At 38.0% G+C, this 284679-nt stretch overlaps 1 protein-coding gene, 1 long non-coding RNA gene and 1 pseudogene across 11 annotated transcripts; 2 read left to right on the top strand and 1 right to left on the bottom strand.

Annotated features, from left to right (window-relative positions):
• Window positions 1-29366: 29366 nt before the first annotated feature.
• Window positions 29367-31010, top strand: LOC113412120 (GTP-binding protein Rhes pseudogene; annotated as a pseudogene). Its single transcript, XR_015747649.1, has one exon. The product of XR_015747649.1 is annotated as a GTP-binding protein Rhes pseudogene (transcript).
• Window positions 31011-42458: 11448 nt separating this feature from the next.
• On the bottom strand, window positions 42459-178350 carry TNRC6C (trinucleotide repeat containing adaptor 6C). Of its 8 annotated transcripts, none has more exons than XM_026667542.2 (23): window positions 176706-178350; window positions 146729-146825; window positions 141740-141761; window positions 114848-115180; window positions 94830-97406; window positions 87288-87497; window positions 86843-87012; window positions 84747-84827; window positions 80106-80163; window positions 79672-79817; window positions 74232-74381; window positions 66777-66923; window positions 65934-66053; window positions 63717-63800; window positions 62093-62324; window positions 60537-60704; window positions 59236-59427; window positions 58654-58797; window positions 53371-53469; window positions 49577-49771; window positions 48076-48146; window positions 46065-46204; window positions 42459-45632 (listed from the first exon to the last, which is right to left on the bottom strand). In XM_026667542.2, exons 2-23 carry the CDS (start codon window positions 146789-146791, stop codon window positions 45272-45274), a joined length of 5763 nt encoding a protein of 1920 aa, XP_026523327.1. In that variant the 5' UTR covers window positions 146792-146825; window positions 176706-178350; the 3' UTR covers window positions 42459-45271. The 8 variants fall into 8 exon arrangements, with proteins under 8 accessions (XP_026523327.1, XP_026523328.1, XP_026523330.1 ...); XM_026667543.2 differs by having other exon boundaries at window positions 87288-87494; XM_026667545.2 differs by lacking the exon at window positions 53371-53469.
• Window positions 178351-270030: 91680 nt separating this feature from the next.
• On the top strand, window positions 270031-278403 carry LOC148132169 (uncharacterized). Of its 2 annotated transcripts, none has more exons than XR_015747648.1 (3): window positions 270031-270610; window positions 271071-271308; window positions 277538-278403. It is a non-coding gene; the product is annotated as an uncharacterized LOC148132169 (long non-coding RNA). The 2 variants fall into 2 exon arrangements; XR_015747647.1 differs by lacking the exon at window positions 277538-278403 and adding an exon at window positions 272351-273544.
• The last annotated feature ends 6276 nt before the right edge of the window (window positions 278404-284679 follow it).

Below are 284679 nucleotides of genomic sequence, written 5' to 3'. Positions count from 1 at the left end.
TAAATATATAATTATTATGCTAGTGAAAGAAGGGAAATGAAATTCCTAGGGGTTGCTGTCTTTTTATTTGTTCAGGATTTCAGTAGCAGTAAAGTGCTACTTTAAATAAAGGGATTTATTTAGGTGATAGCAGCAAGTAATTTATATGAATAATATTCTTAAGTTTCAGCTTCATATACAAACACAGGAGTTAGTAACTTTGCAGTGTCTTAATGTAGCTTTGAAACACTTATGTATTCATAGTTTACACAAAATAAAACATTCCCTAAGTATAATTGTTTCAAATAACTACTTACTAATATGCTGGTATTGTGGGATAACATACCACTGATCTAGTAACATTACATTCCAGGGAAACTTGTATAGAAATGAATTGCATAAATTTGGTTTCTGAAGCAAGATGTGTAGATCACACCATACCCATAACATAAGAACTATGTTCTCTTATTTTCAATCCCCCCCCCTCCACTCACCTGTGTACCACCAGTAGTTACAATTTGGGATAATTCAGCAGCCTTATAAGACTCTCAATAAGGATGACCAAAATAACATGTTAAGCACTTTGACTGGTGTTATTATTCCATGGTGTAAAATTCACTGGAAGGGTGAAACTGCTGTAGTTATGGAGACCATGAACCTATTGGTATTGGATTAAGTTGTTGGAATCCTAAGATTATATATTTTTTATAAATCCATGCTCTTTTAAGCCATTTCTCTCCACACTTTCTATCTTAATCTTCAAACTGATCCCTGATATAGCACCAGGCTTTCTCTCTCTCTCCTCTCTCTCCCCCCTCCCTTCCTAAAGGACTCTCTAGTACTCTTGCCAACCAAAGGCAAGAGTTGGATTACAACCTGCTGCCTGTTTCATATCCCTAAAGAGAGGGGTCGTTCCTTTCCTGAGGATGATACAGATTTGTGAATTGTACAGCTTCTCTTATTCCAGTAGTTCAGTGGGGAGAAGGAGGAGGAGAGCAAGCAAAAACTTCTATAATCATATCAGTTCTGCAGAAAGGATGAAAAGAAGAATGACCTAAGAACTAATTCTCATATTTTCTCATAGTTCTCACAGTTGTGGGTGGTTTATTCCTGCACTTTCACAAAGCAGCTGGCCTACATTCCTACTTCTGTATTTGATTATGTGACATCAAGTCAGTGTCACTCTTAGCAACCAGATAGACAGATTTTCTCCATGACAAACTATCCCCAAATGGCTTCTCTTTACTTTCACTTTTTCCAGCATTTTTGCCTTCTCCAGAGAGCTAAGTCTGCACATAATGTTTCTGAGCTGTCCATGGTATTCTCAGGCATCTTCTCCAGCATCAAAGTTCTAAAGTTATCACTACTCTTTTTACCCTGATTCTTCAAAGTCCAACTCTCACTTCCACAGAGTGTCCCGAGAAAAACCATTGCTTGCAAGATTTCAGTCTTCATAGCTTTAGACATATTGTGGCATCTGAATATGTTTTCCAAGATCTTCATTGACACCAGTCTGTGGCATATTTCTTAATTGGTAGTTCTATATTTATTAGGAGGAAGAATATTATGACATGGCCACTAAATGATTGAGAGTGGCAAAGATTGGGTTTTTTTTAAAGTGTTAATGGAGCCTAAAAAAAATAAATGGAGAATTTGTCGAATTAGCAATAATACCGGGCATTTTGTAATTGCTTTGTAAATGTTCCTGTAGAGATTTTGAACCGAGTGAGTTTTTCATCATTCTGCCTCAGAAAAAGCCCTCAGCAGACAAAATTGTCCAAGCGTTTTCCCATGGACAGCCATCTATCTCCGAAATATGTTCTTTTCATACTGTGTTTATAGCATTTAAATATGAAGCCACTTTTAAACGCCTTAAAAATGAGCTTGCCTGTAGGCTTCTCGGTAAAGCATTTTAATGGCTGAGTGAACACACCCTCCCTTCTCTATCCAGAGGGAGAAAAATGAAATTGTATGTTGGGGTAATTAAGACATTTAGGTTAAAATTCTAAATTAGCCCTTTGACACGAATGCGAAAGGGTCTAAATGAAAATGGATGGGGGAAAGTATTTAAGCAGCCTCTCAACAAAAAGAGGTACTTGGTTAACCTTATTTGGGCTCAATAATAGATAATATTTGTAGCTCAGGGTTGAAATGAGAACTGCTAGTCAATGATGATATTACCTAGCTTGGGTAATGAAATGTCTGCAAGAAAAACAACCAAACTTAGAGTGTACCAAGGAATCTCTTCTTTGGGCTCAGGAGCTAAATAGATTTCATCTTGATTAGGATTTGAATGCTACAGAATTCTGGAAATGAAAAAAAAAAAAAAACTGGGATGAAGGCAGTGCCAAACTACTTCGATATTGTTGTCGAAATAGTCTTGTGGGTTTGTCTCTTAAATCACAGGACGGGATAATTTCTAAAAAAAATCCTTTTTTGTTATTGTTATGGTAATGTGACAGCTGCAGCCTCAGATCTCATCTTTGTACCTGCTTTCCCCAAGTTGGATCCCTTCTGGCTCTCTTAAAGCCACCACTCCTTCTGCATCTGGAAAATACTACATTGGGGAAGGAAAGGAATTAGCTGTGTTTGATAAATGTAAAGATGAGTCTAGCTGCTTCTCGTACTGACAAGAGGACCGGATGATCTTAAAACCACCAGAAATGGTCACCTCAGGAAACAGAACACCCATTGGGCCTATTGCCATTGAAATGCTGAGCACGGTTTTCTGGTTGCTAGGGTGACACATTAAGAGTCTGTATTTAGCCAATAACTTTAATATCCAAGATGAAGGCTCTTGGTGGAGAGCTGTCATTACTACCTTGGACGCAGGAAGCCAGTATTTGTATCATCTGATAATTAAGCTATAAAAACTTGAATTAGGGAATGGCAACCCTGGATGTTAATTGCTCCGTGTTAGCAACACAGCTATTTATCAATAACCACTTAAGAGCACAGCTTTCAGTTTAACTCAGACTATAGCTAATTGTCCCCTGTCTAAATGAGACTGCAAAACAAGAACAGCTTGCTATGGGAGGGCTCAGCAGAAACCAACATGAGAGTTTGCATCTGTAATCAGGAAGGGAGAAAAGCTTCCCACAATTTCAGACATTTTAGTTACAAAAGTCTAAAAAGAGAGGGAAAAAAATCAAACCCTAGGTCAGAAATGAAAATGTTAGCAAGCACAGCTTCCCGGGATACAATAAAAAAAAAGAAGAAGGAAATCACACTTGCCCCCAAATCCTTCTGTCATCCTAAGCTACTTACCTTAAAAAAGGTATTAATTCCATTCGTAAAACCCTTATGGAATAGCCAGCTTTTCCCTGCCTGTAAGGAGACAAACCAGCCCATGAAATCAACTCCACAAGAAGATTAAAACTATGTTTATTAAGATTGGCTATAATAACAGAATCTTGCAAGTCTGATTGTCTTGTACCCGACCTCTGTCTTATAGTTTGGTAAATTAAAAAAGAGTCTGTCTGAGCCTCTTCTGGACATTATCTGAATGTTCTGACTTTAAAAATGCTATAGTACCTTTTGCCTAGGGCAATTGAGCCTTCATACCTTCAAGTGATCTTTGTTTCTCAAAACACCAGTCTCCAGAACACTAGTAAAAATGAATCAGCTTTTCACTGGGAGAAGGTAATTCCAGAGGAGGGAGACTACTACCAAGAGGACTTATCCTTCGGCCCCTCATAACAACAGAGGTGGTTCCCATAATGCACCTTGCCTCCTGGATCACACAGAACAGACAGGCTCAAAGCAGATAGACTTGAAGTACCCAGCCCTTTGCCATAAATGCCTTAAACTTTCCTATCAGCACTTCAAAGCTTACCAGTAAGGTTGGAATACCTTTTTGTATCTGCAGAATTATTATGTGAACAACTGATGTATTTTGGCCTTTGTTCTAACCATCAAAAGGATACAGAAAAGTGAAAATCAAGGCATTCCTTCCAGCTGCACACCTTTATTTGTTTTTCTTTTTCATGTTTCACCTTATCTAGAGTGGAAAATTGCCTGTGGTATTGTTCTGTAAAAACTACACATAATCTTGATAATTAGAAGTACTGATTACCGTATCAGTAGTAGTATTAGGATAGGTCTAAAACTTTCCATCTTAGGAACTATTCCTTTAAATTGAAGTTGAAAAGTATGTGAAATGTTCTTCATTTTTTCCTCTGTCCAATTCTCTTCCAGGTTCTCAAACCATTTACATTTTAGAATTAAGGAAGAGAAAATTAAACTCTGAAGTAGTTCAAGGCCCTCTCTAGCAAAGGACATAGCTAGAGACAAAAGCAAAAAAAAGATTGAAGGAGAAAACAAGATTGGTAGAAGGAATATCACCATTTTAAATATCCACCTGTCTCTTCACACCAACATATTTATGTCCTTGCCAGAGAATAAAAGCAAAGCAACATCTTTTGTTCACCTGTGGTGTCTCTTCAGTTTAATCTTGAAATCACTAGGGAGTCTTAAATTTTGTTTCTTTCATACAAGGTTGATTGCTCTATCTTACTTTGTCTCTAACAAAATGCTTCCATGTAGAATCCCAAGTTCAGTAAATCACTACATGGATCAACTTCAAAGCTCAGGAGCAGAATTTATCACCAACACCTCCCCACTGGTGGAAGTATAGCAACAAGCTTGTCACCATTTGCACCCATAGCAACTTTTGCTCCATCAACCCCAGTGTCCAATCATGATTCAGGTTGTCTTCTGAGAAGCTGGAGCATGGGAGAAAAAAATGGCAAGGTGAGGAATGTTGTGAGTGAGGCCTAACTTCTAGATGTGTCAAAAGTGAAACCAAGTGAACACCAGCGAGATGAAATGGCTAGGTTAGACTAGGAGGCTTTTTACATGTGATTTTAAACATATCTCCATATCTTTTCAAATATGCCTATCATATTTACAGCTACTTAAGCTGACTCACCACCAGGACAAAGGGCTGATATTTCATTTTGCAAATTTTGATCTGAAGAATGTCAAGCTTATAGCAGCATACTGTATGGAGGTGGGGTTGTAGAGAAAGAGAGACATGGTACCCTTGTTGGTTGCCAAGGAAACTGTAGAGTTGAAGTAACAGCTGAGCTAAACTAAAATAGAAGAGGGGGAACGCCTCCAAATATAAAGTCCATTGGCTCACAGAGGTTTGCTAAGTTGCCTGCTATCTTATATTGCAGAATTTAAAGAATTATATTAACAGAAGAAACCTTGAGAGGTTCTAATTAGTACACTGAATACTTAAGGTGAGACATTGGACCAGGAAGATCCAGGTTGAAGTACCCAGCAAGCAATTGGCTCAATGAGCAACTGCCTTGAACCCCCAGTGAAAAGGCAGGATATTAATTCAGTAAAGTAATAAATAATAGATGACTTTGCCTTAGATTTGCATTATTAGAATCTGTAACATATTGATAGAAAATGGGTCAATTCCAATCAATACTAGAGTTATACAGATTAGACTTAAGATGTTCAATTGGCTAGCAATGAAAAAGGAAAGGAACCACATGTTTTGCAGCTAGTAGCCCATCCCTGTCATTCTCCCACTGTTATTGAATTCTCCTTCTGGGATCTACAGTTCAGCAACACTTGGAGACTACATAGTCCCTACCTTGGCCTGCAGTGATTCCTGATTTGAAGTGATGGAGATAAACTTTTATGAGTGGGTTTTATGAATATCACTGAAAGAAATTCCTATCCTTTCAGTGTGGTATTAAAAATTTGCACATATATATAGACACATGTATCACTGAGATATTGACTTGCACCCACAAATGCCCTATACGTAGAGCAAGTAAGCAACTGCTGAAAAGCAATTTCTGCCCCCTTTGGAGGACATGACTATTAATTGTTGATTTGGGTAGGATTTTTTTTAAAAAAAACTGCACCTTTTGAGAAAAGGACTTCCATAATTTCCCAACCTGAGTGACGTGACACATTAACAATTAAGATGGCATAGTCTTTTCCAGAATGCCAGTCAGAAATTGCATTTTTGCACAATGTTTCTCTATTTCTCCCATCCCTTTCCCAACACCCCAAAACTGACAGTGTCAGTGTTTCTTACAGCAGTCCACTTTCAGTGCCTGGAGCACAGTAGGAAAAGAAGCCTTCAGTGCTAATCACGACATAGACTATGAGCAGATCAGTTGAAACCCAAATTGAGACCTTCCCAGTGATCCCAAAGCCACTACCAGAGGACTCCACTTCTACCTGCCAGACTGGGCTGGGAAAGGAAGGAGGAATTGGCTAAGGCAATCCATAGGAGGTTTCCATGTTAATCCATTTCAGGCCCTGCCTCTAGCATCTCATTTGGAAAATTAAATAAGACATGCTGACATGACTCTGTAGTTGCCTCCCGCTTGCTTCAGGTAGACATTTATAGAATCATAAAATCATACAGCACCTCTTTTTATCTTTTAAGAAAAGGGAGGAGAGAGAAAAACCTTGCTATGTAGTATCTCTAAAGAACCAAAAGGAGGGGTAGCTGGAAAACAACTGGCCTTCGGAAGTTGTAGGCGCTTCATCACTGCAGATTTTTAAGAAGAGACTGGACAGTCACTTGTCTGAAATGGTATAGGGTCTCCTGATTGAGCAGGGGGATGGACTAGAAGACCACCAAGGTCCCTTACAGCTCTATTCTGATTGATTGATTGATAAGTCAAGGTTGAGATGCAAAAGAAAAATATCACTATGCAAGAGCTGCTCCCCACTCAATAGCACTGACCCTAGGGAAAACCCTTAGGAACAAATTTGCTGGCCGGTGTGCTCCATTTCCTACGTATAGTTTTTTTTGACTTATTGAGATCATGGACAGCAGTATTTATAGTATTAAAGAAGAGCAAAAAAATTCTATTCCCCTATCTTCTGCTAAGTCAATGGTAGTCCGTGCCCTTACAGACACGGACATCTGCTTTATAATCTTACAGAAGAGCATTAAAAGTCCTTCAAAAATGGCCCACTTTTTTGCATTTGAGATATTTATCACTTAAAAAAAATGAGTTGCAAGCTGTAGGGTGAAAAATATACATGGTACTTCTGTGCTATCATGAAATAGAAAGCAAGGCAAAAATAAATTAAAACTAATGAAGGGCTGCTTTTAAATGCCTATGGTGATTCTCTGTCATCCAGGTCATGGTGGTCCCAAAGCAGAGGTGGTATTCAGCAGGTTCTGACCAGTTCTGGAGAACTGGTAGTGGAAATTTTGAGTAGTTCGGAGAACCAGCAAATACCATCTTTGACTGGAGATTTTACGGTATCCTTCCCCTGCCACGCCCACCAAGCCACGCCCATAGAACCAGTAGTAAAAACATTTGAATCCCACTACTGTCCCAAAGGTGCTGTTCAAAAAGGCAACGGGTTTTTCCTTCTTGGTTTTTTTTTTGAAAATGTTTCACTTCTCACCCAAGAAGCTTCTTCAGTTCAGTTCAGTTCAGTTCAGTTCAGTTCAGTTCAGAACCGAAGAAGCTTCTTGGATGAGAAACGAAATGTTTTCAAGGAAAAAAAAACCAAGGAAGTCCAGTTATCTTTTTGAACAGCATCTTTGGGGCTGGTTTTAAATTATAAGCAAAATCTGCAAAAACAAAAAGCTAGTTCATTTTGCCTTAAGATTGGGGTACTGGTTGCATACCTAGCAAATGCATAGACCCAGAATCTTAGACCCTGAAAGAATTCCATAATTTATATCTCAACTCAAAGTAGGTTGCTATTCAGTAGGTTCACTGCCAAGTAACTCTCATATTCTTTTTAAATATAACTGAAGATAAATACTCAGGACAAAATGTGTATAGTGCTAAAAATAAACCCTGAATTTTTACATGAGGATAGTTGAAATAGACTTCTGGAACCTGAATGAACTATGAAAATTTGCACAATTTTGAAACAAAAGCTGAACTTAATAACTTTTTAAAGACGCAATAAAGATCTAATCAGAGAAGCAGTTTGAAGCATCCAATTCAGGGCAGGATCTGAAGCATAGCAATAATCACATCATTTTATTCCTGCAATTGATTTGATTGGAATTACCCTACAAGTTATATTTACAGTGGGAAGGAAACCCCCACTGCTGTCAAGGTTAACAGCGGGTGTCAGGCACTAAGTTTTTTTCCCCTTTGGCAAGGGGAAAGATTGATATCTCCTCCATGCTGGGTTCTGACTCTTCTTGACCACATGAATAGTGTCAAGTGTAACTGAGCTGTCAACAGGCAAAAGTAAGCCTTTTCATACAAGACTCTAACAGGGGATTTCAGACAAATTCATGAAGGGTAAGGTAATAAAATAACTAATGGTTCTGTTTAGTGTGTGTGCTTGCAGAAAGAAGCAGAAAGTCTTTGGATGTCAATTGCTGAGCAACAGCAGAGGAAGAAACAGCGTAAGACTCAAAAGACAACGTTGTCAGAAAGATGACAGTGAAAAATTCTAGTCATGGGACACTTGTCCAAAGCCCAAACTAGCAACTATGCAGAATTCAAGAGTTCCTCCAGGCACAGAAAGACATTGCAAATAACAGTGTACTTCAGTTTATGAAGTAAATCTGATCTGTTGTGATTAACATTCCATTTGTTTGTTTGTTTATGAACTGAAACTAATTTTTAAAGACATGACAATAGTATATCCAATACAAAACAACAATCAATTTGGGCAGAAAGCCTGAAATGATTAGCAGTGACTTCTACAAACCAGAGATACTGTATTGTTCTGTTATTGTTATGATTAGAAATTTGGTAACTGTTTTGGAAATGGCTGAAGTTTGGTCTCGTAGGAGGAAAGCAGTGTTCCTTCCTCAGAAGAACAATTAATATTTCTAACCATTGGTGGTATAGGTTCTGTCCTCCATGTTATATATAATGAATATTCTAATGGTATATGACAGGGGTGTCAAACTCAAGGCCTGGGGGCTGGATCCGGCCCGCAGGGTGCTTAGATCTGGCCCATGGGGCCATCCTGAAAACAGCAAAGAACTGGCCCGCGGTGCTTCTACCATTGAAAATGGAGCTTGAGAGAGCTGCATGAGCTCCATTTTTGCTGGTAGGAGGCTGTTGCTGCTGAAAATGGAGCTCGGGAGCCCATTTTCTCTGCCAGAGTGCTCGGGCCACCACAGATGCCCCTGACATGAGTGACATCAAGCTGGCCATGCCCACCATGGCCATGCCCATTCCAGCCCCCTGCGGTCAAACATAAACCTGATGCAGCCCTCAATGAAATCGAGTTTGACACCCCTGGTATATGAGATACAGACACAACTACTGAATCAGAACATACATAAGGATGGTTTTCATAGGGATACTGATATAGTTGGTCAATTTGGGCCAAAAATTTTTAAAAAATGAAATGTGTAAAATATTTTTTTAAATATCTGGAATGGTCAAGGTATGGAAAGGGTAATTATTGAGCTACAATGCAAATGTTCTGCTTTGTTTTAAGATCTAGGTCCCAAATCCTCTGCTTGAGATCAGTTATGATTTTGTCAAGAATTGAGGGCAACCAGTTATGGTAAAGAAAAACCACAATAAGCCAAACAAAGACTTATTTTTCTTAAGGGAGGTTCAGATATAACAAATAAGGTAAGCCAAGCCAAGCCAAGGACATTCCCCCCAAAATTTATTTTAGTCAGTATTTCAGGTGGCATAGCCTCAAATAGGCCTTACAAGAGATGCAGCCTAATTGTAATGGAATAAGAGAGTTAAATGGAGCATAGGGAATTCAGATAATAGCTTTTAAGAATTTAGACTGGATAACTTCTAAAATGGAACTGTCCCTACAGATACAGTCTGTATCTGCATTCCATATAGAACAAAACCCAAAATTTCAGCCTCAAATATTTTTTAATAGCTGCTTGTCCATACTTTTTTCTCTGTCAATATTATTAATAATATTGCAAATGATTCTTATAAGAAGTTTCCTCGCTTGCTTGATCCAGTCAGTAGGGGGCTGAAAATGAATTCCTAAATAGTTAAAAATCACAATCTGCTTAATAGATCATTCATCTTCCATTGATCTCCCAGCTAACTGGGACATGAAGCATTTTCTGGTATGTTAGAACATTTACTTTAGACTAATTAATTTTCAGATGTTCCTTAGACAATAAGAAATTCTTGGCAGAAGCTTTCCTAACCTCATCCTTGTGCATAGTACCTTCTAATTTTTAAGAGGTATTTCATATGATTTCACATTATTTTTGGGGGCTAAATGCAACAAGAATATATTTGAAACAATATACTCTTCTGACCTATTTAAAATACATTATGACACAACTGTTTCACATTCAATGCCCTTCAGCTCAAAAAAAATGTACAAAATGATCCAGCAATTAATTTCCTCAGTACTAATCAGTACAGACAAAAAATAATGTATTTCCTATCTTTCCTTATGCTTTCCATTGATTTGAGAAAAGGCATGCAATGCAATAAATGTTATTGTCCAAGTATTAGGATTTTACTTTAATATTATATTAATATAAATATTCTCTACTGATGTCCAGGTAGAAAACATATGACTGACAGGTATTTGGTTTGTCAAGATCAGGAGCAATTATAGAAAAATTTGAAAGGATTGTTCCCATTCTATCAAAGTGATATTTATAAACTATGTCTGCTGCTCTAATCAGTAACCTGACTGCAGGCTTTGATATGAATTTGTAGGAAAAATACCTCACAAATTTCGCATTTGTTTAACACTGCTGACCATTATATGATTTCACTGAGGCCCAGATTTTGTGTGTGTGTGTGTGTGTGTGTGTTTGTGTGTGTGTGTCAAAGGCAGCAGGGCTAACTTAAAAAGAGGCAGCAATGCAACCCTTTATATAGAAAGGTGAATATATGTGTGATTAAATATACTGGCAGAGTTGGATTTAGTGAGATCCGTAATAACGTGGAACCATGATGGAAAGAGGGCAGTTGGGTTTAAAAGAAGAAAGAGTACTTCATCACTATATTTCCTTTCAAGTGAGTAACTATTAAACTGTCTTTGGTTTTCCAGAATTAATGTTCACCTCCTAGTATCTTCTTCTCAATATATAGTACCTTAGCCCTCTAAATATTTTATAGTTCAGGTAACAGGTTTTTACCACTGTTTTTCAAATTTCTAGGAAGGTAAATATAAAGGGGATGTTTTCCTTTTATTTTAATCTTTTTTAAATATTTTAAATTTAAAAGATTTCTGTTTTAATATTTTAACTATTTTTATTTGTTTTATAACCTGCAAGCCACCAAGTCACCTTGTAGGGGAAATAGATACATATAAATGAATTAAATAAATAAATACATAAATATTTCACTAATCCTGACCAGTGTCATATTTTCTTCTACAAGATCAAATTTTAAGCAATGTTATATGGTGCAATGTGGTAGAATTTTTAGGAAAGTATGCTAGTTGACTATTGACAGATTCCTGGAGTATAGCCTCCAATATTTCTGCTTAATTACCAAGTGACTAAAAGCTGAAACAGAAAACACTGTGGTTTACTCCCTAAGCTAAATTGTAGATGTTTTTATAATTATTGTAAAATGATTACTCATCATCATCATTTGAAGCAAGGGCCAGCTGTGCATGGCATGAACAGCAAAGTCCTAATCCTTTATAGATGACCTATAAGGTCCCTTCCAATTCTGATTATCTGTTATCTGTTATATGGATATGCATATACTTTAAAAAGGGGAGGGGCTTCAATGACCTGCTCATGCCTGCCATTTTGATGTTGACAATCCACCCTTCCCCAAGAAGTCCTGCTTGCAAGCGTAAGTCCAGAGAGATGAAGCATATTAGTTCTAGTGCAGCTGTTCTCTCTGTCCCTCTTTAGCCAATTGCCTGTGGCAAGAAGGAGATAACAGATAACAGATAATCAGAGTTGGAAGGGACCTTGTAGGGCATCTAGTCCAGAGGTCTCCAACCTTGGCCACTGTAAGACTTGTGGACTTCAACTCCCAGAGTTCATCAGGCAGCTTTGTTGACTGAGGGACTTCTGGGAGTTGAAGTCCACAAGTCTTAAAGTGGCCAAGGTTGGAGACCCCTGATCTAGTCCAACCTCCTGCCCAAGCGGGAGATCCTACACCATTTCTGACAAATGGCAGTCCAATCTCTTCTTGAAAGTCTCAAGTGATGGCGTTCCCACAACTTCCAAGGGCAAGCTGTTCCATTCATTGATTGATTGTTCTCACTGTCAGAAAGTTTCTCCTTATTTCCAGGTTAAATCTCTCCTTCTTCAGTTTCCATCCATTATTCCTTGTCTGGCCTATAGGTGCTTTAGAAAATAGATTGACCCCTTCCTCTATGTGGCAGCCCCTCAAATATTGGAAGACTGCTATCATGTCTCCCTGGTCCTTTTCTTTACTAGACTAGCCAGGCCCAGTTCCTGTAACCATTCTTCATATGCCTTAGTCTCCAGTCCCCTAATCATCCTGGTTGCTCTTCTCTGTACTTTTTCTAGAGTCTCAACATCTTTTTAATAATGCGGTGAACAAAAATGGATGCAGTACTCTAGTGTGGTCTTACTACGGCTTTATAGTGGTATTAGTACCTCCCATGATCTTGATTGTATTCAGGGGTGGGATTCAAATTTTTAACAACCAGTTCTGTGGACATGGCTTAGTTGGTGGGTGTGGCTTGGTGGTCATGTGACTGTCTGGGTGTGGCCAACTCAACATCACTCACATTGAGGCACACATCTCCTTGCCTGGCCTCTCATGACTATGGAGATGCTACAACAGTCGTAAGTGTGAAAAACAGCCATAAGTCACTTTTTTCAGTGCCATTGTAACTTTGAATGGTCACTCCACACAAGCAAAGTACCAGCAAAGGAGGAAAAAAAAAACTCCAGAGAAGTTCCTGACATAGGAAGTCTAGTCTTGCCAAGAATGTAATAAGGGTTAACGGAGAGGCAGTTTCTGTAAGCAACACCAGGATTAGGCCAGTAGTTTCTTCTGACAACCGGTTCTCTGAACTGCTTAGAATGTTATCAAATGGTTCTAGCGAATAGGTGCGAACCACTAGAATCCCACCCCTGATTGTATCCCTCTGTTAATAAAAATTTAGTATTGCATTAGCTTTTTTGGCTAATGATTAATTGCACTGGAAATTTTACTTAGTTTGGAACAAAACATGCTTTTTTTTCTTGCAAATTCTCTTTTTTTGCAAGTCTTAAATGCACTTGAAACTGGAGATCAAAGCTAGTTTCCCAGCTTAACATTCATGTTGCCTAGAAACTAAGGGGCACACAAGAAGCCTGCTTATTTACTTGATCTTTTCTGCATTGTTAAAGTGAAACGGACATAATGTATTGTACAGAGCATGTTGCCTATCTTTGTCAACTCTAAGACTTCATTTTATTATTTCCTTGCTGTGAAACTTGATTGAATTCAATTTGCACATTAAATTAATTCTTCTTTTCAAATTTTACGTCAACTTTTGTGAGCTACATCTTTCTCTATCATACACATGGAGTCCTTATTAACGAAATATGTTCATCTGAAAGAGAGTCTTTTTGGTATCATAAACAAGGCTCTTTGATATGAATATGGGGGTATAAGTATGTGCAAACCAGGACTGGCATGACATGTTTTTGTTATCCTTACACATTTCATTGTAATATGCCCAGATGGTGCATCAGCAAAGATTTTGACACCTGGCTGTTTTCTAGAAGCATCACTTTACCCTTTGACAGTCCTAACTGAGTGGATCCATTTCCCTCCTTGCAATTCTTAATGGAGCTATCCTTTTCCAAAGAAAGATGATCATATTTCATTAAAGCATTAGACAAATTTTATGATTACTTTATTTCAGTGTCTGTTACATACTGTACAGTGAGGGAGATCATAAGAACAGGCCGAGTGCCATAAAGACACCATTTAAGATCCAAAGCCATAGATGTCTTACCTCCAGATTCAAGGCAAATGTGAGTGCATTGAGTGACTGCAGCCTTAGTTGATTTTCAGGCTTCCTGTCTTCCTTAGGCATGCCAACTGCCAGAAGATGTCATTCACAGAGCTGGCTGATACAATCAGAAACACATTTTGCTGAAATACCAATAATATTAACAACCACAAAACAGTTGCTTCAAAAGGATAGATTATGTGCTGAAATCTCATGGAAATCTAATTGGGTGACTTAGTGGAAATAAAACACATATGGAAATTATTTTGATACACAGTATTTGGTTACAACTCTTTAATCAATTAAGCTGTTTTTCTTCACCAGTTAAATTATGCCAAGCATTTTATAGACTGTTTGAAGTTTCTTTCCACAGCCAGGAGCACCAGTGGTTGGGCATTACTGCTTTGGTCAGTGCCCCCACTTGAACTTTTGTTGTGCTGGCACATAACACCAAAAAAAGCAAGTGCTTGTGGCATCACAGTGTTTTCTTTAATTCAGTGAAAGTAAAATGATGTGTAAACACTTGACCATCAGTACTTAAGAAAAGAAAACCCAAGATAAAACACCTAGAAGAGAGTACACCTCCCATCATTTTCGAATGATAAGTTAATGGAATAGAAGATCCCTTTTAAAGGAAAAAAATTGCCAATGACCAGGACCAGCCCAATCCTAATATTTGCTTACCTGTTGCTATTCAATGCCTTGACCAGTCAGTATGACACAAAAGATTTCACTTACTTTTCTTGGCCTAATTGAAAAAAACAAGAGGTTATGATTTTCCCAGGATTAAACAGTGAGTTCTTTATCTAAGCTTTCAGTCTAATGGATCTAACAGGTCAGGTGGAGCCTTTCCTATTTAAGGAATATTAAAAAAAGAAAATGGCTAGTTCAATTTCAGCTGTCTGGGAAGTGCAGTTTTCCTAATTCTGTGACTGGAGAAAACTTGTGCAGAAGTTTGGGTTAAGACAAGACATTAAAAGGAACAGGCAAAGCAACCTTGTGGGATCAAAGGGAGGGGATTTAATGGTAGAAGAAATATCATTTTCTAAGCCCTGCCAAGGAAGAGTTATTTTCTTTTTATAATAGTGTTGACTTTTGTAGCCAGCATCAATTAAATGGTGATGAGTTTTCAGGCTAAATGGGCACTGTCTGACTTTTTGATAACTTGACATTTTACTGGCAGCTGTGGCCGGCATTTTCAGAGGCTAAGTGAACTGCTCAGTAGCATAATTCTCAGCTGTTCTGACTGATGCTTGATCATTCTTTCAAACTGTTCTCTAGATGATTTCATGGGAATCAGAGAAAGATGATTGCTGATTAGTTTTTCATCAATTTTTAAATGATATACAATGGTTCAAACCCTTTCTCTAAGTGAACTCTTAATAGATTCCCAGAACAATGTCTCTTCAATCTTATCCCCACCTCTTTGCTGCCAGGGACATTTTAAGAAAAAACGTCAGAAAACAGGACTCTCATTCTGCTCACTGAGAAGTCCTGCAGTCCCCTAAAGTCCCTGGGATACTTCGCAAGGAATACAGAATTACCATCTCCATTGCTAGTCCTAACTCTAATAAAAGTTGCCCTGAATAATTTCATATCATAGTTACCACACATGCCTTTTAAATGTTTGCTTTTTTTATGGAGGGAGAAGGAGATACATAACCATTATGCCCTTTTAGGTTTCTTTCAGTGGCTTAACTATTTTGTTTTAATAGAACTTCAAAGCTTCTTTCAAGGAATTTCATTAAATTTCCCCTTCTTAGGGGAATTGTTTTAGCAATACGAAATTACACACACACACACACATACATACACACACACATACGTACAAGCACACACAAGCACACACAAATATATACACACTATCTATCTATCTATCTATCTATCTATCTATCTATCTATCTATCTATCTATCTATCTATCTATCTATCTATCATCTATCTATTTCACAGATTTTCACGGGTACAGGTATGTAGGTCTAGATGTGTTCGGGTCTTTTCCTGTGTAAGATTAAGAATATCTTGGCAACGTTTCGGCAAGATCCCACTCGCCATCCTCAGGCTGGTGCTTTCGGCTTCGTGCCAGTGCAAGCAGTGTGTGATTGGAGCTGCCGTCTTTCTATAAATACTGGTGGTGGGGGCTGGTGTGCTGGGCTGGTTGGCTGCGCTGCTGCCTCTTGATTGGTTGATGGAGATGATGTTGGTATAATGGGCTGTGTGATGGCCTTGTGAGTTTATATATTTGTTTTCTTAAATTTTCGCGGGTACTTACATGCATGGTATTCAGCTTTGGTCGGGTATTTTCATTATAGTTGTGCTTTCAAAGTTGTATGCCCTAAGCTCCATGGCCTCCCCAAGATGCACAAAGAAGGAATACCACTCAGACCCATAGTCAGCTCCATAGGCTCACCTCTACAGAATCTTGCCAAATTTCTCACCAAACAACTCCAGCCCTACACAGAATCCATCACCTCACACGTACAAAACTCCTTCTGCTTCATAGAAACAATAAAGAAACAAAACCTACAACCCAGCAACCTACTCGTGAGCTTCGATATCATATCCCACTTCACCCAAGTACCCATCAAAGAAGCCTTGACAGCCATCCAAAACAAATACAACCCCAACAAACACATCCTAGATCTGACCAACCACTGTCTAATCAACACATACTTCATCCACAATGGACAAAGATACAAACAGATAGAAGGAGCACCCATCAGATCACCCCTCTCACCTGTCATCGCTGACCTATACATGGAACACTTTGAAACCAACGCTCTAGACAAATCCGAACACAAACCCAAACTCTGGCTCAGATATGTAGATGATACTTTCGTAATTTGGCCACAAGGGAAAGAAAAACTGGACAACTTCCTCACATATCTTAACAACCTACATCCCAAAATACAATTCACCATGGAAACAGAAACCAACAACCAACTTCCCTTCCTGGATGTCCTAATTTACAAAAAACCCAATGGCTCCATAGGACACACCATCTACCGGAAAAGAACACACACCAACCACTACCTAAATGCACAATCCCATCACCACCCTGCACAGATCAACTCCGTAGCCAAGACCCTCATCTCCAGAACCAAACACCTAGCTGACAAAGACCACCTGAGAACAGAACTACACAACCTCACTAACGTATTAATTTCCAACGGATTCCAAAGAAACACTATCACCAATCTAATCCGAAAAAAGATACCCCCAAAAAACCAAGACACAGAACAAGACAACAGTATCGCACTCCTCCCCTACATCAAAGGCACCACAGACAAAATCAGCAAAATTCTCCACAAACACAATATCAGGACAGCCTTTGGCACTGACCAAAAAATAGCCAACATCCTAAGAAACCCCAAAGACAAGATCCAGCTAGAAAACCAAGGAGTTTTTGAAATGCCATGCAACAATTGCCCAGCCACATACATTGGACAAACCAACAGGAGAATAAATGCACGCATCGCAGAACACAAAAACATAGTCAGAAGAGAAGAAAATACTTCCTCCCTCTTCCAGCACCTTAAAGCCACAGGACATGAAATTAATTTCAAAGGAGCCAAATTAATATCCAACAGTGAACACTCCAGCAAGAGAATAATCAGGGAAGCGATCGAGATAGAGAAACACTCCCATAACATGAATAGATGGGACGATACCTCCCGCTTACCAGACATCTGGAAGCTAGCCCTCAGCAACAAACGAGTCCCAGCCATGAAAACCAACACCAGACCCAAAACAACACAGGACACCACCGCCAATCCCCCTCATCAGACCCAGGCCCAAGCCCATCCTATAAACGAAGGACAACCACCATCCAGAAAACAGACCACGGCTGCTTCACTAGCTGTCGCTCCCCCCGACCCCAAAACCAAACAAGCTGACACATGCCAAGAACACAGATCCAGACCCCAAACTTGAAGCCAGACTAAAACCCAGAATGCTACATCACAGCCACCCACTCAGGACATCACATCAGAAAACTCAGGAAATTACACCACAAGAACTCAAGTAGTTGCAACACAGCAAATGACCCAGGATATCACAGCACAAGACCACAGCAATAAATCTCACAAGGTCATCACACAACCTATTACCTAAGCCATTACTACACAAGAAGCTAATGGAAAAGAGATCAAAACACAAACGACCCAGGAGATTACAATGCAGGACCCAGGATACCACAACAAAAGAACTCACAAGCCCATCACACAACCCATTACCCAAGCCATTAAAACACCAGAGGCTAATGGAAAAAAGATCACTATAAAACAAACGACTCAGGAGATTACAGCACAAGATCCAGGATATCTCCACAACAAAACTCACAAGGCCATCACACAGCCCATTATACCAACATCAACTCCATCAACCAATCAAGAGGCAGCAGCGCAGCCAACCAGCCCAGCACACCAGCCCCCACCACCAGTATTTATAGAGAGATGGCAGCTCCAATCACACACTGCTTGCACTGGCACGAAGCTGAAAGCACCAACCTGAGGATGGCAAGTGGGACCTCGCTGAAACGTCATCAAGATACTCTTAATCTTACATGGGAAAAGACTTGAACACACCTAGACCTACATACCTGTACCTGTGAAAATCTACGAAAAGATACATGTGTGTGTGTGTGTGTTTTCTTAAGTTTTCACGGGTACTTACATGTATGCTTTTCAGCTTTGTTCGGATATTTTCCCACGTCATTATAGTTGTGCTTTTAAAGTTGTAGCAACGTTTCAGCAGAATCTCATCTGCCATCATCGGGCTTATGTATTGTGTTCATCTGTGAGTGCACAATACACAAGCCTGATGATGGCAGATGAGATTCTGCTGAAACATTGCCACAACTCCAAAAGTACAACCACAATGACATGGGAAAACAAATATCAGACCTCTACGGGGAGGAAATAGACAGCCAGACCCAAACCTATGAGAAGCTGGAAGTTAAAAGAGCAGGAATACTATGTGACCTCAAATTCCTACGCAGCTGCAGAGACAACAATGCAACACCAACCTGCTTCAAATTAACATTTCATCACAGCACAGCAGCTACTAAACGTATCCTGAAAAGAACTGAAATGGCTCTACTCAGGAACGAGCTCCACAGAAAGAGATTCCAATTGGATCAGTTAAACAAAGATTTGCTAACACTATACCTGAATTGAGCAGTAAAATCCACCCTCTACTTTGGGACAAGATAAAACAACTTACAACTTGGAGAGCTGAAACTGAAACCACTTACAAAAATGACAAACTCCTGAAGAAACTAAAGAAATTAGAACATGACAAGAAAGCCCCCAACAACTCACAACAATACCTGAAACAATTAGTATATAACGTTTCCAACAGAGAACTCACCAAAACAGAAATGGATGTCCTAACCAAAGGATTCAATTATGCTATAGCACCCCAAAAAATCCCCACAGAATCCATCATATGTGCAGTAGAATCCAGCCTAACTAAATTAAATACAGATGAAGCTAATAGAATAAGACACCAAATTACTAACATCCTATGCACAAGCAAACCACCCAAAAGCAACTTGCACAAAGAGGAACTAAAAGCCCTGCAAGCCCTAAGGAACGATAGCAGCATAATCATACTTCCAGCAGATAAAGGTAATGCCACAGTAGTAATGGATAGAAAAGACTACAAAACAAAATTGACAGACCTACTCCAAGACTCCACATACAAACCCATAAACACGGACCCAACCACATATCTGGAAAAAATAACGAAGAAGAAAATTATAACCAGCCACATGAGCAAGGAGATCCAACAGAGAATCATCCCAAGAGAAAAATCTTCCAGATGCCCCAAACTATACGGCCTCCCAAAAATACACAAAGAAGGCATACCTCTCAGACCCATAGTCAGCTCCAGAGGAGCACCACTACAAAACCTAGCTAAACACTTAGCAAAGCAGCTACAGCCCCATGTTGAAGCAGCAGCTTCACATATACAAAACTCATACCACTTCTTGGAAATGATCAAAGATCTACATGTGGAACAATAAGATCTGCTTGTAAGTTTCGACGTGGTTTCACTATTCACTTAAGTCCCAGTAAAAGAAACTCTTGAAATCATCAAAAATAAATATCAACCAGCTAAGCACCTCATGGAACTAGCAGAACACTGCTTAACCAACACATATTTCATATACAAAGGACAAAGATACAAGCAAATTGAAGGAGCCCCTATGGGATCACCACTGTCACCCATCATTGCAAACCTGTTCATGGAAGAATTCGAATCCAGAGCCCTAGCTAATGCCACGCACAAAGCCAAACTATGGCTAAGATACATCAATGACACATTTGTGATTTGGCCTCATGGAAAAGAAAACCTAAACAATTTCCTAACACACCTAAACAGCACACACCCCAAAATCAAGTTCACCATGGAAACGGAAACAAACAAACAACTACCATTCCTAGATGTACTAATCTACAAAAAAACAGATGGCACACTAGGACACACCATATACCAGAAGAAAACATACACCAACCGCTATCTCAGTGCCCAATCCCACCACCACCCAGCACAGATAAACTCCGTGGCCAAAACACTAATCGCCAGAACCAAACACCTGGCAGACAAGACACACATAAAGACTGAACTATGCACCCTGACTAAAGTACTGATAGCCAATGGCTTCCACAAAAGCAAAATCACCGGCTTGATCCACAAAAACACACTGAGACATAATGGAGACCTAGAAGATGAACAGACCTATGGAACAGCTGTCCTGCCCTACATAAGAGGCACTACAAACAAAATCAGTAAGATACTACACAGGCATCACACCAAGACTGCCTTCAAAACAGACAGAAAAATAGCAGCCATCCTAAGAAACCCCAAAGATAAAATTGACCTGGAAAACCAAGGCATATATGAAGTCCCCTGTGCATCATGCCCAGCCACATACATTGGACTGACCAATAGAAGAATAAGTACCCACCTGGATGAACACAAAAATGCAGTAAAAAAGCTGGAACACACTTCCTCACTAGTCCAACACATGAAAGCAAGAGGTCATAGCATCGACTTCAATGGCACCAAACCCTAGCCACTATAGAAAACCCCAGCCACAGAATTATCAGAGAAGCCATCGAGATTGAAAAAAGACCTGAAAGCATGAATAGAAGAGATGATTCCAACAGACTGTCAATTATTTGGAAGCTTGCACTCACAAACAAAAAAATCTCTACACCACAAGCCAGGCAAACACCTGGGCACAAACAGATCCCCCCCTGATACCTCCAACTCAAACACACCCGAACCAGGCACTCAGATGAAACCTAGCTTCCTAATAAATGATAGCTGTCCATTTATTCGGAGCCAAGCTGCACTAAAAGCCTCCAATACAGGAACACAATGTTGCCAGCCAATCAAGACAAAAAAAAGCCACAAAACAGACAGAAGATATTAGAAACACCAATCAAGCAGGACACAGCAAACTCCAAGACCAATAAACACAGTCCAAGACTCCCAACCAATCAGGATGAAGAAAAAACCATTCTGGCACAGCAGTAGGCTGTGAAAGTCTGACTCACACTGAAACAGCTATGAAAGTCTGACTCACAGATGAACACAATACAGAAGCCTGATGATGGCAGATGAGATTCTGTCGAAACGTTGCTACAACTTTAAAAGCACAACTATAATGACGTGGGAAAATACCCGAACAAAGATGAATACCATACATAGCTCAAGTTGATTGAGGCAGAAACCCAACTGACTGATATTGGGCCAGTAACTCCCTCTGAGCCCCAGGATAAAGGCAATGGCTATGCTAAAAAAAATTAAAACTGCCCTGCACAACAAATATTGAAACCCTCAGTGGATTAGCTAGGTTTTCATTGATTTCCAAAACACTAAAAGATTGAGGTTATCTGGATCTTAGGAGTAGCATGATCAGTTGCGATGGGTTATGACCAAGAATGCCTCTCCTGGGTTCTCATCCATTTCAACCACTTGAGAAGAGGATAGCTGAAGCATCCCTACTCATGGTGCTCAAGCATGGTGGATAGTCTTTATCTGGAGAAGATGATCCTCTTTGTAGTTCTGAACCAGCAGTTTAAGTTTTACTTAGAATCCCTCAGTAGCTAATGTCACACTGACAATATAAATGTAACACTATTCAAGCATTCTCCCCCACCAGCATGCAGGTTGTTGCATTCTGTACCAAGAGAAGCTTCCTGGTAATCTTGAATTGCTCAGATCGCCCTATTTTACCTATCAAAACTGGTTTTCATCTGATTATCAAAACAGGGATAAGCTCAACGTTAACATTTAAATTGGTTTATTAGAAATCCTTTTGTCTAATAAAGAAGTCAAAGCATAAGCTAAAGTTATTATTTTCATACAAATCATTACTTTGAACCAGTGTCAAGGCATTCAGTTTAATGTATTGCAATTTATAGAATAAGCAGACTGGATCCCAATATCAGGTATTAATGAAGTAAGATTAGAAATGGAAGTTCAAATTCTATTTGTAAATCATAAAATATCACCAAACATTACCCTTTGACCCTCTATCAAAATTCCATTGATATTTCCAGAAATCCTTATTAGAGATTCTAAAGCCATATTTTAAAGGAAAGGAGGAATAGGGCATCCTTGACATGTACCTCAACATAAATTTAGCCAAGAAGGCATACCATTATTAATCAGAATATGATTCAGGAGAAGAATAAATTATTATGCTCAGAATTGCAATATTTTCTACTCAACAGTAGTTCAAGCCACGGCACGTTTGATATGCAGCCATTAAAAATGAACTTTAGAGACATTTGACAGTAGCAGTTACCTGCCTTTTCTTTGCTGCTCTCCGTCTAAAAAACAAAGGCTATAAAAGAATAGGAAATGATGTTGGAAGGAATCTGTCAGGCACAAAGGTACTTTTTCAAGAGGCAACTGGACTTTCTGTTTTTTCTTTGAAGACATTTCGCTTCTCATCCAAGAAGCTTCTTCGGCTCAACCCCCCACCCCCACCCCAGAAAGTCCAACTGCCTCTTGAAAAAGCATCATGACCTGGATGATTGCGAATCTCCATAGACTGTCAGGCACAAGCAACCAGAACTACTCATGGATAGGCCCAAGCAGATATTTTATTGTTAATCACTTATATTACAAAAATCTCATCAAACTGTCTGCCTTCTCTTGGGAAATGGTAGACATAGACCTAAGGGTTTGACCACAGACATTTCCTCTCCTAAACAGACTATAACTTGGAGCCTCTCCTTATGACTCCTAGCAGGAGCCCCTTCCTGTCAACTGGTAGTTCCACCACAGAATCACACTATTGTGTAAATTGCTCATCCTCTTTATACTGTTGTAATATATTTCTGGTCGGGGAATTGCTCAGATGGTATCCAAATGAAGTCAAAGACACTGACACGTATTTGTAGCTTTATGTAAATAAAGATATTTCACCTGTATATTTACAACAAACTAGATAGTCTGACAAATAGGAACATCATGAGGTAAGTCACAGAGCACACAGGGCATACAGAAGAAAAAGGCGGGAAAAATGGGAACCCCCCCCCTCCACACCCACAGCAACCAATCACGGAAGAGGTTGCCTCATGCAGGAGCCAGCACTCCCCAACCAAATAGCTATAACTGTGTGTTCTGGCTCACTGCACAACCTTCCTGCCCCAGTTTCTAAATTTTAAATATCTTGACACATCTCTTGGCTGTATATAAAGGATAGAAAAGTATGGTTAGATGGCTCCATGGGTTGTGTCAGATCTCTAGAGTGATCTGCCATTCAGGCCGGACCTTACAGATTGGGTGATCTTGAATAACCAAATAATAACCAATGATGTTTAATAACTACGCATGGAATTGGCAACATCTCTTTCTAAAATTGGCATTCTGTGTCTTTCACAGTGGAAACAAAGATGCTAGATAGGGACCACATAAGGTCCTAGTTTCTTTCGCGTCCACAGGCTCAAGAATCGGATGGAAGCGTTCCCCAAAGAGGAAAGTGAGAAGCAAGAATTATATGCTCAACCCTCTGTTGATACAGCTGTCCAGACATAAACCCTGTAGGCTAATAAAGAACACTGCTGATTACTGAGGCATGATTTTGTCCTAGAAATAAAGTATCTTGACAGCTCTGCAATCCCTTCCTCCTCCAGTTTCTCAGCACCCTGGTGGCCAAGCCAGCAGAGCAATTGTGACAGCATGTCAATTACACTTAGCATGATGGCAGATCTGGCTGTGGCTGTTCTTAACGTGGAAAATTAGCTCCCAGTTTAACTGCATTACATAAGCAATGAAAGATAAGGAAGGAGAGAGGAGAAAAAGGAGACTGCAGCTGCAGTCCTTTTGTGCTTGCTGTCTAGGACCAGGGCAATCATTGCAATGAATAAGTAGAAACAATCACAGGAGGTGAACAGATAAGGGAAGACATAATGATTCCCCCCCTTTATTAAATAAGAGGGTAGCCCTAGGGGATAAAGGACACCCCTTTATTCAGAAGCCTGCCAGCCCCACAAGCTTTTATAGACCAGGAGAGCTTGTAATTGATGGTCTGGCTCTGTTATCAGCTTTGTTGCAGTCTGTAGCTTGGTACTGAGCAATGCCTCTTATAGGTTATTGTTTACGTGCCCAGTCGACAGAAAATAAAAGAACATGATGAGTTCTCACACATTACTGCTAAGTGGAGAGCTCCAAGAGCTGCATTGTCTCCAAGGGGACAGTGGGTAGACCCTTCAGTTGCTAAACTACTCCCGCAGGGTTTTAATTAGGCTTACAGAAGTGAGGTTGTTTCCAGCACATCGCTGGGGGAGGAAAAACGCCCTCTTATCCAGTCCCCTGAACATCTCAGTGCTTTTTCATTGACATCAGGCTTTTAGGTTACCTGACAGTGCTGTTCCTTGGGCCATTATAGTCAGAGTTTGTTCAGGTAGTCTTCAACTTATGACCACAATTGAGCCCAATATTGTTAAACGAGGCCATTGTTAAGTGATGTTTTGCCTCATATTGTGACCTTTCTTGGCATAGTTGCTAAGTGAATCACTGCAGTTGAGTTAGGAACTATTGTTAAGGGACTCTAGTTTCCCCATTGACTTTGCTTGTCAGGAGAGGGGAAAACATGACCCCAGGACACTGCAACCGCCATATGTATGAGTCAGTTGCAAAGTGTTTGAATTTTGATCATGTGACCATGGAGATGCTGCAACAGTTGTAAATGTGAAAAACGGTCATAAGTCACTTTTTTCAGTGCCATTGTAACTTTGAATGAAATTAATTATTATATGTTGAGGACTAGCTGTAATTCATTCTGTTACATCCAGAAATTTTTATTGCAAAAATACAATTTCAAACACTATATGATGTCAAATAAGGAACCCTATAGGGTTCCGGGTCGTCCTCCATGCTGTTTAATTTTTGATTTAACTATTCAGAGCATTAGAATGAGGTAGCACTGCTATAATGATTACATCCTATCCTATTGCTAGTACTTAAGAAGCACTTGATTGTCAACTTTGAACTTTACTGGCCAATAAGAACTATACAAGTCCACCCACACTTATTGTATGTTCTGACCCAAACCCTTTTCCAATTAAACAAACACAAATCAAAGGGAACAGAAACCAATTCTTACGAATCCCTGGTTAAAAGGCTGCTGCAAACTAATTAACTTTGATAAACACAAGCCTCATCAAAACTGTGCGAGACTGCCAAGAATCACAGATAAGAAATATTTCACAACACAAGAGTCTTCAAATACCAACTAAGATACTGCAGTGTCCACGAGGCTGGAGTTTCAAAACATTTTTGCTTCCTACAAAGAACGTCTGATTCACAGCTAGCTTTTATCTTCTTGAAGGAGCGGCCATTACCTTGCAGCCTTACTCCTGAGTCTCCCGTGCTGCTGCAGCTGCTCTTTCCTTCAAGCAGCTCTGCGCGCATGCGCACTGGGCACTGGCTCCTCGGGAACGTCCTCATCGCTGCTGCCAGCCCCCACAATCTCTGAAGGCAGCAGTCCACTCTCTTAATAGTCCTGGCCCCTCCTCTGAGTCCTCGCTCTCCTCAGCCATCCGCACCTGCTGCCGCTAACCACAACATTGTATCAGCAATTACATTGTTGGTGAAGGTGCTAGATTATATCCGTACCAAAAATTTAATGCTATACTATAATAAGCATCGTTGAAGAATAGCACTTACTTTCAGTCAGGGTTCTGCTAATTATTAGCTTCCAGTTTGCTTTGGAGAAAAATACAGAAGACCTTCTAACCATTTCTTGGTTTCTCAAAAGGTAACTTGAATGTCACCATTATTATTCTTTTGGTTTAGATGGGCATCCACTGAATGCATTGAGACTAGGCCAGATGGATGATTAAGCTCCTATTGGACATGGGTTATTCCAGAAGATGATTAAACTTGTGTTTATAAATATTCAGACAATAGTTGACATGCACAAGAAGGGGTTTTCTCTATCTTTTCTGCTCCCATTCTTCATGTAGACCACCCCCATGGCCATCTCTGGTTCATTTCTGTTCAGCTTGATCTGGTTTGCAAGCCAAGGCATCAGCTAGAGGTTTGGACAATACAGGAGAGAACCTGACTTGAAAGAAGTAGACTCTTCAGGTGCCCAAAGCAGAAAAATGGTAGAGGGATTGAATGGGAAGAGGCAAACCCACAGGGGTGGGATTCAACCGGTGTAACTTCCAGTTCGGTGATTACGTTTTGCACACTGTGCGCGCGTGTAAAAAAAATACCAGCTGCGCCGCCCAGACAGCTGAAAAGCACTGCGCGCGGGTGCGCAGCATTTGAAAAGCCACCTTTTTCCTGCTTTTTCAACCTCAGCTGTGCCATGCAAAGCAGCTGAAGTTGAAAAAGTAGGAAATAAAGGACAGGTGGGTGGGCGGGCCAAACAGCAGCAAACACAGAACCCGTTCAGTGTCTGCTGCTTTTCAGAGCTACCAGTTTTATTGAACTGGGCAGAACCGGTAGCATCCCACCCCTGCAAACCCACACCAACCTAAAGTTGCCACTAGACATCACCCAATAGGGAAAATGTGATAATAGCACATCAGATTGTAAGCTATCAAAATGTGCATTAGGAAATCTCAGCACAGCTAAGATCATCTTAAAGGGTGTTCAGATAAGGACAGTGGATCAGGTGAAGGTAATGAGGCCACAATAGAAAAAAATAACTTATTGGGGCATGTTTGTATTGAAAAATCCTTTTTGCCTCCATTTTTGCTGGTGGAATCTCTACTTCTCTTCAAAATGAGTCCTGCTACATCTTGGTCTATTTACAAGATTATGTATCTGGCTTTCAACATAGGACCAAAGTGGTATTAACTAGAAATTATATGTTTTCTTTTTTGTAACTCAATACTTGGCTGAGTTAATTTAATTTAATTTAATTTCTTCAGTTTAGGCACCACCAATCTCCAAAGTTATTCTACACAGCATACAATAAAACCACACACAAATATAAAATGAAATATAATAACAAAGGGAAGGGAATAAAGTACAAGAACAGATGATGAGTTTCTTGATTCATTTAATATCTATTTAGAATTAAAATTTGGATCATGCCTTAAAGTATTAGGTTAACAGGAGAAGTCTAAGTTTAGCCTTTCTCTTTTCCCACAAATATTGTAACATAGTTTTAAAATCTCATGCATTCAGCTTCAGGAAAATAACATACATGGAAATGAATAAATGGATTTGTGCATTAATAGAATTTTTCTCGACTCTTGTGCTTTGCAAGAGAATGGTTCCTTTTATCACACCTACTCTGCCATCCTAGAGGAATAAAAATATAATTATAAATATGAAACCAGTAGCCATTGCTTTCCTTTCATGATGTTCAAAGACTTTCCAGAAGCAACCAAAAATGAAAATCCAGAGAGTTAATGCTGGCTCACTGCCCATCTTTCAATGAAATCCGCTGTTCAGAAAAAGTTCTATCAAACTCCTCCTGATCCTTGTAACTAGTATAACTAGGGGACTGGAAGCTAAAACATATATAGAACGGTTGCTGGAATTGAGTATGTCTAGTTTAATGAAAAAGAGTACTACAAAGTGACATGATAGCAGTGTTCCAATATCTCAGGGTCTGCCACAAAGAAGAGGGAGTCAAGCTATTCTCCAAAGCATCTGAGGGCAGGACAAGAAGCAATGGGTGGAAACTAATCAAGGAGAGAAGCAATTTAGAATTAAGGAGAAATTTCCTGACAATTAGAACAATTAATCAGTGGAACAACTTGCCTCCAGAAGTTGTAGGTGTTCCAACATTAGAGGTTTTTAAGAAGAGACTGGGCAGCTATTTGTCTGAAATAGTATAGGGTTTCCTGCCTGAGCAGAGGGCCTCCAAGTTCCTTTCCAACTCTGTTATTTTGTTAGTGTGCCTGCTGAGACTCTTCCTGAGCCGGATAACTCAGCCATTATTCACACCTGAATTACATTTGCTTTGGCTCTGCAATGTGATCTCATCCTTGAAAAATATACAGAAGCTGCAGTTGGTGTAAGTTAAGCTCAACTGCTAAGTTACATGGCAACATATGGAAAAATCTTGTCTTTTTCATTCTTTCTTTCTACACTTTTGTTTTTCTTCTTCTTCTTTGTTCTTTATTACTTCAGCTCTTTATTACTTTGTGATAGTTTTATATGCTTTGTAAAGCTTTACTAAAAAAAATATCTGAAAAAAAGAAAGTTCAAAGACCTAAACTTAAGCATGCACATGTGCAAGAACAAGTTCATAGACTGTTCTCCATGCCATGTCTCTTTTTTATTATTTTATTTATCAAATTTTTATGCCCCTTTATTCTCCCTATTCGCCATTTCCCCTTCCTTGGGTATGGAACAATCTTGGCCTTAAAACATATATAGAGATGTATGGAAAAGGAATCCCCCCCCCACTTCTTTCAATGTGATGTCTTTTGTTGGGCATGTATGTGCTTCAAATGGACATCCCAACAGCAATGGAAAGTATCTTCTAGAAGTTGTATATTATTGAAAAACAGCCCATGGTGAAGAAAGAGAGGTTGCTTGGAAGAATAATCATTTACTGTAATGTATTTACTCAATGCATATTAAGCAACCAGAACAGAGTCTGCTAGAACATTTGAGGCTTCTCTATAATTTCCCAGCTTGAATTTTACAATGATATTAGTCTTCCTTTTCAATCCCTCTCCTCACATTCACTTATAGGTTTTGCAAAATCCAAAGTCCAAAGCAGCTCTGTCTGAAGTGGCAATAAAAGATGTTGTTTGTCTTAAGCTCTTTGATATGGTAAAGGTTTCCAACTCAAAGAAGGGAACAGATATTGACTAGACTAGGCAGTGCAGAGGGCACCGTGGATGCACTAGCCATAGCGGCTAAACTCAGAAGGGAGAAAAACGGAAGTCCATGGCAGCTGAGAGCCAGACAAGCCTTTACAATATGCAGCCTCTTCTAATCTCTCTCTCTCTCTCTCTCTCTCTCCCTCCCTCCCTCCCTACACAGGCTGAGATTTGACTTCAGAAACAGCAGTCAGCCGATTGGTCCAGACTTTTCTTCTCTCTCCCCTACATTTTGCCCGTCCCTCAACATTCTCTCCAGCACGGATTGGGGGAGCTTTGAGACTCTCTCTGTTTGTGTCTGCGACAGGAAGGAGTGTAAATAAAGAGAAAACAAGCAGGGAGACTGTGAACACAGTGGCAGTTCTCTTAGTAACTAGACAAAGTTAGTGACAAGAGTGCAAGTGACTTGCAAGGCAACAGTGGAAAACGAGACTGCTCCCTCAAGCCAGGTTGCCTAAAAACCGGCAAGCTTTCTTCTGTTGGTGTTTAGGACTTGAAAGTTTTGCCTCCACTTGCCTGCAAGATCCAGAGAAGCATGTCTCTGGCTGTGAAGAAGAGCCAAGTACGCCTGGTGTTTCTGGGGGCAGCCGGGGTTGGCAAGACATCTCTTATCCGGCGATTCCTGCAGAACACATTTGAGCCAAAACATCGCCGGACAGTAGAGGAGCTGCACAGCAAGGAGTATGAGGTCAGTGGAATGACCATCAAGGTGGAGATCTTGGACACTAGTGGAAGTTATTCGTTCCCAGCGATGCGCAAGCTCTCCATCCAGAACAGTGATGTTTTTGCCTTGGTCTATGCTGTGGATGATGCGGAGTCCTTTGAGCGCGTGAAGACTTTGCACGAGGAGATCCTGGAACTGAAAGAAGATAAGTCCCCACTGATCGTAGTGGTGGGCAATAAGGCTGAAACTGGTGGGGTTAGGCAAGTGTTGCCTGAAGATGTTCTCTCCTTGGTGGAGCTTGACTGGAACAATCGTTTCCTGGAGGCATCTGCTAAGGAGAATGAGAATGTGATGGAAGTTTTCAGGGAGCTGCTTCAGCAAGTCAACCTGCCCAGCCTGCTGAGCCCTGTTGTGCGGAGAAGACGCGAGACTTTCTCCAGTGAAGCCCCCCTGAGGCCCCCCATGAACAAAGCAAATAGTTGCACCATCTGTTGAATGTGAGAAAGTCAGCATCAAGATGATGTTGTTTTGTTTTGTTTTGCAAAACCTAGTCACTATCAGTGTGGGATGTTGTCTGTAAACAGTGTCATACCTCTAAATCCAATGTGAGCTCCTCACCAAATTAAGGCTGTAATTTGTAACGTGGAAGTGGAAGAGACGTCTCTTGTATGACACAGAGCTCTAGGAGTAAGTTTGGCTAAAGGAGGTAATATGGATCAGTTGGCTAATGTCTGAAACAATAATGGAGGCCAGCAAGGTATAGAGCATGAACGGCAATGGCGAGCATTTGAGGAATCTCTTAAGGAACATTTCATTCTGGGGGCATCTACTGATTGTTTGTATTTTCAGATTGTTTGTATTTTCAGAAGACTTTGTTACAAGAAGGGAGGGTAGACAGTTTCATGTTTATTGAACAGCAGATGTGCGTGTGTTGCTTCCTAGAGTACAGTGTTTTTTTTATTTCTAATATTTGCATGAATATGTCCTTGCACTGATTATGATTACACTGAGTTAAACAATCTTGGTGACATCTCTGCATCTATACTGTGGAAAGAGGTGCATCATCCAGTGGGTCAGTTGGCCTGAATGTGATTTTGGTTTTTGTTTTTTTTAAAATAACTTTGGAAAGCTTGATCCAATAAAAGAAAAAGTCAAACCCTGCCAGTAACTCTGTCAGAAGCATACTGTATTGCTTTCTTCCTGTGAGAGATGTAACTACAAGAGGAACATAACACCAGTTTCCGTTGCACTGATTTCTACATTCTGCTTTCTGCTTTTCTTCTCATGCATTTGTAGGTCATGCACCAGCTGAGCTGTGCTCGTTTCTATGCTCTTAGGATTTCTGGGACAGATACAAGACTGAGAAGTTGCCCCTTAAGAGAAATCAGTGTCAGTTTTTTTCTCAGTTATACCTTTGTGGGAATATTTTGTTCTCTCAGCTGGATTTCTGCCAAATGAGAGTGATAATAATCCCTCTTATTGATTAGGAAGATATGAAAGAAATGTTGTGGGTTATCTGAACATTTACTTGCTAGGATAAAAGTCTCAGAGGCATAAGGAAGTCACCATTGTGACTGATGTGCTTTGGATTTCAGTTCACATAAGCTGTATAGATTAATATGAAATACTTCTGAGTTCTGTCAAAAGAGGAACTAGGTAAATTTGTTCTGTGTTTGTCACAGCAGAAAAGAAATAGTGTGTATTTTATGAAGAAATTATTTTTCATACTGCAAAACAAAGCCATAAATAGAAGTAAACGGAGAGTAAACAAAATTACAGTCAGAAGAGTGGATGGTGAACATAAGATATTTTAGTAATCTTCATAAATTAAGCCAGAGTAGTGGGCTACCCATTGAACTATCCCATTTGTATTTATTTAAGCTTTTATGAGTAAAGGCAATCTTCCTACTTCTGGCTGCTGCTCCCTCTGCTATTTCAATTCCCAGTTCTTTTCACTAGTGATTCTAGCAGATGAGTCTGTCATTCTCTCATATAGCCAGTCCAACACATAAGCACGATTCCTCTCTTCTGGATTATTTGGTCAATACCCAGTATAGTAGGGAAGTATTGGGTGTCTGACCTGTCTCTACCTGTTCAGTGCTCCTGTGCATTTCTGACCTTGAGGAATGAAACAAGGTAAGATACTTCCTTCAGGGCTGGCTGCTAGTGAAGGAATAATTGTGTTAAAATGATAATGGGTGGCTGAAGATTTCCTCCATGTGTACTTGTTTCACAGATTAATACCTGTATCCTGATTGGTTGTGGGGAACTATGGAACATCATATATGGGAGTCAAGCAGTACATTCCTCAGGACAGATTTGCTACTGCCATGGTTGCAGGGAGAATGTGTGACTCTATCATGCAGAAGCGGCACAAGGTCCTCCTAGAAGAGGGAGATCTAGGGATGTGGTGAGCAAAGGATAAGAGCATGCATGAGACATCCTTCTATTAGAGTGAACTCTGGAGAAAACCTTTCCTTCAGAATGTCTGAGGTTGGCCATGTCTTAGGAATGAGAGTTCAGATAAATACAGAATAATTATGATTGTTCGTACTCTGTTGATCAAAGAGAAGGTTCATCCCAGCAAAAGTAGTGCACATTTAATTTGCCTCTCCTGTCAAAACCAGTGGGAACTAACCTCCCTCCCTCCCTCCTGTCATAAAGGAGAAAAATAAAAAAAAATTCCAATAAAAACTATTTCATTAGCAGATAATTAATATCATATACAATCTTTGGAAGGCACCAAACAGGTCTTCTTACTCCTTTTTTGATTTACATTCTGAAAGGAAAGGAAAATATGTCTATATTATGAAAATAATCCTATATTAGAATTATTTTCTCTACTCTTAGAACAGTCATAGAGTTTTATTTTTTTCCATCTTAATCTATCTTTTTTGTATCAGACTACTCAGCATTTTAAAGATACTATGTAATGTCCCCTTTATCATTCCATATTTTACAATATACTCCACATGAGGGCTTTGTATACTATAGATCAGAGGTGGGCAAACTATGGCCCGCGGGCCACATCCGGTCCGTTGGTCTTTTTAATCCGGCCTGCCGAAGATTGGTACAGAATTAAGGTTTGATGTGAATGATTGAATGATTGCATTCATTTGATTTTGACTTGTAATGACAGGCATTTTGACACCAGGTGACGCATTAGGCGCACTTGATTTTGCGGAGATTTTGCAGTTTTTTTATATGTATCGTATCTTGTGTTGACCTGGCCTGTCTGTCAAATTTTAAAAGTCAATGAGGCCCCCGAGCCAAAAAGTTTGCCCACCCCTCCTATAGATGCTCAACACCACAACTGAGCCATAACCACCATCTGAGCATAACCAATATGAGGGATGCTTGCATCTATAGTGCAACATCTTTGGAATCATGGATTATTTCTCCCTAGTGTAAATGAACAGCATTAATGCTACAGATGGCTTCTTAATAGTCCTTACATCTAGCCAGATGCCATTCTAAAAGAGCTTTTTAATTATGCTTCACCTACAAGTTGATCTGTAATATGTAATCCACCATGACATCAATATGTCTTGGACATTGCAACTGAGAGGTGCACTTCATGATCTCTTGTGATTTTGAAAGAGGTATTGATCATCTTCCTACATTATTGGAACTGACAGACTCTCCAACTGACAGGTGATGTACAAAAAAAGAATCTTTGTTTATGGACAGCAATACCTAGCACATGGAACTAGTAGCAGGCGATGCATTCTTACAATCTGGTTTGTCTCACCCCTTTAAACTCTTACAACCATTTTACCCCACTCTGTCACTCTCCTTGCTGATACCACTCTTTAACAACAAGCCCGACAAGCCAATCAGGATTCTATCTACCTGACCAATGGAGAAATGCAAAGATTGACTGTCTCATCTCCATCCTTTGGTTGCCTTCCCCAACAAAATTAACTGAAAAGATTAACTCATTTTTAAAAACCAAGTGGGAAGTGGTGCTTTGGGACTGCTGAGACATGTTCTTATCATGATTAGGTACACTGAGAGTCCGCACATTGTTTCAACTTTTTTTTATAATAAAGCTTCCTAGATTCTTGTTCGGAAAGCAGGAGAATCTATAAGGCAATCAACATATGGTCAGTATTTCCAAACATGAGCTCAGGGAAGTAAATTCTACATACTCCTCCCACTTCGTCAAAAAATTAAAAGGTGAATGTGGATTTGAATTTGTATGGACCTTTTGTGCAGTCTCGTGTAACAGGATGAGAAGCTGTGGATGAGGGTGCCCGTGTTGTGACTCAACTTTTATTCTCCAAAGCTGCTTTGAGGTATGCAGCAGCAGAATCATTCTTTAACATAATCATTTTTTTTCTCTGTATTGAGCTTAAAGATGCAGTTGCTTTAAGGAACTTATCTGCAAAGCACCTTTTTTTAGAATCAAACATAGACTGCTAAATGCAGGTGCTTATTTAAGGTACTGATATTTTTCTTGTCACAAAGTGGAAAACTTTGCAAATATATATCTGGCTCCTTCCCACTGGCTTTCACAGATTAGTGGGCCTCTAAATATGAGTAAAATTTCTAGTCTCACTCTTACGAATCACAGCAGCCTAGTGGATACATCCATTTTGCTTCTCGCTCAGCAATGGGGGAACAGAAAAATGCAGTGGAAATGGAATCAGCCTACCTTAGCTACTAGAAAACATGAGCATTCAATAGATTTTTTTCCTGGTAATGTAGTTTTATATAGGGATACACAGGGAAACTAGGGCAACTAGAAATGTTATCTATTAGCCAAATAATCTTAGTTTTGTTTGCATCTTCTAATTCCTCAAGTATAGCAAGTGCAGTTAAGACATTAATGACTGCAATGATTTTCAGTAGGGCTGTAAGTAATCTCTATTGCAAGGGTATCAAACTCATGTTGTCATCATGTGACATATTGGGACTTTCCTCCCCTTTGCTACACCAGGTATGGGCATGGCCAGTGCATGATGCATCTGGCCTGCGGCCCAGCGGTTTGACAGCCTATTGCTTCTCCCTTGTAAATTACCACAAGAAAAGCAAAAGATATGTGGAAATACACAGAGGCCTAAGTAGGTCAGAAAATGACAACTACATTAAAAATTGTTGTACTGTATGCCCAATTTTGAACTTAAATCAACTACTCCCTCTAGTGACTTTCTCTGGAAGTATTAGTTAACATACAACCAATAATGCAAATGTTTTTAAATGGTCTTGCATGCATATTGTATCTCCTACTAGTGCAGATCTGTGGACAGTGTCAAACTAATATATATATCTCCTAATCAATACTTAGACATTTAAAGATCTCTCTTTGCTAGTCTGTGCAGGCTAGTTTGCATTTTAGATTTAGGTATGGACATGTCTAGAGGATAAAATATATACAATGTTTGCAAATCTTGAGTGTTGCTGGCATTTAAAATTTAGGATTTGTCTCTTTAAAAGCAACAACTGTGGAAGGATAAGAAGTCTGCTTGCAGCTCAGAGTGTTACGTGAACTGCAAGGCTATTTCCCCACCAGAGGTTTATGGAATCATCTAAGTAGAACATGCTGGCTGGGGAATTATGGGAGTTGAAGTCCACATATGTTAAAGTTGCCAAGGTTAAAACACACTGTACACTGTTCTAGGATCACCCAATCAACATTAAATAATTAAATAAGGAGAACATCAATAGAAAAGGAGTGGGGCTTTGACTTCATCACAATTTTTTGGCAACAACTCCATCACTAATTTTTTTTGATCCCTTGTGGATACATTTGCCCTAAGGTTAATTCATTGGTGAGTCTGTAATATGCAGACTTGATATGCATTCCCTCTACTGTCATTTCCACATCACTGATACAAATATTAAAGAGTAGAGGCCCAAGGATATGCTTTGAGGCACCACACTTGATGTCTCCCTTAATGAATATTTTGCAACTACATCTTAAATAAACACACACTACAGTATTTAAATAAACTAATTTAATATGCTGGGATTGAACTCAGTCAGATTCATAAATCCAGGGCTATATAACTGGATATTTTATTTTTTCAAAATAAAAGTCTTATTTTCATAGTCATTTACATTGCTTTTAAATAAATATTGAAGAGCATTAGTGATATACCTCTGACATTTTGAGTTTGACCCAAAGTATAATTATTTGGAGGTATCATCTGAGTCATCCAATCACGTTCTTCACATTTTTGTAAAAGGTTACTGCCTTTGATGAAGTATTTACCAAATTGGGACTTCTATATGACTGTGTATTTACAGGTATTTCAATAATCCTATTGAATTTGGAGGTTCAAACCTTCTTCAAAATCATTTTTAGTCAATACAATTGAGTACTGGCTAAGTTATAGTCATCTGAGAAAGACTAGAACCATACGTTTATTTTGTATGAAGAAGAAATTCAGATGAAACTACTCAAGGACTTTCAAAAAGTGTACAATAGGTTTGGGTGTGAGAGGAATAGATTTACAGATATTTTCTTGATTATAATAGGCCACAATGGGTTTAATACTGGTGGTGTTGAATCCATATTTAACGAGTGGTTCCATTAAAACTTTCCCTAATATGACTGGGAACTGCAAGTTAAAGGCAATGAACATAAAGGCAATGAACACGAACCATTAAGATCAACATTTTTTTCCACCAACATTTCTGTGCAGCAGCCACATCCAGTATCTTTGACGTCATCTAATAGTCATCCAGACTTTTTAAGCTCAGTTATATAACCCTAAAGTTTATTCAGTTATATATTTTGATACTGCATTCTCCTCCTCCCTGTAATTCTTACTTGACACTTACTGAGCCTCTAGGCCAGTGGTAAGATTCAAATATTTTTACCACCAGGCATGGCTTGGTGGGCGCGCTTTGCGTGTGTGCACACACTTTGCGTGCATGCACCAGCCAAACACGCACTTTACGCAGGCACAGAGGTGTTTGCGCAGGCGCAGAGGCATTCTAACTCACTTCCTGCAAGCCTGCACTCTCCCAGTCGTTTCAGCAGCTGCCGTGCGGCACTCTCCTGTGCCACGCAAAGCAGCTGTGCTTCAAATTCAGAGGATAAAAGTGAGTATGGGAACTGGGTGGGCGGGCCCCACAGCAGAGCGGCAGAGAGGACTGATTTGGTCTCCGCTGCTCATCGCCACTACTGACTCGGCAGAACCACTGCTCTAGGCCTCAACACTGCTAAAAGAGAAATGCGTGTGGAGTGATCTAATCCAGTGAGTCAACCTGGTCCCTACCGCCCACTAGTGGCCGTTCCAGCTTTCATGGTGGGCGGTAGGGGTTTTGTCCCCTACTTTATAAATCACCATTACTGTGGAACCGATGGGCGGTTAGAGAAAATTTTACTATTAACAGATACAAAAGTGAGCAGTAGGTATAAAAAGGTTGACTACCCCTGATCTAATCACTGAACTCCTGTTCTCCTCTTGCTGGCTGAAAACTTCTTCCAGATCAGTACTGCGAAAAGGAGAAGCAAGAGAGCTAAAGAATAATTAGACTCAGCAGTGAAACTCCACTGGTCTGAGATTTCAAGAAGGAAAATATTGACCCTGCTGCTACCTCTATCTGGCATAAAAAAGTGGGATTTAGCTGTACATGACTTTTAAGCTGGCCCCATTTTGTAAACTAAGTCTTGGCTAGGCACATGCTTAAATTCCTACTTATGATACATACCGTGGTGGTGATGAGTATGCAGCTTGTTTGACAAGAGCAGCCGGTCCGCCTTGTGTCAATTCTTACCAGCTTCTTACTCACAGAAAAGAAGCCCACAGAGCATGACCAAGGTTTGGCTTTTCCCACCTCTCAAGATCAAAGAGCAGTAGAAACTGGCATACTGGAGCAATCCAAGTAGCAGCAGAGCTGAGGGGGCCACCCAGCTTCTGCTTTTGTATCCTTCCTTCAATGGAACAAACCAGTGGCTTTGTGATTGATAAGTGATGCTCTTAAATCATCAGAATAAAGCCTGCTGAAGCTTTTTGTGGCAGAGGGAGAGAAGCAGCATAAGCAGTGAGCGATTTCATGGCCCATGTTCTTGGAAAATGAAAGTTAAAATGAAGCAAAGCAGTTCTACATGTAAGAGACAGATAACTTGTGCCTTATCTTACAAATTCCTGCAATTTGTTCCCTGTACAACTGCCCTTACAGACCCCAAGGCCCAATGGATATAGAACACAGTAACTTAGCTACAGACAGATATATTACCTGATCCACAGAATAACACCTATTTTGTAGGACTGGTATTCCAAGAACAATTTAAGAATGCTGGGGATCACCTAACCTGTTACCTTCAGGACTGTTTTAGTTAGAATCTGCCTGTCCCCAGCAGTCTAGGTAAAGTGAAATGATATTGATACCCACTGCCAAGAGATCACAGACAAAAGCCAGGAAAAAGCACCACTGCCGGACAAGATAACTCCTTCTTGCTTAAAAGTCTGTGCTGACCAATTGGCCCCCGTCTTCAACCAAATCTTCAATAGATCACTAGAGATGTGCTATGTTCCTTCTTGCTTCAAATGCTCTACTATCATCCCAGTGCCAAAGAAGCTCTCCGTCAAGGAACTGAATGACTACAGACCAGTTGCTCTAACATCTGTAGTTATGAAAATCTTTGAAAGGCTTGTGCTGTCCCACCTGAAAACCATCATGGATCCACTGTTAGATCCCATGCAGTTTGCATACCGAGCAAATAGATCGACAGATGATGCTGTTAACATGGCTCTGCATTACATCCTACAACACCTTGAATCTCCAAATACCTATGCAAGGGTCCTCTTTGTAGACTTCAACATTCAATGCCATCATTCCAGACACTCTTCTAAGTAAATTAAACCAACTAGCGATACCTGAACACACTTGTAAGTGGATCATAAGCTTCCTAACAGACAGGAAGCAGCAGGTGAAGCTAGGCAGAATCATATCCAATACCTGTACAATCAGCACAGGGGCTGTGTGCTTTCTCCACTTCTCTTCTCCCTATATACCAATGACTGCATCTCAAATGATCCATCTGTTAAAATACTGAAGTTTGCAGATGACACAACAGTGATTGGTCTCATTCGAGACGACGAAGAATCTGCATACAGATAGGAGGTTGTGCAACTTGCCTTGTGGTGAAACCAGAACAATCTTGAACTGAACACACTCAAAACTGTAGAAATGGTGGTAGACTTTAGAAGAAACCTCCCATACTACCACCTCTTACAATACTAGACAACACAGTATCAACAGTAGAGACCTTCAAATTTCTAGGTTCTATTATATCACATGACCTAAAATGGACACCCAACATCAAAAACGTCATCAAAAAAGCACAACAAAGAATGTTCTTTCTGCGCCAACTCAGAAAGCTCAAACTGCCCAAGGAGCTGCTGATACAGTTCTAGAGAGGAATTATTGAGTCTATCATCTGCACCTCTATAACTGTCTGGCTTGGTTCTGCAACCCAACAGGACAGGCACAGACTTCAGAGGATAATTAGGACTGTAGAAAAAAATTACAACTACTACCAACCTGCCTTCAATTAAGGACCTGTATACTGCACGAGTCAAAAAGAGGGCTGTGAAAATATTTACAGACCCAACATCCCGGACATAAACTGTTTCAACTCCTTCCCTCAAAACAATGCTATAGAGCACTGCACACCAGAACTAGACACAAGAAGTTTCCCTCCGAAAGCCATCATTTTGCAAAACAAATTATTCTCTCAACACTGTCCAACTATTTACAAAGTTGCACTATTACCATTAATCTTCTCATCACTCCTTATCACCCATCCCCTCCCACTTGTGATTGTATGACTGTAACTTTGTCGCTTGTATCCTTACAATTTATATTTTCCTAGTATGATTTGATTGCTTATTGTACCCTATGACTATCATTAAGTGTTGTACCTGATGATTCTTGACTCTTGACGAATGTAACTTTTCTTTTATGTACACTGAAAGCATTTGCACAAAGACAAATTCCTTGTGTGTACAACACACTTGGTCAATAAAAAATTCTAATGACCTATTGATCAAGGAGACAGGGGGGCACAAAACACTTTCTCAGCAGTAGCAGCTTCTGTGGAATTCTCTGCCCTCCCACCCTTCTATATTTTATTATTGAGGAAGAGGAAAATAATGCTGTTAGAGGTATAGTTCACTAGAGCAAGTCTAGAATGTATAAACGCACTTCAAATTTATGGATATTTGACATGTTTGGTGGAGGTGTAAAAAAGCTAGAAAGTTCTGGATTCAAACACATATGTTGATTTAGAGATTTTTAAAGATTGAGACCAGAGGTTTTCTTTTGGGATTCATGGACAGTCAGAAAAAAGACATGGAATTTGTTTTTGTACATGGTAACTGCAGAAAGATTATTGTATGCACAATGTTAGATTCAACACCATCCACAATGGAGGAATGGCTGAATATGATGGAAATTGCCCAAATGTCTAAACTGATTTTTATCAGAGAAAGGACTTTACACCCCATTTACTGCTGACTGGAAACATAAAACGAACTTATGATTTATGGTTTAGATCAAGGGCCCCCAATCCCTGGGCCATGGCAGGTACCACTCTGGGGCCTGTTAGGAACTGGGCTGTACAGGTGAAGTTGAGCAGTGGGTAAGCAAAACAGAGCATGTGTGGGATCTAGGTGGTGTGCTCCTCCCATTGATCTGTGGAAAAATTGGTCCCTGATGCCAAAAAGGTTTGGGGCCGCTTATTTGATCATTAGACAGGACAGATTATAGTAAGAGAGTTAAGTTGTAACCACAGAGTTAACAGGTAATTTTACAACTGTACTTAAAACTGCTATAAAGAAAATCAGAAGCTACTTCTTTTCTCTTTCTTGCACTTTTAACTTTCTCTTTATTTTCTTTTTCTTCTTTTATATTAATATGTATTAATGTTTAATCTTTTAAAAAATTCTTTAATAAAACAATGGAGAGTCCTTAGTAATTGACATCGTTGGAAGTTTTAAAAAAATATTGTAAGCTGTCTAGATTCTAGGAAGCTGGCATACAAATTGATGTAATGCACACATACATTCTAATAGAAAAAGTGCAATTTCTTTCCACTATTAATAGAAAGGAATCAGTGTTGAAAATACATACATTACATCGTAACAGCAAGGAACATAACCCTGACCGGTTAATTATGTAATATTTAGAACATATTATTATTTGGTGAGTTTAAACATGAAAATATCTGCCAGCTTTCCTGTGGTCTAGGAAAGTACAATATTTGGCAGTGTTCCCTAAAAGGCCTTTTGCCACTGGTTGTTCTAGTTAGTAGGTGTGATCAATTAAAAGATCACACTTCTTAAGTCAAAGTAATGAGGACATTCCATAGTCCTTCAGGACAGATGATCTTTTCCTTTTTTCCCCCGCAGGGCCTCTATACATATTTTCAAACAAAGCAGGATTTTGAAGCTACCTTTCTTTTTATTTTTTAAAAAGCCAAGGGAACTCATCTGGAAACCCAAAGGCAATCTTGTAAATAAGAAGCTGGTGCTTTGGTTTATGATCTTAAATAGTAAAGAAAAATGACCTATGTTGGAATTCTGATGTGTCAAGGTAGGTTTCCATAAGCTAATTTAAAATGAAAACAGTTGTGAAAATCAATAAATACACTAGCACCTTATATTAGCATTTTTTTTTCTAAAAAAATGTATGGACCTCTCTCAAAAGTCCAAGTTATTATGATTACTACACGGAAATCCTAAAAATGAGATTTTACATAGTACTATTGACCCATCTGAAAGCCCTTCTGGTCACTTTGTTGGCTAAAACAGAACTATTTATATTAAAAAAAAATTATTCCAATATTTATGCTATTCCTCTATTGTGGAACATACACACTGAATAGAGTACTGTACGCATAACTATTTTAAAAAATTGGTATTTCATTATTTAAGCTAGATCAAGACAATACATATAAGTAGTCTGAGTTAGCTTAAAAAGTAAACATGACTTTGGAGCGTATCACTCAGAAAACCTGACTTTCATGTTGAATTTCTTATTGCGGCCAAGAAAAAAATCTTCGTGTTTTGCAAATACTTTTCTTTCTGGAAGCTATATAAAAGACATAACAGTTTATGTTGATGTAATATTTTGTCAAGGAAAAAAAGCAAGTTCCCTCACAAACTAATATAAAAGAAAAAAAGTCCTGGCAACCATGAATAATATTTTGTTTAGAAACCTCCCAGTTATAGTCTAAAGCAAAAGGAATATTAGCCAGAAATATGACAATATGTTTGTAAAGTATATACGTTGAATTATGAGCAGTGATTTTTTTCCATAATATGTCAGAGACAAAAAAAAAAGAAAAGAAAAAAGAGGGAAACAGCATTTAACAAAAATACAATTACTTTACAACTTTTTCATATAAAAATTCAATCCTGTCTTATATTACGAAATTGAAAAGGCAACTAACAAACATAAATAACAATACTAAGCAATCACAAGCAGCGAGTCAACAATTATGTAAATTATGTAAATTATGGCATACACACATTGAAAGTGACATTTTAATAATTTCGGATATTTGCTGGTTGAACAATTAACAGGTAATGAATGGGGCAAGCCTTAGAAATGCTAGGAGATTATCTGTTAACAGTCATCTCTGTACACAAGAAAAATACACATGCCTTCTTAACAGCCAAGAAAAACTGCAATTTATTAAGTTTCAAAGAATCTTCGTACTCTTGAAAGCAACTTCTGGTGCATGTTTTTAACAATCACATTCTATGAGGAGAAATAACATTAAAAGCCACAAACTTTTAAAAACTTTTCATCTCAGAGTTACAGACATCTTGAGTTCAAAATTAAAGGCAAAACATTAAAATAAAATAAAAAATAAAAATTCAACAGGAATTATTTTAAAAATGTCCATCTCCAATTTCAAATGATTGTTGAGTTCTTTTTCTACAATTCATTACTAAATTTTAGCATGGAAAATTGTATTGACTATTTCAATCCGCACATAGGCACATATGTATTTTATATATAAATGTGTGTGTGTGTGTGTGTGTATCTGTGTGTTAAAGAGAGATATATACACAATACATATGTAGAGTGCGTGTAATGAGAATGAGATGCAATCGCTCTGAGAAAAGGGTATGCAGCTAAATACACTACGAAAACTTGAGAAAACACAAGTCTGGAACCCAATCTGTGCATAGTTCATGATCCTCTAAAAAAAACCCAGCTTTTGTTGATTTGCAATTTCGCAGGACCCTTTTTAATTTGACAAAACCATTAAAAAGCTAACCTTGAACAAAACAAAACAAAACAAAACGTAATGCACAAGTTTCCTGATCCAAGCAGTCAGGGAGCACAATGTTCATATAATTTTTAAAAACATACTCAAAGGGTATGTTATTCCATTGTCTTTCTTCCTTTCAAAACAATCAAAAAACATTGATCATTTTTAAACATAAAGCAATTTTTTTAATATATAAAGCACTCTTCAAACATCTATTTCTTTTGAGTCCATTATTTGGTAAATATGTAACTGCTACACATTAGATTAGGTATTTTTCTTCTTCTCTTACTGTCTTTTTTATTTTGTTTTTTGTTTTTTTTAATAATATCTTCAGTGCTAGGAGTTGGGTTTAAAAAATACATGAAATGGTGTGGAGTTGCTCCTCGGGAAACCCGGCTTTCCTGAGACATCTTCCACCATGTGCAAGATAGTGATCACAATATTTTTCGCCACTCTGACGAAGATGAGGGGAAAAAAAAAAGAGTACACAGCAATGGCCAAAGAAAAGGATCAACAACAACAACAGTAACAACAACAGTAACAACAACAAACACTGTTCAATCCCAGAGCTCTGAAGTAGCATATCTTCATTCTGAAAATAGGTTTCTTTATGATGGAAGTCTTTTTTTTTCTTTTTTTTAATTCCTTTTTTATTTTAAAGTTTGAAGGAGAAAAAAAAAGGTTTGTAAACAGGTGGGAGCTGAAATCGTAGGCTCCTCCAAAAGCAGTCAAAACCTATGTCCAAGTGCTTGTTTCTGTTCCAGCTTGCAGGGAACCACCCACTCTTTACAAGTATTTATGGCCACAGTTCAACAAGAGTTTTTTTTTTCCTTGTTTTTTTTAAACTTTATATTCCGAATGGGAAAAAATGGTGCAATACTCCGGTAATTATTTTCTTGCATTAGTCCACAATAAAAAGCTGCTAAAGGTAGATATACATATTATTCTCCAGAGATACACACTGTAAGTTTTTAAAATGCGGTAAGAGTCCTTGAGTAAACATTTACACGTGAATTGTCGCCAGCCCCTCCTATCAGTTTTTTTTTAATTTTTATTTTTAAAAAAACAAGTAGGAGTAGCTACAAGAAGGGCTGTGGACACTCAGTGCAAAGTTAGAAGCTAATAACAATTAAACATTTGACCGATAAGCAAATCAAAAGCATATACTGAAAAAGAAGGGGGGAAAAAAAGGTCACACAATTTGTTAAGTTGTACACCTGGCACACGCACACATCCATACATTCATACATCAGTTCAACTTGTCCCCAATGCATACATGTAAGAAAGAACCAAAAGTAATAATAATCCTAGAGCCTGTTCTTTTGTTTTCTGATACCAACCTGGAAGTGTAATAATAGAAAGTGTTCACATTTTTGTTATTGGCCTGCTGGATTCAAGTATAATTGCATGTTTGATATGTTAATTTTTCTTTCTTTCTTTCTTTTTTCTTTCTTTCTTTCATTTCTTTTCTTTCTTTTTTTTTAAAAAAAGACCTTTGAACTATTTGGGGGGAGAATTAAAAAAAAATGACACAAAAAGTAATGAAACAAGTGTAATGTGCATAGGCAAGACCCACGGGAGTAGTGGACCTGGATATTCCACCCCACCTCTCAATCCAAGTCATCCAGCCAAGGGGCTTTAAGATTCGTTCCCCAAGAGCTGCTGACAAGCTGGTCAGATGCCACCCCTCCCCCACCCCCACTGATTACTGGATCCGCCTCTGGTAATGTGCATAATTATCACAGGCTCATTTTAAATAGGCTTTCTCACCTCCCCTTCATCCCAACCCCAACTCCCCCAAAGTTGATAAAATAACCCTTTCCAGCCCAAATTCTGAAAAGTGCCCTTCATGATAGAACTAGTCTAAGCAGCTTGTATACGTCTTTAAAAACACCATACAAACATAAAAATAAAATTAAAAAGCCGTTGGAAAAAAACCCACACAAAAATCTATCATTAGCACATGACACTGACCAAAGGGAGCCCATACTGTTAACGCAAACAGTTCACAAGGGACTCCAGCAGAGTTTCATAGTCAAGATGAGACAGAGGTACTAAAAAAAGGGCTGCCAGTCTGATCTATTAAAGCTGGATCCTTCGTGCTGCCCTGGACTGGAAAGGGTTACTGCTATTTCTTTTCTTTTTTTTTTTCCTTTAGTGCTGATGATTGTTACTTCCATTTTGTTTTTCCGGCATCCTAGATGGATTCCCCGCTGAGAAGATCCCCTGGGAGCAGAGTATTCAAAGGCGTTGGGCTTCCGATAACCCTGCCGTCATCGGTGCTGGGAGGACCCCAAAGGCTGCTTGAATACTGAGGGACCCCACCCCAGAGCAGATCGCTGCTCCCTTTCCCACCAAGGCAGGGGGTATTCCAGTGGCCTGCATCATTGCGCACCATGCCATGAGAACTGCTTGTGGAGCCCAAACGTGTCTGAGTGGTTCCAGTGTTGGACTGCCAACTGGAAGTGGGGGGCAGTGGCTGGCCTTGTGCTAAAAAACGGTTCACTTCCTCCTCTCCAGCAAACTCAGCCAAGATGGTAGTGTTCCCCAAAACGCACCTGAAAACACAGAGGAAAACTGCTGAGGCATTCTTCCCAGGACCTATGCATTTATTCTGACCACAGTATATACATTCCTTTAAACATTACTCAAGAGATAGAACATTGATTGTGAAATAACCAAATATTACAGTGGCAAACTTGACCAGGAAGTTTTGAATATGGAATATAACATTGTGGACATTTAGATTGATACCCGAGGATGATGGGGAGAAGGCAGAAACAGTCTTGATTTTTTTTTTTTTTTTTAATAGGATTGTAAAATAAGATGGACTAATTACATTACGCCCCACTCCCCTCTATATGCCATCTTTCTTTGTTCACTATTCATGTCTCCTTTTTTACTGTCCAAGGCAATCATGAACTATAACACAAGCACCAAGTGAGCATGCCATTCTTGAAAAACAGTAAATACTGAATCAAATAACATACATGTGCAGAGACTTCTGAGCCTTTGCTGCTTCCTCCTTGGAACTGTATCGGACCACAGCATTCCCTTGAGTCAGGTTCAGATGGAATGTAATAAGAGGACCATGTTGCAAGCATAGAGTACGCAGTGTAGAGCCATCAATCTAATTAGAGAAAGGGAGAGGGGGAAAAAGTGTGAGCAATTAATTTCTCTCCTTCCCTAGCGGCATTGCTATTCTGACAAAGGGAGAGTAACACAGTAGTAAGAAGTCAAAACCATACCTTAAAAACATATAAATAAAACAATGCACATTCCTCCCAGAAATTTGGTGTATTGATGAAATAACTCTTCCATCGTCTGCTCTCCCTACCTGAACAGGCGCACCTAGAATTGAGCTATTTCTGGAGCATGTTACTTTTCTTCAAGTTCTGCTGCCTACATATTAGAACCTCAGCATTCCTAGTTGCCTTCAGAAAAGTGATGGGAGAGTCAGATCTCTAATGAATACACTTTTGAAGGATGGAGTGGTACCACCATTGATGTGCTTCATGTTGAAGAAGCCACCATTAAACCCAGACAGTTTGGAAAAGTGTCAACAATTTCAAGCTTCCCTTTGTTGTAAAGGTTATTGAGAAGGTGGTAGGGTTTCAGTTGCAGAGGGTCCTGGAAGAAATTTGAATATCTGGGCTTTTTCAGCTGGGTGTCAGGCTAGAGTACTATATCGGGAACACATTGATTGCTTTTGTCAATGATCTGTGGACAACCAAGATTTTATGACCTTCCTGATCCACCTTGATCTCTCAACTGTGTTCATAACCATTGGTCATGGTATTGTTCTGGATCATGCCTGGGAGTTGAGAGTGGGAAGCGAGTGTTACAGTAGTTGCCCTTTCCCTAGAGCCAGCTCTGGTGGTTGTTGGTGGGAGGGAAGAATTGAAGTCAGAAGGTGCTACACTGTTGGGAACCTGCAGGGCTCAACTCTCTTTCCTCTATTCCTTCACAGATGCATGAAGCCACTGTGAGAGGTTATCTATTGACATGGGGTCAGGTAGCATCAGTTCACTGATGATACTTATTTGTCTAGTGAGGCACAGGACTGAGTAGAAGGTGCGACCTAAGTAGTGACCCACTCCCCTGATGCTACTAGGATCTACATGGAGAAGAACATACTCAGTCTCCACCTTCACAAGGCAGAGTGACTGTGAGTTCAGAGGCCTGGCCAGTCTGAGAATATTTTTGGTTCTAGGCAGAATTGAGCTCCCTATTTTTAAATTGGTTCATAATTTGAGGATCTTCCTAAATTCATTATTCTTGCTCAATGAGCAAAGGACAATAGGACCTTTGCATAACCCCATCTTGTTCATCAATTTCTACTGGAAAGTACTCTGCATGGGACTGCCCTTGAATACCACCCAAAAGCTACAAGTTAAGAATGCAGCTGCTGAAGTATTTATTGGTATTCTTCCTGTTACCTGTGAAACACTTTGAGAACTGCAATGATTAATAGTGATCTGGATTTAGTTCAAGGTGCTGGTTGTCATCTTTTAAACTCTGGTTGTCATCTTTAAAGGACTACAGATGACTTAGGAACTGGTTATCTTTAACCAATCTAAGATCATCTGCTAATCCAGTGGGGTCAGGGATAGAGGGCTTTCTCAGATATCCTAGTCTTAAGAGAATGTAATCATTTGGGAGCATGAAACCAGGCCCTCACTATTACTGCCTCTCTCCTATAGTGTAGCAATAATTGCAATAATCCCAGCCCTCCATCAAACCCTCAATGAGTGAAGTACAAACAGCCCCACTGCAGCTTGTGCTTATGCCATTCTAGCACTTAATAAATAAATAAAAATGTCAAGTAGGTCAATCCTACAACTTGCTGTTTTAGAAATAAAATGCTTAAAATAGAAAGCTCCAAGAGTTAAGATATCAAAATTAGATAAGACACATCAAGAGCAGAAGGATCTGAGTTTACAAGTACAATGTTGATTATTTTTTATGGCTCTTCCTCTAATTTACTGTAAATTCATTTACCTGGGGAGTGAGGTTACGGAGAACTAGCCAGCTACTTGTTCTTCCTGAGCTGTCAGTACTCCAGGCTGAGCCTACAACCCAATAAAGAAAACATTAGGGAAAGCCCAACCCAACAATTGAAGAAGAAGAGCAGAAGACACAAACCTGATGAATACATTTTCTAGAAGGATTTCTAACTGTATTTGGATCAGAAGATTTAGCAAATGTCTGCTAGCCTTCCTCACTTCCCTCCATGTTCAATTCCTCACTGAGAATTTTGCTTGACATAAACAGAACCAATGCATAATTTACTAGGTTTCCCCAATATGACACTACAAAATGTTGGATCACTATGTAAACTCACAGACGTTACATAGGCAGTTGCCAAACATCTATTGGCATGCTTGGTATTACAAATGACATTTTAGATTTTGCTTATATACAACTTAATCTTATGAGCACTATGCTTGGAAACCTCTGAGATTTGCAGAAATACACTAAATTGAGGATAGAGAAACATCTGTTCCAACAGTCCTTTGAGCGTGATATAGGCTGACTGATTGATGTGAGGATAACAAGGAATTGAGTAAAGCAGAACAGAAGGTGAAGAGAGAATGAAAGCATGTCTTATCAGATGAAGCCCACAATAAAATTACTACATTTCAGTATAGACTTAATTTGTTGATATTTCTATAGTGTTTTCTAAGCCACACATTATATATCTATATCATCTATATCTATATCTATCTACGAAAGGTAACCTGAGTGTAATACAATATATTCTGTATAAGATTGTAAAACAAATTAAATAATTCAGACTATAAACAGAAGGCAGATGCATCTGAGCTCAAGTGACTGACATTGACAATATTGCACTGTCAGTCTTCAGAGCAGGGGTCTCCAACCATGGCAACTTTAAGACTTGTGAACTTCAACTCCCAGAATTCCTCAGCCAGGAATTCCTTAGAGGCGGATCAGACTTGGGAATCAAAGTAATTAATGCTAAAGTTATTTTTTATTATAGTTACAGTGAAAAAAAAACCTTGCATGACAGAAAGCACCTCCCCCCTCCATGCTTTTATCTATACGAGAAATAGGAAGGATCAATTCTGAGATGCTTTCTGAAACTACCCTTCTGTTTTGAATTTAAATTTATCTGATTCTTGCCTTGGTTGTGGCACTTCCTCCTGTTCCTCAAGGTTATTTTCATAACCTATTACATGCACTAATTTTAGGTCAAGATTTTCCGCATAAAAAGTCTAAACACAAAGTAAATATATATTGTATTTATTTAGCTAAGAAAGAGTTGGACTGACCCAAATTCTAATCCACCTTTAGCCAAGAGGATCACTGATTGTCTTTAGATTGGCTACCCCTTTCAGCCCTAACAGGGTTGATTTTGTGGAGAAAAACTGGATGAGAAAGTCGTATGTATGCTGCCTTTAACTCTCAAAGGAAAGGAAGATATAATCTATGTAGTTAAGTCAAAAGAAAAAAAAAGAAAGAAAGAACTCAGGAATACCAGAGGAGTAAGAGCTGGTCCAACCCAATGGGCTGGCACCCCAGGTAGACGATGGCTTGGTGTTTGTTAAGCCTGGAGGTGGCCTTGTAGGAGCTGTAGTGTTCCTGGGAACCTTCCAAAGTTCATGTGACAAAGAGGCTTGCGTGTGAGAAATTGGACCAGAAGACCATGTTGATTTGATGTCTGACAATTTACCTACAACAGAGAAATACAATTCAAAATGTCAGAATGTGGAATTTTTGGACAATCTGGGATCCCCAGGTTTCTGTTGTCTGTATATAAACAGTGAATTTCAAGCAAACAGTGTTAGTTCATTGCTCATCTTTGTTCATTTTGTTGTTGTTAATGCTTTTTTTCCAGTTTTCTGCTATGTAAGTCTCATTAATCCATCAAAGATTCTTAAAATGGACTTTATAAAGCTCAAAAATATGAAATTCTTCTGGCATCATAACTTCAGAATAAACCCACATATTTACCAGTCTCAAGCATATAGTATCATTTTACTCTCCCAGCCCCCAACAGAAAAGGGAAGAAACTGCTCATTTTCACAAAGTACATAGAGGCTACTTTGTGATCCACAAAGATATTTGGGAAAAGGTTGTAACTTTCAGTTAGCCACAGTGGATGCTTCACAGAAACAACAATTGGCTTGATTCCTTTGGCTATTTAAAGCGCAGAAGCCCAGCGAAAAAAAAGTACTGTATATTCTATAAACCTAATTCCTGAATTATAGGAATAAAACTGAAAGAGAGTTCCTCTCCCTACTAAAAGAGAATGATAAAATGAGGATGAAGGATAGCATGCAAAACAAGAGGAAGATAAATGAGGAAGATTCTTCAACTTGCTTCATTTATTATTTTCATTTATCCACTTAGCTATCACAGGGAATGAAGAAGAAAAAAGGGACTCTCTCAAAACTTTCACCAGATAGTCCTCATGACAATGATTTATTCCTGCAATCATATATTTCTGACTAGTTTTTATCATCACTATCTCTAACCTGAATTTCTATAGCAAATATAGTGAAACATCTGAAAGATGATTAAGGCAACCGAGTAACATATTAAAATAGCAATCATATGAATAAACCATACTTCAATGTCAATTAACAGAAATATAGAGTAACAGATTATCATTGAAATATTTCCCAAAGTCTATAAAGGAAGGTGATTGATACACAGCCTAAAACTGCAATCTTAAATACACTTTCTAATAGATTATATCTACTAAACTCTGCTACAAGTATTGAGCTTCAATCAAAAGAACACTCACATTCTATGCCACCATCTAAGCATAGGTTTTCTTACCATTTTTCTCAGTTCTTAACATTTTATGAAGTATAAAGCTGTAGCTTGTATTAACTAGGTTGCTGTCAAGTTATTTATTTCTCCATTTCCAGAAAGATCGATTATTTGCACAAAATCAGTAAATTCAGAAAAATCAAGTTCCGGATCTAAATCAAATTTCATCCAAAAGAGAAAAACAGCCCCACCAAAGCAAAATGCATCCTAGGTAAAATAAATGGCAACTATTTCTTTATTTTAAAACCTGTTGAATTGAAGATTCAAGAGAACTTTCAGATTTTATTTTTTAACTGCCAATTTTAATTAAATCTTAATTTCTTAAAATTTACTTTAACTGCAATTAAAGGTTATGATGAGTCTTGTAGATAAATGTCTATGGAGATTCACAATCATCCAGGCTATGGTTGTCCCAAAAGGTGTTTTTTCCAAAAGGCAACTGGATTTTTTTGGTTTTGAAAAGAAACCTTTTGGAAAAAGCACCTTTGGGATAGTCTGTGAAAGGGGTAACTGATACTTTGAATCAGTGAAGGTAACAACTATAAAGGCACATGTGGTGGAGAAAAAGAAATAGATTTATATATTCCTGGCTATATGGAGGTTTCCACATTTTTTTCAGGTTATGATAAAATCTAAACCTTTGACGTAGTTCAGTCTACACAATAAAATAAAACAATATTTTGACAACAGAATGCTATTTTGAAAGATTGATGAGATGTTAATTACCTTATTTTTAGTGAATCAGTTAAAAAAGGCATACAGGTAGTCCTTGACTTACAACCACAATAGGGACCAGAAAATTCATTATGGTAGTGCGGTTGTTAAATGAGGCATCATGTAAACACATTTTATAGGCTTTTTCTGCTGCGGTAGTTAAGCAAAGAACCATAGTTGTTAAGTGAGATATCACATGGCTATGACTTGCAATCTGAGAGCTTTCCCCATTAACTTTGCTTGTTGGAAGCCAATGGAAAGGTGATTGTGTGACATAGGACAATGCAATAATCATCATAAATGAGTGACAATTGCCAATCACCCAAATCGTGATTGCATGATTGTGGGAACACTAAAACAGTTGTTACTTTTATCAGCACTATTGTAAGTAGAGGACTACTTGTAGTACAGGATTATACCACTGACAGTATTTTGGATGGCTCCCAGAAATTATGTATAATTCTAGTTAAAATTTTTTAGTTCTTCCTATTCTTTAATTCTGGGTCCCATCATGGAAATTGGGGGAAACCTCAGGTGACAAATTAGCTATGATTAGCAAAGGTCCCACTGAAAGATGACAAATGCACAAGTGCACAAATACAACAAAATTCTTAAGAGCTGCTACTGAGGAAGAAACTTGTCAGTATATTTTTGAATGTTGGGTCCAATATTATCTGATATATAATATACACTGTGATAGAAAAGGCAGATCTATTGTTCCCATTGACTAAATAAAACACACACCATTTATGCATGTTTTTTTTCATTTGCTTTTTCTAACTCCATCAGTGCATATCAGTGACTGCATGATGAGAATCAAAGCTGGCATTTTTTGCCTTACATTATGCACAACATTAGGCAGATGATGAACAAGGTTATTGTCTGTTATTCTCATTTTACACAAAAGTTATACATTATGATCCCACATCATATATGTTGCTTTATATTGTTGTTTCCACAATGTAGGTGAGTCATTTTCTTACTGTTAGGTACATGTCTCTTTTAAAGATATTTTTAATCTTTACATGCCACCTAGTGTTTCTTGGTGACTGAGGTAGCTAAAAATAAGTGAACAAAGAAAATGTGATAAAAAGCACAAATAAGAGCACTGCGTCAGAGTTTAGAGATTGACAAAAGTGCACATAATAAAGTGTGCTGCTACTTTCAAGGATCCTTCTCCCGTGTCCTCCTTATGAGTCTCTGAATTCCTACTTGCACTAATGGTTTAAGAATAAAATAGCTGCCAGCACCATGAAAGCGTGAGGACAGGTGAGCACAGTCAGTCTTATCCAAATTGATCATGACCATCTTGGTTATTACTACTCTCTTCAAAACAAGACATAGTGGAGAAAGGGAGGGAGAGAGGGCGCAGAAGAGCAATAGACGCTGCTTCTTTGGATCAAGTCATTCTCCCTAAATAAAATGCTCAATGTCGGACAGGCGGTATTCTTTGCTTCATAATTTCTGCTGGGAATCGCATGTATGCTAGGTATTTAAAGAAAACATTTATGTCCTGATTAGTTTAACAGAAATTAGCACTATACTGAATGTCTGTTTCTCATACTGAAGCAATGCATAGCCTGGTATGGCCAGTCGCATATTATAAATCCCCGTTACACATTCACTACTGCTAAATTCTTAGGACAGTCATTTGAACAAAGGAGCCCAGTAGGCAAAAGAAGTACACTTGTTGTACCATTGTCGTTACTGCAAAGAACAGAGGCCATGTGGAAACCTCCTATCCCAGGGGCCTCTTAGGAGAAAGGCCATTGGTCATACCTGCAATGCTGCTGAAAGAGCTACTGTAGCCGGAGGCACTAAGTGGCCAGGCACTCGATGAAGGCAGCGTGGCATTCTGAGATGATGTTGGGGATGACCCTGCAGAACCAGCAAAGAAGCAACTAAGAAAGATGGGCAGAATGGTGTCTACGATAGCATATGCAAGTCTCACACCATCACATGCAAACAAAAACCATGCAGGGAAGATGCTAGTCCAGCCCTGCCTTTTGACCCCTAGCTGTGAAATGTTATAGAAAGCATGGTTCAATGTACGGTAGTGAACTCACTATCAAGCAACACGGTGAGAAAGATGGTGTTCAAGATGGTGAAATGGTGTTCATGCAGAAATATATATTCCTTAACTCTGTGTCATATTCAAGATAATGATATTCACTGCCATTGTATCCACAAATTATGAATTGCGTGTGAAAAATATGAAAATGCAGCCATGTTAATTATGATGAGTCTACTTTATATTCTATAGTAGGTATTTTCAGAAGAAAAGGCACATCTCTGCCCAATTTGCCATGGCCACCATTGACCATTCTTGTCCTCTTGACATTCCTGCAATTTTGCTGAAATGTGTGTTCTAGTAAGCCTTGCTACAACGATGGTGACACTCAATATTATACCACAACACAGGGTAAATTTATGATTGCTGCATTATGCAAGGAGACACTGAAAACCAAATGTCAGATTCTATTCAACAGATTTGTTGAAAACCATCCATCTTTAAGATGATCACACTACTACGAACCATCTGGAATTCTATATCTGTTGTCATGCTTGTTTCAGAAAGTGACACAAATAATTTTCCAATGCATATATGTGCCTTGGCAGAAAATGCAAACATGTTTCTTATACCCATGTTTTCTGCCTAACCTGTGCACTTCAAGAAATAAATTTTAGTATAAAGTTGTTCCAAAGAATCCAAACTAATAATACACAATTTACTATTATTATTTTACCAACAAAAACATCTATTCTAAAAAGTCAAGAATGAAAGAAATATTACTCCCACATTTTAAGTAGTTTGTAAATCAGAAACTAAAGTCAAAGATCAGTGCTGAAATGACTGTGTCTGACTTAGGGGATTTGAAGAAGTCCTCTGTTTGTGATTCATGGTTTGCTTATGAAATATTATTCTAAAATCTGTGATTGTTGTATATTAGCTGTAAGTATATTCCATTTTGAAACTACTCAAACTTTGATCATGTATGAAGTGTTGTTATACATATTCTAATTACTTTTAATGGCTTTTAACTTTAACACGATGTCTTGAATATTCTGTTGAATGGAAAGTTAGAGTATAAATTAATAAATACATTTTCCACAGAAAACAGATGATGATGTTTTTTGCGGAAGCTACGTCTACAAGACCGGATGCTATTAGGATTAAGTAGAAACTTGTTTTATTCCTACTCCCCACATTCATGCCACCTTGTCTATACTGTACCTAATTCTAAGCATAAGTAACTTGTACTACATTCATAGAGAAAGTCAGCTACAGACATAAAGATCCTCCATTTCCCCTTATTTATCATGCTCTATCATGCTGCCTAGGAGAAGGATGTCTTTTGCATACAAGTGCTGTGAATGGATAATATTCAAACTACAGTATATAACAATCAGAAAATAAAAAATGAAAACCTAGACTTTATTCCAATTATAATATAAATAAATTTACAAAATTACATCCAGATTTTAGGTATATAATGATGTACTTACAGCTGGAATTAAAAAAGACATAAATGTGTATTTTGAGTTTTTATTTCACTTTAATATAGTAAATATACAAAATCTGCTTGGAAATCTTGTCCAGAATATCCCCGACACTTCACTGTGGAATTGTTCTGGATCAGGAAGTAAGGGCTGAAGAGGGCTTTTATTCTGTTTCATTGGGAATAAAAGTAATTGTGCAGCTGGGACCATATGAATACCCTCTTTGGTACTTCCATATCAACAAAGGAAAGGAAAAAAGAAGAGTAACTTCGCCCCAACTGTACTCTAAAAATCTTGAGTACAGGTCCTTTAATGGGTCACATGCATTTAGGAATCTATAAGGGAAGTGATTAAGGATCTGTGTGGTAGCGAATCTAGGTTTTGCTTAGATTAAATTTTGGATCTATAAAAAACTAACAGAAACAATAACAGAACTAGCTGTTTTCCTTTGCTGAAGGTTTTGGAAATAGGATGCTTTCAAACACTATGCATGTGTACTACATATTGTACTTATTTTTGTATATCAGGATACTGAGATGAAGCTACAGTACTACTTTCAGCTTACCTCAGTATGCAACTAGTCCTGTTATAAAGAAACAGTGTTGCAACAAAATATGCTTTCAGAGATAGTAGGACAGTAGGATAGTAGGACAGAAAGACTTTACTAAGTGTCTTCAATTCTAGGCAAGCTCACAGCAGCAGGCTTTTAAATTGCCTGGCATCAAATTATATATGTTTTCTAAATAATAGAACCTAAATTAATGTCCCCCAATATTGATAGACCACTGGTCTATCTGACATAATTTTGTTGATACTGGTTGGCAATGGCTTTTTATGACTTACTCTTGTTTTCTGAATCCAAATGTGAGAAAAAACGAGGGGTTGGTAAAGTTTCTGTAATGTGTCAGCCAAATATTCTCTATATGAGATTCTGATTTTGCTTTAAATTACAAAAAACTCTTTTCTCTTGCAAAATTAATAAGAAAAGTAAGATGAAATATTAAAGAATTTCAATGGTCAAGGAAGATGTTCTTGATTCCTTTTTAAAAAAAAAATAACGTAAAATAAAATAAGTTTCATAAAAGACTAGGATGAAATAAAAGGCAAGATAAAAATCCAAAATAGAAATGAGAAACTTAAATAGGTACCTCCCATATCTTCTTCCCAATAAAAACATTTCCCTAGCTATAATAGGGTTTGTTTGGGTTTATTTTTTTGCTCCATAAGGAAAATACATAGGAGCTACTCTTAGTACAAGTAGCAATGGCAAACAGTGACAAAAGTAAAAACAGTGAAAAGAAAAAAGTGAGAAAAAATTAATAGAGATAATCTAAAGCCCCACAGTTAAGATTCTAACATTCCATTCAGCAAACCATTAAACAATTTAAAAGGCTGCAGCAGAAACTCTGACTATGGATGTCTTTCTGATCTATTTGCAAATTTGGACCCCAATGATTGTAATTCAACAGACCCAAAATAGCCCAATGCAACTTGGCAACGGTTCCATCATAGATCTCTGAATTCAGGGAGAGAAATAATAAAACTAATGTATAGATATGCTTTTATGCCCACTTTCACATTGAGCAGATGGATCAAGAGTATATTTTTTTCAGATCAAAGGGCAACTTTGGCTTTTGAAGATATGTGAAGGTCCAACCAACAAATTGGTTTTCAGAATAACATTTAATATATTTTCCTTGGAAAATATTTATTTCCTTTATCTAACACATTAAAAATTATGCTCCTGGGGCATCTCTGAAAGGTCTTGGGAACTGTTTAAAAGGTTTGTGAAAATGTATATACCTTTTTCACTCTACTTCTGATGTTTACCTAAAATGTTGGGAAAGTGCTGAAAAACCATGCATTTTCCAAATTCCCTCAATCAGCCAAAAGGTAGGCAGAAAAACACAATTAGACATTGTACAGGAAGTGTCAGAAGCAAGGAAAAGAAAAGTATCACAGGACATAAAGAAAGGAAAAGCACCAGATATTTACAAATACATGCACATTAATTATTCACCAAGAATCTCAAATCTAAATTCCCTGTATCATGTCCACAAAATTCACATGTAATTCATAAAACCAACATGTTAATTTCAAGTTTATCTTCCTTAAATTGTTGAGAGGCCAAAGACTTAAAAAATTATCTTCAACAGAAAATTCTTTCTGGTGGCATTCTATCCCACAAATACAATATGTTTTTTAACTATAAAACAAGGCTAGGGCTTCTGGTGCCTGCAAGTCACCAGTACATATAGAATTTAAGAGTAATCCCACTCCTCAGTCACTCTGAAAAACAGTAACATATTTTACACCAGGAAGGAAGAATGAATAAGTCATATCAGAACACAATAGCACTTTTAGTAGCATTACACATTTAAATTAGGCAGCAAAGTTCTCTTCAAATAAAGCAGCTAGCCTTAGTTTTGTTTTCTCCTTGTTTTCTCCTACTCCCTGACAATATCACTGATATCAGCCACCCTTCCTTCCAGCAGTCTTATGTTCAAAACAGGAAAGGGAACAGTATTTATTTTCTCTTCCACAGTAGAGGAAAATGATCCATTCCTTTGCAAGAAGATGCAGAGAGGATTGTGGATCATTACTTCCATTTTATGAACAAAAAAGGGAATGCTTCTCTTTTCAAGACAGTACACATTGTAGATATCTTACATTGTTCTGCAGGATTTGGACATATAGTATGGCTTAATACCATCATATTTGGTAAAAATATCAAATAAGAAAGTGAAAATCTCATGAAAAAGAACCGTTACATTTTATATTGCTTTTATAATTCTGGGATCAGAATTATATTTTCTCTCAATAAAAATTATTATCTTGATTATTGAACTAACAAGGTAATTGCAGAATATTACCTTAGATCTGAAAATATAATTCTACGCTACAGCATACAGGAATCATAGTGAGACATGAAACTTCACTAAGTCCCAAGGAAAACAGAGCAACAACTTCTAGAGAAGTTTAAGTGAGTTCTATTAATTTTCTTACAGGCTGAAAGCTCCAAAGAGCAATACAAAAACCCTTTCCATTGAACCCCTTATATTTAAAAGAGACAAGGCATCAGATATTTCAATTCAGGTATTTCAATTTATAATTGTACAAGATTAAATATAAAACTAGACATGGCAAGGAGCAACAACATTTCCCCCCCCATTTTTTTCTTTTCAGATAAAAATTGAAAAGTAATTTAGCATTATGTGGCTGTGAAGTTAAGCAGACAAGATGGGGCTTAAGACCTATAAATGAGCATATATTTTTTGAAGAAAAAGATAGCCAAGAAGAATTTTTAGTGTACAACCTACCACTGCCAAAAAAACAAAACAAACAAACACTCCAAAACCAGTTACAGAAGAAGGGCCTCTAACCCACACTATTTCACTGATTTCATTATCAAAGCTGTTTTGAGGTTTAACCAATTAAATATAACTTGGTAATTCTGAGCTTGAACATAGTCTGGCATGTACTCTAAAAACCATATATGTTATATATGTTAGAAGAGAAACAAAAAAAAAAATCAATAAGGACAAATGACTGTGACAATACCTCCACTTTTGAGTAAGTAGCGATTGACATCCTGTATAGTGGTGTTAATTGTAGGACCTGTAGGAACACTTCCAGGGGTAACATCAGGATCATTTTCAGGGTCAATATTTTGTAATCCTTTCCATGGTACTCCAGGATGAAATTCTGCTTGGCAAACAAGATGAAATCAACGTTTTACTTCTCAAGAGTCACAGAAAATAGAGATTTATGGAGAGCCTCATCTATGGAACTGTTGGTGGGTGGATTTTGCTGTAAATTTCAGAACTAGTCCATCACTGTTCATTGTTAGACCCCTGGGATTCCTGAGATTCTATATGCTTTGTCCAACAACAGTATGAGATAAATAAAGTGTTTGGATAAATCCTTAAAAGAACATTTATTCATTTCATTCAGTGGAAATATAATGAGGAAGTGGAACATAAAAAGTAAGCCAGTGCATTTTGAATGCTAGGTAAGGAAATACATTTCTTTTGTCTGAAAAAAAAAAAAAGTACATTGGGTTCTCAACAATAGTGCATTTCAGGACAAAGGACAACTATGTTACTTCCAGATAACATTTGTACAATACTTATTGAAGATTACCTGGTGGCCAATTGATGCTGGAGCCATTGGAGATTTTATCATTATCAGATTTGGCACGTGACCAGCTATGAGGAACAGCTACAGGAGGACTGGCTGGTGATTCACTATTTTGAATAAGATCATACCGGCCATAAGAATCATCAATGGAGGACTTTCCTGGAGGGCCAATACTCAGACCTCCAGGGATAGCACCTGGAAATGGAAGAGGTACAGGCAAGAGATCATAAGCATATTAACAATATTAAATGTTGGTAGTGTTTCCTATTGCATCTCACTATCAAAAACAAATGAAACTACATTTCAGTCACCAAAGGCAGCATGATTCTGTGCATTTAAAGGAAGGATAGAAGATTAAATTAGGAAAGGTATACAATATATAATGATTCTGAATATCATACATTATTTTAAGTATAGCTATAGATGCAGCGGTTGTAAGCTACATAAAATTTACATTAATAATAGAAGCATGGTTGATAGTAATCTTCCGTTCTCTAGGATAATTTTGGAGTTGTTCATTTAAATGAAAAAATAAACCTTCTGTGAATATTTCAAAATATTCCTCAGAATTTTTGAAGAAATTAAATTTTCTAACAGTGCTAAGCTAGATATGATTGCAAACTCCTACTGAGTTCAATAGCATTATTCTCAGGAAAAAATAAAACCCTAAAGTTTGTTTATTTATTTAGTTCTAATAAAGTTTATTAAATTTTCACCTTTAAAAAAATAAGTTCGATATACATTTTTTGCAGTTATTTGTGACATCAGTTATACCATTCTCTAATACATACACACACATATATATACACTATTTACAATTACATTTTAAAACTTCTACTTTTGCATTATGTTTTCTTTCTATTTTTTAACCAGATATACCATTTTTCCCAGGCCATATAGAATTCTTTATCTTCCCTCTCCTGCAATCCCATTGTGAATTTGTTAATTTCTGCACAATCCATTACGTTTTTCATAATCATGTCATCTGTGGGTGTACTATCTAATTTCCAAGTTTGAGCATATAGTATCCTAGCCGCTATTCAGATGTGTATCATTAGACATTCATTCTCTTTTCTATATTCTCCTTCGATTATCCCTAATAAAAACATTTCAGGTTTGGGTACTATCTTTAGATTTGTTATTTCCTGCAACCAGATCTGTATCTTATTCCAGAATTATTTCACTTTTGGGCAGGTCCACCACATGTGAAAGAATGTACCGAGTTTCTTTTTGCATTTCCAACACTCTGATTTTAGGTTTGGATGACAAATGAGTTCTATGTATTTATAAAGTATATGCATTACCATGCTTGCTAGGGTTCTGGTCAAGTGGAGAAGCAGCACTGGAAAGATTATCCATTGAATTGGGGTGTGTCCACTGAGGAAGGCGAGACTGGGACTGAGAAGTATCCTTCACTGACAAACCACCAGGAATGTCCATACTGTTTACATTCATGTTTGGGTTCAATCCAGCTAAAAAGTAGATAAACTGTCAGACTTTCTTAATTCCTAGCATTTAATGGCAATTTATATTTCAGGTCATAAGTTAACAGTATATGTCTATTGATAAGGCAAATGAGGAGAAGAGGGGGGAGGGGAGAAAAAAAGCATTGGGAATAGAAAAGAAAATCAAATATCGCCTTAGCTCACTTCATTACTTCTAAAAACTCAACATACAGATGTATAAATATTCTTTTCTTTTGCTGACATGGAGTTTACTTTCTATCATTCTAAGATCCTAAATTTTAATACTTCTGGAGAAATCTTCCTGGTGTTATAGGAATAAGAGAGTAATATTTCTGAAAAGATAGATTTAAGAGGTAGAGGATATATGGGCTATGCAATCTTTTCCTTAATCAACTTTGTAGATGAAAAAAAAAGTGACAACATGAAGAACTCCAAAGGTTAATGGCCACTTTTTAGGATTATTCCAATATGTAGGATCCAATCACTTGCATAGTAGCATTAGCAAATTCTGTATCAGCCAGGCACTCAAGAGAAATATTAAGTATAGTATCACAATATTTCCACTATATTCATTTCTTCCAAGGCACTTTAATTCCATAATGAAGTCTGAAGCCAGAAAAAAGTGTTCAAATACAGGACAATTAGCAAGGGTCTTTCAGAAATAGATATATGTACTAAAAACCTGTAAATGTCTTCATATTTTCTTTCTTCTCTATCTAAAAATGGTTGTTATATATAAGAAATACATGGATTGGAAACCAGTAGAGAATTTATAGTTCTATATTTGTTAGATTGGAAAGTTAAAAAAATATTCTTCCAAAGAAGACAATGACACTTTTATAATGCTGCCAAAAAAAATGGCATGGATCTAATCCCTAGGAGTTGAGTTCAATTATAGTGTGTGTGTGTGTGTGTGTGTGTGTGTGTGTGTGTGTGTGTTGCTGCACTGCTGTGTCCTGGGTTAAATAACTACATCATCATAAAAATGCAAAAGGAACATGTAGAAGAAGAAACTAAAGGAAGACAGAATCAAAGAATGAGGAATTTTAGTTATCCATGAGCAGGCAATTGGACAACTTTTCGATATTCTGGACTGTAATTCTCATAATCTATATGACCAAGGACTAGCTGGGATCAAAATCCAGAAAAATATTAGAGGGTACTAGGTTAACCGTTCATATTTCCCAAATAGAAAGTTTTGTGCTTGCTGACACCTAGTGTTGTGAATAGGAATCATCTACATTTTACTCAAGGAAAAACATAGAAGCTGCATCTGATAGTGATGAATGAGGCAAAAAGACTTGGGCAATAATGAGGGGAGAGAGAGACAGAGAAAGAGAGAGAATATTACTAGTAAATTATGAACAGTAAAGTCCTACACAAACCACACTTACCAAGGGGGTAAGGAGCAAAGGTGTTCGGTGAAGACTGTTGCTCTTTGGTCTGCAGATCAGATAGGCCAGGAGCTTGGGGATGGGGTGAAAAGTTATCCATGGCTGATTTGCCTGCAGAGGGGTGCAAAGATAGGTGTGGAGGGGGTGGCTGCTGCTTCATAAGCAGGGCCTGGGCCAGCTGGCGCTGGTGCTGCTGAATTTGCTGCTGCATGTTATTGATTGTACGTGCAACCTACAAAATAATAGTAACAACAATTTTAAAAAACAGCCCAAAGACATGATTCTGTGCTATGAGCCAAAGAGCTACACTAGCAATAAACTCATTGGTGAAACATCAGATGTGTCAGGCATAGGATGCAGAAACTGAAATCTGCTATTACAGGTAGTCTTTCAAGTTACGACCATTTGTTTAGCAACCATTCAATTACAGTGGTGCCGAATGGACTTACGATGGTCCACCAAGTTATGGCCATTGCAGTATCCCCACAGTCACCTGATCAAAATTCACGTGCTTGGTGCCTCACACATAGGGGTGCTTCAACTTACCCCCTCCCCCCATCTATGCCCTTTGGACCACCTGCAATTCTGTGATCCTTGACACCCTAGCTGACCATCATTGTCTCTTGCTGCTGACTAAGCATGCCTAGTGTGGCCCTTCAGCTTTCTTCCCCAGGTTACTCATGGCCATTTTCTCACAATATCTGGAGTAGGCTGCCTCATGTGGCCATCATTTTCATGCAAAGGGTAGGGCCAGGCATTCCTCATCAGCAGTGGGAGGAAGAAGGTGGTGAAGATCATTTGATGTGGCAGAGTGCAAGGTGGCAGGGCCTTGGAGTTCTGGGTAGTGAGGGTGACTGTTGCTGGGCTCCCTGTAACTTCCCAGGGTGGCAAGAAGGCCCCTTGTGCCACCCTCACTTGGCTGGGGCTGGGTTGTCCTTTGTACTGCAAAGGGCTTCAAGACGCAGCTTAGGGGCTCTTGTAGAAGAAATCCCTTCATGCCATGCTGTTGGGCTGGGGCTGGGCTGCATACTGTGAAGGGCTTTGAGATGTGCTGCACCTTATGGGTTCTTATAGCCTCACAGCCCGTGGAATGCCAAGAAGCCCCTTTGTGCTTCATGGCTGGGCTGGGCTCCATGTTGCATTGAAGCATAGAGGCTTTCTGCAGTCCCAGAGCCTCAGTGTATCAAAGCTGCAATATATTCTTTCCCTGGTCTCCCTGAGCTCACACAATGGATGCACACACCCTACACCCTTTTTCCCTAGGCTCACTGAGTTCCTGCTGCACTGCAACAACTCCAATTTTGTGCATGGCCTGGTGCCCCTCCACAGCACCCTGTGCTCCTTACCCAGGATTCTTTCTGCTTCCCACTTAATGATCTGGATGTCTAGAGTTATGATGTCAATGAAGACTGCCGGGATTGACATAGAGAAGTAATGTGGTCATGTGATTAGTGCTTCACAACTGCATCACTTAGCAATGGAATTTCCAGTCCCAATTGTGGTCATAAGTTGAGGACTACCTGTACAATTACTGATTTATTCTTGGATAAAAGAATGCAGCACAGAATCTTTATTTTATAAATAGTCTTTACTGACGGTACATCTGGAAATGAGTGAAACCTACTTGCTGTTCCTGTTGTCTGATGGGTCCGGAAACGTTACGCTGAGCCTGTAACATCTGCTGCTGGATTTGTAAACGTTGGTATGCCTGAAAGATACAAAGAAAGGACTCATATGATCACAGAACAAGGACATCCAATGCTTACAGTGTATTTAGTCAGCATTTGAATAGCTTTAGTACTTTTCCATTCTGCCATTCAACTGAACTGTGCTCCAAAATCTTGAAATTCCTAACTGCACTGAATTTGAGTAAGTTTCAGAGCAAACATGGGCTGCAATCAATATTTGGCCAGTTAGAACTGAGGATAAAGTATTAAATATACAATGAGAAAAGTATAAGTATCATCATCTGAACATGATACTTCAAAAAGTAGAAATGAGAAGTGATACACCTCTTCATTCAGAGTCCAGGACCACCCTCTTGCCTATTTTGCTTGCACAACCATATTTAGAAAGAAACCCTACTTATGCCAATATTGGATTTCTAAATGTAAAATTGGCATGGATTTACAGAAGGCTACATTTTGATGAGAAACAGAAAGGTAGAAAAATGATACGTATTTTAAAAAGAAACCTTTCTATAGATGCTTTTCTAAGGATGGAAACCCTGCTATGACTAGCTACTTCTGGAATTCAAGACAATTTGTAGAGGTCAGGAAGCTGAGGAAGGACTTGCATGTGGAGCTTGGAAGATATCCCATGGATCTAGATTTCCATTTTGTTTGAAAAAGAGCAGCTAAGCTAATAGGTTTTTGTAATTACCAGAAACAGGAACTTTATCATGGATCACCTCTGCTTATGAAATTAAGACACACACATTTCCCCAGTAATTAAAAAAGGATTCCTAATATGTATGAATATCCATTGTATGTATGATAGCTATACCAAAGTGACTTTAAGTCTTTAATCTATCAACTGCATGAACCATTAATGCATGAACCATTTAAATGATGGTTCTGATGTGAAATATATGCCTGTCTTAAAGCATTTATTTTTTAATTGCTCAAGAAGATAGGTTAAGAACCATTTTAAATTCTACCTTTAAACCAGATGGTTGTGGCACTCACTTATTCTCTGCCTAGTCTCCATCACTGCCAAAACCATTTTCCCTTCTTCTCCATAGGTGCTTGTTCAAAAGGCTACTGGACTTTTGTTTTTTGTTTTTGTTTTTTCTTGAAGATGGTTGGCTTCTCATCCAAGAAGCTTCTTTAGTTCTGACTGAATGAGTGGAGAATGGAATGATTTATATTCCTTGCAGTCATCTGGTCATTAGCACTCTTTTTGAGAGTTGCTGAGGCCACTTGGAGGTTTAGAATATAAACCCTTCCTTTCTTCACCATTCAGCCAGAACTGAAGGAGCTTCTTGGATGAGAAGTGAAACATCTTCAAGGAAAAACAAAGAAAATCCAGTTGCTCTTTGAAAAAGCACCTTTGGGGCCACCACGACCTGGATGACTGAGAATCTCCATAGACACCTCTCTCTCCATCTTTTAGATCAGGATTATTAGAAGTAAACAATCCCCAATTCAATAGCAAGGCTTGGATTCAGCTCTTGCAAAAGAATACATTAAATTCCATAGTAATATTTTAACATTTGGAGTTATGTGATGTAACATAATGTTGTTTCTGTGCTCTGAATCCCATTGAAAAAAGTCCAAAAGACAGGTTGATCAGAGATAGCTTGATCTAGTGTTTCTGGCACCAGACTAGAAACCAGGTGACTGTGTATTCTAGTCTTGCCTTAAGGATGAAAGCTGGCTAGATAACTTTTGGCCACTTTCTCTTTCTCTCAGTCCATCTCACCTAACTGTTGTGGGGAAAATAAGAGGAGAGGGACATTAAGTATGTTAGCTAGTTTGAGTTTTTAATAAAAATAATAAAAAGGATAAAATATCTCAGCAAAATAAATGCACAATTATAGTTACTTTGAGAAGAAATCATACATAACTCTTAGTAATGATTAACATGTAGTAGATAAAATTATAGGGATTGAGTTTTGGTAAAGAGAAAGGCAATAGAAATATGGTGAACATTCTGAGAAACACTAGCAGTACTAGGAAATGGTTTTGGTGATGCTGCTGCTTATATGATTCAGAAGTTAAAGAGCAGAAAAATCTGAAAATAATCAGCAAAATATGAGACTAAAAATGTTCAAAAGAAGATAGGAAGATAGTACCTTTATTAATTGTATATAATTTCTTTGGTTTTTTTTTAAACTTACCAGCTGCAGCTGATAGAGCTGGTTCAACATCGTCATATGCTGAGGATTAATTGGCGAGGTTAATAGTGCAGGATTGAGACCAATGTTTTTTGCTGCAAACTGCAAAAGCTGTGCTTGAACCTGAGATATAATGAAACAGTTTATTACTATAATTTACATTCTGCTATACCAGAATTTAAGCATACCAGAACACTAATGGCATGCGATCTGACTTTCTGTGATTCTTTTGTGTTTATTTTTGATAAATATATAAAAAACCCAAGAAATTTATAGTAACTGCTTGGATCAGACAAAATAGTAGCATATTGTACTTGCTGCATATCATAACTAGGGTTTTCTTACTTAAGATTTCTACTTAATATGTATTGAACATGGTATAGTAATAGTCACTGCTAGAAATATAATAAATCTTTCAAAACTGAAGAATAACTGAAGAAAAGAAAGTAGCATCCTGATTGCTTCAGGAATAATCAGTGTTAGTGGTTAATGTAACCTGGATTTCTATACTCCTGGCTACCGACAAAGAAATTCTCCCAATTCTCTTTAATTTAAAAAAAAGTTTTCAAATTTCGATGTGATGTTTCTCCCTTATTTAGTTCCAAGGTTGTCTTATCTTCAACTTTACCATCCTTCTTGGAGGAGGAGGGCAAGGGGGAAGGTCCTTGGTGGTCTCTGCAGCTCCCATTAAATCCCAAAAGAAAGCATCATGAAAGATTCTCATCGGAGAATCTCTTTTTCCTCTAGAAATGATCCACCCAATTATTTCTCCACAATTTTAGATGTGACTTGATCAGCCCTTGGTGTCCAGCTCTGCCGCCTATAATGCTGTCAATCTCCACTAACCTGAGGGGAGAGAAACTGAGGCACTTGAGCACGAAGACTAGGCTGGGATGAGTTAAGAGGTTGCACTGGCGGTTGCTGCGGCTGTTGCATGGTCCTGGCTTGTGCTGCTCCGCTATTGCCAAACATACCTAGATTGCCACTCGGTATCTGCAGAATAACAAAATTCACATTTTTCAGAAGTGCATTTTGCTTGGTGGCAATCATTTGAATTGCTCTAAATGTTATTGAACAGGACACCCCCCCTCCCGTAAAAACTAGCAGAACTTTCAATCGATACTTGAGTGAAATGTTACATTAAAGCTCAGATAGTATCAGTAGTAACCAATATACTGATGTTTTAGTAGATATATCCACAAATATCTACTTTGTGGAGTAGAACCATCCAAAAGTACAGTATATAAAACTCATATTTGTAGTCAGCCATATGTGGGCACTTCCCTCTCTGATGGTTACCTGGAAGGAGTGGCTACCTCAAAACTTTCAATTTGCAAGCACTGTTAGAAGACAGTCAACAATATGGTCAAAACAGCACAACCATATGGAGAGAATTGCTAATAGAAATGGTTTAAATATACATGTGTGTGTGTGTGTGTGTGTGTGTGTGTACATCTAGGAATGGTGTGTGTGTATGTATGTATGTATGTATGTATGTATGTATGTATGTATGTATGGTATTCAGCTTTGTTCGGGTATTTTCCCATGTCATTATAGTTGTGCTTTTAAAGTTGTAGCAACGTTTCGGCAGAATCTCATCTGCCATCATCAGGCTTCTGTATTGTGTTCGTCTGTGAGTCAGACTTTCACAGCCGTTTCAGTTTTAAATTTGGGGCTAGCCTACTGCTGTGCCAGAATGTTTTTTTCTTCATCCTGATTGGTTGGGAGTCTTGGTCTGTGTTTATTGGTCTTGGAGTTTGCTGTGTTCTGCTTGATTGGTGTTTCTAATATCTTCTGTCTGTTTTGTGGCTTTTTTTGTCTTGATTGGCTGGCAACATTATGTTCCTGTATTGGAGGCTTTTAGTGCAGTTTGGCTCTGAGTAAATGGACGGCTATCATTTATTAGGAAGCTCGGTTTCATCTGGGTGCCTGGTTGGGGTGTGTTTGAGCTGGAGGTATCAGGGGGATCTGTTTGTGCCCAGGTGTTTGCCTGGCTTGTGGTGTGGAGATTTTTTTGTTTGTGAGTGCAGGCTTCTAGATAATTGACAGTCTGGTGGAGTCATCTCTTCTATTCATGCTTTCAGATCTTTTTTCAATCTCTATGGCTTCTCTGATAATTCTGTAGCTGGGGTTTTCTATAGTGGCTAGGGTTTTGGTGCCATTGAAGTCGATGCTATGACCTGTTGCTTTCATATGCTGGACTAGTGAGGAAGTGTGTTCCAGCTTTTTTACTGCATTTTTGTGTTCATCCAGGCGGGTACTTATTCTTCTATTGGTCTGTCCAATGTATGTGGCAGGGCATGATGCACAGGGGACTTCATATATGCCTTGGTTTTCCAGGTCAATTTTATCTTTGGGGTTTCTTAGGATGGCTGCTATTTTTCTGTCTGTTTTGAAGGCAGTCTTAATGTGATGCCTGTGTAGTATCTTACTGATTTTGTCCGTAGTACCTCTTATGTAGGGCAGGACAGCTGTTCCATAGGTCTGTTCATCTTCTAGGTCTCCATTATGTCTCAGTGTGTTTTTGTGGATCAAGCCGGTGATTTTGCTTTTGTGGAAGCCGTTAGCTGTCAGTACTTTAGTCAGGGTGCATATTTCAGTCTTTATGTGTGTCTTGTCTGCCAGGCATTTGGTTCTGGCGATTAGTGTTTTGGCCACGGAGTTTATCTGTGCTGGGTGGTGGTGGGATTGGGCGTTGAGGTAGCGGTTGGTGTGTGTTTTCTTCTGGTATATGGTATGTCCTAGTGTGCCATCTGTTTTTTTTTTTGTAGATGAGTACATCTAGGAATGGTAGTTGTTTGTTTGTTTCCGTTTCCATGGTGAATTTGATTTTTGGGTGTGTGCTGTTTAGGTGTGTTAGGAAATTGCTTAGGTTTTCTTTTCCATGGGGCCAAATAACAAATGTGTCATCGATGTATCTTAACCATAGTTTGGGTTTGTGGGTGGCATTGGCTAGGGCTCTAGATTCTAATTCTTCCATGAACAGGTTTGCAATGATGGGTGACAGTGGTGATCCCACAGGGGCTCCTTCAATATGCTTGTATCTGAAACACAATGTTGCCAGCCAATCAAGACAAAAAAAGCTACAAAACAGACAGAAGATATTAGAAAAACCAATCAAGCAGAACACAGCAAACTCCAAGACCAATAAACACAGACCAAGACTCCCAACCAATCAGGATGAAGAAAAAACCATTCTGGCACAGCAGTAGGCTAGCCCCAAATTTAAAACTGAAATGGCTGTGAAAGTCTGACTCACAGACGAACACTATACAGAATCCTGATGATGGCAGATGAGATTCTGCCGAAACGTTGCTACAACTTTAAAAGCACAACTATAATGATGTGGGAAAATACCCAAACAAAGCTGAATACCATACATACATACATACATACATACATACATACATACATACATACAAGTATATTTAAGACTGCCTTACAAAATTATAGAAACATACTCAACATGCTGGTGTCAGTATACATATACTATATGTATATTCTTCTTTTGATTCTTTACAATACAGTCGAAAATATAGATTGCACTGTAACATGCCCTGTAGTTTTTTATTATTTTACTCTTACTTGATATGTAAGCTATTCTATTCATTTAGTATCAATAGTATTTAAAAACAGATATTCACTTTCTGTAACTACATAGATGCTTTTTCTTTTACCCCAGTTAGCAATATATGTGATATGTAGAACAGTTAAGATTTGAATGGCAATGTCAGACAGATATGTGTGCATGTATATATATGTAACCATATTTTTTGCACTATAAGACGCTCCAGACCATAAGACGCACCTAGCTTTTGGGGAGGAAAAAAAAATCTGCCTCTGCCTCCCAGCAATTTCTCCTTGCAACAAACAGCAAACAGCCTGGTCAGTTTCAGCACAGCTTGATTTAGCACAAGCAGCTGATTGGCAGTTGGATCGGCCTCCCGGAATACTGCCTATCAGCTGTTCCAGGCTGTGGGGATCGCCCCCCCCCCCCGTCGCTGCTACCTACCACTGCCTCCTCATGCCCCATTTTCAGCCTCTGCGTGTCCTGCTTAACAGCGATAGGCAGCAGCAGCAATCCCCTCCACCTGGAATGGGCCCAAAATGGGATGCGCAGAGGTCAAAAATGGGTCACACAGGGGCTGAAAATAGGTCGCACGGACACGGTGACAGGTGGCGGCGATTGGTGGCAACGGTGGCAATGGGCAGTAGCGATCCCCACAGCCTGGAACAGCTGATTGGTGGTATTTTGGGAGGCCGATCCAACTGCCAATCAGCTGCTTGTGCTAAATCAGGCTGTGCTGAAGCTGACCAGGCTGTTTGCTGTTTGCTGCAAGGAGAAATTGCTGGGAGGCAGAGGCCGAGGGTTGGCAGGTGGGTGGAGTTTTGGCAACATTCGCTCTCTAAGACGCACAGACATTTCTAGCCACTTTTTTTTTGCGGGGGAAGTGTGCCTTATACTGCGAAAAATACAGTATATGGATCAGCTTGTTACCAAACCAATTTTTTAAACATTTGTGTTATTGTGAGAGGAATCTGGATTACCTAAAACTGTGAACTGGTCATTTTCAATTACAAATTTCTTGATTTCACAGTTTGGTTTAGGCATATTGGTAATATTTAGAATTATTGAATTACTGTCAATAGCAATGTATTTTGAATTATTCTAAATCTATAATATTTTTATAAACAAGTTAAAATGATTACTGAAATAGATGTGATATAATTGGAACACTTCAGGTATATAAAGTTGGAATATTTTGATTAATATATTGAAAGATTAAGGTGTTAAAAGAATATTAAGTTTAGTTTTTTATTATTTTAACCACACACACACAAAAGATTCTTGTCATATTTATTGTACTACCAAGAGAATATTTTTAAATTACTTATGTTTTTGTAAAATTCACTTTTCAATGAAGGAAAGTCATTGCTCACCCCATGTTTACAATCTTGGATCACTAATACCTGTGTGCTTTGAACAATCTCTTGATCAACATAATGGAAAGACCAATCAAAATTAATGTCTGCTCAAGGTTTAATGATGTGTTTAAAATGTGGGATTAACTGCTTTTTATATGTAGTATAAAATGGCTTTGCTGTTTCTTTTTCCCCGCATTTGTCTGGATAATTGTGGCTTTTGTTTTCTATTTTTCTTTTTTACCTTTCTTTTGTAAATTAAAGCAATACAAATAAAATAAACAGAGAAGCCAATGTTTCCCACATCCTTGTAGATTTAGATGTTTTTGTTTGTTTGTTTGTTTATTTTTTTTTTTTTTTTTTTTTTTTTTTTTTTTTTTTTTTTGTTTTTTTTTTTTTTTTTCTTTTTTTTTTTTTTTTGTGGTTTTGCTCTTTTTTTTTTTTTTTCCCAACAAATTGCAAATTTTCAAAACAATTTCTTACTATAATGACAATGATTTTATGATTCTATTGTGGAAATATTTCAGAATGATTCCTCTTATGATTCTTCTTATCTAAAGATTTCAACTTTGCTCTTCTTTCAGAATACAGAATGTTTAACGAAGTTAGAATGTGTCTACAGTATACAATATAGACAAATCAAATGGAATGAAAAGCCAGTGCTACATTGCACATTGTACCACAACAGTATAAAAGGACTCATAAAAATAAAGGCAGTCTTCATAGCCTCCATATAAGCTACTGTGAATAGAATCAACGAAATGTTCTTTAGAAACCTGGTACTACAACAGAGGAGGCTCTATCCGCCCCACTGGTAATGATGAGACAGATTCAGGTTTTCTTTCTTTCTTTTCAAGGTATTTTAAAATGGATGGCTAAATTCCTTCCTTGCTAACCCTAAGTCTGTGCAAAAGAGTCAGTCACTTGGTCCACATAGAAACTTAAGCTAACATGCTCTGAGGCATCTTCCTTGTAAATATTTTTTCTTAATTGTCTAAAATTTAAGATTAGCAAAAGATACCTAAGTTAGAGAAAGAGAAAAAAACATGTAAAATTAATGGAAATTACAAACTTGTTACGTGATCTGCTGCTTTCCGATCTGGTGCTTATTTTTAAACTGTTGGTTTTGCTTGTTTTCTTCCTATGTTACATTTCAGTCTTATCTTGTACCCAGCAGAGATTATACTACTTGAGACTTCTCAGAAAACAACAACTGAATGAAAAACTGCTGATGACCTTCTACCGCTGCACCATAGAGAGTATCTTAACTTACTGCACTTGTGCCAATTGCACAATGGCAGATAGGAAAGCATTCCAGAGGGTTAACGTCATTGCCCAAAAGATCATAACAGATAACAGATAATCAGAGTTGGAAGGGACCTTGCAGGTCATCTAGTCCAACTCCTCGCCCAAGCGGGAGACCCTAAACCATTTCTGACAAATGGCAGTCCAATCTCTTCTTGAAAGTCTCAAGTGGTTGCCCTCTCCCCTCTTTGGAAGAGCTTTATAGCTCCCGCTGCCTTAAGAAAGTTCAAAACATTCTCAAAGATCCATCTCATCCTGGGAACTCTTTTTTTGAAATATTACCATCTGGCAGATGGTATAGAATAATAAAAGCAAGGACAAATAGGCTGCAAAACAGCTTCTATCCCAGGGCAGTAGCTCTTTTGAATTCTACTGTATATAGTACAGTGTTGGTGTGGTGTTGGGGTTTTTTGGTTCAATGTGTGGAGTATGAAAGATGTGTGTTTGTGTTTATTTTCATGGTCATGATGTGCGCTGAAGATGGTGTTTTATTTCGTTGTACAAGGTGCAATGACAATAAAGTAAAGTAAAGTAAACTAAAATAAACTATTTCAATGTTGTGTAAATTGCCTTTACTTATATACTTGTGGGTACCCACCCATAACATTTTTTGGGTAGGAAGTTAGTAAACAACAATAAAAACATAAGGAAAGTCCTTAACATGTTTTCTTTTGTTAAAAAAGGCTTTAGGGAGTTACAACTAAACTACGCGGTAGGTTCAAAGATTGCCTAACTCTGCTCTAGATATACTATGTAGTTTCTGACTGACTCAATTTAATAAATTAGCAATTATTAAATACACTAGAATCAGTATGCAAACTGGCATAATGCAGTAAGGGGATCCCAATGTAGTGCCTATGGGCATCATATTACCTGCAGAACCTTAGGGTTTTCCTTCGCCCCCCTCGAATAGTCTTAAAATATTTATCAAATTGAACAAAAAGCAAATAAATAAATAGGAAACAGACATGCTGCAGAGCAAAACATCAGCTACTGGGACATTTAAAAAAAATAACTGGTAGATATGCAGGAAAAAAAATAGGCAGTAGGAGGAGATGGACTTCACAAAGATCATCCTGTAGGTATGCAGGTGGTGCAGTGGAAAATGAGCAGAGAAGAACTGAAAATACGTGTGTTCACATGTGCTCATGTATGCGTGCCTCTTTAAAATCGACAGTTTGCAGTCTGAGAAAGTAGTATTTGTTTTGCAGGGAAGTTATGTAATTGACATCAACTCCATCTCTGCCTTGTAGGAGATCCTGAATGATTTTTTTCTGTTTTTTTAGACCTCAAAAATTGGAAAGAACATAAATTCAAAAGAGTTGATGTTTTGGGGTATCACCTCTGCCTCATTTTCAGTTGTTGGGAAGTTTCCCAAGAACTGAAAATATATTTATGACTTCTGAAAGTACTTATCATGCATTCTCAAAGTTCCAAAGGTGCTCACTTGCCTAACAAAGCTGAAGACCCCATAAACAATAGCGTGAATGGAAATATTCTATTTCTGTGGTGCTGAGAAATGATTTATCACTCAGGATTGGCAATACCACCAACTCTACTGACTGGGTGAACTGAAAATAGAAACTGGCTTAATCCCAACTAGTAATCAAATACTGCGGTCAAGAAAGGTTGCTTGGGAGCCAGAATACCCTCTACACAGTAAATGATAATTGTTTGAGGAGGAGAAAAGAAGAAGCCTAAGAAGAGGAGAATTACAAGTTGGGAGAAGTGTGATTTCTGTTGTCACTCAAGATTACAGGAAAGAGTAACGCTATCCAGTTATGCTGTGGAAAAACAGCAGGGAAGAAAAGAAATAGAAGCAGTGGTTCAGGAGTTGTGGAGAGTAGCAGCAACAGAAAGGCAAAGGCATAATATTTAGCTAAAAGTCCTTTGTTTATCTCTTATAGTAATGACCTCCCTTTGAAGAAGGTCTAGATGCCAAATTACGTTTTGATTTAGACTCATTTACTACTTACATTTCAAAAAAGGATATTGAAATAAGGGGAAAAACATATTCCTTTTACTAAGACAGCAACCGACTTTCACACAGTTGTCACTGAAAAGGTACCTTACCTGTCTAGAAGAATTCAAGTTTTGCATGCCCAGCCCTGAGGCAATCCCACCCAGGGTCTGATTAGGGAGTGCACTGTTTGAAAGGGGGAGCTTCAGGCTTGGTGAAGGCAAAAATGGTGAAGTAGTGGGCTCTTCCACTAGGCCGCCATCCTGATTGAAAAAAGAAAGGGTGAGCTGTGTGCAGTGTCCAGGTACAGACAGTGCACAAAACAGTTTCCCATGGAAATATAAGTGGAACATGGATGAATAAAAGATCAAAATATTGTTTAAAAAGGCATGAGGAATACATAATGAAAAGTATGGAGTGGAAGGAAGAAGAAAAAGAGAAACAGAATTAAGATACTGTTTGTCTTTATTTTTTGCTTTGAAATTTTTAAATGCATAATTGTAAATATATAATCATTCTTAAATATAAAAAGCAACAAACTCTTGTTGAAACACTTTTAAGACAGGAATCACATTGCAAATATTACATGCCTCATTTGGAACAATTGCATGTCCTTTCATGAAAAAAGATTATTATTTCTATTTTTAATTACTACTTTCATATCAAACTATTTTTTCTATTAATTAAAAAAAAACTATCCCAAAGACATATAGTCATTCTGAAGAAAACTAACACTACATTTTTGCAACATTACTATTTTGGAACAAAGTCACTTTTGTGACATTAAGGAAAACTTCAGACTGCCAAAACTCTTTAGCCTCTGGCAGTACACATAATTATTTGTAGTTTAGGTAAATTCTAACCTGCAAAAAAGCTGTTAGGAAAATACATTCTATTAGCACTCTATACAATCTCATGTTCATTGTGTGAATGAGTAAGACTTAAAAAAACATATTAGCATAGTACTGAAAGCATTGAATACAATGAAGTTTTTTTTTAAAAAAAATCTGTTAGTAATTTAAAAAATAGGAAAGAAGACAAGATTGCTACGACAATTCATCTCAAAGCAGGTGCCTTAATCTAAATATTACATAGGATTTTTGGATAGATTGTCAATTACAGTCTAAAGCATAAACGCAATTATATAGATCTCACTGTTCAGGTAAAAGGACTGAGCATAAATATTTAGGCTTAATAATGGTGCATAATTCTCTAGGTAACTATCTCCACAGCAAGCTGTCTCAACAAAAACCAGGATATAATTATGTTTCTTACAATGACAGATTTCTTAAGAAGCTGAAGAAACAGATACTTTTATTTCAGTTCCAGTGATACACATAATAATTCTGATTCTTCAAGGAACAACCAATCTCATTAACTGCCTACTTACTATGGAGGATTCTTTATCCTCCAGACAGGGTGGAAGACTAACAGGACATGTCCATAAAACCAACTAGCAGCCAGCAGACACTATGAAAATTTCTTAATCTCACAGCCCATAGACAGACTTAACCACTGTTTCAACTGGGAAACTATAAGAATCCCAAACCAAGTTAAATTCAGAAATGTCAGGGAATTCCTGGAAGCTTGAAATTCAGACAAATCAGCCATCAATAGACAGACAGTGATAAACTACATTTACACATCATTCAAAAAAAGAAAATAAAAAAGCTAAGAAGGAAAACAAAAACACCAAGACACATCAGCAACCAACATTCAGAAAAGCAAGGAATCAATACCAGATATCAAGCAGAAAACAGTACCCTAATCTAGGGACTACATTCACATCCCCCTCAACAACATCAGGACAAGCTATTGTTTATAGGTAACATGTAGCAAACCCTACAATGACTAGCATTGATGATGTTACCTAATCAGGCAAACAACCAAGCTCAGAGCACACCAAGGACTCCACAGTTCAACCCGGAGCTACAAATATTCTCTTCTATAGGAACTACTTGCACAGCTTAAGAGTTAAAACTAGCAACTGATTTCCGCTTTGCTTTGTAGAGATAGTACAAATCATAGTTTACCCATTTGGTTTAAGCTATGGTCTGCCTCAAAATTAAAGAAACCGTATTCAAGGAGAAGAGTAAATGATAGAAAGGACTTTGAAATATTTGCATCTGTTCCAAAAGGAAGAATTCAGCAATAACAATAAATTGATGAATGAGAGCAAATGCTCTCTCCTTCCTTTCCTTTCCTTCTGCAGGTTGTCCACCGCTATGATCATTTGCTCTGTTTAAACTTATGGTGGGGCTAAATGAAGAGACGTACAAGTCCCCAAATTTCAGGTGCTTGGCAGCCTTCTCATGACCACAGGGATGCTTTAACTCCTGCCACCCATGTATCACCACACCATCTATCTTCCCGTGGTCTCCAAGCACTTTGCGGCCCCTGCTATGCTAGTTGACTTCCATTATTTTCCTGTTCCTGCATCTGATAAGCATGGCCAGCCTGACCCTCCACAAGGCAGCTACTGGCTTCACAAATCTTTTCTTCAGGTTATGCTCAGAGGTTTCCCCACAAGACCTGGGGAAGATCGCCTAAGGTGGTTAGCAACTGCTTCTTGAAGGGCCAGGGCATGCATGCCCCATCAGGAAATGGGAGCAGGAACATGGTGAAGATCAGCTGGGGCAACAGAGTGCAGGGTGGCAAGGGTGACTGAGGTTAGGACTGGGCTGGGCAGCTGGGGCTTCTTGATGTGACGCAGTTCTGGGTTTGTAAGAGCCCCTGAGCTTCAATGCAGCATGCAGCCTAGCCCCAGCTCCAGTCCAGCAGTGTGGCGCAAAGGGCTTTGCCTGCCACAAAGCAGGCCCTGCACCTTTTAGAACTCTGGGAGCTGGGGCAAATCATTATGCCTAAGCCATAGTTCAATGCCTTCAAATGGACATTAGATTCCCATATAGTGGAACCTAGGGTCATGACCGTAATCCATTCCAGGACTACGATCACAACCCGATTTGGTCGTGACTGGAAGCACGACCGTCTGCACATGCGCGGACAAAAAAAAATGGCGCAGAAGGGGAAATTGCTGCAGCTGTGTCTGGTCGCCATCTGAAGATGTCTTCATGACCAGAAACAAAACTTTGCTGAAAATTCTGGTCATCACCCGATTTGGTCGTGAACAGAAGCGTTCGCGATCTGAGGTTCCATTGTACTTCCTTTCTTAACCACCTTAGGAAATTTCTTGTAAATGGCTTTTGGATGGTAAGAACCTTCAGAAGGTTCTTACCATCCAAACGCCATTTAAGTTTCATTACACTGGGTGAGTTTCCTTCTATCCTTGAGGAAAGATGTTCCATGCAAATTTAAGGACTTTAAAAAGAATTTTTTAAAAAATAAATAGCAAAAGGATGACTAGAATGTTGATTCTGGAAAGTTATAAATGGATTAGGGACCAGAAGAACTTGGAATACAAGAATATTTCCTGTAGATTGTTTAAAAATGTTATAAAAACATTTATGAAAAATTTGAAACTATAAGAAATCTTCCAATGGGAAAGTGTTTATTAGGGGGAAAAAAGATGATAAAACAGGAATTATACTGCCATTAAACATCATTGCTTTCTAAATACTACCTACAACCCACACAAGCTATTGAGTTAAGAGACAGCCAGCTTTGATTCTGTATGGCATCATTCTTGCACAGACAGAGCTGGTCTCCAGCTTGGGGTCTTCCTGGATTTTGTTTGCATTCCAAGTGTAGGGGATAACCATAAGGATCTTTGCATACATGCATTTTTATGTGGCCACTCATGTCATCACTTTATGGTGAATTATTACGATGAACTCTACAATGTGTTATATATATATATTCTAATTTTTTGATGCCTGAATATCTTCTTAAGCAGGGGAATACCGTTCAACTTAAAACATGAAGCATGGTAGAAAAGAAGTATCGAACTTGGTCTGTACTTTGCAAACAAAAGTAGATTCAAGAATACATGCGCTTCATTAACTTCCTAAAAATAATTATTTTGCAGTTAAACTGCATTATCTTCCCACTATTCACTCAGATTATCAGGGAATACTCCATGTTCCTGACACAGGGAAAACAATGTTCAATGCCAATCAAATATAAAAAAAACCTCTGACATTCTAAATAAATCCTACTAGAGGTTCTCCCCTCTACTCTGCCCCCCAGAAGCCTCAACCTTTCTTTATTATCAATCAAATTGATGTTTATTTAATGCTGGAAAGCCCTAAGGGAGGACCCTGACATTTTCTAGTCATATCCTCAAGGCCTTTAGCTCAACATGCTTAACATTCCGCAAGGATATCCATCATGCTCCACAAATTGCAGCTTGCATGACAGTAACAGGTTCAAAGATTTCTTCCCTCTGCTCTTTACAATCCTTTCTTGAGTCTCAAATACGAACAGTATTCAATATCCTATAGTTCTACTAATCACGAGTGTTCAAATTTGTATAACCAATGCTTACATCCAATATGTCATGGAATGTTGTTAAGAAGTGGCTCTAAACTTAATCTCTTTGATAAGTGCCAATGTAAATATGGGTAGCAAAATCTATGAAAAGTAATTTGAAAGGTATCCAAAACTCTAAAAGAATTGGAATTTAGCACATTTGATTTATTTATTTTTATCAACTTTTGATAAGAGCAATGTGAAATACCATTTTGGTCACATAATGGAGAAATTTAATTCATGTTATGAATCTTTCTATTCATATGCCTGTCGACACACTTGCCTATTAAAAACCAATACTATTAAAAAGACTCAAAGTCCAACTAGTGTCGAAGTAATTTATATAAAGCAAGCTAGGGAACACACACACACACACACACACAAACTGGGATATATGAGAGACTATCTCCTCCCAATCATATCAGCCTGCCCAACTAGATATGGAGCATACTGTGGATACCATCAGCTAGGGACCTACATATCATGGGTCACAGTGACATGATAGATATCTCTATCATGGTGCCCTCTTCATGGAACATTCTTCCTGTTGAAATTAGATTCATGCCATCTCCTTTGACATTCTGAAAATGTCCCAAGACCTGGTTATATAATCAGGTCTGGGGTACACAGGGAAGTGTAGATATACTCAGATATGCTAGGTAATTATTCTTCTTTTGCTGAGGGTCTGTATATTTTTTATAATGTTTATTTTTAATCTGGATTTTTTTATATTTCTTGTTATTCAACGCATTTTGTGAGATAAATGTTGTACACATTTTGTGAGATAAATGGCTACACAAATTTGACAAATAAATAAATGAAGGATAAATCCAAAAGACTATTTCCCTACTCTAAAGGAGACTAGAATTTAACTTGCAGGCAAAAAAGTCATTTGATTGTTTTAACTTGCTAAATCATGCATGTCCCTCTTGATTAAGGCATTCTGTTGATTCCTGTAATCTTACTACAACAAGTTAGAAAGTTTATAGAGAATGAGATTAATCAACAGGAGACAAGCAAAGAGAATACCTATCTCTATTTTTTCTCCTTTGTTAATCAAACTTTCATCAGTTGTTGTCATCCTCCCTTATTATTTTTTAACTCCAGAATGCTGCCCGCCCCTACCTTGTCGAGGAAGGTGGGGCGGTCCATGGAAGACTCTTTGGAGATTGGTGGTGGGCGGCAGCCAAGGGGTTTGGTGACCATTCCATTGTAGTCAGCTACTCCCATTCCACGCTTGTCCATTTCCACCTTCTTTTCCAGCAGAGCACCTGTAAATGGTAAAGCAAATATGAAAATGTCAGAAGAAAATTAGGGATCTTTATCCAAGTCAAGATGAAATTATATTTATATTGCTTTCACTACATTTTTCTTAGTATCAATACATTTTAAAACTTGAAATTTAAAATGAACATGCTCTTTTAAAGCACTGAATTAGTACAAATTTATAGCCTACCCAACTCTTACATAAAATGGTTTTAAAATAATGCAGTTTATTTCACTGAAACAGAACAATCCTCAATCATACCTATAAGTATATCATTTACAAAAGTACTTACTCATGGCCTGATCTAGATTCATACTGTTACTCTTTAAGGCCTCTTCTGCTGGCTCTCTCTGCAAAAATAAGAAAATATGTTGGTTGCTAACTACACCAAACAGAATTTATATCCAGATATAAGAACAATTTACATTTATGTTAAGAGGTGATAATAATTGAAATTTCAACAGTTAATATCCAGAAGTTTGCAACTAAAGTGGTGGAGGGAGTGTGTCCTATGGTCAAGCAGCAAGTTAATGTGTTGAAACAGCAAACAAAGCTTTTCATAGCAAATAAATACATACAACTGATAACCTGCCAAGACCTGCAGATCAATAAATGTCTAGGTGTGCAACAGCTGGTGATGAGTAAAAAACTGGCAAACTTAAAATATCAATTTTAGGTTCAACCACAATTTGGAATAGGAAATAGGTGCCGGCTTTCAAATTTACTATGGCAACTATAAGTTCCCCAGTCCAGTTTCAGAGTCTGCCTACAACCTGGAAATAAGCAATATGATTGCCAATTGTTTGTTTGGCAATCATATCCCATAACTTCTGTCATGGATTCCATGTAATAGAATGAATCTCAGATACTTCTGAAATGGCCAAAGCATCTAGCCTATTCTGAGCCACAAAAAATTCTTAAGTTGAAGACTAGTTGTGAACTAGAAAAAATCAATTGGGAATTGGGAAAAATCCTTAATATGATGATTACACAGTTACTGTTTTAAAGTCATTATCCTGGATTTTGCCCATACTTTTCAATAACATGTAACCACCCATTTTTTAAAAAGAAATTTTCCAAAGAGTTAAATATTCATAAGAGTAATTATCAAAAATCTATGCCCCAATATGGCTCCAAAATTTCTCACAGCCTGGGAACAATTGCACTTTCCAATACATGTTGTTCTAAGAACTTCTCATGACTGCAAGGGGAATAAATAATAAAATTCCAACATAACCCCATAGAGGATGATATTTCACTAAATTTTAATTTGCAATGCTAATAAAATATAACCCCAATGATAGTTTTCAAATCTGATAAATTAAAGCCACCATCCTCAAATGGTAATTTCAATTTAGTTAATGGAAACCTTGGTGGATTACTATTGCAAATAAATTAAATAGCCTGTCAATCTGAGGAAAATGTTTATTTGGTATTCATGTTATGATACCTCTAAGGACATCAATAAAGTGAAGAATATTAATTCTAATAACATTCATTTTACCCCACAAACATAAGGGGATTTTAGCTTCTCTATTTATATACCATTCATTTTTAATACAAAATTCAAAGTATTTATATCCATATCACATATCTAGAAATATTTTGAAAAATGTAAAATCCAAGATAGTTAATATACGAAAATGACAAAACCAACCCTCTATATAACTGTGTGACGTTAGAGTCTAAGGGAAGTAAAGCAAGTATTATCTTAGTTAATCTTATAGCCACAGTACTTTCTGAAAACTGTAGTCTCTTTATAAAATTAGGCAAAAACATGAAATACTTCTCCAAACCTGCAAAATATCACCAACATATCCAATTATTTGTACTCACCCTGCAAACATAATACCTTTAATTTCCAAAGTGCCTTACAATATCAGATAAAGGTTCAACAATCAAATTAAATAGCAAGGGTGAAAGTGGGTAGCTTGAAATCATTTGATTTGTTATTACTTTAGTGCAGGATTTCAAATAATGAACTTTAATCTAATGAATAAAATTCCTTGGAAAATCATATCTAATCATCAATTGTTCTTAAAAAATATAGTCCATTTTATAGAGGAGAATATTTGTAGCTCAGGGTTGAAATGAAGGGTTTTTTATACTCTTTGAGCTTGGTTCTTTTCTTGCAACCCATTCTATCTTAGGTGCATCCAATCAATCAATCAATCAATTTTTTTAACTAAACTATTAAATTTTTAACAAACTGATTGTACATGGCCAGAAAATTTGCAAATGCATCGTTCCATTCCATTGAAAAACTACCTAGGCCAGGAGCTTTACCTTTTTGCAACAATTGTGTAGAAATATGTAATAGAGGCAGAGGTGCTTCAGAAGTTAAATCTATAACATATCTTTACCAAAAATCAAGTATATATTTAAAGTAGACACTACTGGGATATTTCAAACATGGACCAAAGAACTGGAAAGAGCCAAAATGCCCCTCAAATGGCTTCATATTCTTATGAATTTTAAAATGGTATCAACAGATTTGAAATTAAAGCTGATTCATAAAAATAATTATATTTACAGTATAAGGGAACATCCCAAGAATATACTCAAAAAACGTTAGACTTTCTTGTTGAAGATGTAAAAAGAAAAATTAAGGGTTCATTGAACATATGATACTTTTCTGAAATAGTACTTTAATGCACATAAGTAGATTTATGGGGAAACCTTTAAATATTAAAGAAGTTAATGTGATGTTGAATTATTCATCAAAGCTTTGGAACCTATAAGGAATTATGACTGAACAGTGCATGTGAGATGTCTAAGAACAATAATCAGAAATTGGAAAAGTGACATTATTCTAGATATTAGATTGGCTTTTAGAAATGTGCAATTTATCCGTTCTGGAAAAGGTAATATTTTCCACCAAAGGATTGAGCAGTATGTTCTTCTTTGGCACAGATTTTATATTTTAAATAATATTTTGCATCTGATTGCACTATTGTATTATATAATATTATATAATATTCTCAGTAAACTAGTGACTGTAAGTTTAATATATAGACTTTTTTCATTTTTTGCTTTTTAACTTTAAAGATTGCTTGGTTTAAGTCTGCTCTTGTGGTTTTATTGGTATTTTACCTGCATTTTGCACTCTTTTAAAATAAAGAATACTAATAATAAAAAGAGAAAAAACAAAACAAAAACCATATGCAATAAAAATAGTAAAATCTTGCAACTATAAATGCTAGACTACAAAAAACAAACCAACTCAAGCTGCATACCACACCGTAGCACAATCCACTTCAAATAATCTGCAGAACAGTGAAATGATAGATTTACAGAGATTTCTCCATATAGCCATTCTACTGGTGCTTTGATTTTTTTCCTCCTAATTATCTCTCATTCATTTCTATTTTCACTCAAGCTTTTGGCAAGGGAGACTGAGACTGCTCACTTTATCATTCATGCCAAGTTTGATCTTTTATTGATTTTATTGTAATTTCTTTGCTTGTTGTGAATCACTCAGTTACTGAGAATTGGGCAGCATACACATACAAATTTAATAAATTCTGGTCCACCACACAGTCAGCCACATGTTTAGACTAGAGTTGGCATTTTTAATCTATCAAGTCTTTCCCATAGACCTGGGATAGGGAAGATGTTGTTTGATAGTGTAAAAGGTATTGCCATAGGATGTAAGTAAACCTGTCTTTTGCAATTGATTGATGGTGATTGTCAATCACCTGATGGTGTTCAAGTGGTGCATCTGATGTTTTAAGATTGCACCCAATCCCTTCTTCCTCTTTCACAAATTTGTGATAGAATACCTTGTTACTTTGAGCAAGATTTTTAAACTTAATTTCAACTTACTAACTTGCTAATACAGGCAGACAGACCCCAGGTTAAGAATGTGTTTGATTCCCAACTCTTGTCATTCACTTGAATTTGTATGTAAGTTGAAACTCGTACTTACAAATGGACTGCCATTACTAAAAATGGTGGATGGCATTCGCTTCCTCATGCCAATAAATGGCTGAAGCTGAGCAATGTTTTAAAGAACTACTGAAAACAGGCTGTATATTAAAAACACACAGCTTCAGTAGTTCATAAAAGTACCGTCAAGATTCAATGGTTTGTTGGCTTGAGAAAGGACAATGTGTCTGCCAGTTTTATTAATAGGGTTAATATCCTTCAATATGGACATATTGAAGGCTATTTTCAAACAATGGAACCAGAAGCTAATTTTATCTGTGTCTGAGAGGACAAGGATTATCTTACTTGATTGTGACTACTTTGAAAAGTGGATTTAAAAATGACACTGGAAGAATGACATGGAAAAGAATATTACACTGGACATATAAAAGAAGCTGCAAAACTAAAAAACCTTTTGTTTTGTAACAAGGTACTAATTAGATGAAGACTTCCTCAAGCAATCTACAACTCAATATCAAAAAAAAATATCCTCAGGAGTCTTTAATCTGTTTTTTTAATATTTTGAAAATAAAATAGAATTCTCATAAGTTATAAAATTAAATTTTGTAAAAGGAAACTGGTTGTTAACAAGTTACCATCTTCTACATGTTAAACAATTTTACCTTTAACCAGCTTTCTGCCAATTTTCCCAGAATGAAAATTAAGAATCTCTAATCCCAGGCATCTACAAGATTAATTGCTTTCATAAATATGACAAAAGCAGCATTGTGACTCAAACTCAGTCTCCTTCAATAAGTACAACAGTGCTTCATTTGGACAAAAGGGATGGAGCTGGTTTCACATTGATTTCAACTTTTGAAATTATCCTCTTTCTGTCCTCCACTCCATGCTATTGCCTCTAATCTGCCAGATCTGCTCTGTATTTTTTTTAAAATTTATCAGCTACATTTTTGTCATCACATCTAGAGTCTGATCTTAATGACACATTGCTTAGAAGAGAATCAATTTCACATTTAGAATATTTTGAAATTTAAATACAACTTACTGGGAAGCCCATGTCTGTAAGTTGTTTTATCAGACGATTCATGATCCAGGCCTCATCTTGCTTACTAGATGTCTTCATGCCCTAGGAAAATGAAAAGAAACAAGAAAACCAAATTCTAAATGTATGTACTCAGCAAAAGTCTATTGCATTTAATGAACTTTGTTCTAGCACTGTTCTACATAGCTTGCATTAGATGTCAGCAAAGAAAATACTGAGGTTTTTGTAACCCTAATGGTAGCCCTGCCTTATTTCCTACTAAGTAGATACATGATTGCAGCCTAAATATATATATTTCCCTTAAACTATCAGTAGGATCAAGATGTATATGGTTACTGTAGTATAATATTTTGAATAGGAAGCATTTTGGACATGGCAGTGAATAGAAACTGCAGTGATTTTGGGGTCTACTACGAGGTCCTCTTTTCTGCTCTTATAGATCAGGAAAAAAAGTATTGAAGTAGATGCTTTTTTATTAATCTGAGCAACCTATCATGTGAGATTAACAAATTTTGGAGACTTGTAGGCATCCATATAAACTTTGAGGTCTTAGGTTTAAACTGTAATTAATGAATAAATGAAGTAGTTTCATCACAATTTCAAATTAACCAGCATTTGAAATTCCTCAATTAGACATATGGAGGAAACGTTACTTTAAAGATGAAGGCAGATACTTCTTATTGGTGTTAAATGAAAAAGTGGAGAATTGAATTTGCAAAAGCACAGCTTGCTGTATTTTGTGCAACTGGCATTAAGTTTTGAGCTTTTTCCTGTAGTGGTTTTAAATGCATTTTATTCATTTAATGTATAAAAGTTATCCTGAAGCAATGTATAAAACTATGGAATAAAAATTAAAGTACAATAACTACAAAATTAATAGAAATTGGGGGAAATGAGAGAGGAAAATAATGTTTCATGGATATTGGGGGAGGGGCTAGTATTCTACCATATGCTTAGATTATTATTTTGCTTTATTTAATGTAAGCCACCAAGAGTTGATTGATTAAGGTGGGGCATAAACCCTATCATAAATGTAAATACATACATAATCTATGATCAATTAAATAAATCACAGCCCCTCAAAAAATCATCTTAGTAAGTCTATCAGTGTCCCATATCGCTTCACAAGATCAAGGTTCCAGGGGACACCTAAATTGTGTTTGTATATATGTTAATTCAAGAAAAAGAATACTAAATTATAAATTAGTAATATTCCTGGAATAATCTTCCCATAGGTTTAACTGAATAATTCATATTTTATTAAGTATATGGGCCATGCCAGTCACAAACTATTCTTTTCCATATATCAAGATGTATTAAAACAGTGAGACTTCCTTGAGCTAAATGATAATTTCAATATTTATATTCATTCAAATGGGCAAATGAAACCCATAACTGATATGACCTGGAGTAATAGCAAACATTAAAGATACAAAGCTCAGTGTTTCCACTAAGATTCTGGCTATTATTTGTAAATCCCCTAATAAGCTTGGATCCTTGGCCCTTGGGGGTCTTCTGCTCCTGTTATAATCTGCCCATTAAAAAGGCAGGGGTCAAAAGGGAATGCTGTAGATCAGGGGTGTCCAACCTTGGCAACTTTAAGACTTGTGGACTTCAACTCCCAGAATTCCACAAGTCTTAAAGTTGCCAAGGTTGGACACCCCTGCTGTAGATCCTCCTCTTTTAACATGTGACTGAGGTGTAAGAATCTGGCCTTTTCAGCTGAACTACCCTCACTTTGGAACTCTTGTTTGCTGAGATGTGACTATAAGGCAACTGTTTAGCACTCTAATTCTTTTGTATTGATGTCATAGTTGTAAAATGGTTTTAATAAAAGCTTATGGTTCTAAAAAATACATGCTGCTTAGAATTAGTTTTGTTACCATATCTGCTTTGGAGTACCAGGCCCATACAACAACAATAACAACACCAACCAAACGTGGAAACAATGGCTATTACCCTTCCATAGAATAATAAAATAGGCTGGCCTGTAACAATAATAATTGATTTGAGTTATTCAATAAAGAAAGCAGTATCATTGCTTGAACCATTTGACTATTAAATTGCTGATACCTGTAACCCATCTGTTTCAGTCCTACCTTCTGAAGTCCTTTCTTTGGGACATTCCCCCAGGAGCTACAAGAGGAATTGCTCTCTTGTGAAGCAGTATTATTCCACATATCTCCTTCTTCATCTTCCCACTGACTTGTACTGAGATTTACTTCATCTCCACCACTGCCCCAGCCTTCTTGCATAGAAGATTTAGAAGCTATGAAGGGGAAAAAAGGGAAGATTTAAGTAAGCTTTCCTAGTCTCTTTAAATCTTGCCATCTGTAATCATAGCAACACCATATTTTACTTCACTGGTATCAAATTGGAGAGCCTACAGATGAATCAATAAAAAGGACAGCAATTCTAGATGCTGATACATTTTTCATCTTCCACAACATAAAAGAATACCTATTTAAATTGAAGAAGAATGTAAAAGCAGGAGTATTTTTCCTTCCACCTTAGCCAAGCCAATCAATGAACTACAGATTTTACCTGGTTTGCACAGTGCTGGGGCAGCAGCTGGTGCGCTCACTCTTCCATATGTTCCTGCTGACTCAGCAGAGTTATCTCCCCACCCTGTACCACTGCTAGGGGGCTTCCCCCAGGCTGAAGTGCCATTATCAACTGCAGCAGAAGGGGAAGAAGGTTCTCCCCATGAAGCTTCAGGCTTTGCATGGACAGCAGGCATCTCTCCCCAACCTGCTGAAATTAGAAATTGAAAAACCATGTTGAAACCAAAACACAGAATTAAATGTTAATACGACATGTTTAATCATTTTATTTAAAAATTATGGACAACTTGAAGCGAGCTCAGATAAAGTTTAGTCACCTAAGACAAGATTTGCTTTTCTTTTCTTAAAGGAAGATTCAAGAATCACTGCACTACAATAAGAATCCTTTGCTAAATCTTTTCACATTCAAATATTTTCACAATTTATAAAATTGTTATAAAAATATAACTTTTATTAACTTATAAAAATATTACACTTCCATAATAAACAAAAGCATCTACTCATTCATTTGGATGGCTGAAATCACAAGAATTTTCCAATTCTTTCAAAGCAAAACTCTGAAATTCACCCTGAGAAAAACAGTGCTGGCTTCATCCACAACTTTTAAAAGGGCTTTTAAAATATACTTTTTTCTCTCTGATTTTTAATTAATTTTTTTTAATGCTATGTGCTATTCTTAAATATTTGATGTAAAATTTAAAACTATTAAGTTTAACATTAAACTTATTACATTATTTATTTGTATCACCTTTATTACTTTTATAAATAATTCAACATATCTAACACACTCTCCTCCTCCTATTTTCAACACAACAACACTTGTTTCATATATTATGAAACAATAATTTTTAACCCATAAACTGACTATTTTGAATAAACCAGTCTGACATAACAGTTATTGTGTGTTAAAGGAGGTATGTTCAATTTTATTGCTATTTTGGTAGAGAATTCAAACGTCTTGTAATCAAATATATAACAAGGTGAATTATTTCTGGGCCATCTGTAGAATGATATCTCTTCAGTAATGTACATCTCAAAACTAGGTAGTGGAAGGAGTTTCTTCAAAATCTTTGCCCAAATCCCATTTTATCCATCAGTTAGAAACATCTGGACAAGTCCTTATCCAAGAACAAAGGAATGACTTTAGAAGCTTATCACAATAGGATTTACCTGGCACTTGGTAAATTAAAACTGGTGTGGAATGCTAAAACAATCACCAGAAACCCCAGAATCTGGTTGACTTTATTTTCAAACATAATGTTGCATAATGTGACCTTTTTTTAAAAATGTATCAAAGTAGAAAGGTTTTGAAAAATTGGGGAAAGAAATGAAAAGCAATGGAATAAGGAATAACCAGCTTATGGGAAAACTGCAGAAAAGACCTAATAAGAAAATCATAACAGAATGGATATAGATAGGGGTGTTTCATAAAGTAGGAGTTCTGAAGTAAGGGACACATGTTCATCAGAGGTGGTATTCAGCAGGTTCTGACCAGTTCTAGAGAACCGGTAGTAGAAATTTTGAGTAGTTCGGAGAACCAGCAAATACCACCTCTGACTGGAGATTTCACAGTATCCTTCCCCTGCCATGCCCACCAAGCCATGCCCTCATAAATGGTAGTAAAATTTTTTGAATCCCACCAATGATATTCACATGTAGATTTGAGATTGTTCCTAACAGGATTTTATGTTAAAAGCCTTCAGTAATTGATTTATTATGTAATCATATCCTGCCATAATTACAATACCATTCAGGAAATTAAGTACAAATATTATGAAATAAGCCACTTAAATAGATAGCAAATATGATGTAAATAGACAAACTTCAAGGAAATAAAACAGTATAAGTCTGATAAAATAGATAATAATTCACAGGTTACTTTGCCAAATAAGGAGCTATGAAGTGGAACTTCCACTTTACAGAAGGAAAAATATGAAAGGTTATAAGTTACAGATTGAATGGATTCTTCTCCAAAACAACATAGCCTAAGTTTGTAAGGGATTTTTAAAATATTCCCCTTTAAGAACAGCTGCTGGGAAGATACGGAAATGTTCTAGTATATATTATTTTAAAAGCTTTAGCTTCTCAATTGAATAAGAATCAATACTATAATAATAATAGAACATCTACTCTTGTTAAAGAAAAAGAATTGTTTCCCATAGTTCTCTTTAAATTCAGTAATTATTAAAAACACTCAATCTGCAAAATATAAATAATATCTAAATACATTGTGTATTGAGCCACATATTATGTAAATTATTACTCAAAACAAGGGAGTTCATGCCATGCCAAATGAGTTATAATTATATGACAACAAGAACATGCATTAAGACACTCATAATTTGTAAAGTTCTCCAGAGATCAAACTAAGTCAAAAAAAGTTGCAGTCATAATGATCGTTATGAAAAACCATATGAAAAATTTTAAATAATAAGTTGGGTGTTGCTGATATTTAAATCCTGGGGAAAAATTTCCAAATTCTACTAATGTTTTAAGAATAGCTATGGATATTTGTACTATTTACATATGAATACAAAACACTACAACTAAGCAAAGCAAAACATTAGTAAAATTATTCTAAACCAAAAAATTAGGCATTCGGGTCTTTTCATTTGCTCAATATGAAAAAGGACAGAACCTGACTGAAGAGGGCAAATTGTGAGATATTGGAAATATTACATACACAAATTATTCAGATAAAATAAATTAAAGCTGATTTATCTGAAATTTCTTTGAATATAGTGTCTCAATCTAAACTGATTCATATAGCAAAGCATTCTTGCTGGTCCAAATAAGAACCATTCCAGAACAAATATTTGAACTTCCTTAAAATCTTCAGGTTGACTTAACTGAAAAGCTATCCATACTTGAGAGTTTGATGATATATTCTTTAACTGTTTTTAAAAAGATGATTTATAATTTATTAATGGAGACTAGTTCTTTAATCAGCTATGTGTTCTCAAATGAACTAAGATAATTAACACTGCATTTATACAATGGTAACCTAAAAAGAATTATAGCCTTACAGATAGTTGCATAACATTACTAGAATTTAGAATACAGAATGCTCTTAGAGCCATAGGACTAATATAGTTCACATTTATTTGAATATTCTAGAATTACTAGATATAAAGTAAGTAATAATTAGTAGTCTTAATGCACTGTATCCTATCCTATTGTGATTTAATAGTGCTACTTTATTTTAGAATTTTTAGGAAAAACTGATCAATTACTTTCTCAAACTTCAGGAAATACTCAATCCTCTTTCAAAGACATATATACACACACACACACACACACACACACACACACACACACACACACACACATATATATATATATATATATATATATATATATATATATATATATATATATTGGATTTTAAGGATTCTCATAATTAAATCTCATCTCCATTACTATAGTTTTAAGTTCTCTATTCAAAATGATATTAAATGGTCTTCAAAACCACCCACCCACCCAGCCTGATGCACACTATCAGAAATGTGCTGTAGAAAAGCATGAGCCCTGTCCCTTCACCATGCCAATAATCTTTGGCATGGTTTGACTTATAGCCTCAGTTATTCATCCTACAAAGAGGCCCCTTCAAGTAAGCCTTTTCTGAAGACAACTGCACAACTGTCATATAGAACACCTTCTACATAGAGGAAAAAAAAGGAAACTTTTAAAATTGTTATTATAAAATGTACTACTGGTCTCTGGTTAATATACTTAGTAGAAGTAATCTAAAATCAAGGCCACATAATGTTATCCTATTGATATACAAACTGGAGTCTGATGATCCCTAAAATTTCAGCACTTCGTAGCACCAACTACACAATCTGAGGAACATTAATTCAAACAACTAGACAATGGATTAGGGAAAGTGACAGAGTACTGCTCCTATTCATCAAAATTGCTCTTGTTGTGGTAGCAAGTAGTGCCCTCATAGGGTTCTTTAATCGCTTCAGGAGTCTTTCCTTAGACCAAGACGGGATAAATATAGTGCCCTTAATGGTCTTTTGCTATTTTGACATATTGGTGGCAAATTACTACTTCAGGACTGTTGAACAATGAAGGAAATTCTGAAAGCACTTGAAGGGCTGCTGATGCTATTACCGTGATGCTCAGAAAATAAGGCTGGGCCTTATTTTTTTTAGACCCCCGAAAAAACGGCTAGCCTTTTCGAGGGGTGCCTTAATTCCCCCCCCCCCCCTGCATGTGCATCCTTTCTCTCCACCGGGCTGCTTTAGCGGCTGTAAGGAGCTCCCCATGTGCACCCTTGCTTGCCTACTTGTAGCCTGCCGTTGTCCACTCTGAAAAGCCTGGTAAGCCTGGCCACTGCGCCACTTCTTTTGATTCCTGCTTTTCCTGCCACAATCATCGCTCATCCCCTGCCACCTCCCCGCTTTCTTTCTCACACACAAGGAAAGCATGCAAGACAAAGATAGGGAGAAGGAGGGGAGTCACTTTTGAACACGTCCAGGACTTTTCACATTGTCATGATCAGCCCCTGCCATGGATGTGTGTGTGTTCTCATGGGGAAAATCTCTTCCAATCCACCCTCTCTTTTCCTTCATCTCTGCCAGAAACACCCCCCTACATACACACACACACATCCATGGCAGGGGCTGATCATGTGAAAAGCCCTGGACATGTTCAAAAGTGCCTCCCCCCTTCTCTCTTTTTCTTGCTCGTTTTTCTTGTGTGTGAGAAAGAAAGCGAGGTAGGTGGCGGGGGGTAGGTGGCGGGGGGCTCTTGATGAGCGACGACTCTGGCAGGGAAAGCAGGAATCAAAAGAAGCAGCGTTCCAGAGGCAATGGAGTGTGATCCGATGGACAGGTGAGTCACGTGGGATGAGTTGGGCAAGTTTCCTCTCCCTCCACCCCATGCCTCCTCACCTCATGTAGTAAACGGCCGTGCATGCAGTTAAATAGGCCCAAATTTTGGAGGCAGGCCTTAATTTAACTGCATGCGAACAAAACAGTGCTGGGCCTTCGTTTTGGGGTGGGCTGTATTGTTGGAGAAACACGGTATCAAGTCTGATTCTACAAGTCTTTGGAGGAATAAGAGATGGTCCCAGTGGCGGTATTCTACCGGTTCGGCTTGGTTCTGCCGAGCCGGTAGCGCCGATGAGCAGTGGAGACTGAATCGGTTCTCTCCAACACTCTGCTGTTGGGACCTACCACCTGCCCGGGCTCCCATACTAACCTTTATGTCCTGCTTTTGAAGCCCAGCTACTTTGCACAGCAAGCAGATTGCCACGCAGCAGCTGCTAAAGTGACAGGGAGAGTTCGGGCTTGCAGGAGGTGAGTCAGAAAGCCTCTGTGCCTGTGCAAAGTGCATGTTTGGCACGTGTGCATGCGCAAAGTGTGCACGCATGCGCAAAGTGCACCAAGCCACACCCACAGAACCGGCGGTAAACGTATTTAAAATGCATCACTGGATGGTCTGCATGTAACACCAAAGAGTCTTCAGCTTCAGATGTATATAAAGAGAAGCCTACAGATGTGACTATGGATAGCTATGAGATTTGGGGGAGAGGGATGTCCTTAGGGAAAAGGGTTGTTCTGCAGCACCCAGTGATTTTCATAACAGTAGATAATCTAAGAATGTTTACCACCTTGACCTCTACGTCTTCTGTCTTTTATATTGCAGCTTGATTTAAATGTTTTATATGTCCATATTTTTGTTTTGTTTTTTCCCTACACTTTGATGTTGTATTTCAACTATATATGTTATTTTATTTGCCTCTGAACTACCGAATAAAAGCAAATCTTTATCAATCCATGGAAGTTGCAATAAGCAAAATACATATTATATAAAAAACCCTATCTTTGTCATCAATCAGCCAAAGGGATTGCCAGAAAAGGTCCCCTTCTGCTACCTTTATAGGCCTGGAAGTATTGTTTGTAGTAGGGAATATTTGGATAAATGATGCAGTTGCTCCTAATCTGCTCTCAACTGTTTAAGCACATATGCAACTTATTGCTTAATCCTTATTCCTTTGATTAAACTATTTATTTACTTACTTAATATGGTTTATACTCACTTTTTTGCAGATATTCCATGGACACTTTTCTATTTTATTCCCAACAATTAGGTATTTCAATTATTCAACAATTGTAGTAATACAAACTGAAAATTCTCCTTCTCATGCTTGATCCTTTTATTCCAAGCAGAGTACAATACTGCAGCTCCCTATATTCCAGTTCTACTTGAGTAAGTTAATAGTTATTTAAGATCCAAAAGTAATTGGAAGGAGCAGTAGCTATCACATCTAATCAAAACATATTCATCATTCCTAGAGATATGGCATCTCATATTTATGAGAAATGAATAATTCCTATTTATATTGGATGAAATAGAAAACTGTTTCTTTAAATATTTGTGCTATTTCCTCTGTTTCAAATGAAACGCAGAAAATAGCACAAATACATTTCAACTAAAACTAAATAACAAAGAGTTTTCAGTATGAGCTGAATTCTTCCTGTAGGGGTCTAAAAAGCTTAAACCTGGGGAAGAGAAGAAAGATTTTGGATGTTTTCAGACATTTCATTATCATGTTATCAATTTTTTTTTGCTGCTATTGCTTATTTAATGTAAGTGCTTTCCAATATTGTCATACAAAAATATCCTTATAAAAGCTAATGATTTTTTTAATGACTCCAATAACTAAGCAGATTTTAGGTTAGCAATAACTGAAGTTAATAACTTATTGCTAATAACTTAGCAATAACTGAAGAAATACCTCCTTGGCAAAAAAACCATTCAGATGTAATACCTGATTGCACTACAAGATGCAGTATCTGATAATGAAAATCAAAGACTAAACATGTGAGAAAACAGAACTAAGAGGAGAAATATGGCACATATTATTAAGACAGTATTTTAGAATCAATTATGTGAAGTGCTGATGGACTTCACATGGTCATATGAAGTGCTAGCCAGTGATGCTGAACTGTCAATCTATAATCCCAAACACATTTATTTGGTTATATGTATTATTCTGAAGACAAGGGGTCACTAGTGTCTCTATCCAATATGATTACCTATGCATCTTTTCTGCTTTTTCTTTTGAACAAGGAATTCGTCATGCTATTTTTTTTAAATGATGGTGTTCCACAGACTCATTTTGTTGGATACTGTTTCAATTTTTTACAATCCTGCTGCTCATTTAAATCTATGTAATTACATTGCTTTCCTAATTCAAGTGACAATCTAAAACACACTTACCTGAAATTAAGCTTAACTGAATTTAATATTTTATTTCGACCAGCTATAGAACTGTATTGTCAACCATTCATGCCTGCTCAATTTTTTCACTTTGAATGGGAAATAAATCAATTTCATAATCAAATAAATAATAAATCAATAAATAAATTTCATGCAAGCAACATATTGGAAACTACATTTGTACCTTCTACTTTCATCTTAAATATTAACATATATTTAAGGTTGAATACATAAGTTAACAAGCATTATTACTTCATGCTAAAAAAAATCAAAATATATATCCTACCTGGGCCAAGCAGAGGGGACCGGTTTGACTGGGCACTTGACTGGTGCGGTGGCTGAGGTTCAGCCATGTTTGCGTTGATAGTGGTGGTAGTGGTGGTAGCTGTGGTACTGCTCTGGATTACAGGATTGTTTCTATCCCACATATTTACAGTCTTGTTGTTATTATAATTTGGATCACCCCAAGCTGAGGTACCATCATCTATCTCCATCTTGCGCCGAATGGAGGGTGGAGAGGGTTCTTCCCACCCAGTTGCTTCGCTGCTATCTTTCTGTTTGGCTGGGAGTGGTCCACCAACCCATCCTGATCCAGACTGTTTAACAGAAGCAGCTCCGCCCCAATTACTCACATTGTTGTCCTGGGATTTAGAAGCCCAATTTTGTTGGGGACCAGATTTTAAAGATTCCCCCCAGCTTGTACCTGTATTAACTTTGCTATTTGTGCCATTTCCCCATCCACTGGTCCCAGAACGTGTAGTGTCATTCCAACCAGACCCTGATCTGTTGTCAGCATCCCATCCAGAACCATTCTTTTTCCCATCACCCAAGTGTCCAGGGATAGATGAGGAATCAACCCAATCTCCACCACTTGAAGTCCAGCCTGGATTTGATTTCTGTCCATCTCCCCAGTTTTGAGATTTGGGCTTTTGAGGTTCCCCCCAAGTAGGCGACTTGTCCTCCTGATTTGTGGCCCCACTCCAAGTGTGGCCACTTTTGGCAGCAGCAGCATTATTGACAACAGTTGAATTTGTTAGCTCTCCCCATCCCCCAGGGCCGTTTGGCGCTTTGTTATTGTTATCACCCCAACCTGTATTAGTTGGAACGGATGCAGGTGGAGAGCTGACCCACCCAGATACTGAAGAGGTATTTGTACTGTTCATGATGGACCCATCATTCTTGCCCCCTGCATTTGAAGGCTGAGTAGCTGCACAACCCCAGGCCTCAGTTCCATTGTCATTCTTTCGCTCAGACCTTGGAGATTCTTCAAATTCCCAGGCAGTGTTTTGTTTTACAGGCGTCTGTCCCCATCCAGTGTTGGAAAGAACCCTTGGGTCAAGGTCATTCCTTGGCAGTTGGACTTGCCCTTGGTCTATCATTCCCTTGTCTCTTCTTCGACACTCTCCAGGGCCTTCTCTTCCAGTACTGCCTTCATTTTGACTTCCATTGCTATCATTACTTCCTTCACTACCTGTGTTGCCTGTTGCTGCAGCTTTGGCCCAAGAGTTTATTTGATCATTGCCCTGCTGCATGGCAGGATTCTGGTTGGTAACACTAGAGCTGTCCCACCCTGTTGATCCTTTTCCACTGATGTCATTACTGGAATGCTGGTTTGGGGGTTTGCTCCATTCACCATTAATACCATTGCTAGTGCTGCGGTTTGAATGTCCCCAAGCACCAGAATGCATGCTACCAACGCTATTGTTGCCATTGCCCCTGCCCCATGCTAAGACTCCAGGACTGGCAGGATCCCACGCACTTGTTCCATTCCCTTCCTTTTGCACAGCATTGCTGGATCCATTTTGCTTAGCAGTTAATGCTGAGTTCACAGTGTCTCCATTCCCCTGACTGAACCCAGAATTGCTGTTTCCTGTGGCAGGATTATTTGGGGATATTCCCCACACTGAATTGCCCATTCCTTCACCACTGCCCCCACTGACTTGAGAAACTGATGTCCCATTAGCACCAGGAAGGCTTTGCAAATGGGGTGGGATGATGGCCCCCATGCCAACAGCCATGCCCCAGTTTGGCAGTCCATTTGTCTGCATTGCATTGATAGGGTTTGGTGAAGAGTTCATGGGGTTAGTGTTATTTGGTCCATCAGTGTTAAGGTTCTGAGGTTGTACGCTGAAAGACACATTCTGAGAAGTGGACGTTTGTGGTTCTGTGCTCTCTTGTGGCAACAAGTTTCCCCAAGCACCTAAGGTGCCTGCTGGGTTTCCATTCTGGTTGCCCATGTTCTGACCTATGGCACTGACTGGACTGCAAATACTGGAAGGGTTGCCTGCTCCCACAGTTCCCTCATGTCCAAGTACAGGCCAGGCAGCTGGATTGGCATTGGGGTTAAGGTTAAGATTAATGCCAGCATTTGAGTTGGAAGCACCCCAGCAATTCTGACTTCTACCATCTCCAATCATGTTGTCCATCTTTCCATCCCCACCACTGGCAGAGCAGTGAGCTAAGCCAGAGTTAGAATTGGTGGCAACACCCCACACTCTGGTCGAGTTTCCATTACCATTTGCTCCCCCAGCTCCAAGGGCACTCTGGTTAGAAGTGCTTTGGATGAGTGCTCCATTGGTGCCATTATTGCCATTGGGTTTCTTTGTATGTCCAGTGAAGTTGCCTTGGGCACTCCCTGTAGCCATGCTACTATTCTCAGAGCCACAGTTGGAGGCAGAGTCAGTGTCTGTAGTACATTCTGAGGCAGACTCAGTCTCAGTTCCTGTAATGGAAGGCCACGCTTCCTTGTCAGTCCTGTCTATTATCACTTTATCCCAGCCGCAACTGGCTTCACTTCGGAAAGTGGGCTGCTGTCCCCAGTGAGTATTCTCATAGTTGTCTCCCAATCCACTGTGGCCAAGGTCTGTAAAATCAAATATTATGCAAATTAATCACCTGACAATGACCAAATATACAAATATGGCTTATTACAATATTTTTACACACATTTCCAATTTCACATCTGAAAAAAAACAAAGCCTATGTGATAGCATAAAAGATATGTATTAGAAAGGTGAAGTATATATTTTTCTATAAAATATAGTCTTCCATGGTACAATAATGCACTAAAAATTCCAAGCTATGGTAAAATAACTTCTCTATACTAATACATCCAAGTTTTAGATACATTAAAATTTCTCTTATAAGACTCAAGTAACAAAACCACTTTTGTTAACCTATACTGTGGGGCGTTCAAAGCTCATATATTTTTCCATAAATTACAAAAGTTAAAGGTATTTCCACAAATTTATAAAGACAATCAATTCCTATAAAATGTGCCTTAAATCTTAGAAAACTTATTGTTGTATCACAGATATTTAGGACTTGAACTTAGAAACAATAGGCCTAATAGATCCAAACATTACAATAATGTTACTTTCAAGATTTTTTAAACATTAAAATTAAAAAAGACAGAAGAATTAGTTGTTTCACTGAAAATTAAGACTTGGACGTAATGGCTAGTATTCCAAACATATAAATGAAAGTACAATGTGGGCAGAAGGGTCAATATAATCCTGACCCTTGAAGAAAAAGGGCAAGCAATCGGTCCTCTTACTTATGTCCTAATCTAGCAAAGCATAATGCTAGCTTTTGAGACTAGGAAAAGCAAAGAAAATAGTGTAATAGTTTGAACTATTTGTGTAAAGAGATTCAGTGGAGGCTATTCTTATATGTAGACAGGACATTTTAAATATTAATAAATTAGCTGTTTCTACTAGCATTTTGTTCTGCAATGTGAATTACTATTAAATGTAAACTACATTTTCTGTAGTTTGGAATTTGGAGAAAAAAAATTATATGTAAGCCTATAAACAACTGGTAATTTTTCATAAAAAATAGTTGAATCTTTTCGGAATGAACTATATCTAAAGTATGATTCTTCAAAATAAAAACTTGGCAGTACAATATTCTTTATATTGAACAATTAAGGGTATTTTTAACAGTTAAATTCAACATTGTTTTTCTTATTTATTTAAAAGACCAGTTAAGGCATTTTAAAAGGCAGTGTTCTAAGTATATAAGTTAGGTAAATAAATAAAATTTCTATAGTAGAACAAAAACAAAACTTATGTATAATAATTTGGATATGCAGGATGAAGACAAAAAAGGTTTTTTACATGCACAAAGGATCTATTTTAGTCTGTAAAAGTTTATTTATTATTAAGAGACACCCCCTGATTTCTATACCATGTTTTATGAGTTGACAGTATAACCTGAGGGTCAAGTCCTTTTTTAAATGTGTTAGAAATCTATTACAGTTTTTTTTTATATAATAGTAGGTGAAATATTTATGTCTGTGTTCTGAATTTTGCAACTATAAACATTCAGGTGGAAATTGCAAGTTTGTCCAATAAGAATTTCTGTATAAAAGCTTAAATTCTAAGACTGTGCCAGAAATACTAATGCAGACACGAAAGAGTTAAGGGACAGCCCAAAATAAAACAGCTTCATTTCCAGAAAGAATCCGATATCAAACCACACAAGTGGAAAAACCTAATTTTCTTTTCTTTTTTTTCTCTCCTCTTTTTGCCACGGTATGCAACGAAGTATGTTCCCTCTGAACCTTTAATGCATTCAGGAAAAGAGCTGAGCAGCATAAAAGAGAACGTTCTTCATTATTAGATAATGAGTACTCTGTGAAATACTAACACTCCAAAACCAAACAGCAGTAGATAATGACAAATAATAACTTCATTTTTCTGCCCAGCGCAGCATATCTATAGCAAGCAGCTCTTTCTCTGAGGACGCCATTTTATCAAACCTGAAAGGCAGCCAAAAGCTTAGGACGCTGTGCTACTGCTGCCTCTAAAACATTATGTAATAAACTGATTTAACAGAAGCAGATGCTATTTGCCCCCCTCCCTTTTTTCCTCTCTCCTCTTGTTGCTCTAAAGGGGCCAATGAGTAATAAAATACCTGACGAAAGGTGACGCCCAACCATCCTAGAAGACGCTACATTGTGTACAGAGCTGCCTCTCCTTCTGCATCTAGGTTCGCCTGGACTCTCAGCTTCAATATGTCGGCTGTGTTGAGAGTGAGCCTCATCCTGTAGAGCTGCCAAGAAAACCGCTCAGTGCAAGTGTGCACCCAGACAACCTGCAAGCTTGTTCAGGCCTTAGCTCTGCTAGCTTTGGAAATGCTCTTTCTATGCAGGGAAACCCTTCTACTCCTCCCCTCCCTCCAGCATATAGCCCCCTTAACTCTGGGTAAGGCATCAACAGATGAGGATTTAAAAGCTTGATTATCTAATTGCAGCTGACATTAAACCGATCTTGCTTCCTCCTTAAATTCTTTCAACTGTCACAAAACATTTTCAGTTCGAAACCTAGCCACAATTAGCACGGTGGCTGCTTTTCTTCTGGTTTTGAAAGTCAGCCAAAAGAACAGCCGCATATTGCTGATTGGCTACATGCAAACACATTCCTGCCTCCTTCGTATTTCCACCCTCCTCTTCCCATCCTTAAAAAGAAGACGACAGACTGTATACTTAGCGAACAAGCACTGGTAATAATACCGGGGAGGGGAGAAAGGGGAACCCTGACATAAAACCAGGTAATTCCCCTAAGTCTTTTAATTGTTTCTCTGCTTTGATCAAGAACATAGAAAGTGGGCAAATACATTAAAACCCACAGCTTTAGTGTGTGAGCATGTGGAATTGTTACTACATGCCTTGGAATGACAAGACAAACTGCGCGCTTTTTCTCTTCAACATTTCCATCTGTTCTACCATGGAGGCACAAGTATTTGATTTATAGTTAAGGCCCTTTAATTTTGTTTCTCATCTTTTATTAAGCACTGTAATTTTTATATGAATAATGATATCCATCTCTGATCCAAAATGTAACATTTTCAAACTAATAAGATACAGGGGGGGAAAAATCACTATACTTTATTGACTTGGAAGGAAGCAGCCCTGAACCCCTTCACTTAAGATCAGGAAAAAAGAAAAGAAATCCTTTTATCTACTACAATTACTGTATTAACTAGCTTCTAAAACATAGATTAGGATAAAGATGTGTATATTCCACCAAGCACATGTAAGTAAACACAGTATTTAACTTTCTGAAAAACTTAGCTATGTTTTTTTCCCTTGTTTATAGATCAAATTATCATTACTATCACAAGTTAACAGAATAGCTATAGATACTTTTAAAACTGTGCAAACATTATTGTAAAAAAACAGAAGTGCAACTGAACAAGATTTCAATGGTTAGGACTGTAAATATTAACAGTAATAATTATTCTGCATGATATAGCAAAAATAAAAATATTCTGAAATTTGCAAGTTATATACATTTGAGTAACTTTTGTACATATGATGGATTATCTTCTAAAAATATATATTATGTATCATGATATCTCTGACTATATAGATAGTCCTCATTTAACAAGCACTTGTTCATCAATTATTCAAACATATGACTGCAGTGAATGGGTTGTAATGATGGCTCCTCACAGTTGTGGTCATCACAGTGTGCACATAGTCATTGATTTGCAATCCAGTCACTTGTCAATTACTTTTCAGCATCTTACAGCCATGTAATCACTATTCACGACCTTTGATGCCTGCCTCCAACAATGGGGAAGCCAGCAGGATATTGCAAATGGTGACCATGTGACATCACACTTATTGGTGGTACAGGATTCACTTAACGACAGCAACTGGAAAAGCCGTAATTGCTGTTGCTAAGCAGTGAAATCACATGGCATTCCTTTTTATGATGTTGCTTAGTGATACCACTAAGTCCAAATTACCATTATTAAGCAATTACTACAAGTATAGCTCTATCATGAATTTTGTCAGTAGTTACATTTTATTTTCTTGGTACCAAAAGATTCATGGACATAGTTTTAGTATTTCATTCAAACCTTTTTATTATTTTGGTTTTTTTTTTTTTAATTTCTGCATTCTACATTTCATGCATTTGAACCAAGAGTATATATATAATTCAATATATTTCCTTCACTGGGGTGAATAAGTACATTAGGGAAATATATGTAGAACACAAGAGAAAAATTCCAATGAAAAAGATAAACAAATATTAAACAGTATTGAAGTATTTATGCTGTCATTTTCAATAAAGCAAAGGATGACACAGCTAACATCTTATTGTCAAGTCAATTTAATTCTGTGTATTAACAGACATTTGACTTCTCTTCCATTTATAAAAGTTGACCATGTTAAGTTTTGTTGCCAGCAATGCTAGGAGGATGTAAAAATATCTTTCATACCATATTTATTCCTGAATTCTGGTTTTTAGATTGAATTGTACAGTACAATTGTTGTTGGTTGGATATTTTTGAAAATGAAGCTAAAAAATATTTTAAATACTAACCATGTTATTTCAATTATTTAAACCATTGGGGAGAGGAGAGATGAGCTATGATAAATATATCTAGCTACTGCTGGAAGAATCCCAAGCACCTGTATACAATTTTCTGAAAATTCCTTTTGGATTTTCTGAATGCTTGAATTACGTTGCCCCAGAGTATCAGATATTCAAATCGGTCTTGCTTTTACATAAAGGGAGTTTGAAAGAATGTTGGCAATTATTTTACTTATTTCATAAAGTCACCAAATATGCTATTTATGTGCTTATTTGTAAGATCAACTAACTGCCTCAAAGGATTTTATTTAGCTGTCCATCTCAGTGTGACTATGGTCAGTTTAAAGAGTTAAAAAAACATGTGCAAAATACAATAATAACAACAAAGCAACCACACTGAAGCACATTTAAAACAACTTAAAAGTATTCAAACATTTAAAAAGCCCATATTCTGCGAGTCATTAAGATATTTATGGAGGAATGTGAAAGGAATTTGGTACCACCTCTTCAGACCAACAAACTTCATGAAAAGGCATAAACTTCTGTGAGCTGTAACTCACATCACCAGATGCTGTAATACCAGTAGTCTTATTTATGGTGGAAGGCCCACCAAAACATATTTTTTTCATAAAATTTGCTGGTTGGAAAAATGCCACTAGAATTCAGTGTTCATCACGAGGTACTTAATAATATCAGGTAATGATAATAATTATATTATCATAAAACTCAACTATTCTAAAACCAATGATTGTATACAATTAACCTTCAAAGACCTTCATAAAATACTTATTCTTCAGAGCATCATAAAAACAGTGGCCACCTTTTTTTTAGTGACAAAATGTATCATAGGAGGGAAGCATATAGACAAACAAACAATCTAGAGTAGAGGTATAGCTAGGAATCATTAATATATCTGTGAAAAAGTACTCATGCCCTTAATTTCATAATTGATTGTATCAGCTTTAAATGTAATAACTGCAATCAAACACTTCCTCTACTTGGTTATCAATCTTTCAAACTGCTTTATAGAAACTTCTTCATATAACTTTGACAATTCTCTAGCATGATGAATTACTCATTTTAAGCCAGCCACAATATTTCTTTAGAATTTAGATCTGAACATTGACTTGGCTGCTCCAAAGCAATAAAATTATTCTTTTTCATCCATTTTCTTGTCAACATAATATATTTGAGAACTTTCTGTTGTTCATGATCTAGTGTACTTCAATAGATAGGTTAAGAGAAGATATTCTTTTTTGTAACCTTCTGCGGAGAAGAACTATTAAGTTTGTTTGTACTTGTGATGAAAATTGGAAACAATTTAACTAGTATGAAATATGTTAAATGTTTCTTTTCTTATTCCTTCCTTTGTTCTTTTGTTTCTTTTTTCGTAATTTTGCACTTATTCTTTCTTTCTTTTTTTTGGTTTGAGTTTAGTTTGCAATGTCTTTTATTATTATTAAAATTTTCAACAAAATTGTATTTTAAGAAAGAAATTTGTTTTTAGTAGAGCATGATATCCACAGAGGAACCAAAATTGTGACATTTTGAATGGGTAGGCTATTGCAAATCAGCCCTGTTTAATGAAATAGTTGTACATATGGTCCCAGTTATTCTCCTAATTGAATTTACTGAATTGCTGGGGAGTTGGGGGCAATCAATGTTTTCCATTAGTATATCTTGTTTTATGAAATAAAAGAAACAAGCATCTAATGACTGGTGGCATTTGTTCAATCTAATATTATATCAGTAAGACAAGCTTTGATAACATTCAGTATTACACATATCGAAAAATACAGAAAATCCAAACTGGATGAACATTTTATTAACAAAATACATATGCCTCCTAATGGTCTCTAAATATGATAAATAAAATAAAATAAAATGTGACTGAAATTAGATTAATTAAGTATGCCCCCACTAAGTTCTTCAGATGCAATAAACCAAGAATCTTGTAAATAAGACTTGTATTATTATACCTTATTATTACTTCCTATTGCTCAGATTTTGGAGTATTCTAAAATCATACCTCTGCTCAAAGAATAATCTATTTCTCAGAACTGTCATTTATAACACTAAACTTGATTTGCTTTACAATCATTCCTAACAGAAGACAGCTGTTATATCATACACTTCTTGAAAGAAGATTAAGACTTCAAGTGGACATAAGGAGCAGAAAGAGCAGGTCAACTTCCAACCTCATTAAAACCGATTAGCTGAGCTAAAAATATATAGTTCCTTTGTGAGATAAAAAGGTTGCCAATTAGCTATCTTAGTTTTCATAATCTAACTTCAAAAATGTAAAATTTAGTCAATTACCAAATGTGAATCCTTCCTTTTACCAATAGAATAAAATTTCAATATATTGCATTTATTATATATTAAGGCTATATTTTCATTTCACTTTTTTCATTTTTTAACATTCATGAGTTGAATTTCTGAAGCCAATTTAATTCATTTCTTGTTTCATAGTTATGCATTTTGAGGAATATAGTAACAACTGAATTTTAATCTCACAGAGATTACACTTCAAGAACAAAATCAGTTAAAAGAACTAATAATATTTTTCATGTGAAATACAATTGGTGTGTTAGGTATTAGCACAGCATACTTTGAACAATCTAATAGATACACTTGCATAATATTTATTCTGTGATAAAATGAATTTATGTTGAAATTTAAGACTCCTAACTATATCGGGTAACAATTTATAAATGGTATAATATATAACAAGATTAAGAGATGGTAATGCATTTATCATAATCAACAGAATTTGGCGAATCAGATTCCTGTGACATGGCATGCTGTATAATAGATGAACTATAAGTTGCAGAATTCCTAGCTAAGCATCAGTAGCCATAAAAACCAGGAATTATGGAAATGCAGCATCAATTGAGGCAAGTGGGATAAGGATCCCTGTTATAGTTATACTTTTTTCCTTCTTGGTGAATTGGCAACTAAACTGCATTCTAAGGGATATCAGACATTTTGTGTTTAAATATGTCTGAGAAAAATACCACTGCAGTTACAGACACTATCATTCTAAAGAAGTTGAACTCAGTTGAACTTTATAGTCTGAGTTAATTTTCAGACTAGCCTTCCTAAGATAATGCCCTCCAGATATTATGGGGTCCCAGAATTCCTTGCAATTCCATCACATCTGGAGAGCTCCAGTTTGGTGAGATCTAAATATAGTCTTGATGTGATCTGAATATCTGGCTTCTTTGTATTTTTCGAACTATAATACATTGGCATAATATACAAAGTAACATTTGTAATAATCTGAATGCATTCATTGAAGCACAGTTCTTGAAAGCTGACCACATGCAATTCATATTTAAACTATTCTAGCTACTTTATTTAAAGAATGGAGATATATATGGCATAATGTTATGATTATTAATCATAGATAATGTACATGAATGCACATTTTAAGTATTAAAAATAAATACACATATCTGTTTTATGCATTAACAGATTTTTGGGGGGCGTGGGGGGACCTTTGCACAGGTTGTGTCATTCGTGTCTAGACCAGGGAATCTTACCCACAGTCACTCCTAATTCAACTACTACTTTATATGGGGCTGTCCTTGAAGAGTATTTGGAAGCATCGGTTGGTATAAAATATGGTGGCATGGGCAGCTATGTGCTGTGGTATCTCTGGTTTGGGAGCTGTACCAGCTACCAGTATGCTTCCAGGTACAATTCAATATGCTAGTGGTCACTTTTAAAGTCTTTCAAAGCTTGGAGCCAGATTACAGACAGGACGACTCCCCAGTAGTGTGTACTTGTCCTTTTAAAAAAATCTGTAGTGGCTCTCCATCCTGTTACATGCAGGACAGGCATGTTCTAGATCTTATCTGCAAGACAGTGCCATCTAGTGGGACCCAGGAAAAAAACATTTTCTGCCATAGCGCTGGCATTTTGAAAAAATTACTTCTCCCAAGATCAGATTTGCCACAACTTTACTGGCCGTTTGCAAGACATTATAAATGTGATTCTGCTGTATGTCTGGTACCCTCATAGTGTAGAATAGATGAGCCCATTTCTCTGTTACATTGATTGTGAAACATTGTGAGTTTTACAGTGTTGATTTTTGTATTATTTATCTTTTTAATATATTGGTTGTGTTTTATTCTTTTTTTTTAATCCTGTTTTAATTGTCAGCCATCCACAATAAGATGGGGGCCCATATAAATCAAATAAAAAAAAACAAACACAAGCATGACACTTTATATTGTACCTAAATTATTTTATTATTGATGTAGTTTAATTATTTACTGGAAAAGTAAAAGATCACTGTCACTGTTCTAGCTTTCTCTTTCCTACTCCACTTACATATTTAAATTTCAGAAGCATCAGCACTTACAAATCTATGCGAGGCTCTCCGCCAAAAATTGATTTCATCATAAAGACATGTATCTCTTTAATACACAAACAAGACATTAAGATCATTTGGTTTTAAAATTAAGTCTTATCTGGTTTAGAATCCAATTCAGAATCCAGATGACAGATTTATATTTGCATCTAATAAAGTTAAGTTTTTACTGACAATAAAGGGGGGAGTCAGTCTTACAGACAATTCCAGGCAAAAGTAGCCTATTTTGAATGGTTAAAAGTAAAAAAATTAAATAAAAATACACAATATACTGTGATAATTGAACTACTATTCTAAAACTACTCATCAACAAAGATGAACCTTATTACATGTATACAGGTAGTCCTTGGCTTACAACCATTTGCTTAGTGACCGTGAAGTTACAATGGCACTGAAAAAAGTGATTATGGCCGGTTTTCACACTTACAACCAATGTAGCATCCCCATGTTAATGTGATAAAAATTCAGGCATTTGACAACTGGCACATATTTATGACAGTTGCACTGTCCCAGGTTCATGTAATCACCATTTGTATCCTTCCCAGCTTGCTTTTGACAAACAAAGTCAATGTGGAAAGCTGGATTCACTTAACAACGTGATTCACTTAAAAACTGCAGTGATTCATTTAACAGCTGTGCCAAAAAGTTTGGTTTATGGGACACAATTCACTTAGCAACTCTCTTGCTAAGCAACCTAAATTTTGGGTTCCATAGTGATGGTAAGTCTATGAGGAAAATGGTTAATATAAAGCATATGATATAGAGCTGCAACAGCAACTGTTAAAAACGATTGTTTAACTTTGCTGTTGTAAATACAGATACAGATAATCAGAGTTGGAAGGGATCTTGTAGGTCATCTAGTCCAAACCCCCACCCAAGTGGGAGACCCTATACCATTTCTGACGAATGGCGGTCCAATCTCTTCTTGAAAGTCTCAAGTGATGGCACTCCCACAACTTCCGAGGGCAAGCTGTTCCATTGGTTAATTGTTCTCACTGTCAGAAAGTTTCTCCTTATTTCCAGGTTAAATCTCTCCTTGTTCAGTTTCCATCCATTATTCCTTGTCTGGCCTTCGGGTGCTTTAGAAAATAGCTTGACCCCTTCCTCCCTGTGGCAGCCCCTCAAATATTGGAAGATCGCTATCATGTCTCCCCTGGTCCTTCTCTTTACTAGACTAGCCAAGCCCAGTTCCTGCAACCGTTCATTGTATGTTTTAGCCTCCAGTCCCCAAATCATCCTGGTTGCTCTTCTCTGTACTTTTTCTAGAGCCTCAACATCTTTTTGATAATGTGGTGACCAAAACTGGATGCAGTACTCTAGGTGTGGTTTTACTAAGGCTTTATAGAGTGGTATTAGTACTTCCCTTGATCTTGACTTATCCCTCTGTTAATACAACTTAGGATTGCATTAGCTTTTTTGGCTGCTGCTGCACACTGCAGGCTCATATTTAGCTGGTTGTCCACTAAGACTCCAAGATCCCTCTCACAGTTACTGCTATTGAGCCTGGTTTCACCCAGTCAATATGTGTACTTTTGGATTTTCTTGCCTAAGTGTAGGACTTTACTTTTCTCTACATTGAATTTCATTTTATTAGATATGGCCCAGTGTTCTAGTCTGTCAAGATCCATCTGGATCTTGAGCCTATTTTCTTGGGTGTTAGCTATTCCTGCCAGCTTAGTAGCATCTGCATTTTTGGTAAGTTCCCCTTCTATTCCCTCATCTAAGTCGTTAATGAAGATATTGCAGAGTACTGGGCCTAAGACGGAACCTTGTGGCACCCCACTGCTTACTTCCCTCCATGTAGACTTAGACCCATTAAGGACTATCATAGTTTGTCAGCCAGTTGCGAATCCATTTAGTGGTGGTGCTATCTATTCCACTTTTTTCTAGCTTACTAAGAAGTAGGTTGTGGTCTACTTTATCGAATGCCTTGCTGAAATCTAAATATATTATGTCCACAGTATTTTGCTGGTCTACTAATTTAGTCACTGTGTTGAAGAATGAAATAAGATTGGTTTGGCATGATCTGTTTTTAACAAACCTGTGCTGACTGCTAGTTATTACTTTACTTGTTTCTAGATGTTGGCAGATCTGTTTTTTTTATTACCTTTTCCAGTATCTTCCCGGGTATTGATGTTAGGCTGATTGGTCTATAGTTTCCTGGATCTGTTTTTTTCCCTTTTTTGAAGATGGGAACCACATCAACTCTTTTCCAGTCCTCTCCAGGATTTTTGAAAGATATGGTGCAGTAGTTCTGAGATGACCTCTGCCAGCTCCTTTGAAACTCTGGGATGTAATCCATCAGGCCCCAGTGATTTGTTTTCATCAAGATCAGACAGGTGTTCTCTTACTATTTTTTTTTGCTTATTTTAACTTTTGTTTCTGGTCTGTCTTTTACAGTTATGTTTTTGGTGGGTTGAGCTATAGTTTCTTTTTGCGTGAAGACAGATGCAAAGAATGAGTTAAGCAGTTCTGCTTTCTCTCTGTTGCCTGTTACTTTCTTGCCATCTTCTCTCTTTAGTGGACACTGTTTCCTTGATTTTTTTCTTGCTATTTATATTTTGGAAGAAACTTTTTTTATTATCTTTGACTTTTGTTGCAAGTCTTTGTTCGTTCTGAGCCTTTGCTATCCTGACTTCGTCTTTGCAGATTCTGGCTATCTGCTGATATTCTGCCTTAGTTGTATGTCCTTCTTTCCATTTTTTGTACTTGTCCTTTTTTTCTTTCAATTTGCCAGAGAGATCTTTGTGCAGCCATGCTGGTTCTTCTTGGATTTCTTGCTTTTCTTTCTCAGTGGTATTGTGCTGGTCTGGGCTTCTATGATCATACTTTTTAGAGTTTCCCAAGATTCTTGAGTTGTTTTCCCCTTTAGGACATCATGACTAATAAAACCAAAGTTTTCCCTTTTACACCACTCCTTTAGCCACACATTAAACTATGCTAGACGCTGCCCTTTCCCTTTTTGTTCCTTGTATACTAGTAGAACCTCTGAAAAGATAAGCCTACAGCTAAGTTCATACCCCAAGCTCTGGAAGTCTTTCTGAACAGAAAGAATATCCTTCTGAGACAGATCATTTGTACCAAGATGTATAATCACAGTCCTTGCTGGCATTCTTGACTATCTTAAGAATACGCTTCTTGTCTCTGCTGGCAGTAGCACCTGGTAGACACCTGACCTCTTTCAAAACCTCAGTATTCTTTCCTAAATTTACATTCCTTACAATTGAGTCCCCAACCAGAAGGTGGCTTCTCTTTTTGGATGCCTTGCTCTTCTTGTGTGACTGGTATGTAATACCTGATTCACACTTTCTCCTTTCAAAGTAAGTTCTTCTTCTAGGACCATGATCCCCGGCTTACTTAAGTTATCATTATCACAATACCTTGACCTGTCACTTTAGTGTCCCTATTAAGGTCAGCAAGAGCACTGTACCTGTTATGCTGGGACACAGCAAAAGTTTTGTGTTTATGGTCCACAGCTCTCACCCTGCCAGATCCCACAGTTGTCCATACTGCCCCTTTCCTGTAGGATCTTTGTGGTAGTGGGGGCTGGTAGCATGGCAGCTCAATAGATGGCTGGATTGGGCACCTAATTTCTGCTTGGAGAGCACAGATTAGAAATTCTAGATAGGTAATCTGTCCATGAAGATTGGTAATTTTTTTACAAAGAGGACAGTATCCAAGTTTGAAAAGAGTACTGCGAAAGACAGCTGTAAAACAAGTATTACACTGAACTAAGCCGGTCATTTTGAAATAAAATAAAATCACAATCTCAAGCGCACTTACCCTAAATGTCTTATTGGTATTCTTGGTTTATAGTTATATGATTCGCCCGCCTAATGGGGCGTGGGCCTCTATCTTTCTCCTTTCTACTCACCCTCTGCTTCCTTCACAAGCAGCCAGCAGCTCCTCCCACAACCTCTGGGAATTTGAAATGCAATGGAAGCAATTCAAACTGCCTCTCTTTTTTCTACTCACCCTCTGCTTCCTTCACAAGCAGCCAGCAGCTCCTCCCACAACCTCTGGGAATTTGAAATGCAATGGAAGCAATTCAAACTGCCTCTCTTTTTTCTACTACACAACCTCTGGGAATTTGAAATGATATATTTGACACTGTCTTGCTAAATATTCCATTCACAGTAAAACCACAATGTAGCACAGTTGTCAAGTTCAAAGGGAAAAAATAAAAGTAATGTTAAAAATATAATAAAAAATTGACATTCAACATAGCCAGCTTAGCCTAGCCAGGAAACAAATGAACAATACCAGGAAAATAAGGAAGTACAGATATAAAATCAAAGAACTTGAAAAATGGTTTAAACATAAATTATAATAAAGACTGGAATATTGTATGTAATCTTTCCCTCTCAGAGAGGGGGGGGGGGGAAGGAGGAAGATTTTCTTCTGCACTTGGAAATACTTATTAGCACTTAAGAATTCATCTAAGTGCCTATGGCAAACTAGCAAGGATGCACAGCCAGTAAAGGAATGAGTTTACACATAAAATTATTTTTAGACATTTTTTAGTTTAGAATGCTTAAAAGCATGCTTTGTTGAATAAATCACAGTAGCCTTATTTGTAAATAATGGAAAACCATAATGAGTGGCTACGTATTCTTAGTCACGTATTATATTAAGCCCCAAACAAATCAAAGTACAATATGTCTTGGTGTTCTTCTGAACCAGGACAACATATTGTGAAAGTGTGAAGATTCAGTCCAATATAAATGATGACCGAGGACAAAATTATAAGCACCACTTCCAAATTCCATTTACCTTTTGCTGTTAACTGTCTTGAGTGCTTTTTTGGCAAAACAACCAACTTTTTAGGCCAAGATGCTATAACTCATGTATGTAAGAACAGCCCTTTAAATCAGACACAAGTCTATTGAATCTATTATAATTTCACACAAAATGCCAACTAAATGCCAATTGAAAATATTCAAGCAAACATGAAGGAAATAACCTTTCCTTAATGTTGTTTGCTGGTAACCAGTATGGAAAGATACAATATCATGAATTGGACAATTCTATTAGGAATCAAGATTACTAACCAATACTTTATGATTGTCCAACATTAAGATCTTGTCTAAATCCCTATTAGAGCCTTCCAAAGTCAACAGCGTCAACACATTTTGCAGTTCCAAATTTCGTAATTTAAGTTTGGAATGTATGGCATTCTTCTCTCCAGCAACTCTTAAAATGGAACTTTAAAACAACATATTGTCAACATACAGCCTAAAAACTAAACTTAAAAGCATGGCAATACTACTGGACTCCCTCTATTTACTGAATCAAGTGGCTGTTATTTTTTCTGAGTGCTGTTTCATATGATAGGAGATGCTTTCTCCTTTCATTTACTTCCTCCAAATAAGCCTTACATCTAATATTGCTCGATCAATTTCAGTAGACGTTTCAGCTCTCATTTTCTCAAGCTATTCTTAGGAAGAAATATACTCTGAGATCCACAAGTAATTCCACTCATCTATGATACAAGTTGGATTAAAGCCCATTAACTCTCACAGGAGTAGTTCATCCTGCCACAATATCTCATAATACATTTAGAGTATGCATGATTGCCAACTCATGGTCTGACATTTCTTAAAGCAACAACTGCAAAAATCATGGTTTACTTTAAATAGCTAATAACTTTGTACTCAGTTTTTGAGAAGCCAATTTGCAAGCATTAGCAATATTCTCTATAAGTTAACTTTTCAAATACCTGGATGTGAAATCATTCAGTTTTGGAAAAAATATATTAAGACAACACTATAGGACTTCCGGTTTGAGCTTCTTCGGCGACAGACCGAAACCTCGTTTCTGCGAGGCTTCGATCTGTGCTCGCCGCTGGAACGCCCCGAGCCGGCTGGTTTCGGGGCTAAGCCACCCCGTAGAGGTGGTGAAGAGGGGGGAGACTGCCTGCAGGGTTGAGGAGAGCCGCCTCTCTCCTCCCCAGCTGGCCATTACTCCCTTTCCCGAAGGCGGTTATAGCGGTGGTCAGAAATGGCCACCACAAAGAAGAACTCAACCGGAAAAGAATGTGCAGGAGGAAGATAAGAAGAGAAAGTTTTGGTTGACCGGGTCAAACAGCAAAAGCAACAAATAAGGTACCCTGGAATTGAAACTATTAAAAAAAACCAATAACATTGTTCCCTAAGAAGATTTTTAAGCTGCAAAGGAGAGAGAAAAGGGAAAAGATTTGGTTTTTTCCCCTCCTTTTCCTATACTGACAGCTAAGAGACTTAAGCAAGAAATTGGAAAAAAAAAATCCACTTTGACATTAATAGGCATTTAATGCTGAAAATAAAAAGTCAGAGAGACAATAAAGATTTCTGGATAATCAAAACAGGAAAGGAGAGAAAACAGGAAAGGAGAGAAAAAGAATAAAAGGGCAGGATCTGGAAGGGAGGAGACTGCCTGGAATTAAAAACAACTTACAGCAAAATCTCAACAAGACTTCCAAAAGATACATTTTAACTGAAATATCACAACAAAAACCCCAGGAAGAGAAAGTGGAAAAAGAAATAAGAAGAAATAATTTGGGACTATTTGGATTACTTGATGATTTCTGGATTTTTGGTTATTGTATTTGGATGATTAAAATCAATCGGGTGCTCGTTTAAAACTGTTAAAAATGGCTCCACTTTTAGAAGAACTGAAAATGGAACTTAAAAAGTACAAAGAAGATGCACAAGAAGGGAGAGGTTCTTTTGGCTTCGTATTTCAGTTTTTAGAAATGGAGATTTGGAATTATGAGAAACAACAAGAAATGCCTGCAGAACAAGAAGATTGTGACAAAGAAGAAGCTATCTTTAATGAACAAGTAATCTTAGGTGGGGGGGGAGAGAAAAGGGGGGAAAGAGAATGGAAAATTTAAGATTGGGAAAAACAACTCCAAAAAAAATTAGAGTGAAAAATAAGTATAAAATCAGAAAGCAACAGAAGAGGGAAATGCAGGAGAGAGAATTAGAAGTAGAGAGACAAGGGGGTAAAAAGGGGAGGGAGAAGAAGAGAGGGAAGAAAGAAAGGAAAAGAAGTTATAAAGGACAGAAACAAAATATAGAGAAACAGGGCCTATTTAGAGATAATGGGTGAAAATTTAATGGAAAAAGGGATTCTGCAAAGGTACATAAGATAGTATTGTTATATTAGAAACAGAAATAATTTTAGAAAATATGAAACAATGTATGATTAAAATGTTTGATAAAATAGCTATCTTAATTCAGTGGAATGCTTGTCAATATATAAATGTAACAAAATGAATATTTAATGATTTACAAAGCATATGTGAAGAAAAATAAGGGAAAAATTAATTATGGAGATTATATGTGTCTTTAAGGAAGTATTATATTTAATTGAAAAGAAGTGTTAAAGATGTTAAGATTTTAATGATTATTAATGACAGAACTGAATTGGAATGGAATGAGGGTTTATAATTACATATATTTATAATCTTTTTTTTTTAAAGAATATAGTGTGTATTGTAAGAATGTACCAGCAGAATTCGATTGGAAGTTATGTATTATGTATTATATTGAAGGTCATAACCTTAAGGTATATATTGAAGTTTAAATAAGAGTTGAATGGATGTAATTAAAAGATATGAAGGTGTCATTCTCCAATTAGTAACTACAGGAGAAAATTTGTTTAATGAGAAAAGACAATATGAAATTGAAACAGAACAGACAAAAGTATAAATATAATGATTTGAATTGAGATGCGATAATCAAAATAAAATTGAAAAAATTAAAAGAGGGGAAAAACTATATAGAAAATGTAGAATAGTATAAGATATGAAATAGAATATAAAAAGGAGCATGAAATTGAGTTTTGTGTCTGTATAAAGAAGTTCAACCCGTGACCATGCTATTTTCAAAAAAGATGTTTTACTTGTAATTTGTATGTGTGAAAACCCAAATAAAACTTTATTAAAAAAAAAAAAAGACAACACTATACAAATTATTCGGCATTAAAAGTCTACATTCCTAGCATTCCTGCTTTTGTGTGTATCCATATAGATGGATTGATAATTTATGACGGCTGCATGAGCTACTGTAGGATTTCTCAAACAGTATCCATAACTATATATACTGTATACACAAATAATTTGTATCATGCATGTTTCACTGTGAACTGTCAAATTTTGATTTCAAACACAAAACGAATCTCTATGAACATGGAAGCTAAGCTCTGCATTCAAAATACTCAAAACAATACTTTATAATTATAGTCTATTCTGATAATGGTTTCAATTTTGGTTTTGTTTCTGTCTCTTCTATAGAGTCTAATTCAAAGAAGTACACAGAAAATTCCTCTAGTAGATTATGGCCACAAGAGGCCCATAATCAACAAAGGATTCCAATGAATCTCCTGTTCAGTTAGCTAACAATATTACTTCATTCAGGTCTTGTCTCTATACTGTTCACCAATACTTTCCAAGTGAAACTGTTTCTGTAACAGAGAACAATGTGTTTTCCTTTCTATATGACCATGGTGTTTTAAATCAGAAAACAACCACTGTGAGGTAAATATTAACTATTTAGCTGAGCACTTGAACAGTTGTCCAGCCTATAACACATTTCTTTCAACCTTATCACTCACCTGTGGGGATCTGAGTCTTACTGGAGTGGTGATGTCCCCCTACTCCTGGTTGTGGAGGAGGACTTGTTCCTACTTGTCCAGTACCTTGCGCTGGGCTTGTGCTGATCAGAGTTCCAGCAGGCAGAGGCTGGCCTCTTTTTAAGAGCTGCTTCTGTTCTTGTTGGCGGAAGCGTGGAGGCACCTCACGAGGCAGGTATCGGGATGCAGCTGGCTGCTGCCCATTGGCAGATGCACGCTTGCCATTATTATTGTTGGTAATAGTGCTGGTGGAAGTACTGGTACTGGTACCGGCAGGTTGGGGCTGGCTTAAACTGGTCTTAATAGGTTCTGGCACTAAGAAAATAAAAAGTTAAGAAAATATAAAGAGGGAGAATTAAATACAATTCTTCTTAAATGCACTTGAAATTAAAATGTGTCAACATGCTCTTTGCTTGGATAAACAAGTGAAGTAATCAAGCATAAAACACTTAGGAAACAGAGCTTATGCTACATAAATGTTACATTCTTTGGGTTTGGTCATGTGACTGAAAATTTCAAAACAACATTTCTGGACATCTCAGTGATTTCTAAAACTTTATACTATATATTAAAATTGTTTTTCTTCAGCTCTCCAAGTGTACGCCATAATAATATTTTTCTGTCTTCTGATATTAAGAGCATATCAATTTTGGAGAAACTTACATTAAGGAAATGCTTCAACAATATCTCAGTGCCATCATAACTTCAAATGGTTGTTCAATGAATAATCATACCGTGTTTCTCACAAAATAAGGCCAGGCCTTATTTTTTTTTTGAGCCCCGAAGAAACGGCTAGGATGTCTTTTCAGGGGTGAATTAATTCCCCCCCCCCCCAGTGCACCAGCGCCGTCTCCAACAACAGAATCTGAGTCGCTCCCGCTTTCCCCCCGTCCCCGTAACAATAGGAAAAAAAGATTTTGAGGTTCCTGGGAGCGCTGCGAGCTGCGTTTTGGTTTAGTCCCGAGCGGCTGGGTGGGCGTGAGAAGAGCCGAGCGAGCGTCTCTGCTGCTGCTACCCTTGGTGGTCCAGCCTCAGGCTCTGCAAGTTTGCAAAAGTCCCGGTGTGCAACCCATTCCTGCATTCCAAGTGGCCAGGCTGAGCTGCAGCTGTCCCTCTCTCGCCAGCGCCGTCTCCAATAACAGCGGCAGTAGCAGTGGGAACCGTGGAAGTTACGGAGGCAGCTCCCCCACTTGAGAAGTGGCTAAAACGCTTCCACTTCCCGCACCGGGACTTTTGAAAACTTGCAGAGCCCGAGGTTGGAGCACCAAAGGTAGCAGCAGCAGAGACGCTCGCTCGGCTCTTCTCACACCCACCCAGCCACTCGGGCTTAAACCAAAACGCAGCACGCGGTGCTCCCAGGTACCTCAAAATGTTTTTTTTCCTGTTGTTAGGGGAACGGGGGAAAAGCGGGAGCGGCTCAGACGCTGTTGTTGGAGACGGCCCTGGCGAGAGAGGTGCCAGCACCGGTGGGAACCGTGGAAGCTCCGGAGGCCTGAGAAGCAGCTGAAACGCTGCCGGACATCCACGCTGATGCCGCCCGCCTGCTGACCCGGGTAAGGGAGGAGTAAGGGAGCCCTCTGTGCTCCACCATGGTGTTAGGAGCGGCTGATGGTGAGGCGTAGCTGCCCACGGGGCACTCCTAATGGCAAGTTCCCCCCCTACCTCCCCCCCCCAATTTCGCATGTTTTAAACTAGGCCTAAAATTGGGCGGAGGGGCTTAATTTCATTTTATGCCTAGAAAACATGCTGGGTCTTCCTATTGGGGGGGCGCGTATTGTTGGAGAAACACAGTAATTTGAGAACTACCTATATGGAATTACAATTGCTGAAGTTAAGAAATAGCGAAATATGTCAGTTTTTCTAGTCTTAATTTCCTTTTGCTCCATTTTTAAGAAGCATAATAATAATTTCCATAATAATAATATACTGAATCATTTTTGGTGTAGCAATTAAGGTGCTGGCCTAGAAACCAGGAGACTGTGAATTCTAATCCCATTTTAGGCATAAAAGTTGGACTGGGTGCCCAACCCACTTCACAGTGTTTGCAGTTGTGAGGAAAATAGGAGGAATGAGCAGTATGTATCTTTGTCACCTTGAGTTACTTATGTGTAATAAAGGCAGCATAAACTGATCTAACACACACACACAAATTTTAAAATGTGTGAATCTCAAAGTGCCATTGCACTTGATTTATATATTACCCTGACAGGTTGTCATTAGATAAATTCACACTGAAATGTGATATAAACAAATTTATTTCCTAAAGTATTTTCTTATAATTACCTAAAAAGTGCCTTAAAATTCCCTATTTTAAAGATAAAAATATTCTTATGTCTTTAAAATATGAGAGGCAACTAGCTTTAGTTTGCTCCGAAATTACACAAATAATCAATGATGCTTTTTCAGTATGCTTTATATGTTTTGTCTTTTAAGAATCATATTCTACTATGATATAATTACATAATAAATTTGTTTACAAAACATTTTAATATCCTCTGTACAGTCCAGCAATTTGTAACAGAATTTTAGAGCAATATACTGTAAATTGGTTTTTAAAATGTACTAAGAGAAGCATGAAAAGTAAATTACTTCAAAAGAAAAACTCCATTAAAATACTTAATATTTTCTTCCCCTCTGTTCTCACTGTGCATTATTAAGGCAAGCTTTCTATAGCCAGGACACCAAACCAACGAGTAACATTTTATATATCCAGCTACCTTACTTTCATAGAAGTGAGCAGAAATGGCTTTTAAAAAGAGGTAACTCTCTTTTGCTATCTGGTGTTATTTTTTTTATTTGCTAATGATTTTATTGGCTATGTTTCTATTATTTTTGTTTTTAATGTTTTCAATGCTTTAATGTTTGTAAGCTGCCCAGAGTCATTGGATATGAGATGGGTAACAAATAAATTTCATAAATAAATTTCATAAATAAATAAGTAAATAGATAGATAATAAATAAATTAATAAATAAATAAGTAAGTAAGTAAGTAAGTAAGTAAGTAAGTAAGTAAGTAAATAAATAAATAAATAAATACCGTATTTGCCGGCGTATAAGACGACCCGGCGTATAAGACGACCCCCCACCACCACTGGAAACGCCCTCCAGAAATCCCCGGGGCTGCAGCGGCAGGGCAGAGTGCCAGGGGCCGTGGGAAGAGCAGTAAGGCTGCAGCCTCGGGCGGAGCGAGGCGGCGGGATGAAGCGGAAGCGACGCAGGGGATCCAGGAAGCCAGAGGCGCCTTCGCTGCGTCCAACAAGCCTCCAAAGCCGGCAGTGGATATACCGGCGTATAAGACGACCCCCCCACTTGGAGGCATGTTTTTCGGGGCAAAAAAGTCGTCTTATACGCCGGCAAATACGGTAAATAAATGCTGGCCAGAAGGCAAGGCCACGCACCTGTAAAACTAGACCGTCCTTAAGGTATCCCAGCCTTGCATTGTTGCGTTCTTAAAGGTCAAACTAGTACTCTGACTTAGAACTGGAAACAAATCAGTCATTTACATAAGTTGCATATTGCCAGGGTTGTATGATCCATGTACTGAGATTCACTTACCAGTCTTGCTTTGGGACTGTGAGCCAACTGATATTTCTGATCACTTTTAAAGCTAAAGCCATATTTCTACTTTGAATGTATGTTTGAATGAAGTATTTCTACTTTGAATGTTACCAGGCATAAGGTGAGCATCTTCAAAATGAGCAAATCATGGCCCTGGCACACACACAAAACTAAGTCAAAACTGTAACCAAGACTACAGGCAAATTCATGCAATCCTACTATTTTCTTAACAAATTACAATGAAGATTTAATTTTGCCTTTCACAAATGCCTCAATTAATCTCTAATTATGGAAATCAGCCACTTATGTTTAGTTGGAAGCAGAGATGCCAATCTTCTTTTTCCTGCTACTCAAACTACCACAGAATTTTTTTTTTAAAAAAAGCTTATATTTCCTGCAAAATTCACATCAGCCTTTGTGTTTTACGTTCTTTTCAACTTCATTTGTAAAATGTTATTGGCTGGGCGTGGCCAACTCAACATCACTCACATCGAGGCAGGCATCTCCTCACATGGCCTCTCATGACTGTGGGGATGCTGCAACAGTCATAAGTGTGAAAAATGGTCATAAGGCACTTTTTTCAGTGCCATTGTAACTTTAAATGGTCACTCCACACAAGCAAAGTATCAGCAAAGGAGGGGGGAAAAACTCCAGAGAAGTTCCTGAGACAGGAAGTCTAGTCCTGCCAAGAATGTAATAAGGATTAATGGAGAGGCAGTTTCTGTAAGCAACACCAGAATGTTCCCTTCCTGCCTTCCTTACAGGATTAGGCTAGTAATTTCTTCTAACAACCGGTTCTCTGAACTGCTTAGAATGTTAACAACTGGTTCTAGCGAATAGGTGAGAACTGGTAGAATCCCACCCCTGCTGGGAATATAGATGAAACACTGACTTTGTTTAAATCTGTGCAGCTGCTCAAAACTAGAAACATTTCCTGAATTTTTAATTGGAATAAAATCCAGACCCTGATCCCCACTGAGGTAACATTATCCAAGAACAATTCACTATCAAACAGAACAAAGATTCTATTAACACATTTGGTTTGTTTTTTTTACTAAAACCTGCCAAGTCAAAATATATAAAAATAGATGAAATCACACATAAATTAATGGGGCAATACAACATCATTCACTATATCCACAACTGTGAAATTGAGCAAATGATGAAGAACATTTTGCTGGAAGAATTAAAGTTCTGATTTTTTTTTTAAAAAAAAACCTTGTCTTATTAAAGCTATAAAAACTTAGACATAAGGCTGAGGCGGAGCCTTAGAGATCATCTTATCAAATCCCATGCTCAGTGAGGGCATCCACTACAACAGCTTGCTACACAGTGGTTATCTATCTAAATCAAAGGTCTTCAAACTTGGCAAGTTTAAGACTTGTGGACTAACTCCCAGAATTTCTGAGCTAACATGACTGGAGGAGGAATTCTGGGAGTTGAAGTCCACAAGTCTTAAAGTTGTCAAGTTTGAAGACCCCTGATCTAAATACTGTATTTTAAGTAAAATCTATATACTACTAAAACTCTCATTCTCATGAGTCATGACCTTTAACTGGACAAACTGGTATTATCACAGGACAATGCTTTTTGAAGCGAAGTGCCACAAATGGGCTAACTTATAGACTGTGTCCAAAGTTTGGGACCTATAAGTCCTGAGGGAATAAAAATTGGGAAAATTGTGGCTCCTTCAGTGCTACTGGCTGCACTTGTGGTCACATGATTTTTTAATGTTCTGGGACAGTTTCCCAGCCACTCTCACAATTCTGCTTTCATCCTACACCCAGCAACAGCCACTTATCTGCCTACTGGAGACAGGAGGGGAGGGGAAGGAAGGGAAGGACTTCCATTGCTCCCTGCCAGATTACCCAATGGGGAAGCCAGTAGTTGTTCCTACTCCCATTGCTTCTTTGTCTACCCTTGGTCATTCTGTTTCTCTGTTTTGATAAGGAAATATTTCTGAAATGTCATAATGGGGTATGGGTTGTCTAGTAGATTTTATCATCTACTAGCAGAATATAGACATTTTCTAAAAACAATTGGAGAGGAGGAAGGTGTTCATGGAGACTATTCACTTATTATACTTCCAAACAAAATGGTTTTGTTTCATTTAAATAGAAAGGTTTAGATAGGATATACTTATATGATTGTTATCAAATTAATTTACTCACAACTGAAGCTTATTTTTATCCAAGTTGAAGTGTCTTTATGAATTGATCAGTTAGACACAAAGGAGCTGCCCTTCCATCTGCCTTTACATGCAAACCAAGACATATATTTTGTTAGAATTTAATATTTTTACATAAGAAATGTTTTGAGTCTTTCAGCTATCTCTAGATGATGAATCCATCCAAGTATTATATGGCAATTATGCATTAAAGCATTACATGATTACCATTAAAAGCTTCTGAGGCCTTTATTTCAAACAAAATAAACAATTACCTGATACAATTGTCAGATTACAATCTTCTCTTCTGTTGAAAGTAATTTGTTAATGGAGACAGCACTGTTTTAGGTTTTCAAATGTAAGATATAGCAGGTGCTCATTACCTAAAGCAAAATATTACAAAGCTATCTAGGTGGTGTTTTGGGACACACACAGGGAGACATCTGCCCTCAAATATCAACAAATAAACAACACATACAAACCTTGGCAGAACTAATAGGACCAAACATACTGGGTACACCAGCTTCTACCGCAGATCAACCAAAGCTCTAGACAAGAAAAGGTACTATGTTGCAAAACCAAATACTTCTGGCTTAAATGGGAGAAGTTGTTCCTCAAAGAAAAGCATGAGTATTCTTGCTACGAAATTCCAAATACTGCCCAAAGATAGACATTGTAGTTGTTGCCACTTGAGACTCTTAAAAAAGAAGGTATGGAAATGTCTCTATCGGTTAAATAAAAAAGCATACCAATAACAGTGGGGGGAAAACCCACATGGCTGGCTTGAGAAATAACTTAGATATGGCAACAGGCCAACTGCAATTATTTTTAAGAAGTGTTTTATATAGGGGCAATCTTGAAAAACTTAAACATCAGATGCACAACATGACTGAAGAGTAGATGGGGAAAAATGTAGGGCCAATATCAAATGCATAAAATTTCTTTAGTAGGTAAACAGAAATTTTGTCAAAATAAACTCTAGTCTTTCTAGAAATAATTGCCATCTGTTTTTATGATATAAGAAATAAAAGGGACAGCTTTAAAAATTATTACATTATCCAAGGAGACAAAAATGTATTTTACTTCATGTGCTCAAACAGCATTTAAAAGTCAGCTGCTTTATCCAAAGGGTCAATTTTGATATTATATTAAAGTATGTTTAGGGTTATATGAATAAGCCTACGCAAACTTCAGGCTCATCCTTCCCTGGTGTCGTCTTTCTCCTCTGATGCATTTGCAAAAGATCAGAAGCCTCTTTTCCCCCCCTATTGGATTCATCAAAGCTTTGTATCAAACCTTTATGGAACTAATGTATCATAATTCAGTGTTCAATTAAAACATTGATAAAGCATATTTTAAACTGAAACGTCTTTGAATAATTTAAACTAAAACTTCTTCTAAATATTTGCATAGCTTGTTCTCCTTGCTGCTGCGGCTTCTTGCTATGTGCAAGACAGAAGCTTTTTCATACAACAGTAAATTACAGTTTTACATTAAAAAAAGGGGGGGGGGAATCTCCCTTTAGAGGTATTTCAACTAAATATGCCAACACTTTCAAATGCGGCTTGAGCTACATTCAGTACTTAAGTAGAAATCATTTACAGAAGAAAGAGATGGGGACCACAGCTAAGGAACTGCTCTTTCCAATATCTTCTTATAATTTTATCTGGCCAATGGTTTTCATCCCACCCCCATAGTTTTATTTTATTTTTTTCTTTTCTGCTGACCTCAATGGGATTGAAATTATTATTATGAAATAAATCTGCTTGTAAATTATTTAGTATATGCTTTATTTATTCCTTTGTTCCATTGCTATATCAGGGGAATGGGAAAGTTTTGATCCAGAGCCTCTTTAGAAATAGCCACAGACAGTCACAGGAATGCTTCCTGTAAACAAAGTCAGCCAAGACCCATGACACCAATGCAGGGGTGGGATACGACAGGATTAACTACCAGTTACAGGATTGGCTGGGGGCGCGCGCGCGTACATCGTCATCAGCACCCACCCCTGCACTAATGGTCTTTTCCCAATGCAGATTTCTCTTTTTGGCTTAGAGAAGGGAAATCCAAAGTCAAAGGAATTACAGTCATACCTGAATTAAGTAGCAGAACTCTGCTTTTTCAAATCTAAGTTGATACTCTTACTAAATACATCTTGCTAAACTATACTCAAGCTGACCTTTAAGAAATGTATAATGTCCACACTGATTTAAACTGACTGAATTCTCTTAGAAAAAGAAATTCAAGATGGCTTTTTATTTAAAAAAAATATTGTTATGGGGTGGGGAGAGGTGGGGAGGGAAGCTTTGATTCATTAACAGAAGAGTTTTTCTTATTTCTACCTGCCATTTTGTTTTCTGGCGATTCTTACCTCTAACAATCAGAATCATGCAAGCAATAGTATCACCTGGGACACTTCTCCAACACCAAAGTTCAAAAGCATCAATATTCTTTTTACCCTGCTTCTTCAAAATCCAACTTTCACTTCTACAAAGTTGTGTAGAAGTGTTTGCACAATTCTGATCTTTGTAAGTATACATACAACACAGCATCTGAATATCTTTTCCAAAGCCTTTGTAGTTAGTTACTCAACCAAATGCTACTGAGGCATATTTCTTGACTGCTTGTTTCTTTAATGTTGATGGTTGATTCTAAGGCTCTTCTTTATATTTAATTTTAATCCGATTTTTTCATTGTGCTCCTTGGTTTTTATTACTAGAGTGTGTAGATGTTTTACATTTTTAGCTCTCAGAGTAGTATCATCAGCATCATGCAGGTTATTAATATTTCTTCTTCCATTGCTCAACTTCTTCTAGTCCAGCTTCCCTTAATATACTTTCAGCATACATATTGATAAAATGAAATGCTCTTCCATAAAAAATTACAAACTAAAGAATCTGCTAATAGAACAGCAGTCCCCAACCTTTGCAGCTTGGCAGCCTGGCTGGGGAGGAGGGGGGAACTGGGCCGTGTGAGCTGTGGACTGGCATGCATGTGCATGCACCCTGAGTGTCCACTACCCTGCTACTTGCACAAGTTGACCTGTGCATGTGCATGCTCCAGCCAGTCACTCACGTGGCCCAATTCCAAATAGGCAACAGCCCGGTAGTGAGCCATGGCTTGGAGGTTGGAGACCCCGCAATAGTAGAGTAAAATCACTGTTAATTACTTGGACAACATTTGGAGGCTATAGTTATCAATGATTGTTATTTAGAATGGATATATCCAGCAATTTATTTCTGATTGCCAGGAACATAAATAGTTGTTATATTATAGAAAAGGATGGGTGCCATTGCTCTCATGTCTGCTTGTCTGTTCCCCAAAGGAATTTATATACCACGCAGAAACAGAAGGGAAACCTTTTGCCCATCAGGTTTTGGTCTGATCCAATGTGGTTGATAGCAATTAAACTAAAGTATATTTCTCTTCTAAACAATAGGAAGCAGAAGTTGACATTCAGCTGAAGTAGGTAATACCACACATTTTATCTTAAATAGATAGGTGTTATACACACACATATATAAAGCAACTGAATATCCATCCATCCATCCATCTAAAACAATGGAACTTCTCTGCTTTTGTATTATTTTTTTGTCTCATCTACACTATTATACCAGACTCTGTCTGAAAAAGAAAAGTTCCACACCCTTATTGTTACTGATATAGCACAAATTAAACCTATACTTCAATCTCAAGACAAAAAGAGCCTATTTTCTTATCAACCTTATAAGGGCACAATGATTAGTATATTAAAATATGTAAATTTATTTAAATGTAATCAGTTAAAAGCTATAAAATAATTAAAAAAACTAATCAGTTGACAGCAATGGTAAGAATAAAGAGGTAATCAGTTACCAACTTAAAATTAATGACCTTAAAAATTGTTTTGTAGGGCTAATATTTTTCAACTATTATAAAGGAGTTTTTAATGTGTTCCAATAGTATAAAAACATAGGCTTCATTCATATTCATTGAGAGATTGGGAACTACTACATAATAAAAAGGAATGTGCCTGTTAAAAATAAAGTTCACCTGATTATAGAATCTGGAAGGGGGCACTACTACTAAGATAGTTAAAATCTTATAGATCACAAATGAATTAAGTCCATGACTCCCTGTGCTTTAGATATCAAGTACTGTAATTATTTGCAAAAGATATTTTAAAGTAATAAAGCATTAAGTTGTGACATATACTAGGATAAAATCCTTTGCATGTAATTTCATAATACCCAGCCCTAGCTAAACAACAGTGGATTTTTTTTTTTTGCATTGTGGCAGTAGATTTGAATGAATGTATTAATTTTGCAAATATTTTCTTTATGATAACAAATGTCTTTATGGCAACAAATGTCTTCTAAATGATAGATGGTTTTAAAGCACTTTTCTTGATCACAGATGAACTTTTTGAAAATGGTAGCTGTTAATATATTGTATATTCTTAATATATTGTACATTCTCTCATACAGAGACCTAACAAACAGACACAAATTCCAATCAGTGGACCTTGATTAGATCATTAAAATCTTGCATACCATACATTTAATCAGATCCCAAACCAATCTGTCAATCTATAGAAAAGACCAGGCCCAGTTACACAAGACATTTTCTACAGAAGACACTATCTTTTTATGAAAAGAAGGACTAGGGGTGACATGATGGCAGAGCTCCAATATCAAAGAAGAGGGAGCTAACCTATTCTCCAAAGCACCAGAAGGCAAGACAAGAAGCAATGGATGGGAATTAATCAAGGAGAGAAGCCACCTAGAACTAAGGAGAAATTTCCTAACAGGGAGAACAATTAATCAGTGGGACAACTCGTCTCCAGAAGCTGTATCAATGCTCCAACACTGGAGGTTTTTAAGAAGAGACTGGACAACCATTGTTTGAAATGGTAATACGATTTCCTGTGGGGTTGGACTAGTAGATCATCAAGTTCCCTTCCAACTCTGTTATACTGTTATGCCCTTTTACTGATGGTAATGTATTTCCATGGATGTAATTATGTAAGCAGCAGCTTATAATTCAAACAATGAAATCTAGTCTCACGCCATCACGATGGAGTTAAAGAAATATAAGAGTAAACACTTCACCGTGCATACTAAATATTTCATTTTTACTAAAAAGATCATTCCAAAACTATGTGCTGCCTCTTATTAAAAAAATATATAGGTCAGGAATCAATTGTGACACAAAACCAGAGTAACATGGGAACCACACTGCTTTGGAAATTTCCAATAAATATCTCCCACATTCCCAATATAAAGCTAATTGCTTGTTACTACTAATAATCCCATATTTAAATTTAAATCTAAATTTCATAATCCAATGTGGAAGAAAAACAAATTCAGAGATATCCCACCAACTCTATGCAAAAGCATTAAGGAATTCCATATAATGTTATTAATGCAATAAATGGGATCAATCACTCAGATCTTAATTATTCAGCTTTTAAATGCATTTCTGCAAAAATTAACATGGAAATAATAAAAGCTACATAAGCCTCACATCGCGTTCTTAGTCTTTTTGATCCCCAATTTCCTCACATATAAGGCTATACAATGTATAATTGTATGTATACTGTACAGTGTACAACCCTTTTGTTCCCAAGCTGTCCCCCCATCACCCCACTTGCCCCACTCTCCAAAAATATCAATGGTTCACTAAGAAGAGAAGGAAGGGGAACACTACAAGAAGCATTCTGGTGATGGAACAGTTAACTCAGCAATGCATTCTTAGCCACTGCTGTGACAGGATTTACAGCTTCCATTAAATACAGCAAGCTCCATTACAAAGTGTTATATGTGAGAAGAATTTTTGATTATACAATGCAAGTGCTTCACTGCATTAAACATAGCATACCAGTGTATTCCCCCCCCACCCCCTGTAATTGGTTTGGGTCATTGTTTGATGGGTTTATGAATTCATTACAGGAAACAGATGGATCACATAAATCAGAGCTATTCATCCAGCCAATCAAATGGCCAATTTTTCTCTTCTGTTCTTCTTTCCCCTTCTCTTCAACCGCTTCCTTCGTGCACAAAATGGTGTATAGAGTATATGTATAGAAATAAGTTGTTAAAGCAACCTTGAAACAGGAAATCGAAGCAGGAAACACCTTTTAAATGGAACTAAGTTTACTATGCTCATTATCCCCCAACAAAGCCTGAAACAAAGAAAACTTACCCAAGTTTTCCTGAAACACTGGAACTCAAGCAGAAAAAGCAAGATACTTAATAATACACAAAGTTCTGTTTTTAATGGCAATGAAAGAGTTTCATATTGGTAAGGCTTATTTTAACCCCTCAATTCCCATTTTCAAATGGAGAGTTTTTATTCAGAAAATTATTTCCTTTGTCTATTAAACTCTCAAGTTTGACAACAGTGACATCTGCTGGTAAAAGTGAAAGTATCACAAAGGTTATTATAAGCAATAATATTTTTAACATAAGCAAGCCTTCTTTTGACATCTACTATGGAAAAAAAAATCTAAATATCCAATGTTTCATATTAGAGAATGAAATAATTTGATGTATGAAATTTCATTGTATGAGATATCTTATGGGGGAAAAGGGCTTTGTAAAAATAATATTTCAATGGCTACTTTCAGATTTCTGCTGCAGTTTTCAAGTCTCTCTCTCCCTCCCCCCCCCCCCACTTTTTTGTTTTTTTTACAAATAGGGCAATTAAAGCCCAGGAAACTCTTCAAAATAAAATGTGAAACTAACTCATAACCACATTGACCTAATTCTCAAGGGGGTCTAGTTATATGAGTGGTTAGGAAATTAGAGAACCTGATCATCATGAGTACATGGTCTTCATAGACATTATTATAAAATCATAGGTTTAGAAGAGACCTTGGTGGTCTTCTAGTCCAACCCCCTGCTCCAGGCAGGAATCCTTATACCATCCTGGACAAATGGTTGTCCAGTATTTTCTTGAAAACCTCCAGTGATGAAACACCTTCAGCTCTAGGAGGCAACCTGTTCCACTGATTAATTATTCTCACTGTCAGAAAATTCCTCCTTATTTCCAGGTTGGATCTCCCTCTGACTAGCTTCTTCCCATGTCTTCTTGTCCTGCCCTCAGGTGCTATGGAGAATAAATCAACACCTTCTTCTCTGTGACAGCCCTGCAAGTTCCAGGAGTCGGCCATCAGGACTCCCCTAAGCATTTTCTTTGTTAGGTTAAACACAACTAGCCATATTTAGTCTCCAGATCTCTAATCATATTTGTCATGCTTTTCTGAACTCTTTATAAGACCTTGGTACCTTTTTTATATTGTGGTGACCAGAATTGGACGCAGTATTCCAAATGTGGCCCCACTATACAGTACAGAGCGGTACTATCATTTCTCATGATCTTGATGTTATCCTTCTGTTGATGCAGCCTAATGCACTGGCATTTTGGGCCAATTAACTTTTTATATGGGAACAGTTACGTACTAAATCCTTCCAAGATAACTTTTTTTAGCATTTTTAGTAGAATTTTGTGGCTTATAGATAGAAGGAGGAGGAGTCTGCCTGTCAGACAATTCCTATTCTCTTTGCTTATCCTGCTCAAGCTGCCTGAAAACAGCAATTTCAAGAATTGGGGATGGGGTAGCCTCTGCGCATGGGATGAGAATATGAAACCTCTGAGGCTCAAATTGCTTTAATTCCCACCCTTAAAATAACAGCATGTGAAGCTGCAAATAAGGTGCCAGTACAGATGCCCATAGAAGGGGGGGGGGGGGAGAGAGAGAACTATTCCAATTAGATTTTAGCCTTTAAATGCATGTACTTCTAAGTTTTAAATACTTCCAAACAAGGTTTTACTAACTTGATATTAGTAAAGTTGTTTTTTTCAGGGCACTGTGCTATACATATTTATTCATTCATGATTAAATTTCTGAATATATTTAGGTATCATGCCAAACTGATGCATGGATAGCAAAACATTTTCAATGGATTAATTCAATTATTCAATTTAACATTCACATATTCATCTGAAAAAGAACCATTATTGCCATGAGCCCAAAAAAGATCCAAGTAAACTGACCCAGTACAATAAAATAAATAAAAAAGACTATTATGTCCAGAACTGAACATTCTAAGCATGCCCTAACTCTTTATACAAACTACATGAATCACTTGGATTTTTTTTTTATTGTCCCTTAAATGTATTATTATGCTAAGAACCACATATAATTTCTTTCACCTTAATTTTGAGAGCCTTAAATGTTTGTTCGTATATATACTTTTCTATGCTAACAGTCTCTCTCAAAGTTTGCTTTTAAAATTCAATTATTTTTCCATCTCTTCAGACTCCCTGGAGAACTACTGTCTTACTATCTATATTGAATCTTTGTAGAAAATATGGAACAAGAGTTGCTATCTTGGTTTAAAATATACTGACTCCTTTCTTTGTTAGCTAGTTTAGTTTTCTTGATAGCACCCTTCTACTGCCTCATCAATAACTGTCCTCATGGAAAAATGATACTTATATTTGACCCAATCTTGAAAATGCTGATATGCAAGGACAGATCCTGTATCACACAAAATACTAGGATATACAGTTCTTACACAAATATTTGTAGAAACTTTAGGGCAACAGTATTTCTACAAATACTTATGTAACAATTGCATTACCAAACTACATCTAATAAGGTAGTCTTCAACATAAACATTCCTTTAGTGGTCATTTGAAATTATAACGGCATTGAAAAATGACCTATTTTTCACATTTATGACCATTGTAGCATCCCCATTGTAGCATGATCAGAATTCTGACACTTGGCAAGTAGCATGTATTTATGACAACTGCAGTGTCCTGGGGTCATGTGATCACCTTTTGCGACCTTCAAAGCAGCAAAGTCAATGAGGAAGCCAGATTCATTTAATAACCATGTTACTAACTTAACTACTACAGTGATTGACTTAACAACCATGGCAAGAAAAGTTGTAAAATTGGGGAAAACTCGCTTAACAATTGTCTTGCTTAGCAACAGAAATATTTGGCTCAATTGCGGTTTAAATTGAGGACTACAAAGGATGTAAAGGGGATTTTAGAAAATATCTGTGAATGGAAGAAAAAAATATTTCCTTTTCAGAATGAAAGAACATACAGCAATTATGGAGTAATCTGAGGGTTCTTTTCCCTGCCTTTATTCCTTTTGTAAACTTTAAAACTGGTTCCAAAATGCCACGGTGTGATTATATAGGGTCATTTCCATGAATACTATATGAAGAAAAAGATTGCTCCCACCAAATTTCAATCCCTTTTCTCTCATTCTGCTATAATCCAGATTTTAACTGGAACTCTATAGCTATCCAAAAAACCATTCTGAGGACCTTATGATGGCTATCTCCATTGTATCTGAAAATGTATAGCATCAAAGTGCATTATAATGCTATGCATCTAAGGAGGAAGAAAAAGGTATAACTACAATTGAGTTGCTACAGTGTCTCTTAAAATTGCTCTGTTGAAACTATTTTGGAATTAGCAAATGCCTAATGGCAACAAAAAACAATACATTTATGTTGCCTAGTTATATATTTCACACTCTGTAGAACATGGATGTCAAACTCGCGGCATCATGTTGCCATCATGTGACATTTCACATTTTTCCCATTCATGGAGCCCCGGTGGGCGTGGCCTGCACATGATGCATCTAGCGCAGAGGTGGGCAAACTTTTTGGCTCGGGGGCCTCATTGACTTTTAAAATTTGACAGACGGGCCGCCACCTGGTGTCAAAATGCCTGTCATTACAAGTCAAAATCAAATGAATGCAATCATTCAATCATTCACATCAAACCTTAATTCTGTACCAATCTTTGGCGGGCCGGGTTAAAAAGACCAACGGGCCGGATGTGGCCCGCGGGCCGTAGTTTGCCCACCCCTGATCTAGCCCATAGGCCACCAGTTTGACACCCCTGCTCTAGAACTATCACCCAGAAATTATTTTATCATTTTGAACTGAACAAAAGTAATACTAATTATGCTGATTAGCTAATGTCTATATTAAGTTGATTTTCATTCCTCTCACAGAAATGAGTTTAGTAAAGGAATCCTAGTGGCAAGGATTTGCTTCCATTTCTATGGATCTTGAAATACACAGTACATACATTCAGTGGCAAGGAAGCCAAAGAGAAGTTATCTTGGAGAATCTTTGTTTCTAATATCATGAAGAAGGTAACAAATCTATTTAGCTGATTCTCAAAGTAAAAGGACAATATGAAACATCCAGAAAAGAATAACACTCAGTTATTTGTGGAACTTAAACTGTATCTTAATGAAATCTGGACCTTTGGAACTAAGAACTCTGCTGAGGACTAAGCTGGCTGGCAATCAATCTGCAGATTAGCAGGAGTTGCTGTTCTACAATATATGAAATCAAGTAGTTCTTCAGTTTATATGAGAATTGAGTTTTATTTTTGTACTTTTGTGGATTCATAGATATATAGGGATGTGGGATATTACTTTTGGCTTGCTTACAAAATAGGTATTAAATGTAAGGCTTTTTGAAAGGCCTTAAGGATGTGGTTTTGTGCTAGGACTCTGGGATGCGTATCTTTGGCAGAACTCACTCAATAGTTACATTAATTTGTTATTGGTGGTTTTATTTAAACCTGATTACTGATTATATTTGTTCAGGGTTTTTTACATTATGTTTTTGTACATTGTTATTAGCTGTAGAGAGTCATTAATTTGAGAAAGAATAGAATAGAATAGAATAGAATAGAATAGAATAGAATAGAATAGAATAGAATAGAATAGAATAGAATAGAATAGAATAGAATAGAATAGAAGAATACCCTTATCATATCTCTTAGCCTTAGGCAGTAGAGAGTAGGCACCATCAATCACTCAGCTTTAAGAATGAGGATTGAGCCTACCTCTCTTAAGAGTTTTTTTTTTTTAAGAAAGCTGCTGAGTCAGAGAATATCCTTTTTTCTGTTAGTAAAGAAAATGAATGTTTCCTCTTAATTGTTTTAAGATTAACTACTATATTTTGTTGATTTGTTTTTTTTTTAAAGAATGCCACTCTGGATAATATATTCCTATAGTATAGTTACATTTAATTATAATTACATTTTTGTTTACTGTGTACTACACTGGATGCAGCATTCACTTAATCCTCATACATATATGATATGACTGATAAGAGTGATGTGCCAAATGACATTAAAGACTCATTATATTATCTGAGTATTCTGGAGTCTCCTGGTTGTATGACACATTTCATGATAGAGTGTTTCATTATATTTGGGTCAAATTGTAAAGGAGAGGGGGAACAAACCTGTCCTCTGAATTAATTATTTACATTTACATTTATTTACAATTACACTTACATTTATTGTATATTTATAATACCTGGCATTCAGACTAGGAATATGAGAACTGAATATGAGAACTTTCAATTTAGACGATTAAAATTAATTTCAGGGGTTTTACCTTTTAACGAACCCCAATATGATAACATATGAAGCTCTAATTTAGATCTTACAAAGCAGAAAGAATTATCCCCCCATATTACATCCTTAACAGCAATCCTCATTATTTGCTTCCTTTTTGCTTGCTTCCTTTTTGCAGACTATTCCTAGTATATGTTCAACATATGGAACACCGCTTAGATTACTGAATTGAAATAGTTATCTTCATTCATACCCATTCATACAATTTGTTCTCAAAAGAAACATACAGAGAAAAATGAAAAGGTCATGAACAATATTTTTATCTGAACTTATTGACATTTCAATACAGACAAGTATTGCAATGTGTAGATAAACTCTATAATTCCTCCCACATTCCCCCTCATTCCACCTGCAGAGCAAAATATGGAAGGAATTTAGCTTTGATTCAATATTCATTTGTCTGTAATCGTTCAAAGGCTTACTTTTCCAGCTTTTGAAAGAGAATATCTTTGCTCTAAAATAGTCTGGAATCTGCTCCAGCTTGATCATTTACATTCAGTTATTACTTGCGGTCAGATTATATAAGAATAAGACTACATTGCCCATGAAAATCTGATGATAAAAAGTAGTGTTACATTTCTCTTAGACTGAAATCAAATTCAACTACTGATCCTTACCACTTGTCAATTTTTGCAATCAGTTTGACAGATCTTGAGACCTATTTTGGGGGCTATTTTAAGATCTAGTAGGATGAGTAAGGCCTAAAATCCTCTGTTAATCCTAAAAAAAATATCAGTGAGGGCTGTGGGTGCTGTTTTCAGATCTGAAACAAAGAAACTAAAGGAGAAGGGAGTTCTTCCAATCAACAAGAGGTTGAAACTTAATAGAAAAAAGTACTTCAAGTGCTTCAGCAGTAGAGTTGATGTCTTTAACAAAGGCTGGAGAACTGTTTTTCCAAGGTCAGATGCCATATGATCTTCCTAAATAAGAGATGCTACTACTCAACATGCAATCAAGATCCTAGTTTTATAGTGTGGCCCAGTACTGTCTATGGCTCTATTTCATACAACTAACTGACTGTAACCCATAAATTCTGTCACTACAAGATTGAGTTACAAGTGACCATTATCCAATTTAAGCCCACTCTAATACACTACATTCCATTCTAAGACAAGCTAAGCAGCAGCCAAATCTCCCATTCTTTAACCTCAGCTGTATTGTGTATACTAGCAGACTCTGTGCTATTACAACAATTCAAAGGATTCTTAAGTGCAGCAGCGTTCCAGCCGAGGTCAGCAATCTACTTATTTTAAAGTTCAGCAATATGATCAATACAGCAGCTATATCATGTATCTATATCCATGTTAAAGCTAGGGATCTCAGCCTTCAAAGGGTAATGTCACTATCATTAACAATTCTAGCATGAACAGCACCTACAATCACTTAAGACAGAATCAAAACTTGATACAGCAGTAGTCAAATCACAAGCTTCAGATACATCCTGAAATTATGTGTGTAAGAATTCTTGTAACATTCAATACTACCTCATAATCAACTCAGCCAGATTAGAGGAAGCATTTGGTTTCTTTGGTATCCAATGGTACTCTGGGTATGTTTCAACATTAAAGATAAATAAGGACAGGTATAACTGAGTTTGGAGATTTGAATGAATGAAAACATATTAGAGGGAAATTAGTTTTGAAATATGCCAGACAACATTACTTATGTTTAACAAATGGCTGGGAATCTATGTATGTACTGATACATGTATACATACATGCAAATTATTTATATGGCTTCCCAACTTGTAAACTGAGATTCTGAGTAGCTAAAATGGAATTTCAAAACAAACAAACAAACCAAAAACAGACAAATAATAATTTACAATAATTTAATATAAAACAACAAAATACAACATGTGAAAAATCTATTTTCCAAACGGGCTCACCTGACTTTCCAATCCAGTGCTGCTCCAATGAGCTGGTAAGACAATAGAAAAGGCACATTTCCTAGGCCCCACTATATGGCATTGTTTCCTGGAGGGGACCAATCAGAAGTCTATCTATGCAAAAAACAAAACAGCAGCCTGATTCCAAAACCAGCCAATCAGGAACTGATTCTCCTGGAATTTGTTCAAAACAGACCAATCAGGGGTCTACTTAGATTAAGAACAAATATGTAACCAGTTTTCTTGGACTCCTGTGACATCAGCCAGTCAGATACCAGCTTTCTGCATTCAAATACATCATTTAGCCTGTGTTCAGTTGCCTATGAGCTGCCAAGAAGTACACTACAAAGCAGCTTATTCTAGCTCTGAAGATGCCAATCACAGGGGTTGACACAACACCAGGGAATCAAAAAACTAAATTAAGGCCATAGAGCATGAAAGCTCCTTACTGCTTCATACCAGTCTATGGAGCTCACAGATAATTTGATACTATTCCATGAAGAGCTTCAAAGGTAATAATCATCACCTGAAAGCCAATGGGAATCCAGTGCAATTCATTAAGTAGTGGACATACTATGGCAGACGTCCCCAACCCCTGGGCTGTGACTCACTATTGAGCTGTGGCCTGTTCAGATAACTGTTCGGCGTATGGGTGCACAAAGCTCGACTTATGCGCACCTGGCTGCCAATTGCATGGGTCAATTCCTCTCTCACTTCCCACCAGGCTGTCAAATCGTAAAGGTTGGGGACCACAGTACTATGGTACACTCATCAGTAACATACTATTCCATCCTGTACTGCAGTTTTGGTAGACTTTGTTCAAATAGTCCAATTGGGAAGAGACTATGTATAGAATCTCCTGATGCAAGAATGGGAGCAATTGGCACAAGATACGGTGTTATGTAAAGTCTCTCTTGCCACGATTGTCATCTACTCTTCAATGGGGAGCTGGATACCAATTCTGTCTGAGGGAGTGAACCTTTTCCAGAATTAAAAGACAGTAAATCTCCAAATCCATAGGGCTTATCTAAAACCTGCATACTGGTCACCTTTTAACCAATCTTCCCTAGAAAAGAGAAACTTTGGATGCAAAACAAACGTCGTCTAGCACTGTGGAATTCTTCAGGAGCAGGTGGAATCTCTTTAAGCTCCAGTGGAACCACTCCCTTCCTCATGGATGGGTTCACCATTACCTGGATTTAACCATATGTTGTCTTCAACAATAGAATAGCTAAGGACATGTACAGAAGCCATCCCCAGCTATCTTTACACAACTTCGCATGTTTAATATGAAAAGATAAAAAGGGTTTATATGTATTTTACTAAAGAAGCTTTGTAAGAATTAAAACCCATTCCTGGATGTAAGAAACTTGTAAACATGTTTCATTTGAACACACTTGTCCATTTCTACAACATCTTTGCAGTCTATTCTAAGCATACTTGGACACATTGAAATATTATATACGTGACTTTCTTACCTGCATACCCATACTTAATGTTTCACATATTGCAGTCAAATAAGTATGGTTAATTAATATTTGCATGCTATATGTTGAAGCTGCTGTTCAATTCTGATCACTTCAATGTAGAACCGCTGCAGCAAAAAATCTTTGGAGTTCTATATTTTTAGCCTTTCCATCTTTAAATAACAGAAGCTTTCAAAATGTATTCTAAGCAGGGGCACTATTCAAGTGATATAAACTTATCACATCTACTATTTAAAAGATGACAAAAGAATTTCCTTCCTCAGATGGCTAATAAATTTTTAAAGCAGACACATTCCAGTGTCTAAAAGAGAAAAACTGGAATGATACACTATCAGGAAGAGTCTTCATTAATTCATCTGAATCTTAACAGAATGTTATGTCTGTAGGGCTATCATATATTAATGACATATATGGGAAGCAGCATTTAAATTATTCAGGAACACTGGGAATGCAGATCCAGCAGTTTTTGTAATTCTCAACTCTGTACAAAAGAAATGAAGGAAGAAAGCACCCTCTCTTTCATCTTCACTCTCTTTTTCTCCCATATATACAAGCATATACGCACTCACACAAAGCTGGGCAAAATCAGTTCTACAATCACGGAGCTGATGAAAACTAGCAACACTCCTTTCAGTTGTTGCACACATAACAATGAACTCTTCTGTGCACATATATCCACTCGTTTATATAATCAGAGACACCTTCAAAGATATATATGCTAAATCTTCCAGGGCAATTTTATCAATTATAAATGCATAAACAAGTGACTTCCTCTAAGAACACTAAAGAGACCAAAATCAAGCGTGGACCAAACAGAATCCCTACATCTGTGTTTACAGACTACCAGCAACGGTGCCAATGTGCAGAGCTGGCTTATTCTATTTATTGTTTTAGTTGACAGCTCTTGCTTGAGCACCCATCACCATGGTAACAGTGAGCACAACTCACAAAGCACCCAAACGAACTCAGAGCTAAATTAACTTATTGCATGTCACCAATGAGAAATGACTGTTCAGAGGTAATTTTCTGTACTAATATGTAATAGAGTTAACTCTCTAAATTGGATTAAATTAATTAAATGCCATTCCCAGTAAATCAGTTTCTATTACATCAATGTTAAAATGAATTAAATGTTTTATTAAAACTACTAATAATATTATGCTATTACTTCATTCATTCAAAATTCTATGCAGTTTACTTCAAGATACATGCTTTGTATTAAGTAGCAATATAACTAATAAATCATCAGTATTTGTTACAGCGTTGCTTATATCAAGTTATGATACAAAGTGAAAAACTTGATTTCAGGGAAGTCATCCATTCTACACTATTATTGACTTAAATGTAAACAGTTTCTAAAAGTATTACTATTTGTAAGCAGAATAAAAATCCTAATTTATGAAGCAGAACCCAAAATAAGGATACAAATAAAGTAGGTATTAATGGTTCCATTTCTGCATAAATTATAAGCAAAGAAGTATTAGCAAAGTTATAAGCAAAGAAGTATTAGCTGCTAAAATGTTTCATTTCAAGTTTCATAGTAGCTCTCTAAACAACCACAGACTGAACTCAAGAATCACTGGTATTTGGTTCAAAGCAGTGTCATCAAAAAAGACATTCTGGATATTCAGCAGCAATTGAAGGATGATATACAATTCAGATTTTCCTAGAATCACAGAAAAATGCAAAATGTGGAAAAGATATGGAGGAAAAGCAACAATGCCCTAATATAGCTTATTATCCTGACAATGGGAAAAAAGAACTGCATATGGGAGCCTTCTTTATGAATAATCGAAAAGAAGAACACTTTGCAAACAGCAGAGGGAGCACTCAATATGCTTAGTCTGATCACTGTTTCTATGGTGTTTAGTATTGCTCAAAGGGAAAAAAAAGTGAACCATTTATTAAAAGTACAGAATAAGTAGACTCTAATCCTCTTAAGTTTTTCTCTTTAAAAAAATCAATGTTTCCAAGTATGTTTTGAGGTCAGTTAATCCTTTAATTTTTATTACCTACCTAAATAACTCTGTAAACCTGAAATTTCCCTCAAGCATATGAATATCTTTCCCTTATTTTTTAATAGTTTTATTTTGGCTATAATTCTGCTGGTAACACTGAGCAGGAATATTACCAAGAATGGTGAAAGGAAAGTTCAATTACCATGTTTTAAAAGCCTGCATTTCAACAGAAAATTTTTCCAAAACAAAAACTATTGAAATAACTGGAAAAAATGGCATCAGATGATTCAGGAAAAACAATTTTGTAATCATTACCTTATCATGATTATTATCTATTAAATTTACAATATATACTGCCCAACTTTTTATGCTGTGGCACATAAAAATATTTTATATCAAAATATAAAATTAAGTCTCTTAGCTGAGTTTGACATTTCAACTACTGATGATTTAACAGATGTATCCATGTAAATTTATTTGCAACAGTATTTAACTAATTTGGCTTTGCCTTCTCCTGGAATGCTTTTTTAATTTCCCAGCCTGTACCCCTGATATTCTCTGGAGAAATCTTTTTTTCCTCTTCTATTTAATCATGTCCGATTTTCCCAGACTGCCTGGAGAAGTCATTGCAGTTTTCTTGGCAAGGCTTTTCAGAAGTAGAAAAAAAAAATGAAGAGTTGTCCTATCCAAGTGCTAAACTGGATCAGCTTTCAAGCTTAGACAAGGCCAACCAGGTGCTGTCGTCTGCTGAGATTATGATGTTGGTAAAAAGCAAATAAATCAGTGCCAATAGAAGTGTAATGTATAGAACATCATGTCTAGGGACTGAAACTGATAACATAAAAAATACAGTCACTGGTATTAAGATTGTCCTAGAAAATCAGGAAGGAAATGATACATATTAAAGGATAGAACCACCTGATATTCCTCATGAAGATCATATTGAATAAAATGGGCAATGGAAGTATATAATCTATTTATAAATAGTTCTGATATTATAACAATCAGCTAAGACTGCTGTTAAGAATAGCTTGAGACCATTAGTGACCGAAGATTTGATAGCCATATTTCAAATAAGATTTATCTATTTAATTTTTTATGGCTATCCATCTCAACCATGTCATTCTGTGAGGTGTACATTTCTTAAAACAATAAAACATTTTAAAATAACGCAAACAATGCAAAAATAGGTAGATACAGCAGCCAAGGCAATTATCCAAATTAACAGTAAAGCCAAGAAATGGGGCCCCTAACACATTCAGAATCCTGACTAAGTTCTTATAAAACAATAGATTCTAAACTTTTAGAAGATAAAATATAACAAAAATAATAAACATGATAGAAAGAGATGAAGAGAGAAACAAAGAAACAGGAAGCAGAAGGTCTGGAACTTTTGATGGAAAAACAAAGTAACAATCCTTTCAGGAGTATGCCTACAGTAAGTAAAATATCTTCATTTCTTGGATTCAGATAATAAATTAAAGGAACCAGAAGTCTTTATTGTGTTTTTTCAACCAGAGTTATACGCTGATGAATGGTATGAATTTTATGCTAGATGGAAGAAAAAGAAGGCTGGGAGGCAAACAATGCAGCAGAATCATCTTAGAAAATGATAAACTATTACTGAATCCAGTATTGGGCAAAGAAAGAGCATGTTTGTTGAAGCCTGATTGACCTGTGGTTTTCACCAATCCCTCCCTCCTACTGAAGCCCTGTACGTCATATCTGCGCTGCTGTTGGCATAATACAAATTGAAAAAAACAGGGGAACAAGATTCAGGATCTAGAGTCTGAGTAATAGTTGACAAGGTTCACCAGCTGATACAATCTAAATACCATGTTTCTCACAAAATAAGGCCGGGCCTTATTTTGTTTTGACCCCCGAAAAAATGGGCGTTGGTAGAAGTTACCGTGAACGCCCTTTCTATCTATGCTGTGAGAGAGCCCAGGATGGGTTGACTCCTTCCTATGACATCTTTTAGCTGAGTCTATACTAAGATATAAAAGCCAGCCCCCGGGAGAGACCCCAGCTTTGGCGAAGATACTTGACAGACTGAAAGGTGTCTCTGAAAGCACAAAATAAATACAGAAATATGTCTTACCCTCTCCGGAGGAATCAAGGGAGGGGCTGGGCTCTCTCGCAGCATAGATAGAAAGGGCACCAATGCCCATTCTCCTCCATGCTGCATGAAGAGCCCAGGATGGGACATACTAAAGCTTGCATGTCCACGGGTGGGTCCTCATCCGGCTCATCACACCGACTGTGGAACCATTCGTTGAACCACCCGTGGATCATGTGACCATGCAGATACTGCAACGGTCATAAGTGTGGAAAATAGTCGTAAGCAACTTATTTTAGTGCCATTGTAAGTTCAAACAATCATTAAATAAATGGTTCTAAATCAAGGACTACCTGTGGTCATCAGCTTAGATGATTTTAAACAAAGGTTAAAACACTTGATAAGACATTAAATGCCAAAAGCTATTAGTAGAAAAATGTATGAATGGAGCCTCATGTCGAAGGACCTGGAATTATCAGAAATGTGTTTTAATCTTCAAGGAATGGCTATTATCTTCATAGTCTTTTTGCAAGCTTTTAAGCACTGTTTGATTGGCCACACTATATTATGTCAAATATAATCTTTATTAAAGTAGTCAGATTACAGACACAGAAGCCTCTACCTCTTTTCCCCAAAAGATTTCTCTCTAAAAACATACTATATATTTTTATTTGGGTGGTTTGTTCATGCTATCATGAATGTAAATGCATCTGTAAACCATCCCTCTCTTGTTTTCAGTTTAATTTATTTATTCAAATGAACAATGGTGTTCTGTCTTTCATGGATGCTTATAAATGATGTCCATTAGTTGTTTTAGAATAAAATAAAAGGAAAAATCCAAGCTTGACAACTCAATTGTCCACGAACCTTTTCACAAGGAAAGGAAGTAGGGAGAGATTCTTTTAGCACATTAACAACTCCAGTGCATACTTGCTCAAATGACTCCAAGTCCCTTCAGGGTTCCGAAAATTCTGGTTTATCTTTTCCGTTTGGTGTAGTATTGCTTAGTCCTAATCACAATTTGAATTTTTGATACGAAGCAATGGTGTTTATGCCATATAAATGTTACGTTTTGCATTTTTACAGGATTATGTAAAGTGCAGATCATATAGAATCTCCATATAGGACACAGAATTTACTATTCTACTTTATAAAAACAGATGCGGGGACTAAGTGCATATGTAAGAATCATGAAGAATGTTTCTTTACATTTACATTAAAATAATATCTAAACAGTAGTGGAATTTTACAGTTTAAAGACAAGCTTCTTTCCAATTTCACTTTTTGGACATGGCATTTAAGTCTCTCGCAGCATCACAGCTATAGTGATTTGGATGAAGGATAAAGCAAATTTATCTCAAATCTAGTTCAGACCTTCCTATATGATAATCTATCATTCTGATTGACAATCTATGTCACAAATTAAACTTGGGAAGCTCTCCACACAGTTGACAGAAAACCCAATTTTCTTGATTTATTTGCAGTAGCAATGTTTATCTCAATCCAAAGGCAATGGAACATGAAGGAAACGGGATCTGCTTATTATGCCTAAACTAGATCTATGTCTCTATGATGTGACAAGGTTAGAAATTGTCTTAGGCAACATATTAAGCACAAAGAACAACAAAATGGTTTAGGCAGTATCTCAAAATTTCAAAACATATAGAATTCTAAATAATTCTTATTTCTGAATAACAAGAATTAGCCTATTACTTTGCTAGTTTAATTGGGCCCAAATACTAGAAAAATTTCCCAGACAATGCTTGAATGCTCTACCATCTGCTTTTTTAGCTGTAGATTTAATACTTAGTGACCTTTATAATGAATGCAGTTTCTCCCTGTGGGTTCTAGAACTACTGAAATGAATGAGCTTATTATCCATTGTTATTTTTAAGTTACATGAAATGACTTGGTTTTAGATTTTTACTGTCTCTTTTTGGACATGAAAATAATAGTTATGTCCAAACCCCACCCCCTCATTATTAGATAAGCAAGGTAATAAAGCAATAATAAAACCAACAAAAATATTGCAATCTTGCTGTCATCTACAAGTTGGCTATATATTCTGTATCCCTACTTCATACAGTTTAAGTATTGTATTGCTAGGATGGAACTGCTATAAAGTTACCAACTTGCTTATGTACTCAATTAAGATCAGTACCAGGGTTAATTTGCAGCCCCTTTGTAATCACAAAATTGAATAATACTATGAAACATGCTCTTGTCATATTATTATATACTGTACCATGTTCTTGCTATAATAGTCATAGAAACAATTTAAATCAATATATATATGCAATTACCTTTGGTTTTTTGTTCAGCAGCCTGAAAGACAAAAACAACAAAATGATCAGTTAGTAGCCAGTTTTTTTATTAAAGATAATTGTGGGGAAAAATGTAGCCCCAACAATAAGTCATAGCATACATAAAACATGATCACCCTATTAATATGGTCTGGCCAATTTTTGGTTTGATGTTTTGTGCAATTTTGCAGGAAGGAAGATCAGCAGTAGAACCCCGGAAGGTGGTTTATTTCAATGATAGTGTTTTAATTTTTATTTCATCTGTGGCTTCAATTGTATTTTTACTGTTAGTGGCTTTTGAACCATTGTAATACGTAGGAATGGTATTTCTCTGTTGGTTATGTAAATATGGAAGTGCTTTCAGGACCAATTTAGTGTCATGAGGACAAGCAAAATTTAATGTTGTTGACTCTTGACTCTCTAGCTTAGTGGTATATAAGCTTGAATTTTTCAGAAACCTTTGAGTGTAAACTTCACAAACCCAGGAATTAAGCAATTATAAAACATCAGGTTGCACACCTTTCCTCCACCACATATATTTTATTCATAATTTCATTAAAAAAGCATAGGCTCAAAACATTTTCGTTGCAAATAATGAAAGCAACATAGTAAACAAGGTATTTTATACTGGCTCTAGTTTATAGTGATCAAAGTAACTTTGTTTATATTCAAAATATTGAATATACAGTATGTATGCTAAAGTGACATATTATGAAATGCGACACTTCAATATATTTACATTGAACTCTTCAAATTAATTACACATGTATTTGAATAATTATACAAATTAAAAAGAATGTAGAATGTAGAATGATTTAATTCGTCTGGGTAATGAAATATGTACATTAGTGGGTATACACGTGTGCATATGTGTATACCTACATACAAAGTATAGTTTACAACAATTCTAGGGCAACACAGTAAGGATATAACTACTTAAGTATCTCATGAATCAGTGAATAAGTGATATTAAACATATTAATATTATAATGAGCATGATTCAGATAGTTTTAAATATATAAAGAACTTGAATCTATTCAGAGTTCTGGATTCCCTCTCTGCTGCTTTAAACATCTCAAAACCATTATTACTGTAAATAAAATGCAAAACAATATTCTGAGAGAAGTCTGTTGCCTTCTCTCTACCTGTCTTAAATTATTATATTTAAGGCTGTTTTAGATATTTGATTTTATCATGCGTTCTGAGGTAGTATCTGTTGTTCAATTAACCAACCTCCACTGTGCTGTTCCCCCATTGGGGCCACAAGCCACCTCGCACAGCTAGGCTTTAAGGCCCTTAGAAAGGATGAGATGGTTGGGGCAACCTCACATCGGGGGGGACAACAAGTTGTTCCAGTGGGCAATGGCAATAGCAGAGATCCTAGATCCTAGACCCGTGATGGCAAACCTATGGCACCTGTGCCAGAGGTGGCACGCAGAGCCCACTCTCTGGGCACACGAGCCATCATCCCAGCTCAGCCCTGCCGTGCATGTGCGTGTGCACTGGCCAGCTGGCCTTCGGGTCTCTGCCGTGCATGCACAGGGGTGGGGCACGCACCCGCGGAGGGTGAGGCACAAGCATGGGGAGCGCACATGCATACGTGAGGGGTGGGGTTCGCACACATGGGGTTACGGAGGGTCACATGCTTGGGGCACACACGCGAATTGCATTTTGGGGGTGCGCACGCGCTTTGGGCACTTGTGCTGAAAAGGTTAGCCACCACTGTCCTAGACCTTCATTCTAGACCTTACCAGCTGGAATAATCGAGCTGACAGCATGCTTTTTCTGCTGACACGAGTGGGATGGGTCAATCCCAGTGGGGTGAAACGGCCCCATCCCTCAAAATGTTGGAAGCAGAGGTGGTATTCAGCAGGTTCTGACCAGTTCTGGAGAACCAGTGGTGGAAATTTTGAGTAGTTCGGAGATCCAGCAAATACCACCTCTGACTGGAAATTTTACAGTATCCTTCCCCTGCCATGACCACCAAGCCACGCCCACAGAACCAGTAGTAAAAAAATTTGAATCCCACCACTGGTTGGAAGGGTCTTGGCAAAATCTTTGCAGCATATTAATAAAGCTTGGAATAAAGCTTGTTATTATAAAGAGCAATATTTTAAAAAGAGTTAGTAATTATTAATCCTCACTTTTAATGAAAAATAGTCACTGTACAATTTTAAGCTATTGCCATGGTCCCCTCAGACAAATCTTCCTTAGAACGTGGAGAGAGGGAGAATGAAAGAGAATGAATATGAACTGGAAAAAATGCCTCTCAAATTGATCAAGTAGTGTTAATGCCCAGCTCTGAGATTCTGATGGACTCATTCCCAAGTGCTCCTGACACACAGACTTCAAGCTTGCAAGAATGTCAATTCAATTCAATTCAATCCTAAATAGCAAATAAAGGGAGGAGTGCAGGAGTGCTTGGTAAAATACATTGGGAATAATGGTCTACTTGGCAGTTAAGACCTACTCAGTAATAGTTATCAGTTTTAAGTAGCTGATTTCTTCAACTAGCTTTAATCAGAAAACTTGAATGTGAATCAAGTTCAAGTTTTTCTACTATTTAAGCTTTTTCTGAGACCAGTCAAATATCAAAATAATATTTATAACAGTTTAATTTTCAGACTTGGCTTGAAGTCTTGTACAACTTTCTGAAAAGCCTAATCTCTTACTTGATCTGACAGTTTTACCATTAATGCTACATTTTGTTGCCTGAATTCTGCACTAGACAGGAACCACGCTATTGTCTGTAGTAAGTATTATTTGACTCTTGGTTGCATGACTCCACTTCTTATTCCTATTGTGTGAACTTGGAAATGGGACTGACATTTTTAAAAATCTTAAAGATATACCAGACATTTTACAGAAAATTATTTTTTCTGGCCCTCAGATCAGAGTACAATAGTGCCTTTATCTAAACACTACAGAAACTGAAAATTATAAAAGCTGAACTTCTAAGTTAGGAGAGAATATAATCTGTGTTCAGTATATTGTGCTGAAAAATGTACCTGGAAAATAATATTTGTTAATAAATAAAATCTACTAGTTACAGAATTTTATGAAATACTAGAAGACACATAATCTCTAAGTGTTCAGACTTGTTATGTTGCTGAAATACACTGCTCAAAAAAATGAAGGGAACACAAAAATACGACATCCTAGATCTGAATGAATGAAATATTCTTATTAAATACTTTGTTCATTACATAGTTGAATGTGCTGACAACAAAATCACATAAAAATTATCAATGGAAATCAAATTTAGCAACCCATGGAGGTCTGGATTTGGAGTTACACTCAAAATTAAAGTGGAAAAAAAACACTACAGGCTGATCCAACTTTGATGTAATGTCCTTAAAACAAGTCAAAATGAGGCTCAGTAGTGTGTGTGGCCTCCACATGCCTATATGACCTCCCTACAACGCCTGGGCATGCTCCTAATGAGGTGGCAGATGGTCTCCTGAGGGATCTCCTCCCACACCTGGACTAAAGCATCCCCCAACTCCTGGACAGTCTGTGGTGCAACGTGGCGTTGGTGGATGGAGCGAGACATGATGTCCCAGATGTGCTCAATTGGATTCAGGTCTGGGGAATGGGCGGGCCAGTCCGTAGCATCAATGCTTTTGTCTTGCAGGAACTGCTGACACACTCCAGCCACATGAGGTCTAGCATTGTCTTGCATTAGGAGGAACCCAGGGCCAACCGCACCAGCATATGGTCTCACAAGGGGTCTGAAGATCTCATCTCAGTACCTAATGGCAGGCAGGCTACCTCTGGCGAGCACATGGAGGGCTGTGCGGCCCCCTAAAGAAATGCCACCCCACACCATTACTGACCCACTGACAAACTGGTCATGCTGGAGGATGTTGTAGGCAGCAGAACGTTCTCCAGGGCGTCTCCAGACCCTGTCATGTCTGTCACATGTCCTCAGTGTGAACCTGCTTTCATCTGTGAAGAGCACAGGGCGCCAGTGGCAAATTTGCCAATCTTGATGTTCTATGGCAAATGCCAAACGTCCTGCATGGTGTTGGGCTGTAAGCACAACCCCCACCTGTGGACGTCGGGCCCTCATACCACCCTCATGGAGTCTGTTTCTGACCGTTTGAGCAGCCACATGCACATTTGTGGCCCGCTGGAGGTCATTTTGCAGGGCTCTGGCAGGGCTCCTCCTGTCCCTCTTTGCACAAAGGCGGAGGTAGAGGTCCAGATGCTGGGTTGTTGCCCTCCTACGGCCTCCTCCACGTCTCCTGATACTGGCCTGTCTCCTGATAGCGCCTCCATGCTCTGGACACTACGCTGACAGACAGCAAACCTTCTTGCCACAGCTCACATTGATGTGCCATCCTGGATGAGCTGCACTACCTGAGCCACTTGTGTGGGTTGTAGACTCCATCTCATGCTACCACTAGAGTGAAAGCACCGCCAGCATTCAAACGTGACCAAACCATCAGCCAGAAAGCATAGGAACTGAGAAGTGGTCTGTGGTCACCACCTGCAGAACCACTCCTTTATTGGGGATGTCTTGCTAACTGCCTACGCTTTCCACCTCTTGTCTATTTCATTTGCACAACAGCATGTGAAATTGATTGTCAATCAATGTTGCTGTCTAAGTGGACAGTTTGATTTCACAGAAGTGTGATTGACTTGGAGTTACATTGTGTTGTTTAAGTGTTCCCTTTATTTTTTTGAGCAGTGTATATAATTCATCTGGGAATTGCTTCAGATGGTAATGTTTAGCTACTGTTCATATACTACTTAAAAACTGCTTTAAAAAAATATTTGATCAGATCAGGAGGAAATCTGCTTGTAGTAGAATATAGTAGTTTGAAAAAGTGAAAATAAGAACAAACTTAATGCATAATGTTTGGGCCTTTTTACAAATGATGAAACCTAATTAGACTATATTTCTCAACAAAAGATTTTTTTTTCCAACTCATACTAATGAAATTGGCTAAGAGTTAAATTATACAACTGAGATCTTTAACAAACCTTTTTCTGAGCACCTTCCTTCTTTTTCTTTTCTTCCTGCTTTTTCTTTTTCTTTTCTTCCATCAAATGTTCCTCTTCTTGTGTTTGTTCTTTTTCCCTATTTATAAAAAAGAATTGAACTTCTTTTAGACAATTATATAAATCAGGGAAGTCTGAATTACAGTAGACACTAAAATTATCTGCCACCATATATTTAAATTACTTCCATCACAGAATTTAAATCAACATCAATTTAAATAAACAATCATATGTGAGATACATCTTACATATTACACTGTTGCCATTTATTTTACTTGTAGTTACTAACTGAACACTAACAAAACATTATAAAACCAGGTCTAATTACCCAGTGAGTTTAAAAAACAAAGATATAAACCAGAATTGCTTCTGTGGCTCTCAAAATTAATGTAGCTCTAAATGTACCTCCAATGTATCTCTGAAACAATTAGAAGAAATCAAAAGGGCTATGAGGAAATCACTGGTTCTAAGGACTTCCAAAACACTGACTCTATGTCAGGGGTGTCAAACTCAAGGCCCGGGGGCCAGATCTGGCCCACGGGGTGATTAGATCTGGCCCACAGGGCCACCCTGGAAACGGCGAAAGACTGGCCTGCGGTGCCTCTGCCAGCAAAAACAGAACTCGGGTGGGCTGCACACAGCCCTCTTGAGCTCTGTTTTCATTGGCAGAGGGTTACTTACAGGAGGCCGTTGCAGCCAAAAGTGGAGCTCAGGAGCCTGTTTTCTCTGGCAGAGGGCTCGGGCCACCACAGGCACCCCTGACATGAGTGATGTCGAGCTGACCACACCCACTCTGGCCACGCCGAGGTAAAATACAATCCTGATGCGGCCTTCAATGAAATCGAGTTTGACACCCCTGCTCTATGTCTAACTCCACTTTCAAACATTGTATTTAACTCAGGGGTGGTTCAGAATGGTTCTATAGAACCGGTTATGATTTTCCAGTTTGGAGAACTGGAAAATCGTGGCCCTGGCTGGCTCCACCCCTCTCCGCCTGCCCCTCCCCACCCAGTCAGTCCTTATCCGCATGCACGACATTGCACGCCTGCCCAACGTTGCTGACTGCATTCTTCCCTGCTCAGTCACTCCTTAAGGTATTTCTTTTTCCCCCCCTCCTGACGATCACTGTTCCTATGATCAGCTGTGCCAGGATTCCCCTCGCTTACTTACTTCTTCGCTTAGGAGGCTTCCCTAAGGCCCAGAAAGGCAAAAAATGGAGGGTAAAAAAATTTTTTACACTTTTTTTGCCAATGCATACCAATTGCACATTCTGTAGTTTTATTATTTATTTATTTAGTATATGGCTACAGTTTTCTTAGACCTTGTCTACAAAACAAAACAAAATTGTTTAACAATTTTTTCTTCCTATTTACTAAAAGCTTCCTTTGCACAAAACATCTACTTAAATCTCCTCACTAAAAAATAAATCAATTTGATCATCAAATTATATAAAAAATTTTTTTTAAAGGAACAATTACTCCAAAATTCCTAAACTGCATCCAATAGTATAATTTAATTTGGACAGAATTAGAGGATATATGTTCTGCTTTACTGTTTGGGTCCGATTCTTGTGCTGCATATACCATAAAAGCCTAAGTTAAAAAGATATGAAACAATTATAAATTGAGATGGGACAAAAGAAATCTTGTCAAAAATCATAGTTGATTCCAATGTGCCAGAAATGTAAATCTTACAGGAAGTATAAATAAAATAAAAATCAGAATGTCTATTGTAATTAGAAAATGCTAATTTCAAAAGTACAAAATAAAAAGTGGCTGTAGAAAGGATGTGGATTGGAAAACAATTTTAAGAACTAGCAACAATCCATGCTTTATTGTAAACTCTATCCAACACAGTACTATCATTCCTTTGATAGACCATCATCTGCCAGAGGATTGGATTCTTTGTTCCCCTCCTGCCAGGCACTTCCCAAACCTTCTTTGTAAGTTATCTTTAAGCAAAGTCCATTGCACAGTCAATTTCCATAATGAAGCATCGAGTCTGTTATTTTAATAACCATTTTAACCATTTTTATTCTGCATTATAACTTACATATGTGTTTGAAAATAAGCAAGATCTTATTAAAAAAAACACCAAGTTATAAACTAACATTGACAGAAAGATATTTCCTAACAGCCATGATCCCCCCAGTCTGTATTATACTACACCAAAACAGATTTCAGAGAAATCTTAGGGATCTTATAGGAAATACCGGTAAATGAATTTGCATTTTCAGATTGGTTTCAAAAATGATACATACTGACAAATTAATTCATAATTTATATTTAGTTAATTTAAATAATGTAATTTTGATTTAATAATTGTATTTGGATTAAGCTAAATCTTAAAAGTATGCAGAATTTTTTAAAAAATCTGCATAGCATATTGCTAAGCTGCTTTTCAATAGGCACAGTTACAGCTCATTTCTCAACTTTTTCCTGGCTGATCACAACAAAACTCTATGTCTCATGGGCATTGTGCTAGAGTTTGTACATTGGCAAAATTGAGAAAATAGGCAGTCTATCATTCTTCTGCCAGTTTTACTCAGTGTCAAATATCCCGGGCACAAAATCCTGACCTGTTGTGATAGCAGATGAAACTTTTGACCCTGTACCACAGCTCTGAGCAACCAAAATCAATAAACTGTGAATTATGCTGTTATACTGACAGCAGCCGTGATATTAACTATAAATAGGGATTTAAAAAATGTTCAAAACTCCATTATCTTTTTATTCAATTACAGCTTGATTTTTCAAAGGGGAACACGAACATAATACAAGGAAATATAATATGAAATACATTTCTTGTTGCATAACTTAAGAATTTTAGGTGCACTTAGTTTTATTTATAAGGAGGTGTATAAAATGCAATTTTTTAAAGTATTAATACACTTGGAACTCAGAGTTTGGAAGTAAATGGTAAACTCCCTTTAACCTCAAGTGACAGTTTATCAATACATATATATTATTTATAGGTTATCCAAAACTTTCTAGAGCTAAGGTTTTGGAAAGAGTTTAGCCAGTCGTCTCTCTCTCTATTACAACTTCAAATGGTCGCTGAACAAGTGGTCTGAAAGCAAGCACTATCTGTAAAATGCTACTATATATGGCATAAATGGGTCCAAAAAAAATATATCAGGATAAGTGACATCTGACTTAAGTTGGAAAGCACAGACTCAAAAGATTTGGATGTGACATGGTAAATATCAATTATAGGTGCTAATCAACTAGAATATATTGTTGAATATCTAAATATAATAGATATGTAGAAATACAGCACAGAATGCTAAATATAGGGGAAGTTTTTTTTACTTAAAAGATAAAAATTTGCTCTTTACAAGAAATAAAGGATGCTAACATACATTCTAAGTAGACACAAGAGCTTGTAATTTTTTCTATTTTTTTCTACAAATGTAACAAAACATTCCCTTGTGTGTGTGTATGTGTGTATGGGGGGGGGGGAGGAATAACCATATCATGACATGGAAAGAAATATGACCCAAGTGCTCTTTGTAGCACTGCATAACTTGAGTTATTTATTGGTTTAATATCCCACTATTACCTGTAAAGTCAAGAAAGCATACACAATACTCCCTCCTCAGTTTTCCCCACAACAACTATCCTTAGATGGTTGGTTGAGGAATATGATTATTCCAAGAACATTGGGAGATCAAGAAAAGTTAGTTTTTAAAGGGACAGGCTAAGGCAGGCAGCCTCTATAAGCCATAATAATGTTCACTCAAGTGAACAGAACTTTTTCTCTGATATAATTCTCCTGTATAGGGCAATTGGTGGGAAGAGCACCATGGAAAAGCACCAAGCAAAATGCAATCTACTTTCCTCTGCTGCAGAAAATATGTCACCTGTCTTAAATGACCTGGTAGCATGGTCTCTCCTGAAGCCTTCCTGTTCTTAATTTTTGACAGTTTTTGCTAAGTTTCAGTCTCTTGCAAAAGTGATTGAGGAAGAAATTACCATATCAAACCCTGCAATTACATAAGCAACTGAGGGAGAAGGAAGGAGGCAAAAACTTTATGCCTTTGAAGTTTAAGAAACTTTTCCACAGAGGTTTGATGAATATATGTAGAATGTTTTCTTACATTATGCTTACCCTTACATAGATGCACATGCACTTACAAAATAGGATTGGGGATTTTTTTGCCAGTCAAGTTAATTTTTATGCATTATTATCCATTAATAATAACAATTTCAAAAGTGCAAGAAAAGATGTAGAAGAAGAAACAAGGAGTCTTTCTGATAATATCTAGCAGGCATCACTTAGAGTTTCAGAATATTACTCCAAATCAGAACTTTGTATATACTGGCCATCTCCTTTATTCCTCAAAGTTCCATATGCATTGCTTGGGGAAAAAAACAGGATTAAAAAAAAGCATTGCCTTTCTTAGCTAGAAAAAGAGATTATTCTCTATATTTTCAATAGGGAAACTTTAGATCAAACATGGATCTGAAGAATACTGAATTATACATGGCACTCTGCACGGTGAGGTCATTTTGGCTTTTGTTTCCATTGCAGGAGGACCATTTGTGTCCTCTATTGACATAACAAATACTTATTTTCATACATCTATGTCACAATGCATGTAGTTCTCATTTAACAACACACAGTTGGGAATGGCAACTCCATTGTTAAGTGACATGGTCATTAAGTGAGACACCACATGATTGCGACTCACAATGTAACTTTCCCTGCACTCATAAGTTAATCACCATAGTTGTTAAACGAGACATCACGTAACTGCAATATTCTGGGTTAATGGCTAAATATAAAGAAACGGTGCTATCACTAGCGATACAATTTTTTGAAGCAGAATTGTTTCTATGATGGGACATGTTAATTTGCTATTTTGCCAGATGGGGAGGCTTCAGCATGGAAGACTATGGAAAACAAATCTCTCTATTTGCCATGTGAGAGATTGAGGAAAAAATGTGATTTAGCTAATAAAATTTAGCTAATGGCTAAATTTTCAGGAATTTGGCAAGCCAGTTCATAGCAGATTTGAGTTACAGCACCCAGAAGATCAGCTACTCTGTAGCTAGCAGTATACCATTGGACTGGACCCTATACAAGTTCACAAAAATGTAGGGGAAAAGCCTCTTCCAGGAATTCTTGACTCCTTTCAAACAGATAGGCAGCATGATGGGCATTATCAGCAATCAAGATATATTCGCTATTAGTGTAAATACTGTGTTTTAATCAGACTGATTGTATTTCTTTAGTGCTAAATCTTATGAAGTGTATCTTTTGGGTTAACTGCTGCCTATTCTACATTCAGGGGAAAAGTTACTAGGTCTTTTGGTTTTGATAGCATAGAGTAGGTCTCATAAGTTGTAGCTGTGGATTCAATGCTGCAGTCCCTCCCTTGATATTGAGAATCTGAATAAAGTCTTTGTTGCCAAGGCCAATGCTCTATTCTGAATAAATTATGGGCAAGCCAGTGCTTAACTATACAGCAAATCCAACCCATTTTATTTCCTGTGCCTGACAGTTGTGGCCTTACCATGTTCCAAAAAAAACCTTACCAACTTCCAACTGATGTCAACAAATGGGCCAACTGTTAGCCCCTTAATGTTTTCAACACGAGGTCAGAAAATAGCTCCCCCCTCCATTTTTTTTCAACCTCCATAGTGTGAGCACTTTGGGTAATTCTCCAATCCCTTTTTCTACTAATAAATCAATGTATTGTAACATAGAGATGAAAAGAATATTAAAGCATTTTAATGTGATCGAAAAGTATTTTGTTATAAAAAAGATGAATACTTAGCCCGTGTGACTGAAGGATTCTAGAAAATCTAGTACTGTAACATTTGGACACCCACAAACATTCTCTATCTGGTCTAAATCTTGGTGCGGCATTCCTGGGGCTTAACAAAGAAGGTAAGCCAATATTGTCTGTGAAAAGAAAGCTAGATAAAAAGGAAGACATGTAACATTTTAAAAGATACTCTTACCCAGTTCCAGAAACACAAGTCTTGTTGCCTATTATTCAAATAGCTACATGACCTCCATTTCTAATTCACTCTTTCTGGGAAAGATTGTCAAGACTTAGTCACTGAGTACATTAGAGTTGTTCCAGTCAATAGTTTCAAACAGTGGGGAGATCAGCTGGCCAAATGCTGCTCTGGGCTATGGCAAAATTTGGTTTTCTCCCTGTTTTTTTTTAAACTTCTATAAAAGTGGCTGGAAAAATAATCTATCAGTTCAGGCTGTGGTATCATCAGTATGCCATGTAGAAGAAGCTATCAGTATCTTATCTGAGTATCAGGAGATTGTTAGGGTCTGGATGGGATAAAACATGAAGAGGCTGAATCCCAGCAAAAAGGGTTTGATATTCATTCCTCAAAGCCCTTGACTGTTCCAGGATTTTTCTCTTGATGTGGCACTGCCCTGAAACAGCAGATCTGTCATTTGTGATCCACTCACTGCTTTGTATCATGGGTAGTAGGCCTTTATCCAATTTCAGTTGGTGCACCAGCTGCATCTCTACCTTGAGCATTACCATACACCTGGACTACTGTAATGTAACCTGTCTGGGGCTACCTGAGATAACTTGCTTCATAGTAACAAAGAGCATACCAAGATACATTTCACCAATACATATATCAATACTCTTATTTTGTTCATTGAGAAGGGTACTTAATGGCTCTGCTCTGGCTCTCTGTATATTATTAATAGGCAAATCCTAAAAGTCATGATGCTAAGACTCTGGTGCTTTCTAAAACTTTAGAAACATAATAGAATTATGTAAAATGCAAACAGAGCCATGCTAGATTAAACCCAATAGCTACTGAATGGGCTACAGTATGCTTTTGTAAATAATTTGGAAAGATGCTGATGGGTACAAACACAGCATTTAGTTACAACTCTTTAAACTAAAGCAACCACATTTTTTCCTTAAATTGCACTATTGCCACTTCATCCTAGGGAAAAATTAGGCTGCCTAAAAGAGTTGTAAAAAGATGTTGTATACATTCTAAAGCAGGGGTCCCCAACCACCGGTCCGTGGACCGGTGCCGTCCGTGGAACAAGTCCTACCGGGCGCTGGTTTGCTAGGCGCCGCCATCTTTTTGATGAAAAAGTGCTTCCGGTGAGCTTTTCCAGGTAGAAAGCTCACCGGAAGCACTTTTTCATCAAAAAGATGGCGGCGCTAGCTCGATGAGCTTTCGGGTAGAAAGCCATTTCTACCCGGAAAAGCTCACGAAGCATGCCGCCATCTTTTTGATGAAAAGTGCTTCCAGTGATGTCACCGGAAGCACTTTTTCATCAAAAAGATGGCGGCGCCCAGCTGATGCCGATACCGGGCCGCGGCGCCCAGCTGATGCCGGTACCGGGCCGCGGCATAAAAAAGGTTGGGGATCACTGTTCTAAAGCACCTTTCTGAAAATGAATCTGAAGCATCACCCAATCCTTCTAAGAGTAAACCACTCTATTCCTGCTGTTTCCAGGCATTTGCATTGGGAAGCATACAACTGGGATGGGAGTGCAATGACATTCTCCTTGTTCTTTAACAGATGGTATTGATATTATCTCTCACAATGGAAGAAATATGCAATCATCAGGACTAAGCCACTTGCTTTATTCCCTCTACCCAAATTTAATTATTAAATAATATTTATATTAAGAAAAAATTCAGATGGAGAGAATAAACAACAACAAAAATGCAATGTGGCTGTCTTAAAAAGGAAATTTCTCTAATCTTTTGAAGACAGCCACAATGCCTTTTTGTTGTTATTTAAGAATTTGGTTCTTCACTGAAGTGAGCATATGTTGAACATGATTTCTGCTGAAAAACCCAGAATTTCAGATTTCACCAGATTACAAAAGTAGATTTGAATGTATTTTTAATTATCATAAAATTTAAGTTCATAAAAACAGCTAAAATATGATGTTGATAAGCAGTCTCCTTCAAAACCTTAAATATTAAATATTACATTTGTAATGTCTCTAAAATGGGTGTTGGTAGAAGTTACCGTGAATGCCCTTTCTATCTATGCTACAAGAGAGCCCAGGATGGCTTGACTCCTTCCTATGACATCATTTAGCTGAGTCTGTACTAAGATATATATATCTTAGATATATCTCTTGCCCCCGGGAGAGACCCCATCTTTGGCGAAGATACTTGACAGACTGAAAGGTGTTTTCTGAAAGCACAAAATGAATAGAAATATGTCTTACCCTCTCCGGACGAATCAAGGGAGGGGCTGGGCTCTCTTGCACCACAGATAGAAAGGGCGTTCACAGTAACTTCTACCAACGCCCATTCTCCTCCATGCTGCATCAAGAGCCCAGGATGGGACATACCAAAGCTTGCATGTCCATGGGCGGGTCCTCGTCCGGCTCATCACACCGACTGTGGAACCACTTGTTGAACCACCCGTCTGCCGAAGGCTGCAGTCGCCGAGGCAAAGGCATACAGACGGTAGTGTCTGATGAAAGGAGACGGGGATGTCCACGTGGCCACACAACAAATCTCCTCCAAGGATGCTTGGGTCGCCCAGGCAGCAGAAGTGGTCGCGCTTCTGGTAGAGTGCGCCATCAGACCTCGGGGAACCGGAAGGGCATTTTAAATTGCCCGTATTTTACAAATTGGTTGAGAAATTTTAGATCATGGATGGCTTGCCACCTCCCCGAGGCTTTGGGAACGATGAAAAGGCAAGAGTAAAGCCCACGTACCCGTTGAGAGGGGTAACAGGTTGAATAGCCCCGATTTCAAGAATGTGCTGAATGGCCTGATTCATGAGCGTTTGCCTTGAAATGTCCCGAGAGACAGGACAGATCAAAAAATTGGAGGGGTGGGGTGGCGTTAGGAAGTCCAATTGTAACCCTGACCGAATAGTGCTGAGCACCTAGGCGTTCGTCGTTGACTCCTCCCATTTGGAGGCAAAGAAGGCTAGGTGACCTCCGATGGGTGGGGAGAACGAGGGATTACTTAGAGCGATGGAAGGAATGACCCCCTCCCCCGTTTACCAGTAGAAGGTTGTTGCCTGCCAGATGCTTCCACCCGTTGGTCTTGGCGTTGGGAGTACAGCCTGTGAGAGCGGGGGAAGCGAGATGAGGTCTCCGCTCAGAAAGCAGGAGGGCGATAAGGAGCAGGGTGATAGTCGTCTTTCTTCCCAGAGGAAGAGAGAATTTTACGTTTATCTCTGGTTTCGATGAGATAAGGTTCCAGAGCATCACCAAAAAGCTTATCGCCTGCGAATGGAACTGAAGCCAGCTTCCATTTTTGGTGTGACTCCGCCTGCCAATTTCGGAGCCATAAAAGTCTTCTTGCTGCTACTGAAGATGCCATAGCCTTGGATGCAAATTTGGTGGAATTGAGTGGCATCCACAGTGAATTCCGCCTCTGCGATAATCTTATTAAGGTCCTGGTGAGACTGAAGGTCAGAAGCAAGCAATTTATTCTGGAGTTGGCACAGCCACCGTATGGATGCCCTCGTGAAAAAGGATGCTGCTGTTGAAGCCCGAACAGCCCAAGCAGTGGCCTGGTGATTGTGCTTGAGGGTCTGTTCGGAGCATTTATCATCCAGTTTCAGGATATCTTCTGGCTCCGTGGGAGTGCCAGAAGATGAGAACGAAGCCAGAACCGGAATGTCAACAGAAGGCACTGCCAGGGCATTGTCCAGAGCTGCGCTGACATTGTAGAAATGCTTATCCAAAGAAGATGGGTGAGGACCTGCCGAAGGGGAAGCGCACTGTTCCCTGACAATGTCCAGGAACAAAATGGGAGAAGGCAAAACCTCTGCATGCACTACAGGCTTGGAGAAGAGTGAATCCCCTTGGCTAGAGGGATTTCCTTATGGCTCGGGAGCCACTTCCTATGGTGACAGCTTGGCAGTGACCAAGACCTTGCTGAGTAATGGCCTGAAGAGAGTAGGTTTGAAGACCAATGCAGAGGATGTCTGCTCTGGGCAAGAATCCTCTTCCTCTGAAATATTTTGGTCAAAAATCTCGCCGTCTTCACACTCTGAATGAGAGGAGTAACTGTGTTCAGATGGTGAAGGCCTTCCTTCCTCATCAACCTCCTCCCATTCTGGTAGAGAAGAATGGACCCTGAGGTCCTGGGGCCTGTGTAAATCAGGGTGATGAGGCAAAGAACTTATAGGTTGAGAAGGGAGAAGGGCTTGAACCCTTTCCAGAGGTTGAAGAATTTGCTTGAAGCCTTCAGCCAATCCCTGCCTAATGGCTGATGAGACAACATCTTGGATATCCCCTGGTCTATGCTCAAAGGTAGAGGCAGAAGGCCAAAGGCCCGCTGCTGTGGGAGTGAAGGTGGCTTCAGGCCTAGATTGAGGAGAGGTTCGAGGCCTGAGGGAGGGGGAGGAGCATAGGGCCCAGAAGCCTGTTGGAAATAAGGCCCAGATCTGCTTAGATCCTGAGGATCTGATTGTACTGCAAGAGCCTCAGGAGACCAGGATGGAGGATGGAAAGGCTCATAGATAACTTCTCCTCCCCTGGGAGGGCTTGGTTGGGGCCCACGAGTATCACCTGAAACATGCTGTAGTTACACTCCCTTCTGTTGAATATTTCTGTTGAACTGCCTCTCTAGGGCTGCATGTCTGCGCTTCTCTGCCCTCAACTCAGCCTGAGCTGCCTTCTTAGGGGCTAGAGCCTTAGCTCTGATTTTAGCAGCCACCTCCCTCTGGACCGATTGGTGCGTTGCCTACGTCTTTTTCTCTTACTGGGCTTAAGAGACTGTTCCACTGTGGGGGAAATCTCTGCCTGAGCCTTATCTTGCTCCATTTGTAGAATAAAGGCTCTTGCGTTGGAAAGAAACTGTTTAGAATTTTTTTGTATTAAGCCCCTTAGGGTATAAAATGGCCCCTGGGCTTATAAAATGGCCGCTCACCTCGTGGTGGAAGGCTTCAATCCAAGATGGCTGCTGACTAGAGGAAACAGGCTCTGAAATGAAGAATCGCTCCTTAGGCTATACAGAGCCCCAAGCGAAGTCAGCAAGGGAAAAACACACCAACCAGATACACGATCAACTGGCTTGAGCTCTTATCAGTTTGCCGATCGTGTTTACGATCGCTCCAAACTCCAAACTGTGGGGGAGGTCTGGAGACGCTGCCCAGCTTGCCTGCACAGAGCTCTGGTAACGCTGCTCCCAACGTTGCAGGAGAGAGAGCCCTGCTCTCCTGGAAGAGCAGCTGCCTAGATCCCTGGGAGCTGCCTGAAGCGAGGAAAAAAAGTACTGAAGATCGCTGATGAGTGCTATCTAACAGAACGCTTTCAGAGACACAGTTACTGACTGAAAGGAGCTGAGTCAAAAGCTGGGGTAACTTCCGGGGTCTGGCTTTTATATCTTAGTACAGACTCAGCTAAATGATGTCATAGGAAGGAGTCAACCCATCCTGGGCTCTCGATGCAGCATGGAGAACGAACCATATCAGCAAATAAATCAAGGAACCCATAGAACAGAAAATCTGATTCTTATTTATTACTTGTAACACCAAATCCACTAAGTATAGAATATGTACATTTTGTAACTCTATTAAGATATTTACTGGTAAAAATATGTAATCCGTAAGAGCTTCAAATACACTTTAGCTTCACTGAAGTTGCCCAAATGAAGTCAATTTCTTCAGAATACAAATATAGCATGGTTATTTGCAGAGGAAAACTTTATTCTGTACCCTCAAAGTAGACTCCAGTTTTAAAATGTGTGGGCTTTAACAAGTATTAAACATTGATACTTTACAGAACTATCTTCTCCTATTATCTTTTTTTTTTTTTTTTGCATTTCACCTTTTGTCAATCCTAAAATAACTATGCCCTCAAATTTATGTTTTACTTAAGCACAACATTTAAATCAACTTCTATACTTATATGGGTAGATAAAATAAAGTTATATTTGAGTCAAACTTAGTTTCAGAAAATTCATGGAAACATCCATGTTTATTCTTGATAGCATTTTTCCCAAGATACAGGTAATCCTTGCTTAACAGCCATCTGTTTAATGACCATTTACTAATTTGTTTTCTGTCCATCTTGCTGAAATTATAAATTTAACATGTGAAGTTACAGCAGTGTTGAATTGCTCCTTGAAATTGCATGTGGTTACATGATCAAAATTGAGGCACTTGATAGTCCACTCACATTTACGACTGCTAGCCACTTCAACTCCTCCCACCTAACCCCCAGATAATCTTAAGTATTTTCTTCCTCCTACTGCTGGCCTGGGATCTGGGTGCTTGTGGTGAGCACAGCAAAGAAACAGAACCTGGTCAGTTTACCTAGCCTGGCTAGGAAGGAGGCAGACAGATAGACATGTGACATGCAGAACAGTGTTCAGGAGAAGCTGTGGTAGCTCCCTGGAGAAAGGTCCCTTTAGCGGATAAGACTTTGCTGCCATGACATGCCAGCTTGTGCCTTGCCACAAACATCCCAGGGCTTCTTTCTTACCCAGGCCAGCAGCAAAAATTAGCTGGGGGTGACAGAGGACAGCAGGGGTAGATGGCAGAGATTGGGGTAAAAACCTTGATTGTGGGGAGGAGTTGAAAAGGAGGCAAGTGTGACAGGGAAGGAGAAGCATGAGGCCCTGGCCTAACAACAATGTAATCCTGAGCAATGACCAGCCACAAATGACACTACTGGAATTACCATCACTACACGGTACAGTCATATGATGTTTTGCCTACCAACTGCTTCATTTCATGTTGGCAACTCTGATTCCAATTAGGGCTGTTAAGCAAGGATTCCCAGTACTTCACTACAGGTACTGTATTTTCTGGTAGCTTTTATCCAATGCAAACCGGATTCAACTTAATCCTGTTTAGTTTTTTTTTTTGAAGTCAGTGAATTTGCTGTTTAAAAAAAAAACAACCCACCAGTGGGCTGCTCAAGGGTGCTTGGCAGTCTGTATGTTGTCCAAGTCTGCTCTATCTGTAACTTGATAATAGAAGACAAACAAAGGTTTAGCTGAAGTCTTTGACTTTGTCCAAACAATTACACTATGGCAGTTTAGTCATAGTTTTAACAAAGCACAATAATTGAGTTCAACAACACACTAAACCTTTAACTTGTTCCTGCTCTTTACTAACAGACTTGGTAGTAAATCACCAATCTTCAAACACTTAACCTATAATTCAACTATTGGCTAGACTTGCAAGGGATTTGAAGACCCAACTTGTTTGAATTAGAATATTTATTGTAGACAATTAAATCGCAAACTCAATAGTTGATTGCCCATTTCTCTGTAAAAAAGCAAAAAGCTTACATATTCATGCTTCAGGTTTTAAATTCTAGACTTCTTCCTCTGTGCTTCTGAATTAACAGACATTTGGCAAGTGGTTTGAGAAACATGGAGATGCATTAACATAATAGCCTGTGAACCATTAATTCATATTTCAGCAAGTTCAGCTGACATTATATGTTATCCCAGCATATGACCATCCTGTTTCTGTAAGCATCTTCTACCCAAGAAATCAGCAACATCCAAATGACAAGCTATCTTATGTCACTGATTGTATAACTTTCTGTTCTGTTTCCTTTCAACACCTGCTCTGAACTATTTCTGCTCCCCTTTCTTGATTGTGATTATTCTTTAGTTTCTTACACTCCATGTAGCACCATATATTACTTAAAATAATGAAGCTGGTCATGTCACTTGTTTGCAAAAGCAAATAAAAATAGAGTATGTGTCTATCCAAACAATAGAGCATGCTTATTAAGGGGACTGACACACTAGTTTATTAAAAAAACAGTATCATTGAAATCAATAAGCAAGTACACTTAACCAAGTTGTCATAAGGAATTCTATTTTTCATGTTGTGTTTCTCCAAAAGACAGAAGCATTAAAAGAGCTCATTTTCCCCATCTTGTTCTTTTGAAATGGCTGAACCGTAACCCTGAAACTTTACAGTACATGTTCAGCCTGAGGCAAAAAGCTTTTCACAGAATGTTTCTCTGCTTGAATGGTTTAAGTTTGCCAAATTAAATTGAAAAGAGGGTTTTATAGGAAATACAAGACCTATAATGAGGAACTTGTTAACATATATGAAAGTCTTACAGCATTTAAGGTAACTCTTAATTAGGTTATCTGTTCATATTTACATCATTTTATTAGAGTCATGGACAGTGAAGCTTCTTCAAAAGCATGCTAGCAGCAGGGCTGTTTGTACACTGCAATTCTGAAGCAGGAAAGAAATAATACAGTCCTTGACTTACGACCACATTTGAGCCCAAAATTTATTTTGCTAAATGAAACATTTTTTGCCCTATTTTACAACTTTTCTTGCCATTGTTAAGTGAATCATTGCAGTTGTTAAGTTAGTAACACAGTTGTTAAGTGAATCTGGCTTCCCCATTGACTTTGCTTGTCAGAAGGTTCCAAAAGGAGATCACGACACTGCAACCGTCATAAATATGAACCAGTTGCCAAGCACCTGAATTTTGATCATGGGTCCATGGGGATGCTGCAACAGTCGTTAAGTGTGAAAAACGGTCATAAGTCACTTTTTTTCAGTGCCATTGTAACTTTGAACTGTCACTAAATGTACTGTTGTAAGTCAAGGACTACCTGTAGTTGTACGTTCATTCATGTGCATGTATGAGTGGGTGTTTATCTAAAGCATAGAAAATCTCTATTTGCAAGGGTAACAAAAACAGTTGTCACAACGTCCACTGCAATCCTAGATATCAGAATCATAACCAAATTACTAATAACACTAAGTAATTGGAGCAGGATTATCAGTATCCTTGCCTCTGTAACAGAATCTTACATGATACAGAATACTTAGATTAATAAAATAGGTCACATAACTTCTTTTGGTAAATAGATATCAGGTTGCAAAGCAAAGCCATGGCTATAGTGATGAGACTTAAGAATACTTTTTAAACACCTGCAATCCCGGAGTACTATCATTTACGGTACATTCAATACTGCATTTGACTACTGATAATAACACTTGCTGATTGAACAAACACCATTAAAACAACATACTGTATCACATTTTTAATGACATCACTGGGTGGATATTCATTGTCTGTTAGAAAGCATACATGAAGCCGTATTCTAATAGGGATAATCAGTTCCCTGAAGAGGTAGATTGAAGCAGATGTTTCAATCAATGAGATGACTATCAAGTGTAATTTGCAGGGCCCTTGCCTGTTGGGAAAAAAAAAACCACATACACCATTGATGCTACCATTGCAATCTCCTTCATGAACTTCATGCTACAAACAACAAAGTGTATGTATGAAGAATTCAGTAAAAGTAATGAATAAGCACAAGACAAGAAACCATTGCCAAATATTCTGGCTTCTATCAATCCATGGTCAGGCAGAAAGTGTAAAGAACATGCAACATCAACATTACTCCTTTTCGAAACTAAAAAAAAAAATCATACAAAGAACAGGGTACATAATACTCTGGGAATTTCAAAAAAAATCAAGGTAAAGTCAGGTCATGTTTGCATTATTTGATGTCACTATTCAGGCATCCATCATAAAGGAAACAATGAACATGAATAGTATGCAAAGAATTATTTTAAAAAAATACTATAACTTTTCAGAAAGCACATAGCTTCTTAGCTCAGTTTTGCCAGAAATTACTTGGATGATCCAGCAAGCTACTGGAACGATGTTCAATGAACTGATGAAATGAAAGAACTTTTTGCCAATAATGAGAAAATTTTGGAGAAAATGAAACACTATACTTCAACATAAGTATCTTATCCTAACTATAAAGCACAGCAGGAGGGCTGCTTTGCAGCTTCATTACCTAGCTAGTTCACATATATTAGAGGAACAATGGATCTTGGAAAATATGAGCCAAATTCTGCAGAGGAATGTTAGGGAACTATCTGGGTTTAGGGCATGTCATTTAATGGGTGAAAATTAATTTTGGTATTTTTTTTTAGTGAGGGCTTCTAAAAACATGTGTTTTTACACCAAGAATTCAAATCTGCTGTTAATTGTATAACATTTAGCTAGTATTTGATCATATACCCCTCAAATACTGTTCACTTTATCATCTCAAAATTACACCTTGTGCTACAAAAATGAAAAAAAATTTCTGCATGAATCTTATCTAGCTAAGCAACAACTAATCCATGCAATCATAAATTAACATCAGAAAGCAATTATCTGAGTTACAAAAATATTTAAGTGAGTTTCATCAAATCTTGTTTTGATTTATTCTTTAACATCTCCTGTCCTTATTGCCTTTGTGATCCTTTATCCATGTGCTTGATCAGTAGAGAGATCCTTTACAACACTGTCGCTCAGTGAAATGAGAGGCTCACCAATTAAAACTCTGGTGAATGAAGGATCAATGTCAAGTTCTGTTGCAGTGTCTAGCATGTTGCCAATTTTACCTGCCCATTTTGTTGTTAGACAAGGTCTTCCCATCCAATTTTGTCATTAAATGTCATAGGGTTAACTCATTCATGTGGAGTGCATATACCAACTAGATCAACTCCCAGTCAATCTTGATCTCTACCCAGTGCATTGCACCACCTTCACAGCCAATATTAACACTTGTAGAATCTCCTCCAGTGGCCTTCAAGCTTTTGTCAATGTCGTTCTTCATAAAATACACCAGATTTATCTGCAATCTTGAGCAGGTTTTCCTATTTTGGAGGCTTTCTCTGGAGTGACATGATAAATCTATCTTCCACCTGGCTCACTGCACACAGAAAAATGTTCTTCTTTGATGGTACTGGGAAATTGCTGGTCTGAATTGTTTGCTTTCAGCATAACTTTAGTTGCATCTATATGGCCACCAAAGAAGATGCATTCTATTTTGCCCTTCTTACAGAGTTCATCGCATTCTTGATCTAGGGACTTCATAATTTTTCCTGGGTTCTCTTGACTTTATTGTGGGTCAACTACAAGTCTCTTATCTTCTTCGGTGATGAAGCCAGCATCTATGAAGGCAGCTGTGGTAATGGCATCATGGCACATAGACAACATTGCATCTTATGCTCTGCATAGCAACATTTGTTATTTCTAATCTATTGTGTTCTGTCTTTTCTTTTGAAGTAGAGAACATTTGTATTTGGTCTAAGGTCTCTTCATAACTTCCATCACTTTCCTCTTCATCTTCAGTCATATGTCCTTCATTTTCATCATAAGACATAAGTACTTCATTTGTCACTATCAAAACGTCTGAATACTTCTCTGCTTATATTTAGCGAGACTTTGTCTCTCATCATCTTGCTGCTTTTGCCTTTTGATCAGTCATTTCTGCTTGAGACATCTGGCAAACCAATCTGGTGAGATTCAAAAGAACCAATGTCTCTCTGACCTTTAGTAAAAGCAAGTTCCTTCAATGATATCGTAGTCTCCTTAGGGGAGGTATAGTTTATGTGAGCTGCTTTTCTGCAGCCAGCAGGGCAGCTGAATTCGACACACAGAACAATTTGACACTTGATGTCAAACAGTTTGTCAAGTTTCACAGTGAAAGTCTCTTTGACATCTAGCTTTTCTCTACCAAGAGATATGTTTTTGGCTCAATCTCAACTCTCTTGGATCTTGTTCAAAATTGTTACTTGTGAATTTACAACAGGGGACACAAAAGAATTGCTCACTTCCACTTTTCAAACACTTTTGGATATATGTCTCTTGCAAAACTGGCTGCTGGGTAGTTTCTAGCATCATCACTACTTTGTTCTCTTAACAGTAGCCCATATCTGAGAATGTCTCACAATGTTGGTAGTTCAGATGACAACAAATCTCTGCCAGTCCCAATTTGGTTGTGCATATGAGTAAATGTTCCCAGTCTTGTTCTTTTTTTAGAAGCCATTACATATCAGTTATTACACTCACAGGAAACGAGGCCAGCTATATTAACACTCTCAGACAAAATAATGTTTAACAAAAAGAGAAAGACAGCTGAACCTGTGAAATGAAACAAAATGTTAAAAAGTTATGATATTTATGTAGTTATTCACCAAGCACAACTGAACTATATTAAAGTAACCAAAAAAACTTTACAATCCAATCCCCAAAGCATGTCACAACTTTGAGCACCCATAATGTTTGGAAATTAAAAGTTGAAAAAGGGGTCATGGTCTTGTAGTGCAACAAAAGTATATCTACAAGTAAATCTGTCCAGCAGTACGTGTGAAAAAGAACTGTGTGATTTGGAGGATCAAGTGCCCGAAAGAAGCAACTGTGTGATACATTTGCATAAAAGAATAAAACAACCACTGGCTCCATCAACAGAAGTGTAAGGTCAACAACAAGAAAAGCCTTTACGCTTCTCTCCAGTATTCTCCACTATTTAGACCAGTGATGACTAATCTTTTCGTTGTTGCATGCCGAAAGTGTACGTGTGTGCCTGCACCCATAATGCTATGCGAGCGCAACCCCCACCCCTGCACATGCAATCCCCTGCCCCTGCATGCATGACCGCCCTGCCCCCTGCGCGCATGACCCCATGTGGCACGTGCCTCTGTACATGCACACATGTCTTGTGCATGCCCCCCTCCCCTGCACATGCATGGCAGATACCCGACAATCAGCTGGCTGGGAGGCGCATGCATGCACAGTGGACCTGATCCGGGGTGATAACTCGCATGCTGGCAGAGATGGCATGTGTGTCACTTTCAGCACATGTGCCATAGGCTCGCCATCACAGATTTAGACTATACCTAGAATATTACATTGAGTTCTGGGCATCAGATTTTAGGAAGGAGGGTGATAAACTGAACTGTATCCAGGAACATCCAAGGTGGTGTGCGAGGAAATACTTATAAAGTTTATTTGGAGGTATTGTGTTTGCTTAGTCTATTAGAAGAGAAAGCTGGAGGGAAACATGACAGCTGTTTTTAACTATCGGAATCCCTATCATGTAGAACATGGGACAGAATTGTTCAGAACTGTTCCGAAAGAAAGGACAATATGCAATAGGTTCAAATTATAACAAACTACCACTATAGGTAGTCCTGGACTTACAACCACAATTGGGATCAAGATTGCCATCATAAATCAGGGCAGTCAAAAGTGAGACATCACATGGGTCCACGACCTATGATGGCAATCCCAGCAATCACCATTGCAATTGTTAATTAAGAATCACTTTACATGCAACTTCCGCCTTTTACGAAAATAGTGAAACTTTACAAAAGCTCAAACAAGAGCCAAATACATTGTAGGAAATGTTCACTGGAGAAGCTGGGTCTGAAAAGGACACAGCAAAAAGTGAAAGGTTGGTACAGAGAACTAGGAGGGACAAATGAACGAACTAACTTCTTGGTGCATGCTGAAGTGGGCTGGGGAGCAAATGAATACTTGCTGGCACTTGCTGAACCAGGGAGCCACATGAAGCTGGGGAGAGAAGGCACCTGGGTGAATGTTCACTGGTGTTGGCTGGGGGAACTGAAGTTTCCTGGGGGTGGTAGGCAGTTCCAGAGCTACACTTGCCATCCCACAAGATAGGGCATCAGGGGATCAAAGAGGCATAAATGAGAGAAGATAGAGGGGGTGGAGGTAATTGAAACATCCTTCCAGTTGTAAGTATATGTGGGCGGCCAAGCACCTGGATTTCTATCATGTGACCACAGGGGTGCTACAAAAGCCATAATTTCAGCCACACTGTAAGCTCATTTTTTTTCAGCATCACTGTAACTTTGAATAATCACTGAACAAATGTTCAAAAGGAAACATTAATCCCTGTAGATTAGATATCAGGTACATTTTTAACACAGCTGTTTAAAAATGGAAGAGCTGCCTTGAAAGATGGTAGATTCTGTCAGGGGCCTAAATTGTCCAAAGGATTTGGAAAAGATTTTCAAGATTCTTTCCAACCCTTATATTTCACATTTCTAAAATAAATGTGTTGCATTTTAAATTATTTAAAATTTACTTTGATTTTGCCTAACAGACTAACATATACTCACATATAAACTGAGCATTTCAGGTGCCAAAATGGGTCCAAAAATATTTAGCTTATCTGTAGACCAGATAAGGTCTGTATCTTTTTATTTTATAGTCTATTTTATAGTCTCTTTAACATTCAATTAAGTATTAAAGGTATTTTAAATACATATTAAATTAAAATTCTGGTGTGAAATGTATCACAACTGATTTAAAATTGAAGAATCAAGTGAACAATATTTATGTGATAGAGCCTATCTGATAATGACTTATCTAGAAAAGCTTAGTAGGGTGAATACAGTTCCTATATAATGGGTGACCAGAAGGAAATAATGTAGTGCAGACTTAGGCTAGGGGAGTCAAAACATCCCACAAAAAAGTAATGGTCACTTCTATATTGTTGTCAAGAAAGTTACATAAACATTTCTATGTAATTCATTAGAAGTGATCTAAACAAATTCTTGACCTAAAGAAAACTATATTTGTAGAAAGAGTAAAGTAGAATATCACCATTTTGTGTTATTCTCATGTATCTGAAAACTTTCAAACAAAATGTGTACTTAAACCTCTTATGTACAAGATGCTGCACTCAGTTAAGTAAAAACCAAGGTAAAACACTTTATCATTTACCAAACTTTTAAATTTAAAGTGATACTCTAGATAAATAACTTCTGAAAATCAAGAAATAGTTCAGTTATGCTTGCTATGTTTGAAAGAAAGGTGAATGGGGAAGAGAAACTAATGAAAATAATATCCAAGCAGCATTGCAATAAGATATTTGATGTTTAAAAGTAAGGAAGAATAAAATATAACTTTAATATGTGAAATCCAAATTTAAATAGCGTCTCACTATACATCCAAACATTTTACAAAATATTTTCTTAATAAAACAATCCATACATTCTATCAAAGGTTTCCAAGTTTTTTCAGTTCATGGTAGTCTTATTGTCTAAGTAATTTTTTAATGGCAAGCATAGTGGTTCCCAAAGTATGTGTCATAGTGCCCTGGAGACAGAACAATGACATTTATCAAATAGTAAAATACCCTGTGGCACCCTAGGAGTATGCTATGGTGCTCTGGGGCATAACAGCACAGTTTGAGAATCATGGCACCATATTGAAAGTCAAACAAATAAACAGAAATGTTTTCAATAACTATCTTACTACCTAAAATTAATGGAAACCTACCTGGTAGCATCATTTAAGAGGCAGTATGTCTATCTTTAAGGTCTGTCAGCTGGTTTTAGCATTTTCTAAATGTTTACTTTTTCTGTTACAACTTTTAAAGTACAGAAAATTTGGTGCATACTCTTTAGGGCAGAAATAGGTAACTTGAAAAAATAATTTGACTTGCAAAACTTGCCCTTCTTTAAATTTGTGTTTTATGCACCTCATGAATATATTTCTTCATAGCCTACTATATTTATTCAGTTTACTTAGCTGACCCAATATCATGGGCCAGTAATAGTATAAGCTGAATTATGCTTCAACTTATACTATATTATTAATAGCTTAGCATGTTTTGTGACACCAACCAATTGTGATTGATTCAATAAATCATGATTAACCAGACCATGCCTAAAGTGATGTATAAATCCAATTAATAGATTGATGGAACTCAGAAATATGAAATTAATTTTATTTTAGAAAGGATAGCAATACCATTACAATACAAACCAGAACAAGAGCCATGGAGACACAGTGGTTAGAATGCAGTATTACAGGCTAATTCTACTGATTGCCGACTGCCAGCAGTTTAAGTCTCACCTCCTCAAAGTTGACTCAGCCTTCCATCCTTCTAAGGTCAGTAAAATTGTTGGGGGCAATATGCTGTCTCTGTAGAGAGGGCTTTACAGCTTAGAGAGAGCTGTAAAACATTGTGAAGCGGTATATAAGTCTAAGTACTACTGTAGTGAAAGTAGTGACATGTTTGCAAGAAAACAACCAAGCTCAGACAGCACCAAGGACCCCTCAAAAGCAGGAGAAGAGGGGAAAGGCAATCTGCAGGTTCATGCTCTATGCTTTCTTCACTTGAGGATCACAATAAAGCAAAATGCTTCCTGTTTGAATAAAAATCATGCAGTCCTTGGAGACTCAGTAACAAAGCTGAATTACAAAGAAATACTACTATAAATCCAGCTTCTTAAATGTTTGGTCCATGACATGCTCTTTTTTATTAGTAGCAAATAAGTGCGAAGCAAAAGTACCAAGCAAAAACCATTCCCACCCACCCCCATCAAATAAAACAGTAGTTTTCCCTTCAATAAATTACTTTGTCTGAAACAAAACAATTAATAATGTGGCACCTGCTCTGAAATCATATTAATATTTGTTTGCATCTGCATCTGCAGTATATTAAAAAAACAAAAGATGTTTTTCTGTCTTTAGAAGAATGATTATTTAAAAACACACTGGTATAATTTATAAATTGGTTTCATTTCAAGGTCAGGAAACACCTCCTTTAGGGACATGTTTCTCACATATTTCAGTATGAAGTATAATCAGTATGGTGGATTACTTTATCAAGTTCTGCGCACTTATATTAATGAGATAGCTGAGAATTCTGGAAACTGTCACCTCAGCATAACTGGATGGGATTGGGCTGGAAAGGGTTACAAGCAAAATTCAAGTAGGCTGATGGGAGATAACATTCAGTGAATCATGCTGCTTTCCTCAGAAAAAAATATTCAGTTCAAACTACTAGAAGGATATTCAATTTCATGAAGCCGACCTACCTATCAAGCCCCAAAAGCTCTGATCAAGTACAAGTGCCTTTTGGAGAGAGTAAGGAATCACCTTCACATGGCCTAATTCCAGTTAGCATGATCTCCGTATATGCATTTTGAAAAGACAGTGACATTTATGTAGCAGGCAGTTGCAGGCATTAAATGGAGAAACTAATACAGTGTGTAATATACTTCATAAATTTACTTCATAAATATACTTCATAAATACAAGAAATGTACAAGAAAGTTAAAATAATATACTTCACAAAGGTACAAAAAATAGAAGAATGTATTCTCTTTATTTTTTAAAAGGAATAATGGAAAAAGTACAAAAAAAGCTATAAAAATTGTAAGAAAAATATTCAAACTATTCTAAACCTATATGTAGGCATTACTTTCTAGTGGTACTTAAATATTAATTCCAAAGTAGCACTATTTTGGAAATGAATTAACACCAACTATACCAATAGCACTTAGACTAAATGTCAGCATATTGCCTCCAACAATCTGGGTCATTTTACTGACCTCAGAAGGATGGAAGGCTGAGCCCATCAGGATCAAACTCCTGGCTGTGGGCTGAGTTAGCTTGCAATACTGCATTATAAACACTGCGCTACCATGGCTCCTATAGACATTCATTATCCTACAAGCATAAACATTACTCAATGACATTTAAATAATTTTTCATTCAACACTACCTTTAAAACTGTAATGTGAGTACAGAAATGCTTGTGTGCATAATAAATAATTTTTTTCCAAAGCATAAACTAAACCCTTTAAGATAGTAAAAGAAAGCTATAATTTTTCCGGTTGAAAATCAATTTCTGAACAACTATGAACTAATCCTGAATTTTTAGGAAATATTATCATTTAAAATATTTCAACCAATACTGTTACAGTAATATTTTACAGCAAGGGAAGTAAATCTCTATTATTGCTTTCTTCCTTATTTTGCTCAAACCAGTCAGTTAACAAGATACAATATAAACAAATTAACGGAACTGAAATTAGTCAATTAAGTTGTTTTCACATTTCATACTATCCTTACAGATTTAATACAGAAACTGTGCTTTGAGTAGTTGTTTTAAATTAATTTTCCACCTCTAAAAATCAGGTGGGAGAGCAGTTTGGTGCAGTGGTGTAGGCACAAAGGTACATAAGTGGGAGCCTCAGTTCTAGTCCTACCTTAGGTACAAGGTCAGCTAGGTGTCCTTGGGCCAGTCATACCTCCTCTCAGCCTTAGGAAGGAAGTGATAGTAAACCACTTCTGAAATCTTTCAAGAAAAACTGCAGGTACTAGTACAAACAGTTGCCAGGAATTAAGACTGACTTGAAAGTATGGAAATAATAATAACCAGACACTGAAAACTGGTAAGAATAGGATATGTCAACTACATGGGACAGCCAAAATACAATAATGGACAATACTTTTTATACATCTGTAACTGTATTCTTGAAGTTGAACTAACAGCAATTTATATTATCCACAACTTTCAAAGTAAGCAGATATTTTTTAACAAGGTGAAAAAGCTTATTAGTTCTTTCAGCTCGTCCTCGAGTGTAAAACAACACACTATTTGTTCCTCCAATTTCACAGGTGGCAGATATTATTTCCATATCTTTGACAACTAGGTGACATTGCAAGAAGCAGTAAAGCAAATCCGCTATTGGGTTGAATCTTTCATTTGCCTACAATCCTTCCCATACAGTATATTCATAGAACAAATCTCTAGTTACTTTGCCTAGAGTTTCAAAACACAAGTGTCAGATATATAAAGAAATTGAATCCAAGATTAAATATTAAATATTTATCTTTGCTATTAATTACAAACAGTTTTAACTTTTTAACTTAAAAAATCCTGGAGATCCTTTCAAAGATTAAACAAAATAAAACCTGAATTAGAAAAACACCCTAACTTAAGATAAAAGAACAAGGTCAAGAAACAAAAAAAAGGAATTAATAAGCTTTTAGTAACAAAATATGACCAATGCTGCTATAGGAAAGCATGTAAATGATTCTCCTTGTCTATAATATACCACAGTAGTGAGAGAACTTGAGAACGGACTTACAGTGCTGTATGTTTAATTATATTTTTATGTCAAGGTACTAATAATAGCTTTATATTTATGGCTACTCCAAGGAAATCAATTTATTTTGGGGGGGAAAAGCTAAAATTATTTTTAGGCTCATTCTTGAAAAATGTTTTCAACTTGAATAATAAGCAGAAGCAATCTAATAATGTAAACATTATTAAAACATTAAAAACATGCAAAAAAAACTTGACTTAGAATTTGTTAGTTGTGTGTTATGATTATGTACAGTTTATTTAAAAATTAAATGACAAAACAATATTTCCAAAAAAAAATGTTTATTAAGAATACATTTCACCTTTCTAGCCCTCCAAAGACAAACCACAGAGCTGTGTACAAAGCTAGACAATCTGGGCAGCCAGCCATAAAACATTACTTCTATAGCAGATTCTGCTTTCACTCCTAAGCTCTCCACAGCTGTAAAATATAACAAGAGAAGTTCTGGTAACGGCCTATATGCCGCAGACTATTTATGATTCAAAGGCTAAAAGTTTATTTCCCTCACTCTGAATCCTTTCTTTGGGTACAAAGTCACACCCAACTGGATATTCAAGGTTAACCTTTTATATTGCAGAGAAATAAAAACACAAAAATGACTTGTTACATAGTAATATCTGATGACTTTCCCAATAGCTTTTATTGAGAAGATGAAAATAGATAACACTCATGCAAATAAAATGGATTACAATATGACTACAGAACAGAAACTTACTTAAATACCTTTGTATTTGGAATTTCACAGTTGAAAATATTGTTTTAATTCAAAATGTTGACCAAAGTTCAAAGAACTATACAACATGCCAAATGCCCAAGAGTGTTTTTTTTTTTAGTTTCTCATTGTCATCCAATCAAATGACACAAACAAAATTCAAGCACTGCTCCAAATAGACACAACTAGAGAGGAATGAAGAAATATAAAAATCTGCTCTCTCTCTGTATGTCAGCAATAAATCCCAGCTTTTAGTACACATAGTTTAAAGCAAGTTCCACTGAAATCAATGAACAGTCCAATTTAGAATGTTTTATATGGTGATTTATCTTTCTTTACAACTTGCTATATTTATGCATAAATGCAAAAGTCATGCATCATAGAAAACTAATTTGGTAAATCAGTTTGTTACATCCAGAGCATATTACAATTCAACAAAATATTTGAGTCTTCCAGTTCTGACCCAGCTAAGACCTTTATAGTTACTGCAAAGCTCTAGACATTATCACTAAAAGGTATCAGCTGATACTAAATTGGGTAGACTGCATCATCATCAGGTACTTAAGATGTTTCATATCATTCATCTATAGTACTAAAATAGAATGATCAGTTCTTTTCTACAGCTTCAGCACCAGTGGGGAAAAGGTTTCAAGTATGACATTATCTTGTAATATGGATTTTAGTTTTTAACAAGAGTTTGATGATGCATCAAAAGGTAACATCCTGCAAAGCAAGGAATACAAATGCTAAGCAGCAGCCAAAACAATTTTATAGTTCATAATGTATTTCTGGCTTCACAAAAACATATTAAATTTAATACTGCTTTATATGAAGTAATTATATCAACTAGGATAGTGATAGATTTGAAAGGCAAAGAAATTAGCATTTATTCTTATTTCTAAGCATTAAGTCTGTAAGTGTCCTCACATAGACTTTCTTAGCAATTCTTTCCATCTGAAATCCGCCTTTGCTGAAGGAAAAGGCTGCCCCACCCCTGACCTTCTCCTCCTCCAGCTTGTTTTGGAAAGCAGCCAGATGTCAGTATTGGGAAAAGTGCATATTTATCTCAACAAGACCAGCTGCAGAGAACAACTAAACGTAATTTTAGGTATTATTCATTCTTCCTTCTCAATGGCCTTGTTTTTTTTATTCTATTAAGATGCTGAGTTCCAAACTATATCTACACTGATGCTTTAGTAACTGTATTCCTATAGCTTACTATCATTAAGGAAACAATCATCCTTGTAAATAAAAGTGAATTCTCCATTGATAGAAATTCATTTGCATCTTTAAGGCAGAAGGAAAAATATTTATATGCACTTTGCTACAGTGAGTATTCCTTTTTGCCCTTTTTCACACCTGGCTAAAATACTGAATCTCTGAAACACATCCAAAGACACCACACCCAAAAAACCTGTTGTTAGACATGATACTCCAATACTTACCATGTGATCCTTCAATTTATGATATACTGAATACTGATGTAAGATTTAAATAAGCAAAAATAGTCGAAAAGTTTAACTAATGCCTTACTATTTGTCTGCCCAACAGTGTTAATCACTGTTGCAAAATGGTACATTAGCTACAATTGCAGATTAAAGATTAAGTTACTGCTTTCAATGGGGATAATAGTGATTATTATGTGAAAGGATCTCTTTCACCCAATAAAAAATCTGTTACAAGGACAGAATTTCAAAATATAGAATATTTATCTTATTAGTACATATTTACAAAAGTGTGAGGTTCAAAGTAGAATTTCTCACCATAAGGTGTGCATTATTAACTTTTCTTTTATCAGCTTATCTATTCAAGAACTGTGATGAATTTTACAAAGGCATGACTACTGAATCACAAGAGAAATAGTATATAGAGTTTTAGAGCTTATGATTTAAGAATACAAATACCCTTCATGAATCTGTGCCTGCTTAGCTGATTAAGAGACTAGCACTGACATCGTATTTTTTATCAATATCGGACCTCCAACATTCATTCATATTGTGAGGATAACTTACATTTGGGATACTTTAATTGTTTTAAAGTGTTTTGCAGACTGCTTGTTGACACCAGAACCTAAGTGAATCAAACCATCGGCCTACTTAGTCCAATATTTATTTCTATAATGGCCAACAAAATGTCTATGGAAATCCCACAAAAAAGGAATAACATCTTCCTCTGCTGATGTTTCTCAGTAACTGATAAAGCATGCTATCTCTGATCCTGAAGGTAGTATATAGCCTCATTTACTAGCAATTTTCTTCTGCATGAATGTATATAAGCCCTTTTAAAATTATCAAAGTTGCTGGTTATAGCTGCATGTTGTGATACCATGTTTCAGAATCTATATGTGTGAAGAAGCATTTTCACCATTCAACACATTTGACAACCTTTGATTCTTGTATTTTGAAAAAGAAAAACTTCAATTTCTTTGTATACCATGTACAGTTTATATACTGCTATTTTGCCCAGTTACTTTGCATTTTCTCAATTAAAAAGGACTAAACAATAATTTACATATGAAAATTATGGAATTGTCTAATAATAATGGTTACCATTTTCTGCTTGATAAAATGCTTTTTAGTATACAGTTGTTGGCTGCATATATAGTATTTCAAATATGGTCACATCATATATTTGCATTAAAACATTACAGAATAGTATTTGTGGCTCCTTTGTAATGATCTCCAGCATGGAATTCACATTTTTTTCACAGCTGCTGCGCACTGTATTGACATGTTCATTGAGTTATATCTATTATAAACCCACTATTTTTTTGCTCTGGTCAGTCACTCTCAGCTTGACAATTTTTTTCAGGAAACATGAAAAATCAATAAGGGAAAGCATAATGCATTTCTGTCCTCTATATTGCATTAAAAGGGCTACATTCGAACCCTATCATTAAGTCCATTTAATTCTTGATCAGTAAAAATTTAATTGCATTAAAATTAAGACTGCAACAGAATCATTTCAAAACTAGAAATCTTGTATTTTGTTCATAGTCTACTTAACACAGTAATTAAAAATGGAAAGCATGTTATGTTACAAATATGCTAAAAAGTTAACCAAAATGTATCAATAACTATAATTACATTGGAAAGAAATAAAATACTTTAATTTTAAAAAGACAATAGCCTTTTTTCAAAAGTTACTTATGATAAAATATTTTGTTAATTGAAGGGTTACTAATACCCTTGTGTAGAAAATTTAAATCTAAAATTTAAAAGATAATAATAGCAATAAAACAAGTTTGTATCTATGAATGAAATTTAAATATTTCTGAGGCATTTTAGATCAAAGTTGAGAATATACAGTTGAAAAAGAACCTAAAGAGACCCTCAAATCGGATGATAATCAGAAATTCCTATAACAAGTTATATTAAGTCTTGAATTTTTCCTGTGTAAAACTGTTCATTTTTCTAATTTCTGATGAAAATAATTATACTATATGGACAAAACAGCAAAACCTCAATTATGCAGAAATAATGAAACAAATTATCGGATTTAAAAAACATTTCAACAATTATTATAGATGCTTTATTTCATATGTAGGTATTTCTCACAATCTAGGTTTATATGTTAGGAATCTACTGATATAAAAAACATTTGTTTAGAGTACTACAGAGATGTTATTTTGTTTACTGTTCCACATGCAGACTTTTAAGTAATCGAAGCATTCTTTAGCATTGTTTATAAAATGACAAAATCATTAATAATTTTAAATCAGCCTTAGTCACCTTTATAATATTAAAAGTATAATACTCTTCTATGCATGAACTATGTTTCTAGAGAGCCCAGTTTATTTAAATAACCTAAGGAATTTGGGTACACTTTCAGCAAAGTTCCATGGTAAATTATATGCAAATTGTCATTCTATCCCTGTGTTTATTCTTAATCATTTGTTACGTTGAATGAAAAATACCATGAAAAGGGGGGGGGGGGATCTAGCATTAAGAATACTCCAGCAAAGAAATGGAGACATCAGAAAAACTACTTGGGAAGGGGGACAGCAATCCTTTGCACATACCAATTGATAAGTCCTACTAAACACAATGGAACTTAATTCAAATAAGTCTATACAGAATTGCACCTATCATTATTTAAATGCCCAACTAATCATAGATGAAGTTCAAGTTTTGACCACTTGGTTACATTCAATCAGCTTCTCTGTGTAGCAATACACTGAAATTGCCAAGATTAATTGTCACTATTTTCCAAACAGCACACCACATGACAACAGCATGCAAACCCTAATAATTCAAGAAATCATTTCTCATTATTTCCATTTTCTTCCATTTCTTTTTATAAATGAGGCATTTGGAGTTTGCAGTAGCAACAAGGAATATGAGAAATATTGAAGTTTTTAAAGCATCTGAAGCTGTCAATTGGGGATATGTTTAGCTTGTGAATACATTAGCTTGAGTGGGAGATTTGTTAATTTTTCATTTTAATAGTTACATGATTAAAAAACAGATTAGTTACATAGTCCTGGATCAAGAGCTACTTCATAGGGAACTGCAGGCACTTAACTTCGTAAGAGGACTTTTTCCATCTGACTTTTCTGCCTCCACATTAAAAATGTGAATGGTCCTTCTCTTACCTTGCTTCGTTTCCTTCTGGGGCTCTTTGGCAGCTTTCGACTCGGTCTCCTTGAAAAAGAACAAATGAATATTTTGTCCGGCGCCTGGGAGTTTCACTACCGTGCTCCTTTCTTTTAATGCTTTTTCTTACAAAAAAATACCCGTATTTTTCACGTTGAATATGAAAAAAATCTCTCACGGCCAAAGTCAGGGTTTTTTTTTTTTTCAATATCTATGCTTGTTCCAAATTAAAACGAAAAACAAAAACCACCAAAAATATTCTGCCACAAAAGAGGAGGAAGGGGGTTGGGAAAATCAGACAAGAAACCAACAGTAAAAGAGCTGTATGCTCCAGTTTTATTTCCAGCCCAGAAGATAAGTGCAGCAGAAGCAGGTCCAATTCCAAAACAAGAATTATTCTTTTCTTCAATGAAGCAAAACTCACAATTATGAGTTCTCAGTTAAATTCTGCACAGAGAATTTTGTTTTTAAAATTAAACATAGATAGTTGCAGCAAAAATATACCGTCAGGATGAGCGTGAAATCTGTATGCTTTGTAGTTGTTCAGGATACGGCTTTTAAAAAGGTGTTGGTAGATTCTCAGTTTACACGGAGGAGCATTTGAATATTTTGTTTTCAAAAGTGCAAATTAAAATGGATAATATCGAACCCATTCAAAAGTTTAAAGGTCAGAAAAACAAAAAACAGCCAGAAGACTCTGAGACAGAGATCCAAGTACCCAGTTAAGTCTTTTTTTTTTTTTAAAGGAAAGCGAGACGTAGAACACAAGCAGAAAAAAAAAGGTCTTAACAGTTTCTTTCAGGAAGATCCAAGGGAGAGAAGAATCCAGGCAAGGATCCACAAATGCCAGGGAAATCCACCAGCAGTGCTTTTCATACGTGGATCCAAGGAAAGGAGCTCCAGCAGTCTCTCTCATGTACCGGAATCCTAAAAAGGATCCAGAAAATAGGCTTCGTGGTGAGTAGGGAGCCCACCACTGTCTTTCATACGGATCCACCCAGACAAGCCAAACATAGGTGGATCCAGAGAAGAAGGCAAAATCCAGTCTCTTTCTCACAAAGACAGGATCCGCAAAACCCGGGGCGATCCCGCAACTGAGTTTCTCGCAAGGAGGTCCGTCAGTCGTTTCCTCTCCCCCGCGGGATCCACCCAGTCAAAGAGCAGAATCCACAGCAGCAGCAGCAGCAGCCGCTCTCCTGTCCCTCCCCAGCGATTGACGAGAGATTCTCTGGGGGAACCAGAGGGATTTATGGAGGCAGCAGCCGCAGGGACGGCTTCTCGGACCGAGCTTTTCGCTTGTAAGGGAAAAGGGGTTGGGCCGCTGGCAGGACAAGCAACGCCGCTGGGTTCAGTGATGCCGCCGACCCGGCCCTCCACTCCTCCTTGCAGTAGTAGTAGCAGCAGCAGCAGCAACAGCCGCCGTCGCCTCCGCCGCTTGTGTCCTCCGCTTCAGGAGCAGAGCTGCTGCCACCGCAGCCATTTTGTTACTAACTGACAAGAGCTCCGGCAGGCAGCCAGCGCGAGACCACAACGGGGCGAGGGGGAGGGAGCAAGGAGCGAAGGAGAAAGAGAGAGAGAGGAAGGGAGAGAGAGAGAGAGAGAGAGACAGGGGGAGAGAGAGAGGCGAGAATCCCTCTCCCTCCCCTCCCTGACCTCAAACAGGAAGTCCCAACCACCTCTCTGATCACGTGGCAAAGCCGAGCGCATAAAAGAAGGCTCCGAGACATGCAAAGATGATTAAAGGCGAGCCAATGGGGCGACGGGAGCAGTTAGCGAGCCCCGCCTTTTCTCTCAGCCTTGTCTCGTCGCGTGAGAGCGGGCGCCGAAGCTTTTTTTTTCCTCCCCTGGCTAGGCGGTGAAGCATTGCTTCGAGTGGCTTTGCCTGCTCCGTCCATCTTGTGTGTTAGCTAAATCTCCATAGAGAAGGGAGTAAGAATCGCAGGTCGTTCCCGGCCGCTTTGCACAGAGAAAAGCAAAACAAAAACCCCAGGCTGGGAATGAGAGAAGGCGCAGATATGCTTTTCTGCAATATCTTTTCAAGGCAAAACGTGTAGCAGCCGCACCGAACCATTTGGAAAAGAAATGGGTGTTTTGATCCGCCTGTTTGTTTATGTAACTGTATCCTTGGTGGGTGTACGCTGAAGCCATTATTTTAGCAGCCTGCTTGTGTCTCGCCACACATGCGTTCAGTGGTAATGACTGAAAGGGGAGCCGAAATAAAAAAGATGCGATGCAGTTGCTATTTTATAATTTTATTGCCCGCTTTAAAAAAAAAAGAGCTTTAGCCCATTTCTTCTGAGTTTACTTACCATAAACTGAACAATCGCCTCGCACTGCCGTGGAAAGATCAGAGTATCTGGCAAAATTGATTTCGACCTACTCCCATTAGAGATCCCTTGTTTAGGATAATAACTTAAACCTGTTTCCCAGGATGGCATACATAAGGTAAGCTACACCTGTTGGTCCACTGGATGGTTTCAGAAAGGGTGAAGTGAGCCTTGGGAATTCACCCAACTACTGAAGCTGAAGAGGCACCAAGCTGAGGAAGTGGCTTGATGTTTGTTTAATATACTCTCTGGTGAGCTGGAGAGGAGGTGTAGAGAATAATACTATAATTCTTGCTTTGGTGGTCCTTTCAATTAAGTCTGCACAGAATTGTGACCAAAGATAGTTAACCAGGTTGCAAACAACCTGAAGGGAGCACCAAATTAAACTGCCTCCAATGGTAATGCCTGCAGATGCAAAGTTTGGGGTAAAGTGAATCGATTTAATCTCTTGAATTCCATTGTTTAGTTGGCTACTATCAGCCAAAGGTTACTCAGGCTACTTTTCAGAGAACGAACAATATTACAGGGCTAAAAAGATGGGTTTTTTTTACAATGTTTTGTTTATCACCATCCACCGTTATCAAAAAGAAGAACTCTCGTGTAGAAAATAACCTTACTGTTTCATTTGGCACACTGTAAACAATTGTTACAAATGTAGCAGGTAAGTAGGCTTGGAAATTCTACATCTCCAAACAATCTATCTTCACTGAGTGTTCTCAAAATCTCTCCTTGTAGAGGTTTGTATAGCATACTAATCTCTAATTTTGTTAGTGTGATTTTAGCTTAGCACAATGTGTAAAACCAATTGCTGGGATTTGTGAATTAGCTTGTAAAGATTAACATCGTGTAAACAGGATGACTAGGCCTAACTTTAGAAGGTTAAAAACAAAATGTGACTTAGTACATTGTGTCAACAAAGCCATTCAGCTTTGATATACATTTATAAATAACTGGAAGATGTATTTAGTAGATGGCAAAAGAGCCAAAGTTAGCTACAAGTATTGAATTCAGTGGTATGAACTGCAGAATAAGCATATACAAATTCACCCTGGACTTCCCTATTTAAAAATAATAATTAAGACTTTTTAAAGTATCCATAGATGTATCATTTTGAATGAACTGGCAGTTTGCAATCCATTAAAGTTTTAGGCAATCCAAAACCATGCCATTGCAACTCTATGAAACTTTAAGAAATTACATTTGATCCAATACTTGCTTGGAGCACAGACACAAGTCAACTTTCATTAATAGTTTATATGTACCTTAGAAAATGACAATACCTTGCTGACCCTGGCTAAACTGAGAAGCTGAGCAGGTTTTTGTCTGATTAATATTTGGGTAAAAGAATTACCCAGAGATTCTGAGGCTGTTGGCTGGACTGGGAAATTTTAAAGTAATTGCAAACCCTTACCAAGAAAACTCTGGGATTGTAGTCATCAAGAGTCTCAGGCACATCTTTTTCTTTTATGTAGAAACAAAGAATGGTGTACACTCTGCAATAAACTTTGGATCAACTGAAATATATATCTTAAACTCTCTTACAAGATGACATAATTGTCAAAGATTTTGAAAGTTCCAAGCATAATATGGCATTTAGTATGATTTTTCAACTCTGTCTCTACACAGATAGAATGTTATTGGTGTTACAACACTATGCCTCATTGTGTCTTGCATTCAGAAGTTTGACTAAAGCAACAGTATGCTAAACAATTATGAAAGTGACTCAATGTCAACAAGTATATATCCTTATGATAATAAAATTTAAAAGATTAGCATGAGAAGAATTAGCATTTATGGTTATTGTGCTGATAATAAATGAGATATAGTTTAAATACCTGAAAATTAAATCAGATGCTAAAATCAGGTCTATTTTTCCCTTATAGGTAGGGATACTACAATGTTGCTGTTATATTTCAGCCATTTCCAATAAAAACTTTTTTTCATGAACTTGAGCACTCTGATTTTTAGATTGTTTTCACAATAGTATCTCAAAACAAATTAAAAATTCACCTTATTTTCAAGTTCAAGTTTATTTTAATTACCATTCAGTGAGGATTCTGAATAAATCAGTTGTTTTTCAACAACAATTTCAAGAATTGTTTTTCAACAACCAACAAAAAATTCACGAGATATTTGACCATATATGATTTCACTTGCCTAGATTAGCTATATGGCTATTTACTACCAGACACAGTGATCCCTCTCAGAAGACAAGGATCAAATTGAACCATGAGTTTGCTGTCTTGACATCATTTCTGCATTCGTAATGAATGGGGCGGTTTTGTCCATTTTTATTTTATTTTTACTATTTGCTTACTATAACATTACTCCTATCTGTCTATCAAATTTCAGTCACAGTTGTTGCAAACAACTGCTAGAATGTTGATTCTTTGTTTTGAGAGACATTTGCTCTAGTATAGAAGAAAAAAATCTGAACTCTATGATGGATATATAACAGATATCAGTGAAGATGATTGGCAAGTACAGTATGAAGTACTGGACTTGTCATCCCCATCAGGGCACAATGAATCTATTTTTAGCTGTTGAGGATAAGTCTGATAATGTCTTTGATTTACAGACTGAAATGTAATTAGAACCATTTTTTGCCACTGGAGGGAGACCACATTGCTCAAGAAAGCAATAGGAAGAGAAGTCCAGAACAAAGCCAAACACACACACACACACACACAAACACACACACACACGTAGAGGTGCTGTATATTTAGACTAAAAAAACTTTGTAGACTAGACAACATTGTTTTATGCACAATATCTTTTAGCAGCTAATTTTGAAGTAATCTTGTTTTTCACAGAAAAAAGTACTACAGCAGCAATAGAATGTAAGCATTTCTGCTGGCAATTTTCAGCAGATCTGATTATACTTGCCTTGAAATGGCTCAGTTTGGGAGAGGAACCAATCAACCCTGACTTTACTGATGATGGATAGGGGCGTGATTTTGTTTGCTGCATATTTAAATCTAGGCAGGGGACAAATAAGTTGCGGAACAACAAAAATAGCAAATGGAATTCTACTTTGTTGTGTTTATAAATGTAGGTCAGCAGCCACAGTGCCTGGCAGACCAAAAGGAGTGCAGAAAATTATTTTGCTGATACTTTCTGAAATCGAAAGTCTCATAGAAACTGAATAGGCATAGCCATGTGACATCATAGCTGCTCTATGTTACAATATATTTCCCAGGCTTGAATAGGATTTTAATGTCCTATTAAATATACATTGCTGTTACCCAGTGAAAGTGGTTTATTTTGCTGTATTTTAAGGAAATGTGTGAATTGAAATTTGCTTCCACTTTAAGCTTTTATAAAAGGTCATTTAAAGATGTTAAAATGGAATTGTTATTTTTAATTATTTTTATTGTTACATTTAAAATGTCAATGTGGCTGTAGTATAATTGTGTGTTATTCACCACTTAGATCGGATAGAAAAGGAAACAAAGTGTGGTATCTCAGTCTTCTCAAAACATCTCTTAAGTTTGAGGAACTTACTAGTATTGAATATAATTTGGATATATGTTTCCAGTTGAAAAGAAGAATATGAGAAAAAAAATTAGCTTATTCCAAAAGAAGGACCAGGAGTGACATGATAGCAATGTTCCAATATCTAAGGAGCTACCACAAAGAAGAGGGAGTCAAGCTATTCTCCAAAGCACCTGAAGGCAGGACAAGAAGCAATGGGTGGAAACTAATCAAGGAGAGGAGAAATTTAGAACTAAGGAGAAATTTCCTGACAGAACAATTAATAAATGGAATGACTTACCTCCAAAAGTTGTGGGTGCTCCAACACTGGAGGTTTTTAAGAAGAGATTGGACAACAATCTGTCTGAAAAGGTATAGTTTGTCCTGCTTGAACAGGGAGTTGGACTAGAAGACCCTCAAGGTCCCTTCCAACTCTCTTATTCTATTAAAATTGATTTAGCAGAATCTCTCTACTTTCTATACTATTGGAAAGCCATTCTTTCCCCACTTTTTGTGGCCATAGTATTGCCATACATCTGGGTTTTATTTTGGGGAATGGGTTTTAAAAACTAAATTAATAGTCAAGCCTCTGGGTGGGGTCACAACAGATTAAAAATATAAATTGCTACAAAAGACACACTGTATGACCCTAGTGGAAGTTAATAGGAATCAATTTGGGTTTAAAAAGGCGCTTTGCAAGTGGGCTGTTTGGGAGGGTTTTTTGAAATGTAATGAGGGAGGTGGTTGCACAGACCTAGGGAAAGGATTCCAGAGTGTAGAACCCATCAGAAATTTCTGACCTTTGATGGATGGGGGAGATTTTTTAAAACAATCATTCATCCCTACTAATGGGCAAATTCATTGCTGACAAGGCAGCATAGTATTGTAGTGCTAGTTTGTACAGCATAATGATTTAAAGGTGATGGCCAGCACTTTGAACTGGGCCCAAAAAACCTGCAGGTAAGTAATGCAACAATGTTAGCACTGCAATTTTGCAGTTCTGTAAACTGACTCAGCAGGACTCCTGTCACCATATCCCAAAGCAGCTGCAGCTTTTGGACTGTGCAAAGGCTGCTCCATGAAATATCATCTATTACAATAATCAAACCAGATGGTGCTAAAAAGATGGCTTGGCATCTTTAAAGCCTCCTGGCCCAGATAGGATTAAAACTAGCATATGGGATTAAGGTAAGCATACTCCCACCCCCATGCAGCCACAGACTCTGCCTGTTGTTTGAGCAATAGTCATGAGTCCAGAAGGATACCCAGCTCTTGAACCAGTTCATTTGGAATGCACATAATTCTATTCGGAGTGATTATCAATATTTCAACATATTTGAATTATATATAGCAACTCAACCTTGGATGGGTTTAATCAAAGTTTGCTTTGCCTTCTTCAGACCTCCAGACATTTGTTCAAACTTCATTGCATAAAATTTCCTGACCGAACAATTAATCAATGAAGTTGTGGGTGCTCCAACCTGGAGGTTTTTAAGAAGAGATTGGACAACAATTTGTCTGAAAAGGTTTGTTTTTTCCTGCTTGAATAAGGAGTTGGACTAGAAGACCCCCAAGGTCCCTTCCAACTCTGTTATTCTATTAAAACTTTTAAAACTTGACTAGGTAATGTAATATACAGCTGAATATTATCAGCCTAATGATAGCTCCCTTCAGATCAGCAGAAGACCTCATCTAGCAGCTTGATATAGAGCAGGGCTGTCAAAATCCTGGCCCATGGGACATGGGCTGGCCATGCCCACGGTTGGTTTAACTCCGATATGTTGATGACGATGTGAGTTTGACACCCCTGATATAGAAGAGGAATAGCAAGCACTGTGGAGCAGCTACATACATACAGTGTCAAATATTGTTATCTCATCCTAACAGACTGGAATCATCTACTCAGGAGCAGAATCACTGAAGATCAGTGTCTCCACAAACTTTGCAGGCATCCTAGCAGCATACCATCACTAATATCAAAAGCTACTGGCAGCGTATAAACGGACCAGGAAGTGAGAAATTTCCTCCCTCAGTCCCAACAAAAATAACCTGTCTAGGCAATTAATAATGACCTAGTCTGAATTCAGACCATCTGTTTCTTCTAAAATTCTATGCAGCTGAGTCACTTTACATTTTTCCCTATGCTTTTGCGTTGCTTGATTTCTTTTTAATTTCCTGATATATTTTTGGAGAAGCTTGACAAGAATGTGTATATGTTCCATATTAATAAAGCAAAGTTTTGTTAATTTTTTAAATTTTAAAACCTTGTTACAATTTCTCAGCTCAAATCTGTACTCAGTCTTCAGTTGGATCAGATAGTTTTTTTTCTCATAGTTATTCCTATTCTGCTTACTTTCTGGTTTATAGGTAATCATCTAGCAAGAGGATGGGAATACAGCTAGTGGCATAACTGAAAATATTGGAAAGCAGATCTTCCAACAGGATAATACTTTTGCATATCTTTGGTGCTGAACTAATGCTTCATTAAGACCATCTTCAATGTATCTGCAGGGAATATGGCTGGTTTTAACTTTTAAATGAAACTATAATAGCAATTTGAGCAGAGGGACATGACTGGTTGCAAAGATGTCTTTAGTGTGGTTCATTCATAACTCAATGGATATTGGTTCTCCAGGATTGTTTGTCAGTAGCAATTTTGTTGAGTTCTTGTAAGGTTATGTTTGTACCATTAGCTAACCATCTTGTCAACTTTGGTCTTTTCTATCTCAATTGTCCTGATTTTTCCAAAAAGCAGGGTCTTTCTCCATTGACTATTGCCTTTGAGTTATATGTCCAAAACATCTAAGCTTTAGTTTCATTATTAGGGCTTCTATGAGCAGAATGGTTTTACCTCATCTAGCACTAAATAATTTGTTCATTACAGTGCAGGGTATTCTCCAGCATCACAATTCAAAGGCACCAATTTTCTTCATTCAGCATTTTTTATGGTCCAACGTTCATAGCCATATGTTATAACTTGAAAAGCGGTAGCCCACAGCCTATTTGTTAGTGTGATGTCACTGCACGTTAATGTGTTGTCTGATCAGTCTTTCTCCCAAATAGTTATATTCTTATTTCATGGCTATAGTAATTCACATCTCTATGAATTATTTAGTCAGGAAGATTAAATGTTACTACTTCAAGTTCCTCTTTATTTGTGCTCAGTTGGCATTGCATATTGATGTAATGTGAAGTTTGATTTTTTTTTAAAAAAAATGTGGAGCAGCAAACCAAGTTTTCCCCTCTTCTTTTTATCTTCAAGAAGGCTTTCTCAGTTCTTCCTCTCTTCCTCAACATGGTATCGTTAGCAAGTCTATTGTGATTTATATACTACCTCTTGAATATCAACTCCATATGAATTGCCTCCTGTTCTTTTTTTCCTCAACAGTGCTGTGGGTTAGATTGGGTTAAGAAATAGTGAATGTCCCAAAGTTGAACAGAGAACTTCCATGACTGAAAGTAGAGTAGGACAGGGGTCCCCAACCCCTAGGCCCCAGCCCACTACCGTGAACTGTTCAGAACTGGGCCAAAGTGGTGGGTGAGTGTGTGCATGCACACATCTCCTCTTGCACAAGCAGATGAACATGTTCACACACATTCCATTTGTGTGAGGGCCAGGTACACATGCCCCTCACTCAAGCAACTACAGCTGTATGTGCTTCCCCATCACTAGTGCAGAACCAGCTCCCCCCCCCCTCCGCAAAACCAGAAAGGAGGAACTCTGGACCAGAACATAGGTTTAGCTCATTTCATCATATTGTTGAAGTTAGAACTCATATAAATGCAATAGTTTCAAAACTTTGGCATTGCCTCTCCTTTTGAGGTATGTGGGTTGGAACACCAATTAATCTTTTCCAGTCCTTCGGCCCCTGCTATCTTCTTTAGTTGCTTCCAATGTGCAAGTAGCACTTTAATAGCATCATCTCAAACATTTCTGTTGAAACTTCATCAACTCCTGCAGTTTTCATGTTAGCAATATTTTCTAGGGCCCATTTAACATTAACTTTCAGAATATTTGCTCTAGTTCAGTGACCAAATCTTCAGTAACCAAATCTTTGCTCATATCTTGGATACTGTAATCTTTTTTGTTCAATTCTTCTGTACAGTAATTGAGCTTCTATGCAATATTTTCTTTTTTACCAGTACACTAGATGTGGTAGAAGAAGATAGGTTTTAGATTATTTCTGTTTGTAGGGTGCTGTTAAGCTACTCCATTAATTAACAGCCTCCCTTAAGGCAAAATACAACAGTTGCTTCTTTGATTTCTTCATGTTGAAAAGGCAGTTTTGTTTTAGTGAAAATTAGAGGCTAGAAACTGGGAGACTACGAGTTCTAGTTCCATCTTTAGGTTAGGGTAGAACAAAGCCCATTGGGTTATCTTGGGCCAGTCATCCTTTTGAAATCCTAGGAAAGGGGCCATAGCACACCACTTCCAAAGTACTTTGCCAAGAAAACTCCAGGGATTTGTTCCAGCAGTCTCCCATAATTGAACACAACTGAGTGGGGGGGGGGGTATCTGAAATAGCCTCACTACGGCCATGTTGCTTGATTCCAATTGGCTCATGGTTGTGGCTTATGGTGGTTGTAACCTGATGGAACTACAGTTCCCAAATTTCCCACACAAGAATCCCCATAGATAGAAATTCTGAATGCTTGTAGTTCCAGTGAATCAGATGGGGGACAGTAGGTTTGATTAAATAGATCTATATAGGAAGAAAGAGAATTGATGAATGTTAATTTTGCATAACTGATTATTTCAAGGCTGATTACAGTTTGATCACGAGAAAAAAAAATTCACAACAGTAGCTGTTGCTTGTTAAACCAATTACCAGAACAAATAGACACAGGAACTAGCCAGATTTCTCAATCCAGTTTCTTTTCAGGAACGGAGATTAACCTTTTTCCTTCCAAACAAAGCTGAATAGGGAAAATTACCTCATCAATAAACACAGGATTAAACATCACCAAGCATCACCAAAAACCAGTTTTAGACCAAAACTCAAAAGGGGTATGTAAACTCATGTTTGAATGTCAATCTTTCTAGCTAGCCAAGAAGCCTTGCTGAATGCCACTCATCTTGATTCCTTGTCATTAAAAGCTTCTTTCCAGCAGCTCTGCTTCATTATTCAATTATTTCTTCAAAGTACTAACTCCAACAGGGGGAGTATTTCCTCCCAACAGCAGTGTAAAAAGCTTAAAACAACCCTTCCCCTTTAAAAAGTCAAACTGTCAGGTTTCCAAATGAAATGGCTACACATGTCAATTTCGGGCTCCATACAAGCAAAATACTAGCAAAGGAGGGGGAAAAAACTCCAGAGAAACTCCGGAGATAGGAAGTCAAGAATGTAATAAGGGTTAACAGAGAGGCAGTTTCTGTAAGCAACACCAATGTTTTCTTCCTGCCTTCCTTACAGGATTGGACCACTAAAGTGGAAAAAACAAAAGGAGATTTCTTCTAACAACCGGTTCTCTGAACTGCTTAGAAAGTTAACCGGTTCTAGCGAATAGGTGCGAACCAGTAGAATCTCACCCCTGATTATACCATGCTTATAAGTACTGAGAGAAACCCAAAACCTTGTATTTTTTATTGATAATAGCACTATTATTCAGGGGGTCATTCATTTGCTGTTTTCTAAGTTCCAAGTGGTATTCCTATGTGATCTCTGTAGCCCAATGTTGGAAATATTCTATATATTTCTGCTGATAGTGTTTGTACAATTTGTAAGTTTAAAGTGAATATTGAAATGAAATGCAAACATTTTTTACAAGGATTATATATTCTTAGGATAATTAAGGACTGCATATTAATTACATGGCACCCTTGATTAAGAAATAGACCACAACTATTACTCTTTCTCATGGACTAAGGGTAGCTGACAGCTGTGGACGCCAGATCTGACAATTGTGAGCCATGCAGGTGCAAAATTGTCACAAAAACCCATCATCACAATTTGAATTATGAATGGAATTTTAGAGCAAGGAAGCAGAAACAAGTCAATGAGAATTTACAAACAAGGCAAAACATGTTTTGAACCTTTTATAGTCTAAACTTCAGTAGCAATGCAAAAGATCTTAATCAGATATCAAATTTCTTTGGCTTCTCAGGTTATTATTATCTGAGTTTGTGGGAACTTGCCGCTTTCATCCTGAGATCATTTTGCTAGGACTAACTCAAATTCCAGGTTATTCCTTTTGTCCCTTTTACAATTGGGGAGTGAGTTTTTGCCATTGAAGTGGCGTAACTTTTATTTATTCAATTTAAATAGAATATTTATGTATATGATTCACATATGTATTTAATTCCCTTGTACCCTGACCTACATTATTTCTTCATGGCTCCTATTTATGAGTGCTCAACAAAACCATCTGGATGGGGGAGGGGCTCCATGAAGGTAAGCTTTTGTGGCAGCCATTTGCACCTCTCCAAAATGAATCTACTCCATCTCAGACTAGTTTCCGTGTCTTATTCTGTCACAACTGTGCATCATAAAGGAGCTCTTAATTTTCCTGGCTCCTCAGCTCTACTGAGTGATGACCACATGGGTGACAAGCTTGACAGCAGAAGCCTATTCTAGTGTCACTTGTTACTATTAGTGTCATCTGTGAGAAATATATGCCTCAGTGTGTGTTAAATTGCTGAGGCAATAAGAAGCATCGAGAATCTCCATGCAACCCTCCTAGTCTTATAACAGCAACCCATTTAGTCCAGCATTTTTTTTTTACAGGACACCTAGATGAAGTTGCTCCAGTGAGAGCCAAAATAGATCAACAGCCAATATAATGCTTTGGTTTTGGCACAGCAAATCAGATGATTTAATGTTTGTTTGCATTTAAGATAAGCAAGCTAACTCTTGCGTACATTAACTTTATTAGCTTGAGGCATCTTCCTTGACATGTTAGTTTGATATATGGAGGTGTGGTAGTCATCCATCTTTGGAAGGATTCAAAGGTTTTCTGTCCTGCCTTCAACTGAATAAAGCTTTCACAAATCTGGTATTCCCCAAAGGTATTTGCACAAGTACTCTCAGGAATCCTAGCCAGCAAGGGGAATTGTAGTTCAGAGGTGCCATCTCAACATTCTTGAAGAAAGCTGTGTAATGGATTCAGAAGCATGTACAACGAAGGCTGCTAATTGTGTATATCTCAGTTTTAAGTTTAATTAAGGTCAGTTGAGTTCTGAAATGGACTTAAGGAAGAAGCAAAGATAGAGGTACCATAACTTATGACCATCTCTTATGTTCTGATTTTATATGAAGTTCGTTGTCAGAAAATGTCTGGAAATTTCAGTTGGTGGTAAGCATATGCTGCTGCACAATATAATGTAGAGGGATTATATGATGCTTATCCAGAAATAAAGCTTCCCTAATTGGTTTAGGATCTGATTATTTACAAAATCATTCCCTTCTGGTACAAGTCCACCCAATAGCAGATGCTCTCACTGACCAACAGTAGAGACCTTTAAATTTCTAGGTTCTATATCACATGACCTAAAATGGACACCTAACATCAAAAATGTAATCCAAAAAGCACAACAAAGAATGTTCTTTCTGCGCCAACTCAGAAAGCTCAAACTGCCCAAGGAGCTGCTGATACAGTTCTACAGAGGAATTATTGAGTCTGTCATCTGCACCTCTATAACTGTCTGGTTTGGTTCTGCAACCCAACAGGACAGACACAGACTTCAGAGGATAACTAGGACTGCAGAAAAAACAATTCTACCAACCTGCCTTCAATTGAGGACCTGTATACTGCACGAGTCAAAAAGAGGGCTGTGAAAATATTTACAGACCCCTCACATCCTGGACACAAACTGTTTCAACTCCTTCCCTCAAAACGATGCTATAGAGCACTGTATACCAGAACAACTAGACACAAGAACAGTTTTTCCCTGAAAGCCATCACTCTGTTAAATAATTCCCTCAACACTGTTCAACTATTACAAAGTCTGCACTACTATTACTATTAATTTTCTCACCACTCTTTATCACCCATCTCCTCCCACTTGTGACTGTATGACAGTAACTGTCGCTTGTATCCTTACAATTTATATTGACTGTTTCCTAGTATGATTTGATTGCTTATTGTACCCTATGACTATCATAAGTATTATACGCTATGATTCTTGACGAATGTATCTTTTCTTTTATGTATACTGAGAGCATTTGCACCAAGACAAATTCCTTGTGTGTCCAACCACACTTGGCCAATAAAAAATTCTATTTCTAAAGCTTCCCTAATTGGTTTAGGATCTGATTATGTGCAAAATCATTCCCTCCTGGACTCTCACTGACCCTCAGGCATTATATTTGCCTTCTGGAATCACCTTCTGGAAATCGAATTGGCCTGACCTTTCATAAAGACTTTAAGACCTGATTCTCTGCTTGAGTCTCTCTGTGTGTGATGTAGCCCATACAACAGTTTTTTACTTGTTTTAATTGATGTTTTTGTGATTTCTCCTGATGCTGTATGTTCTATTTTTAAATAGGTATCTGTATATGCTTTTATCTATTTTGAACATTGTTAGCCATGCAGAGTCACCTATTTGTGATGGGTGGCCATATAAATCAAATAAATAAGAATAATATTCTTCTGTATGGCTTTCAGGATATGGAATGTGCTCCTCAAGAGGTGTGTTTAGCTCCTGCTCTCCCAATATTATGAAAATGGTAGAAACACATTTATTCTATCAACTTTTTGGGCCATTTTTGTATGATTTGCAATCATTCACTCCATCGTCCCTGTTAAAACACCCTATTTTGGTCTTTGAGACATTACATTTCAGATCAAAGCTAACTGCATCATGCAATCTATTCACAAGTCACTTGAGTTCTTAGCCAGCAATATAGCAACCCTAATCCATATCCCCTATTTCATCACAGCATTTTTATAGTTATTCATAAATACATTAAAAAGCTAAGGGGTTATCACACATCATTGTCCTACTACTAGCTCCATATTGAACCTTTTCTAAGCATTCAATTTATTCCCATGCTTGCTACTTCTTTCATTTACTGCTCTAACCGCATTCAGTAACTGATAGTAACCCAATATATTCCATCGTATGCTTTCTCTAAATCCAAAGGGGTACAGTTAACTGCTTTTCTCATATTCATACATGTTTCACTGAAATATTTTGCAGCCCCCAAAGCCAAAGATGAAGATTTTGGAGTCCTCCAAAAGTAGCTGCTACTGCATAGTCGTGTTTAAACGTATGACAGGAGATTAGTGTACTCATATTAACTACCTGTATTTTCAATTAACTTTAAACTTAAATGAATTCACATTCAGTTTTTGCCTTTGAACCCACTCACTCTAGTTTCAAGTGCAGTCTCCCAGATAAGCAATTCAATTGCTGAGTCTGGAAAATTTAGTTCACTTTTGTTTTATTGTGTTTCTATAGCAATTGGGGGACATCTTTTTTTAAAAAAAATAGAGAATCAGATAATTTGAAATTGTGGATCCTGTAGAACAGGGGTCCCCAACCGCCGGTCCGCGGACCGGTACCGGTCCGCGGAACAAGTCTTACTGGGCCGCCGGTTGCTGGGCGCCGCATCTTTTTTGATAAAAAAGTGCTTCCGGTGAGCTTTTCCGGGTAGAAAGCTTACCGGAAGCACTTTTTCATCAAAAAGATGGCGGCGCCCAGTTGATGCCGGTACTGGGCCGCGGCGCCCAGCTGATGCTGGTACCGGGCCGCGGCATAAAAAAGGTTGGGGATCACTGCTGTAGAATAACTCCCGTTTGCATCAGTTCTTTGGTTATTTGACAGTTTGCTCCAGTAATTCCATGTAAATAAGCATATGTGCTGTATTAGAAAGCAATGAGAGAATAGACTATCCTATTACACTCATTGTAAAGTCCCATGAAAAGTCAGAAGGCCATCAAAATCAATTTGGAAACTAGTGCTCTTTTCAGCTACTTTTAAAACAAGTGGTCCTGCAGCAAGGAAATGTGATTGCACTCTTTTAAGACACCACATTTTGCACAGTCTCATAGCAAAAGTAATTTTGACAGCTATCATGGAGGATGAAAAATTCTTCGGAGGTGGATGAGCAGCAGGGGACCTTATCCTAGTGTTCTCTATTCTGGCATAATTCATTCTAAATGCATATTTAATAGCTACAAACTTGACTTTCTCCTGATTATTCTAATTGATTCCTAAATTGTCGGGGTGGGGGTGGGAAACACCTTTATTTTGTAGAAATCGCTGACCCACATGCACCAAGCTTTTACCACAGTATAGATCAGCGGTGGCCCACCAGCGGCCGTGAGAAAATTTTGGTGGGCTGCAGAGAAATCTCACCCCCAGAGCACCCCCCCAAAGCAATTAATCCAGGCTGCGTGGAAACACAAGGCTGTGCTGCCCACATGACCCGCAGGAACCCTCCCCGCCCACTCACTCCTTACCCTGCAAACTTGCCTGCTAAATTGCTATTTTTCCTTTTTCCGACCATGTTCTTGTTCTGCTGTGCCGGGAGATTTAGATTAGCTAGGAAGCAGGAAATGGTTGGATTTCTTGCTTTCTAGCTAATCTTTAGATCTTCGGCTCTGCTTTTAAGCACAGCCGAACCTCCCTTAGGACTGAAGGTTCTGTTAATCAGTGCAGACTCACGCAAGCAAATTGGAGAGACTGAGCTAGTCGATGGCAGATAAGATAGATCATTGAATGATTCTGTGAGCAACTCAATCTGCCTGCCTGCTTTGCCTGATTTTGGGTAAAATCTGCCTGCTCTTTTTTTAATAAAAAAATTAAATATTTACATACATGGTGTGTTGTGAGTTAATTTTGTGAGTTTGCTTGCAAGCAAATTTTATGTGACAGACTCAGATAGCCAATGACAGATAGATTTCTGAATGAATCTGTGATTCTGTGAGCAACTCAATCTGCCTGCCTGCTTTGCCTGATTTTAGGTAAAAGTTGCTCTTTTTTAATAAAAAATTCAATATTTATATAAATATTTGTAATATTTACATACAAGCCATGCAAGCCACACCCACAAATTAGGCCACACCACAGAACCGGTTAGTGGTCCCTGGGATTTAAAATTATGAGTTTGGTGGTCCCTGAGGTCCAAAAGGTTGGCGACCCCTGGTATAGATCATTGGAAATCTCTTTCAGATAGTGAAGTAAGGTAGTGAAGGTGAATATTGAGACAGTCTGGCTTTTCTAATCATCATAGACTTCTCTAAGAGAAAGGTTTAATTCTGTTAGTTTAGCAAGAGTCACCAATTAGTCACAACCTGAGGCTTAGGGAATGGTTGCATGGTCTAAAGAGAAAACTTTCAGAAGAAAGCTACACACTCAGTATTGCATATTTAGTCACTGCTTGGACTTTATTTTATCAGGGATTAAGATGACACAGAATAGTACTATTTAGAATGTAAAGACAAATATCTTGCTAATCTACTTCTATTTGGTGGATCACAGCTTTTGGATTTACGCCAAGAACCTCCTCCAGGAAACTAATTTATTCTCGTTACAATTTTTTAAAGAGTGCTGCTGTTGTTCGATATATTCATTGAATCCAATGGTTATAATCTGGAAGTGTTCTTTCCACATTGATATGATGTTGACTAGTTATTGCTATGTCACTTTTTTGACTGTTTAGTTCAGTCTGTCAAATCTGGTGGGTACCAGATTTGTTGGAACCATGCTGACTGGGAATTTGTCAGTTTTTTTTTTTTTTAAAAAAAATCACCTGATTTCTTCAAAAAATAAATATTTGCAGTCTCATTTTTTTCATATGAAACAAATTACTGTACCACCAATCAACTGAAGCTGGCAGATAGATTCCAAGTTTAGCATTTGCGTTTTTGAAACAGGCCCTCTAAATTTGGTATTAGTAATAGTGATGCTGCTTATTATAAAAAAAAGAATGTGTGTATGAAAATGCTGCTTATTATAAAAAAAAGAATGTGTGTATGAATTTAAAGATAGATTAATGCTTGGGCAATAAACAATGCACTGATATTATACAGTTTTGAAGAAATGGATTTCTCTATGTGTATATATTTTGCAAGGCAGATATGCAGTACACACACACACACACACACACTATAGTTCATGCTTTGTATGTGTTGAATGATGAAGCAAAAGTACAAACCTACCACAACTCACTGTTCTATTCCTGCACTGCATGTTGCAGCCAAAGAAGCATTCTTTTCTAATCACATCACCTTTCTGGATTTATCATTTTAATGTTCTCCGGGCCATTAAGCCCTACAGCTGTAAATTAATTTTTTTGAAGTGATATAGGTTTTAAAACTTCAATTTGTTTTAATGAGCATGGGGGACTCGCCTTACTTGCATTAAAAAAAGCAATTATTTATGCGTTCTTGCATTCCATCACACTCAAGAACTCCACCTACGGGACACAACTGGTCCTTTGTAAAGTGACTTGCTGTAGTTGTGTGGTTATAGTGCAGTGCACTACCTGCCTGCAATATGCTTTCTGTGCTGAGAATAGCCAGAGCCAGAGAGGAGCTCTCAAGAAAACTTTAACAAGTCTCTTGATAATTTCCTTCATCACCTTTCTATTACTCCAGCAGTGCAAGGTAGAATTATGAGATGGCTAATGATCAGCATCAATTTAGGCTGCCTGATGGAACTAGATTACTTTTCTCCACTCCTCAACCTTCTGTGACTGGTTTGTAATATCTGCTATACCTTTTCAAATAGCAATTAGCCTAATAAACAATGTTTTCATTGCACAGACGTAGATTAGTCACTTCAAATACTATAAAGAAGAGATTATTGCAGAATCATACATGAAAGGTTAGGGGATCACAAATAAATATGTCCAATTACTGCTTTGGCATAGTGCTTTTGTTTTATGCTAGGCATGCTCCTTAGCTGTTGGTACCACCAATGTTTTAATCCCCTTTAGAAACAAAATAATATTCTGAAGGCTGAATGGTAATATCGCCAATTCACCAAGTGCTTCTGAATTTTAAGTTGCCTACAATCAATCTGACAAGAACACTTGAATGATAGAGTTTTGCAGAGACATACTTTTCATTTTAAGTCTGTACTGAAGGTATACTGGGTATAAAATTATTCTCTCCCTAATGTACTATAATCAGTTGGATCTTATTGAAATCAGTAGGGTTTAATCCCTCACTAATTTATCCCACTGACTTCAATAAGATCTAAGTGCCAGGAATTTAATCTGGGTCTAACCCAAATATGTTTGGGTCCAACCCAAATATGGTTCTCTGTGCCAATTTTGAATGTATTAATACCTAAATGCCATATGGGAGTCTGCATATGTAATAAATATTGATTGCTGTCACTGGCATGAGCATATTTGATTTGATCAAATTTGCATTGAAGTAGGACAGAGATAGTGAGGAACATCATACAAATTATGTGACAGAAAGCAAAAAGAAAGGAATGAGGTCATGTTAAGTATTAGAGGCAATGTAATAAGAATGAATACATTGACTGAATAGAGGCTCACAGAATTGAACAGACTGAAAACATCCCTTCGTTTATTGTTAGAAACAGTGACTTCATAGACACATATGGTCATTGGCTGCATTTTTTTAAAAAAAGTACAAAAACTAAAAACCACATTGAGTTCATGGTTGTAGTCAGTGTGATGAACACTGTAGAAATCTTTTCAGGTCAGCTCCTCTCCCTTGAGGGTTTATAGGATTATTATGTACATAGTAAATGCAAACATAAATCATAGATCTGATCCTAGTCATGTATATGTACCTCTGAAGCATCAAATAGGGCTTGTCTGGGCAACGAGATTAATGCTTTGACACAGGTATATGTGATGTCTAAGTAGGTGTGCAGCCATTGGGTCATTATATTATGAAGTTCACCATCACTAGATGCAGCACTAGATTTTTGGGATATCCATCCATCCATCCATCCATCCATCTATAAAAAGTTGATCCTGGGGGCTGCTATTCAGTGCTTTATTACATTTAAACATTATTATTGTTTACATGTGTATCATATGTTTCCTTCAAATTGTTCAGGGAAGTGTGCCTGAAATCATTCCATTTTTCCCAAACAATACTATGAAATAGCCTTGGCGATTGTGTAGAAATCTCACCCAAAGTCTCTTGGGATACAATCTGGCTTCCACCACCACATTTTATCTTTTTTGACATTTCTAAGATTCTGAGAGATGTTCCAGATGAGGGAGAAGATGATTCACACAGCTTTCAGAATTACATCCCACCCCCCACATGCTTAAGGTAAAATATGCTCCCCTGTTTTGATATTTTGATTTGTCCCACATGGAATGACCACTTGGTATATTATTAAAATGTCCTTTGCATGTATGATTGGAAAGTACTACATGATGGCATGGCATAGCTGTTGCTTTGCAAAGTCACTTGCAAAAATAATTTTAAAAAGAGTTTTATTTGCTTTTATTTTTTAATCATTGTACTTTTCTCACTTGAAATGTAGGAATGGTCTATGGTGGGGAGAAGATGAACTAAGAGATTTTTCCTTCGTATGAGAAGAGGCTGCCACATCACAAAGAAAACAGTAGCAGGGAATAAAAGCATCATAAACCAATCTTTGATCCAATAAAAGAAATATTTGTTTCAGAATGAAATTACAGTGATAAAGCCTATTAAAACATTCCTGGATAATTAATTGGACAAATTTAAATGTATGAAATTCCTGTAGTTCTCATTATGAGAGTTGCATTATTATGCACAGCAAAATCCCTAAAGCAGAAACAAATATGTTCATTTGCAACATTTATACCTCAGGAGATATCGACAGTCAGGCATTTATGGCAGGGCTGGATCCTGTAACCTGGCCAAGTTCACACCTGCCTGAATGATTTGGCCAGGCAGTAAGCAAGTCAAAAGCTCTTTTCTCCCTTCATCCAATTTGTTGCCCTCTCCCTTCCAATCACATTTAATGGATTGGCAGCTGTTAATCAGAGGGCTGTATCCCTGCAATCTTCCTGCATCTCTGCAGATACTGCAAACACATATTTTACACAAACCTCCTAGTTGCGCTGAATTTTCTCAAAGTGCAGTCACCTTCCACAATCTTGGGAAAGTGCCTTAAGGCAGGGGTCCCCAACCACCGGTCCACGGACCGATACCGGTCCGTGGAACAAATCCTACCGGGCCGCTGGTTTGCTGGGCGCCGCCATCTTGTTTTGATGAAAAAGTGCTTCCGGTGAGCTTTTCCGGGTAGAAAGCTCACCGGAAGCACTTTTTCATCAAAACAAGATGGCGGCGCCCAGCTGATGCCGGTACCGGGCCGCGGCATAAAAAAGGTTGGGGACCACTGCCTTAAGGAACTACTGTTTACGTACCTTGCTTCGGGATTTCCCAGGGGCATCTGATGCGCCTCTCTAAAAAGAAGCATATTGAACCAAGTAAGTCTTTCTCAGACTGGTGCTCTACAAATACATTGGGCTACTATACTGTTATGCCCATATCTCTGCAATTAAACATATTAAGTATAATGGGAATTGTAGTCCAGGTTGTAGGGAAGAATTTACTTCCCATGCTAGTGTTCCCTAGCAGTTGTGGACAACAACCTTCATAATTTTCATTATTGCTTTGAAAAGTTGAGCACTGTAGTCCAACATATTTATGAGGCACCAGGTTAGATAAGACTGATCCTGAACTCTAGCTTTAAATAGCAAAAAACCTTCCTTCCTTCCTTCCATATTTACCAAATCACAGTCTAAAATACACATCTACTTATTTTATATAAAGTTTTTACAAAAAATTCTTTCCAGAGATGTTGCTGGAGGAAGTTCAGGAGAATTTTTGGCAATACAGCCCTCTTGGAAGGATACATTGGAAGAAAGAAGAATGCAGATCTTTCAACCCTTAAGTTGTGTTAGCAAAACATATAAAACTAGGTGTTTTCAAACAGTGAGTCACGCCCCCTCCCAAAAGGGTCTACAAGTAGCTTAATGTCAGGGTCACAAGCTGGCAAAACATTTTGTTTCTGGCATGGTAATGCAGCTCAACCTTTTGTGTATTATTAAGCAGTTTTCTGTCTGCTTCCTTTTTTTAGCAGAGACACAAGAATTATGTGAGCTGCCAAACATTTGTATTTTTCAATGTTATAGAATATTATAAACTGAAGCAATAAAATATTTGTTTTACAAAATGTTTAAATCTATTTAAATTTAAATATACTGTTATATTAACAAGTTGACCATTTTTGTAATTTTCTTTGATTAAAGCATAATGTGTTTTGTAAACTTTTTAAGGTATTTGAGATAGAAATTTTTGCAGAGTATAAATGACACTTATTGAGCTTGTAAAAAAAAAACCTATTAGATATACGCACTGATCAATAGCTAGATCAGCTTCTTTTGGAAATATTTGCATCTCCAATACCTCTCTGGGTGTTATACAGAACAGCATATCTACAGACATTGGAACATTTATGAAACTAAATGTGTTATTAAAGTTCAGTGTTTTTTTATTTGCTTTACTTTAAAGTTTTGTAAAGTTCTATCATTGCTCTTCACAAAATGCACCTCTGTTAGTCTCTTCACCTGAGGTAGAGCTTTTCGTGTTACACCTAACCATGGCAAGGACAGATCCTATAAAGATTGTCCTTTATCTCATCTCCCTCTGTGGCAAGTTAGCCGTCCTTAGCTCTTCTGATGTTAAAGTAGCAATTTCTTCTTTAATTAGGCAAGAAGCTTGAAGGAATTATTCCAGAATGCCACCAAACCTATAACTTGAAGGACCCCAACTCTCAGCAGATGTCAGACCTCTTTGAATAAACTTGCATAATATGCTTGTACCAAAACAGAGCAAGTTTTGATAAAAGATGTAGTCATCTGTCAAACCAATATTTCTCAACCTCATCTCGAGAGAGCGTAGTGGATTTCTTTTTCCCATTAGCCAATGATATTTGGTGGAAGGAGAGAGGGGAAAGAAATGCAGAGGAATTTACCAATCTCTTCCTTTAACATAATCTATTAAGCTAAAATTCATGATAAGAAAAGAGAAATAGTTATAAATACAAACAATCAATGGATGGGAGACCCTGTTAGAGGACCTATATAGGCTCTTTGTCCATCATACAAACATTCTCTGAAGAACAGTTTCAAAGAACTCCCATTTTAATGAACTCACAACAGTTGAAGAGGGCTAGAAGCTTCCCATCTCACTTCTTAAAATTTTATTTATTTATTTATTTAGTTTATTTGGTTTGTCAATTGCTTACAAGATAATAAGTATAAGTAAAAACATAGTTATGAATACATGGGTACATATAAGAAAAATAAAAGAAACAATAGGACAGGGACGGTATGCACGCCCCCTACAGACCTCTTCTTCTTCTGATTCTTGGCATAAAAACCACTTAAAAGACTCTATGAATCTTGCTTTCTTGATCTTGTTCTGCAGTTAAGGAATTTGACACTAGTACTTGTTGGTATTGTGCCTACGACACGACAATGTTCACTGTAGACAGTGAATATATCACTAAAGTATTTTGATTGTTCAAGGTAAGTAGCCCTTTAACTTGGCCATGGGGAGGAGCCCTCTATGTCCCCAAGTTAATGCATAAGCTTCTCGCATCCTTACCGAAGGCCTGAGAGAAGCAACCATCTTTTTAAAAAATTAAAAATTGAAATTTATGAGGAGAATCATACACAGTCACCACTCAAACAATCCATCATGCTCACATGTAACTCAAATGATTGTTATCCCCAGATATAACAACCACCACCACAACAAAATCCCACACTCCTCCAGTCCGTCTCTGGATTCTCATGTGAACCTTGCAGAGTTGAGGCAAAGCATCTCCATTGGAAACATTGCCCGTGCTGGCATTGTTTCCAAGCACCTGAATGAGCCACCTTCAGAGAAATGGAGCCTCAGAACTGCATGCTAAATTGCCTGTGGGGAAAAAAAAGAGAGCTATACCAGGGCTCTTTCTTTTATATCTGCGCTTGCAGGTCCAGCGCATTACAAAGTGCTCCTGCTTTGCCTTTTTCTTTTCTTTTCTCTTGACCAGGGGAATTTACTCCAAGAGAAAAATTAAGTTTGTTCCTCTGCTGGCAAGCTCTTGGAGTGAGGACGAATTGCATTCCTGCCTTCACTCCTCCTCCATCAGGCAGGCAATCTGCAAAGAATCTCAGAGCTGCGGGCTGCTTATTCATGGCATGAGAAGGTTAAACAAAGGCCTCATTCATCCCTGCTCTCTTTCTGCCAGTTTTCCTTTCAGCCCGCCTTTCGTTTCTCTCTCTCCAGCATTCTATTTTGCAAGCTCTGTCACTTAATTCCATTGACAGTATCATTCACATTGGGTGGGAGCAGGGGAAATCTCTCATCCCATTCAGAAAAGACCACTTGGGTGCTTTCCTTTCTTTTCCCAACTCCCCCCTCCCTTCCATCTTTTAAGTCTATCAGCATTCATAGATTTGAAAGCCAGCCAGAGGAGATGAATGCAGGAACTGCAGCCAATGTAGCTCCAGAACATGGCCGAAGGAGAGAACATATGCCCATCCTACGAGTTCCATCTCAGCTAAGAAGGTCACAGTAAAGCACTTTAGAAAGCTCAGTGCATCTTATTATTAAATTGGATTCTGAAATGAGGTTTAGATGTAAAGAAACAAAGAGGCTTGTTCCTTTTTTATGCATGCTGCATCCCACAGATCACTCATCTCCAATCTCACGTTACCTATAAAATAAGTGGTTTAGGATGGCAAGCTATTTCTGGCTGAGTGCATTTATCACAAAGCCAAAAGCACGGCATCTGAAAATCTGCTTTCTTGTAACGCACACTGGTTTGCCCTCATGCTGAGGATTGCTCCAATCCTCAGTTGCTCAAATGCTCAAAGGGAGGAATCACACATTCAGTGTGGCTTGTCTTGCTGTCTGTTTGCTGCTCCAGGGTTGCTATTTCCAATCTCTTCCTACCAGACTCAGAACTGGCACTCTTAAGTGATATTCTCTGAATATGTCAGGTGAAAGCATGTACCTGGGTGAATATGTGGTATGGTGGATTCCTAACCCTCTTTTCCCTTACAATTTTGAAAAAGAGAAATTATTGTAATTGGCTGGACCAGACAGATCATCATTGCATCATTGTAGCATTTTAATGTAGTATAATTATATTTCTCAATTACAAAATGTAAACTACATTTTATTCCCCATGATGTCAAATTACTTTTTTTAATCTCCTTCCTTTCCAAAACATAGACAAACAAGGGGAAAGGCAGATAGAAAAAAAATTTCACTCCTAGCCTAAGCATTCTGTATTACAGAGGTGCAGTATATATACCTTTATTCATATAGCTTCTTTCTTGTTTTATATGTTGCAGCCTATTTGGAGATCTCAGAACAGTTGTAGAAAGCAACCTATATAAATACATTATTAGCAGGAATTCTGCCAAAGAATTATTATCTTTTCCAAACTCTGTTTCATTATCATTTTCTGCAACAAATTCCTACCTCTGAATTATTGTTGAAAAAACTTGTATTATATTTTTTTTATTTATGTTATGCACTTATTTATTATTCCATTGACAAAGTGAGAATTGTAAACCTACCCTAAATTTAATATAACTGGGTGATAAGGGGATTGCCTTGGATTCAGAATATATTGAGCCGAGTTAGGATAATTCAGACACATGTGGAATTCATCTGAAATGCCTTGAGATCCTCCTGAAGTTTTAGAAACAATCAGATATTTGGAGAGATGTGGAAATAAAAAGAATATGTTTCTAAAACTTTATCTGACTTGCCCCATATGATTACAATTAGGTGAAACAAGTGAGGTATAATGTTGTGGCTACAGAATTACACATGCTTGTTCTACATCTTAGGGAAGTTTTAAGGATAAACTGTGCAGAGGCATTTTCCACAGTTGGTTTTAAATTAGTTTTGTGACAGCACTCCAGTTTTACTTAGGATCTGGGTTAAATGAAGGATAATTCTTACCACTACTACTCATCCATTGGTTGGCATGTAAGTAGAGTCTGTTAGCACCTGTGTCTTTCCTTAGAATTGGGCAGCAATTGCAAAACTTAACTGCCCAATTCTGAGCAAAGCTGAAGCTGCTTTAAAGAGTTGCAGACAGGTGCTATGTTCATTCATCAAAAGCATCTTTCTGGAACTGAGCTGGAAGTTCAATTGAACTGGGCTAATATTATGATTTATATAAGAAAATCAGACTAATGTGCTGTGCTATTGGAAAACAGAACAGATGATAGTAGTTTGGCTGCTTTTTCCTTCACTCTTTATGGTAAAACCTGGTAAGAAAGTCTTCTTTCTCTGAGGCATGGAGGGAGACCTTCTCTGCACAACACTGAGACACACATTGTGACACTTGGCCCTCTACCCTGCATATGTAGAGAAGGATCATCTGAAGAGTTTATTACCAAGGAGGGCTTTTGCTTGCTATGAGCATTTTTTTAGCATTGAATATAGCAAAACTACAACCGTTGCTCATTAAAAAAAAGTTAGGTGGAGCAGTGTTTGAAAAATAGTGATCCTTAAAAGTTCCCTTGTTGTAAGCAGTTTGGAAAAGTTCTCCTTTAGGCACCATTATGTCTACAGTAGGGATGTCAAACTCATGGCCCATGGGCCGGATGCATCACGCCCGGATGCGTCACACGTACTGGCCACGCCCACCCCCAGTTTAGCAAAGTGGGGGGGGGGGGGGAAGTTGCCATACGTCACATGATGAGAATGTGATGTCGTGAGTTTGACACCTGTGGTATAAAAGCATCGCTGTGAAACCTTTCTTGGTGCTCACTAGGTGTTCTTGTTCTACCTGTCTTTTTAAGGGTTCTTTCAATTAAAAATAAAACAAACCAGAATATAAATGCTACAATGTCAAACATGTAGAATTATATTTATTTAAAGGAGTGTTCCTGGACACAAGAAAGGATTCGCTGAGGTAGTTCAGAGTATCTTGCCAGGTGTGGGAATCTGTCAAATAGGTGTTTTGTGATGGCCAAGTTCATCATAATGCACCCATTTTGTAACTGGGCAGGTTCTCCTTTGCCAACCATTTTTTCCCTGTAAGCAATTCTCCCATGGCAGCTATTTTATGAATGGCTAGGTTTCTCATGGAAGCCATTTTGCAAGTGTACTTCTTATGTAGTCTCATCAATCCCAAAATATATATGGCCCTAAAAAGTTTCCCTCTGCCTCCATTCTTTTATCACATTCATATCTTTTCTCACTAAAGAGCTTTTATTAGCTTGGTCCTGTCAATAAAGTAGAACTCTCCCCATCTTCCCTTCTCTTGTTCTTTATAACTCTTTTTCATTCTGTATTATCCTAAAGTCTACAGTATTATTCACTTCATACAGTAAAATATGGGGGAAGCTATGTGAATTTCTTTTCAGAAAGTCCAATTCCATAGGCTGAGCTTACAATAAAAGCCCTGATAGGATTTTACAAATTCCTAAGCGGCACCTTTCTCATGTCTGTATAAATGCTGCCATAAAAAACACAGGGAAGAAACAAAATACTCCAAATTCCTCTGCATCAATTTAAGAGGCTTAAGAAAATTTCCCCATCCACCATTTATTTCATGCAGCTACCTCTACAACCTATGTAATATTTCATATACTGTATGTCAGCCTCACTAGGTAGACCAGATCAAGAAATCAATTCCATACAAAGGCTAAAACTAATTTTATTTTATTGTCTAGAACAACAGAACTATACAAGTCTGATTGTTCCATACCTCCTCCTTTTCCTTATAGTCTGGTAAATTAGGGAGGCATCTGAGTGTTATCTGGCGGTTGTGGACTTAAACAATGTTTCAGCTCTTTTTGCTTAGGCAACATTCCTATATATCTACATCAAGGTACTTTTCTTTACTGTCTACAATAATTTTTAATTTAAATTTCACCAAAATATATTGAGAGAAAGGTGAATTGTGATTCTATACTGACTGTGCTAATTCTTACTATTGTTCCTTTAGTTTGGACTTTGGGTCTTCTATGAACCTAGCTACTAAACTTTGCAAAGTGTGATTTATCATATGTGGATCAGGCCAATTGTGGAGCTTAATCAACTGAATCAAGAGGAAGAGCAATGCTGCCTCAGAAAGAAACTCTGAGCTGTAGGAGTTCCTTCCCTTACTATAAATGTATGTTATTGTATGTATGCACACATATAAATGTATAATATTTCAAGCTATCTCCTGTTGTAGTGCTTAAGCACTTGTAGTGCTTAATGAGCATATTTTTCAAATATACAAAATGCCAGTAAAGCTGTAGTTGGCAAGACAAATTATGACCTTCTAGTCTTCGTTGAACAACAAGTTGCATCAGTCAAAGGCAGAATGATTACTGGTGACAGATAATGGGAGGTATAGATCAGCAACATTTGGAGGCCCAAAGGATGGGCATCTCTGATCCACGGTGACCTCATTCTGAAAAAGCTAATTTTCAGTGACAATTCCTTATTGTGCAGAGAACTGTGGCAACTCAAAAAACTAAACAGTACTGATGACTGAGATGGCAGTCATATATCACTTTTTAAACTTTTATAAAATTAGGAAATTGTGTTTGTTCTGGTGTTCTTGCCAAGAGGCAAAGCTTGTAAAATGATCTGGCTTTTCCATTTTGCAGCACATGTGACTTTTCTGCCTGAACATGACTGTACAACAACCATGTGGCTTCTTTAATTTCCAGTCCATTCAAGGACAAAAGATAAATGGAATTGATTCAGCCAGGTGTTAATGGCATCGCCATAAGCACATGCCCAATATTCAAAGGCTGGGCTTTGCAGCCTCGCTTTGCTACCCAGAACAGAGCAGCAGAAATTACTTCAGTGTTGTTGTCTGCTTAGGCAGCAGTACACAGGAAGCATAGCGCCTCCCCCACTTTTCAAGTTTGGTGGAGAAATAAACACTGGGCTTAGTGAATCTGGACGGACACATCAACAACTTTATTGCCTTTTTTCTGACAGATTTTTCATGTTTTCAGAAAGCTTCAGGTTTGAGATGCTGAAGTAGCTGGATAGTCTCCTAGAGACTTTAGAAAGTTCTAATCACAAATAATATATCTTGTGTCCACAACATAATATAGGATCTTTATTATTAGGAAGGCAGATATTGCATTTTACATAAAATATACCTTCCCATAAGTTAAGGAAAAGGATCTCATCACTGAAATAGACGCAGGAAGTGGGAAACAAGTTCCCTGAAGCATCTTCTTTTCTGACTCACTATTGGATATCAGACTAATATAACGAACATTTATATTAATATTACTTTAGACTCATTTAGTTATTTGGATCATTAGTGTACCTGGCTGTTTACAGATTATAGGAGTACTGGTGTCTGCCCTGAAGAGCTTACAATCTAAAAAAAATCATAAGAGAGGAAAGCTTTTCAAGATCATTTTGACATAAATGTATGGTGCATGGATATGTCAAGAAGATGGGCTGCAACTGGAGATTATTTTAATGACTAAGTGCTTTATTAGTACACCTGCATTTCTGTCTATACTCTTCAAATCAAAAGAGGTAGATCAGAGATCAGCCACACTTACAGACAATAAGGGCATCTCCTGGCCCCTTCAATGTGTTTAAGGCTCATAAGCCTAATAATGCTTTGAAAGTCCAACAAAAAGTTGTAAGATTTTGCAAACCTACAGATTTCAGCCTTCTTGAAGTTCTGGGCATGGAGATGTAACATCTCTTCACAAGACATTCAAGGCACTGAGGGAGCCAGCAGCAGTCACTGTACACAAAACCATGGGAAGATTTTGTTCTGACTCAAGACCATTTAGGTCAGGATTGTTGACATTGGCTGGCTTCACACAGCATGTTAAGCCATGGCTTCATTGACCACAGTGTCATTAAATGACTGTAATTGGCTGTCTGAGTGAATTTTATGGTACATTGAGCCATAAATCGCCATTTACAAACCATTGTGGTAAGTTCAAATAACACCCTAGACTACAAACAAGGAGATATAATGTGAACCCAGACACTGATTGGCAAGATCTCTCTAGAATTTCAGGCTGGGATTTTTCTAACTCTGTGAAGTTGCTAGGGATGACGTCATGCCACTTTGCCTGGTCCTCCTATACATACTTGCTTCCTTTAATTCTGCTCTATGGCATATTGCGGATAGAGGGAGGGACGACAGTTGCAGAAGAATGGACAGCAATTGCACCCCACCTTATGGAAAAGCTTAAGATATGGAAGACATAGTCCCCATGCAGCAAGGATTGTCCAACCTTTAATAAATCCAATTATATTAGGAAGAGAGGTCTCTCCTTGGACATAATCTTACAAAAGAAGAAGGGGGTAGGTAGTATAATCCTCCTAAGGCTAGCTTTACCTAAGGTCTGGTTTTCTAAGGCACAGAAAAATCTCCAAAGCTTGTCATGTGCCAACATATCTTGCACTCCTACAAAGGGTCAAGTTTTGCTTCAGTTTCAGTCAGAAGGCAGACGGTTGTCAAGCAAGCATTAATAATTATTTAGCATGCCTATTCACCTAACTAAGGATCCCTATGCTGCAAACATGTCTATGAATTAACAAGGCATCTGGCCTCTTTTACACAATATGGACAGCTTGGATCATCAAGTGTCTGCAGCAAATAAAAAGTGCCTTCCATCTGTCTCTCCAAAGCAGAGCTCAGTAGCACCAAAGCAAACAAATCGCTCTTTCCAACTTACCCTCCCTTCCACCTGCACCTTCTCCCCTCCCTCCCAGTTCCATGTGTTACTTAAACAAAAACCTACAAGTATTTCTAAAAAAGCATTTCCTGCTTCTGGAATTCCTTGGTGGGATGATATTAATGGGGGGGGGGGAGTGGAAAGAAAAGCAACATCAGGTGTATCAGTGGCAAAAGAAGTGTAGAGGGTGATGTTTCAAAAGAAACAAAAAATTGCAATTGTTAGTGATGTTACTTAACCCACATTCTACTTCATTTCAAGCTGCAGTGGCACTAAAAAGAACCACTAAAAGTGACCTCCCCTCTGGCTTGGGTTTAGAGGCACCTTAAGTAACTACATTCCAATCTGTGCAGGAAATGAAAGATAATAAGTATACACTAAGTTGTAGTTAGAAATGGACCTCTGGGGAAAAATTGCAATGCAAAGTCCTAATGATCAGCCTAGCAACTTTGTTTTGAATGGGCTGGGTCTTAGTTACTTTCAGGCCATCTGAAGCAGGTAGTATCTGCCCAAACTCCTTACTTTGTGCAAGGCAAGAGAGTAGGTTGAGAATCCTTCTTCCATGAGAAGTCCAGGGGAAGGAATCAGAGATCAAGTGTTCTTGGTGACAATCCCTTTGAGGAGAAGGTGGCAGCTGGCCTGTTCTCCTTTTAGAAAGCAGAAGAGACGAAGCTTTTCCAAAGAGATTTTAGTAGGGATGGTGCAACTTATTTAGGAACAGCTGATCTAGGGATGAAACCTTCCCATATAGGAGTGATTCGATGCATGTATGTGTCTATGATTTTAATATTTGTTAAGGGATGTTTATTTGGCTCCTGCAATACCCCATTTTTATACCTCCTATGGGAAGATAAAAAGTGAATAATGTGTGAGTGCTCTTTAATGCTGGATAAAAAGCAGAATGGAATCACACTTCTGATCTATCTATTGTGGTAGGAAGTCATAGAGGTGGTGGTAGAGAGAAGGGTAATGTATGAAAGAGCTGAAATTGCTGTTTGAAGGGGTGATGGTATAGATGAGAAAGGGATGGGATGGAATGAAAGTGTAGGCACTATGGGGTAGGGGAAGAGAAGAATACATCTTGTCTGAAAAACGTCAAATGCTCTAAATTACTTTGATTATGTGGGAAAGCATGATATATAGGAGAAAGCTCTCCTGAGGTTCCTTTTAACCCACAGCTAACAAAATTAAAAGAAGACTCTTTGATCACTTTCTACAAATAACTCCTAGGGGCATTGGGAATATTGATCTTTGATCTTCGATATCTTCCAGGAGATGGAAAGATCAAGACCCAATGCCATGAACCCTTGAGTGATTCTGTCTTCATCTGTGACAGACCAGTTAATGGAATGGTTTCTTTGAGGGGGGAGGGGAGACATAGAATTTCCAAGGAGATCAATGAAACTGGATCAACCTTTCTCCTACCCCAAAATATTCTGGATGTTTGGGTAAGGAGTGGGAAAGAGTACCTATATTCCCTATGCCCAAGCTACACATTTGCAAAAAGCAATTGCTTATTGTTGTCCCTGTCACTGAGAAATGTTGCTGAGTGGTATAGGATTAGAGATAAAGGGGGAGGGAAGGACAGGAGGGAATCTACCAATTGTTGCAGAGCATCTGGTAAGGACAGCAACACTGCCCAGCCTCTTGATTGAGGTGCAGCAGTGACGTTCAGCCAATTTGTGTCTGTATACTTTTCTACCATGGACAGGAGTAAACGACACTGAAGCAGCTATGTGGATGAGCAAAGCGTTGGGCTATTGTCACCCTACTTCAGGAGGCTTTTCCAGGAGGCTGTACCTTCTCAAGTGCAGGATATATCCATATCCTTCTCCTCAAATTCTAAGAATTGTCTCCTCATGGCTCCTACTCGCTCCACAGAAAGACTTTAAAAACAGCTACTGGCATCCCACAATGATGTCCCCTGTAAAATAACAAATTCTGTTAACCTTCGTAAGACCTCAGTTGTACCTTTCCTGGCACAAGAACATTTCATGGGGGAATAATGCAGATAATTTTCTCCTACAGAATGCTGTCCAAAATCTAAACAACTCCTTGCACATAGGGACTTTTGGCTAGTTTGTGTTCAATTGTTGCTCATTTTGTGGGTCTTAAGCCCAGCTGGGACATACAGTCAGATCTTGTTCTATACACATGTTCCTGCAAAATTTCGGATATATGTAGAAGAAATATGGCATCTTCAATATGTGCACTATGTTTAACACTGTGTTTGCTAGGTGACATTTTCCACACAACAACAATCCTGTGAGGGGAATTGGGCTGAGAGAGAATGACTAGCCCAAACTGCACCCAAATGACAATTTTGATTGACTGATATCATATAGTCCTTTCTCCCCCTAACTTCTGAAAAACTGACCAAAGCAATAACTAAAAAAGGGGACAAAAATTATTAAACACATGCTATACAAATTCAAATATTTTTCAGCAATTAAAATGGATACGGTTCTCACAGCGAAAATAAAGCTGATTCAACTCCATCGCATACACTGAAAATGGGTCTAAAAGCTAATCCTGAGGGATTAGTCTATTGCATAATGTGGAGAAAACTGTGTCCTTAATTTACTTTTGAAATGACATCATTTTTGTTCATCTCCAAGCGCAGCCAGCAACAGAATATGTGCCTACATTGATATCTTCTCCAATGAAGAGAGATTGCTTGTCCGAAATAACCACTATCTCCCTCATCAATAATCGGCCACCTTCTCATTCCACCTCATCCCAGAGTCTGCATTCTAGAACTTCATTAAGCCTCCTTTAGCCCTTAGGAAATTTCCCTTGGGGAAACCTGGTTTTTGACCCTCATCCTGCACCCACAGTTATCAATGCCAGCTTTGTCATTGCCTTGAGTAGAAGCAGAATTGGGCTGTGTATGCGCAAGAAAAACCTTTCAAGCATGAAAGCTAATTTAAAAGGAGCAGCCCTCCCTGCATTCAGAGAGAGGGAGGGAGGGAGAAACACAGTTGAATTTTGGTGTATTTTAACTGGGTTATTGTCCGCTGGGGATTGAACTAAAACCACAAACATTATTTCACTTTCCAGCAAGCCTTCCATGATGAATTTGAGTTGCAAAGCAGAAAGATGGAGGTTTTCTGTTTTTAATAATGAGTGACTAGAGTTGTAAACACCTCAACACTGCGGCATGTGACTCTTCAAACAAAGATTCTTTATTGCAATAAACAAACAGCTGAAATTTGTTCCAGCCTTATGAAAGACAGCACTGAACGCAGCCAGAAATTTCCACTAGAGCTGTGCTAAGAATATTCTGTTTAATTGATTTTCTACAAAATCTATTATGTTGCTCCAGGCCTGGTTATTGATCGATAGTGCTGTGGAGGTAATGAAGGAGCCTTGAAATCAATAAGGCAAAAGTATATCTCAAACTGTATCTGCTTCACCAGCACATCAAGGATGCAGCCAGTCAAATTCCCTTGATAAAGCTGATAGTACAAGCCGCTGACTGCCGAGATTTATTTCTATTGGCATAAACATAACTAATGAAACCCCTATGACTCTTGGTTCTATGGACAGCAAATAAAATTTGGCATTGCTAGTGACAAAATGGGCAAGGACAGAAGCTTCAGATGTAACGTAAATAAAATGTTTTAAATCCTTGGGCACTTGTGAGCAGACAGGTTCATTTGTATGTTAGTGCAGTCAGTACTCAGCTCCTCCCCAGCCGTGATCCAGCTACACTGTTTACTTTATTTAGATTCTGTGTTGGCTGTTATCACAGTATTTTCAATTCCAAGAGTGGTTGGTCCGCCTTCCCCCTCCTTTCCATCAGCACAATGCAGGCAACAGCAATCAACAACTGATAAATATATTTGGAATTGAGCATTGTACCTATCGACTTTGCAAATGCTGCTGCCCTAGATAAACCACCTGGACTAGGCAAAACACTGACTCTCAAGGAATTAACCTCATTAAAGTTCAGAAGACTACGGACTGTTACAAAAACAGCTGAATTGCTGTAAAAAATAATAAATCTACAGGATTTCCATGCTTTCCTGTTCCGTGTTTCGTATCTCAATGCACAGAACAGCTGTAAATGCAAATGTTATAAAAGATGTGCCTTTAAGAAAGAATGGAGGAATATGTTATTTTTCCCTACAAAACATCACTGACCCATAAGAAAAAAGGAGTCGAGGACCACATACTACACTGGGTGGGGCTACTATACTGATTTTTAAAAAAATCTGTAGTGGAGAGATAATCAGCACATCTAGAATACCAAAGGAAATATTACAGCAATGTAGAAAAGTTGTTTTATGATACATGATAACAGGAAGTGTTGGGTCCTAGATGTGTATCTGAGATAAGTACAGATATCCACACCCATTTTTGTCTCTTTATGAAGAGTTGCTCTTGGAGTTAAGGAACCATCCACTCCCATTACACAAGTCCAACTGTGCAATAGAGGCTCTGGATCACAATAGATTCTTTCAAACACAGCCAAGTTTTGGGACAGAGACATGGCATGCAGTATGAAGGAATCAGTTTTCAAGGCATACCGAAGAAAGTAGTGCCTGCTAACAGGGTTCTATATGCTACTTGTCTTAATGTCATATTACTATTATTCCAAATTCTGAGTGAATTTCCCATGGGCAGTTAAATCAATTAAAAGCCACCCTGTTGTTCTCATACCCAGTTGAAGAAGATCAAGCTGCAATCAATCTGCCTGGTGGTTGAGCAAGCTAGGTGCACTGTCCCACTAGCTTGTCAAGGTTGATACAAGTAAGCTAATCATCAGAACTATATTGTTCATAGTTACTAGAAGCACTAAAAGGGGGCTGGATTGAAGTTCTAAACCCATCTCTTCTGATCCATCCCTACCCAATATCTACAAAGTGAAGCAATTCAGTGGTTATAGCAACACAGAATATTTTCAACAAGCAACTTTTCTGGAGTTGGGCTAAGGACTTCCAAGCTTTGTCTCTTTCTTCAAAGAAATGATATTATTAAAATTCCAGAGAATGGATACTAAGTCTGTCCTTGACAATGCTTTGTCTGATATACTATGTATAACACTGGAGTGATAATAATGGTGCAGAAAGAATGTGATGTTTCAAAGAAAAGAGGCTTTGGAATCAATTTTGTACAACCTGGATTGATGGGCCATCATTCAGGTCAAGAACATAGTTAAACTTTTCTCCAAGTTTGATATGAAGTTTATTCCTCTTCAGAGAAGGCAAGGACAAGAATCAGAAATATCAGGAATGCTCTTTATTGTTGTATGGTACAATAAAAGAATTTTGAAATTAGACTTGTTGGGGAAAGCCCCAGCTAGGCAAGGAGGAGGGATCAAGCAGGGAATTAGAATTGAGTCATTGTGCAGCTGCAATAAACCTAGAACTAACCCTACCATGGAACCTTTGTTTTCAAGGGAAAATGAACAATCCAGGGAGATTCTTGTATTATAGGTAGAACACAATAAAGTAGTCAATTTAAACTTTTCATGTTTAAATCTGGTTACTTGGGCCTGATAATATTATACCAAACAAAATCAAGGCAGGGTTTTAAGTTTCTTTCTCATCCTTTCCCAGGACTGAGTAACCACACAAGCAAAGATTGATGAAAAGCCACATTAATTTTCATAGATGCAGGCAACTGCAAATAGAAGATGATTGGAAAAGGATGGATGGATGGTGGACAGATAGCTAGCTAGCTAGCTAGACAGACAGATAGACAGACAGATAGACACATGATTGATAGATGATAGATTTTTATTATACATGCATACATTTAAACAGGAAAAATGTATAGAAAATAAAGTTGACAGAAAAAAAGATAAAGAAGATAAAGAAAAAGCAAATAAGAAAAAGTAATTTAAAGAAATTACTTCTGATCTTCCTTTCAGGAATTACAAACTTATTGTCACTCTTTTCCAATCAAGGTTACATCAAATAGTTATCTTCATCCCATACTCAGCCCTTTGCAATCAGCAAATCCAGAAATTATCAAATTATTGTCAGCAATATGTCCGTAAAGGGTTTCCAGGCTTTTATAAAAGTACTTATTGTTTTATCCCTGACCAAGCATGTCATCTTTTGCTAATTCTGTCACTGTCATCGTTCAATCTTCTACTGTGGCTAGTTCTGCATTTTTACACTTTTGTGCATATAGTAACTTCACTGCAGCCACCATATATAAAACCAACCTTCCATGAGTCTTTTCTAATTGGCTATCCATGATCCTAATAACAAAAATTCTGGTTTCATCTGAATATTAATTTTTTAAAATTCTGTGCATCATCATATGCATTTGTATCCATGTTTTTCAGAAGTCCACTATGTATGATAAAATGTCCCTTCATTCCTCCTATATTTCCAGCAATGACAAGAAATAGTTTTATACATATAATTTTTCTGGTGACAAATACCAGTGGAACATCATTTTACAGAAGTTCTTTATTAAATTAAAAGACAATGTGAATTTCAGTCACATCAATTTTTAACCACATTTTTGCCATGGGATTTCTTTATTGAGCCACTGCGAAAGAAAGGATACATTTAGAGTCCAGCTTTGTGGAGACAAATACAAGAATCTAATGAAAAGCCACACCAGCTCCACCTCTTGGCTCTGTGTGTCTAACCCGCTCCTCTCTATGCAGTCTCATTTGTGAAATTAGTGATCATTCATAAGTCTACTACTAGTGCAAGCTGTACTTTATCGCCTGAATCTGCAAAGAGTACAAGAAACAATAATTTTGTTTGCCTGTTATGGGCCTTCTGAGGAGCCCTCTTCGGACCTATTGGGAGAAGGCCTGATACTGGATCACAGAAAGAAAAGACTGTTGGTGCTGCAGGCTACTGTGCTGTTGCTGCTGGCTGAGGTAAATTCTGTCTGAACTGCTGCTCAAGCAGGACATTTTTCAGGTTATTTATGAATACACCTGCGTTGGTGTCACAATAAAGCTGCAGTAAGATCCTCTGGTGTGCTCCAAGGGTCAGAAGCCACCTACCTTCATAACAATAAGATCTTTAGCTTGAAAGGGGGTTGAAGCCCTGTAAAATTGATGTCAGCTCACTAGGTAGACCAATCCAGAAAAGTAACTCCATACGAAGGTCGGAACTATACTTTATGGACATAGTGTATAACAACAAAGCCTGATTGGGCTTTACCTTACTTCTTTCTTGCACTCCAGTGAGCTAGGGAGTAGTCTGCCTAGTACTGTTTGCAAACATTAGTGAGGTCAAGCCTTAAACAATGCTCAATCCCTTTTGCTCATGGAATGGTTCTTGCATATCAAGATCAGGGTCATTTTCTTTACTCACTACAGCCCTGTTGAACGTTATTTCTGCATAGGAATTCCCCTGTATGTCATGTTTGTTCCATTGGGTTATCCATTATATAATTAATGTGCCCTGTGGCTACAACTATGAATTGTGTAATCTTAAACTAGCTTCCAAATTAAGTGGAGAAAACCAGAGATTACCTTGGAAGAGATATGCAGAGACTGTTAGCAACACAAGGATTTGAAACGAAAAGAGGAGAGGGGATTAGCAAAAAAATAAAATAAAATCTTAGTGGCCCCATCTTGACTTCCTTTGGAAAGAAAAAGAAGGAAAAACACTGTCAGGTTTCCAAGATTCTATTACTGTAGCCTATATCAATATAATAGAGTTCCCATATTTCTTGCCAAGTCTGTTTGCTGACCTAGCCTACGTTGAAGAGCTGACACTGAATGAAGTCTAATGGAAGCAATAATTGAATTATAGAGTTGGAAGAAGTCTATGCATCCTCTGGCTCCAACTCCCTGTTCATTATGGGATTCAGACTAAAGTTTCCTGAAAAATAGCTGTCCACTGGAAATATCCAGTAAAGAAGATTCCACCCTCTCCTCTATATTTATTTTCCACTGTCAAACTGCTAGTTAGGAAGTTATTCTAACACAGACCCTGTTTTCCTGTCTGTAACTTTATTCTGTGTCTTGCACTCTGGAACAAAAAATAACAGCTCTTGACTTGTTGACATATGAATTTTAGGTAGAACATTCTTGTGGGTGTTTCAGATTGTTATCATATCCTAAAAAAATCTCAAGAAATTTAAGACTTTCTAAACTTACCAAAAATAGTTTGTCGGTTGAAAGAAAGAGTACAATATCCCATTTATTCAAGATAGGACTTTATTTCTCCTAAAATGGGATGGGCAACCCATTCTGTCATTTACAAGCAATCCCTCATAACATCACATGGGAGGGCCAAATAATTCCAATGGTGTAATTGCCAGAAATTGACAGCACAGTTTTGTCCCATTCAGACATAAGAGTTTCACATAAAATGGTAGCATTATCCACAAAAATAGCCATTACACCTTTTTTTTTTTTAAAAAAAAGAAAGAAATCACAATCCTTCTAAAGCTGGAAAAACATCAACCATCTACTTCTATGTGACCCAGGAGTGTCCATTATGTATTATTGTTCTGCCTAGAATGGATCTCATCCCAACAAGATTCCATTTGATTGAAGCAATAGGCTCTTTTACTAAGGGTTAGTCATTGCAAACAAAGCAAGGTTAGGACTAAGGTTTCCCATGCAAAGACTACAACATTTTCTCCTTTCATGGTCCTCCCGCCTTGACCATATCAATGGTCCTTCCACCTTGACCATATCCCGCCTTGTCCAATAGCATGCCAGTGCGATGTTTGGGAACTGTTCTGATGTCAGGTGCGTCCTGCAATGGCTTTGCATTCTTTCCCATGCCAAATGTCCTTGAGGCAGATGGATCAATTTGGTTTAACAGACCTGGTTAACATTAGTGCCATTCCCTCCCTACTTAGATATACCTTTTGTCTTCCTACACATCTCCACTCCACCCCCATTACTGCTCTGACCCCCCCTCTCCCTCCGTTTATGGCAGAATGCCGTCAAACTTAGTGAATTATAGCAAAGTTAGCAGATCTGACAATGTTGTCCCTAACAATCTGGGTCCTTATTTTACTGATCTTGGAAGGATGGAAGGCTGAGTCAACCTTACGGCTGTCAGGATCGAACTCATAGCAATGGGTAGAATTTGTCTGCAATACTGCATTCTAACCACTGGCTCAGACTAATGCTGAATGTCAAATCCAGTCTAAACAATTGGATAACTGTGTGACAAACATAATAGTAATTTTAATGAATTCGGACAGTTCTTCAGGTAGTTCAGCATACAGAGATCCATATACTTAAGGAAGCATTACTCCAGTGCTTAAAAATATTTCATTGATTGCTGCATTGTTCCATCATAATGCATGAGATTTTTAAATCTCCAAAATTGGGATATGTAACTCAGAAACCCCAGGACTCTGTGTAATCTCTTGAGCTTTTGATGCATTCCCTTGTGCCCCTCCAAAAGTTGCCATTAAATTATAATTAATAAAACGTCTTTTTAAAAAATAGAAGTGTTCCCTTTGTACATTCTGAATATTGCAAACCTCTCTACTCACATACTATTACCATGTATCTCACATCTCTTCTCTTTCTTTCCTCTTTTAACCAATCTACCCAGACAGAGGATGATTGCTCTTAGCATGCATACCAAGTTTAGTTGCAATGAATGTAATTTCGTTTAATTGCAATATCTCTACTTTCAAGGAAAGAGAGCACATTATAACATCATTTGCATTTTCTTCCTACTGCTTCTAAAAGAGTCACAGAGCCTATACTGTTCTTAATAACAGCCCCCTCCCAAAAGTGCTCTGGACATAGGTATTGAATTTCCTTCTAGTATTTCCATGTTCAAAAGGAAATAATGTCAAGAAATGGGCAGTTCTGGACCATAGAGGCTCCAAATGCCTTAGGGAAGTTTTGACCCCATTCAGGAAAAAAAGGAGAACGCCACAGAAGCAGGCTACTCTTTGTTCATCCTAAAACTGTAGATGTCTGCCGTTTCATTCAATATGTGTTTGTGAAGAACTTCATTGGATGCCAGGCAGTGATGAACCAAAAGAAGTTGTCCAAAGCTGGTATATCCACCAAAATATATTAATTTTTTTAGGATCCCATCTGAGTCGGTCACCAAAAGCTTATTCTTCCAAAGTTAGGGAATGTCTGTCTCTCAAGAATATATACTGGGCTACTGGGCTACTTTACGCATCGTATTCATATAGTTCTGGTTGTATGTAGCTTTTAGTTGTTCATTGCGGTGTTGATGGCTGACTATGAAGTCATTAATTGTAATTTTTTGTACTGCTGTGCCATTGGCTCCTAAACACCTGATAGGCTGGTGGTAAATCAACACTCCTATTGACTGACAAGGGGCTTCAATCATTTCTGTGGTTATTGTCCAGAGATATCTTTGTCCCAGCTTGGACAACAATAGTAGTGGCTGTGAAATTGAATGCATGTCCCTGTTCATTACAATTGTTTTTTTAGTTGATTGTTTTCTTCTCTTGCTCAAAATTTGTATCTGCTTAAGTTGATGCTCCTCTTTCATCTATATGACTATGGTGTGTCAGGTTTATGTCACCTGCTGCCAGCTTGTGTGTTGAAAACCTCAATGCTTTAGCAGCATTTGGAAGGCTGTTTCAACTGGGAGTCCCTTCATGAACCAGGTGACCACTGTTATCTCAATCAATGGGGTGAAGGGCAAAAAAGTTTCAAGGAAGTCCAAAGACTTTCAGCTAAGGAGGAAGTGAATCTGGTCCTTTTGGAAATGTCTAAAGCTAATCTGCATCTCCAAAGTTTTTTTTTAATATATGATAATGCAATTAGTAACGTCGGCTGTCTAATGAAATCCACTTTAAACCCTGCAAAAATACCATTGAAAGAGAATGCTGAAGGGCCTCTTCAAACTTTCAAAAAATGTAAAAAGTGTGTTCTTATTTAGAAGATGCCAATCTTGTCTTTTTCTTTCTAGGTTCAGCATTAATTAGGGTCTTGCTTGGGGCATGAATGAGGAAACAAATGAACTCTTGCATCAAACTCTACTGGAAGCAAATTTTCTATCTTTCTCTCTTCCTCCCCTGTCCCTTTATTTTTTTAAAAATTACATTTACATCATGGTACTCTTTGTTAGCCTTTCTGTCATCAGCTCTATTAAGTCAAGTAACTATAACAGTCATTTCCTGTTCTCCCAGTCAGAACATTAGGAATTTCTTCACAAATATATGTAGATAAAAATATTTAAGGGAATGACAATACTCGTTAAAATGTTGAGGGTTTTTTTTTAAATGCATGCCCATATTTACACTTCAGCTTTTTAAAAAACAATGAGGGCTTTTTTTTTTTTCATAATTAGCCAACATGGAATCCAGGCATTAAAGGATTGTGCTACTTAAGTTCTCTGAAATCCAAGTACAGGGCAAGTTACACTGTGTTAACCTATGAGACTTTCTGCCACAATAATGCATTTTTGCTCTAGTATAACATTTACATTATGGAAGATGGAAATGTGAATATTCTAACACATGAAGCTTTAGATAGCTTAAAATAAGCAATATGCATGTACATATATTCCCTACTATAGTGCTTAAGATTTGGTTACTTTAAATGTCTTAGCACTTCCTCATTTAAAGTTGGAAAAAGAAAAAAGGTGATGATAATAATAATATAATGAAATGGTGTAAGGACAGGGAGTGATGTTGGGTAGAAGTTAATATATAAAATCTCACTGATTTTTCTTGTGGTTTGGACAGGACATTGTTGTTGGATTGGTTTTGTCTATTAAATTTATTAAATTTATTTGCCGTTCATCTAATTTCAAAACGACTGGGCTTTTATCAATGCATATCTACATATGGGCATCCTACTTAGGTTTGACCCTAAGTTGGTTCACTATTCTTGGACTGAGAAGTTTGAAAACATTTGCGTGTCCAAAAAACAGATTACCATAAGGAGGAAGTCAGAAACTAATACTTATTACATATGTTTTAGTCATTTTTGTTCTATTTTTTTATTTATTTTGAAGTAACAAATAGTGGAGATTTTGGTCCACACTTCAGACATTCAAATCCCTTATATTGTTCAGCCATGATATATATGAACTGCAATAAAGGCAGTTTGTTCTTCAAAAACAAAACAAAAAAGCAAAATATGGTTCATTTCCAACCATGGGGCCTATAGAGTTCTAGTGGTGCAGTGGTTAGAATGCAGCATTGTAGACAAACTGCCCAAAATCAAAGTTCGATTCTCACTGGCTCAAGATTGACTCAGCCTTCAATCATTCCGAGGCCAGTAAAATAAGGACCCAGATTGTTGGGGGCAATATGCTGACTCTGTAAACCGCTTAGAGAGGACTATGAAGCAGTACATAAGTCCAAGTGTTATTGCTGTCTGTTCAGTCATTAGCCTTAAGCTTCCAATTGGCAGTTTCAGCCAATAGCATAAGAACCTCCGCTCTGGTTCTAAATTGGCTATTTTTTAAAATGGGCACAGTAAGCCCTCTGCCATGGTCCCTTCAGCAGCTTCTGTCAGGGCCATCTGTCCAGAGGACTTTTCCTATGTTACTTTAAAAGTTTACTCCTTGGAAATTCAGCCTATTTCACTGTTTCCTTTTCAGGGCCGCAGCAGATGGCTGGTCTTTTAATGACCAGGCAGTGTTCCTTTCTGTGTCCCTGGACGATGAGTGGGCTTTAATTACTAACAGCCTGTTGTGGGGTTGTTGTTGTTTTTCCTTCTTACCATACTTCTTACGTTTATTCAACGAGCATTATTCCACGATATAAAAATGAAAAGAAAAGCATAATTATTGAAAACTAGTTTTTGTTCCTACAAGCAGGGGGAGACTTTCATTGCTATCAATAAGAAGCAATTAACAGAATCTTTTCATCAGTAATCCAGCTGCTGTGCTGAACAAGGAGCCCTCAAGTAACCTCTTTGTGCAAGCAAAAAGCTTTAATTAAAGGTACAGGAATTATGAGAAACTTTAATCATATGTTTGCTGACTAGCCTGGGCAACCTCGTGCTGCAGCTGTATCATTTTCACGCAAAAGCATGAGAAGGCAATATCAAAAATGCAGTACTTTAACAATGGTAGAGTCTGGATGACCTTCAGAACTGGAGAGTTCAAAAATTTGGGAATTTCAGAGGGGAAAAAATGCAACATGGAAACAATTGTGGATACTACTACTCACAAGCAATGAAAAGTTGCTTAAGAGAAGCGTTATTTATGCTATAAAGAGCAGTTCTATTTTCGCTTTCAGTTTTCCTCGAGTAGATTATTCAAATTTCTGTATGGGCTTTTATAGAGATTATTAGTTTTTCTTAAATTTGGGGGGAAACCTTTCTCGTAGGTAACAAGTAGCAAATATTAAAATAATTCTTATTTTCCATATTTGTGATGGAAATGGAGCACACATAACTGTGATTAGCAGATGTGCTTACCCTTTCCATTAGTATCAATGCACGATTATCAAGCCTATACCAAGCCAACCTTATAACATTTTCTCAGCTATAATTTTCATAATTGATTCCTTCAACCCTGTTTTATGTCCACTGAGCAATTGCACACCAGATTTATTTTCTCCAAGACTTCTTTGCATATGCTTTTTTTTTTTAAGTGCCAGGGTAATTCTAAGTCATGTGTCACAACTTCATTTCTATTGAGCTAAGCTACAGCTATTGCATAGTAGAATACCATTAAAAGTGGGTGACAAAGCTTTAACCTGTCTCTAATGAATATAAAGAGGCTTTTCATTAACTCAAATAGGGTTGCCCATAGTTTTGGCCTATGCCTTATAGCAATAGTCATAGTATCTGAAGGCATCATCTTCCACTTAATCTAACTTTTAAAGATGTCTAGGATTACCATCTTACATACACACTTGGTCAACTCTTTTAATGTTGTGAAAGGAGACAGTAAATTAAAAATATATGTTATTTATTCATAGTCAGTTTGGTATAGTGATTAAATACATCAGGAGAAAGAACAGGAGTTCTAATTCCGCCTTAAACACAAAATCAGTTGGGTGATCTTATTTATTAAATTTCTATATTGTCCATACCACCCAAGTGACTCTGACAATAATAAGCATCCTCTTAGCCTTAGGAAGCAGGCAAACCACTTCCGAAATTTTGCCAAGAAAACAGCAGGGCAGTTGCCAGGAGTCAAACTGACTTGAAGACACTAAAAAAAAAAAAAAAGCTTGAGAAGAAAATTCCTACTAAAATATTGAATAAATCAAAATGCACTTTCCACTAGCATTTTTAAATATTTTCATGGATGTTTTTTACCAGGGATAAATCATGTAAAGCGTAGGGGCAGAATCTGTTTTATCAGCCATGTTTGTTCCCTCTTGTAATGGCTAGATAGGAGAGAACTTGGAAAGACACGACTAAAGCAAAGTTTGCATTTAATCCAACATTCAGCCCTGGAATCTTTTAAACCACTTTATTACCCTACAACAGGGCTGTCAAACTTCCAGCCTGTGGGCCAGATGCATCACATGCTGGCCATGCCCATGCCTGGTTTAGTGAAGGGGGAAAATGTCACATGATGCTGCTGTGATGTAAGTTTGACACCCCTGCCCTACAAGAACAAGGTGATTTCATAAAAGATATCCGGCTACTTTTACAGATGCTGTGAATTAGCTACCTGCTGGTTCCCTATAAAGGTGACGTTCACCTTTTCTGTTAATAATGTCAGCCCTATTATTGGATAAATGAAATGGTTGACTAGGGAGCTAACTCCAAAAAGATCATTCAGCTGCTCAGTTTCTAGAGAGCTCTTGCTAATGAACATTTTGGATTGTAAAATTGTGTTAGTTTTTGAGGAATTTAAGGGCTTTCTACATTGCTGCCATTTGTTCCATCTGTCTTCTTTGGTTACTCACTTTCACCCTAGTGATTAATTTTGAATAAGATTCAAGATGGGAAGAAAGCCATCCTGTGTGCTATGATGTATAGACTGGAGACACTGTCTTGATCCAATAATAGTACGGAAGGCATTAGTTACTACACAAGATACTGTATTTTGCCCAATGGCAAGAGTGTTCTTTTCACATGCTCTGGCACCAAATGCAGTATGTGGGATCCAAACAAGAAAAATATTTGGATTAAACAGAATCTCCCTCCCCCACCCTTTTTGTTTTTGGCCTCTCAACAGCTCTCCTAACTTAAGCCAGATTCTGCATGTTTGATGTTGCTTTCTTTTCTGTTTTGAAGATCAAATCTTCAGCTTAACATTGAATACTGCCTCTGGCCCTCAAGAACTACCGTGAGCTAAACATTTTGGATCTGCTCTACAAATTGTACAAAGCCATAAAGTGAAAGTTTATGTGATCCTTCTGGACAAGAGTACAGTGATCTGTGAGCAGAAGTTCCCAAGGGCATGAAGGTTGCCTCAAAGACATAAATAACCCCTTCCGTTTTGAGAATTCTGTGATATGAATTTAATCTGACAGAAATACCATAAGTTTCCCAGATGACAAGGAGCATACTGCAAAATGGTTCTTTGATGTTTGGCATGGCTGGTTTATAAACATTTTTGTAGATCAAACTGCCCATATTCTTTCTGAATAGACTATATTTTGAGCAGAGTCGGGGGTGACAACAGCAGCCCTTCATTATATTGTGATAAATACCATTCAGCTATATAGGCCTAAAGACAGGTTAGTTATGCCAACGTGAAATCAAGAATTTGCATGTTTACCTTTTGTCTTTTAAATGAATCTGAGTGGCCAATATTGTAAGTGATTAACACTTACTAGGAAGGAGCTTTTTTTTTTTTTACTTCTCTGCTGAGCATAGAAGACATTTCATATAAGGTTTCAAGACATAACCAAAAGGGCCATTTGGCATTTCTCCTCTTTTCAGACAAAGGCATTCAACAGCTTCTAAGATTATTCACTGTAATCTTACGTATACAATATATAAGGTTTCATCCCTTGTACTATCTAAAAGAAGTAGACAGTAAAGCTAGGTGATTCTTCTTGACCTCATCTCTCTAGTATTTTATAGCTCATTTCTATGCACTGGAAAATGATTTCTGCAGTTGGAAATCTGCTATAGTCCCAAAGGGGTCTCTGTGAAGTTTAAGCCGTTGTCCGGGGAGAGCTTTAAATGGCAGGGAGACCTGCTTCCATTTCAAGATATCTGACCTGACGACGTGAAGGGTTGAGCACTGGCTAAATAATCAAAGAGTTGGCCACAAAGTGTTGTTCCCCATGCATTGGGGGAAATGCCACAGCTATAAACTTTAGAAGTATCTGTAGTCCCCCTTTCTCATTCATCCATTACAATACTAACTCTTATATAGACTTCAGAATTAAAAATGTGCTATATTAGCATACTCCAAACCCTGACACCTGATTGGTCCGCACGGACCGCAACCGGATTGGTTGACTCAGCGGCTATGATTGGCACGCTGGGAATCTACCGTGATTGGCCAAGCCGATCGTGGGAGATTCAAAGCGCTGCCATTGGCCGCCAAGCCGCGAGCAATCCCTATATGTAGGGTTGCCGCGGCTCCAGTTTTCCTGTACTGAACTGGATACAAATAAAGAGCTGAAAGTTACTATGGTCTCGCGTCTCTCTGGGAACCGATCCACCCCGCTCTAACAAAAAACATTAATTTTTGTTACTGTTTTCTCCTGTTTCTTGATTAAAATAAATAAATTTTTAAAAAGGTGATGGGGGAATTCCTCTTTCATTCTTTCCAGAAAAAATGTAACAGACAAATAAAATAAAATAATAAAAAATGGGTATGATTGCAAATCTTCCTTTTATTCAAAGGGCATATCTATTTCAATACTAACTCATATACAGATTTAAGAGTTAAAAGTATTAATTTTCATTACTGTTTTCTCATGTTTCTTGGTTAAAAGTTTTTAAAAAGTTAAAAAGTGAGAGGTGTGCGTCTTTCATTCTTTCCAGCAAAATATAACAAATAAATAAACAAACTAAAAAATAAATAAAATAAAAAATAAATGGAGCATGATGACAAATCTCCCTTTTATTCAGAGGACAATTCTATTTCTCTCTAAAGAAAGCAGATGGAAGTAAATGGAGGAGAAATAAACTAGGTCCATGTATATTTAACTGGCTCTTCAGAGACTACAGTAAAGTACAGGTGCAAATAATTTTACTCTTACTTGGGTTATAGGGCAAAATGACTGCATTGAAAGTGAGCTTTCTTTGGAAGAAAACATTGGAGAAATGTAAATTAGAAAGTTATTATTGTATCCCAATTTTCACTAACCTCTTTCTTCTGTTTGTTTCCTTTCTACCTATGATGAAGATGGAGAAGTTATTCTGTACAAATCAAGGAAATGTGCAAATAAAAATTCACGGGAGCAGCTTTAAGCCAGGAATGTCATTTCAGGGGATAGAAAGTCACTTTTAGGAAGTTCAAATACAACTACAAATAGTGAAGGCAGAGGAGCCTGCTGTCTTTGAACCTGTAGATGCAGAGGTATAGGATTGATTCCTACAGGTGACTTTGGACTGTTCCATTGACAGAATGGTCAGTGAAGCATGTCAGATTTAGTCAGAAAAGAAGGAACTGCAGCATGGTCAGTTACATCTGGAGCCTTCCTCATCCAACAAATTTTGTGGCTGCTGGGATTAAGATAAAATGTATGATAATAACGATTTTAATAACTGGAAGACTTTCTTAAAATCTTTTTTGTACTAGGTGATTGGCTCTATTCTGAATCAGTCTAAAAGTGGGGAGAACTGCTCACAGTATTAAAAAAAAAAAAAGGAAGAATATATCCTTCCTTGTATCAAAGAAGGAAGTTTAGTGATAAAAGAGACTCTAAAATACTATCCTTTATTTAGGCACAGTGGTTAGAAGAATGCAGTTTTGCAGGCTAACTCTGCCCACAGCCAGGGGTTCATCTGTGACTGGCTCAAGGTTGACTCAGTCTTCCATCCTTCCGAGTTGGTAAAGTGAGGAGCCAGATTGTTGGGGGCAATAGGCTGACTCTGTAAACTGCTTAGAGAGGGCTGTAAAGTTTTAGTGTGAGTGCTATTGCTATTGAAGACTACTTGATGAATCCAGGTAGGAATTGTAGGGCTACCTGACCAGGATGAAAAGAAGCATGCCCTTCCCATAGGTTTTCTTCTAACTTTATTCCATAACATTCACCTTAGAGTCTGATCTGCGATCTCATTCTGAATAAGCCTGGCCTTGCTGAGGCGGGGAAAACTGGAAAATCATCACAAGAAAAATATTCCCAGACTGGACCTTCCAGGGGAAAGAAAGGACCATATTGATAGTAAGACAAGGCAGGTGAGCCATAATCATTTTATCTGATCTGTGATGGCACAGTGGTTAGAATACAGCATTGCAGGCTAATTCTGCTGAGTGCCAGGAGTTTGATCCTGACCGGCTCAAAGTTGACTCCACCTTCCAGCCTTCCAAGGTCAATAAAATGAAAACCCAGATTTATTGTGTTGTGTTGCCTCAGTGATTAGAATGCTGTATTGCAGGCTAATTCTGCCGACTGCCAGCACTTTGATTCTCACCAGGCTCAGGGTTGACTCAGTCTTCCCTCCTTCTGAGGTCAGTAAAATGAAAACCCAGATTGTTGGGGGCAATATGCTGACTCCGTAAACCACTTACAGAGGGATGTAAAGTATTATGAAGCAGTATGTAAGTCTAAGTCCAATGCAATCTGTCCTTGAATTCTCTGCAGATGTGTTTCCCCCCCCCACTTCTCTCTTAGCACTCCCTTTGTCTACTGGACAGCATAGCCCTGTCAGTTTGATAAATGAGGATCAATGCAAAAGATCCCCAAGTCTCATTTTGAGAGTTTCTCCTGATGGACTTGAGTTGAGAAGTGGCCAGTTGGGAATCTCTGGGTGAGGTTCTTTTGCATTGCCTTTGGTCCTCACTTAAACTTTCTTTTTAAAGTTTAAGTGTATTTATATACACCACCTACAAAAGGTTATTATGCTTGACCAGGTCCCCAGAAAGAATGATTAATGATTATCCCTGCCAGCCCTCTGCCTTTTGGGTGTGTTGGAGCTGTAGAGAAAATCTGGCTGGTTTAAAGATTCTTTCTATTAGCTTGTCATGTTCCCAAATGACTCTCCAGAATGATATGCATTTTATTGTATGTGGCAGTCTGCATGTAGGAACTATTTTGTGTCATTATCATATGGTCATGTGCTTAGAACAATGAGACCTCAGGATGAGAGGACAGGAGTGGAGATGACACTCTGAAGTCACTGCATTAAAAACTATTGTAAGAGTGAATGTTTATCCAAACAGCATCTGTAATTTCCTATAATTCCCTGATTTGGTTATGCTCATTCAAATATTTGGTTCTTTCTCGCTAATTACTGATAAAGTTCCAACAGACTCTCCAGTACAGTATTAAATACCTGCCTGTTTTTTTCCTTTTGAGTCGTGGTGCTTTATATTATTTTTAAAGCAGCAATAATAACAACAAACCTGTCAAGGTTCTGAAGAACTTTTGAGGGTTGAACCAGAATTCTCTTCACCCTCACATATAAGATATCACAATTATTTAAGAACATTTTACATCTTTCTATCACCTCATGTTATATTTTAATGCTTTGCCAAAGTCTCCCTTTCATGCTTTGTCATGAAAGAAATGAGATTACTCTTATTCTTCATTTCCTTCCCTTAGAGAAAGATAATAATGATGGAATGATAATTCACTTCTCAAAAATTGCCTTGAAATGGTCTTTAGATGGGTCACCATGTCCAGGAAAACAAAACAAATAAATGAAAAAAGAGCAAATACAGAAAGAGGAAGGAAAATACAGCGAAAGTCTTTGTTGGCTGGCGTTAATGTGTTCCTCAAAAGAAAAAGGTGAAAAGTTTAAAGACAAAAAGACAATATATAAATCAGTGTATAGACCTGATAGAAACAAGGATGGTTTGCAAGGACAGAAAATTATAGGTAAGTTTCGTGAATGGTGTTGGCATAAACTAGATTCAGTTTAATTTTCTTATGCTTAATTTTCTTTGACTACATATCCCACCCCCCCTTTTTTTGTAAAACACTATTTACTCTGAAATAGAATAGCATGAAGGGGAAGTAGGCATGTGTCAAATTCAGCTTAGTCATCTTGATGAAAAAATAAATAAATGGTATTTCTCTTTTGCTTCTCATTAACATATAACCATATAGAAAATATTCACCCCAAGTTTATTCATAGCCTTTCCTGCCACATTGAATAATATAAAAAATCTTTAAGTGGTTGCCTGTTTTTCTTTGCTTTATGATAGCATGATGTGACAATATTGTTCTTTAAGTTATATTGAGATTATATGAATATGCCATTATATCAAGGCTTCCTGCTTTCCCCCACTAGTTTTATTTAGTAACAGCAATATATTTTAGTCCTTTTTTATGATACTCATATTTCAGTTAGCATATCAGACTTAAATCTAACCAAAGACACCTGTTCACACAGAACAATGAGCTGAAAAAGAATAATGATACAGAATCATGGCATTCACATCACTAAGTTATACTTTAAAAGGCAAATTTTTATTTGCTGCATCAATTTTTTTCTTTCATGATCTGTACCATTAGGTACGACATTTTTATTCTTCCTGTTTTCCCGTCAACAATTATTTCCAAACTCAGATTCCTTAATTAGTGTTATTGTTTACAATGACCCATATTGGCCATATTGGTTCATAAAATAACAGGAAAGTAAAAAAAGAAAATTTCTTCCCTTGGGAGAAATAAGATCAGCTTCAAAACTTAGATGATTTCTCTCAATTATTTAATACAAGTATTTCTGAAAAGAACACACATTTGATATACTATAATCTATAAAAATTAGATCTATCAGACATCCTCTACTTGTTTTTTCAGGAGTTCAAGATAGCATGCATAGCACTTTCCCCTTTAATTTTTCCTCTGTAAAAATAACCGTGTGAGTTAAGTTGGACTGAGGTAGACCGACTGTCCCAGAAAACACTAAATGAACTCCATAGTTGATGCCGGACTTCAAGTGAGTTCTTGTCTAACTTCTTAACTATTATACCAAACTGGTTTGCTGTTTCTTATGCAAGTGGAACAATTACTGATATCATCAGTGTTTCAGATTATTTTATGTATAATGGAAAACTATCTAAATCTTCTGCCATAAATTTCTGATTCTCATAAATTTCATCACACACAGAAAGACCTCGCTTCAGTAGTATGTCTAGGCTGTTGGAAGAATATAATCGAGGAATTGGAAAGGTTCTTCAGTTATATGTAGCTTCCAATTTTTTCCTTTATGCATTACTCCTGAAAGTTATTTGCAGCCTATCATGTAAACTAGGAGTTAATAGTGCTCTATTCGTGGTCAGCACAGCACACAGGATTTTCTCAACAGTCTTAAGAAGAACTTTCTGATTACTGGATCCCTTAAGCCAAATCTATTGATAGCAGAGGTGGTATGCAGCAGGTTCTGACCAGTTCTGGAGAACTGATAGTGAAAATTTGGTGTAGTACAGAGAACTGGCAAATAGCACCTCTGACTAGCCTCAGCCCCATCTATTTTCTGCCTCCCGAGTCCCAGCTGATCGGTTGGGTCTTCTTTTGTTGCCCTGCACAGGAGAACGAAGCTGGAAAGCAGGTTAGTGGGCTATGGAGGAAATGGGATTTTGCAGTAACTTTCCCCCAGAGTGGGGAGGGAATGGGGATTTTACTGATAGTGAAAATTTCTGCCACGCCCACCAAGCCACACCACACCCACCAAGTCACACCCGCAGAACCGGTAGTAAAATTTCTTGAATCCCACCACTCATTGATAGGCCTAAATGGTTATCCTCAGAACATTGAGTCGAACCTAAAGATCTACTCGTAATACTAGTACCGTGTTTCTCCAACAATACGACCTCCCCCAATAGGAAGACCCAGCATGTTTTCTAGGCATAAAATGAAATTAAGCCCCTCCCCCCAAATTTAGGCCTATTTTAAAACATGCAAAATGGGGGGAAGGGTGGGGGGACTTGCCGTTAGGAGCGCCCCACGGGCAGCAATTCCTCACCACCAGCTGCTCCTAATGGGCGATCATGGCAGAGCGTGGAGAGCTCCCTACTCCTGCCAAGCACCTTTGCGGCAGACCCAAGACCTTCAGCGCCGCTGTTGATTTCCCTTCTGCCCATGCCGCCGCCTTGTTTGGAGCTGCCACTTCCACGTTTGGAGCACCACTGCTGTTTGGAGTACTGCTGCCGTTTGGAGTTGCTGCTTCTGCATTTGGAGCTGCCGCTGCATTTGGAGCTGCCGCTTCCACGTTTGGAGCGCTGCCGCTGTTTGGAGCACTGCTGCTGTTTGGAGCTGCCGCTTCCGCATTTGGAGCTGCCGCTGCGTTTGGAGCTGCCGCTTCCGCATTTGGAGCTGCCACTGCGTTTGGAGCTGCCGCTTCCGCGTTTGGAACCCCACCACTGTTTGGAGCACTGCCGCTGTTTGGAGTTGCCATGTCCGCATTTGGAGCTGCCACCGCGTTTGGAACTGCCGCTTCCACATTTGGAGCACCACCGCCATTTGGAGCACCACCGCCACTCCAAACACGGCGGCAGCTCCAAACACGGAAGTGGCAGCTCCAAACATGACGGCAGTGCTCCAAATGGCGGCAACATTCCAAACACGGAAGCGGCAGCTCCAAACATGACGACGGTGCTCCAAATGGCAGCGGCACTCCAAACACGGAAGCAGCAGCTCCAAACGTGGCGGCAGAATGGGCAGAAGGGAAAGCAACAGTGGCAGGTGCCAAAGGTCTTGGGTCTGCAGCAAAGGTGTTTGGTGGGAGTAAGGAGCTCTCTGCGCTTCGCCATGATCACCCGTTAGGAGCGGCTGGTGGCGAGGCTGCCCGTGGGGCGCACTAGATGAGGATGCAAGGGGGGGGGAATTAAGTCACCCCCGAAAAGATGGCCTAGCCGTTTTTTCAGGGCTCAAAAAAATATAAGACCCGGCCTTATTTTATGAGAAACACGGTAGTCACCTACTAACTCTTTATTTGTGACTGCATTTATTGTTAGATCACAGGGTTGGAAGGAATCTTTTTGACTATCAGGTTCAACTCTCTGATCATTACTGGAATCCTAATTAAAGCATTACTGATAAACAGCTGTCCTACTTGAACACATAACAGGAAGGTGGGAAATTCTCATCTCTGATAAGGGGTGCAACTGTTGAACTACAATCTATTGCCCTATGACTGAGAAGTAAAATCAGGTATGGTGGAGAAAGATATAGACATGAAATTCTTTAAAAAAATAGTTTATCTGTAGGGGCATGTAAGAAATTTGAAGAAAAATTCTGCCTAGTATGAATAAAATTACAATGTTTGAACCTCTTTATTTTTAGGTATTAGAATTTGTGGGCCCCCACTGAAATTAATTTAGCAAAATTGCACAGGTTGAATGTATGCCAATTCCATATTTTATACTAGTTAGAAAAAAAGGTAGCTTTGGAAACCATCAGGTTGGGGGTAATACGCACAGGAGGAAAGAAATTACATTTTCATATATTGTAGCTGTGCATGATATAGATTTCATTGCAGCAGTAATGACCAGTGAAGGCCGCCCTCCCTCTGTTATGTTGGAAGAATATAATGGAGGAATTGGAAAGGTTCTTCAGTTATATGTAGCTTCCAATTTTTTCCTTTATGCATTGCTCCTGAAAGTTATTTGCAGCCTATCATGTAAACTAGGAGTTAATAGTACTCTATTCGTGGTCAGCACAGCACACAGGATTTTCTCAACAAAAGTCCAAAATTAAATACAGTCATTAAAAATTAACAATATGTAGTTGAAAACTTCTGAAGCTGCAAATTCTCACAAGATTTCAGTGTTGTTCTTAGAACCCTCAGGAGATTTTAGGTGAGATCATCAACATCTCAGGAGATTTTTTGATCTCACTTCATCTGTTTAATAGAAAACATTTCTAGGTTTAGTTTGGTATTTTCATACGATATATTTGACGATCATCAAAGATCCACGGGTCACTTTCAATAATTTGCTGTAGGAGATTCATGGATTCCATCAGGAGGAGATAAAACAATGTAATGCCAGGAAAGATATCCATTTTTTCAATCAATGACAGTGTTGTACATCAGCACTTGAACTATTTTTCCCCAGGCATCTTCCTTCTTTGTACTTACAAAATAGCAATAATAATAATAATAATAATGAAAACAACATCTGCTTATCTCAAATCTTTGTGAAGTGTCAACAAATGAACAAAAATGCCAAATCAATTATAAATATCTGGCTAATTGGGTGGCTAACCATAATAATAAAGTGAGACAATACTTTGATGTGGTTGTGAGGTTTATGTGCTCTCAGGAAGGTGAAAGCTATGCCAGAGGTTCAACAATGCTGGACAGGTCTCATCAGAAGAAGCAGATGAAGAATGTCTTTTCCATAAACAATACAGTGAGATGTTACTTACAGAAATCTATACTGGATTGATCATTGCTTAGGCTCAACAGGGACCACGGTAGATTTTGGAGTCCTTGGATTTCTGGTGACAAGTGAACTATAGGACTCAGGATTGTTGGCTGAGCAACCAGGGCCAGCCACTGCAAGACTATTGGAAGAAAAGTTGCCCACCCATGGCAAATAAAGTAACAGCCTACAGGTTGCAACCGTACCTTTAATACCATCAACAAAAACATCTGCCTATCCCAGGTCCATGGGTGTGACTTGATAGGTGAATAAAATACCAAATCCATTCTAAACATCTGACAGACTGTGACCAATCATAATATCCTCTATTTCGGTGTTCAGACTATTGTAGTTTATGAAGCCCATGGGAAAACCTGAGGAGGAGGAGGAGGAGGAGGAGGAAGAGGACGATGACAACCCTGTGGTGGTTGAAGGAAAGTGGTTCCTCTCACTCTTTCACTACCTTTCAGTATCATCAGTCATGGTATATCCTTTGGAGTCAACTGAGGTTCTTTCGACAGTCACTCATGCTCTGCTTACTTCACAGCTGTGATGGGGTTGCTTTGATGTGCCCATGAACACTACTGCTTCACAAGTGTGCTGTTTGCCAGTTTGGGCCCCGGGTAGGATTCAAGATGGTGATCGTTACCTATAAAGCCTTACCTGATGAACTGTCTTTATTCCCAGAATATCTGCCCAGCCTATTCAGTTTGGTAGGTTTGGTGCATTTCAGGTTCCTTCAGTTTTAAAAAAATGCCACCTATCCAGATCTACATTCTGTGTAGAAATACCCACCCTTTGGAATGAGGATGGCTCAGAGCTGGGCATAGCCCCTATCCTGCTAGTGTTTTTGAATGGTCTTGAATGGTCTTCACTGAGGAATTTCACAAGGATAAGTAAAACCTCCTTTGAACCATCTGATTTCTTTTTTCACTTCTACCTAGTTTTTAATCCTCTTTACCATCTGTTATCCTTATGATTGTTGTTGCAGTATTATTATTTGTTTGTAATGGGAGAAGGAGGAGAAGGGGAAGGGGCTGAAAATGAAGAGAAGAAAGAGGAGGAGGAGCAAGGGGAAGGGAAGAAGGAAAAGGGGAAGGGGAAAAAGAAGGAAACGGAGAAGATATAATGGAGTGGAATGACTAGAATGTTAAACAGGAAGCATAGCCCCCAATGCAGTGTTTTGTCCCAAGTCCCACCCGTAGCCCTAGTAGTAGAGACGAATGATTTAGTACAGGGCTCCAGCCTTCAGGTTCAACTACCTCCAAGATGAAGCAGTTCTGCCCAGGAGTCAGTCAAATAAGAATTCTGGCCTGATCCCTGTAAAATGTGAGGGGTGGGACTGATTTATCCAAGACAGATCCTGGGCACGCAAGGTGTAGTAGGTGCAGGTGTAAATAAGGAAATTCACAGGAAGAAGCCGCGTTGTTTTCCTTTATCTCTGCAGACGCTTCTTTCTCTCTTATCCTCTTTTTCCCCCCACCCTCCATTCCATGATATACACTGCTGGGCACACTGCCAGCTCAGTTCTACTATTAATAATCCAGCAACAATGAGAGGAAACAGATTTCAGTGCCAGCCTTCCAAAGGGAGCTAATTAAAAATAAGTGTCAGCAGAATAAAAAAGAGAGAGAGAGAGAGATTTTGAAAAATAACAGGATAGTGCCCTTTTAGGCAAAGATTGTATATATAAAAATCTCCCCTGTACATGGGCTTCTTTTTGCCCTGTGCACTGTATCTTAGGAGAAAAATAGGACAATTAAAATTTAACGTGGGCCAGCATGTTAATAAATCAAAGCGGACACCAACACAGCTGGGAGAGCAAAAACGACTGTGTTACAAAGCACCCAGACTCTGGCTTCTCTGCAGGTCGTGTTCGGCAAATGAGAGCACCAGGCTAATGTTTCGCCACTCCCTACAGCTTTATACAGCAGGAAACAGACAGCCCCATCTTCTGTAAGAGAGGCACATTTAAGCCCGCTGAATTCAGAGCCACTCACACAAAACAAGACCCACAGACGATCCTCCTCCCTCCTCCTCACTTGGGTCTTTCCATTTAGTTGTGGGAAACAGTCCATTGTGAAAATTTTCCGTTTAGTGTTTTGCTTTTGCTTCCCTTCTAAGATGCCAGTCCCCCAAACCACCAGGACACGGGTCAGAAGTGCATCAGCCAAAGGTGCTGTGACATCCCCAAATATCAGCTGGACTTATAAGCACATGCACAAACAGACACACAGACACACAAGGGCACCTATAAACATAAATATCTCATCAAATTCCAGAGTTTTCCCCTGAACTCTTAGGAGAGAGATGGACCCTGAATACTGAAAGCATACTGATTTGAGGCAACAATGATTTGGCAATACAGGTAGTCCTTGATTTACAACAAAGGTCTTCAAACTTGGCAAGTTTAAGACTTGTCGACTTCAGCTCCCAGAATTCCTGAGCTAACGTGACTGGAGGAGGAATTCTGGGAGTTGAAGTCCACAAGTCTTTTTTTTTTTTGTAAGTTTTATTTGGGTTTACAAAAAAAAAAAAAAAAAAGAAATACAAGTAAAACATCTTTTTGAAAGCGGCATAATCCCGGTTACATCTCTTCGTACAGACACAAATTCAAGTTCATGCTCATTTTTATATTTCATTCCATATCTTATTACTATTCTACATTTTCTACATAGCTTCTCCCCTCTTTTAACTTTCTTAATTTTATTTTATTTATTTCATCTCAATTCAAATCATTGTACTTATATTCTTTGTCTGTCCTGTTTCAACTGTCTACTATCTTTTCTCATTAAACAAAATTTCTCCTGTAATCACTGATTGGAGTATGACGCCTTTATATCTTTCCCTAAAATTATAACACTTAATATAATACATAACTTTCATTCGGATTCTGCTTGGCACATTCTAAAACTACACATTGTATTCTTGAAAAAAGGAAAAAAAGATTATACATGTATAATATAATTAAAACAACAATCTGTTCCAATTCAATTCTATCATTAATATTAATATTCATTTAGATCTTAACATTTTGCACATTACTTTTCAAATAAATATCATATTTCTATGGGAACAATTATAAACTTTCCATAGTTAACCCCCTTCACTTATATTTTATAAAACATTGACTAATTAAAATGTTCCCATTCCTTCCTAATTCAATTTTCTCATTTATTTTATTTCATTTATTTTAATCACAAACATTTCCCGAACCACACCAACTACTTTATCCCTCTTTTTAATCATATGTTGTTTCCAATTTTCTAAAATTATTTCTATTACAAATATAACAATACAATCTTATGTACCTTCACAGAATTCCTTTTTCAATTAGATTTTCACCCATTATCTCTAAATAGGTCCTGTTTCTTTACATTTTGCTCCAAACCTTTATAACTTCTCTTCCTTTCCTTCTTCCCTCTCTTTTTCTCTTTCCCCTTTTTACCCCCTGTCTCTCCACCTCCATTTCCCTCTTCTGTATTCCCTTTTCTGTTGCTTTCCAACATTATATCCACTTTTCAAATTATTTTTCCCTTTTTTGGCTGTTTTTAAGTCTTAAATTCTCCATTCTCTTTCCCCCTCTTTCCCCTTTCTTCCCCACATAGAATTACTTGTTCATTAAAGATGGCTTCTTCTTTGTCCCAGTCTTCTTGTTTTGCAGTCTTTTCTTGTTGTTTCTCATAGTTGGAGATCTCCATTTCTAAGAATTGAAAAACGAAGCCAAAAGAGCCCTTCCCTTCTTGTGCCTCTTCTTTGTAATTTTTAAGTTCCATTTTCAATTCATCCAAAAGTGATGCCATTGTAAAAAATTTTAAACAACCACCCAATTAATTTTAGTCATTCAAATATAATAACCAAAAATCCAAAAGTCACCAGACAGTCCAAATACACACAGCTGTTTCTTTTTACACTTTCTCCTGGGGTTACTATTTAGTTGCAAAATCTCAGTTAAAATGTATCTTTTAGAAGTCTTGTTGAAGTTTTACTTTAGATTCTTTTGAAGTCCAGGCAGTCTCCTCCCTCCAGATCCTGCCCATATTCTTTTCCTCTCCCTTCCTTAATTGTTGTTTTTTCAGCTTAACCCGGTCAGCCAAAACTTTCACTTCTTATTTTCCTCCTGCACTTTCTTTTCTGGTTGAGTTCTTCTTTGAGGCGGCCATTTCTGACCACTGCTCCTACTGCCTTCGGGAAAGGGAGTTTGGCCAGCTGAGGAGGAGAGATGCGGCTCTCCTCGACCCTGCTGGCAGTTTCCCTCTTCTTCACCACCTCTATGGGGTGGCTTAGCCTCGAAGCCACCTGGCTCGGGGCGCTCCAGTGGAGAGCCCAGGCAGAAACCGTGCACGATCGCGGATTCCTGTCTGTCGTCGAAGCCCTTCAAACCAGAAGTCTCTGAAGTCCACAAGTCTTAATGCTGTCAAGTTTGAAGACCCCTGGCTTACAACCACCCATTTAGTGATAGTTAAAGTTACAACAGCACTGAAAAAAGGGACTGATGGTCAGTTTTTGCACTTAACAACTGTAGCAGTGTCTCTATTGGTCACCAACTAGCATGACCAGCATTTAGGCATTTACCAACTCCAGGATGCAGCACCCAGCATTTATGCTGGGTGCTGCATTCCGGAGTGATATGATAGCTATTTATGACCTTCTGGGAATTACTTTTCAAGAGCCTACCTCTGAAAAGCAAAGTTAATGGGGGAAGCTTGATTCACCTAACGACTGTGTGATTCACTTAACAACTGCAATGATTTGCTTAACAACTGTGGTAAAAATAGTCATAAAATTAGGAGAGACTCCCTTAAACTCTGCTTTGCTTAGCCAGGTGTCTTGCCCTTGTTAGAGTCGGACTCTGAGGAAGAGGAGGAACAGCCGACAGGGAGTGGAGGTGTGGCTCCGGAGGTTGTGGAGGAGGCTGGGGAAGGGCAGAGGCCGGCTGGGCAGTCAGAGGAAGAACCAGGTCCATTCCCTCTTCATCCTAGGACATGCAGGGAGGAATGGAGAAGGAAACAACTTGGCTTATGAGAGAGGAAGCAGCCATGATCCCCTTCATTGGTTGCAGCTGGGGAGAATAGTATATAAGAGAGACATTACAACACAGCGTTGCCAGAAGCAAAGTGTGTTTTATTTTGGGCTGAAGTTATCTTGGTTGGCATCCTGCCAACAGATTGTGGCTTATTATCTCCTTCAATTTGGTAATTACTTATCCTGGTCCATTGTGGACATTTTTTCATTGTAGTTTGTTTGGTGTTTTATTTCACCTCTATCTGCCATTAAGTTCGGACTGTATTGCTTTCTTTTGAAGACTATTTTTGAAAAAGTTTTATCTCCAACTGAAAATTATTGAACAGTGGAGCCAAGTTGGAGGCATTAAAGGACACTTATTTATGTTTTGGATTTTGTTATGTTTGTGTTACACTCCGGGTCATCACACCAGGGAAATTCTTATTTCTTAATTCTTAATAGTAAATTGGGAACTACCTGTATTTCTTTGGAATCTCTTATAGATTGAGAGACAATGGATGGAAACTGAACAAGGAGAGATTCAACCTGAAAATAAGGAGAAATGTTCTGACAGTGAGAACAATCAACCAATGGAACAGCTTACCTTTGGAAGTTGTGGAAGCTTCACCACTAGAGGCTTTCAAGAAGAGATTGGACTGCAATTTGTCAGAAATGGTGTAGGGTCTCCTGCTTAAACAACAGGTTGAACTAGATGCTCTCCAAGGTCCCTTCTGTTATTCTGCTAGTAAATATTCTCCCAGACTTACTTCCTTTTTCAAATGGTCCAGCTCTAAGATTCTTTTTGCAAGGTCCTTGGTTAACAATTGTTTAGTGACTGTTTGAACTAACTGGTTCTGGAAGTTCTGGCTATCACAGCACTTCTGCAGTCACATTATTGCAATCCAGGCAATCCAACAGCTTGAATTTCTGATGATTGCAGCATCTTACAATCACATGACAGCAATTTGCAACCATCCCTTGTGCTTCCCACAAGCAATGTCAATGAGGAAGATGGCAAGAAGTCAGATGTCGCAGTCAAGTGAAATCCTCACTTAATGACCTCTGATGATTCATTTAACAACAGTAATGGAGACTGCCAGAACTTCAGTTGCTAAGTGGTAAAGGCACATAACATCACATTCTATGATTGTGTTGTTTAGCGACAGAAATTCTGATCTCAATTATCATTGGTAAGTGAGGACTGCCTGTATTAGACTGTATATTAGAGAATATGGGCAAGAGGTTGGAAGCTAATGATAGAAAATATCCTGATCTAAAACTTTTTAAGGTTCCACTGAAATCAAAACAGAATCGAAACACTTCTTATTACATAGTGAGTTCTTCACTGTATGTGTTCTGTATTCTGTACAGTGGTGGATTTGTAAGCTGTACAGATGCAGGAAGATAAACTCAACAAGACGTCCATAACAAAGTACATTTATTGGTTCATCAGGTATCCTCATAACTCACATTTGTGATGAAGTTTTCTTTAATGACCAATCCTTTGTATATCTGTCTTGTAGGTAAAAAGATGATTATCTTCTATCCTTTTTCTCTCATCTCGTAGCGGTAGAAATAGAACAGTTACCACGAGTCCGTGAGTTCAGCCAAGAGAGAGGAAAACTCCTCCTACCCATGAAGGGTCAATTTAGTGACCAATCAGGATTACAGATGTGGTCATGTGATATGGACTACATTTCCCAGGATACCTTAACTACATTTACCATGATGCATTCCCTTAAGGGGACAGCTCACAATTGCTCCCTAACTATCCAAATCCCATTAACTCTAAACTGTCTGGACAGCACAGTATGCTTCATTAACCTTGGGAATTATAAAGACCGGGGAATCAAAATTAATTCCATGGAAATGTGGAAGAAGGACAGAAAATGATCTGTAGAAAGAAGCTCTATGTGAGGAGTTATATAAGGAGAGGATTGGTTGCGTGTGAGAAGTTAACAATAAACAAATTCCTTTCCTATAGAGAGTCTTCTTGCTTAAGCTGCTTTTTTACAAGCAAAACTGCAAGCTTCTGTCATAATTTCTAGCCTAACTTATAAGACTGGCTGGTATATTGTATCAAAAAGCAGAGGTCATGCATAGAAGTCACCAGGGGTTTGACAAATTTCATGACTTTAGTATTCTTTCCCTTTTGACTGAATCTACCTCAGTGAAATATTCTTCTCCATCTCTAAATCAGTAGACAGTTAGAAGAGAGCAGAAATTTTGCTCTCCCCAGTGCCAGCCCATTGCACCTGGACAATTGTGTCCTTATTCGCCACACAGGTATATCTGTCCTGCCCACAGCTTGTCTATATCAATAGCTGATGAGAAAAAAAATCTGTATCAGGCCCCAAAAACCAAGAACAACATAACGAGTTACTTCTGAGTAGTTCCTTTATTGTTGTTCACCTAAAACAGAAATCATGCTGAACTAAAGCAATTCTCTTCAATAACTAACCTTAGAAATACTCTGTGAATTGTTTGGCAGGACCTCCCTTCACCCTCTTCCTGCCTACCAGACATTCCGAGTTCTGCTGTCCCTTCATCCTCTGGGAAGAAACTCCTCCCTCCCGCTGCTCCAGACTGCATTCCATCACATCTGCCAACCACAATATTGAAGGGATTGGCAATGAAGTTGACACATGGATAGGCTTGAGGAGGTAGCCATCTATCAGAATTGCTTCCCCCACAAAACCTTTTCCTGTCATCTCTCTCACACTGAGGATCAGATGCTTGGGCAAGGAGAGACAGCAGGTAAAGAGGAGAGGAGGCTATTTACCTAGCAGGTATTCACAGCGATTTCGGGCTTGAACTAAATCAGCTCACACAGATAGCAGCCCAAAGATCAATCAAGAGGCATGCCCAGCTCTTTTCCTGACACTCTGATGTTATTTAAGATGCTTTGAACACCTGGTTTACTACCATTGTTCCAGACCAGTGCTTATCATGTGGTCTTTTGAAGAGCCAAAAACCCATGTTTAAAAGTAGCCCAAACAACAGTTGACATGGATCGCACTATGAAAAGGCAGACAGCCAATTCTCTGTCTCTCACTATGCTCTGTCTGCCACTAAATCCACAGTAAAATTACTATTTATTTTATTTTTATCCCACCTTTATCACTTTATAGGTAACACAAAGCGATGAACATACTGAACATACTTTCCTGCTCCTATTTTCCTCACAACAATCCTGTGAGGGGGGTTGGGATGAGAGGGAGTGACTGGCCCAGCCAGTTTTCAAGCCTAAAACAGGACTAGAACTCACAGCCTTCTGGTTTTTTAGGCCAGAACCTTAACCACTACACCAAACTAACTCATGGGTATGACTTATGGTTGCTTAAACAAATATTGCATAAGAGAACAACTTCTCAGGACAGCTTTAAACTACCTCTGGAACAGTTGTAAGACAAGATATAGGCATTGTTGTGGTGACAAAGAAGGAAAATAAAAGAGATTTGGGGAGCGTATTTATATTAAGTGCAAGTTTGTAAAGATTCTCTGGATGAATACAGAATACTGAAAATACAGTGAACTAATTGTGGAAACTGTGGATCTTTTGATTTGAATTTGTACCCTGATGGATACTTCTATACAGCTTTGTTGTCAACAATATTATTAATTTCTATTCACCGTAAACGTAGCAATAGCAGTAGCACTTAAGACTTATATACCGCTTTATAGTGCTTTTACAGTTCTCTCTAAGCGGTTTACAGAGTCAGCCTATTGCCCCCAACAATCTGAATCCTCATTTTACCCACCTCGGAAGGATGGAAGGCTGAATCAACCTTGAGTCTGGTGAGATTTGATCCACCAAATTGCAGGCAGCCGGCAGGCAGCAGAAGTAGCCTGCAGGACTGCATTCTAACCACTGCGCCACCGAGGCTCTAACTTCCCCATCAAACATAGAATTCTGAAATTCACTCTTGTTTTAGCATGGGCTAAAAATTTTATGAATGCAAGTGATTATGCGCTTATTCCCATAGTTCGGATAAGCGCAGAAAAAGTGGGCCACTGCTACTGGAGGGCAGGACTGGATGATTCACCCTTTATTAATCTACTCATATTTTAAATGACCTCACAGTGCATTTTGTTGGCTATTTGAGGTACTGTTAGACCTCAGAGAGAATCATGATGGATTTTAAATTCCATGAAACCCCATCATCTCAAACACATGGGTCTCTCCTCCATATTCACAATCCCTTCTGTAAAACCAGGAACAATTCTCAAATCCCAAGCATACAAACATTCAAAATCTGAATCTGAAAACAACATGGCCTTGATAACTGAGTTGAACACCCCAAAACTAGCCAGAAAATGCAGATAAGCTTTTTCTCAAAACCTTTCTCTAACTGTGTGATCACAGCGATCTCAGAAGAATACCTTCCTTACTTATGTCCTCTGCCCTAGATTAATGCAGGCAACTAATTTATCAAACACTCTACTTGGGGAAACTGAACCTGTTCAAACGCAACACGCCATGTTTATTCTTCTTCATTTACTAGGCAGGTTGTCTGTATTCAACCTAAAATATATCTGGATGCAATCATCACAGTCCCGTTATCTATCTTTTTCTGACATACATCCTGAGAAAGCCTTGTTGGCTCTGCTTTCTTGTTCAGCCTTTGAGAATACACCAGCTCTATCTAAGGATTGTCTTTTAGTAATATACACATTCACACAGGAGAGATAACTTGCTGCACGCATGATTAAGACAGAGTAGGAAATAAGTAGCAGAGTTCATCAATCCTATGCCAGGATTTCAGTTCCCAGGACATCTCATTAGCTACACTGTCACAAAAGATATTGACTCCCGTGGGAGAAGAGTGATGCCACACGCACAGCTGTGGAGATGGATGCTAGGGAAGGCACCATACAAAACACGCAACACATCAAAGGGGCCTCACTAATGATAATGCAAGGAATCAGACAAGTTTTGAAGAACGGTTGCTCTAGAAGCAATGCAATGTTTTTAGAACCAAACTTTTCGTGAAAAGAGAGAGATTCATGAAACGCCACTCTGCATGTTTTTCCTCCATAGAATAGACTAAGGGGCTGGTCTAACTTTTTTCATAAACCCAACTAACTAACTTGGGATTACTAAATCATGGCTGTTCTGAAGGCCTATTTGATTGTCGGGGAGGATTGTAGAACCTGCCTCTTAAGTGTTCATGCGATTGTCATTTCATTGCATGCATGGCTATTTCAGTCTTCCTTTGTGAAATCCCAAATGATTATAACAAATGATTTTACATTTTCAAATTAAAAATTACCAATTAAACCATTAGTGTATTCTCTGCACCAGAGAAATGTTGAAAAAGACTGTTACTTTTCTATTATAACAGAAAAATAACAACTGCACAATCAGGATCTGGAAAAAAAAAATCTGCCACTTTCCCTTTGTCTAGCACAATAGTTATCATTAAGAGATGAGGGAGGACTCATTCATTTCATATTTTAATGAAGCTTATCCAATTTTGAACAAATATGTGAATTTTCCTTTGACATTTACGCTTCCTTAAATTTGAAAGTGAAGGCAACAGTACCTTACAATGCTTACATTAGTGAAAGAAAGTCTGTTATCTCTTGGCACGGATTCTACTGCCAAACAATTCTTAGTGTTCCACAGAACTCCTTATATTCTGGCTTCCTGTAATTTAAGCCTACTATTTTGTATCCTGCATCCTGAATGATAAGGAATATAACTTCACTTTCTGTGTGAGACCCCTTCAGAGAGTTCAAGGATATTATATCCTTTAAAAGTACACTTTTTTCAAGTCTAAAACCACCCATTTCTCTCTAGCTTTATTCTAGTTCCCTAATATTTTTCTTGCTGTTCATTGCACCTGCTCCAGGTTGTCTACATTCTTCTTAAACTGTGGTGCCCCAAATGAACTCATTGCTCAATGTTTCGATCAACAGGAAGTTCCTTTCCTCGATTTGGAAACTAAATTCTATTGATGAAGCCTAAGAGTGTATTTTTATTTCTCCTCTTTGCTCCACAACAACTGCCCTGTGAGATGAGTTTGGCTGAGAGAGGCTTGTAGCCTGGTGCCGTAACCAACTGGTCTACCCCTCTATTTCACGTCTTTTGATATTTTCAGTATCATTAGATATACAAGAGACATTTTCATATCTATTATTCTACAAGAAAAGATTCCCCATCTATGCATTTGACCACTTTCCTAAATTTAATTTTATACTGTTGTTTTTAGTTTGTTTTTCAAACTGTCAAAATCAATAAATCAAATTTTAGTTACGCTTTAGCTAATACTGCCTCATTTTGTACAGTCATCTACACAGACATATACATTAAGGTGTTCTCTTTTGGGATAGGTGATGTTACAGATATTGCAGACCAGGGGTAAGAATTAATCACCCAAATGAATTAGAGGTAGGATTTTTTGAAAAAGAAAAAGGAAAGGGAAAGTAATTAGCACAACAGCATCAACAGCATTCACTACAAGTAGCCCTTGACTTGCTGCCCCAATTGAACCCAACATTTCTGTTGCTAAACGAGACATTTGTTGATTCAGTTTTACTCCATTTTATGACTTTTCTTACCATGTTTGTTGAGTGAATCACTGCAGTTGTTGAGCTAGTAACAGGGTTAAGTGAATCTGGGTTCCCCATTGACTTTGCTTTGTCAGGAGGTCACAACAGATTGATCAGATAAGCCCAGGACACTGCAACTATCATAAATACATACAAGTGCCTGAATTTTGATCACATGAGATGCTGCAGTGTTCAAAAGTGTGAAAAATGGCCACAAGTCACTTTCAGTGCTGTTGTAACTTCAAACAGTCATTAAATGAATGGTTGTAAATCCAGGAATACACACACACACACACAAACACACACCCATATACTTTTATACTCTGTTGGGCTCAATTGTTCACTCTTAAAGAGTGAACAGTATAATAAACAGCATTCGCTGTACCTTATTTTTGCAAAATTTCATTCTAGTATGCCCTTGTGTCAATTTATTCATTGTGTTTTGTTCATTGTGTTGACCCGGAGTGTAACACAAACGTAATAAAATCCAAAACGTAAATAAATGTCATTTAATGCCTCCAACTTGGTCCCACTGTTCAATAATTCTCAGTTAGAGTAAAAACTTACTCAAAAATAGTCTTCAAAAAAAGCAATACAGTCCGAACTTAATGAGCAGATAGAGGTGAAATAAAAAAACCCAAACAAACTACAATGAAAAAATTTCCACAATGGACCAGGATAAGTAATTACCAAATTCAAGGAGATAACAAGGCACACCAACCAAGATAACTTCAGCCCAAAATAAAACATGCTTTGCTTCTGGCAACGCTGTGTTGTAACCGTCTCTCTTATATGCTATACTATACCCAGCTGCAGCCAATGAGGGGGATCATGGCTGCTTCCTCTCTCGTAAGACAAATTGTTTCCTTCTCCGTTCCTCCCTGCGTGTCTTAGGATGAAGAGGGGATGGGCCTGGTTCTTCCTCTGACTGCCCAGTCGGCCTCTGCCCTTCCCCAGCCTCCTCCACAACCTCCAGAGCCACACCTCCACTCCCTGTTCCTCCTCTCCCTCAGAGTCCGACTCTAACAAGGGCATGACATGTTCTTTAAATTTCTCACCTCTTCCTTTTTAAGGATCTCATTACTTTCCTGATCTTTTCTCCATGCATACTTTCTTTCATGAGTCATTTTGTGGTCAATTCCTGATTAATGATCTCCATGTGATCAAATTTACTCAGTGTACTACCCTTGTACTGATCAGTCACTTCTGTATTCAACTCACATTCAGTTATCCCCCGTTCATTTTCTGTGCAGTGTTTGTAAGTAATCTATTTCCGCCACATTCAGCTTATTTTAATGTTTCTCTTAACATATCCAACACTCACTCCCAAAGAGGGCAGATGTCTGTCATTACTTCTGACAAATATTTCATTCATTGCAACAGATTACATACTCCTGCTCCGCTACATTTCTACCAGCTTTTATGCATCTTAAGATCTGCATGTTTTTTCCTTGATCAATGTGGATAAGCATTTCATTTATTCTAACACAGGCTTTACTACTATAATTTATCCTTACCACATTTAGCAACCATTTTAAACTCCACATTTGCAGAAAAGATTCTACATCTTTTCTGCTACAAATATGAGAATTAAGATTCTCAAGCTTAACTTTTTTCATATGCTATTTCTAAATCAACAAACTTGGAACAGCATCCTTCCAATCATCAGATGTAAGAAAACAGACCCAATAAACAAGTCACATAGCCAGTGCATAATGAAACCATGTCTGCATTTTAACATTTCTCCAGTAACACCACTTACACCTGCAGCTTTATTATTTTCAATGTTCTTTGAACAGTTAATTTTTTTTCATTCATTTTTCCTTGAACTGTAACATTGATAGCATTCATTTCCATTTTATTTTATTTTTAATATAATTATTATTCTTGTATGCTTCTCTAATTAATTTGTTCCAGCATGCTCACAAATGTCCAACATTTATGTTTTTTAAGGTTTATTTTTTAATACCTTTTACTTGGTTTATTTTTACTGGTTTAGTCCTTTTCATCTACTTTGAAAACATTTGTATTTTCATAGCTCGGCATTCTCGTAACCCCATTAAACTTTAAACAATTCTCCTTTTCTTTGTCTACATTCTTCTCCCTCTCTCCCTTCCCCCACTCTCCAACTTCTCCCTTCCTCTCTCTCCCTCTTTCTCTTGACAGATCTATCTATCTATCTATCTATCTATCTATCTATCTATCTATCTATCTATCTATCTATCTATCTATCTATCTATCTATCTATCTATGGATAAAATCACAATATATTTAGATCTGCAAATAAAAGTAGAATGACTGTGGCAAAAGAAAGCCAAGAAAATACTACCGGTGGTAGTGATAGGCACTTTTTGTGCAACCTCAAAATACTTAAACACCATCGGCATTGACAACGTGGCATCAGTAAATTGCAAAAGGCAGCTTTCCTTGGAACAGCTTAATAGCCTGTAAAAATTAATCCTCAGCTTACGACTGCAATTGAGCTCCACATTTCTGTTGATAAGTGAGACATTTGTTAAGTGAGTTTTGCCCCATTTTATGACTTTTCTTGCCACAGTTGTTAAATGAATTACTGTAGTTGCTAAGTTAGTAACATGGTTGCTAAATGAATCTGGCTTCCCCATCAACTTTGTTTGTCAAAAGGCCGCAAGAGGTGATCACATGGCCCTGGGACACTGCAACTGTCATAATTGCCAGACGCCTGAATTCTGATCATGTGAGCAAGGGGATGCTGTAATGGTTGTAAGTGCGAAAAATGGTCATAAGTCACTTTTTTTCAGTACCCGTGTAACTTCAAATGGTCACTAAATGAACTGTTGTAAGTCAAGAACACCTGTATTACTTTTAGTATTATTAAACAACATAAAAAGCCATGGTGGCGCAGTGGTTAGAATGCAGTATTGGAAGCTAACTTACTGCTCACTCCAGCAGTTCGATTCTGATTGGCTCAAGATTGATGCAGCCTTCCATCCTTCTGAGGTTCGTATAATGAGGACCCAGATCGCTGGGGGCGCTATGATGACTCTTTAAACTGCTTAGAGAGGGCTGTAAAGCAATGTGAAGGGGTATAAATGCTGTTGCTATTGCTATCTGCACATCTCATGTTCTTGAGATGGATTCAATAGGTGGACAAATATGCTAATTCCAGTCTAAATATCTGGCTGGCTGTGAAACTAACCATAATAATAATAAACATGTAGGCTGTTACTGGCCTTAGTCATATCCATGCCACATGCAGAATTTCCTTCCAAAAATATTGGTCAGTTTGGACACATCATGGATAATATGCCATAAACACCACAACTGCCTGTTGTACTATTCTATATCAGCTAAGATCTCTAATTTAGAAACTGTCTGGCTAAGCAATATAACTGTTGCCCATGTCCCGATGTGTGCCAACCAATCGCAAAATAAATACGATTAATCTAATAAAACTTGCTCTTGAGTTAGTTATTCATGCTGCGTTCTATTATCAATCCTTTTTGCCAGGTGACAAACTAAGTTCAAACCACCAGATGAGTTGCAGGTTGTGTGTCTCTTATGATTTGTCTTTCTTTCCTTTTCTGCAAGGGACAGGCAAAACATTTTGAAGGTTGGGTTTGCGGGTTTTTTCAGCTGCAGGAAATACAGCAGCTTGTGCTAGAGAACACCCTTTCTTAGTGCTGTCTGGTTGATGGTGAAAGAAAAAAAAACCACAGACCATTTTCCAACATCTACTGAAGTTGTCACGTAGCATAAATTAACTGATATTTTTAAGTGTAGTGTTTTAAGTGTATGGACAAAAATTTAACAGATAACAGGTAACAGATAATCAGAGTTGGAAGGGACCTTGTAGGTCATTTAGTCCAACCCACTGACCAAGCAGGAGACCCTACACCATTTCTGACAGATGGCAGTCCAATCTCTTCTTGAAAGTCTCAAGTGATGGCGCTCCCACAACTTCCGAGGGCAAGTTGTTCCATTGGTTGATTGTTCTCACTGTCAGAAAGTTTCTCCTTTTTTCCAGGTTAAATCTCTCCTTGTTCAGTTTCCATCCATTATTCCTTGTCTGGCCTACAGGTGCTTTAGAACTTATAGCTACGCCTGTACAAACTAAGCAGGTATGCCATGTGCAGAATATTCAAACCAGTGGTGGTATTCTACCGGTTCGGCCCGGTTCTGGTGTACTGGTAGCGCCGAAGTTTGGCAAAGACCAAACCGGTTCTCTCTGAGGAGCCGCTGGAGCTGCTGTTGGGCCCACTACTACCATCTACTGTATAGTGCAGTGTCAGTGCGGTGTCGGGGGTTTCCGGTTCAATGTGTGGAGGGTGAAGGATGTGTGTTTGTGTTTATTTTCATGGTCATGATGTGCACTGAAGGTGGTGTTTGATTTTGTTGTACGAGGTGCAATGACAATAAAGTAAACTAACCTAACCTAAACTAAACCCGCCTGCCCGGGCTGCCATACTGACCTTTTGAAGCGCAGCTGCTTTGTGCGGCACAGCAGATTGCCGGGCATCAGCTGCTGAAGCAACAGGGAGAGTGCAGGATTGCAGGAGATGAGTTGGAAAGCCTCTGCGCATGCGCAAAGTGTGCGTTTGGTGTGGGTGTCCACACAAAGCACACCCACCAAGCCACACCCACCGAACCGATGGTAAACTATTTTGAAATGCACCACTGATTCAAACCTAGAGTATTATGATACAGGTAGTCTTTGACTTACAGCCACAATTTGAGCCAGGAATTTATGTTGCTAAGTGAGATTTGTTAAGTGAGTTTTGCCCCATTTTATGACTTTTCTTGCCGCAGTTGTTAAGTGAATCACTTCAGCTATTAAATTAGCAACACAGTTGTTAAGTGAATCTGGCTTTTCCCTTGGCTTTGCTTGTCAGAAGGTCGCAAAGGTGATCACATGATCCCGAGACACTGCAACCATCATAAATATGAACCAGTTGTCAAGCATTTGTATGTAGCTCACATGACCATGGGGATGTTGCAAACGTTGTAAGTGTGAAAAATAGTCATAAATCACTTTTTTCCAGTGCTGTTGTAACTTTGAACGGTCACTAAATGAACTATTTTAAGTCAAGGACTGCCTGTACTGTTAACAATTCTATTATAAAACATAGGGACATATATATTTGTATTTAACTGCATTAGAGCTATAAGAACTGGGCCACAAGGCTCTGCCCAGTTCTTATAGCTCAAAATCCTCACTCTTTGTTTCCATCTAATGCGGTATTTAACATCCTTGGAAATCTTGGAAGATGTGTGCACTTTAATTTCCAAAATTCTTCAGCCAGCCATGAAGAACAACAGTTTTTTTTAAAAAAAAATGTTTTGACAAAAATATGCAATGAGCAAACAGAATCTGAAACAGCTGCTGATCCCCCAACTTTATCACTTCTTACAGGTGTCTTTCTGATTAACAATAAATTCATTTACAGGAAGTGGCAAACCCAACAGATGTGGCCACCTCCTGGCTACTAGCAACTGCTGAAATCAGTAAATTTACTCCCAGACACCTTTTCTCCACATCCTGGGAATAGCTCTTTCTTTGAAACACCAGCTTGTCTCATTGTGCCAATGAATGGGTGTTTGAATGCTTGGACTTCTGGTGAATTATGTCCATAATAAAAGAAGAAAATTCACATGATGGGCAGTTACAGAATAACATTAGCAAACAAAAGCAACAGATAAGGTTGCCTACAGCTTTGTACCTCTTACAAGAGTAGGCTCCACTGAACAATTTGAGCTTGTTAATGAGTGAACATGGGTACAATTGCTTGATGGGGTTTGTTATTTTAACTTGCAGTGCTTCCCTAAAGTTGTGATATGATTTGGAAATGCATTTGCTACAAAACATGTTTCTCCCTGGAAAAAATACTTAATTTGCTACAGATAATATATATTATTATATTATTACATTATTTAGGTAACAAATATTGTTTCTTACTGTACCTTGCTTTTGAAGCTGCTCAGATTCATCCTGATTGAAACAACATAAAACCACTTATAAACAAATAAAAATACTCTGCCGTCTCCCTTAAATGCACCATCTGAAATAACTTGCTGCAGGCTATAGTCAAATGTATTTGGACATTTCAGATCTGTTAAAATGTCCTTGGTAATTTTTTCTATTGTTGTATCTCCCATTTTTGCCAAGCAGTAGAGAAAATAATTAAAATCAGTACCTGAAAATGTAAATCCTGTTACAATAACATTTAGCCATCTATTGGCACATATACCTTATTTTTTTCTCCTACATGGATGGATGGAATGAAGTGAGGAAGGAGTGTACAATAGATATAATTACATTTCATGAAAGATTGGTAAACATAAAATATTTAGTAACTGTCATAATAGGGAATTAAGAATAAAAGCTATAATGGAAATGAAATGTCTCTTTTTACTTTTTTTTAGAATTGAGGGTGTTCAATATCATTTCACACCACCAACTTTTTCTTATAGATGCATAAAGCCATGACACTATTTCTGCTTTTAAAAACTGAGTAAACACAATGTTTATTCCTAATATAAATCCAAAATAAGTTTCCACTTCAGTACCAATTATGAAAGTTTATTTCACAAACATATTTGGCTGTTACAGTAGAATGATGGGAAAGGAAGCATGAAATCTTCATTGTACCTCTTATGTAATATAAAAATTAGGAACAAACATTTCTTTCCTAATGATAGATTGATGTTGTTGACTATAAGGATTAAAGCTCCCACCAGGAGTTCATGAGAGATGTATGCAACGTCTTTGGGCATTAATCCAAAAACCAGAACAGAAAGTTAAAAAAAAATCATACTTTCCCATTTTCTGCTTATTTTAACCACTCTCTTTTCTTGCTTCCTCTTTCCCAAATTCTTTGGCCATGTCCCCATTTGGATCTATGGAAAATCTAAACATATTCTGGCCACATTGCTGTGATTGTGCCTTTATTTTGTCCTCAGTCTATGAGTGAGATAGGCTTAAATAGTTTTTAATTGCCTCAGTGGAAGGAAGCAGTTTTCTCCACTTAAGACAACATCCAATAACAGCTGTATAAAATCTGCTATGCTTTGTTTCCTTTTATATAGGAAGCAAAATTAGGCGGCTAGTAGTGGATGGGATCAGAGAGGTGTTATTGGCTGGTTCATACCTTCCTTGTTCAATCTTGTTGGTTGCCATTCTGCTATTGTCTTCTTAAACAACTGGTTTCAGTAGTGATACACTCTGGGATTTAACAGAATTATATATATAAAAAAAGAGCTAGTACCCATAGAGGCACAATAAGGTTCAGCAAAATAAGCAGCATATTTCATGTTGGCATCCTTTCATTCCAAATCAAGGATGTGATAATACTTTCAATTATCAATGGGGGAAAGCCCCAATTTGAAGCAAGGATGTTATCAACATTAGGAAAAGACCACTTACAGTTTTACATATTATGCAGGCTCTCATGATTGTATTTGACCCAGAATTTTTCCTGATCTTTACCAAAGACCTTTTTGGAAAAAGCTGCAGAAAGCTTGAATTGTGGATAAAGGGACTTTCTCATGCAAAATATGTAGCTACCTTTCTCATCTAGTCACCAAGACATTTCTTTGTTATCCTGTCCCTTCCCAAGGTTTAGTCTATAACTATCTACACATAGAGTTGGAAAATAATAATGGACAAAAGTGAAGTTTTTTTTCCCTGAGGAAACACACACAGAAGCAAATGGTAAGTTTTCTAAAGGAAGAGACAGAAAAGTAGTTATAGTTTGGCAATGGCATTGGATAGGGTCATTCACAGGGTTAGATGATCAAAAAAGTGAAAATAACCGGGACTGCACAATTGAAAACCAGAGAGATGTGAAATAGAGATGGGACTTCAATCACATAGTCATGGTGATCATCGATTGATAATCCTGGCCTGGGATGCATTTCAAACAGGGAGTACCATAATTATATCTTGCAACAATTATTGCATGATGTTTATTCTAGAAAACATGTAGCAACCAATTCCCACAAATGGATTCAACTAGCTATAACTTCACGAGCTAAACTTTGTTGTTACAGTTACACAGTTTTCAGATTTCTAGGTTTTGTTATGTTGAAGTCTACATTTCAAACTACGGTTTAAGTTTCATGCTAATAGAGTGTAGCTGGGAAGAAGCAATGAGATTTCTCTGAAATAGAAAGTGAAATGCATGAATAAATAAAATGCCAATATTAGAACAGAGCTTTCTTGGAAGGGTTTAAAAATATTAATGTGGTTGTGGCCCATATCTCCTAAACCTTGAGGAGCTATTTATAATCCTTAATGACTTAGCTCAATCCAGAGAGACAAGGCTTTAAAAAAACATCCTTTGCAATCCTTTCATACATCTTGGCAAACGGGTTTTTAAGATGCCTACAGTTAGAGAAAACTCGAGATACTTTGAGTTTAAATGGATGCGCTGGGAAAATGGTTGAAATGATTGGGACTGGAAAGTGAAATTTTCTTATCAACAGAGGCAAAAATCCTATTTGGGCCATAGCTAGCACTAGTGCATTTTACACCAGTGGAGACAGACTACTTACTGCTAACATGACAAAAATTGTTATTTTATCTAAGTGTATCTGAGCAAGTGTTACAAGAAGATGGAAAGTCATAACAATGCTGTAATTTTCAGAGGTTTCTTCTTCTTCTGCCAAGCAGGTGTTCTAAGATTTTAGTAGTATAGCCAGAGGTTTCCCCACCTTTAAAAGCCTAGTGCTTTAATGAGATTATTAGAATCATGGCAGCTAATAAATGTGCTGGCACCTTTCCAAAATAAAACTGGCAATCCAAAGTAGAATTTCTGGGATATGATTTAAAAACAGAAGTGGGTGAGAATAATCCCTTAGGAAGGACCCATTTTTGGAAAGATAAATTCCCTCCGTTGGCTATGTATGAAACCACAAATGTTTTGGTATGCATGTAGTTAATATAAGTCTGCAGCATGCTTTATGTCTAGGAAGAGAGTATTTCCCACACTGGGACACTATGGAAGAGCTATCTCAATAAAGATGATACAACTAGGAGGACCTTCACTGGTGATTGTACTGATCAGACAGATATTTACAAGAGAAGGTGTTTTCTCAGCTATATTAGTTTTAAGATGATGTGAGCTTCAAAGGTTTCTGCCTCACCTGGGTATGAATTTGCAGCTCTTTCAATAATGATGCTATATGACATTGGCTAAGCATACCATCAAATGACCAAACAGCTGTATTTTGCAGATGTAATTTTCAAACCAAACATAATAGCATCCCTATCTAGTTTGAACAAGAATGGCATTTTCTTACATTCTTATGAGCGAGACTTGAAGGGGGTAATCATAATACAGCATCTACATTTTCTGCAGGGAGTTGGCTTACTTCCTGTTGCTTGGGATTTAAGTTAAACCCTATAATCCATCTTTAATATCTACAATTCAATTGGGAGGTAGAGACCTTTAGTGTTATGTACTCTTTGTGATGGAAAAACATTGAAAATGTGCAGAGCTGTGGTGCAAGAGGTTATCACTCCTGTAAATATTAGCAAGGATGTTAAATCGTTTATTTTTGGGTTTCCCCCCTCAATAAATCCTATGTTGTCCTCTCTATTCTTCTGCATTTTTGCAATTTGCAACAGAAGAAGACTCTAAGTTACAATATTCATGATTTTATCAACGTTTATCATTTTCTTGACGGGAATTTAAAACTGCAGAAAGATATTATTCCAAGTAAGTGGAACCCATACCTTGAAGGCTGGACTTTTTAGCCATTTTTGCATTTTTCTTTATAACCTTGATACTTTTTAAAATGAAGCCTGATCTATAATCAAATCATTGATCAACTGACAGCTTCACATTAAAAGAACTTTTCCTGGCATTTTAATCTCCCAGGAGGTAATGTAGATATTTGTCATTGCTGATCTTCTCTTCTTGCAACCCATCCATAGATGACAAGATCCGTGAAATTGCTATTGCCAGGCAGCAAGATGGATATTAACCTTGTGGCCACCAGACATTACAGTACCATCCTTTCTGAATTGGCCTGGACCACTTTTGTTTCTAAAGCAAAGAAAATGAGAATAGGTGGGACAGGGATGGTGATGGTGATATTGTTGCTAGAAAATTCATTTTCTATACTAGTGTCTTCCTTTCGGTATTGCTGTGTTACTTTTCATGGATGCATTTTAGTGGAGAATAAACAGCCACCTTTAGATAGATCACTTAGGATTGAAGATCTTTCTCTTTAATTCTAGTTCTCCTTTGTTTTCATACTATTACCATCCATATACAGGAGAAGTTATGAATAAAAATAACGATTACATCTACATCTATGTACATGAGTATATGTGAAGGAGTGTGTGTGTGTATGTGTGTAGCAATGTGCGTTTATATGTACACACACACCCACAAAACTGCTGCTGCTGCTGCTGCTACTCAGTATCAAATCTGAATAGAAACAGATGGAAGGAAGGAGGTAAGAAGGATGAATAATATTTCATGCCCTGTAGCCAAGCATAATTTCAAAAGGAAATGAATGCAAACTAGTACAAGGATTTATCCTGTTATGATAGCAATTCAGAGTGGTTCTTTAAACAGAGTCTCTAAACACATTTACCAGTTATTTATTACTATTGACTGGAACTCATCTTTCAGGAAAGGGGGACCTCTTTGGAAGAGAGGCAATGCCTTATTAGAATAGAGATCTTAAGAAGCAAAGGAATTCTTTGGCCAACTTTGCCCATACAAGAGTTCTGCCTCTAGTCCCCGCCTCTTGGAACGCTCCATCTTTGCAATTTTATAATGTTGTTTTACATTCTTTTTTATTTTTTAATCTTAAGTTATTCCATTTTCAATATTTTATGAAATTGATTATATGTTACGTATTGATTAAACTGTACAACACCCACAGCCTCTCTGTGAAGATGAGTAGTTTAAATGTTTGATATAAATACCTACCTATCTATAATTCCCCCAAGTCCAATAGGGCTACTTCATTGCGACGGGGCAGTTTCCTGGGAAGATTGAGTGAAAAAATGTTAAGACTGTACACCGGGAGTATACATTCCCGTCAGGGAGCATGCAGATCACCCCAGGGTCCCGCTAAAGCAAGCAGACCACTTTATGTATTTCATCAAGAACATTCACATGGTTAGACAATGATAAGTGATCAATGATATAGTGCAGGGTGTTGGATCCCTGAGGATTCATGGTATTGAACATGCTACATGAGAATTGGCACAGCTGATTGGCAAGCTCAGCTGTTTCTGCAAAGAATCTGACTAGCATTTTGATAATTTTACCTAGTTTGGGTGACAAAACACCTGCAAGAAAACAATCAAGCTCAGAGAACACCAAGGATCCCTGCAAAGAATCTCCTCTTTACTGGCTTTGACGGATTTAAAGCTGGACAAGGCACATTGGTAATGTTTGCTCTCTTCTGATGGGAGTGTGATTCGCTGCAATGTTTTGTTAGTAGAGTCACCAGTACAGGTTGTTGCAATGAAACATGGTACCAAGATAGATCAGAGAAAGAAACTAAGAGAAAGAGTCATCCGCTAAGAGAAAGAGACATCTATAGCTTCACCACCCTTTTCATAAAAGAGTACACATTTAATCTAACTATAGAAAGTCTTAGCTTGGTACTCATGCATACCCTGTATTGTCAAGATGCTTACACAAGTCCTAACCAGGCAGAATATAAATAAGAGGTAACTCCAGATTGTGAACTGGCTTGACAGAAGAGTGCCTACTGTCTTGGCCAACCTTGTGCTCATATTCCCACCAGGGAGCTGAGAACTAGATCAAACTCCTAGTTTTGTTAGTTAGACAAGCACTGAAGGATAACAACCTGTTAGCCAAAGAGAAACAAACATTCAAGAAACTGAGAGCTGGGGAAGAGAATGACCATAAAGCAAAGTTAAAGAATACTGATAGAGGCAGAGGTGGATGACATATTACAAATGGGATTATCAGAATCCCATCACAATGTTTTCTATATATGGATGTATATAGTTTAACTATCTGGAAATTGCACAGAATCTATTGAATTTGTGCTGATTCAGTTTTCTAGGTGGATCTCTGTTTTAATTTCAGTCAATAGATAATTCAATCAAATATTCATCAACATGAGATATCTCTTCAAAGGGATATATACCTAAGCAGCAAGTCCCTGAGGATTGTTGTGTATTTGAATGAGATGTTTAGATGTATCACTTCCTTATCAGGTGAACAGAAGTCTGATTTGGCCACCCTCAGAGGAGACTTTCTTTGCGGAATTGGAGAAAAGCAGAGCCATCTTGATTTCATTAGAAAAGTCTGTTTTCTTGCACCCAATTGTTTAGCAAGTTGGGAAAGTGAGTTTGATGAGTGAGCAGGATTGGAAGAGTTGTGCGTATGCATATGTCAGGGGATTTGAAACCTTTTTCCAAGAATTCCAGTACTGTACCGGAAAAGCTGTGTCAGAATCATCTGCCCAGAAATCCTGATCAAGATGATTGTCCCAGCAGTGTGTTCTAGATTCTTGAAGAACAGCAAGTACTTGTTGACAGATCGGAATAAAATGAAAGAAAAATAGGAGTAAATCAATAAGATTGAAATGTTCAAGGTCAGCACATCTATGTCCTCTAGCTTATGAGCCAAAGAAGGAAAGCTGGCAGGTCTGAGTTACAAAATTGATTGTTTAATTGAAATACCAGTGAAAACCTCTTGTCTTTTGATAGTAATGGCATAAAACAAAAATATACACAGAGAATTTGTTCTTACTTCTTAATGTTCCTAAACAAAGTCCAATTCTTTGCCATGCTTGTATGCATATTCACATTTTCTTTCTATCCACAAATAGAATTATACTTACTCTGGGAACTGCACGTAGTTCATTAAATATCCGTAAAGTGCTAATGATACTTCTTTTTCTTTTTTAAATACCTGTTTAATGTTTTTCCAGCTCATTTCTTCCTGTTCTCACCCCAAATCTGCTGGGCAGTAATGACATGTTGAAGGCAGAAAATGGGATTATGATGTACAGAGTGAAAACTCTTGAAAAATGGGAAACATTAAAAGATTCGCAGATACTTTCCCATTCTCTCCCCTTGCGGGCTTCTACCTAAAATGCATTTCATTCCCATCACATATGAGGAACAGTTCTGCAGGCACACACAAGAAATCTAATTCATATCTAGCTCAAATACTTTAACTAATAGCATAAAGAAGCAGAAAGGAGCAAGGACAGGTGCTCTATTTTGAAAGAATAGATATGAGTTCTGAAATCTCTCTCTCGTTCTCTCTCCACTTCCCACAGGGCACTATGCAATTTAAAAAGAAAAGTGCTTTCGCCCCTAAAATAATAATAAAAAAAGATAATTTCACAACAGGGGACTACTGTTTTTGTACAGCAGATTGATTTACAACTGATTGCAATCCCAAATAATGCACAAGCCAAGAGTGCTAGCTTCAGATTAATATCAGTCCTCAAATGACAAATCCAAAGCTGTTCCTGAGTGTGTGTATGTGTGTGTGTGTGTGTGAGAGAGAGAGAGAGAGAGAGAGAGAGGGCGGGGGGAGGGAGGGAGAGCACCATCTTCACCCTTGCTTTCCTTTTAGAGGATATAATATTGTCCAAAGGGAATCTATTGCTCTATTGTGAACATTGCATAACAAGCTCAGTAGGATGTATGGCATCTCACAAAGGGAATATTTGGGCAATCTTAAGAAGGATAAATGAAGTTAGGACAGGAACCTTGATGTTGGTTACTCTGAAAGCTAAGTGGTACTCCTTTGACAGAGAAAGACACCAGAGCAAGATGCCTGCCTGAGACAGTAAAAAAAGGAAATTGGTGCTTGATTTGAGGACAGTGGTGTGATGGCTGTTAACACTTTCTTTACGTATTTAACCAGCTTGCTATAATATGGGTGGAAACTGTTACAGGAAATAAAAACCAGAAGAAGAAAAACATGGCCATATAATTGGTTGAATAAAGGCATGCTGGTTTCAAGTAGCTGAAGTACTCACCCAATGCATGTTTATTTCAGTGAGAAAATTAACATGTGAGAGGTTACAAATGGGCTTCATTTCTCCATCTTTTCACAAGATTTTTGTCTCAGTGACCCTATTATGGGCTACGACATAAGATGCTTCCTTTTGTGGAATTCTTCTGCAGACGCGGTTCCTACAGTATAATTATATGATCTTTAAAAATGCCAGTATGTCCCGTTATCGCAGGTTGTTCATGTTATTAACAATAGGAACCCTTGCCCTCATCATCAACTCTAGTTTCTATGTGTCCATGGAGCTTGCTCTTGGAGACCCCACTAGAAGCTTCATGTGGTCCAGACAACATCTGTTTATTGGCACATATTATATTAATACATTATGCTAGGATGTATGACCTTACTTTGGTTTGGAGGTGTACTATGTTTTTAATAACTTTTTAATATTGTACCTGAATGATTTCATATTTTAACATTGTGCTATGTTTTATTTTTTATGTTTACTCCCTATAAATAATCAAAAATGCTATGATTGTGGCAAGTAATACCTTTGATTAAATAAAAAAAATATTTTGAATGACCAATAATTACTTTTTAAAAAACTCTTTATCTTAACTTGTTTTCTGGTAGTTCTGCCACTTGCATCAAAGAGAGAGAGGGGGGGAGGGAGGGAGGGGGAGGGAGAGGGAGGAGAGGGAGAGAGACAGTCAGATTTGAATGTGGAGTCAAGCATACCAAAGGTTCCCCTAAGCATTTTTGTTTCTTTTTCTTTTTGTGCCTTGAAAAGATCTTTCCTCCCTAGGGCTTCAATGATCAATCAACCCCAATAAATTGAAAACAAATTTTATTCTGTGTTTGCATTTTTTTTCTCCGTTTGATTTCCTGGTTGTAATATAATTTAAAGGTTGTTTTTTTTTAATGCTCCTCTTTATCAAAGCATAGGATTTGGTTCATTAATAAATAAATAATAAACACTGGTTCAAAACAAAAGATATATGCATGTAAGCATCAGTTTACTGAATGTGCACCAGTCATGGGATATTACTATGCTGGCTTCACAAGACAGAGTGGAGAAATCATTGTCATTTCATGGGAATAAGGTAAGGTCACAGTTTTTCAAGCAAGAACAGTTCCTTTCAAACGACCCTCCCTCCAGACTTTACATTCAGGCTTGAGTTTAATTAGCATAAACAGAATTTAATTAGCATAAACAGAATAAAGTCCTGTATACATTTCTAATAATAGTCACTGCTGAAACATTTATAATGCAAAACGTTGATGTTTCTACTCTGTTGCATCATTTGAGAATGCTTGATTCCTGGGTGAGTCAAAATTAAAATAGTCTTATTTATACTTTTGCACACAAATATTAAAATTTAATTGATGCAGAGTGGGGGAAAATTCTTGGAACAGCATAGAAACATGAAGCAGAAATTGGGTTTTCAAAGCTGTTTGCTTTAGAAAGTGAACTTTTTGATACTTCTGGGGTGGGAAATTGGGCTTCATATATTTTATGCATGTTAAAAAGTATGCTTTGCATCTACTTTCTATACAGAAAGAAAAATTGTTGTTATTCATTAAACTGCATTCTCAGAGAACATTTCACACCTACATTTAAACAAATGTAGAAAGTGTGCAAACCAAAGGTGCAGAAAAATATACATCAGGAATATTTAACGTATATATTTATTAATGTTGTGATTTCCTGTACGCTTTTTAGTATTTGGCATTTTCTTGAAAGATGAAGAATGAAGACTGGCTTGCTAACTAACAGCGAGCATTTTCAGAACTTATTCTTTCTTCTTCTGTATTTAAATACTTGATCAGGAGAGGAAAAAGAAGCTGGATGCATTAGTCCAAATTGCTTCCATCACTCTTATAACTTGGCTCAGCAAGTTGAATGATTTCTTCCAAAAATCAATTTGATGTATTCAAAGTCCAATTTCGACTCATAGAGGCAGAGACCTCTGGAGGATTGAAGACTTTCCTCAAAATGTTGAAACAGGTTCCGTTGGAACACAAGTTCTGCCCCTTTTGTGTATGTGTGTGACTCACAACACACATACAGAAGGAGCAAAGAGTACATCAAGGTGGCACAGAGATTGGGTTGTGGTAGGTTTCCAGATCCCTTGAGAACCTGCCAACTTCCTCTTTAACCTTCATCTTCCAGCCTCTTTGCAAATTCTATCTCTCTTCTCATGCCAAACCCACCACTTCTCTGGATCCTCTTCATCTCAGTCTAGCTATAAGAATTTAGTGAAAGTTTTCTTTTCATGAAATGTTTTTATTCATTATCACTGTGAAATAGAAGTAATGCTAGGACAACTCTCCCAACAGTTGGGAGTGTGTTAGTCTTGTAAGTTAGTACAGGCAAGAAGCGCAACTATGATGACAAGTTCTATCTTTACTGTGAGGTCACATTATTAGACACCTACAAGCCTGAAAATCCTTCCCTAACTAAGGAGGTTCCCTTCTGGGATGCTTTTGCCACCCCTCCTCCATCAGACTCAAATTTTATCAGACTGTTGCCTAAAATGCTGCTCTTCCTGTCTCTCAAGGACATTTCCTCCCTCCCTCCCTCCTTCCCTTCCTGATATAAAGGAAACAGGAGAAATGGAGAGAGTGACACCTTGATTTCTTCTCAAGCTTGAATTAAAATCAAAGCCAGAAAAGGAACATCGTGGGCATAATCCTGGTCTTGAATCTGAACTTTATTTTGGAAGCACATCATTTGGTTCCATCAGTCACATGTAAAAAAAAACTGGCTTCAAATACAGATGAGCATAACTTTTGAGCCAAATGAAGGCTACATGTGGCAACAGCATGAAATATTTCTATCTTGGAGCTATTTTGTAGGGCAGATTTCCCTAACCTGGTACTTTCTTGGTATGTTTGAGATTGCAGTGCCTCTGGATGTTCAATCATCAGTTGACTTTGGGAATTGTCATCCTCATCTAGAGAAACAGTTGAGTGTACTGTGATGGTTAAAGGCATCAGGCTAGAAACCAGGGCAGTGTGAAATCTAGCATAACACCAGGAGAGTGACCTTGGATTATGCACTCTCCCTCTCGACCCTAGGAATCAACCAAGGGCAAATCTCTTTTGAAATCTTGCCAAATCTTGCAGGGACTCATCCAGTCAGTTGCCAGGAGTCAACATTGATTTGAGGAGACAACCCCCTCCCAACAGCGCATCCTCAGTCCTAATATGTCTGAAAGGGACAGGGTCTAACCTTTTTGGAATGGAATATTGAATGTGCCCTTTTCCTTCCCGACTGCAAAGGGAAGATTACATGAACTTCTATGTGTGGATTGCTAGATGGCATTTCTGCAGAGCTCCAATTCGCAGGGAATGAAACAGCTGCAGATGGCAGCTACACATTTAACATTCCTAAGTGCTTTTATCATTCCTTGAAAAAAAAATGTACAGGAAAAAAAAACATTGTGAACTGTCTGTCCATATTTAAAGCACAAACCCACACACCCACAAATGACACCTCAAGCAAACAAACTAGCAGTAAAAAAGAAAAAAAGAGAGAGGAAAATCCACCCAACCACTCTTTCCCCCTCTGTATAATGTATCAAAGCAATAACGTGTGCTGGAGCGTTGCAGTCGCCTATCAAGAGGTTGATCGGCTTTTATCAGCCTTGGGCAATTCGGCACATGATGGTCTTTAGAATGACATGGAATTTATTAAACTTTTCTACAAACTGACAGGCCCCTGTGTGACTGCAGCCCCTCCTCCCTTTGGTGGGGTTGGAAGAAAAAAAACCCTGTTTTTACAAATCTGGAGTTGTCTTTATTGTTTCCTCTTTTTATTTCACTGGCCACTGGAGTATGTCTCCCAAGGTGTTAGTTTAAAGGAACCCCCTTCTGATACCACCTCAAAGGCAATTATATATATGTGTGTGTGTGTGTGTGTGTGTGTGTGTGATGTTCGGGTCTTTTCCCATGTAAGATTGAGGAAAAGACCTGAACACACCAAGACCTGCATACCTGTACCCGTGAAAATCTACGAAAATACACACACACACACACACACACACACACACACACATCCTGTGTGGCCCCACTGTTGCCTACCTCACACCATAAACCTGCTCAAACAAGCTCTGCAGATATGTAACATGCATGCGCGCACACACAAACAGACCAGGCATGATTGCTGCTGCCGCCCTCCTCCTCCCTTCTGGATCACCTAATTTTTCCTGTGTGTGCTGTCCTGTGTAATAAATTTAACATTTCAGACAATAGCCTGTCGCCTCAAGCAGCTGGCTCCCTTCAAAATCCCTTCAATGTTGAAAGCATCTGCTTGCTTTGCCTTTTCCTATCAATAGACTGTTAGACTGTTGCAGGAAGATCAGCCTACGCCATTATGGTGAAGGAGGCATTGAGGCTTTAAAGGCTGCTCATACAGCACTCTGTAAATTGACTGGAACACACACACAGAGACACAAAAACACAAACAGACAGATATACTGGAATGAAGTAATTTGCCTTTCTTTTTCTTTTACAAACCCTGAATGTATAAATCCCCCAAAATATATAAGAGATTTGACGGCGACTCCTTCGTACATACCTCCCTGCGTACATTATGATAAATTGTTTCAGAGCAGTTTGATAGATAGCGTAGCTCTGTTGGTTTCCAAACATGTCACATATTAGCAAAGCTTTTAAACTACTATACAGAATACATCAGGAAATGTATGTGCTGCTGAAGATGACCGATTCCTGATTTGTTCTCCTTTGTGCCTTAGAAAAGGTAACAAAATATTTGACCCCAAAATGTTAATTTAAAATAGACTATGAGCTGAGCTGAATCAGACTCTTCATTTTACTATTCTCATTCAATGTGATGGAAAAGGAGTAAGTTTTGATTTATTTTTCAAAGGTAAATACAGTGGTACCTTGGTACTGCTTTGAAACTCATCGTATTTGGTTCTCAACACATTTTGACATGAAAATTTTGTCCCGTTACTCATCGTTTGTTTGGTACTCATCACACAAGCTAGAACTTGTTAGTGGCTGCCTTGTGACTCCCTACATTATTCCTTATGAGAAAAAATTGTTTGGTCTTTATCATTTTTGGTACTCATCACGTCTCCTGGACCAATTTAACAATGAGTACTGAGGTACCACTGTACAATTTTGATGAAATTCATTTGGTGGTACCACAAGATCTTCCATGTACCTTTAGCACCAAAGCGAACAAAGGAGGTCTTTAATTATATCTTTAATCCTACAATCATCTCTCCGAAATCTGCTTTCTATATTTCAGTGAAACCAGGACAAAATCATCTTGAGAGAATGTCTCCTACAGCACTTTCTCAAAGGAGTAGGAAGGGAGGCTGAAAAGTGGTAGATAGATGAGTAGCTGAACAAAACCACAAAAACCTTTCAAACCTCATAACAGTTAAGGAAACTCCAAAACATCATCTAAATATGATACATATCACCTATCTAGATATTTGAAAGAAAAGTACTTTGAGGATATGGTAGAAAAGAGAAGCCTCTTTCATAGGTGAAGAAAACTAGAAGACATAGAGTATTTTGTGGGTGTTCTTTCTTATAGATAAAATGTTGTACTGTTTGTATCCCCACTTTTCCAAGAAAAAAGACCACTATTATGGCATATTGCCATGACCACCTTCTGTAGATGCTATTGCTGCTTCAACCAAACCGCGATAGAGCTCTTTTTTCCCTCACAAATGGGCAAGAGAGAAAGATGTCTTTTTATTGACATTTTGGGCGTCTTGTGGAAGGAAGAGAAATGTCTTTAAATAAAGAAGACATTCATTGGGTGAATTTGAAGCAATTTCTATTTTAACTCACCTAACACTAATTGTGAAGATTAAAGATTGGAGAAGAGTAACCTGAAGCCTGCTTTGATCTCTATTGGTAAGGCAGGGAGAAGAAAAAAATATTACTTAAAAAAAAACTGTTACCAAATACCAGACAACCATTGGGAGTGCGAGCTATAGGAGTCAGGGTAACTGTATTTGAATAGGAGTTGGAAGGGACCTTGGAGGTCTTCTAGTCCAACCCCCTGGACTTATGCAGGAAACCTTACACCACTTCAGACAAATGGTTATCCAATCTCTTCTTAAAAACTTCCAGTGTGGGAGCATTCACAACTTTTGGAGGCAAGTTGTTCCACTGATTAATTGTTCTCCACTAGGAAATTTCTCCTTAATTCTAGGTTGCTTCTCTCCTTGATTAGTTTCTACACATTGCTTCTTGTCCTACCCTCAGGTGATTTGGAGAATAGCTTGATTCCCACTTCTTTGTGGCAGCTCCTGAGATATTGGAACACTGCTATGATGTTACCCCTAGTCCTTCTTTTCATCAAACTAGAAATACCCAGTTCCTGCAACCATTATTCATATGTTCCATATGTCCAGTCCCCTAATCATCTTTCTCGGCACTCTTTCTAGAGACTCCACATCATTTGAAAGATGGTCCTTACACTGCAGGAGCCACTTGTTGGTCCAGAACTGAGGTCTGCTATGAATATAATATCTGGAATGTTAGGATCCAATTGTAGAAAAGGATGAACCTGTTTTTATTTCTCTTACCAGGTATTCCCATGATGCACACCTTGCCAGATGCATAGCACCAATGCTGAGTTTGCTTCTCTTGTGCTGGTTGTGCTATGCTTGGTTACGTACTATGCATAAGGATTAAAATTTCTGAACTACTGTATGTGCACCGGGGGGGGAAAAAGGATTATGCTAGAGTATGTATGTCTGCATGCAGCAGCCATGTACTTCTGGATGCAAACTAAGTAACAATTGGCATTCACAAGGAACTCCTACCAAGCAGTTAAACCATATTTCAGTCTTATTTACCCCCTTTGTTATCTATGCTGAAAAATGAATAGCAAGTATACATTACAATGAATAGCCTGGTGCTTGCCTGACAGAACAAGGGATGAACAAAAGATGGCTGCCTGCACAATGAATGAATTTCCTGGCAAATCTTAAGGGAAGATGGACCCTCTTGTTTCACTCACATGGAATTTGCCTTTGCTGGAGTGATATCTATCAGCATCATACCTTGATCAGCTCAGTTTAGGTTGGACAGGAAAATAGAGGCCTCAAGACTCAGCTGTTTCATAGTCTGGCAGGAGTCTTGTATTAAGCTACTGTATTAATTGGGCTGAACAAATGTAATAAGTTTCCAAATGGCAACATAGGAATAGAGGTTTTTTTATATATATATTTCATTGCTCCCAACTAGCGGTGGTCTGGATTTTGGCAGCCCAGATATTCTAGCTCTGGGTTTTAAGGATTCTGTCATTTACAATCTTCTTACACCTGTTACAAGGATCTCTGGGGGATTTAATCCCACCTTATTAGTTAGGAGAAAAAACTGTTGGGAGAAAGGGTGTGAACAGCCCCACAGCTGGACTAATTGAGTGAGGTTTTGGGAATCCAATAAGAATATATCTGCCAGGCATAAAATAAATATGGGTTATTGAGGATTCCTACTACAATATTTTTCATAGCATTCTCACCAGTTATATACCCCTTTAGATGCAATTCTGGACAAATTAATATAATTTTCTTCTTAGAGCATTGGGCATGCACATTTTTCACCCAGCTCAGGTGAAGGCAATTTTTGGAGGCTTAAAAATGATTTTTTTCTCCTCTCCAAATGTGAGGTGTTTCCAGGAATGTTCAGATTATGGGATGGTAGCCCTGAACATTTCCTGCCTGATTTTAGGATTGGAAGAAGTACGATGAGCAGAGAACCCAGAACAACATGCACTAAAAAAACATACAGTTGTTGGGTTAAGAGCCTGCTTGCAATCCATGGGCCATATCACCTGCCCCAATTCTAATCACTGATCTTTACAGGAACATCCAAATTAACTATGCCCAGAACTGCATCTAAAGGCATATAAAACTATGGTGAGGATGCTATGGAAAATATTGTATTAAGTATACTCAATAATCAGGTATTTATTTTATGCCTGGCAGGTAGATCCATATTGGATCTCCCAAAACCTCATTCAGTTGGTCCAGTTAGGGATGTTTTTCTATAATTGTATAGTTGTACAATCTTACAGCAATCTTACAGGAAGTCTCTGCACTATTAAATAGAACTTACAGGGTAAATATCTTCCAAGACTTCCCAAGAAACAGCAGAGATATCACTTTAAAGCGTTTATTGGAACATTCATTCTTCTTTCACTCTCTAGTCTAACATAAACAAGTCAGGTTGGTCTTCAGGTTTCCAAGTAGCCCTGGATTCAAGTTACGTGATCAGTGGCCACCAGAATGGGACAAGTGTGTTATCTAGCTAATTCATTTTGTGTCTCATCCTCATTTCTGGATTGTTTTGTGTGAAAGGGCAAAACACTTTTCATATACAATTTAAAATTGACTAAGTAACTACATATTAAAATATGGCTCCAATAGTAAAATAACCTTACAAGCGATCAAGATTTACAGTAATTTGAAAATGGATTTTGAAAAAATGTGCTAATTTGAAATTTTCCATTAGTTCTCTTTCCACTTAAAACAGGAGCCCCCAATCTTCGGGCCACAGCCCACTACCAGACTTTGACCTGTTTGGAACCAGGCCATGAAAACAGGGGGGGTGACCACATGCATGCACACTCCATTTGTGCGAGGGACATGTGCATTCCTACTGCTTGCACAAATGGAGCTACACATGCGCACATGCTTGCCCATTGCTCACATATAGAACCACCCCCTCTCCCCCCAGCTGCTGGGTCACAAAGCCAGGAAGGTTGGGGAATTCTAATTAATTTAAAATATATTTTGTTCCTTGTGTGTCCTCTCATATACTCTCCATTTATGTTAGGAATTACTATTTCTGCTAGATTTATATATATTTTTCTCACAGAGGTGCACAAATACACTGAGTTTGTATTTCAAGGATTGCTGTTCAGCTTTATAATAGCTTTTCTTGTTATTTTGTAAAATATTTCAGCCTGCAAAGGACATTTCCTCTCTTTTCCTTTTTATCTTTTTGAAGTTTTCATTTGTGCCCATTTGCTGGTTGGGAATTTCTATTTCATCTCTTCTTTCAGGACAAAGAAGGAAATCCATGTCAGGTTACAAATTATGGAATGGTCAACATTCCCGGCATAAGCTAACTGGCCAAGTCTGCAATGATGAAGTATCATCTCCCCAACATCCCTACTGCAACATTAGGGAAACACCATGGGCCCCTTAGATAAAAAACAAGGCATCTCTAAAGGAATTGCTTCCACTTCCCATGACGTGAAACGTTTTAATCTCTTTTCTACTTAATCCACTGAGCAAGATAGCCAGTTTGTTGCTTCCCAAAAACCACAGATAAAGAAATCACTCTCCTTGTCAACACACAGGAAGAAGCTGCTGGAGTATGTGTGGTTTTTTTCTGCCATGTTATGTAACATCCGCCCAAATCTGTGCTAAAAGCCCAAAGGATTTAGAGTATAAGATTTATTGTTTAATCTCTAAATTCTAGAGCAGACACAGGCAGCTCAGAAGTCACATGTAGGCCTGATTGCATAAGTCTCTACAACCAAGCAACTGGACTTTAGCAAGAACAATGTCTTCTACTGCATGAGGACAACTAACAAATGCAAGCAATAACAAAGAAAGGGTTTCAGAACAAAGGTGTCAGAAAGAGAGGGGTGGTCTTACCAGTTTTTATTCTGGCTCATCTACTGTTTAACTTAAGCTCATCTTCCATTGCCATTTAGCCCAATATGTATTATTCCCAAAGGAACGGAGACTAGAGAGAAAAACTACATACACAAAACTACACAATCAGCATTGGAAAGGACAACTTAGATCATTGTGCTCAATTCCTTTCTGCAAATAAAGGCATCCAAGACTGATAGTTGTCTAGCTTCTGCTTGAACACATTCAATGAAAGGGAGGCTAACCACTTCTCTTCCTGCTCTAGGAAGTGGTTTCATTGTCAAACTGTTAGAAACCTTTTTCTAACATTCAGTTGAAATCTGTCCATTTGTAACTTACATGCCACTTGTAAAGGAGAATACTTGTAGCTTAGGTTAAAATGAGGGGTCCTTGAGTGCAATGATGATGTCAGCTAGTTTGGGTAATGAAACAACTGGCAGAAAACAATCAAGCCAGACAGCACCAAGGAGCCCTCAGAGATACCACTTTCTGTATTCTGGAGTGTCAGATGATAAAAAGGTAATGACCTTCTTCTGTGTGATCCTTCTAGATCATTGAATAATGTTATCGTACATCATCAGTCTTCTCTTGTCTTCTTAAGTCTCCTTTTCAGACTTCCTAGGACCCAATCTCTCAATCATTAAAACCTTACATTTTAGTTCCTTTTTTGAACCTCAAAAGAGGAACTTTAACCTTTCTTAAACATGGTACCCAGAACAGGATCCTACACCGGAAATGAAATTTGACCATTGAAAAATAGAGTAGCATTATATTTTGACCAGCATTTCTCTTTTCAGAAATTAGCTACTGGGTTTTTTGTTTTGCAAAACTGTTGTCAAACAGTTCCAGAGCTGTTATCTACAAGAACTTATTAACTTGTGTGCCAAAAGAAGGGAAGCAGCCCAATAAACTGGAAGAATTCCAAAATGCCATCATTGGGAAAATAAATGCTGGGGCATTGCCATCTTGGAAAAAAAATGACTAATTCAGTGCACACAGACCAAAGAATACCAAGCAAAAAGGAAAACCTTTTTTTAAAAAAAAAAAATCTTCTCTTTATCTTCTTAAAGAACAGTCAAATGTTTTTAAAGCACAGATAGTAATACTGTGCAGTGCTTTGGATTGGCACCTACCAGTCTTGGGAAAGGGTTCGCTTGGCTTTAAAAATTGTAGACCTGTGCTCTGTTCACAACTGAGCCTCTGCAGTGTCATTTTACTTTAGAGTGCTAAACAGCCCGAATAAATTCCTCAAAATATGCAGGTAGAGTTAGAGGCAATTGATTTTCTAATATATATCAATAAAGAAATAAAAAAGGCAGTGCTTGAAGGCTTGGTTTCTATTATAATTAAATATTTTCAAAGCATTAAAAAAACACTCAAGAAAAGGTTGGAAAACATGTCTACTAATATATTGGGAGGGAGGAGGAGAAGGTATAATGTTTTCACCAGGGAGTCATAAAAAGAAAGAAAGCCAAAAGGTCCATATCAGAAATCTTTCAAAAGCTATTTTTCATGAAGCTAAATCACAGGGCTATGATTTGTCTGCTATTATGTATGTAGAAAGCATAACCCTTAAAAATACACACCCATCTCTGTTTTTGCACAGTTCAGCAGACAGAACTCCCTACTATTTCAAGGGGAAATTTTTGATGCAACATTGTAGCTGTGCTGCTATTCAAATATAATATGTAATTAGCGAAACAGAGATTGAATCCCAATGAATGCCGCCTGCAAGACAACCCTCCATTAAAAGCCTTCTTGTTTAAACTTCAATATTTTAGCAATAGTGACAAAGACACACACACACACACACAGAACACCGATTTTTCCCTTTGAAAAAAAAATCCTACTCAGGTAAAAAAGGTGCATAAGATGAAAATTGTCAAAGGATCCTAGTTCCCTCTCTTCCAGCACTCTGAAATACACGGGGATGGATTTCCTTTTATACTAATTCATTCGGCCTCTTCCTACCCTTGTTGTTTTATTGAGAGGCATCTGGGAGATGCATAGCAGGGAACAGCCTACCCCGTGAGAGGCAACTGGACTCTGTTCCTAAGCTACAGAATCCTGCCCAGACTCCTAACAAAGGAACAATAGCATTTCCATAACAGAGCGAGAAGCATGCAAAGGGCGGCTGGGGGAGGGAGCAGCAACCATCTCTCCACACAGGCTGACAAATTCCACGCAATTTATATGCCCCATTTTGCTGATCTCTTCCCCCCCCTTGCCACACACACACACACACACGTCTGCATACATTGGCATGCTGCCATGGAAAAAGCTGCGCTAAGCAAAGAGGAGAGGGACGCCCCCCCCTCCCCAAGCCCAGATGCAGGGTTTTATAGGACTCGGCAGCACACATGTGCTTTGAGAAGGCAAATCTGGAGAGAAGAGACTTGTTTAAATGTTGCTTTGGCGTATCTGCATCCAAAAGTGGGAAATGGGAGGAGAGGGAGGGATGCCAAGGGGGATGAGGAGGCTGGCTCCCGGTTCCTTTCCGTTTCCATCTCCCCACCTTCCTTTCATCTCCCACCCTCTGTAAACAGGACTGCAAACATGATGCAAGATTTGGCTCCTCCAGGGTTGGAGAGGCCCTCATCAGGGTAGATTTTTAGCAACAGCAGGACTTTTGATAGATGGGTTTTGTTCTGTTGGGAAGAATATCCCAGGCTATTTCTTTGGAAAAGGGGGCAATTTTCATTCCTATGTCCCAGTTTTTTTTAAAAATAATAATAATCTATCAAGCCCAAGCAAGATGACTTTCAGCAAGAGAATCAGAATTTGGTGAACACTGTGCTTGAGGAGAGAGATTGAAGGTCCTGAATGACATCTGGTAGCCTGCATGGAAAAATGGTTAAGGAAATCATATTTAACCATGTGACAGAATAAGCCATCTCTCTCTCTCCCTCAGTCTCCTGTGTGTTTCACACTGCTGCCTATGATTTCAACTGGTGCACAAATATAGAATTCAGTCTTGTCATGTCCAAAGCCAAGGACACGTGTGAAACATACACACGCTTTTAGGTGCCAATTTATTGCTCTCTGCTTTTGATAAGGAACAAGGCCTTTTTTTATTAAACACAGATTATCAGATTATTTTAAAGGAAATTTCTGGCCTCTCTGATGATCAGAAATCCACAGGGCAACATCAGAGAAGGAAAGTAGGCCTTAAAGGATTAACAGATGAACCATGGATTTAAAAGCAGCCAGTGTAAGATTTATTTATTTACTTGTAGTTTAGGATGTTTGACATCGGAAGGGGAATGGTGGGATTCCCAAGAATTCCAGGATGCCCCAAATGTGAAGAAAATCGCATGTACTTTATCTCTTCCCTTCGACTATGATTGGCCCCATGCTAATTAGCTGAGCAATGAAAGCAATTCAAAACAAACCCGGCATCATTGCACAAATGGGGGTGGTGGTGAACTGTGAACGCTACACAAAAGAAACCCGAAACTACGTTAGAGGACAAGGGAGAGATAAGAAAGACTATTGCCCGTATCTGACGCCAGTTAAGGGGTATTTTTTTTTGCAAAAACTGGTCTCCCGTCCAGCAGTCGGTGCAATCGCTTTGAAGCAAGGGCGTTAAAAGCCCAGGCAATCCTGGGCAATTCCTTCAGCGAGAGGAAAAAAGACAATCGGATAGAGACAACTACAGGAATGAGCAGCTCTAGCCCAATTAATAATCCTCTTCTGATCGTCTTTATTGCGGCAACGTCGCCTTCCCTCCGCCTCCTCCCGGATACAAAAGGCTCCTCCGTTCGCCTTCTCCCTTGTGCAGGGGAATGGCGGCCGCCGCGGCGCAATAGCGCCCTCCGCTTCCAATAGGCCTGGTCCTAAAAAAGTTACCTCCGCTCGACCTGCGATTTGACGAAGGCCCCTCTCCCCAGCTTTCCCGCTCCCGGCCTCATGTCCCAGGAGCGCCCCTCCCGGCGGGCCGCCATGAGCGTCTCCCTCTCCAGAAGCCTGTGCGCAAGCCAGATAGGCGCCTGAGCCAAGGCAAGCAGGCGAAGGCGGCCGCCGCGCCACGCAATGGACGGCCGGTGGGGGGGTGGAGGGAAAAAACCGGACTGGCGTGAGCTTCAGCAAGGGCTTCGCGGTTGATGCCCTTGCTAGAGGGAGAAAGGCTGAGGAGAGCCGTCGCGCTGCCTGAACGGATGTATGTGTGTGTGTGGGGGGAAATAAAATGCTCCGGGTTTTTCAAACGGTGCCCCTTGCAGAGCGAGCTTTCTTCAGTGGCGAGACCGCGCTTGGCTCACACACACAGCGACCAAATGGCGTGGCTCCCCCTCACCTCCCCCTCGGGCATTGTAGTCAGCCCTAATTAGGGCTCTCCTGCGACGAAGACGGTCTTGGCCGTTGCGGGGAAGGGTCGCTTTAAAAAATTTCTTTTTTAAAAAAGGGCCGTTTTGATCTGGATTGATGCGTAGTTTCTCTTCTCTCTATTTTTTAATGGCAGAATCTCCCTCTGGTGGCGCTGGACGGGGCAGGTTCCTGTCGCATTCTTAGAAAAGCCCAAAGTCGTACAATATTTCTCCCAACAAGCAAAAGAGGTTTGCCGCTTCTTTTAACTCTCCCAGTGTTTGCAGACAATTGAAAACTAAAAGAAAACGGCTGCGTTCAATTTTTATTGTGACTCATTTCTGTCATACGTAAATCGGGTGGACAGTCACTCTCACACTGGTACAACCGAAGAGGTAAAGAAGTAACTCTATTACTAGGAATGTTCTGTGCAGAGATCTTTCCTTTGATGTTTACTTCCTTCCCGGGTGAATCATGCCCTCCCAGCAGGTACTGGGAAGGAATATCTTAAGGTCTCTCTATTTATCTTAGTACTTTGATCAGAATTTGGACCAAGGGCCTTGGAAATAAAGGCTTTTAATACATACCTATTTATCCATCTCTCTTTTCAAGGAATGAACACATCAGTCTCTGAGGGTCAAGTGTTGTGTAGCAATATAAATCGGGCTTCCTGAGTTCTCCCTCTAAAATTGTTTTCTGTTTCCTAACTATTCTGCTGCAAAGATCCTAGGGAACAGAAAAGCAAATTGGAAAAGAACAGGAATTAAATTTGGACAATCCCACTTGATTGTAGATTGAAGGATGGCAAATTGCGTATGCCATGATTCACCTGAGCATCCTAACCTGACCTGTAGGAGCCCTGGGGAAAGTTTTCTCTTCCACTTCTAATGCTTACACATGGAATTGAGTTGGAAGGTGCCGTTCAGCAATCGAGTCCAAAGTCCATTCCTATTCAGTGCAGAAATCCAAATTAAATCCAGACTGATGGCTGCTTATCCGATGACAAAGAATTCACAATCTGCTTAATGAATAGTTCTATTGTCAAATTCCTCTTAGTGTTTTCTTTAATATTCTTGTAACATGACCCCATTATTTCATGTTCTGAGATGATAGAAAACAGGTCTTGGTTTTCCTTTCTATGACGTCCCTTCAAGTATTTGAACAATGTTATATCCCCATTCAGTTGTCTTTTTCTCAACACTGAACATATCCCCCTTCCCTCAATCTCTCTTATACTTCTTTAATCATCTTTATTTCTTTTCTGTACACCTGTTTCTTGGAGGCTTTCTTAAAAGTCTGGTACCCAGAACTGAATATAACTACTCCAAATAGGGTTTAATGTTGCTTTCCAGATTTTCATTCAACTCTTAGAGGTTTATCCTTTTGCGTTTGGGTTTTTTCATTACTGACTGGGATTACTTGCCATTTTCCTTTCAGAATTCACTATCCAACTTTTTCTACTATCTTCTCCTGCCGTGGAATTCTTTGAGAGCATTGGTCTGAGATCCACCCTGCAGGGCAAGCTGAAATTGCTTGTCTCTTGTGCTGGTACCTGTGTTTCTTACCAGTAGTAAGAAATCAGTGCCCAGATTTCAAATTTGGACAATAATACCAACCAGCTGTTCTATCCAAACAGCAGTTGCCATGGCTCCTGATTAATGGAGTCTCCTGCTTTCCCAAAGCCAATAGCTGACCCTTTTCTTTGAGAGGATGTCTCTTTAAAGGCACACAATTTCCATTTGCAAACGCAAACATCAGCTGTCATAGAAACATAGATTTTGAATGGACCATAAAGATTATGCAGTCTAGCAATCTACTAGGTGCAGAATTTTCTTGGTTAGGATGAGCACTGCATTGGGTCATATAACATTGTTTCACCATCCGTTTTTATTTATTAAAATTCTGCAACCACCTTTACTTGACTCTGCAACCATCACCTTTACTTGACTCTGGGAGGTGTGCAAATAAAATATTAAAATCATATAAAAGCTATAGTTATAAGCAAAATTAAAAACGGAATTAAACAGAGTTAAAAAGAACAATTGAAAAGTTAAAAAGTCAGCGGGAACACCTTCAGCCCACCCCCAAGGTTGCATTACACTCTAAGACCATCACCACAGTTGGCAGAGTCTTGATGCTTTTCCAAAAGGCTATGGGAGTGTGGGCTTACTTCACCTCTGGGGGGTAAGATATTCCATAGGGTGGGGACAATGGCAGAGAAAGCTCTTTTCCTAGACCCTACCCGTCAAAATTCTTCAACTGAATGGGTCTGCAACATACCCTCCCAGCCTAACTGGCTGGGATGGATCAATAAAATAGGGACAAGTTAATTCCTCAGGTAACCTGCCCCATGCCATGGAGGGCTTTAAGGAGGATAACCAACACCTTGAGTTGGATCTGGAAGCAAACCGGCACCCAATGCAGCTCACATAGTAGAAGTGTTATATGCACATCCATAGGGACACCAAAAATTGCTTGTACCACTTCTGTACCAACTGCAGTTTCTGGATATCTACAAGAATAACCCCATGTAGAGCGTATTGCAGTAGTCAATATGGGAGATGACCGGGACTTCAGTGACTGAAACAAGAGCCTTTCGATCCACGAAGGGGCACAACGAGTACAACACGAAATGGGACATTCTGATCTTTGCAGGTGGTCCAAAGAAATGCCTTCTCTCGGCCCCTGATTTTGCAAGCTATGACAAAGAGCTTCATAGGCCGAAAGCATTACTGGATTCTAGTCCAAGACAATTGAGAGGAGCCTCTGAAGGTGTGCTGGCTTCTTTTTTCTTATTCTTTACATTTGGCAGGAAGATGTTGAGGGGTTGGTTGCTTAATAGTAGCTGCCCACATGGGCCCGCATGTGCAGATGCAGATGCATACACACACACACACACACACACACACAATCTTCCATCCTCCACCCTTTCTCCTTTCAGTTTTTCCTTTCCCTGGACTAATTTAAAGAAAAAACAAAAACCAGAAAATGAAAACTTTTTCAATGGCCTGGTGTAAAATAGCTTAAAAAGTTTTACTGGTCCAGAAACCCAGGATGAAATGGCCTTGAAAGAAAGTGACTAGTAACTGGGGATATTCCTGTCACAGCACACAGTAGCTAATTGGAGTTGGCCTAAATTTGCACAACAGGCAAATCAGACATCCCCATTTGGACCAGTGCATGTCAGAAAATAGTACTTTTGATGTAAAAAGTACTATAAAAGAAAGAAAAAAGAAAAGAAAGAAAAAAGAAGGACGGAAGGAAGCTTTCTTTATATCCACAGTGGGTGGGTAGGGCATAACTGAGAAGCTAAGATGATCTTGTTTATATCCCACATTGTAAGCGTTAATATGTAAACAAGAAAGGGCACAAACTTTTTGAGCCAATATTCTTCCAGACTATTCTTCCTAAACAGTTTAATAGACTATCCCACTCCCATTCATTCCTGCAGTTCTTAGGTCCTTTGTTCTTATTTCTAGATATTTGTCACTAAACCCCACAGGATTCAGTTTAAAACACTCCTGATCAAATCGGATATCCTTAATCCAAACACATTTTTTTTCCAATCCTTGTGAGATACAACTCATCTCTTGCCAGCAGACTACCATTCAGATAAAACAGATTATGGTCTCAAAAGGAGATCTCTCTTCAACACCATTTCTAAGTATTCTGTAATCCATGGACTGTTTCTGTGCTCATCTGTAGTATTTTTTTCTTTTCCCGTGGAATGGAAACATGGGATAAGACCCCAGGGTCTTTGTTAATAGAAGACATTTCCTTGTTTACAGAACAGAGTATCTTAAGAAGTCAGTGTGTACATATGTGTAATCATAATACCTGTCTAACTGTTGTGCAAATGTATATTTTGAGACCTGAAATCCTGATTGAAATCATCTAAATTCCCACAGAATCAAGGACAATAATTTCCTAGGATTTACAGCTGTACCATTCCTAATATATTTTCATAGGTGCAAGATGGTAACTTCAAATAATAATGCAAGCCATGAATTGCAAACTCATTATAAATCCCTTCTAGGAATCTAATTACTTCAACAGAACAGGACATGTGAGTAAAAGTTGTGATAGAGGAGGAGGAAGAGGAGGAGGAGGAAAAAGCAATATTAGACCAGGTGGGAATGTTTTGTGGTACAATTAACTCAATGTGAATATCACTTCCTTATGACAGCCAGCCTGCATGGAAGAACACATAGAAAATATGCTTCCCTGTGCAGCGTGCATGCTTTTTCCTCTATATATAATGATATATCTGTTGAAAAGCCATCAGTTTCACTTTAGTGCATACATTTTTATTACATACATTTTATAGTACCATATGCATTTTTTAAAATGCCTTTCCACTTTTTATATCACCCAGGTTGCTATAGAACGAACTAGATACAATAAGCCTACTTCCCCCTGCATCCAATTGTCGAGATTAATTACCTCTTTGTCAACTCAGCCAAGAAATTTACTGGGCCCAGTGCACTGCTTGTGATGGAGAAATACCTGCGGGGCACAACTGTTCCTTGTACTTCTTCATTTTTATCCCCCCAATGTCTGAGCAATCATTAGCTCTGGCCTTCTGTCATCTCTAGAAGTGAATTCCAGTGGAGGTAAAAGAGGCAGATGTAGGATTTTCGGGCCCTGGAATGGGTTGGTGGAATCCTTTAAGGATGGGTTTGTTTGTTTTTACGTGTAGGGGGGAGGGGGCAAAGGATAAGCAAACCTAAATTCTTAAAAATTTGGCTAGCCCTCAAACTTTAAGAAGGTCCTGATGACTGGTTCATCTTGGACCAGTACGTTAGATGAACCAACCATATGGTGGAAGGGTTCCTGGCACAGTATATTTTACTTTACTGTGTTCTATTTTTATATTTTTCTTGCCTTGCTGTTTTCAACCCTTGTTAAGTCATCCAGTATCCCTGGGCAAGTGGGTGGCCATAGATTATTTTAAATAAATAAATAATGCTAGTAGGTTCACAGCTTCAGAAAGCACCACATAGGGCCATTAAGCTCCACCTCTCTGCTCAGTTCAGGGATCCAAATTAAACCTTTCCCAACAGGTGGCTGTCCACCTCTGCTTGAACCCATCTTATGAAAGGGAGCTCGCTGCTTTGCTGGATGATTAATTCCACATTCAAACTGTTTTTACTGTCAGGAAGGTCTTTCTAACATTCAATCGTAACCTGCCTTCCTGTAGTTTCAATTCATTATTCCATGTCCTGGTCTCTGGAACAAGAGAGAAGAGGCCTTTCTGTTTAGGAATCACTTTTTCAGTGATCTGAAGAGTGCTATCATATCGCCTTTCGACTTCTTTGTCTCAAGAGTTAAACATTCTGGATCTTTTAATCTTTCTAATTTTTAAATCCTTAATAATTTTGATTCCCCTTCTTTGTCTTTGGAGATTCTCAGTCATCCAGGTCATGGTTATCCCAAAGGTGCTTTTTTCAAGCGGCAACTGGAATTTCCGGTTTTTCTTTGAAGACGTTTTGCTTCTCATCCAAGAAGCTTCTCCACCTCTGACTGGATGGTGGGGAATGGAAGGATTTATACAGACAGCTGGGCATTTGCATTCTTTCAGCAGGTTGTTTAAGGTCACCTGAAGGTTGAGTCCATGTTTTGGACAGAGAGTATTGCTGGTTTGAAAGAGGCCATCTATGTCAAAATTGAATAGCCATCTCTCAAACAGTGGGGGAGGGCTACAACATCAGTTATCTCCAATCTACAACACAGTCCTTGCAACAGTTCCAAGAAGACTCCACACCAACTTGCACCACTCAGGTGACCCTGACGACACAGATAAACCTCCAGGTGATCTTCACAACCTGCTAAAAGAATGCAAATGTCCAGCTGTCTGCAAGCAGTATAAATCCTTCCATTCCCCACCATCCAGTCAGAGCTGAAGAAGCTTCTTGTATGAGAAGTGAAATGTCTTCAAAGAAAAACCAGAAAGTCCAGTTGCCTCTTGAAAAAAGCACCTTTGGGATTCCCCCCTTTTTTTTGTTCCAGTTTGTTTAAATCTCCCTTTTAGTGTGGTGCCTAGAATTTGGCAAAATTACTCAATTACTTGGAGCGGCATGGTGGCTGGTGATGAAGATGCTTGCCTCCCACTCAAGACAGTTGAGAGTTCCATTTTAGGTAGCAGCAGATATTTCTCTCCCAGGAAAGAAAAGAATATCTGCTGCAAACTCTGCGTAATGTCAGGAAGGGCATCCGGGCGGTAAATGCTTAGCTCTATCCAGTCACCCTGACTCTATCCCAAATAGGGACTGGAGGGTCATAAAAAGAAGAAGAAAATCAAACTGGGATTTCATTAGCACAAAAGATGAAGAACAGTTATTTCTTATATGTTAGAAATTATACTTCTATTAATATGATCTAAAATTGCATTTGCCTTTTTTGCAGTCACATCACACTTGCTCAATATCTAGTCTGCAACTAGTTACTAGTCAAATATTTTTTTCATAGGTATTATTATCCAGCCAGGTATTGTCCATTATAAAGCTGTGTGTTTCAGTTCTGTATATAACATAATGAATTTTGCATTTGTCTCCACTAGGTTTCATGCCATCTATCTACCCTCCTAAAATAATTTTAAATTTTATTTCTGTCCTTCCCATCCAGTTTTCTGTCTCCTATGAATGTGGTAAGTAGTCCATCCTCAAACTGTGCAAGAAGATGTAAGCCAAGGTATGGAGTTGTTGCTGCTGCCCAAACCAAGCTTTTATGTACCCTGACGCATTTCTCAGCAATGTTGCACGCTTCTTCATTGCTTCTGTGTAAGCTTGAAATTTATAACCCTAGTGGAAATATATTTCATTTTCTCTAGGTGTCCTGGAAAAGGGATTCTGTATGGCATTTGAGCAGAAAATATAATGAGCTGGATGAGGTCCTTTAGCCATAGAAACCACAGAGAGTGATAAAATCAATAAATCATTACTGCTGATAGCAAGGAAATGTTTGGGTATCTACAGCTTGCAGAATATAATGGAAATCATAAAGTCTTTAGCTGATTTTATGTTTCCCCCATCCACTTCACTTCCTAGGTTCTGTAATAGGTTTGTAAACAAAATAAAAATGTGGGTATGTGTATGTGTGTGTGGGGCGGGGAGGGAACGAAAGAGGAAAAAGGCAGAGAGAGAAATCTTTCTTTATAGGAATAACATCAGCATTCTTCTCAGCTTCTCAGCTGCTGACTGTTTCTGAAGCCTTCAGTGAAATGCAATTAGTATCTTTTACTGCCCACCTTCTGGAGATAGCAAAATTACCATCTTCTTCCAGTTTCACCTTGACATGCAGATAGCAAAGCACGAATCAGGATTTCATCTTGAGATTTTGCTACTAGATTATGGTATAGTCTTCTGAGAGCTCTATGATCAGATAAAATGATGAAATGATGGGAAAGCAGCTGGAATAATAAACATGAGATGTGGATAACTTCCAAAGATGCTCAAGTGCAAAAATCCTGTGATGTGTGCAAAAGTGGACACAGAAAGGGTATTAAAATTATATTAACCATGGGGGAAAAAAAATCTGTTCTCCTTTCCTCTTGTGTTTTTGGTCCTTGAATGTTTATTTAAGCTAATTTCCCCTTTCTAGCATATTTTTTGCTCTGTCTGGATTGCTGCCAGATCATTTATTTTTCCTGGAAAAAAAAAAGATGAATAATTTTATCTCTTTTCAAAAAAGATGATCACAGAGGCACGTTGGCAGCACTTTGGCAGCTTCAATAGGGTCAGCGCTGCTAAATGTGGAACCATCCGCTGTGTAGTATTTGCAAGAACAGAAATCCTGCCTTTGATTCCTTTTATTATACTAAGCTTCAGGGTTTGCTTAGCCCCAAAGAACATCTTAGCAAGAATAGCCAGTGAATAATATATACTGTAGAAGGAATATGCGAATATGTGTGTGCAGCATGTGATCAAATGTATTTCTCTGTGAGTACTCAGTCTGAGACTCCATTTATTCACTTTGGCATTTATTCACCATTCGCTTTGGCAAAAACAGAATTCCAAAGAAAAGGCATTCTCTATATATTTCACACTCTTGAAAGAAATAATAATGCACTGAATGCACAATTGTCACTAATAATGCACCCAATGATCTGGGTATATGCACTCAACTTCTATACCTTCCTAATTATAACACACACACACCCCTAAATACAAGCACACACTGAAAAGTTGAGTCTGCTCCTTATCACCAATTTATTTGAACATGATTGCTTAGAATTTTGGCAGCTGAGAAATTAGTACTTCCACAAATTGGGTTTCTCTAAAAACACTTTACCCATCAACAAGGCACAATGATAAAGGGGTTATGCAGGACGAGTGTCCTTCTGACATGAACCATATTATTATTCTGGTTTTCAGTTAAAAATAAGATAGATTAATTATTAAATTCATTAATTAATTAAATTGGAAGGAATTAAATCGGAAGGAAGCCCATCTTCCTCTGAGGAAGTGGATCACCGTACTGTAGTTCATTGACAATTTAGTCTGTCTAGTTGACAGGTCACCTCAGAAAGTCTCTTAATTTAAGAATGGGGAACTGTTTAATGATACATGGATTGAAGGCAAAGAGGCATTTGTATCCCAGGAGAGAACATTCATTTATATTACAAATATATAATCACTTTGACTTAGGCAAAACTTTGGTGTTGGCAACCACCAGGATGTTTTCTTCTCCTTTTGCTTATTTCAAAGGCTAAGCAAACCTAGACCTGATTAATAGTTGGAGGGTGGGAATTACCCCCAAATTCCTGGACTGGAACTTGAAAAAGTATTCCTCAAAAAGACAATGACCAACCACTTTTGTATCATTGCCAAGAAAATTGACTGGCTGTAGTCATAAGTGTCTAGCCTGAAACTGAGGACATGAGAATGTTTACATTCTTTTAGAGAACTGCTACAACCATAGCAGACCAATAGATTCAGATGTAGGAAGAAAGCAAACCTACTTTAATTCCCCTCTAGATTTCTAAGACAAAGATAGCTAAATTATCCATGGACAGCACAATTTGAGTAGCGCATACACCATTAATTCTATAGTGTAGCATGGGCTCAAATTCACTTACTGGGAATCCCTTGAGGTTGCATCAGTGGATGTCTCTGAGAATTGTTTCTCTTTAAAAGACTAATATTGCTATTGAGGTGTTAATGAACAACCGAGGAAAGGCCATACCACAAATTAAATATGTGGTTTAGACATAGTTATGGGCAAAAATATAAGAGGAGATATATATATCTCCTCATCATACTTCCCTAGCACCTCACTCATTTTATATTTTCCAGGTTTCCTTCCTATATATCTGTATCTATGACATAAGCTATGCCCATCCAAATCAGCAAAGAAAAATGGAGCAGGAGAAAAGCAAATCACCCCAAATATCACTGCCCCTATGGGATCACCACTGTCACCTGTTATTGCAAACCAGTTCATGGAAGAATTCAAATCCAGAGCCCTAGCCTTTAACCCAACCTAGCCATTATGCCACCCATAAACCCAACTACCATTCCTAGATGTACTAATCTACAAAAAAAAAAAAAAAAAAACAGATGGCACACTAGGACACACCATATACCAGAAGAAAACACACACCAACTGCTGCCTCAACGCCCAATCCCACCACCACCCAGCACAGTTAAACTCTGTGGCCAAAACACTAATCACCAGAACCAAATGCCTGGCAGACAAGACACACATAAAGACTGAACTATGCACCCTGACTAAAGTACTGACAGCTAACGGCTTCCACAAAAGCAAAATCAACAGCTTGATCCACAAAAACACACTGAGACATAATGGAGACCTAGAAGATGAACAGACCTATGGAACAGCTGTCCTGCCCTACATAAGAGGTACTACAGACAAAATCAGTAAGATACTATACAGGCATCACATCAAGACTGCCTTCAAAACAGACAGAAAAATAGCAGCCATCCTAAGAAACCCCAAAGATAAAATTGACCTGGAAAACCAAGGCATATATGAAGACCCCTGTGCATCATGTCCTGCCACATACATTGGACAGACCAATAGAAGAATAAGTCCCCGCCTAGATGAACACAAAAATGCAGTAAAAAAGATGGAACACACTTCCTCACTAGTCCAACACATGAAAGCCACAGGTCATAGTATCGACTTCGATCGCACCAAAACCCTAGTCACTGTAGAAAACCCCAGCTACAGAATTATCAGAGAAGCCATAGAGATTGAAAAAAGACCTGAAAGCATGAATAGAGATGACTCCACCAGACTGTCAATTATCTGGAAGCCTGCACTCTCAAACAAAAAAATCACACCACAAGCCAGGCAAACAACTGGGCACAAACAGACTCCCCCTGATACCTCCAGCTCAAACACCCCAACCAGGCACCCAGATGAAACCTAGCTTCCTAATAAATGATAGCCATCCGTTTACTCGGAGCCAAGCCACACTAAAAGCCTCCAATACAGGAAACACAATGTTGCCAGCCAATCAAGACAAAAAAAGCTACAAAACAGACAGAAGATATTAGAAACACCAATCAAACAGAACACAGCAAACTCCAAGATCAATAAACACAGACCAAGACTCCCAACCAATCAGGATGAAGAAAAAACCATTCTGGCACAGTAGTAGGCTAGCACCAAATTTAAAACAGAAATGGCTGTGAAAGTCTGACTCACAGACGAACATAATACATAAGCCTGATGATGGCAGATGAGATTCTGCCGAAACGTTGCTACAACTTTAAAAGCACAACTATAATGACGTGGGAAAATAACCGAACAAAGCTGAATACCACACACACACACACACACACACACACACACACACACAAAGGGATATATATATATAAGGATGTGTGTGTGTGTGTGTTCCCTCTTATATATCCCATTGTTTTCCATCCTTTTCTTTCTCTTCTACATATATCCACCCCTCTCCACCTCTCCCATTCTTAAATTTAGCAGTCTATATTCTAATCTGTTCTCTAGTGAACTCTAGTTCCAGAAAAACTAGTGGGAATTTTCTCGCATTCAAATCCCCATGCCCTTGAGGATGAGGGGATAAAAAACACTAATGAAGGGGAAAAATCTTCAAAGGTGGTTACTGCCTTTGGAACAACCTTTCATTAAGGAAGCTTCCATAGTTTTTTTTTTGCTTGTTAAAAGAGACAGATAGACTTGCATGAGTGATAAGAATTTTCCAAGCAAGAACTCAAATGCTACAACCTTCCTACTCTGAGTAACTCCACATTTACTTTTCCTGCTCTGGGGCAAAGAAAGTAACAATGTGAAAAGCACTGAGCTCTAAGAGTAGTCCTGGCATATATTATTTAGCCTTGCCCCCTCCAATGATGGGAGTGCTACACTAAATTCACCATAGATTTGCCGGTCACAAAAGTACAGCTCTTCATCAATCCCTAATAGCTTTTTCATTCTGTAAAGTATTTGGTGAGAAATATCTTGCAGGCATGGTGTCTCTGTGGGTCTATCAATATCAACTAAGCTTCAGAGGGATTTGGTCTGCTTTCAAAGATGATTCAAGTTTAGATTTGGTCTCCTTTCAAAGATGGTTTCAATTTGGATATTCCTCAAGCTGTTTCTCAATCATACTGCTTCAGTTGGGATTCCAGAGTTGGCAAAACGCAACATACAATCCTATTTTGCATGCTGGAGAGCAACACTACAGAGGATAAGCTTGGCATGCTCCAAAATACATGCATCCTATTTCCAGTAACTCCTATGTTTTTAAACCTATATAAATGATTGAGCCGCAATTGAGCATGTTTATTGCCCGTTTATAGGTAAGCCAAGGCAGCCTCTTAAATCCCACAAATTAAAGTCTCTAAGTTTCCTTAGTTTTCATGTGAATTCTCAAGAAATCAATGTAATATATAAGTCCATTTCACAGTTGCCTTACAGTAATATCCATTTAGTTTTATATTTTATGAAGCACTATTGCAGCAGGCCCAATAGGCAAGAAAGCAGAGATGCTGTTTCTGGGTATATTTAATACCCAGAAGTTAAAAAGAATGGTACAAATAGAATGGAACTTATCAGAACCTCATATAGCCAAGTAGCTTTGTTGAAGATTATTCATAAATCCTTGAGCAGGTAGAAAAGGATGTTGGCAGAAAATTTGTAGCTTTGATTGCTGACCACCCTTCTGACACACTAATAAAGCTTGTGACTGGTACTATCTTTCACTACAATATTTTATACAGGACAAATTAAGGAAAGTAATGGGTGGGTTTCCCCAGCTTTGTTTTCCCTTTTACTGTACGAAATACTGACTTCTGGTGGAAAAATAAACACCTGTGGTTCTAACTAACATGAAAGAGGGTAGATTTAGATGAGTATAAGGAGGTGGCTGGAAAAGTATGTTATTCCATCTTCAAGTTGCCCAATTAATAGGTCCCAGATTAAACTATTTCCTGCTCTTCTAACAGAGGGCTATACCTTTGGGCAAAAATTATCCAGCTGATAGATTGCAGGTTTAGGAGTGAGGTAAAGCAAGAAGGAATGATCAGTAACAAGCAATCTCCATCTTCAAATAATGGTATAATGGAATGGAAGCAGGACAAACAAGTCCATTTTTATTTATGTAACTGGTGATATCTAGATACAGGCTGTGGATGGCCATGGAATTAGAATGGAGTACTCAAAAGGGTCTCATCCCCAAAGTAATGAAAGCAGTACAGCCAGGTGAAACTCTTAGTGGGGAGAACAACTAACAGCTACTTTAAATGTGAAACTATTAAAGATGAGGAGTCTCCATGCAGCCCGTTTTGGATGCAGGTTAAGTGCAGGGTCCGCATGGAGGCTCTGGGTGTCAACTCATAAAACATTTTCTATACACTTTTATAGTTGGCAACAGAAAGATGTTCTTCCAATAAATCCTTTGAAGTTTTGGATGTGTGGCTCGAAACTTAATTGGATTAACTGCCGGAATCCTGACACTGGGAGGGCAAAAAACAGGCAAAACCAGAAGGTTCAGAAGTCCAGAAATGAGCTTGTTTCCAGCTCATTTCTGGAGGCCGGGGAGGCTGTTTTCGCCCTCCCAGAGGCCCAAGGGAAACCTCCGGACTCTGGGGAAGGCAAAAAACAGCTCTCCCAGAAGTTTGGTAGGCTACACCCACCATGGACATGCCCACCTAACCAGCAGAGAACCAGTTGCTGGGATTTTTGAATCCCACCCCTGGCAGATGAGATTCTTATATGCAAAATCTGTGTGCACCCATTTTACTTTTCACTATTTTTCTGTTTCACTTATCGCAAGAGGATTGCCAAGAGCTTTAAAAACTATAGTTAGATTTTCCAATGACCTTGAAGCAGATTTAATAGGGGCCTTTCACTGTTTTGATTTATTTGTTTTGCAACTATCGGGTGGTGTGTACAAATAGGCATTATTAGCCCAAAAATCTCAACATAGGGACTCCTGTGTCTAGGTTTGAAGCATGCAGAAACAAACACATAATTGTCTGTCTGTGTGTTGTATGTGTAATGAAGTGGCAGAATGCCCTCGATGCCGTTCCTAGGAAAGCTGTACATTTGTCAATTAACACAAATTACAGCCAGCCCAGCTTGGTGCCAGCCTCCAAAGCTTCCGTGCCCAAAAGAATTTTCTAACAGGGATTGGAGAGAAGCCCTTACAATAAAGAGATGCTTATTTAGATCTGAATGCAAACTCCAGTGCAGCACCAACAGGACAACTGAACCTCCTGCCTGCCTAGATTAAGCACTTAACTTTCTTTTGGAACTGAAGTCCCACTTCATAA

This window comes from Notechis scutatus, chromosome 2, assembly GCF_049901735.1.
Source record: "Notechis scutatus isolate UNSWTSFEM ecotype Mainland chromosome 2, rNotScu1.2, whole genome shotgun sequence".
NCBI lineage: Eukaryota > Metazoa > Chordata > Lepidosauria > Squamata > Elapidae > Notechis > Notechis scutatus.
Note: the sequence above shows the minus strand (reverse complement) of the source record. Positions and strands in the feature narration are given on the sequence as shown.

Coding starts and splice junctions, on each gene's coding strand:
- TNRC6C (XM_026667542.2), bottom strand. CDS start 146,791: ATGGAAGAAAAGAAAAAGAAAAAGCAGGAAGAAAAGAAAAAGAAGGAA. Junction 74,382..79,671: donor GCCCCACCTTCCTCGACAAG/GTAGGGGCGGGC, acceptor TTTTTCAATCAG/GATGGCGGCCTAGTGGAAGA. Junction 62,325..63,716: donor TCAGACAACAGGAACAGCAA/GTAGGTTTCACT, acceptor ATTATTTTGTAG/GTTGCACGTACAATCAATAA.